Here is a 274,904-nt window from a genome sequence, read left to right as displayed (position 1 = left end):
AGGCCGCCCCCGGGTCCGCGGCGCCGCTCTGACGAGCACGACTCTCAGCCCCGCTCCCGACGCCCGCGGGCCCGGAACCACCAGCACCCGCCGGAGCCCGCCGCCCACCCGAGGCAGTTAGCGCGCCGCAGTCTGAGACGCTCGCCCCGGCCGGAAGCGGGCGCCATGCGCTTCCGGGGCGGGGCTCCAGGCCGGCCCGCCACAGCCCTGCCGGCAGGGGAGCGGTAAGGCCACCGAGTCCCGGGCCCGCCGAGGCCTAGAGGCGCCGGCGCGCGGCTGCCGCCCGCCCGCTGCGCGGCTGGGAGGCGTTGTCCTCCCTCGGCACAGCCGTGCGGGCGCGTCGCAGCCCCCGAGTGACGGGCAGGACCTCAGTGCGAGGCCAGGGACTGCATCACCTCACGGACCGTCCCGGGCCCGCGTCCCTCGCGGCGGCGGTCTTCTCGTGAGCCAGGTTTTCGCCTGCGGAGTCGGTCCCTCTCACGCGCCTCCCTGACGGAGGAACCGAGAGCTACGAAGTGACCTGCCCGGGGTCACGTCGTTTAGCCGCGGCAGCCCCTCGGCTCAGCTCAGGCCCGTGTCCCGTCTTCTGCTCTGCCACCGCGGCGCGCCGCCTGGACGCCGGGCACCTCCTCATCGGGCGTCTCCTGCCCGTCTGGCAGTCGCGCACCGTCCGTACCCACCGATCGCCGTCGGTGAGCATCAGCGCCGCGCGGACGCCCGCCCCTCCCGTGGCGCCAGCCACCAGGCCGGCCTTGTCACCGAGTCCGCCTCGCCGCAGCCAGTGCCACGCAGTGCAGTGGACAGTGCCTGGGAGTCGAGGAATCTGGCAAAAACCTTTTGTAAACAAAGGGCGATTTCACCACCGTCAGTGACACGGGTCGGAAAAGGTAGGAGAATTATAAAAGGGCCGGGGGGGTGTCCGCGGGGGGAGTGGGGCCCCGCTGCAGGCAGAGGGACAGGGAAGAGCACAGCCTGGGACGCTGGGAGGGCCGGGGGTCGGGGGTGCGCGGAACCCGTTTGCCAGACGGGACTGGGCTACGGCTGGGGGAGGCGCTCCGGTGACAGGCGAGCTCCCGGGGACCTGCTGTGAGTCTCGGTGCGAGGCCAGGGACCGCATCCAACCCGGGAAATCCCGGGGCCGCCGGCCCGGAGGCGAGGCCAAGGTGCCAATGAAAGTGGGCGGCCATTGCCAACCGCTGCGCTGTTTTGCCTCCTCGGCTGAATGGTGTGGCACTCCTCCGGTCCTTTCTGACTGGAGAAAAGGATTCGATGGGCGAGAATAACGAGCACTGCCCAAGTCTCTTGGATGTCTTTCGAGGCCGACTCATTTCTTCAGAATGCCAGTCGGGTTGGCACGTAGTGTCTCCTCAGGGGTTAATTGTTTCCATTCTCTCAGCAACCGGGGGATAGTAGTGCTCTCGGCACTGAGGTCCTCACTGGGGTCTGACCCAAGGCTGAGCATAACACCTCGCAAAGTGAATAAATGGAGTTCTGCGGCCAGGGCCCTCGGATGTCATTGGCAGGCCTGACTCCTCACGCGGGGAGGGAGCTGGTTAGGGAGGATGAGCAGAAGAAAGCGGGAGAGACACCCTGTGGTGGCAGGAAGAGGAGGCTAGGCACAGACGGGAATTCTGGTTTGCATTGAACTTGGTTCCCTGGTCGCTGGGCCCTGCTGTGGGGCCCGGCAGAGTCCCCCGAGTCTCTCCTCTTGATGTCCCCTTCCTCTGCCTGGGTACTGCTTGGGAAACGATGGATGTCCAGCTGGAAAGCAATGGAAGCAAACACATGGGACTGATTCTGAGACACCGCACAAGTGCTGGATGCCCTTGCTGGGTGACTGGCTGGACTCAGGAGTGCTGCTGTTGGCGAACAAATACTCCTCTTTTCCCTTTTCCCCTTTGTCAGTTATCATTTAGTGCCTTAGTTACTTGAGAAAGTTGCTTGACCTTGTCATTGGCTGCACACTTATTACCTGTCCTATTAGTTCACACTCCTCTCAGTGCTCTATCAGCCAGTTGGAGGTCCAGACCTGGGTGTGGGTGCTGCAGTTTTCATTGAGGATGCACAGAGCACGCCTGGGCAACAGGTGAGAGAGATGGTCAGAACCTTGTGGTCTTGCTGTAAGGAAGTAGAGAGGAGTGACACTTACCTGAGAGATGCACAGTAGCCCTCTGCTACCTTGGAAAGCACTGGCTAGCTTACCTTAGGTTGGTACTTTGCCCACTGTGTATGGAAAGAAATTCTCATTTGTTTTAGTAATATACACTCCTATGCAGTGAATGTTTGGAGTCCCTAATTAGAGTGGTAAAAACACTGCAAAGTTCTCCAAAACAAGGCCAGGAAAGGACAAGTGTCCTTCACTTGGAAGCTCAGGAAAGTAGAGATGTTGGTGAATTAAAACCTGATCTCTTCCTAGAAAGTTCCTTGAGGGGCAGATGGCCGTGGGTTGTACACTAAACATATTGTATTAGAGCTGGTCTCTGCCACCTGGATTAAGTGGTCAGTTGGAACAGTGATGAGTTTTACAAAATATCTGCAGGTGAAGGTGGCAGCTAGTTCTGAGATGCAGTCAGTGTAACTATGTTTTGGGAAAAGGGAGGTAAGAGAGGCACCAGAGAAGGAAACCAAGGGCTTTGGTCAAGGGAGATCTGCTGGGAAGGAGGCAGCAGAAGTCCAGGTCAGAAGTCTTGGAGGCATAGCAGCAGAGAAGTGACCCACATCAGAGGCTCTGTGGGTGGACAGGAAGCAGCTTGCTGGGGATTCTGCATCTGCAGGGCTGATGTTGGAGGTGCTTTGTTCCCAGTGGGAACAGGGACATGCTGCAGGCTGTGGCGGGGTGGGGGCAGCAGAGTGGTTGGTGAAGGGGAGATGAGATTTCCTAGGGCCGAGAGGTTTGGACATAATTCAGAGGGAAGAGCAATGTGGTAGTGACACGAGGGATGGATGTGAGGAAGTTACTGTGAGCTCCACGGGACTGCACTACTAAGAACAACTAGGATCAGTACAGACGGGCTGGTAGCAGCCCATGAACACAGCTGGTGTTTGGACACCTGAACTAGATGGAGCAGAAATCCCTGTAAGCTACCAGTCCTCCTGGTCCCAGTCTCCTTTGCCCTTTCTGTGTTGATCATCTCCCTGGTTGTACCCCACAATTTCAGAACCAAATGCTTTGCAGGAGGAAAACAGCACAGGAATGTAAATGTTAACAGCTACTGAAAGCTCCCCCAGCAGTGAGGGGAAGTGGAGGTAAGAAGCAGAGATAGAGGGGGTTTCTTTCTCAGGACCTAGGTGCCTCTCAGATCTGCTCCTCAGTGATGTTAAGGATGAGCTGCAAGCTGGGGATTTAAGAATGAAGTTGGGTTTAAAAAAAAAAAGATTGCCCTGCAGAGCCTACGATATGCCAGTACTGGGGATTTTACAGTGAAGACGGGCGTGGCCCCTGGCCCACTGAAGCCTCCCTTACTTGGGGAAACAGACAAGCAAATGAGTAAGAAATCCTTCCTTTTGAGAGTGCTTGGCAGGACCCCCACAGGCTGATCTGATGGAGACTGTGAGGGGCAGAGGAGTGGGGATCACGGCAGGGCTCTGTGAGGGGCAAACAAGCTGGGACCTGCAAGAGGAGCTGGCTGTGCCGAGAGCTGGAGGGGAGCCCTCCAGGCAGAGCGCACGGCCCATCCCAAGAGCCTCAGGTGGCAGAGGCGGTGGCTTGTTTGAGAGAGGACGGTGGGTTTGCTTTGGGATCGAAGATGAATGGTGGGAGGGGAGGTGACAGGGATGGCAGGGGCCACGTCATGCTGGGCTTTTCAGGCTGCCGAGAGGAGTTGGATTTCGTTGCACACACAGTGGAAGCAGCTGAAGAGCGTAACGGGGACGATGAGACCTGACCGACTGGATCCTGTGGAGGGAGCAAGGACACGGGGCAGGCAGACAGGAGGCACCGACGGTGGCCTGGTCCGACAAAAGGAGACCGTGCTGTTCTGGCTAGACGGTTGGGTCAGGGAGGAGGCCGACACAGGGGAGCCTCGGAGGTGGGGACCAGCAGCTGTGCTGAGGCTACAGGTGCTGCCTAACGTAAAAGCGGTCGTTCTCACGGCCATTAAATGCCCACCACTTTAGCACTGCTGGTGTGTTGGGCTGTATGCTAGGTGCGGGCATATAAGTGACCTTAGTCGCCTGCGACCTAGGGATGGAGACCACAGGCTGTTCATTTTTGCCACAGCAGCCGTGCTCCCTTCTGTATCATGTCACTGTTGTCATGCTGCTCTTAGTGGTTTGGAGTTAGAGATGATGAGTCTGTTCTCAGGTCTCAGGTTCTGGGGAGGATGTGAAAATGCTCGTGGAGACAGCAGCCCTTTGGGAACAGCCAGGGATTCATGGAGCTCCCGCCTGACACGGGACTCATCCCAAGGCCCTGACTCTGAAGGGGACCTGGGGTTCACACTAAACACCACAGAGACAGTTGGAAGGTGAGAAGCCTCTGCCCTCACCGAGGACAGGGAGCAACAGCGTGTGTTGGAAATGCAGGTCTCAGCTGCCCCTGGGCTCAGATGAAGTGCCTTTTGAAATATATCCACAGTATTTCACATTTTAGCACTTAAAATAGGGGTGCAGATTTTTTTGTCAGTCTGACTCTCCTTCATTACAGTTTAGTGCTGTCACAGTGACTGTCGTGGGGTGAAGATGAACACGGTTCCCGTCAGCTTCTGCAAAGCAGTTTCTCACACACCTGAAGGTGTTCCTTCTCCATCCTAATCTCTTCCAGAATCCATTCTCCTGTTACGTCTGCCTTTCTTCCAAAGCTCAATTTATTGTTTTCTCTTATTTTTTTTAGAAAAATTTTTTAATTAAAAAAATGTCAAATTAGGTGAAATTCATGTAACATAAAATTTGCCATTTTCAAGTGAACAGTTCAGTAGCATTTAGTGGTGTCACAATTAGTTATCATTCGCACCTCTCTCTAGTTACAAAATAAGGGAAATCTATACCACGAAGCAGTTGTTCCTCATTCTGTATGGACCTGCCTGTTTGGACACTGCATGGAAGTGGAATCCTACAGTGGGACCTTTCGTGTCTGGCCTCTTCCATTTATTAACATTTGTCAAGCACGTCACTACTTGGTTCCCTTTTCTGGCTCGTGCTCCTCTGCATGGACAGCCCAAGGCTCTACTCCTGTGTCGCCATGATGCACTCTGGCTGCACAGTTCAAGACCGCCTAAGGTCACTGCCTTTAATGCGCAACTGAAAGCTGCCATTACAGGTTGCAAGTAATTTTCAAGAGCCAGCTCATAACTTTATACTCAAATCCTAGAGGAAACATCCTGTCCTCATGCTGTTTAAATCCATAAGCCTCAGTTCATGAACTGGAAGTTGTCAGAGGTTTATTTGCTTTAGTAGTTTTTTAAAGTGCAATGAATACTCATCAATATTTTTGTCAACTCTGCCACTTAGCGTTTATTTCTTCTAAATCCCTGGCAGCACCTGTGCTCTCTGCATCTGATTCTGAGGCTTTGGGTCTAAGTAAAGGGGGGCCAGGACTCACTGTGTTCCAGCTTCTGCTCCCTCTGCTCACCATGCCCGAGGGCCGCTCAGATCCCAAGTTATAACCTCCCCAAGGGTCACAGGCGTCTGAGTGCCCTCCGAAGTCAGTAATAAGTCATCAAACGAACATTTCCTTTACAGAACTGCAAGGTGGGGATCTGGGAAGACTGTTATCTTGGTCTGCAGAAATGAAAGGTTTGAGTTACTGCGGTATTTTTGAGAATGAAAAAAAAATTTTTAAGCTGTTATGCTAAGAATCTGGTAAAAGGAACTTCTCCACACACACAGGCCACTGGCTGAGACACCAGCCAGGCCTAGAACTTGAGGGAGCATCATACTCACCTGGGGAGCACATTAGAACAGATCCCCAGGCCTCACCCGACTTTCTGGTTCACTGGAGTGGAGGTGAGGCCTGGGAACATGCATTTGTGACAGTTCCCACATGCTGGTGATGCTACTGGTCCAGGACCACTCGGACCCCCTGCTCTGGGGCCATCACGTGGCAGCTGCCATCTAACAGTGGCTGTTTTCTCCTGCCTGGCTTCTTCCATAGGCTCCCAGGATCCTCTTCCAGGTCAGGGATCTTTGAGACAAGGAGATGGGGCTGTGTAGGGGGCAGCGGGGGCTGAGGTGACCTGTGGTTGTTGCCTTTTCTCTACTGAGGTTCCCGTGTCACCTTGCACTGTCTCACCCTATAAACCCTTCTTTCCAGACATGATAGAACAATTTTTATGTGGTCCATTGATCTTCTGGGATTGTTTTCTTATTTTGTCCACTCTGACATCATCACATATCTCTGCCCACCCAGATCCTTCCCCTGGGGGCCTGACCTCCTCCTTCCTTGTTTGCCCCTGACCTAATGATGTGATCTAGTCTCTGCCCCTCCCCAGGAAAGAGGGGAGCTATTTTACAGGATTGTTACAGGGGCCAGTCAAATTATAGGACCGAAGCAAGTCCCTGTCATGAACGGACATCCTTTAGTCCTGCACAGACAACGCTGCTATTGGGGCAATACATACATGACTGACAGAAAGAGGAGGAGACAGAAGTATCCTGTACCCAAGTCTGCTGTTCTCTCAAGTCCCTCCTTTCGACCAAGGCTCGCCTATTCGCTACATCCGCTTACGTGGCCACAGCTGCCATGGATTCCCACAGTATGGAGCCCAGCCAGCACTACCCTCCTCATGAGTCATCCCATGAGGTATCAGTGGGATTCAGGATAATTAGGGAGAAATAAAAAGGGCATCTTCAGTCCACACTCTACTCGTCCTCCTCACTTGAAGAGGCTGTTTCTTGCACTACAAAGAGTGGAAGAAATATTTTGTTTTACGAAAAATGTCTTCCTAGGAATGGCTGCAGCTGGTTGTGGCAGAGTTTGAGAAATTAAGATGTAACTTCTTGGGCTGCTAAAACCAGCACCAGGATACTGGGTCCGTGTCGGCCTCCTCCCCGTCTCCCACCCACAGATAGAGGAGGCGATGCGATGAGATATTGAAGACCTGAGTGGGCCAGCCAGGGGACTCGAGGCACACCAGCTCAAGAGTGGTGCTGAGAGGGCACCTCTCATATTTATTGATCAGGCATCACATTCTTGAGTGGGTTAACAAGTTTCTAGACACAATGATTAACATGCTTTACTACAGGAATGTAATTGCCTCCAGGTCGCTGGGGTAAGTCGTCCCTGGCGCCAGGCAATGAAGGGGTAGAGATAACAAGAAACAGATCTCGGTTTAGATTTAGTGAGCTGCGGCATGCACCACAGATTCCAAGGAAGGCAATCAATTCCCACAGAAACAGAATGATCTATGGATGGCAACCTACAGGTCTGCCCTGTGCAATGGATGGGCACTGTTCCCTGGCAGGAGGGCACTGGGGCAACAGAGAGACCAAGATGCTCCTGGCCAATCTTGGTACTTCTGTTTTATGAAAACCTCCACACTTGTCAATAGAAAGGGCAGATCTACAGAGCGCTCGGGAACAATGCTGGGAGCAGGGCTTTCTGTGGACCCCAGAGCAGTGTCACTCCAAGTTCAGAAGCCTGCAGTTGAGTCACGAGCTGGCCAAACCCAGGATGGCCTTTGGTTTTTCTGCTCCAGAGGCTGGACCAAGAGTCAAGAACATGCACTATAGGAGACTGAGTGACAAGATGAAGCACGGCTTGCCTCTTCCTCTCTTGTCATGGTGTCAGAACTTCCAAAGAGACAGAAGAGGAAGATGGGTGGACTTTGGGGTCCATGTACCCGTGCCCAGAGTTTTGAGCTCAGATGTGGTACAGGGGGCTCACAACACTTCACTGTCATTAGCTTCAGGTGGCTGATCTCGGGAAGAATTCCGGTTGGGTCTGTCTTTTCTATGGCTGCTAAACAGCAGCTCCTTCCTCATCCCATTGTCCTTCCTTCTCTCCTCTCCACTACAGTGAACTTCTCTTCTTTCAGGCTTTGAGGTCAAGAATGGGATTAAGAGAGAATCCAAAATTGGATGCTCACAGGAAGTAGAAACATGTATGGTGTTACGGAGAAGGTCTTGTGACATGTCTGGCAGTCTGAGCTAAATGGAGCCTGCGGGGTGAGCCAGTATCCAGAAGGTGCCACAAACATTCTCCAGGGGAGCGAGGAGACACGCCGGGAAAGCATGAGTCGCCAGACTTGGCACTGGGGAGCAGGCAGCGCCTCTCCTGTGAGGAGAAACTGCCCTCAGAGTTCTGCCCTCACGACCAGCCACCCCCGAACTGGAAAAAGCTTCTAAATGTTACGAATGTGGGAAGAGCTTTAGGCAAGGTTCTCACCTAGTTGGTGATCAGAATACACACAGGAGAGACCCGAGTGCTGTGAATGTGGGAAAGAATTTAGAGAGCGCTGCTCCCTCACTGCCCACCCGCGAATGCACACCGGGAAGAGGCCCTCCCAGGGTGGGGAGGGTGGGAAAAGCCTCCACCAGAGCTCCAGCCTCACGGTCCCCCCAGGACCCACATAGGGAGGAGCCGTCTCAGTGCACCATCTGTGGGAAGACTCACATCAGCTCCCAGGTCAGCGCTCACCAGCGAGGCCACCCTGGGGAGAGCCGAACCAGGCCTGGGCAGTGTGGGAAAACCTTCCCCAGCAGCACCCACTCACGCTGGGGGAAGATTTCAGGGGCTCTCAGTGTGAGCAAAGCTCGGTAAAGAACTCCACCCTGACCCGCCATCGGGCTACACAGAACACTCGCATCCCAGGAAGAGATGCGCTGTGAGCTATAGGAAGCCTCACAGGTCCCATCCTCAGGCCCACATGCATTCCTAGAGCTTCCCACTGTTTGTGCAGAACTGGTTAATCGTTGCCAGGCTGAGCAGTAGGCTCTACTGTCAGCCTACTGGAGAACCATGTCCAAGAGCAGGAGTCAGTGTAAGGATGCTGCATCTCACCAGCTCTGCCTGTGCCCAGAGTCCCATCTCGCTGTGACCTTCTGTTCTGCTTTGAAGGGCAGAGGCTGTGGGACCCATATGTCCTCCTGGAATACCAGGGTACCCTTGTTCTGAACAGAGTATGGGAGGCTAGTGGCCTGTGCAAAGTCAGAGCAGACATTCTCCCCTCATGGGAAACACATCTAGAAGCTAACAGGCGGGATGTGTTTTCATCCAGTACCTGACCTCTAGGCACCTCCTGCTGGACAGCAGCGCTACCCTCAGGCCACATCTCTGCTCTGTGTCCCCATCAACAACTACAAGGGGACGAAGGAGAGGATGGGTTGAGCTACCGGGAAATACTGAACCTAAGCGACTAACCCTTGAGCAACTGTAATATCCACATTCATCTCCCTGCACCCTACCATCCCCATTCCCGGTGTCGGGTCTCTCATACTAAAGGTTTCTACAAGTGTAAAAGCACTGCTCTTTCTGACGAAAATAAAGCTGCTTCTGTCCCCACTTCGGGCCTTTGACGGTCATTTTCTCCATTAGCAACTTCATACTTTTGCAGAAGCCTGCAGCGTCCTAAGAGGACTGAAGTGCAGAAGCTGCTTCAGGGCAGCGGGTCATGCAGAGAGGAAGTAAGGGGCAGGAATCAGGGAGGGGGGACCGAACTGGGCCAGGAAAGGCCTGCACTCAAGGTCACAGGACAGAGGAAGACAGAGGGGCTGCAGGAGAAAGGAAAGGGGGTGTATGAGGAGGGGTCCTGATCCTGACGATGGCCCGGAGAGCTCAGCTTCTGTGGAATCTCCATGGGGAAAACCTGGGTGAAGGTGGGGAAACTGTCCGTGGATCTTGGCCTGTGCTCACAAGGCCTTAGTACCTCATATAATTCATGGTGAAAAATAAGAGCCATGGCTTCTGCTGCATACTTTCTGGGGCATTACATATGAGCCAAGAATGTACATTCTACCTCAAAGACGAAGATTTGTTTCATTTAGGGAAGAAGTACAGCAAGCGGGACTTAGGAAGACCCCAGTGTTTCCTCAGGATGAGCCTGCCCTGGGCCCCCACGTGTCCCCGCATTACTGCCCTCGTACGGCCATCAGGGTAAGCTCTGCAGGCCAGTTCCCAGAGGTACAGACTTCCCTCAGGACTAGAGGGAAAACTAACATCTTCAAAAAGCCTGGGTAACGGCAAAGGGTGGGCTTGCACGTGGCCTCCTGAGGCTGCTCTGCCTCACGGGAGATTCACGGTGGGGAAACAGCCCAGGGCCGGACGGGTTACTGACGGGCTGTGGGTACCAGGCCACAGGAGCTGGACTTGACAGATGAAGAGCCCCAGGGAACGTCAGTGAAGTGCTAAGGAGGTGGAAGCGCCGATGAAGGGCTCACTAGCAGGATCCTCCCACTCCTGGGTCTGCCCTGCCCAGGGAATTCCAGGTACCCATAGAATCTGTATGTTTAGTTGCCTTCACCCTCCACACCGCTTTAAGAGTACCTGGGGCTTCCAGTATCTTCTATAAAGACCCCCTGGATCATTTTAACTAATCGATACAATTTTTCAATTGACACCCTTTTTTCCAGGGATGCCTAACCATCTCCAGTAGACTGGACCAAATATTCTCAACCAGAGAAGTAGAGCCTAGAGACTGTCACCATTTCATTCCTTTACTATGGGACATGGATGGTCACAGTCAAAACAGGAGCAGAATCCCTCAAGCCGCTTACCCACTTTCCTTTCCTCTAGGCCCCTCTGCTATGCCTCCCCTGTGAGGGGACTGCCTTTCCAGTCAGTCTGGCAACAACGCAGGATGCCTGTTCCTGGGCTACAGGGTACTCAGCTCATCACCCCGTTTTTCACGGTGAATTCTTGCTTTCACCACTATTGGCTGCAGCCTCTTCCCAGTTCTGCTGCTCAGCCCTAGCTTGGTTTCTGGGTAGAGACAGCGAAGAGTGAGCGTTCAGTATGTGTGGAGAACTTGGGACCCTAGCAGGTAACCTCGCCACTCCCTGTGGCAGGGTAGTGAGCCTGAAAGATGTGGAACTTGGGAGACTGAGGAGATGATGTAGCTCTGGCAGAGGGAGGAAACTGTGCTCCTGGACAGCTCGGGCATTCTCCTTACCCTGGGCCATTCTAGCGGCACCTCTCCCAAGGTCACCGACTTGCAGTTTACTGGAAATTGCAAGTAAACCCTGGGTTTCCCGGGAGCCCCCATGCGTATCTTCTCTCCTGGGTGCAGTCACGTGCACAGTAACTCAGAACACGGTCAAATAGGTTCCAAAACCTTTCATTGCTTCAGTCTCTCCTTCTCAACACTCTCTCTTGCTAACACTGCCTGTGGACGTCAGCGCACATTTTCCTGCATGTTAATGCCACCAGGGCAGTCTCATGGTGGCTGAGGCTGTAGGCCTGGCCTCCTGGGAGGACAACGGGAAAATTTGTAAGGCAGTAAAATAGATATGAGCAGTGTGGAAAGAGAACAAGGTCAGTAAAACCCCCTAGAAAAGATTCAGTTAACCAGTTAAAACTGGAAATTCAGAGAAGGCTCAGAGTTAATGAGTTAATCAGTTAAAGCTCAATAGGTCAAGGGCAATTTGGCCTTGAAGGTTTGAATATTCCCCAGATAAGGAGAAGTATCTGAGCATAGCCCATGTCTTTACTGAGTCAATTAGATCATTGTAAGATTTACTCTAGCCTGCTAAAAGTCTCACCTATAAACAACATAATAAAGACAGGGAGATCCCACCTTAAAGCCAAAATTGCCTTTTGAAAAAAACCCAGGAAGTTTAAGAAGAAAGATTCTTAACATACTCTTTAGCAAACATAACTGCTCACCTTGGGGGAAGGGCAGGCAGTGTTGATTGATATGCTCCCAAACCAGGAAGCTGCTATCCTGGGAGAGGGTTGAAAGCAGTAAATTTCTTGTGTTAAGATTTTTTTGCAGAATTACCTAGAGGGCTGATAAAATGTCTCTTCAAAGAAACTTGAGACCACTTAACAAGTCCACATCCCTAGCCCTTTGTCACATTCCTGAAAAATCCTTAGAAGGGGGAACCCCCAACCTTTCAGGGCGCTCCTCTCTGAGGTCGCCCACACTTAAGAGTGTGTAACTAACTTCTCCCATCCTTTCAGGGCGATCCTCTCTCTATAAGGTCCCCTGAACTTTCTAAGTAAATAAAACTTTTACTCTTGTTTCAGCACTGTGTCTCTTGAAGGCAAATTCTGGCGTGCTAAGACCCCCCACCCGTTTAGATCCTATCACCACGGAGCAGATGGTCTTCAGCCCTTAAGATCCAATTACCAACGCAGAACACACCCTACCCCTATTCCTTAAAAACGCGCTTCCTCTCCCACGAGCTGCTGCTCCCTCTTTGGGGAGAGCCATTTTCTCTTTCAGATAATATAATCTCTTGCGTGGGCCCGTGTCTACTGAGTCGTTCTGGGGTAAGGAGGGTCGCGGCGAGATACCCTTTCATCTCTGCCCTTCAAGTCGTTGTTGCGGTGGGTACAAAAACCACGGAAAATAAACAACGCTCTCCCAACACTTAGTGTAAGTCCAGGGAGAGGAAATCCCAGGGCAAAATAACTCTAAAAACCGAAATCAGTCAAAGGGAGAAATAAAGTTTAAAAGCCGTTTATTGCTCACAAACTGCAGTCCAACATCTCTCCCCCTGCTCAGGCGGACGCAAGCCAGCAAGGCAGCCCCTCCCCTTAAGCTCTCAGGTTCAGACACGCCCTCGGTTGCCCAGGTTACCCATTGACATGGAGAAACGTCTCTCCACCCGAGGATATGCAAATACAGTAAAGCCAGGGGAGACACTCTGGAAATGTTAGTTTTACCCATACTTAGGCTTCCTTCACACCACAGAACCAAGTAACTCTCAGGCACAGCACTGTGCCGAGCATGAGATCCAGAGCTAGGTATAACAGGTGCACGTCTGACATGGCCCCTTGGCAGCTTTCACAGTCTGAAGGGATAAAAGGCAAGAACAGACACACCAAAAAGGAAGAAAAGGACACCCGTCAGATACCTCATTTGTGGCAGAGGACGGTCACACAGTCCGCCTTCCCGGCGAGGCATCGTCCTTTGGAGCCCCCGATGGTTAGACATCAGGGCGTCATACAACGGAGCCTCCCGCACGGCCTTCGGCCCGGCTCAAGCGTTCAGTCCCGGAACAGGTTCTGTGCCTCGGGCTCAGTGCCTTTGCCGGCTAAGCGTTGCCTGCCTGGAATACGCGTTCCCGAAGCCTGATTCACTCTTGCCCTTGACTCCCAACAGTTTGCGCGGCCGGTCTCCGTCCCTCCCAGCCAAGGCAGGAGGGGCACCGAGCTTAGAAAGAAGGAACGTAGACACGAAAAGAGATTTGGGTCCTAACGAGGGGCCAACAAAGAAAACAAGTAACCCACAGGACCAAGGCGGTACCAACACCACGTTCTTGCTTCCTGAAGTTCTCAACTCCTCGTCCCTGTCAACTCTCCTCGAACGCCGTTTCTCACCTCGAAACGCCAGAATTTGTTTCTGGCGGCTTTATCTACGCCACGAGTTTGGGAGCTGCGGGCAAAGAGCGTGTCTGGGCGGTCTTCGCGAGCCCACCGCCCCGCACAGGGGGGCACTAGGGCGCCATAGGGCCTCAGCGGCCGTGTTTTCCTCGCGTAAACCGCAAGGGCTCAGGGTCTCTCAAAGGTGCTTCACACGGAGGCAAACGGGCCGGCGCGTCGGGCTGCCTCGTGCCCACGCCTCCCCACACAGCGGGTGGGGGTGCCGGCCCCCAGCCACACCGCATCTCTGCACGCGGACTCAGCCTGTCACCAGCCACCCTCTCTCTCCACCGCGCTCGGCCGGAAGCTGCCGCGGGGCCCGCCGGTACCGCCAGAAGGCAAGACGCATGCGCAAGCGGGTCTGTCCCGCCCCAGTCAATTTCTCCCCGTTCCCCCCGCGCTAATCGACTGCAGTGCTGGCCGTTGTGTCATAGACTGTGACCAATAACGCTCTCTCCTGGTTCGTCCTTGGTTCGGGACGTTTGTTAATCCAACCTATTGGTTTGTTTGTTTGTTTTGGGGGTTCCTGTAACAATTTTGTCAGTTATTTGGATGGGTATTCGGTCCAATATTGTGCAGGCTCCTTCCCTGTTTTGCAGAAATGACCACGACAGTAATCAACAAGCCGTGACGCTCGCACTGCGATTAGCATATTTTTAAACACATTCATGCTAACAGAATCCTCACACCAATCCTGAGGTCAACACTCTATTTTCATCTTCCAACAAGGAAACCGAGATCGAGTTTTTAAGTCGCTAATGATAGAAGTAGAATTAGAACTCACTTATACTTCAATGTTTTACCCCTGTAACTCCGGGGAGAGGAAATCCCAGGGTAAAAGACCTCTAAAACCGAAATCAGTCAAAGGGAGAAATAAAATTTAAAAGCTGTTTATTGCTTACAAACTGCAGTCCGGGGCCGTCTCTTTCCTGCTTTAGTTAGAAGCAGGCCACCACTTCCACCACCTCTCACGTTCAGATAAACCCTCTGTTGCTCAGGTAATTACCCATTGATATGGAGAAGAACCTGTCTCCACACTTGAGGAATGCCTGTTGATATGCAGATACACTTTAGCCAGGCAAGATATTCTGGAAATATCACAATTTTACCCACAGGTCAACCCTCCACAAATCTCGCATTACAATTTACTCATTCCCCCTCTTCTGTAATGGTCCCTGAGCAAGAAAACTGAAGCATTGTGACCAGACTAATGACATACAGTAGCACCAGCAATAAAATCATGATAACCCTCAAGCCAGAGGATTCAGCTAGGTACCAAGTCCTATGCAGATTAAGTCCAAAGGCCAGAGGTGGTAACTGCAGGCAGAGGTACCACTGCTTGAGTGCTGCATAGCGGAGGGCTGACAAATGGCATTGTGTGGTCCAGGAATGGCTGCCAATAGTATTTCTCAATGGAGCTAAAGGTCAGGACCAAAAGAGGAAAAAAAATAAAAACCACCCATAACCTCATCACGTATATGTGTATATCTCCATGTTATTTTTTGCTTTCCAGGATCGTGCTTTCTTTTATTACCCAAATACTGACATGAGATCTCTTCTCACACGTCTTGTAAGTCTTGGAAAAGGAAATCCTGGGACAAAATACCTCTAAAAACTGAAATCAGTCAAAGGGAGAAATAAAGCTTGAAATCTGTTGATAGCTCACAAACTGCAGTTCTGGCCCATCCCTCTTTCCTGCTCCAGCAGAAGCAAAACCAGCCCTCCCCTCCCCTCTCAGGTACAGATAAGCCCTCCGTGCCCAGGTAATTATCCACTGGTATGGAGATGAACTTCTCTCCACCCCTGAGGAATTATGCAAATGCGCTAAAGCCATACTTCTTTCCACCCCTGAACGCCTATTGATACGCAGATATAATAGAGCCAGGCGAGATATTCTGGAAATACTACAATTTTACCCACAGGCTACAGGAATTTTTTTGTGTTTTACATTTTTCTGCAACTTTTGTTTTTCACAAGATGTAATGTTGGTTACATATATTCAAGTTTATGCATATAGCTGTGCTTTTCCCGTTTTTCTTACTGTATGTATTCCACTACATGACTTACACAAATTCATTTATCTATTCCATTAGTAGAATATTCTGTTGTTACTGAATTTGCTTATTATAATCAACGCTGCTGTGAACGTTTTAGTCTTTTGGCACGTTTTTTTATGTTTTTAGATTTTTTTGGTTGATTTATTTTTAAATATTTCATTTTTTGGGAGATCATTGACAGTGCATTTCCTGACAGCTGACTTTGTGCCTCTCTTGCATGTAAATTCTAATTAATCTTTTCTTGGCGACTTGGTCAGAATGTCCAAAATGCTTTTCATTAGAAAATAACATTGTGGCAGTATGGAAGGTAAGAACTATGAAACAGAACAAATGTTGTATAGAAGATGAAGTCTGTAGCAGAATATAGCCAAAAACTCTCCAATCAGGTTTCCATTATTTGAGTGAATAGGAATTTTATCCCTAAATTTTAGAATTTAGATATATGAAAGTTTGAATATTAAAAGAGGTAACTATAGGACCAATAGAATAAAAAATATATGGTTCATAGTAACCTTTGGGAATTATTGCTCCTACATGGCATCACAATTTAAAAATATTGGAATTTAAGAAGCATAGAAATAAAGGGAAATTAAGGGAATCCACACTGTCTGTAAGGGGCTCTTTTTACATTCTCATAAGGAAAGACAACGATGCTCCCTTAAAATTGTTATGTGCTGCTAAAAGTGATTTTTGTTGGAAAAAGAATCCTGGCTGCATGGACCATGAGCCTGGCTCACATGTCAGTTCTAATGAGCATAGCATCTTATGAACTAGAAGAAGGGCTAAATTCATGGCAATAAGTACATCAAATACATATAAAAATTCAACACCACAAACTCAGAATGGAAAAGGCTGGATAAGCATGGGTGTTCCCGGAGTAGCTCTCTCTGTTACAATGTCTCCGAAAGCTGAAGGCAGTTTGCAGTGGGTGTCACAAAAGGGAAATTGGGACAGAAGAGTGTTCCACGTGAGGGCCAGGAAGTAAGCTTTCTGAGGAGTACGGCCTGGGGGTTCCTCCGGGAGGGTCTTACCTGATCTGCCTGACATCTGAAAGAGGACACGGAGCATGTGCAGTTTTTATAGGAGGAGCAGGAGGAAACAGGTCCTAGGAGAAAGGCCAAGGCATCAGCTTGTTCAAGAAGTGATTAAAGGGAGGTTTTGTTTCTTTCTTCCAGTTAATCTAGTCACTATTCTGATGGGACTTTAAAGATCATTTTTGCAGAAGTTCCACCAAATATGTTTCCCTTACAACTCATCGACGAGGATTAAGTCCTACAACCACAACTGCATAGGAGGCTGAGAAATATGGTGGTCACAGTTTTCAGGTCACATCACATCATATCACATTATATTTCCTTATCATCCACAACCACATAAGTCCTGTATTACTAACAAAGAAATGGGAGTGGATACTGAGTAGCCAAGACACATGATTATTAACTGTCATCAGATTAACTTTTCCTGAATAACACTTCTGTATTGTTTTGCTAAATACGAGAATGCATTTCTTCACAAAAAAAAAATGCAAAGACTAAAGGTTTTTATTCTTTTCAATTTTTATTTTGAGATAAAATTCACATAACAAAAGTTTTAACCATGTTATTAAGGTGTTCAGTCCAGTGGCCTGTAGTATATTTGCAAGGTTCTATAATCATTAGCACTTCTAGTTTCAGAGTATTTTCATTATCCCAAAAGAAAACCCTGCACTTAAGTAGTTGCTCCCCATTCTCCACTGCCCCCATCCTCAGGCAAGCACTCATGTCCTTTCCTCCTCCCCCTATGGATTTGCCCACTCGTTATTTTATATAAAGCACTCATATATGTGGCCTTTTGAGGCCTGACTTCTTTCACTTAGTATAATCTTTTCAAGGTTCATAGTATCATTAAATTCCTTTTTATGGACTAGTAATATTCCATCATATGGATAGATTGAATTATCCATACATTGGTCAATGAACAATTGGGTGGTTTTGGCTATTGTGAATACTTATTGAACATTCCTGTACAAGCTTTTTGTTTGGAAATCTGTTGAATTATTCTAGATATATACCTAGGAGTGGAATTACTGGCTCATGGAAATTTTAACTTTTAAGAGAACTGCCAAATCAGAGGTTTTATTATTTTATATTCTCACCACCAACGTATGATTCCAATTTCTCACATTGCACCAACATGTCTTATTTCCTTTTGAAAACCATTATAGAAACCCTAGCAGATGAGTTGTGGTATTTCATTGTAGTTTTAACTTGCATTTCCCCACTGATTGATGCTGGGCATCATTCCATGTCCTTACTGGCCATATGTGTATCTTTGGAGAAAAGTCTATTCAGGTTCTATTTTTTAATTTGTATTTTTTGAACTTAAAGTGTTCTCTATATGTCCTGGATGCTAGAGCCATATAAATGATTTATAAATACTTTCTTTTATCTTGTGAATATTTCATTTTCTTAATAATGCCCTTTAAAACCAATTTTTATTTTGATGAGATCCAGTTTACCAATTTTTTTTCTTTTGGTTCCATATCTAAGAATCCATTGCCAAATCCAATGTCATGATTTCCCCGTATGTTTTAAGTGACTTGTAGTTTTACCTTAGATCCTCTATTCATTTTGAATTAATTTTTGTATGTTCTGTGAAAAAGGCTTCAATTACATTCTTTTGTATGTCTTTCCCAGTATCACTTGTTGCTGATACTCTTTCCCCATTGAATAGTCTTGGCACTCCTGTCAAAAATCAATTGACCAGAGATGTACTGGTTTACTCCTGGACTCTCATTTCTATTCGACTGATAGGTATGTCCAACTCTGTGCCAGTGCTACAATGTTTTGATAACTGCATACCTTTATAGTATTTTTGAATGTGGGAAACAGGAGTCCTCCAAGTTTGTTTCTTGAACATAGTTTTGGCTACTCGGGGGTCCGTTGCAATTCAATATTAATTTTAGGATCAGCTTTTCCATGTCTATAAAAGATGCAGCTGGGATTCTGGCAGGGATTGCACTGAGTTTGTAGATGGCTTTGTGGGCTATGCCATCTTAACAGCATGAAGTCTTCCAGCCCATGAACACTGAAATTCTTCCTGTTTCTCTTGGTCTTTTAAAATTTCCTTTAGCAATGTGTTATAGTCATTGGTATACAAGTATTCCAATTTCCTGCTTATATTTATTCCTAAATATTTTATTCTTTTTGATATTATAAACAGAATTCCTCATTTTCACATTTTTCATGACCAATATGTGGAAGCACAGCTGATTTTTTAATCTTGCTCTTGCGTCTTCCAACTTGAATATTTATAGTTGGATTTTTGCCAATTCTTCAGTGTTTTCTAACTATGAGATTATGTCATCTATGAAGAGATAGTTTTGTATCTTCCTTTGAAATCTGAAAGTGAACTAATTGAAGAAAAAATCCTACGGGTATGGAAGTATTTATATAAAACATTTAAATATACAAAAACAATGCCATATATTCTTTATTGATACATGTATACGCTTATAAGATGCTTTGGTAAAACCAAGGATTTTCTAGTCATTTTACTTATGTTAATTATTTGAATTCCCTAAAAGCTCACAAACTGGGCTTTTTTCAATTATCATCTTACAAATCAAAACTGAAAAATGAAAGGGTTAAATAAACTGCTCAAGTCCACACAGCTAATAAGTGGAGCTGGATTATGAACCCAGGCAGTCAAATTACTGAGTCACCACTCTAAGTACAAACATCAAGCAAACAAAAAACCCCTACAAACACCAAGCCCACAACAGTGGTTACCTTTGGGGAGGCGGAGGGGGACTAAGGATGGGAAGTGGTGCACGTCACCTCCCAGTACACTTGCAAGATTTTATTTATTAAGTATGTGGTAGTTACACAAGTGCTCGTTATGCTATGTTTACACTTTTTCTGGGTAGAATTTATTTTATAACTGAAAATTAAAAAAAAACACAACCATTTATTCCAAGTCACTGGAAAGGAGATACAAGAAGGAAAAAAAAACAAAGGTAAAAAGGATAAAAAAAGAATAGAACAGGAAATCTGAAAGTTTGTTCACTGGGGAGAAAAATACAAAAATTCCAATCTGTGATAAGGCTGATAATGAAAAAAAAGTGGAATATGAAAAATACAAGTGAATTTCGAGAATGAAAATAAGAGACAATAAAAATATTACTGTAGAGAAACTTATAAACCAGACATTTCTGAGAAGATAAAATGCCAAAATTGATACCCGATAGAAAATAGAACAGACAAACAACCTCTGAAGAAGTTGAAACGATAAACATTAATTTCCCAAGAAAAGAACTCTAGGCCTGAAACTTCCTTGTTCGTTTGCTGCTCTCCAACAAAACTACCTTGGCTATTCGTGACCTTGCTGTCTTTCACAGAAGTTGTAAGATCAGTCTTGTCAGGTTCCATGAAAAGCCCTTTTGGTATTTTTAATAGAATAGAAACTTTGAGCTATGACTCTGAGTTTGAGTCATCCCATCCATGAAATGAGTTTCTATTTAGATGTTCCCTAATTATATTTTTTTCCCACAAAGGTCTTGCACATCTTTTTTCAGAACACTTGTGTGTAGAGTAAGAAAATGTTGGGGAAAGTCTAAATGGAGTTCAATTTTTTTTGTGTTATCCCAAATGTACAATTGGATAGAAAAGGTTCTCCAAGCTCAGGGAAAATTAAACATGCTTCTTACAGTTCCAAAAACTGATCAACTTCTCCCAGTTTTAGTTTGATTCTCTCCTGTCCTTCCTTCCACTTAGAAGGTAGCTAGGATACCCAACATCAGCTTGACCTTCCCAAGTGTGCTTGATGGCGGAACCACAGGGTCTGGGATGGTCCCAGCACTATGGCCACTTAGTCTCACAGACAAGACCTCATGGATTTCAGGGCTAGACTGGGTCAATAACTGTGTTCTCAGAACCAACCCTGGAGCAATGGTGAGGCTGCTACATGAAACAACTAAAATAAAGCTCCTTGTGGTTTGCCCTAAAAATCACCAGATCATGGAGGATATTATTTGTGAGAACGTGAATACTAATTTTTGACGCTGAACCTAGGAATTTTTTCTCTCATTTCATTTTTAAGCCACATCAATAGATTTTATGGTTCTGGTTTTAGTGATGTGCTCTCATCCCTGTGACGAGACTACAGAAATGCCTCTTCCAAACTCCACATGCACCGCGAATTCCAAGCATAAGCAGTTCAGACATGGTGCTGCTGGTTACTGGCCAAGCTAGGACCTTCCCACTGGGGTTACTGGCCAAGCTAGGACCTTCCCACTGGGGGCCCTTCACTCCCCAGATGGAGTGTCCTGCCCATTTTCCTCCCCAGCTGTCCTCCGCTAGTCCAGGAGCAGCCAACCACACCAATCAAAGCACACTTGCTTCTTGCCCATGTTCCATGTGTTTTTGAGGCACAACTCATCTGGACTCTACCGCACTCACAGGAGGAATGCAGGGCAACCCCGACCTCTCCCTCATCCACCATCAAAAGAAATAAATGCATCTTGTGCACATGGGGCAGTGGAGCTCCGGGGAACAGACAAAGTAGGTGGAGCGGGGCGAGAGGAGGGGGAGAGGAGGGAGAGCCCACGCGAACCAGACTTCTCCACGATGCTTCCGGGTAACCAGCCGTCTGAGTTTCCTGTCACCTACAGCCTTCTGAGCTCCTGAGTGCTCCCGTCAGTGTCACATTTGCTCAGTGGAGCATCTGGAGGAATCCAGATCTCTTCTGAAGGCCAATGAAGTGGTGGGATGAAAGGAAAGGTTCCCGAGCTCCAGCACAGCTCCCCCTATTAGGACAGGCCGGTTATGCTGCAGAAGCACGCAGCACCTACGGGTCACTGGTGAACGCAACAGAGGTCTAGTTCTCATCCCAGAAGTCTGTGATAGGCCTGGGGGACTCTTCACAGCCGCCTTCCCCCATGTGGGGGTGTGGGGGCTCAGCGCTCCAGACCGTTTTCACCTTGCGGCTCTCCCCGCCTCAGGCGCTTCCATGACTGAGGCAGGAGAAGACAGCAGTGCCGTCTTGTACCAACAAACAAATGCCGCAGCCGAGGAGGGAGACGGAGGTTCACCCACTGCCTGATCTCATGACCCCACTGCTAGCAGCAGAAAACCAGGGCAACGCCATCCGAAGCCCCCCACAGGTGTGCTCCCCTATCCCCCTGCTTCTCTATATTCCTCCTGGAACAGAGGCTGGTCATGAACAAGCCCACAAAATGCTGAATGAGCGTGTGTAGTAACTGCAGGAAATCCCCAAGAACCACTTGGGAGGAGTCCCAGGGGCCTTAGGCAGAGGGGCAGGGGTTAAGAGCTCTGCAGACCCGAGCTGGGTGTGTTTGTAGGAAAAACTCCTTGGTGTAGTTCACCTTGGAGAAGAAGAGAAAATCCCACTGAGGGCATCAGGCCAACGACTCAGGTGACTTACTCTCACAGTTCTGAATCCAAGGACCACATAAACTTAGCATAACTACCCATGCTCAGCCCCTGAAGGGCTGAAACAGCACAAACACACCTGCTTCTTTAATGCCCAGCACACTGGGGAGCAGGGGAAGGGGAAAGAAATGCACACCAACGACACCTACTATTGGCTAGGCCGGGAGGCGCTTTCCTTTCATCAATTCCCCTAATTGCCAGAACAACCCTGAGTTGAGGGTTCTCTCTACATCACAGGGAAAACGAAAACAAGAGAATTTCAGTAGCCAGTCCAGAAATAGGAAATGTTCTACAAGCTAGAAACAGACCCAACGCAGTGTCACCCAGAGCGGCTCTGCAGGGTAGCGCACACCAGTCCTGCTGACCCTCCTCCAGGCCGGGCTCAGGAGGCTCACTGACAACCCACAGACTCACCAGCTATACTGATAGCAACAAGCCCCCACATCTGTTTGAACCTTAGATTCCTGGTTTATCAAAAAAGAGATTAGGAAGTGATAATTTAACCCTTTCCCTGGTATCACTTAAAAGCTTTAAAAGTTAGCAAACCGAATTCAAAAATACATCAAAAGGATCATACACCACAACCAAGTGGGATTCATTCCAGTGATGCAAGGATGGCACAACATTCGAAAATCCATCAACATCATCCACCACATCAGCAAAAAGGACAAAAACCACATGATCATCTTCATAGATGCTGAAAAAGCATTCGAGAAAATTCAACATTCATTCATGATAGAAACTCTCAACAAAATGGGCATAGAGAGCAAGTACCTCAACATAATAAAGGCCACCTATGATAAACCCACAGCCAACATCATACTGAACAGCGAGAAGTTGAAAGCTTTTCCTCTGAGATCGGGAACAAGACAGGGATGGCCGCTCTCCCCACTGTTATTTAACATAGTACTGGAGGTCCTAGCCATGACAATCAGACAAAACAAAGAAATACAAGGAATCCAGATTGGTAAAGAAGAAGTTAAACTGTCACTATTTGCAGATGACATGATATTGTACATAAAAAACCCTAAAGACTCCACTCCAAAACTACTAGAACTAATATGAGAATTCAGCAAAGTTGCAGGATACAAAATTAACACACAGAAATCTGCGGCTTTCCTACGCTAACAATGAGCCAATAGAAAGAGAAATCAGGAAAACAATACCATTCACAATAGCATCAAAAAGAATAAAATACCTAGGAATAAACCTAGCCAAGGAAGTGAAAGATCTATCCCCTGAAACTACAAGACACTCTTAAGAGAAATTAAAGAGGACACTAACAAATGGAAACTCATCCCATGCTCTTGGCTAGGAAGAATTAATATTGTCAAAATGGCCATCCTGCCCAAAGCAATATACAGATTTGATGCAATCCCTATCAAATTACCAACAGCATTCTTCAATGAACTGAAACAAATAGTTCAAAAATTCATATGGAACCAGCAAAGACCCCGAATAGCCACAGCAATCCTGAGAAGGAAGAATAAAGTGGGGGGGATCTCGCTCCCCAACTTCAAGCTCTACTACAAAGCCACAGTAATCAAGACAGTTTGGTACTGGTACAAGAACAGAGCCACAGACCAGTGGAACAGAGTAGAGACTCCAGACATTAACCCAAACATACATGGTCAATTAATATACAATAAAGGAGCCATGGACATACAATGGGGAAATGACAGTCTCTTCAACAGATGTTGTTGGCAAAACTGGACAGCTACATGCAAGAGAATGAAACTGGATCACTGTCTAACCCCATACACAAAAGTAAATTCGAAATTGATCAAAGACCTGAATGTAAGTCATGAAACCATAACACTCTTAGAAAAAAACATAGGCAAAAATCTCTTAGACATAAACACGAGTGACTTCTTCATGAACATATCTCCCTGGGCAAGGGAAACAAAAGCAAAAATGAACAGGTGGGACTATATCAAGCCGAAAAGCTTCTGTACAGCAAAAGACACCATCAATAGAACAAAAAGGTATCCTACAGTATGGGAGAATATATTCATAAATGACAGATCCGATAAAGGGTTGACATCCAAAATATATAAAGAGCTCACACACCTCAACAAACAAAAAGCAAATAATCCAATTAAAAAATGTGCAGAGCTGAATAGACAGTTCTCTAAAGAAGAAATTCAGATGGCCAACAGACACATGAAAAGATGCTCCACATCGCTCGTCATTAGAGAAATGCAAATTAAAACCACAATGAGATATCACCTCACACCAGTAAGGATCGCCACCATCCAAAAAACAAACAACAAATGTTGGTGAGGTTGTGGAGAAAGGGGAACCCTCCTACACTGCTGGTGGGAATGTAAATTATTTCAACCATTGTGGAAAGCAATATGGAGGTTCCTCAAAATGCTTAAAATAGAAATACAATCTGATCCAAGAATCCCACTTCTAGGAATTTACCCTAAGAATGCACCAGTTCAGTTTGAAAAAGACATATGCACCCCTATGTTTATCGCAGCACTATTTACAATAGCCAAGAAATGTAAGCAACCAAGTGTACATCAGTAGATGAATGAATAAAGAAGATGTTGTACATATACACAATGAAATATTATTCAGCCATAAGAAGAAAACAAATCCTACCATTTGCAACAACATGGATGGAGCTAGAGGGTATTATGCTCAGTGAAATAAGCCAGGTGGAGAAAGATAAGTACCAAATGATTTCACTCATATGTGGAGTATAAGAACAAAGAAAAACTGAAGGAACAAAACAGCAGCAGAATCACAGAACCCAAGAATGGACTGAGTTATCAAAGGGAAAGGGACTGGGGAGGACGGGTGGGAAGGGAGGGATAAGGGCGGGAAAAAGAAAGGGGGCATTACAATTAGCATGTATAATGTGTGGGGGGCATGGGGAGGGCTGCGCAACACAGAAGACTAGTGATTCTACAGCATCTTACTACGCTGATGGACAGTGACTGTGAAGGGGTATGTGGGGGGGACTTGGTGAAGGGGGGAGCCTAGTAAACATAATGTTCTTCATGTATTTGTAGATTAATGATACAAAAATGAAAAAGAAAAGTTAAGCAAAAAAAAGCTCTAAGAGGAACACATGTGAGTCACTGCAGGTAAAGGGTGAGATGTAAGAAACTGCACATCATCTACGGAGCCCTCAGCTATCTACTGAAGTTACCACCTAAGCCTGCTGTGAAACGCTGCTGTGGGGAAAACAGACAGGAAGACCCTGCCTGCTGAACAGCTTCCAGTGTCAGACAGACAACTTGTGTGCTTTCACCTACCCTTGCCCAGCACGCAGAACCAGGTCCCAACCCTTTCCTCTTGGGAACTGGGTCTCCTGCTGACTGGCATCCCAGTCACCGTGCGCACTGATCCACATCCTGGCGGCAGCATACACTCCAGTCCCAAATATAACTCTCACCTTCTTCTTAGTAACAAATAAAAGAGAAAATAAAAAGCAATAAAAAAACCCTGAGTTGATCTTAATCTCCAATTGTCTTTTAGGCCTCAGGAAAAGTGCTAAAATTTATGGTTATTTATGTCCTATTGATTGTGAGGTAAGCGACCAGTGTAGTTGATTGCAGAGAATTCTTCTTTACATTTAATATATTCCATGGCTAAAAATTGCAACCTGTTTCCATATGATCTCATTGGAGATGTTTCCCTTTTTTCAACCACCACCAATGAGGCATGAAATAGTTCATTAGTAGGTCTTCTGTCACATTCCCTAGTAGAGAAGTAAATATAATTTTATCACAGTAAAAACTAGGCTAAGATTCAAGAGCTAACGTTGCCAAAATGTTCAAGAAGGGATTCAATGTCCAACTCTGAACAATGTCCAACAAGAGAAAGGAAGAAAATCTAATTTGGTTCGTGGTAAACTTTCACTGGAATTCATTTGACTCATGGAACTCTTGAAATTAGTAAATTAACTACCTTGAAGACAATGGTATGCATTTAAAAGTGCACATTATTGCTTTTTGTTTTGAAAGACCATGCCACAAATGTTCCTCTCATGTGTTTAAGAAAGAATAGGGAAATCAATGCAACCCTAAGAATGTTCAGTATGATCAGAAAAGACAGACTCAAAGCTGCAATCACTATTTGAGGCTGAATTTGCTATTTGGCCAGGTATAATCCCAGAATAGCTTTTTTACTTACTTGGAATGTTCTTAGAACACCTTGCTTGCTAAGGAATTCCCTGAAGGTTATCAGTCAGAACACTTTTAAGTAGTAATAACACATATCCTGCACAGTTAACCTTGATTGCTTCCTGTTTCAATTATGTTTCTATCTTCAAATTTTCCACTGATGAAAAATTCTACATGGTTCATAAATTTGTATTTTTCATAAAATCTAGGTCAGTCTTCACTTGAATTTCTTCACACTCAAGACAGCTGATAAGCTTCCCTTCATTGGTGAAGTTTCTGGTGTCTAAGAAGGCTTGACCGCCTGCTGAAGTTTCTCCTGCATATGGTACACGTGTAAGGCTGCTCACCGGTGTGGGTTCTCCTGTGTTTGATTAGATGAGAGTTCTGACTGAATTTTTTTCCACATTCATGACATGTAAAGGGCTTCTCTCCAGTATGAGTCCTTTGGTGTGTGTGTAGATTTGTATTCTGACTGAAGCTTTTCCCACACCATGAGCACTTATATGGTTTTATTCCTTGGTGTGTTGTTAAGTGCTTATTAAGATCTGAACTCCACCTAAACCTCTTACCACATTGTGGACATTTATATGGTTTCTCTTCAGTGTGAATTCTTTGGTGCTTAATAAGATCAGAGCTGACTCTGAAGCTTTTCCCACATTCCTGGCATTTAAAAGGCTTCTCTCCTGTGCGAGCTTTCTTGTGAAGATCCATAAGTTTCAGCAGCTCTTGTTTCCAGGTTGAGAGTTTCTTTCTTTTCTTCCCTGGAAAATCTCGGTGCCATTTCCCCACCCTGTGCAGATCACCATGATTTTCTTTACCCATTGTTTTCTGGGGATATTTCACTCTGGCCTTTTTTGGTACTATCTCTGCTTGTGCTTCTATTTCTAAGGAAGAAAGACACACAGACTGATGATTTCCAGTGTAATTTTTTAGCTTTAGACCTGTTGGAATAAACATAAGAATCAGCCAACTATACAGAAGAGCAAGAAAACTATAAGAATAGTGAAAAAATTCTACTGATCATGATTTTAAAAGAATAGCCAAGTAGAATCTGAAAAATGTTAAGCTCCTGAAAATATTCCTATCAAATCACATTTCTCCTAATCCCATGGTGTATTTACCTACAGGCAGCTTTCTAGAGGTGTCCTTCAACTCCAGGGATCCTTGAACCCATGGCTCTTCCCCTTGCTCTAGACAGGAGATCACTTTAGGTTTTGGGAGCACAAATAATGCTGTGAACAGAAAAACTGAGGTCAGGGACTGGCAACTTAGCAATGGTCCCCTATTCGAGACTATTTCAGTAGGAGCAAAGAACATTTTTACTGTTTGTTATCCCAAGTACTTAAAAGGACAGACTCGTGTATCTGGTAGGAGGTTTATACTATAGTACATCTGTGGGTAGGTATACAATGTGCAGACTGAGATAAATCTAAGGTGGATCTATGGGAAGGATGTATGGCATGGGGATCCAGTGCATGTCACCTCTTTTCTGCCAACAAGAATTCCCCAAATTCCACTGAGGTAGAATCAAACTCCAGAGACTGCAGAGGACATAGGCTGGTCCTGTCAATGCTTTAGGAGGACTCAACTGATCAGATCAGCTCTAGCGGAGCCAGTGGGAAGGTCACTGGGTCGGAGGTCACTGATTTATTAAGGTCTCAAGTACCAGACACAGGGCTCAGAAAGATTTCTACCCCCGTTATGGCTGACTAGTTTACATATAGCTGGAGGAATCAGACCAGAATCACTGAACAGACTTTTTGAATACAGATTGCCAAGTAAGGTAAGTATTCGTCACTCATTCAGTAAGTGTGTTTGGACTGGCTGTTGTGTGCCAGGCACTCTCCTTTGGCCAGGGATGCAGAGTAAGACAAAGTCCCCTGATCTCATGGAGCTCATGTCCTAGTGGAGGAGTGAGAGAAATAAACAACAATGAATAAAATGTCACAAAGTGATAAAAAAGCAGGGTGAGGGAGCATTTAAGATTCTGCTTCCATGAAAGTACCCTACATGAGGTTATGTGGACAAAGGGCTCAGTGAGAAAGTGATATTTGAGCAGAAACCTAAAGGTAAGATTTTTACCACGTGGCAAAAAACTGCCAGGAGAAGAAGGAAAGCAGAAATGAGGATGGCACGTTCAAGAAACAGCCAGATGACCAGTGTGGCTACAGAGGCCTGAACAAGCTCACAAGTGGCAGGAGTTGTGGGTAGGCAGGAGAGTAGGGGCTAGATTCTGGGACTGTCCTGGGAACCTTGACAAGGAATGTGGATCGTATTCTGAATGTGTGAGAAGTCCTCCTAAGTGCTGAAGCAGAGAACTATCTTCAGCTCCTTAGGATTTTCAAAGACCACTGCTGTGTGGACAGCACTGTGGAGATGTTCACGGCAAAGGACAATGGACACGGCTGGACTCAGGCTCTGCTGAGCGAGGAACCAGGACTGTGATGCATCAGCAGTGGGTATGATGCCAGATCACGGAAAAGGACGACTGTTTCTTGCTCTGAGCAACTGGGAGAAGGGGGTGCCCTTACCGACCCAGGACAGAAGAGCAGGCTTGGGAGAGAAGGGAAAAGAGATAAAAATTCTATGGAGCATACGGAATGTGGACTAGACAAAGCTGCCAAGTGGTTGGGCACCCGTCCCGTCCACACCATCTGGTTGAGAACCCACCAGCGACGTGGCACCAGGTTGCATTCCCAGCAAGCCGAGAACAAGACAGATACTCAACTCCATTGCAAAGGGTGGGGAGAACCTTTACCTAGAGAGATGACAGTCTCATAGTTCTCCTGCATTACGTCATTGTAGAGGGCCTCCTGAGTGGGATCCAGCAGCTCCCACTCTTCCTGGGAAAAAGACATGGCCACTTCTTCAAATGTCAAGTTCTAAAGAAGAGAACGGGCTTCAGCTCAGTATCTGCCACTGCCCACCATCTTGCCCACGAGCTGCATGGTTGGCCACGCACTGGAGGAATGAACAGCATGTGATTTATTAAAGAGCAAGATAAAAGGAAAGAGGCAAGGGATCAGCAGACAGGGAGCTGCCCACTTCCCCAGGGAGACCACCTGGGCTACCAGCCTCTGAGCACCTGCTGGGCAGTGTGGGTCATGGGCAACAGAGAAGGGCAGCTCTAAACAGCTGGGAACCGCAGCTCACCTGGGACTCGGGCAAGACAAGGTCAGGTACCACTGTCCAGTCTCTGGTGTTTCTCAGCTCAGGAAAGGCTAGGATCTGGTGAGCAGGCACAGCTGTGGGTGGAAAAGAGCCAGAGGAAAGAAAGTTCTCTCGCCAATGACATCATTAAACTCATTTTTAAAAAACAGAAGATTCTTTTAGTAGAGATGGGACACCCTCACAACTGTATGTGGTACCGAGAGGTGGCTTTCCCATTGGAAACGAGAATCAAGCACCCACTGGCCCTTGCAACTGGTGCCCTCCTTGGCTGTGTTAAGTGTTCATGAGTAAAGCCAATAAAAGGAATCTGGTTTATTTCCTCACACGAGAAAGTATTCTGAGTTGGGCAAAAAGTAAAGGTGTCTGAAAGTGCAGAACTCAGAGTCCACTGTGCCAGACAGAAGAAATGGGAAGACAGAAATGAGCTTGGTGAGCTCAAGAAACAGCAAAACCAGGGTGACTAGAGGACTGAGCAAGGGCACAGGTGGCAGGAGAGGAGGGAAGGGAGCTGAGTACTGGCCAGATTCCTTACCATGGTCCTGGGTACCTTGGTAAGGAGTTTGGATTTCATTCTCAAGTGTGAAGAGTCATCATACGGTTTTGCAGCAGGGATATATTGTAACTTGATCTGGTTTTGAAGCCTCTGGCTGCTGCATGGAAACAGACTGTGGGAAGGCAGGAGTGACAAAAGGGGCGGCCAGGAGGGAAGCTACCGCAGTGGGCCTGGTCAGAGATGCCGCTGACTTACACCAGGAGGATGGACCCGGCTGGACCCAGGCTATACTGTGTGTGGAGCCAAGAGGACAGTGATGCGTCACCAGAGGGCATGACGGCAGGATCAGAGTGAAGGATGGATGCGATTTTTCAGACCTGAAATATCTGCTGAATTATGGTGCCCTTTATGCAGATGAGGAAGAAAAGAGGAGACTAGATCAGAAGGGACTGGGTGAAGGAAAAATCAAGAATTGTAGGAAAAGAAATGAGCATGTAGACTTGGATAAAGCTAACATGTGACCGAATACACGTCTGTCCAGCCCACAACCAGCTACTTGCCAGAGGGGTGCTTTCCTAGTGCTGAGAACAAGACAGATACTCAACTCCATTGCAAACGGTGGCGGGAATCTTTACCTAGAGAGATGACAGTCTCATAGTTCTCCTGCATTACGTCATTGTAGAGGGCCTTCTGAGTGGGATCCAGCAGCTCCCATTCTTCCTGGGAAAAATACATGGCCACTTCTTCAAATGTCAACGAGCTCTAAGGAAGAGAATGGGCTTCAGCTCGGTATTTGCCACTGCCTACCATCATGCCCTCGAGCTGCATGGTTGGCCAGGCAATGGAGGAATTAACAGCACATGGCGCATTAAGTGTGAGGGCAGAAAGGGGCAAGGGATCTGCAGACAACTTAAGTGGTGCCCACTTCCCCAGGGAGACTATCTGGGCTACCATGCCTCTGTGTACATGTTGGGCAGTGTGGGTCAAGGGCACAAGGGTAGTGCAGCTCTAAACAGCGAGAAATCACAGCTCACCTGGGATTTAGGCAAGACGAGCTCAGGTACCACTGTCCAGTCTTTGGTGTGTGTCTGCTCAGGAAAGGCTAGGATCTGGTGAGCAGGCACAGCTGTGGGTGCAAAAGAGCCAGAGGAAATTTCTGTCGCTTCTGAATGAACATCCTGAGCTCATTTGTAAGATACAGAAGGTCCTTATTCTTTTAGTAGAGATAGACACCTTTACCAGTGTGTATGGTGCTTCATTGCAGATAAGAACCAATCATCTCCTAGCCTCTAGACAAGGCTCTTCAGATTTCATAAGCACCTTAGTAAAGGAATAAGCTAGTTTATTTTTTCTTCCTAATATTATTGTGATTTATGCAAATGAAACTTATTTTAAAATGAAATACTCAGGGACTCCAGTGTATAGTAAGAGACATAGCTTTTATCATTTATTAATTTTTTCCTGGTACATAATTTTTTTCACATTCTGTCACTGACAGCTCATTTCTGACCCCAATTCCTTCAGCATTAATATCATGAGGTGGCCTTAACCCTCTCCACTTTTCTAACAAACCAATTTCATGGGGTTATTACCAGGATTCCGTGGTTTGGGTTATTTGTGTACTTTAGGCCAACCCCACCTTTATACAGTATGCATATCTACAGCCACTTATGGAGCGTTATAATTGGTAATGTGGTTTGCAAATGCACAGAGCTGGGCACCCAAAAAGTGCTCACAGTATTTTGTGTCTTATTGCAGCTACCAGAATTATCACAATGTTCCTTACCCCTCTCACATATAGGCTGACTTCCTTTATGAGTATTCCTGCTCAGCTGTTCTTGCAGACCCTGGTATGTATTCCAAAATTCTTCATCCTGGGATATGCCCACTCGCTGGGGCTCTGCTGGCTTCGGCTTGAAGCCTGGGGCCTCTGAGGTTTCTCCCAAGAGCACTGCCTCCTTTCCCAGCTCATGGACTGCAACCTAAAAATAATCCCCATCCTTGTTACTGCAGAACTTACTTTTGGTTTGGGGGCTGGTGTCAGGATAGGAAAAGCAGAGAGTCTAGGTGGTAGTTAAGAGACTCTAATGAAAATGAGAAAAATACTAAAGAGATATTGGGCCACTAAGTTCTACAAAGAAGTATCCACAAAATCTGTGAAAATAAGGGTTCAAAAAGGGTGTGGCTGTTGTCAGCCATCCAATGCAAGTGCCTCCACACTCTGCATACAGCCCAGCTCAAGACTATTACCTGTGCAGGCTACCTGTTTTCGTGCCATCTTCACAGGCTTTCTGCTTTGACTTACATCCCTGCCATAGAGGTTTCCTGTTTTTTAGTTGTCTCAAAAAAGAAGGAATTAAGTAACAGTGGTTCTGGAAACCAGACTTTCCCTATGGGCAGGGAAGGTATTCATACAGAATGGGAATAAAATGGAAAAGAAAGGGAAAGTCAAGTCTGGCTCCAGCCTTCTAACACCAAACAAATGCCCTACCCTGTACTCTTCTCAACAGATCTGAAGCCAGCTGGTAAGCTGCCACCTGCCCAAGGGCATAGCCTGGACCCACACTCACCAGCAGAACCGAGGACAACTACTAAGGGAGAGTGTGGAGGCTCATGTCTATGCTGTGGACGACACCATCCTTGTCTTTCTTCTCTCAGCTAGCATGTTTGGATTTCCAAATCTGTTTTCCACTTTTCTACTTTTTCTCTTCCTTTGCAATCTAACCTAGTTGTATTTCCTTCTCTTTACTATTTCTGCTTTCTTTTGGTCTCTATATATTCTCTTCTTTTTAGATTTGCTCCTTCCTCTCCAGCTTCTTCTTGCCTTTTATTTGTTTCTGAGAACTTAAGACCTGTCTCCTTGGCCAACCCAGACTAGGTTTATTACCCTCAAGTTATCACCCAGGCTCCAACGAGAGCAAAAAGCAATCTTGCTCTAAGGCAAGGCAAGTCTCTGCCAGTATCTGTGAAACCTGTGGACTACTGCTGCAGCTCTGTGCTTTCAGGTCCTGCCTTTGATGTCCTAAAGGAACAACAGGACAGTGACCTAATTCATCTTATCTCCCAATTAACTGCCCCCAACCCCAATATATACACTTTCAACCTCTTTCATTGCACATATCAGGAATCTTTCTTCTCACCCCATTCTTCACTTGACCAGATTCCCTCTGCAAGTGTTCTACCAGGGCCACAGCCTCCTCAATGCTCTGCAGACAGTGTTTCTTTATGTGGATCTGAGTGTCTTTGGGCAGAATGGTCAGGAACTGCTCTAGCACTAGCAGTTCCAAGATCTGCTCTTTTGAGTGGATCTCTGGCCTCAGCCACTGAAAGCATAATTCCTGAAGTCGGCCCACAGCTTCTCGAGGTCCGTCTGCTTCATGATAGCAGAAGCTCCGGAAGTACTGGCGAGAGCTCTCGAGGCTGAGACTGTCCATCTGTGGAGTATGCTTCTTATTCTGACTGGCACTCTCTGTCACAGGTCCTCTGGTTTCCCACAGAGCCCTGATCTGAGGGTTCAAGTACTCAGCCACCTTCGGATCTACCATCATCATTCTGCAATAGGAATTCTGCTCCTGTGTGGGACACCCGGCCAGCACCACCTTTGATGACTGAGGCCCAATATTCTTCCTAAGGCACGGAGGGTAGAAAAAAGGTACATGTCAATAAGGGAGTCACATAAACTTTATCACCTACTATCTAGTATGAGACAAAAATTAACAGAAATGGTTTTGCCTTGCCTTCCACTTAAAAACCAAATGCCAGGCCGTTTTTTCTCTCCTGTTCTATAATTCAGCCGAAACTCAGCACAAATCTTTGATGACAAATGCCAATTGATGACAGCCTTAAAAACAATCAGGAATGGCTGGTGGGTGAGAAAACTGGCAACCAGTGGTGCACACAGTTTTGGGTTCATCCAAAGACTTAACTGACGTACTTCCCATTCTGTCCTCCCCGTGTTAAGGAAAAATTAGGAGAACATTCCGAGTCTATCTTAAAATGTAACTTTTCACCCCAAACTTCCGTCTTTAGGAAGGGGGACAACTCCTAGGCCCGTCCCTTGCACCGCACCAGTGAATATGGAAGCCCTCCCGCGGTGGAACATCTCCTTTCCACTGAGTGAATCCTGGCAGGAAAGCCGAGACAGCAAGACCAGCTGAGGAAGTAATCAGGGGGAAGGCAGCCTTATTCTCAGAAAGCATCCCCCAGCCAGGGAACTGGGCGCTCAACCTTCTTCCGCTGCAAGATACAGAAAAGCGCTTTGCAGGACACTCGCGCCGCAAGTTTAAATTTTTCCTCACCTAACCCTGAAAACCTACCGCTGCCCTTTGTTTACAAAAGGTTTATCCAAATATCAAGGCTCAACAAAGGCGAGAACGGGACTCGGTGACGACGACCGCGACCCTCTGCTGGCTGCCTTTCTTCCAGGGTCACAGATCGTAGCGGCCCTGCTGGCCATCTGCAGAACCGGCCCCGCGGCCCCGCGCAGCAGGCCAGGACACTCACAAACGGCGGGCTCCGGAACCAAGGGACACTTCCCACGCTTTGGCGTCGGCAGACGCTGCCCTCCGAGGCCGGACGCCCGGTTCTCCCGCGGTAATACCAGCAGAGCCAGCGGAGGCGGGAACCTGGACAGCGCGGGCCGGCGAGCACCGTGCAGCCTCGGGGCGGGAACCAGCCGCGAGCCGCGGCGCCACATTCGCAGAGCGCCCGACGAGCGGCCTCCCAACCGACACTCCCGCCGCAGGCCCCCGAACATGGCCGCCTCGCCCCGCCGCCGCTGCCGCCGGGAAGGCGCGGCTCCGTTACCTCCTGGAGGCCGCCCCCGGGTCCGCGGCGCCGCTCTGACGAGCACGACTCTCAGCCCCGCTCCCGACGCCCGCGGGCCCGGAACCACCAGCACCCGCCGGAGCCCGCCGCCCACCCGAGGCAGTTAGCGCGCCGCAGTCTGAGACGCTCGCCCCGGCCGGAAGCGGGCGCCATGCGCTTCCGGGGCGGGGCTCCAGGCCGGCCCGCCGCAGCCCTGCCGGCAGGGGAGCGGTAAGGCCACCGAGTCCCGGGCCCGCCGAGGCCTAGAGGCGCCGGCGCGGGGCTGCCGCCCGCCCGCTGCGCGGCTGGGAGGCGTTGTCCTCCCTCGGCACAGCCGTGCGGGCGCGTCGCAGCCCCCGAGTGACGGGCAGGACCTCAGTGCGAGGCCAGGGACTGCATCACCTCACGGACCGTCCCGGGCCCGCGTCCCTCGCGGCGGCGGTCTTCTCGTGAGCCAGGTTTTCGCCTGCGGAGTCGGTCCCTCTCACGCGCCTCCCTGACGGAGGAACCGAGAGCTACGAAGTGACCTGCCCGGGGTCACGTCATTTAGCCGCGGCAGCCCCTCGGCTCAGCTCAGGCCCGTGTCCCGTCTTCTGCTCTGCCACCGCGGCGCGCCGCCTGGACGCCGGACACCTCCTCATCGGGCGTCTCCTGCCCGTCTGGCAGTCGCGCACCGTCCGTACCCACCGATCGCCGTCGGTGAGCATCAGCGCCGCGCGGACGCCCGCCCCTCCCGTGGCGCCAGCCACCAGGCCGGCCTTGTCACCGAGTCCGCCTCGCCGCAGCCAGTGCCACGCAGTGCAGTGGACAGTGCCTGGGAGTCGAGGAATCTGGCAAAAACCTTTTGTAAACAAAGGGCGATTTCACCACCGTCAGTGACACGGGTCGGAAAAGGTAGGAGAATTATAAAAGGGCCGGGGGGGTGTCCGCGGGGGGAGTGAGGCCCCGCTGCAGGCAGAGGGACAGGGAAGAGCACAGCCTGGGACGCTGGGAGGGCCGGGGGTCGGGGGTGCGCGGAACCCGTTTGCCAGACGGGACTGGGCTACGGCTGGGGGAGGCGCTCCGGTGACAGGCGAGCTCCCGGGGACCTGCTGTGAGTCTCGGTGCGAGGCCAGGGACCGCATCCAACCCGGGAAATCCCGGGGCCGCCGGCCCGGAGGCGAGGCCAAGGTGCCAATGAAAGTGGGCGGCCATTGCCAACCGCTGCGCTGTTTTGCCTCCTCGGCTGAATGGTGTGGCACTCCTCCGGTCCTTTCTGACTGGAGAAAAGGATTCGATGGGCGAGAATAACGAGCACTGCCCAAGTCTCTTGGATGTCTTTCGAGGCCGACTCATTTCTTCAGAATGCCAGTCGGGTTGGCACGTAGTGTCTCCTCAGGGGTTAATTGCTTCCATTCTCTCAGCAACCGGGGGATAGTAGTGCTCTCGGCACTGAGGTCCTCACTGGGGTCTGACCCAAGGCTGAGCATAACACCTCGCAAAGTGAATAAATGGAGTTCTGCGGCCAGGGCCCTCGGATGTCATTGGCAGGCCTGACTCCTCACGCGGGGAGGGAGCTGGTTAGGGAGGATGAGCAGAAGAAAGCGGGAGAGACACCCTGTGGTGGCAGGAAGAGGAGGCTAGGCACAGACGGGAATTCTGGTTTGCATTGAACTTGGTTCCCTGGTCGCTGGGCCCTGCTGTGGGGCCCGGCAGAGTCCCCCGAGTCTCTCCTCTTGATGTCCCCTTCCTCTGCCTGGGTACTGCTTGGGAAACGATGGATGTCCAGCTGGAAAGCAATGGAAGCAAACACATGGGACTGATTCTGAGACACCGCACAAGTGCTGGATGCCCTTGCTGGGTGACTGGCTGGACTCAGGAGTGCTGCTGTTGGCGAACAAATACTCCTCTTTTCCCTTTTCCCCTTTGTCAGTTATCATTTAGTGCCTTAGTTACTTGAGAAAGTTGCTTGACCTTGTCATTGGCTGCACACCTATTACCTGTCCTATTAGTTCACACTCCTCTTGGTGCTCCATCAGCCAGTTGTCAACAAATGTCAGTGGAAAATAATGGCCTGGACTCTTCTCGTTTCCTAAATGAGAAATTTGTGAGAATATTGTGTAGTTGTTGAATGAATTGAATACCAGTCAGGCTCTGCCATAAAGTAGAGGAAAAATATCTGAAATTCCAATCATTTTCCTCTTTTCTCTCATACTTTTCTTTCTTCATAGCACCTGGAATGGACAAAAGCGGCAGTTTTTGTTAACTTCCCATGAGGTTGTGTATCTGGGATGACAACCTTGAAATTAATCTAAAGTAGACATTTCTACAGACGTGAAATGGCTTGGGCAGCACCTGGAGGACTTGAGAGGAATACTTGGAAGTGCACAGCTACAGAAGAGTTTGCCAACAGGGTTCATGGGAAACAGGTGACCAGAAACACCAGTAGAGAAACTTTAAAAATTTTGTCAAGCAGTGGAAAACTGAGTCTTGGTTCAAAATTAAGCAAAATCTACAGTGAAGAAAGATGAAATATGGGCTCAAATATAAGGTTTTATTTAACACCCTAATGTATAGCTATGAAAACAAATGAAGGAGAAATGTGTTTTTTTTTAATCTTTCCTATAGTAAAATTGTTGGAAAACTTTTGGAGCCATCTCTAAAAGCTGCCAAGATTCTGAAACTTGGTAATATTCCGAATATGGAACATTTCAGGAAAATATAGCACATAAGAATACACCAGAAGTACACAAGGAATAAGATCTAAGAATTGAAAAGTGCTGCTAACAAATCAATTATTTGCATCCTTACCTTGGTAAACATAAGCCACACTCAAAGCTCAGTCTTGAATGCTGTATTGAACATAATAAAAGTTAGCTTCCATTCGTATGGATAAAACCTACTAAGTTTCTTCTTCATCTAAAGATATTGTATAAGTGTCCTGAATTCCAGTTTCTAGACATACCGATATCAAAGCAGCTTGAGGTCTTTATCCAGGTGGATGGACTGCTGCCCAGTGAAAACTTAAGTACAGAGCAATAGGAGCACCGTTTTGTTTTCCGGCAGTGAGGTAAAGTCAGGTCGGTTTGGAAGGGGAGATGCCACACTGCCATCTCCGGTACACGAGATTACTCTGTCCTTGCTTTTGAGGCTTTCACAGTCCTCAGACGCGACTTTCTACCGAGACGTACCTTACCTGGGGCTGTTCTGTGAACACATCTCACCTCCTCTCCTTTTTGTGTCTTTTCCTGTATTCAGTTAGACCATATGCAGATATTCGTTATTCCCGACTGGCACTGACGTGTCTGTGAGGGAGAGGAGGAGCAGCGGATTCTGGAGACCGATCATCCGTGTCTTGCAGGAGCAGCAGCTCCATAGCACTCGGAGCAGTGGCAGCTTTCTGGGTTCCTAACTTTACCTCTAGACTTAGCACTTCAGTGGTGAACACTTAGTCCTTTACCAGCTTCAGTACAAATGCCTGTGCCTTCTGGGCTTTGAGCTAGTCTTTTGGGGAGTGGAGGGTGGGGGGAGGGTTCATTTTGTTTTTAATTTTTCTTTTCCAACTCAGTAAAACTTTTTCTTTTGTCTCCTGTTGGTTATTGAAACCAAATTCAGTATGAATAAAAGAGGGAAATACACAACACTGAATTTAGAGGAGAAAATGAAGGTTCTAAGTAGGATTGAAGCTGGACAATCTCTTAAAAGTGTAATGGATGAATTTGGAATCAGTAAATCAACATTTTATGACATTAAAAAGAATAAGAAATTGATTTTGGATTTTGTACTGAAGCAGGACATGCCATTAGTAGGGGCTGAGAAGAGAAAGAGGACAACAGGAGCCAAATATGGTGATGTGGACGATGCAGTCTACATGTGGTACCAACAAAAACGTTTAGCTGGTGTCTATGTCAGGGGTGTGGAGCTTCAGGCTACTGCAGAGAGATTTGCACAGTGTTTTGGGAGAACAGACTTCAAAGCTAGCACCGGTTGGCTTTTTAGATTTCGAAACAGGCATGCAATTGGGAACCGAAAAGTATGTGGGGAACAACACCTAAGTTCAACTTCAGAAAATGTTGAACAGTTTAGACAAAAGCTATCTGTGCTTATCAAAGAGGAAAAACTGTGTATAGCTCAGCTGTACAGTGGGAATGAGACTGACCTCTTTTGGAAATCAATGCCAGAAAACACTCAGGCGAGCAGAAAAGATATCTGCCTGCTGCCGGGGAGGAAAATAAACAAAGAACAGTTGTCTGCTCTTTTATGTGCAAATGCAGATGGAACTCATAAGTTAAAGTCAATCATTATTGGAAAATCAAAGCTACCCAGAAGCATAAAAGAGGACATAAGTACCTTACCTGTGATATACAGACCCAGTAAGGAGGTTTGGTTCACCAGAGAATTGTTTTCAGAATGGTTCTTTCAAAACTTTGTTCCTGAGGTCAGGCATTTTCAACTTAATGTTTTAAAATTCCAGGAAGAGGACATCAGGGCCTTATTACTTCTGGACAGTTCCCAAGTTCACCCCTCTGCTGAATCACTAACCAGTGACGATGGTCGAATAAAATGCATGTTCTTTCCCCCAAACACTTCAATCTTGATTCAACCAATGAATCAAGGTGTGATTTTGAGCTGCAAACGACTTTATAGGTGGAAGCAACTTGAAGAAAGCCTTGTAATTTTTGAAGAAAGTGATGATGAGCAAGATAAAGGAGAAAAAGGAGTTTACAAGATTAAAATTTACAATATAAAAAGTGCAGTTTTTAACTGGGCAAAGAGTTGGGATGAAGTAAAACAAATAACCATAGTAAATGCCTGGGAAAATCTTCTTTACAAAAAGGAACTTGAATATGATCTTCAAGGCTTAGAAGATGGGGACTTTAGAGAAATTCTTCAGAAATGTGGGGAGTTGGAAACCAGGCTGGATGATGATAGAATGTGGTTAAATGGGGATGATAAGGAAAAGGGTAGCCTCCCCAGAGCAAAAGGTGGAATTACAAAGGAAGTTCAGAGGGGCGGCTGCTTTGAGGAGCAAACTGCTGAATTTCAGTTATCTGCTGTAAGAGAGAGGTTGGACTACCTTCTTGACTTTGTAGATGCCACACCTGAGTTTCAAAGGTTCCACTTTACACTGAAAGAGATGCAACAAGAAATAGTCAAGAAACAGTTCCAGAGTAGAATCCATTCTAGAATTGGTAGCTTTTTGAAACCTAGGCCTCATAGTATCAAGGATTCCTTCAATATGCCTTCAACTTCTGGTTCTAGTAATTAGATTTTGTTTTTAAAGATTTCCACAGTTATCGGATAATGTATGATGTAGACCTGCTGTGAATGGTCTGTATTTTTATCAGCTGACCTCACTTTGCATATCAATGCCCATTTATATATTATTCATAAAATAGACTTGAAATAATAAATTTGTGTTTCTTTAAATGTATATATTCTTTTATCCATATTTTTTTCTATTTTAGATAATCTGGATAATGAGGAATTATTGTCCCAGATTATCTAAAGTGGAAAGAATTAAATTCTATCTGAATGTATTCAGAGCATACATGTATCTATATATATATAGATATATAGATATATATATAAATGTATCTATCTATCTATCTATATATATAATAGTTCTTATTACCTTTAAGGAGAGATTCGTTTTTCAATTCAATAGTATGGCATGTTCTGCTTTCCTAAATCTGTTAATACCTGATTAGTGTTTGTTTTCCTCTTCTGTTGAAGTAATACATGCTTACAGAAAATATATAAAGATAAAAAGCACCCAATTCTACTGACCAATGAATTTCTCTTAACATTTTGGTATGTTTCATGTATTTCAAAAGTAGGCAGATTACATTGTAAATACAATTTTCTACTTTATTAACACATTTTTAGGCTTTGGTATTAACACGTTAGCATTTGTTGAGACACCTTTGAAGCCTGGGGTAGAATGAATGGATTGTGCAAGAAGTTGAGGGGCACGTCAGATGAGTACACTATAGACAGCTCTCTAGTTCCTTTTGAGTCATTGCATCAAACATTTTTTCCCCTAATGGTAATAAATTCTCAGAATAAATGACCGGCAATCACACCCTTTTCAAAACTATTCACTGATTCTGTAAACTTAACGCTGCTCCACCACGCTTGACGAGAATATGGTGTTGGGCATTTAGATTTGAATTACAAAGAAAACGAATACCGTTGGGCGTGTAAGCGCCGGGTATGGAGCGGCCTCTGAGTGCTTGGAGAGCAGGGGAGGTTATCCCAGAGGGTCGTGTGGCTTTCGAGCTGGGCTTTGAAGTTTCTGGGAGGAGGAGAAAGGCATTTCAGGCAAAGGGGAGCGTGAGTGCAGGTTCTTCTGCGGGAGTGCGTCTCCCCGGAAAGCTACAAGGTCTCTAGTTGGTCGCTGGAGGGGCAGCTGGTAGAGAAGAGTAACAAAGAGGGCCAGATTTTCGGTGCCCTTTGGGGTCATGCGAACCTCGGTCTGGGCCCATGTAAAATCCTGGCGGATCTACCTCCGGAATGTCTCGTCTCCGCTTCTCCCTCCGCACTGCTCGAGTCCTAGGCCAGGCTGCTGGCACCCCCTCCCTGCCTTTTCTCTACCGTGTAACGAGGGCGAGCAAACAAACAAAAATGCGTCAAGCCCTTGCGGGCTTCCCACAGCAGCCCTGAGGGCGGCCTGCGGACTCTGGGTGGGCCGGGCGCCCGCCCAGCCGCCCAGCCCCTTCGGCCCCGGGCTGGCGCACGCGCGCCTGGGGGGCAGGGAGGGCGCGGAGTGCGGCCGGGCGGCGCGGTCGCGCGGGGCCGAGGACAGGCAGCCCTTCCGCGGACTGGCCGGAGCGAGAAGGGGCCGCGGGCGGAGGGCGAGGGGAAGTTTGTCGGGGCGCGGCCGCTGAGCGCCCCGCCAGCCCTCGCTTTTCCCGGGCCCCGCTGGGGGGCCGTCCTCGGTGAGGCCAGGCGGGCGGTTCTGGGGGCGGCGCTCCGTCCTCGGTACGCGGGGGGCCGAAGCTGGAGGGCGCCTCCGACTCATCTGCTTTGCCCAAGCCTGAGGAAGGACCCAAGTTTTGGGTTCCAGAAATCATTCCCGAGGACCAGAGCTCCTCCGAGAAACCCGGCACGTCGCCCGTTCCGTGGCCGGGGCAGGACTCCTACTCTTGGGTGGGACCCGCCTCCCAGAAGAGCGGGGAGTCCCCCAGGAGCTGCCCCACCTTCGGGGTGGGGACCCGCGCCCAGGTTCAAGAACGTTTTCCTGCCTTGAGGGAAGATGAGGATGGAGAGGAAAACACAATTCCTCATTATTGTCCAAAAACACCCCAGGATTTCAGGAAGAAATTGGTATTTTCTCTCCCGACCCTTCTGCCTGGGGAACTTTAAGTCTCCCGGGAGCAGGTGTGGATACTGGTGCCTGAGTAGTTTGAATTTCTGGCTGAGACTTCCGGGACCTTCAGGGTGTATCAGTGGTGAAATAAGGACATTGACTACATGTGTCAGAATTTGTGTGTGGTCTGAGTCACTTCCAACAACCACTTTGTCACTGTTGAATGGTTACCTAGGCCATTTCCTCTTACTTCTAAACTGAGTACCAGTCAGGCAAGATTTAGCCCCTCTGTAAAAATCATCAGCCTCTCTTTTAATATGGGAAGTCAATTTTAAATCAAAAGTGCTTGCAAGCTAGATTGAAGGTTTTTTCATTTTTTTCTAATAAATGCACTTTTGTCTGAATTCCTCTTGATATTCTTAAGCTCCTAACACCCAAAGTAGTCTCCTGTGCTGATATATTTGCTAGTTGGTTTTCTGTAAAGCCCATTAAGACTTTTTTACATGACTTGTTTCAAATGCCTGTGAAACATTTGCAAAAATTACAAGTCTTAAAGGACTGGTGGTGAGTGAATTTCCCAAAATTCTATCAGTTGAAAATTATTCAAACAGTTCTTTCTTGAAAGGGTGCAGAGTCTAAAACCTCAGATTGTACTGAAGCCCATAAATTCTTTCATTGCAGTAAAAATTCTTAAAACATACATCTGATGGGTTTTTCTGGAAAAAAAAGTGTTTCCTTCAACTCTTCCAGTCTCTGGTGTTACGGGTCTTTGTCATCACTGTCGTCTGGCCTGCTGCTTTATCTGCCTCTTGCAGGCTTTCTCACGTTGCCTGCACGTGGTACTGATTCTCCACCTGCGAGCTTTTGCTGGTCACATGTGCTACCTTTGCTACAAGGACGTGTGGCTATTGTTCAGGGTTAGTGCACATCTCCTAGGTCTTCTTTGTACCCATTTGGAATGTGGGGCAGGGATCTTCATTGTTTCTAGCATCAGTTTCCCTTTGACATAAAAGCCAGTTGGAATCTGCTTTCTTTTTCAAGAGGACTAAAGGGTAAAGGATGAATGTAAGAAGCATACGCTTGGGCATGCCTCGCAGTGACCTTATAGCAGCCTGCAACAAGGGCCTCAGACCTGCTCTTTGAAATATTAACTGCAAGAGAAGAAGTCATCAATGCTGCCTGTCAATAGCAGGCTGCTCCTGGAAATTCCTGCCAGTCTTACATTGATCTCAGTGCCAGGTGCTTAGAAGAAAGGCAATTTTGCCAGTATCACCTGCCCACAGATGGCACAAATATATGAGTATTTCCTAGGAGCCAGGTGCAGTGCTAGATATTTTACATGCACAATTCTGTAACATCTCATTAAAACAAGGCCAAGAACAGCTCTGCATGTGAAGTTTGTTAAAACGGGAGCTAGACTGAGGATCAGGTAGAGGCTTCTATATTTGAAAGACTTTTTAGTGCCAGTGAAACCGTACACCACAGAATTTGGGCTGAAACCCATGACCTTTTAACTGAAAAGCCAGTGCTGCTTTTTCTAAGATAACCTCTCTGACACACAAGTCACAAGTTTTTTGGCTAAGACATTTTGCAGGACTCTTGGAGCCAGATTCACCCAGAGTAGACCAGCTTGTGCTGGTTAAGCCCACAGACCCCCCTCACATCTGAGCCTACACAGAAGGAATCTGCCTGTTGGGCTTTTCCTTGTCCTGGAACAAAAATTCTTAAGGCAATGGAACCAAAAGGCCAGCTCCGGGGTCAGGGTAGGCAATGCCCCTAATTGTTGCAGCCCTGCCCTGAAATGAACTTAAGAACTTCCCAGCCCTCAACCAATCACACTTCACCACACCCAGAACACTCCTATCCTCTGCCCAAATGCTTTAAAAATACCCTTTCTAGGAACCCTCCTACACTGCTAGTGGGAATGTAAATTAGTTCAACCATTGTGGAAAGCAGTATGGAGGTTCCTCAAAATGCTCAAAATAGACATACCATTTGACCCAGGAATTCCACTTCTAGGAATTTACCCTAAGAATGCAGCAGCCCAGTTTGAAAAAGACAGATGCACCCCTATGTTTATCGCAGCACTATTTACAATAGCCAAGAAATGGAAGCAACCTAAGTGTCCATCAGTGGATGAATGGATAAAGAAGTGGTACATATACACAATGGAATATTATTCAGCCATAAAAAGAAAACAAATCCTGCCATTTGCAACAACATGGATGGAGCTAGAGGGTATTATGCTCAGTGAAATAAGACAGGCGGAGAAAGACAAATACCAAATGATTTCATTCATCTATGGAGTATAAGAACAAAGAAAAACTGAAGGAACAAAACAGCAGCAGAATCACAGAACCCAAGAATGGACTAACAGTTACCAAAGGGAAAGGGACTGGGGAGGATGGGAGGGAAGGGAGGGATAAGGGTGGGGAAGAAGAAAGGGGGCATAACGATTAGCATGTATAATGTGGTGGGGGGCACAGGGAGGGCTGTGCAACACAGAGAAGATAGGTAGTGATTCTACAGCATCTTGCTACACAGATGGACAGTGACTGTAATGGGGTTTGTGGGGGGGACTTGGTGAAGGGGGGAGTCTAGTAAACATAATGTTCTTCATGTAATTGTAGATTAATGATAACAACAACAACAAAAATACCCTTTCTCCCCACCACCAGAGAGCCCTGCCTGTCTCATGCTCAGCAGCTGACTGGTGCTCAGTGGTTGGTTTTTCAATGTGCATCATGGGCAGATTAGCTCAACTGTGCTCAATGGCACCAGGAGTGAGTAGCTGGGGTCCCCACTGCTCTACCTGAAGCTACAATGCTTAAGGAGGAGCGAGGCAGGTGGGCACCCTAAAGCTTGCACAGGTGACACTGGGGGTGTGTATGTGTGCTTTCCCACTAGTGAAACTTAAAATCCACATAAATCGCCATCTTACCCAGAGTGCTTAAAAGCATCACTATGACACCATCCACCACTTCACAGCATCAGGAACCACATCAGCCCTGACCTGTGCCGACCACCGTTGATTGATCCTATATTAAATGTCTCAAATCCTCACCTCTCCCCTACCACTCAGCCCCTGTGCTATCACTGCCCTCTCGTGGATATGAGAAAGGGAGAGAAATGAGAAACAGTTATGATTTTTAAAAATTGGCTTAGAAAAGCAAGGAAAAACATACTAACCTGAGGGCAGGCTGGCCCGGCTGGTAAGGACGGGCGTGAGGTGCGCAGCACGGTTTCTCTCAACGTCGCTGTTTGACGTCCGGTTGCCAAGGGAGTATTTCATCTTTCTCTCCCAGAGAACAGCCAGCTGTCTCCCTCCAGGGCCAAATCCTGAGGTGTTTTCCTGGCATCAGACTTTCCTACTCCTAGAAGACTTCCTAGTATTCTCTTTGCGAGGGAAACGCATTCCTAGAATTCCTACTCCTGACGGCACATTCTAAAATACAATGCTTGCCCCAATAATTTTGCCCTCCCCTGTATGTTTCCTCCACTAACCAGCAATAACTCAGTTATATCAGGACCATCTTTTCCTGGAAGCCATTTGCATGACGAAAACATCCTGTCTTTAAATAGCCAGATGTTCCTTCAGCTACTTCACAAGAAAGTAAACTTTTTGAAGAGTCAAAAGACGTTTTTAGTGCTATACACCAAAGAAGGAAAAAAAACGAGGTGGCCCTTCCGACATGGGCCCAGGCAGCCATGGGGCTTTTGGCCCTCTTGCCACGTGGCAGCCCCAGCCTGGGGCGCGCCTACCTCGGCCTGTCTGCTGCCACCTTTCCTGGAACTTTACCTACCCACCGGTAAGGACATGGAGGGAGAGCAGGCATCTACCCAAAGCAGACAAGAGACACAGCAACACTGGAGGCCAAACAAAGGACCTCAGTGAAGAGTCACACACCCTCATGCTTCCTGAAGATATTTATTACCATCCAAACGTACTTTCAACAGGAAAGGGCATGACCCCTACTTTCTCCCAGGGAACCATCTTTCCTGAAACCCTCCAATGGCTCTGAAGCTCTGATGGGGGTGGGGGAAGTCTCGACCTCTGCAAAGGTAAAGTAATTCAGGCTCCAGTTTCCCTTGCCAATTCTTGGGCTGTCCTGCAAATTCCACCCTATTGCTTCCCTTAGGTCTCTGGTTCCTTTTTGTCTGAGGTGACAATTACATGCATGCAGGCCACCGAGAGGAGCTGCGGCGGCTGCCCTGGACTGCCCGTGGGTGTCCCAGCAGGGCCTTCAGGAGAGCCGCAGCTCAGCACCAGTCTTGGGTTGCCTCCAGCTGGTTTCCCCGGAGACCCAGCCCCTCCTCTCTGGCCTTAAGGGCCTCAGGAGCCCCAGAGCTCCTGCTGAACGTGCCAAGTGAGGAAGCAGCAATGGAAGGTCACATGGATTCCCACAGTTGTGGGGACAGATTCTGGACCCAGTAAGGCACCCAAATCACAACCTGGCTAAACACACAGAGGGGACAGGTGTGCCCAGGGACAGGACGGACATCACAGAGCACTCCATCCTGAGCAAGTCACCTCAAGGACTGGCCGTCCTCTGGGGTTGAGGCAGAAGTCCTTTTCAGTCCTGTGCTAATTCTCTGCTGCGTCTGTACCTCCCTCACAGACTCTCCCCGGTTCCTCTTTAAGTGATTACCTTAAAAACCCGGAACGCTCAATCAACCAGACAGAATACCAGCTCTTAACAGAACCCTCTGAATATGCCATTTTATCTGGGCAAAAAACAAAACCAAGGAAAAAACCCACACCCACAGTTTCTAGCCGGTGTGAGTTCTCTGATGACTCGTAAGGCGTGAACTTCGGGAAAAGCTTTCTCCGCATTCAGAGCACTTATAAGGTCTCTCTCCCGTGTGAGTTCTCAGATGACGGATCCGATTGGAGCTGTGAGAGAAACTGTCCCCACACTCATGACAGGTATAGGGTTTCTCTCCCGTGTGAATTCTCTGGTGCCTGATTAAGTTGGATCTATGAGAGAAGTTCTCCCCGCAAAGGGTGCACTTGTACGGCTTCTCTCCCGTGTGCGTTCTCTGATGTCTGGTGAGGTGCATGCCCTGCCGGAAGCTTTTCCCACAAGTCAAACATTCAAAGAGCTTCTTCTCTGCCTTGTGGGTTCCATGGTTTGTAAGAAAGAGGGTGCTATCGCTCCCTGTTTCCCCACATTGAGAGAAGGGGTAAAGCCTCTCTTTCTCGTGAGTTCTTTCGTGTATGACAAGGTGTGAACTGCGAGAGAAACTCTTCCCACACTCGGCACACTTGTAAGGCCTCTCGCCCGTGTGAATTCTCTGGTGCCGGAGGAGGTTGGAGCTGTGGGCGAAGATCTCCCCACACTCAGGGCACTTGTAGGGCTTCTCACCTGTGTGTGTTCTCTGGTGCCTGTGGAGGTTGGAGTTGCAGGAGAAGCTTTTTCCACATACGCTGCACTGATAGGGCTTCTCGCCCGTGTGGGTGCGCTGATGGCGAGTCAGGTGGGTGTTCTGACTGAAGCTTTTTCCACATTCGAGGCACTTATGGGCCTCCTCTCCCAAGTGTGCTCTGTGTGGTGATAAAAAGTGCGGGTTCCCACCAAAGAGTTCACTGCACTTCACACCCACACACAGTCTTTCTGCTGCATGTATTCTCTGGTGCCTAATTAGGTTTGAGTTGTTAGAGAAATTTTTGCCACACAAAGGACATAAGTGGAGCTTCTTCGTCTGCAGTTCCTTTGGTTGTGCGAGTTCTCTGCAACTTGTGGCCCCCACTAAGGACTGCTCCATCCCTTCCTCTGGGGGAGGCTCCCACCGCCCTTCTGCCCTGTCCCGAGGCCTTCCCTGCTCAGGACTCCAGGGCACCTCCCCTCTGGCCTGGCCAGGCAGCAGCACCTGAGGGTGGACACTCTTGGGGGAAAGGGACTGAGCACTGTTTTCTCGGCTCTCAAATTTCTCTTCCCCTGGTAGAGTGAGAGAAAGCAAATCCCTACATTATTTCTACACCAGAGAAAAGGAACTCACACAGGTCTGCTACTGCCTTTAGGCCAGAAGTCCAGAAGGATAGGTTCTACCCCGGTTTCCCATCTTCCTCATACAGGTAAAGCACTCTAGAGGGGCTAAAAGGCAGGTTCATCACTCAGTAATCAGAGCTCTGACCAGTCTTGAATTCCCATGTAGGAGCCACCACCTCCCTCTCCAGCCAAGCCTCTGGCTCCTGCCCTTTGGAAACGGGGGGCTGGAGCAGGCCAGGGTGAACAAGTGAGCCCGGGGGTGAATGCCTCCTTACATTGTGCAGCCTGGCTGCCTCGCCTGCCTCACTGGGACAGGGATGGAAGTGGGTAGTGGGGACACAGGGAGCAGTGGGCCTCCCTGGTGGCGGGGATGGGCTAGCGCTATACCCTCGCCCTCAAATGCCTCCCTCCAACAGTGGGAAGCCAGCTGGACTGGCTACGCATCTTCTTTCCTTACCTAGCGTTGGGTTTCTGGAACTCAGGCGCTCCTTGCAGGTCTGCAGGCTGGGATCCCATGGCTTTCTTCCTTGTTCCGCCTGGGTGCTCAGGGCCTCCTGACCGGGAGCCTGAGATGCTGCACACAATGAAGGAAAGATGTATACGTTACGACTTTCCTCCACCAGGCAGACAAACAGTCTTGTTCCCTGCCCTCAGTGAACATATCCACAGATGGCAGAGTAAGTCTGACAGCAATTACTTGAAATATACATGAAACTGTCCCCAGTGGTTACCTCTAAAGAAATAAATAGGGGGCAAGAGACTAAGGCTTTGTTCTTCTTACACTTCTGTAGTACTTGGGATTTTCTGCAAGGAGAATATACTTCTGTAATTACCCAACAAACGAACATGGTCCAGGTGGTCAGTTCCTCAAGGAATCACTTTAGTACTGTAAGAGAACCTTGACTCTCACAGATAAATTTAAAATAGAATGAAGTTTGACTGGACAACTCCAGAAGGAGAAAATATAATACAACAGACAATTAGAAAAGGGCCTGGGGATCTGAGGGAACCCTGAGGTTGGAACCCCAAAGTGCCATTCCCACACTATGCTAAAAACAAAAACAAAAACCTCACTCCAACTCTAGCAAACACGGACTTTAAACCGTTTCGTTCCAAACACCTGTGATCTGAACTTCTCTGCCTATTTCACACTCCCTGAAAGTGCTGTACTCAACTTAGGGCACCACGCCACAGCCCAGCAATGGGGAACCTGGAGAAGACTCAATGAAGGGAACAAACCCCTTTGCAGAATTAGTACAAGTGAACTGACAGCCGTCCTCCTCTTATGAAAACAAGTGCAGTGTGACTCTTGTCCACCATGTGTCAACATAGCTACCATCATCATGCACACAGCCCTGTTTTGTTTAAGGCTTCCTCCAACTTTTGAGAATTTTCATAAACAGAGAAGATGAAGGAACCATGTAACACCTATACATTCTCCACCTAAATCCAATCATCAGTTTTTTGTCCTATTTCATAGGCCTCATTTTTAATCTCTGCAAGATAGTTCAACACATACATGCATCTTAACTTACACCTATTTTATTTAGCTCCTGTTTTGAGTATATATATCATTTCCAAATTTCTACAAGGCCTTTCCCCCCTTTCCTGAATTTTTAAGGGCTGTGATAGCTGCTAAGCTAGAACATTGATATTAGTGCCCCTGGGTCTAGAAACCCTAATGGAGCAGAGAAAACATAAGTGAGGTCAGAAGAATAGGCATCTCAAAACTGCAAGGCATCAAGAACTAAGAGCCCCACAGCATCCTGGGATATGTGTATGCGATGTGGGGTAGGAGTTGCCAGGTTTGATTTGTTCTGCCCTGGGCACTAAGGTCTTTCGGCAAAACTCCAGGCTTATAGCCAGGAGGTAAGTGGTTAAGGACAGGACCCTGGTTAGAAATGGCTCAGTCTTCATCTCTGGAAAAGAAGTCCTTACCCAGTGAGTCCACATTCTCATAACTCTCCTGCACCGTGTCCCTGGAGAGGGCCCTCCTACTAGGATCCTGATGTCCCCACGCTTCCTGGGAGATGTACACAGCCACGTCCTCTAAGCTCTCAGGCAACTGAAACAGCACAAGATATCCTTTAGCCCTGAGGCACCAAGAACAATTCAAGCAGAGTCATGGATTAAATGGACTAAACCAGGGGGTGCCAAGGATACATTTCATGGAGGAAGGGTGCTAGGCCTACAAGTGAGAGGTAGAGGAGACAAATAAAGAAGGCGGAGAAAGAGAACCAATCCTGTCCAAGCAGCAGAAGGCCCCCACCCCCACAAGAGCAACTAGGGGAGGGGGTGGCCAGGGAAAGACAATGGGAACGTCCACATCACCTGGGGCCCAGTCATTTCTTTGTCTTCCGTGTTCCCTTCCGCAGCAAAGAGAGAAAGCCAGGGAGCAGATACTGCTGAAGGTGACAGAAATCATGATGAGAATGACACTCCTAATTCCTGGCAAAAGGATTATTACAACCCAGTATCCATTCCCCAGCACCCAGCCTCTGCTCTGAGGACTGAACACTGAACAGAGAGGGCAAAAGAGGCATACTAAAGTGACATCCAAAATGACAGGGGTGCAGGTAAACACCAGCAGTCTGCCCTGCTGGCCTGCAGCACCCAGCCCTCACAGCTAGCTCTAAACGTCTCTGTTCTCCATAGAAAAGGGCTACACGAGGGTTCCGCCTCCCTCCTCCCATTCTCTGAAGCACCCAAACCACTTCTAGGTCTTTCACTCCACATCTGGGAACCCAGAGGTCAGACATTCCCTCACCTTGGCAACAGAGCTCCACCGTGCTAATGGCAGGGTACCCGCAGCCCCTCTCCCCTCCCACCTGCCCAGATAACTGTTCCTCACCCCTCTCCTTTACAGCCTGGGGATCCCTTTTGGGGCTGGGGCCTAGCAGCTCCTGCAGCCTGGGGCCAGGGCTTCGCTCAGTCTCCATAGGCTCCAGCTTGAAGCTCGGTGACTCTCGTGTTGTTTCCAGAGGCAAAGGCTCCAAAAGCACTTCTGTTCCCCGCCCATGGTTTGTGACCTGGGAACCAACTCACATCACTCATCAACACAACAGGGCCCAACAGGACAGGAAATGAGTACAGAATTCTGAGGGTATGCCTTCAACAGAACCACGGCGATCCCTTCGGACCCAGCAAGAGAGAAGAACGGTCTACACTCTAGGCTTTTCCCACCTACAGAGGAGAAAACCGGTACTGGGTGTGTTAATGGGGGGCGGGATTAGTCTGCTCCCAGTGCACACCTTCCCCACAACTCTTCTGACACACCTCACTCCCTCTTGTTCCCCCCCCTTTTCTAGATGCTTCTATTCCTCACCACTGGATAAGTTAAACTTGGGTGGCCTTGGGGGCAAGGTGTCTTCAGAGCCTCAGTGACAAACTGTTTTCCTGTTTACTATAAACAGGGACCCACCTGTGCAGCGGTGACCAGTCTGCTGACCCTAAGGTAACAACAGCTAACAGCTATTAAGCACTAAGTATAAGCCAGTAGTGTGATCAAAACTACATGCTGCTCTTTCTGTAGCACTCAAAGCAACCCTAGAAAGGCATTTTGTCACTCTCATATTACCAGTGACAAATCTGACGCCAAAGAGGTTAACTAACATACCTCAAATAAAAAAGCTAGTAGAGACTGAATACTCATGCAGACACACTGCCTCCAAGTGAAAACAGGGCACGCTTCATTGCTCCTCCGTCCATTTGAATGATCCTGACTAAACCATAAAACGTTCTCCTGCCCACATCAGGTCTACTCAGGGCAACCAAAGTAAATTCGTATAGGGAACAGGGCCGGCGCAATGTGCCAGTTCTCGGGGCCGAACAAACCGCAGATGAAACAGCTCTTAATCTCACCTGCTGCCTCAGTCTTCCAAGCTCTCTCTGCATATCCTCCACAAGGGTCACCGCTTCCTCGCCACTCTCTGGATGCAGCTCCTGCACTCTGCTCTGAATTTCCTGCGGCAGGATGGTCAGGAACTGCTCCAACACCAGCAGCTCCAGAATCTGCTCCTTGGTGCGCATCTCAGGCCGCAGCCACCCGTGGCAAAGCTCCTGGAGCCGGCTGAGGGCTTCCCGGGGCCCAGCGGCCTCTTGGAAGCGGAACCGTCTGAAGCGCAAGTGGGAGACCTCCGGACTGGGCCCTGGGTCTGGCGGGGGCAGCTCCTGGCTCCAGGCACAGTCCTCTTCCAGCTTCACTATCAGGAGCCCTTCCCTGTCTTGGGAGCCCAGGCCCGACGCCATCGTCAGGCGCCCGGAGCGCCTTGGCCAGGAAACCAGCTGTCTCCGCCTAATAAGACACCCCGGGCACCGCGCAAGGACTCCAGACGTCTGCAGAAGCAGAAGTCCCGAGGCTCCAAGTCTCGGCTGAAGAACCCAGCTCCTGCCTGGGCGAAGCAGGCTCCGGCGCCTTGACCTCAGTCGCGGTCGGGCGCCGCAGCGTGGGCCGCCTGGCCCTCCGCCACCAGGACCTCCCCGCAGGCAGCACCTGAGAGCCGAACCTTCCTCGGCTCCCGGACCCACGCAGGACTCACAGCTCCACCCCGACGCCGGAATTCACAGAGCGCGTTAGGCGTCCGCAGCCAACCGCGCCTGCTCGAAACGAACTTCCGGGTCTTGTTCCGCGAACTTTAACTCCCATTGGGTCAGGTCTCACCACATGCACACCGCCGACCAACCAGAAGGGAAGATTTGCCTGAAGGGGCGGGACGAGCGGGGGGCCAATTGAAGGCGAGAGGCGGGGTTATCGGGCGAGCCCTCTAACCTCAGAAGTAGGTGGGGGTGGTTGAGAGTTTTGACGGAGTCACGGGATTGGTTAGTGGGAAATAAACTCAAGGCGGATGTGACCCACGAGCTACCAGGTCAGAATACCTCGAAAAGCTTACTAAAGTATAAACCACCACGCCACGCTAGATGCAGTTGGTTAAAGTGTCGGTGTGCGGCCTGGAAACCCGAGTTAACAAGCTCCCCCGAGAAATTCTTTCCCCACAAAGTTTGAGAATCATTGTCCTGGTCATGGCGGATTTAAAGGCTGCCCCCAGCCCGCTCCAGTTACTCGGGGCTGCAGAGGATAGCCCAGTCCACCCGGGCGGCCTTGGAGGAACGTGAGCAGGGGGTTCACTCAGCCGCCGCTCCGCGCCTCGCCGAAGCCGGCAAGAGCGCGGCCGGACCGGCCGTTGTCGCGAAGCCTCCTGGGAGATGTAGTCCGTGCCCTTACCCCCAGCTCCAGGCCTGCGCCTGCGCCTGCGCTTGCCGGCGGCTGCCCCTCGTCTGGCCAAGGTTCTGCTTGGGGAGGCTGAGCGTCCATGGGAGCCGCCGAGAACTCTGCTTGTGCCACCGGTTCTGATTTTAAACCGATTTTAAACGTGTTCGGGACGAGCCGTTTATTGCCCAGTGCTGCGAGGGCAGGATCGTTATTCAACTCCCTCCGAGGTCTTAGGACGAGGGAAGAAAGCTGTGAACTTCCGTCGTAGGAGCGAGTGGAAGGAAACCCGGAGGAGAAGTACCCTAGCCTGCAGTCGAGGGCTTTGTGCAGGAGAAGGGAGGGCTGCCCAGCTTGGCGGCGGGTGTCCACGGCCTCCTTCCTTCCCTTCAGCCACGTCAGGCCTGGGGCCCAGAGACAGAAGTATCGTGGAAGTGAATCTTTACAACTAGTAACCGTTTTTTGAGCCTGCTTACCTGCCACTGGAACTTCACGACACACAACATTGCAGGAAGGAGACGCTGCGCCCCCCTTTGGCAGCACCTAGTGTCTGAAGTTGCTTGCCCAAGGTCACACAGCTATTCTGTCATTAACTTCAGGCTGCTCTGATGTAAAGGGTGATGTGGGGACTAAGAGCGTCGATTTTGGATAACTGGTTGTTAGGAGTCCTGAGCTTTTTTTTTCTTGTTAACACTCAGGGAAAAAGGTGCCCAAGTGGTTGTAGCAAATGCAGACCCAGAGGCCTCCTAGCACACAGGCAAGTATAGGTCCTTTTCTGAAAGCCTTGTTCAGACATGTAACTTAGCTCAGAGTTTTCAAGACCGTTTTCTTGTTTCGATATTCATGTTTCAGGAGACTATAGATTCTAACCTAATAACCACATCTCTGGCATTTACTGTGTCATCTCAGTCAAGTTATTCATTCTCATTAAGCCCCAAACTTCAGTTCTCATCTATTTTGAAGGGATAATACTATACCCACCTTAATAACATTAGGTAAGGATTAAAATGAGCTAACATGTAGGATGCTTACCTGGCATTTAGTACAGACTCAATAAATACTAGCTGTTACTAATGCACAGCAAATTCCTACAGGCTTACCCTACCTCGTAGAAAAGCCACATGGATTATTATTGCAGGATGTGGGGCATGGGAATGTTTGCAAAACTTCACAAATCTTGAGATGGTAAGAATAAAGGATGAACCATCTACTATCTAAGATCCCTTTGATTTTAGATTATTAATGGGTACTTAGTGTTAGATGGACTTGCAGAGTTACTCAAAATTATTGTCGATATTTTTCCATCTTTGAGGCCTATCTATGTTCAGACAGAGATAGGCCTCAAAGATGGTATTTGACTAGAATGGAGTTACAGGCCAGCAGATCTGTAGGGGTTCATTTGAAGCAGGACTTCCTAACCTAAGGTCCATGGAATTCTAGATTAGTGCTGCCCAACAGATTACTGCAATGGTGGTTACTGAGCACTTAAAATGGAGCTAGTGTTGCTAAGTGCTATCTAGTGGCTACTATATTGATCAGCACGGTTCCAGATGGTTGCATGGATGGGTTTGGAAATTCTGTAAACCTTTTGGTATCGTATGCAAAATTGCATGTGTAATGTACTTTCTAGGAAGTGCATCCATAACTTTCATCAAGTTCTCAAAACCACCAAAATGATTAAGAACCACTACTTTAGGTCTTTAGTGAAAAGTAAGTTGAGGGAAGTAAGTGAGGCTCTCTTGTAACCACTGCTGATTCTACTTTCTTACATTTTCTTGTCCCCAGCTGTAAGAAGCTCCCTGATATTACAGAGAACAACCCATTTGAAACTCAGATAAAGAAACTCCTTACTCCTGGTCTTAGTTCCCATGGGTACGAGATTATTTGTCTAGAGCTGCTTTCATCCTAACCTAGGTCTTACGGATTCCCTGGCACTCAAGGTGGGGGAAGGTGTCTGCCTGGTTTTCACACTCTTTGCCACTCTCCCCAGCTTTGGTTTCTACCACATTACTTGACTACCACTTTCCTGGGACCCTTGGCCTTGGGTTTGCTGTTACCTGTCCCATGTTACCCTTTGATCCTACTCTTAGCTTTTAAAGCCAATTAGAAACAAAATAGTGACTTTAAATGGCATTTCATTTGAAATGATTTTATTTTTACTGATCCGAAATACATTGCCTTTTCTCCATGAAAATATAAAATAAGGCATTTTGCTTCACTTCCTATATCTTGGTAAACTGTTCTAGAATTTAAATTTTCCTTTGGGCTAACATTAACCGAAATAACTTACTAATATGTTTGGTAATGTTAATTTTTCAACATTTTACTCTGTTTGGAACTTAAATCACTACTTACCACCCCACGTTTAATTGTGGACTAGTCAACTTTGTCAGAGGTGAGGAAGGAGAAGAAGGGACACAGAAAGAGGGTACAAACCATAAGTTCTACCAGTGAGGGAAAGAATGCGAGGACAGGGTGGGAAACTGAGCTGGGAAATTTTGACTAGCTTGTCTTTAGATAGCAATAGACACTGTTAGATAGTTGTTTTGGTTAATTTCAAGATAATCCCCTTCTACACTGCAGCTAAAAGAAACACATGAAGATGATTTTAGCTCAGTTCAGATACCAATTTTTATTTGAAAATCTCTATTTAACTGAAATTCATCCAGAACTAGTTAGGAAATCCCCACTTTTACCTCTCTGTCTTCTCTTGGGACTCAATGAAAGAATGTTTCTCGGCTTTAATACGGTATCAAAATACTCAAAATAATGTAAAACTAATTAGGTGCGTTGACTTTAACACAGAATTAATTCACTCCTCTCTTATAGTCTAGAGGACAGTAGTATTGAATTGAGCACACAAGGACCTTTTTCCTCATTTCTCCCTAATATTGGAAAACTGCCTGACAGAGGCTCCAGGTAAAATAATCCTGAGAAGGAAATAGACATAGAGAGGCTGTCTGTCCCAGAAATCAGCCTGAATTCAGGAAAAACTGGTGGTGACCCAAGCTGTCATGCTTCCTATCTTTCCGGCGGCCAGGATGTCCAGTACCAAGCCTGGCCTAAGCTTCCCAGGGGTGCACAGACAAGAGCAATGGGTGAAGGGATTTCAGGATCCCACAGAAATGAAACAATTATTTAACTTCAAGATAGGTGAGTGTTCACTGGATTCCAGGGAAGAAAGAGTAGAAAAATTCAAATAAAGCCTTAATTGGAGTAAAAAGCTTTGGGACTTTATTTAGGAGTTTCTATCATCCTATTACTGGTTTAATACAACTCTTTTTTCCTCCTCAGGAGGAAGTGACATACAATTGAGGAAGAAATATACAATTTCTATTTCTTCTCTCAAATGTTGAGATCAGGGGAGAAAATGAAGAAACTTCTTCAAAGCAGAAAAACTGGGATGTCTGCATCCATTTTTGTTACTTTAGAGGGGAATATTCTCCATGACTCTATTCTGTAAGACTAAAAAACTCTTAGAGAATCAATGTGGAAATCCCAAGACTCAGCAAAGCTTGTAAAGATCATCATCACCCCTCTATAGAGAGAACTCTGAGAACTCCAACCTGGAAGAACCTCTCAACATTACTTACTGAGCACCAGAGGATTCCTTCAAGACAGGAATTTCACATGCGTCCCTGGCTAAGGGAAAAGCTTCCTTCGTTCAGACCTTTATTGACACCTATGTCCTCACAAGGGAGAAACCCTATGAATGTGCTACCTTGTATGGAAAGCAATTTGACAATGTATTTTAAGAATCTTAAAACGTTTCTACTTTTTGATTAAGCAGCTCCACATCTGAAAAACTGTTCTGAGAGGGGAAAACAAAATAGCAACAACAAAAATAAAAGCCTTTATACACACACACTGAACCCCGATGGATCCCCACTGCCCTGATACAAAGCACAGACTCTGCAACAGGCTATGAAGATCTTCACGGTGCAGGCCCTAAACTGTGGCAACAGGCACTGCAGTGGATGCCTACCCTCCCTCAATCAGAATCGCTTTCTTCTGGGCTCCCATGGTGCTTTGTGTAGACCTCATTTTTAGACCTTAACACAGTTCGCCTAGCTGGGAGGGTTAGTTGCAGTCATACTATGACCTGAGCCTGCCCCTGCCCTTCCAATATACTTACATCGATATCACACATGATTGGAGTTGTACAGAACATCTGTTATTCATCTCTTCACCCCTTAAAGTGCCATTACATACTAAACATGAATGACTGTAGCATTGAATCAAGAGATGTGAAATAGTCCCTGGAAGCTAAGAATGTAGAACATTGCATGGATATGCCTAGTTATACTTCTGAGCATTTCGGAAAGCGCAAAAAACAGTGCCCACTTCGTAAGTACTATAAAGATTAAATGGAATATATTGAGTACAGGCTTATACAAAATAAACTTGCAAAAAAATCAGTGTATTTTATTTCTAGTCTTTGTTGTATAATGATAAACATTTAAGGCTATGAGTTTTTCTCTAAGTGCAGTTTTGACTACATACCATAATTTTTATATCAAATATTCTCCTTATTGATACCTCAAGACAAATGCTGGGCATAGAAGCCACAGGGCATAAATCTGCAAAAAAGTAAAAAGCTAACCTTTTCAAACAACATTGCTTCTCTCTCACTTGCCAACTTTACATTTCCCTGTATGGCCCCGGAAGATGACTGGTTAGCCAGAGACGGGTAAGATTCCTCAAGGGAGGAACAACCTAAGACAGGCACAGTCGCAGGGGGACCATCAGGTGAGAAATTGGGGATCAACAGAGGTGAGGCTTAGAACCTCACCCCCCCTGTTCTGAGAGAAATCTTCTGCATCCGTGGATGTTTTGCTGCCCTTATCTACCTTGGATTAATACTCAGTCTATAGGCACAGACCTGATCGTCTACATTTGCTCTCTTACAGCACTAAACTATGTTTTCTACCTTTATCTTGCATCTACCTACCACTTCAGCATTTTATTTAAAATAATAATAATAATAAGGGAGAAATGTGGGATTCACATATAAATCAAGTATAAAAATCAAACAAATAATCATAATTGACCTGATTGTTTATAGTTCATGATGCGTGATCAAAACCGAAAGTTTCTGTGATGACTGCCCTTGCACTGTTCACCATGTAAGAACTTGTTCACCATGTAAGAACTTGTTCGTTATGCTTCAGAAGATTGGGGACTGTTGAGAATTAGGCTTGGGGTTGATTAATGATTGTGCATTGAGTCCCTATACAGAATTTTATTGTTGTTAACAACCATATGATCAATAAATATGAGAGATGCCCTCTCAAAAAAGAAAAAAATATTCTCCTTATTGATGATTTCAAAATAGTGTGTCATTGCAGTTTTTATTTTATTTCCTCTTTGAGTCAAGAGTTGGCCAACTGGTCAAGCTGGTTGAGAAAATTTTCTTCTTAAAATTTTTTTTCACTGCATTGATTAGAAAATGAGGTATTCTAATTCTATTTTCATTTTATTCCTGCTCTGAAAAGTTCATTTAGGTTTTCTTGTAGAAACTTATATTTGATAAAACTTGTTAAGTGTCCCAAAGGCCCTGGGGAACAGGGGCTCTGTTTTAAGACACAAATCTAGAAGAGTCTTGGACCATTCAAGTACTTTCATATCTTTGGAAGCATCCTTGGTGCTTGTGGGAAAGGGAAGTGAAGTAGAGGTTGGGTTGCTTCCCATTCTGCCTCCCTGGGGTTTTTTTTCTTTTTTACTTCCTCTTCCCTCTTAAGAGGTTTTGAAAACAAACAAAAAATGATTCTCTGGATTTTATAAATCAATTGTTAGTAGCTGTCTAACTATTAAATATGGTAGTAAAACTAGGAGGCCAAAGGACCTAGGAGAGGCCTTATCCCTTTCTCTAGCTGAGACAGACCCCCTCCAAGACATCATAGTTGTTTGTCTTGAAAGCAGAGAAAATCGGCAAGGGCCGCTTTAGGGTTCTCTTAATTGTACTTTCTGGAATCTGCAAGGATTCTTTCACAGTGTATTGAATATGTTGTCTAGGCTAAAATCAAAGAAATGAGAGAACACGGTGACTCAGCCTGCAAGGCTCACAATATGATGGTGGTGGGGTGGGGGGTACAAAAGCCATCCTAAGGGCCCTCCAGGAAACCTAATCATCTTGATTTCTGAAATGAGTACCCATCCTGAAATCTTTTCTCGTTTTTTGCCTAGACACACTTCCACTGCTTTGTATCCCAGGAGAATGAAGTTCACCGTGGGCAGGGGGGAGCCCTCTTCCTAAGAACTCCTCTAAAGGGTTGTCCAAATGCTAGAGAGCCCCCAACAGTGACTGAGATGCTGCCATAAATACTCGCGTAGCTTCCATCTTGTTGACTAGGAGAACTTGCTCCGGAAGCCCACATGATAAATCTGGTTACCGTGTGAGCACCACACATAGGCTGCCCACGAGTGGGCAGTGGAGATTATTTATTACAAAATAGAAATAACAAAATCAGGCAAATAGGTATCATAACATTTATTATGAGTGGTGGTTACATAGGCATTTATGTTCTGTGTATTTGAACTATTTCATTAAAAATATATTTATCTTCAAGTAAAGAGACATAATGGCATAATTGCCAAGGTTATCCCAGTCAATCTCTGCCTGTTGGTCTGAAGCAGGGCTTGCACTCCAGCCTCAAGAAGAAATCTTTTCCAGAAAGGGAAGGAAGAAAGTCAAAGGTTCTGCTGTGGGGAGGGTGGGGCGGCCCTAAGGGGCAGCGATCTGGGGTCTTGGCCCGGGCGGGTCTTCCGGCCCATCATGCCTGCCTGGAAGTGCTGGGAGCATATGCCTCAAAGCCTTGCTATTTTTTTTTGGTAAGACCTTGATGGAAGACAGATGAGCCACTCATCTGAGCTTTATTCTTCCCAAAGGCTCCCGTCTCCTTCTCCCAGAACATTTGCCAAGTTTCCTGAGGTTCCACCGTGCAGCTCCAGTGGGGTAGAGCTTCCCCTGAGAAGTAAGCAGGCAGCTTGTAGGATTTATGTCATTCCTAGAGTGCTGTTTTTTCTGTCCCTACAACCACTTTGCTCCACAAGTTCCTTGAGCAAAGGACTTACAAGGTAGGAGTTGGTCCCAGCACAGGCAGAAGTTGCCCATAAAGATGTTTCATCCTTGGAGCTGGTAACAGCAACAGCCGCCTTAATTGTAGAGTTGGAGGGAGGGCTCCATGGGGAACAGGAGTCAGCCCTGCAAAGGCAGGACCCAACCTCTCACCATCACTCAAAGCTTCTTGCAATTCCATGACCAGGGCCACACAGCCAACCTATTGCTTTGCCAATGGCTGCTGGCTGACATGCACTCAGGAGCCACTTCTGGAAATGACTGGTTAGAACAGTTATTCACAATCTAGACCAGTGGTTCTCAGCATCGTAACCCTGGAATCACCTAGGAAGCTTTAAAAAATTCTGATGCCTGCTGGGTTCACCCATTAAGACTACTATAACAAAAGACCATAGGGTGGGTAGCTTATAAAGAAATTTATTTTTCACAGTTCTAGAGCTTGAAAGTCCATGATCAAGATGCCAGAATGGCCAGGCGAGTGCCCTCTTCCAGGCCATAGACTGCAGGCCTCTGTGTCCTTACCTGGTGGAAGGAGGGTGGGGGCTCTGGGGGGCCTTTTATAAGAGGATTAATCCCATTTGTGAGGGCTCCACCCCCATGACCTAAGCAACTCCCACAGGTCTAGTACCACCCCTATTTCCTTCACACTGGGCATCAGGATCTCAACATATGAATTTGGAGGGGACAGAAACATTCAGACCAGAGCACCTGGTAACGTTCTGGGACATCGTAAGCTGTCTTGTAGCTGCCCCCAGCGCCTCTTGGAATGCTAGCTCTGGGAACACCAGCCACCGTTTAAGAAGTCTGATTACCTTGAGACTGCCATGCCAGGAGGAAGTCCAAGCTATGCACCTGGAGAAGGAGAGATGGCCCGGTCATCTCCAGCTGCCCTGGCCATCCTGGCCCAGACACCAGACATATGAGAGAAGAACCCACTGTGGACATTCCAGTCCCAGTAGACACCAAGGGGAGAAGGACCTTGCGACAGCTAGTACTGAGGCCCCAGACACACAACCCCAGTCAATTCGAGCCATTCCAGGGATCTCCACACATCTGAGCCAGCCAGCTGAAGCTCCAGGCCCAGAGCAGACATGAGCTGTCCCCGCTGGGCCATGCTCAAACCCTGACAATAAACACGTGAGCCCAATAAAAAGGCTGTTTTTTACACCACTAAGTTTTCGGGTGTTTGTTATGCAACAATAGATAACTAGAGCAACAGCAATACATGAATAAACAGTCGTGCAGGAGTCAAAGAATAAAGATATATACAAAAAAGATGAGGAAATTTTCCATCAGCCTCTCACTTTGCTTCTCCTTTTATTTTTTTATAGGTTAACAGTTGGCTGCACATCCTACCAGTCTCCTTCTGATGTGTTTACATATATATACATACACACATATAATGCTATACATATTTTCCCAGACTTGCCTCTGAACGCTGTCCAGATCAAGGTGAACAGGGCTTTCTCTTAACAGCTTTACAGTATGTCACAGTTGGGTGTATCATAATTGTACTTACTGTCTCCTCTACTGATGGACTTTTAGGTTGCTTCCAATCCTTGTTTTAATTTAAAGAACAATTCTGCAAGGAACATCTTATACTGCAACTTTGTATATTTCAGTAATTTTAGGGTAGAATCCTAAAGATGGAATAACTGAGTCAAAGGGTAGATGCACTTTTAAAGCTTTTTGGGTGGTAAAACATACATAACAAACTTGACCGTTTTTGTTTTTTTTTTTTGAGACGGCATCTCTCATATTTATTGTTAACAACAATAAAATTCTGTACAGGGGACTCAATGTACAATCATTAATCAACCCCAAGCCTAATTCTCAACAGTCCCCAATCTTCTGAAGCATAACGAACAAGTTCTTACATGGTGAACAAGTTCTTACATGGTGAACAGTGCAAGGGCAGTCATCACAGAAACTTTCGGTTTTGATCACGCATCATGAACTATAAACAATCAGGTCAATTATGATTATTTGTTTGATTTTTATACTTGATTTATATGTGAATCCCACATTTCTCCCTTATTATTATTATTATTTTTTTTAATAAAATGCTGAAGTGGTAGGTAGATGCAAGATAAAGGTAGAAAACATAGTTTAGTGCTGTAAGAGGGCAAATGTAGATGATCAGGTCTGTGCCTATAGACTGAGTATTAATCCAAGGTAGATAAGGGCAGCAAAACATCCACGGATGCAGAAGATTTCTCTCAGAACAGGGGGGGTGAGGTTCTAAGCCTCACCTCTGTTGATCCCCAATTTCTCACCTGATGACCCCCCTGCGACTGTGCCTGTCTTAGGTTGTTCCTCCCTTGAGGAATCTTACCCGTCTCTGGCTAACCAGTCATCTTCCGGGGCCATACAGGGAAATGTAACAAACTTTACCGTTTTAACTACTGTCAGGTATACAATTCAGCCGCATTAAGTGTATTCACACTGTTGTACAACCATGACCTCCATCCGTCTCCAGAACGTGGAATGCTACCCATTGAATAACTCCCCACTACCCTCTCCTCCCAGCCACCGGTGATCACTATTCTACTGTCTCTATGAATTTCACTATTCTAGGGACCTCATATAGGTAGAATCATAAAACATTTTTCCTTTTGTGTCTGGCTTACATAGCACAATGTTTTAAAGATTTATCCATATTGCAGCATGTATCAGAATTTCCTTCCTTTTTCAAGGCTGCCTAAGTGGGTAAGAATATCACTCGGCCAATGTCACACCACTGGTTAACTGTAGGGACAGTAGTCCCATGCAGGCAAGTCTGAACCCAGATGATAACACATAAAGTGCTCAGTATGTGTTAGTGTCTTAGAAGTGTCATCCATTGCAGTTCCAAAGCTATGAGTTTTGTTATTTTGACACCCCCACCCCCACCACACTAGCCTTGGAAAATGTTTTCTGTGGTCTTTGAAGTCCAATTTACATTTTCACTCCTGGAAGTGGTTTTCCCCTAAAAACTTTCCGCAGCACTAATAATTGTTTCCAGCTGCTGGCTTCTGTGGAGGATTGTACTTGGGGGTGCGGGTGGGCGTGGGGTGTCCACGGAGCTTCCAGCTGCTGCTCTCGAGACTGCGGGCGGGGGTGCCTCCCCCAGAGGATGGCAGAAATGGGTTTGGCTGGGATGCCAGGCTTGGTACATCGCCCTGCGGATTGAGGCACTTGTTCAAGTACTTGCTTCCAAGGCAAATGAACTTTGTCATTTTAATTTATCTCAATCACATTTTTAGACTTTTAACTTTTGCTCCATAGCTTCAGGTTGTCAAACCCTGAGACCTTTACAATCTCGTTAAAGGGTCTGTTGTCTACATTTGATGCCTGCGGTATGTGTGTATTTACGCTGTGGGCAGGTCTCTGCTGTATTCCTCCAGTAATGGCAAACTGCTTATGTTGTTTGGAAACCTTACATATTTATTTCTCTGCTTTTTAAAAATCATTTTCCTAATCCTCTGCACTCCAGTTTTTATGGGAAGGACTTAAAGAGAGTGTTGGAACCTAGAAATATACAGACCATCCTTTTCTTCTTTCCTGCAGTACCCTTGGACCAAAGAAATCTTTCTTGAAGGTGAAATATGCATAACAGTTCAAATTGGGGCTGTTCTGGCTGACGTGGGGGTCATGCCTCGAGTGCCCTGCTAGGCTCCTCCAGGTGGGCTTCAGGAAGTCCATGGACACCCTGACATACGAAACTGCAGATGCATGTGCTTGTTTCTCAACAAAACCATTATCCTAGTGGCCCACAGCATTTGAGTAGATTTTTCAAAAGGAATCAAGACCCAGAGAAGTTTAAGAATCTGTACTGCAGTGTTCCTGGGGCGGGTGTGTGAGAACCGAGGGCGCAGCGCGGGTGCCGGGCTGAAGGGTTTCTTTACCAGCCCCTGCCCGGGAGCGCCAGTCCGCCGCCGCGTCTCCGCCCAGGGGGTAAGGCCCCGCGGCGGGGGCCCCGCCGGCGCGACCAGCCTCGCCGGCCCCGGAGGCGGCACGCGGCAGCTCTCGGACACGCTCGCCGCGAGCGGACTGGCCCAGGCCCCCAGATGCCTCCCAGGGCGAGGGCGGGCGGGCCGACCGCCTCGGCGCAGCCCCCGACTCCGCCTCCCGGCGCCGTGCCCGCGGGGCGCTCCGGCGGGACGCAGCCGCAGGCCGTCGGGGCTGCCCACCCAGCGGGGGCGTCGCGGCCCCGCGCGCTCCCGGAGGCCCGCCCCGCGATCGGCTCCGCGCGCTCCGGGGCCCCCGGGGCGCTGGGGTTCGAAGTCGGCGCGCGGTCGCGGGCTCGGCGGGGTTCGCGCTCGCCCGGCTCCCCCGCGGCCGGCAGCCCCGCAGGGCCCTGCGCTCACTCTCCCCCCGCCCTCGGGCCGCCCTTCCCGCAGACAGGCCGCCTGCCGTCGGAGCGACGGCCCGAGGGAGGTGCTGCCCAACGGGAGGCCCGCCGGGCCGGCGCTTTCCCGCGAGGGCGGCTGCCGGGGGCGCGGGTGTCCGGTCCACGCAGGCACCGGGCGCGCCCTGCCAGGCACTGGAACCCAAGAAACGAAGCCGACGCTGATCTCGCGGTGCCAGGAACCGCCGCACACCTTAGCCCATTGAACGCCCCGAACAGCCCGTTTGACAGACAGGAAACAAGCTCAGAGAGGTCCAGTAATTTGCCCAAGCCACACAGGCCCTTGACCGTGGAGTCCCGTATTTCCCCATCATTTCCTGCAGCTTCCAAACTCCTCCTGAACAGTTTCGGACGAGGTGATGAGCGGGACTGGGCAGGAGGGGTGGGAGCGGTGCAGGATTGTGAAAAGGGAACCTCAGCGGGCTGGGGAAGGAGAGCAGATGCCTTCGAGGCACCGGGTCTTCCTTCTTCACTGCCCTGCAAGCCTTTGGTGGTCTGGGGCTGTATGTCCACAGCCAGCCTCCTAGTAGGGTCCCTGGAAATATAGGTAGAACGATTTTTTTCCAATGTTTTAAATTATAAAATAAGTACATAAAAAAATCGGAGTAAAACGAACATCCACTTACCCTCCAACTAAATTTAACAATCAGAATAAATAATGTATATAGCACTTCATGGCTTATAAAGCCTCTTGCTTACCATTACCCATATCGCAAATAGAGCTCCCATTGGCGAGCTGATTTCAGACCTCATTACAGCACCACCTCCACAGGTCAGGGCCACCCACTGCACCCCACTTTGGGAAGCTGGCTTCCTCTCCCTCAGATTCCATCTGGCTCAGACGGTTGTAGGTTGTCCCAGAACTTGGTTCACACTGGGTGAACATACAAGCATGTTTCTCAGTGAGAGATTCATTGCCTGGAAATTCACTTGCAACGTGAATGGCTAGCCTTTTAGAGTAGCAGATTTCTCCCTTAAAATTCAATATACTGGGGGGTGAAGGACAATCTGGGTCACAATGGGATCCATTATTTTCAACTCCAGGTTGACACAGAAACTCTTCCATGATCTTCCTAGCAGTTCTTTCCACTCTCTCAATAACAGATAACATATTTAAATACTATAAACCTCCTTTATCAGGATGGTGACGGGGCAGAACTGATATCCCAGAGAGGTAAAGATAATTATAAAATACTTTTAAAAAACTATCTTTTTTGGTATTATAAAAGTAATACATCTTGATTTTAAAATCCCAAAATGATGCAAAAATGAATGTGGTAGAAAGTGAGCCCCTCTGATGACTAGGAATGGAGTAAAGGTCAGGGTGTCTGAGCTGTGCATTTACTTAGGATAAGAGCAGAGGTTGGACCCTTTGTGGCAGCTACATTAGATTTGGATTTATGCTGTTGTTCCCAAATAAGGGTACACATACAGTCATGGAGGTACAAGAAAGAAGAGTACATCAACCCTCCACCTTAATTATTAAATGTTTAAAATGCATCCCAAGGGCTATAATCCTATTTTCATTAAAAAAAAATACTGGAACCTCAAAAAATGGAAGCTTTGTGAACCTCTTTGACCTATAAAGGCCTCAGTAGCTTCAAAACACCACCTTTCAAAGAAATCTGACTCAGAACTGCCCGTTGCAAAAGACACCACTCCAATTGCAAAATATCCTGCTGTAGACAGGGAAAACCTCACTTCCCATCCAATTCTGTCATAGGTGCCTTAGTCTCAGCTTAAAGGATTTTCCTGGCCAGTCAAGATGGGGTCAAGTACCCCAAGAAAACAGGACCCTGCATGTCACCGCACAGTTTCATCATCTCTGTCTCAGCAGTGGGAGGCTGCCTGGAGGCAGCTGGGTTACCACCTTCTGGAATCTCCTGCGGGTCCTGGTTCCAGAGACAACCCCAGTCAACTCCCTCTGGCCTAACCTGAGAATTGACGCACCACAAATATGCACAAATTTGGGTTCTTTTCTCAGCAGGATCCAGAAAAATGGATGTTTTACTCTGTAAAATATGAAGCACCTGGACCAGTTGATCAGTAGATGAATTCAGCAAACAAGAACTCATCAAAAAGCCTTGATCCCAGGAGGCCACACACGGGCTGTCCGGCCGGGCACCAGTGTTGTGACTGACCCGTGGGCTGTGGTCCGCCTGGCCCATTTGGGGCCGCACTGTGTTAGCGCAGGCAGGCCGAGGGGAGCAGGAGGGTAGACCACCAGCCGCCCTGCCTCCCTTAGACCCACCCCTCTGGCAGTTCAGCCCAAACTGATAAGCAAAAATACTGGTCACTGGAACCTTCCCAGTTTTGGAGCATATACTTAAGGAAGACCTTGTTGCTAATGACCCAGAGATCTTCCTAATATCATTATCCTGTCATTTACAGCACGGTGTTGGCCCCGCCCTGGGTTTCTCTTAGACACTCAAGGTTAAAATGATGAATACAAACTCGTGCAGAGGCTGAAGGGGAGGAAACAGGTGATCCAAAAGATAAGTGTGAGAATGACAAATGGGAGGGAGGAAACCAAATACACCCCATAAAGACAGAGTGTAAAACCCCGCGAGCACTGCCCTCAGGATCAGCCCTCTCCTGTGTCTCTGGAGCACTCAACTTTCTCTTTGCTAAATAAAAACCCCCTGCGGCTTTCACTCTCTATTCCATCTTTTGACTGAATTCTTTCCTTCCAGAAGACAAGAATCAAGGAATTCCACAACCCACCACCGAGTAAACAATTGGTCAGCTGAGAAAATAACATCCACAATCAGTGATGAACAGTAAGACGATAAATTATTATCATGCAAGGACGGACTATGCCAAGTGGTTGATAGAGTGAGTTTGAATGCTGGCCCGGAGCAAGTCACTGAACCACTCATCCCAACTGTACCTGGGGATGGTGAATCCTGCCCCCAAGGGTGTCACAGAGGTTTTTGGAGGTAATGGATGCAAAGCCAGCTGTGCCTGGCACAGAGTAAGCAGGTAACTGTGGGAGGGTAGCTGTGTGACCAGGAAAACATCTGTAAGTCAAACATTCCCTGAGAAATACAGAAAGCTTACGTCAGGAAATGCAAATGATGCCAGCTAAGTGATAGAAATATCACCATTTTGCAATCACCATTGTAGCAATTCATTTAAGAAAGGATAACCACTAAATCGCTGAATGCTAAATCCATGGGCTGAAATATTCTGGGAGAAAGAGACGTTTCCACACGCTCAGGTTACTCACTAATTATAAAGACAAAATGTCCTTTTGCAATGGAGAGATCTTGAGGGTGCCTGATTGTACCCTCAGTCCAACAATGAGGAAACAACCACACAAATCTAAATTGAGGGACATTCTGCTTGGAATGGACTTTTCAAAAACATTAAGGTCTTGAAACAGTAAAAAAGGCAGGGGAAGTGTTAAAGTTCCAGATGGAAGGAGACCACAGAGGCACGGCAACTAAAATCAGTGCATGATCTCTGACTGGACCCTGGGTTGAAAGCAAAAGCTGTCAAGAGCATCACTGGGACACCTGGGGAAATAAGGACTGATGACAGTATGCGGCGGGGGCGGGGGTGGGGTGGGGTGAGGGCGGTTATCACCAAATATCGTAAAATGCAAACAGCCGGAGAGTCCAGGTAAAAAGCATATAAGCGTACTATGCTCTCCTCTTTTCTGTAGGTTTGAAATTTTTCAAAAAGTTGGGGATAAAAACCAGGGTATGTGGAAAGACAGAAGCAGTTAACTGAGGCAGCTTCCAACTTCTATTAGCCTCCAAGCCACTTCTGGGGCCCCACCCTGGGCGGTGAGCTCCAAAAGACACCGATGCCTTTTTCATCCTTGTTCGTCCACCCTCCTGGCATGTGTCCAGAACGTGTTCCGTAAGCGTGCACAGGCCGGCACCCTCCCTCTGGGATGCGCTCCCAGGAAGCCAGGGCAGAATCAGCTCCGGGAACAAACAGATCAGAGTGGTGCTGCCAGGCAGGACATTGTGAGGCCTTCATGCTGCTGGAAGTACCAGACACCTGGAGGTGCGTCCACAGGGGCCGCACCGGGGCATGTCTCCCGGCAGTCCCCTTCTGGCCTCACCTGCCCTCACCAGGGAAGGACAAAGCCGGCAGGGCTGTATTTGCTGTGCCCCACTCCCCAGCCATTGGCTCTGGAGGGTCAATAAAACCCCAAGAGTCTAGAGGAGAAAAGCGGGGCAGCCCCTCATGGTCCTCCCCAGCATGGGACCAGGGGCTCTGTTCCCACCCCCGCCCCCTATATCCTGGGAGGAGAGAGGGAAACATCTGCAGGCCTGCCCAAGGATCGAGTCTGGAATCCAACCCCAGCCCCTCCCGCACAGCCTCACTGCTCTGCAGCCCAGCCTGCGGAGCGGATGGCTGGGGCCCTGGAGGACCCCGTGTCAGGCAAGGCCTGCGCCCTCCTAGCTGGAAAAGCCACTGCATCTGTCAGGAGGGCACGCCAGCCAGCAATGACACACACATGCACAGCCTCCGTTCCCACCAAAGCACAGAGCATTTCCTGTGCCTTTTCCGTTATTTCACAACCCGCGCCTTTTTACTCACCCTCTGGGCTCCAGGATACAGAACTTTTTCTCCTCCCAGAAGCCAGACATCTGGCTCTGGCCTCTCCTGGTCAACACCATGGCCAAGACCCCTAGTGACCACCTGTTGTACTCTCTGGAGGAACTGGTGCCCTACGACTTTGAGAAGTTCAAGTTCAAGCTACAGAACACCAGCCTGGAGAAGGAGCACTCCCGGATCCCCCGGGGCCAGATCCAGACCGCCAGGCCAGTGAAGCTGGCCACCCTGATGGTTACCCACTATGGGGAGGGGTATGCTGTGCGGCTGACCCTGCAGGTCCTGAGGGCCATCAACCAGCACCTCCTGGCAGAGGAGCTCCACAGGGCCGTCAGCCCAGGTAAGCAGGACCCATGAACCCTCCCCTCCCAGTGCAACTGCTGTCATTCCTCGGGTGGGATGGAAAAGTGTATGAGGGAACTTGCTTGGCCCAGCGTGTTTTGACTTGGGGGTTATGAATCCCAGGTGTACCATGACCCAGTGACTCTGGCCAAACAAGTCCCTTCTTCTGCTCTGGTCCTCGGAGCTGGATTAGGAAAACCAAGGCTCCCAATGTCTTACAAAAAAAAACAGGTGAGATTCTGACTTTGGGGCAGGACCAGGAAAGGCAGGAGTTGGCTGGCTCACAGAGAATTGCTCTCATGTTTGTGATGCACACTTTTGTACAGACAAGTGTCATTGGGTGAGCAAAAAGGGCTTGCTAGCCCATCATATTAACAGGGTTGATAGGTAATCTCATCGTTATCCACCTAATTTCAGTTTTGAGTTCTTTAACACATCTTACAAATGTATTTAAAAATTCTCAAGAGGACTTTCTCCTTTTCCTTTTCCTCTTCCTTCTCTCTCTCCTTCCTTCCTTCATTTTTTTTCTTTCTTTGCTTTTTTCCTTCCACCTCCTTCTCCTTGTTCTTCTTTTGCTACACTTTTAACTTTCTGAATTTATTGTGCTATGATCAAAGAATGTGGCTTATTTGATTTCTGCTTTCAAAGACTTTTTTTTTGAAGTTTTGGGGGGAGCTAACATGTGATCAGTTTTAAAATTTTTTGGTGTTTGAATTTTTCTTCTATTTCTAGACTTTAACAATACATTAGAAATGCTTTCCATGTGTTTCTATGAGGTAGAACCATTTAAATAACACAAAAATCCTCTGCTCTTTCAAAGAACTACACCTCAGTCTGAGTCTGGTGTGATTTTATGAAAATTTTTAAATTCCTTTTTTGTGTCTTCAAATCCTGTTATTAGCATCTTCAGGGGTTCCCACCAGTTCTTGAGCTAGTTTTGGTAACTTGTGTTTTCCAAAGAAGCCAACTACAAAGTTTTAAACAACCTTAAGGTAATTTTAATAACAGCTTATTTAAGCCAAAAATTAAGGTGCTAATTAGAGGTTATTTTCATTTCTTTATTAGAGTAATGGTTTTCAAATTATATCCCAGGAGCTATTTCACAGATTCTTTAGAATATTAGCAAATAGTTGATTCAAATTTTAGTAAATTTTTTAACTTACAAAACTAACAAACTCATATTAAAATGTATCACTAACCAAATTTTGAAATACTGGAGGCCACCAGTGTGATAGCTCACAATGTACTTGAACCTTTTATAAAGACCTGGAATTATGCTTGTCATTTCTGCTTAATCTACCAGCACCCTGAAATGTCCATGCAAGCTGTTTTTTCTTTTTTTTAATTACCATTTACAGTGACTTACCCTTGTGAGTTAGGGTTTTCTTCACCTCATGAAACCAAAGAAAAAAACAGCTTCTGGCGTTTTAAGTGTTCTTCATAACCTCTGATTTTGAATTTTTGTGATCAAATATGTTGATTCTTCTTTATCGACTCATTTCATAAGTAAGGCTCACATCTATAATCACACACGAATTAATGCCAATAAACTGGGGTTTTTATTTATCTTATGTGTTGAGAATTCTGGGTAAGCACTCATATTGGAAACAAAGGCACTATTTGAGAAACAGAGAAGATAATTAGTGTGATTCTACTTAATGGTGATTGACTGCTGTGGCCTAGAATTCTGGGTGTTTCTAGCTTCAGAGGGGATTCTCTCTCCCCGCAGCCCCAGCCCTTGGCCCTGACCTCCAGACATTTCCATGCCTTGTGCCTCTTTGTCTTTCCAGAATATCCAACACAAGAAAGTGGTGCGAATGGATCAGCAACGTCTTGTATCTCTGGGGAGAATAGGCCCGAGAGCATGAGGATACCAGACGGCCTGGATGGTGACAGGCGGGGGCAAAGTGGTGATGGGGCAACCAGCCTGCTAGCCAGCCAGCCGGAAGCCGCAAGGGGGCCCCAGAAGAAGCCTCCGGGCAAACGGAGAGACCCTAGGGCCGTGGAGGGCCTGAATGCGCAGGGCAAGCCAGGGGCCAGGCCGGGGACTCTGTGCTCCCGGAGGAGCGCTGTCCCCAGCAAGCTGCATGGGGACAGGGCGAGCAATCCCGAGGTCAGACTGCGCAGGAACGCCAGCTCTGCAGGAAGGCTCCAAGGACTCTCCAGTGGGTTGTTAACTGGGTCTCTGGGGAGAGGAAAGTCCAAGATATCTGAAGTATATTTACCTTCAGGAAAGAGGCGACCCAAAAGTCTTGAGTTTACCGTTTCTGCAGGAGAGAGAGACCCCCACAATCCAGAAACTCTTCTGCCTCAAGAAAAAACAGGAAGAGAGAATCCAGACTCAGTAGCCACCGCCAGCATAGAGGCTACTGTGGCTCCAGAGAAAGGCTCCAGGGATCCAGAACATTCCATCATCAGGAACACACTTTCCAATGTATCCTTGGCTGAAGAGAAGACCTGGGAGCATCCAGAATCCACACCTTTGAAGAAAAATGGAATTGAGAATTCGGAGTCCCCTGAGACCTTGGGAGAGGTGGTAGGCAGTACGCTCCATGCTTCAAATCCAGAAGCCCCTCCATCTTCAGATAAGAAAGGACCACAGAATAGAGCCCTGGCATCCTTAGGTAAGGTGACCTCCTTTTATCCCCATTGTATTTACGTCACTGGATCCCTGGGTTCCCAACCCTTTAAGAATCTGATGTAGGTTGTGAACCCTGAAAAAAATGCATATATATTCTCATCTTCCCAAAATGTTGCATCAAATATCACTTAGTTCTTAGATACTCTGAGTCCTTCTTTAGAATTCAAGGGCCGCACGGACCCCAGGTTGAATGACTGGGTAAAAATATCCCCTTTCTGACAGTGTGCCATGGGGCCGAGAGTCCGCCATCCGCCTCTCTCTGGGCAGGGTGGAGAGCTTTCGGCTAAAATCCTTGGTCTCTTCTACTAGGAAGCAGAAATTAGGATTATGATAGGTTGTGATTGACAGAAATGCCGAAGTAACATATTGAAATAAGACAGAAGCTGGTTTCTCTTTCACATAAATGATGCACAGGTGACCCAGGATGCCTGTGGTGCTCCACGGGCCGGAACCCCAGGCCCCTGTTAGTTTTCTACTCTGCCAAGTCTGCTCTCAAGCTTGTGGTCTCTGACAGGGGCTTTCTCATCCCAGGCAGCAGGGTGGAGGGACAAAGAATAGCATCACTTAGGAAAGGTTTTCAGACGTTTCTAGAAGCTGCTAAGAATGCCTTCATTTACATCTTTTTGGCCAGACTGCAGTCAAATCTCTACACCAAACTGCAAGGAAGGTTGAAAAATGCATGTTTTTTTTTTGGTTGGGGGAGGGCAGTGCTGGGGTGGGAGAGCAGCTATACGGACAGCAATCAATTCTATCACAAAGGCAGGAGGGGAGCATGGATACTGGGCCTCTCCCAGTCTCACAGATGCGATATGAATTTCTGGGACCCTGAGAGAGGAGGTAGAGGGGACTAATGGATTGAGCATATTTCTATTTATTCTTGGATCTCCTGTCATTTCTGCTTTAAGAAGCTGTGCTATGTTCTTGGGGCAGAGCTGCTTGTCCTCATGGTGGGCCACACCCTTCAGCCTTATAAAGTCCCCTTCTTTACTTCCATTTAAGGCTTCCTGGACCTGGACGTGAGCAGTGGGCCATTTGTTCCTCATTCGACATATCCTTCCCAAATGCTTACCACATGCCAGAACTCGGCTAGGAGCTGGGGGTCCAGTTATGAGGGAGCTGCCGCCCCCTGGGAGCTTCCCCTCCAGTCACAAGCAGCCTGGGTGGTTCTAAGTGGCAAAGCAAACACTGGCCAGAGTATCACCTGCTAGATCCACATATGTGCAGAAGGCAGACATAGAATTTATAGCAAATGGACTCTCTTTAGGATAAAGGCTCAAGATTCCAAGTCACAGGCTGCCATGAGATCTAGCCCTTAGGCCTCAGTTCCAGTGGCTTCTTTGCTGCCTCATGGAGGGAAGTTGGGGGAGGACAGCTAGGAAGTGGCTGAGGTCTCACGCATCTCAGGCATGGTCTCTATTGTCCTGTTGTCCCTTGCAGCACCCCTTGGGTTTGTCACTGAGGAGATTTTTCCACTGTCTTGTCCCCAGGGAGGCCACAGGACGAGGCTGCGGGTCCTCTTCTTCATGCCCAAGGCGGAGGCCCTGCTGGTGGCTCATGTGTGCATGATTCCTGCAGCTGCTCCATTCCTTCTAAGGATCCCAAGGCCTCAGGCAGACACTCCACCAGCTGCCCCAGGTGCCAGGCCTCTCTCCCAGGGAAGAGCTCTGGAGGCCGCGAGCGGCAAGAGGGCCTGCAGATGGCCAGCCTGGGCCCCAAGCCCCTGCCACAGTGTGAGCGGCACATGAAGCAGGTCCAGTTGCTCTTCTGTGAGGACCACGGGGAGCCCATCTGCCTCATCTGCAGGCTGAGCCAGGAGCACCGGGGCCACCGAGTGCGCCCCATCGAGGAGGCTGCCCTGGAATACAAGGTAGGGCTTCCTGCCTGAGGGCCCTTCTCTGGGGGGCACTTGAACACACTGGGGCTTGCTGCATTTTCCCAACAACCCTGGCAGGGTGGAGCATTAGCCAGCATTCTAGGGCTTTGTATGGTAAAAACACAATACAGACTGGGCCAGCGACGGGAATTTACCAGTTCATGTAGCTCAGAGGTCCAGGAGAATGGCTTCAGGTGCAGCTGAATCCAGGGGCTCACAGAAGGCCATTAAAAATCTCTTTCACCACCTCCTGGCTCTGTTTCCCTTGGTGTGATGGGTTCATTCGTCCTTTCTCCTGGGCACCCTTTCCCATGTTCTTGGCTGGAGTATTCTTAGCTCTACTTCCCAAGGAAGATTTTCCCCTCTAAAGTTGGCACCAACTAAAGATGGCAGGAGCCACGTTTAAGCTTCAACAACTGACTTTTTTCCCAGGAACAAATTCAGAAGCAGCTAGAGCATCTGAAGGAGTTGAGAAGATCTGGGGAGGAGCAGAGGTCTCAGGGGGATAAGAAGACAGCAAACTTTTCGGTAAGGCCGGCCCTTACCCCACTTCCGTGGCCAGTTCTTGCCTGGCTTCACCCCTGCAGGAGGAGGGAAGGGACTCAGAGTGAGCGGGGGGCCCGATCGGTTGTGGTTCATAGGGGAGCAGAGCTGGTGACACAGTTAGAACCTCCTGCTCCTGGGATGCAGGGAGGTAATGGGGTCCAGGGATGAGCTCAGCCTGGAGAGGGAGGCCAGGTGGGGGGCGTTTCCCAGGACTCTGTCCCGGTGCTTCATGCTCACCACAAAATGGTTTGGAGAAACTAACGCTAGCGGCTGCACTGAGGGATGGGACTGAGGGAAGGAAAGGAAAGACTTCTCAACTTTAAATACTCCTCTGTGTTGTTTTTATGCATGTTGTCCATTTTTTTCCCACAAAAATCACTTTTAAATTCAAATGGCGAAAGTAGACATTTTCCTTAAAACTGTACTTTTGTGACACAGACTTCATAAGTACAACTTACCGGCCTTTCTCGGTCGGCTGGTAGCCAGCCTCTTGGAGGCACAAGTTGCTTCCGTTTTTCTGCAGGCGAAGTGGCCTCCCGCACAGAGCCTTGCTTTGTCTGACGCCTTTGCATTGGTTGGATCCCTTCTCCCTCTCTGAGACCCAGCACACTGCAATCAGAAACAGGCAAAGGCAGCACAGGGCAGAGTGGCGAGGGCTGGCAATGCCCAGGGTCTGGCTTTTGGGAGGCTCCTGCATTGTAGCAAAATGAAAACCATTTCCTATAATCCCAGGTGGCTTAGAGTTTGTGGCTGGTGCAGAGGTCCAGGACGCCCCCTCCAGGAGGTGAGGTTGGAGCCTGGACCACTCAGGGAAGCCCAGGGATACAAGAGGACCCAGCCTTCCCTGGGGACATTCCTAGCAACATGGCCCCTGTGGGGAGGAAATACTGTTTTCAGGACTTCTCTTTATTTCAATAGTGAAAAAAACTTTTTTTTTTTAACTGTAGGGAAGAGGAAGGAAAACTCTCCTTCCCAGTAGAATGCCAGCTAAAACAACTATAGAAGATATAACTGAATTAGAAAATGTCCATTATACAAACACCAATAGAACAATTGGGAATTGGGATCAACAAGGATCAACAAAGGATGCTAAAATTTTTGGAGGCAAATCATTAGAGAACAGGATATTCACACAGTTTTAAAGTACCACTCCCTGAATTACTAAGTAATTAAGGAAATGATGTGTAGCACAGAGAGAACTGGTAGACCCCCTCCTTAACCACATGACCAATCTTAGTATCACAAAAATGGTGATGGAGAAACTGGACAATCTTTGCCTTCCTGTGGGATACGCTAGGAAGGCCATGGCATTGAGTATCTGGTATTCTTGCCCAAAATGCTTAGCCTAAATTTAATCATGAGCAAAATTATCAGAAAATTTTAGAATATAGGCCACTGAACAAGACAACTGACTTGTCCTCTTAAAAAAAAAATGTTGCCACCATCATCAACAACAATAAAAGGTGAGGAGATATTTTTCATTCAAGGGACTTGAGAGTTAATTTTGTCCTTTTGGGCCCAAAATTATGAGACTTACTAAGTCCAGTGTCAGTGGATCCAAAGGGCCTCTCCTGCCTTGGAAGAAGCAAAAGGTTCCCCAGGGCCGCTCCGCCACACTGCAGCAGCTTTTTACTGACGAGAGACGGGGGTGACAATGGAGCTAATGGCTGACCAGTGTGCAAGGGTGGTGGAAGTCAAGTTCACGTGCACTCAAGTACATGGACTGACCACCCCACTCAGCCGTCCTGAGAACCTCCTGCAGGCCGGCCCTTCCGTGGGCGGCGGAGAGAGAAGTCTGCCCCCGGGGACCTTGCTGGCCAGAGCTGTGTCCGTTTATGACCCGAGGCACACGCCATTCTCACACTACCTTTCGAGGATGGGAGGTGACAGCAGGTACCTTAGAGTCCTGGGGCTGCTTTAACACACGACTACAGACCGGGTGACCCACAGAAAACTATTCTCACAGGACACAAGTCCGCAATCAAGGCGGTGGGGTTGGTTCCCTCTGAGCACCAGGAGGGAAGGACGTGTTCCCGGACTTTCTCCTCAGCCAAATAGATGTCTGTCTTTTCTGCATCGCTTCCCACGGCATCCTCCCTGTGTGTGTGTCTGCGTACAAGTCTCCGTGCTCCAGTGTGACCTCATCTTATAGAACTGTATCTGCAATAGTCCTATTTCTATATAAGATCATACTCCCAGGTACTGGGGTTTAGGACACACGTGAATTTTGGAGGGGACACAACTCAACCTATAATACAAGGGGTTTTAGGGCATTATCCAAGAGTCAGCCCCTGCCACCCTCAGTCTGTTCTGGAAGGTTCTGGCCCATTTTGCCTTCTGCTCTGGAATCCAGGCCTCCAAGAGGCTGAGGAAGCCTGCCTCTTACCTTCCTCTAAGAGGTGGGCTTCTGGGGATTCCATCACACGTCTGCCTACTGTACAGACCCCTAAACCAACCTATCCCTTGTTCCCCAGAAACAAACTGAAACCCAGAGGCAGAGAGGCTGGGACCAGTTGGAACAGTTGTGCTGGTTGCTGGAGCAGCAAGAACAGCATTTTGTGGCCTGGATGGAAGAGCTCGGCCAAACCATTGGTGAGGTCAGGGAGACGTACGGCACCCGAGTGTCCCGGAACATCGCCCATCTTGATGAACTGATTGGGGAACTGGAGGCCAAGCAGTGCCAGCCAGAGTGGGAGCTTATGCAGGTGGGTGTGGCTGACCTTCCTCTGCCCGCTGTGCCCAGAAAGATAACAAGCTCTCTCAGCTCTGCCCACGCCAGTCAGGGAGGCCCTTGCGGTGGGGAGTCGGACTTGGTCTTGGTGACCCACAAGGCCTCTTGTGCCCAGACCCCTTCGATAAATACTCAGGAGCCCAGAGTGGCCCAGCATCCAGGGGATACCCTGGCATCTTCTAGAAGAGATCACCTAGGCTTGGGGACAGTTCTGATGCAGGCCCCAGACAGGCTGCCACACTGGGGTATGAGAATTAGCATTAGGGGAGAGGTGCCCCAGTTTTGCTGACACTCAGGCTGGGGGCCCAGGAGGAAAGGCCAGAAGTCAGTGCAACCTCTAGGACACTGGCAATAAAGAGCCTCCCTTTCTTCTCTCCTAGGACATCGGAGTCACCTTGCACAGGTACTGAGAGTGCCCTGGTACCCTGGTGTTCCCTCAGGTGTTGTGAAGAAAGCATTTGGGGAGGACATGCTGTGGCCCTTCCCCAGGCTCCTCCTGTCTCCTGCAGCTTCCTAAGGCCTTTCCAGATTTGTGGAGGGAGAATCACAGCATGATTAGGAGGGAGAGCATGGAGTTGAAGACTGGAAAGAAAGAGCAGAGCCGGTCATGGTGAGGGTAGCTTCCCAGGAAACCTCCCTAAGGGCCCATGTGGTGTGCGTCTTCCTGCAGAGTGTCTGTGGCCTCCGGGAGGGAAGCACTTCCCAGGAGCGGAGCTGCTAAGCCCGGCAGTCAGGGGAGGGGAGCGGAGGGGAGCAAGGAGCCTGGACATTACAATCATCTGGGAGCTTAACAAAATCCCAACATCCTGGACCTGGCAGATTATACAAATCCAAATCTTTAGGAGTGTAACACAAGCATCAGTGTTTTTCTTATGTCTTATTTTTGTGGTGGTAAAATATACATAACATAAAATTTACCATTTTTAAATGTATGGTTTAGTGGCATTAAGTACAGTCCCATTATTGTGCAACCATCCTGACCATCCACCTCCAGAACTTTCTCATCTTCCCAAATGTAAATTCCATAACATCAAACAACAATGCCCCATGCTCCATCCCCTGGTCCTTGGCACCCACCATTCTATTTTTTGTCTTTAATGAATTTGACTATTCTAACTACCTCACACAAATGGAAATCATACAATGTCCATGCTTTTGTATATGGCTTATTTCACTGAGCATAATGTCTCCAAGCTTCATCCATGTTGTAGAATATCAGAATTTCATTCCTTTTCAAGGCTAAATAATATTCCACCATGTGTATACACCACATTTGGTTTATTCATTCATTCATTCATCGATGGATACTAGAGTCGTTTCCACCTTTTGGCTTCTGTGAATAATGCTGCTGTGAATATTGGTGTACAAATACCTGTTTGAGTCTCTGCTTTCAATTCTTTTGGGATGTTCCCAAGAGTGGAATTGCTACATCACAAAGTAACTCTATGTGTACCATATATGTTTGCCAAAAACACAGGAGATATGTTATATATTTATTCTTCTTGAGGAACCACCATACTATTTCCCACAGTGGTTACTGTTTTACATTCCTACCAGCAATGCACAAGGCTTCCAATCTCTCTACATCCTTGCTAACACTTGTTACTTTTGATTTTTTTTTAAACAACAGCCATCCTAATTTCACTGTTTTTTTCTCATTGATGCTCATTTTTATTTCAATAGAAAAAGACTAAGGAAGTGTACTTTGACATAGATAATTCTGGGTTGAACATTCCAGTATCAGCACCATTTTAAGGCCATTATTAAAGCTCATTGTGCTTTTCTTATCAGTAGTTTTTGAAACTTCCCAGGTGATGTCCAATCTATGGCCAAAGTTGAGGACCGATGTATTTTTTTCTTGAGTACGCAAGCAAGCAACGTACTTTATTGGAGAAGTGAGGAAACAGAATGCTTGACAGACCAAGGTGCAGAGGACCCGTGTCTTGGAGTCCGAGGCCAGGGAGGATTTCCTTGGCGAAGCCCAGGCTGGCTGGATGTGCCCTGCGGAGGCTGCACCTCACTTCCAGCTCATGGGAGCTTGGGTCACCCCCAAGTTCCAGGTCCCTATGGTCAGTCGTCTTTTGTCTCTAGGGCCAAGATGGTTACAGTCCCCGAGCCATGGGCCACCCCTCCAGAGCTGAAAGAAAAGATCCACCTGCTCTACCAGAAGTCAGAGTTTGTGGAGAAGAGAATGAAGTGCTTCTTGGGTAGGTGGGCTTGGGGGAGGATGGAGGGCGCCTGTTTGCTTCCTCCCTGAGATCCATGGAGCCCAGAGCCCCCTGACATCCCTTCTCCATGTCTGCTCAGCCCCCTGGTCTGCCCCTAGACAGGGAGCCGAACTCCAGCTCCTTTTCTCCTTTCAGAAACCCTGCGTTCAGAAATGGAGACTTTCCATGGTGAGTATGGCAGTGTGAGTACGTGCTGGCCAGGGATGATCATGATATTGCTTTATGCTGTTGATTTATGGGCATGATTTACAAGAGAGAAAGATGCAGGAGACAGATCATGCAGACCTTCACAGCATCTGTGCAGTATTTGTGGGCTGGGCCAACTCATCAGAACACAGTCTCCAAGGCAGGCCCAGGTGCTGGAGGGGAATGGGGTTATATCCGAACAGAGGAAGCAGAGTCGGGAGGGAGGGCGGTCCTTGTCTTTCCTTCTAGTGGGGGTCAGGGTAGATTCAGCCCCTCTGAATGGGAATGTTCAGGACTTTTTCCCTGTCTCCTTTTCCTCTATAGTTTCAGAACTGACTGGCGCACAGGCACATGCTGGTAAGTGCCCAGATCAAGGCAAGTGGTCTCGGCCTGCTGGGTACCTACGCTGATACCCAGTGTGTTCCAAAAGAATGGTCCTGCCCGGGATTCCTGCAGGTGGGGAGAACCCTGTGGGGATGTTGCCCATAGACCCCCAGTTAGGTATTTTAATTCTTTCTGCAGTGAATGTGATTCTGGATGCAGAAACTGCCCACCCCAACCTCATCTTCTCTGATGACCTGAAGAGTGTGAGACTTGGAAACAAGTGGGATTGTCTGCCTGACAACCCGGAAAGATTTGATAGTTGCATCATTGCCCTGGGCTCTCCAAGCTTCCTCTCTGGCCACCATTACTGGGAAGTGGAGGTGGGAGACAAGACAGCGTGGGTCCTGGGCATCTGCAAGGCATCCACAAGCAAGAAAGGGAGCATGACTCTATCACCAGACAGGGGCTACTGGGTGGTGATGATGATGAAGCAACACAAGTACCAGGTGTCCACCATTCCCCCAACCCACCTGCAGATAAGGAAGCCCCTCAGACGTGTGGGCATCTTCTTGGACTACAAGGCTGGAGATATTTCCTTTTACAATGTGACAACCAAATCCCCCATCTACACATTCACTGGCTTCTCTTTCTCTGGGCCTCTTAAACCTGTCTTCAGTCCTGGGACACATGACAAAGGGAAAAACATGAAACCTCTGATCATCTGTCCAGTGGGCGGCCAGGGGCATCACTGAATGCCCAACACCTTGCATCTGTCATCTGGTTCCAAGCCTTGTATCTTGAGCACCTAGACTCAGCAGTCATTATTGAACACCAACTGCGTTCCAGCTGCTGTAGGGAATACAATGAATAAGAGAGCAGTGGAGACCATGGAATAGTAGCAAAAGCAAGCTAGGTACCCAAATTTGGCAAGCCAAGGGTTAAGAGAATACATGTATTGGTGACGTGCTGTGGATTTCAGAGGAGGAAGTATATGGCTGTTGCTGAATAAGTCCTTGCATGAATTAACACCCTAAGATGTTCCTGGGGCATAGATCCCACCCTTAGGCCCTCAGGGCAAGTGTCCCCTCATTCTATCCTCCCCTGTCTTGAGGACCTGAGAGGCCTAGAGGAAAAACAAGCAGACTGATTGGTATGAAATATTTTTATACCAGGATTAATGAACTATGGTTCTTGAGAGTGTTGGCTGGGCCTCATAAGTAAATCAATTAGAAAACTTGTCTAAATTGCACTCAGTTTGCACCCAATTTCTTGCCACTCAGATGATCACTGTGGAATCCCATTTCTCTATTGGACATCATGAAAGAGGCAAGGCTGTTGGACTCTGGGAACCCAGGAAGACGTTTGTCACATTTTCCAAGGGTCCGATTATTCTCTCCTAATGTCTATCTGAAAATCTGTGTGCCTATGCAGTATTAGCTGTTCTTGTTTACAGACATATCCTCTATCATTCCTCATTTAAAGAGATATAAAGAGAAAGGGTGAAGGGGAAAAAAAGGAATCAAATGAAGATTAAACGCCAAACTCCTACCCCAACTCCTCTTTCCATCTTTATACTAGAGCCTAGGTTGGACTCAAGTTCTCCATGGTTGTGACAAGAGTGCAAAACACATGCTTTTCTTTCTTTATGGAGCTTTGTTCATTGTGCATAATCCATATGCTGCCACAGTTCATGTGCCATTTGCTTAGTTGTTCCCTACATTGGTCATTTGTTACTCCCAATTCTCCCTTGTTATATAATGTGTTCATGAATAACTTCTTGTATTTTTTCCACAACCTCCCTATATACATATTTTCTCCTGTTTTTCCTAAAATGGTTCCAGAATGTGAACTATTTGATAATACTTGCTGCAGTTAGCCATTCAGTCCTTCAGAAAGATTAAAGAATGTTCCATGCCCAAAGCAATGTGTGTCATGTGAAAATTTTTGCTGATTGAAGAGATGTAATGTTTGTGTTTCATTTCCTTACCTGTGAGTGCAGTTGTGAAGTTTTCCATGTGAATTTCTACTTTGTGCTTCATTCTACAGAAATGATAGAGCTAATTTGACTACTTGCTATGTAGAATCTAGGTATTGAACTTAGTTGTTTGTAGTACTTGTTCACAAATATTTTAGATACTAAATATTCTGTAAAATGAAATTTTCTGCCTAGTGTTTCTTAAATTGAGATTTAACTTTTATACCATAAAACTCACCTTTTAAAGTGTATAATTAAGTGGTCTTTAGTACATTCAAAATGTGTACAAACCTCACCACTAATTCCAGAATATTTTCATCACCACTGCACCCCATATCAATCATTTCTATTCTCTCCTCCCCCAGCCCCTACCAACAACTAACCTATTTTTGTCTCTATGGATTTTGCCTATTAGGAAAATTTCATGTAAGTAGGATAACATAATATGTGGTCTTCTGTGACTGGCTTCTTTTGTTAAAGGTGCACTCATGTTGGTGGATGTATCAGTACTTCATTCCTTTTCTATTGCTGAATAATCATCCATTATATGGATATACTACTGTTAACTTGTTTACCCATTCATTGATAGACATCTGGGTTGTTTCTACTTTTCAACCATTTTGAATAATGCTGTTTATTCCTGCCTTAAGTTTTAGCATGGGCATACGTTTCCATTTCTCTTGGTTTATACCTAGGAATGGACTTACTGGATCTTATGGTAATTCTATGTTAACATTTTGAGAGATTGCCAACTTTCCAAAGTGGCTAAAGCATCTTTTCAAATGTTAATGACAATCTAGTCTTCCTCCTCTGTGGGATGCCCTCATAGTCTTTTGCCTTTGTCTTTTGCCAGTTGGCAGGAGCTCTTTGCATGTCTGGAATGTCTTATTCTTTTTTGGTTTATTTTTTTACAAGTATTTGCTAGGCTATTACTTGTTTGACTTCATTAATAATTGTTTTTATAAAAAGTCACACACATTTATACTTTACTTTAAGGCTGTTTTACTCAACATTAATGTTCGCTTGTGTTTTTTTGGTCACTAAATTCCATTTTTGTGTATAGTGTAAGGATGGAAGTCTTACTCTTTCCCCAGAACAAACAATTTTTGCTAGCACCATCTATTTCACACTAAGTTGAAATGGTACCCTTTCATATAGGCCCACATATTTTCAGATCAATTTTGGCTCTTAGTAGTCTTTCCTACTCTTAGCTCAAACTGTGCTTTGATTAAAGTTTGGTCGTTTTAATAATTTTGACTTCTGGACAGGTAGCTATTATTTTTTAGAAAAATGTTGGTGTCACAGAGTTTTGACACTAGTCTCTTTTTAAGATATTTTAAGCCATAGATGTGAGTCACGTATTGCTAGCATTAGGAAAAGGCATGCCGCTGGAGTCTGGTGCTACCTTGAGCGTAAGGGTTCTCCCAACCCTGATCAGTGCCTCACTGGGGAATGAGGCGAGTAAGCGAACAACGCAAAGAAAAAAGACGCTGTCAAAAGTCCGGGAGAAGCTGAAATTGAGGGCGGAAGAGGAGATGACTCGAGGAAGCCCAGGCTTTTTAGAAAATAAGATGGCCGGTCCAGACCGCAGTGTAGAAGTTGGCAACGGGGAGCGGAGAGGGGAGGGTTGCCCGACTCGGACCTAGGCACCCCCGGCCGGAATGGACGGCTGTAAGGTCCCTGGAGGGGACTTAATCGCCACTATGCCCACTCAATACCTCCGCAGCCCCGACCCAACCGGGAGGCTGTGGCGGAAGCAGCCGCGACTCCGGTCAGATCTTCCGGTTGGGAAGACAGCCCACTTCCGGGCGAGCCTCGGACTTGCCCCGCCCCCTTACACAGCGCCTAGCGGCCCCTCATTGACTGTTCGGAACCGAAATACATTTCCCAGCAGGCTCAGGAGCAGCCTAGCCCTACCTGGTGTGGTGCCGCCTGACATGCAGAGCGGGAGTTGGCCTTCTGATGTCTGTGTCCCAGGCAGCGCCACAAAGAGAGCGCCTGCCACCAGCGTGGCCTCCCTCTGGCCCGGGGCGTTCCGCCAGTAGCCCTCGAGCCTCGCCTTCTCAGGTGCGGACTGTCCGCTCCAAGCGGGGAGACCAGGCTTTCGCACCGGAAACGAGGCACCGGGCGTGATGTCACGGCGATCAAGGCGCTCGGCCTCCCAGAAGGCACCGCGCCCCCGCCGTCCTCTTCAACTGAAGGAGGCGCCCTCCAATCGTCGCCTGCGGCCTGTGAGGACACTCGGAAGGGCGAGGGGAGGGCTCGGCATCTCGCTCCCAATTTCCCGGTCTCTCCCCGAGCCTGTGTCTCTTGGCGGTCCCCAACGAGCGGCCCGGGGTCGCAGAGCCGACGAGAGGTGAGGAGCCCGCGAGGGCGGAACCAGGCCGAGGTGGCCTCTCGGGAGCGGAGCGAAGTCGGCTGCTGGAGGAGCTTGGCCGGATAGGGAGCCGGGAACGCGCCTCAGTGTTGCCGGTGACGGTAAAGGGGCCCCTTGGCCGGGGGTAGAGGCTCCAGAGTGGATCCTACCGGGCTGCCGGGCCGCTCTCAACACGGCTTTGACGGCGGAAAGGAGTTGGCGGGGCTTGCGTGGACACCGCATGCGGCCTTGCGTTTGCTCTTTGAGCCATTCACCCACCCCTTGAAGGGCAACGGAGGCCAGATTCAGTCACTTAGCAGACTTCTAAGCAGATGCCCTCGGTGTTGGACCTTAGATTTCCTGCCTTCTAACCCATTGCTGTTTCCACCAGTATGATTAAACTGCTCTCCCCAGTGGAAATTGCACTTCACGTTTCTCAGGAGGATGGCCCTGGTCTTCTGATGGCTACCTCTGCTCCTTCCGTTTGGCCCTTTGGGTTTGGATATCCTCCGACTTTATTCTCAAGATCTTTCAGGTCTTGCTGAGAATACCCAGTTCAGGGACCTTCCCTTTCAGTTATGAGTTCCCTACCCCAGCTTATCTCGCCTTTTCTGGTTTGGATCTCATATGGCCTCACTAACTAAGACGCATATTGGAGTGGAGACATGCCCTGACGGAGCTTGTGGGTAACCCATTGTTCTGTCGCCTGCAGCTTGGCTGTATGACAAATTTCCTTCAGTAAGAGGTGACTCTCAGAGCTCTTCAGAAACGAGTGTGGTGTGTGATTCAAGGCACAATGGCTGCAAAAGTGGTTCCCATGCGTCTCAAGTCAAAGCGGTCCTTTATACTGAGAGTTCCTCCAGACTCCAGGCTGGGCCAAGACCTACATCGAGATGCTACAAGTGGGCCCAAGACCATCCATCAACTGGTTCTGGAGCACTTCCTCACCTTCTTACCCAAGTCAAGCCTGAACCAGCCCAATAAGAAAGTCAGGGAGACCCTGGTTATTATGAAGGATGTGAGCGCAAACCTTCGGAACAGAGGTAAAAACTAGAATTGGAGGAGATGCTTCTGGGAGCTGAGATAGACTTCCATGTCGGTAATGAAGTCAAGTTGGGGTGGTGGGTATTGAAAAAAGGAGTTGATTCTGATAACATGTTGGGGAAAGGGAGTATTTTTTTTCAAACTGAAGCTTGAGTGGTTTTCTGGAATGGTGTGTGTAAAGCCACAGAATAAATACTGCATCTTTTCTGTGGTGTCATTTTTACCCCTTCAGAGGGGAGTCAGGGAGAAATTTTTAGGATTAAGCAATATGGGTGAATTACTGAATTGGCTTCCATTTATGTGGAATTTGAGAAATTTGTGCCTGTTGTGGACATCTTCAGAATTTACTTTCCCCCAGTCTCTTCTTTAGTAGTAATGAGAATTTTAAAAGGTACACGTTTTTTTCATGAGGAGATCCCATATAGGTTCAAGACCCTGTGGTTATGGCTTAACTTCTGACTGGGCTCTCAGGAGCAGAAAAAAACAGGAGTTGCCTGCCAAAAGAGGCTGTGTGGACAGTCTGGCCTCAAGGTATGGGTAGAGCCTCCATATTAGAGTCACTGATTTTTCCATTAACCACTCTGTTCTCTTCCCCCAGGGCAGCCTCGTCCCTTACTGAGGCTTCTGTCCAAAGAAGGAATCCAGCAGAAACAGCAAATAGTTTCTCTGTTTTTGAAAGCTGAGCCAGAGGTGGGTTCAGGTTTCCTATTCATTGTTTGAATGTATCACCTTCTCTGCTCTTGTATCCCTCCCTGCTCAGCCAGCCCAGGTATAAAAACACACTCTTGGGGGTCAGCCAGGAGAATGGGCTCATTTTTTACTACCTCCTTGTACACTTGTCTTCTTTTCCTCTGGCCCCTCTTTCCCATCTGTGCTATCTGCATGAAATGTACAGGTGCCTGTTGCCAAACCTTCCCTGACCTTTGCGTCTCAGTCTTCTTACCAGCAGTGCTGTCACGGAACCTCTGTTACTAAGAGGAAGGGGGTCTGTTGTTTTTTCAGGAGCTGGTGGTCTTGGAGGATTTGAATGTATTTTACTCTCAAGAAGAATGTATAAGCCTGGAACCTGCTCAACAGCCCACCTCAGAGAAAGAAGAAGGCAGTGTTGGGGAGATGAAGTTACTGGGTAAGAAATCAAGTCCTTTCTGTGTTGAGATTGAATGCTGCAGGAAAAGCGTGCTTTTCTCCTTCATCTCAGACTTCTTCTATTCACATCATCAAATCACACATACATTTCAGTTTTGTTTCTTAGATGGAGCAGAGCCTGCCATCTATGGAGGGAATTTCCCCTGTATCTTGGGAATTGCAAGGGTGGAGGGGACTTCTCTTGGTAAACAAAGCCTACTGCTAATGTACTAACATCAAACATTCAGGCAGAAAACAGACCTTTTCTGAACCCAGGGCTGTTCTCCCCATGGGTAAATTTTAAATTAAGAGTTGTTGAACATGTGACTCTTTTAAGTCTTTTTTTTTTCCCTTGATGTTCAATAGCTGTGAAGCCTACTAGTGAAAGTAAAAATATGTTCTGCCATTGTTGGAAATAACGTCTGGCCTTTATTAAACATTTGTGGGCCATTATGTGCTAGGCACCAGTCTAAGTACTTTGCATGCATTTAGGATCTCATGAAATGATCACAGTTGTTCTGTGGGATATAGGAATTACTACTGTTGTACAGATGATGGAACTGGGGCAGAGGAAAGTTAAGAAATTAGCCGAAGGTGGCACTGCAGTATATAGGAGAGCAGGGATTTGAATTCAGGGAATCTAACATCAGAGTCTGCAGTCCTGGCCCAAAACTGTCCTGCCTCCCTGCTGCATTTCTCATTTTATCAGGGACTGTCCTCTGCGGTCAGTGAATGGGGACTTCTTCCTTTGTACTCATTTCCCAGTACTGGTTAACAAGTGTCCTCAGCGCTACATATGAACTGTTGGGCGGCAGTTTCCCTGGAAGCTGCTTCGAGATGCTTCAGCTTTTCTCTAGAAATACACTGCTACCTTAGAGTCAGGGGCCCTTAAAAGTTGTTTTTCTGGTTGCCTAATACTTTTTACCTTGTCTTCAGGGCTCTTTGCTTCCAAAAATGAAGCGGAGCAGAGAGTGGATTTTTTGAGTTGCCCAGAGTGACAAAAATCCATGATTATTGGACTCTGTAGTTGTCGCACACTGTATGGTCATGGTCAGGGTAATGGTACGTAATGGCCCTGGCTAATTTCCCACAGATTTTTCTATGTAATATTCTCCTATTTTGGGGGAAAGTATGAACAAATCAGATTTATGACTGAGTTTTTCCTTGGTCTTGGGCAAAGCTAGCATTTTTGTTGGTGGGTATGTTGCCAGCTCCAGAAACACTTGGGCCATGCCCCTTGAAGCCCTGAGACCCAGTCTGCACTCTTCTTTTTCCCTCCCTCAAACCCTAAAGCTGATGATTTAAGCGTAGAGTCCTTCACCAACATTTCATAAATATTACTGCTTTTTCCTTAAGTGGGGTTGAGTTCTAGACTTGATATTCAGCTGGTAAAAAAAAGATTTATAATGTCCCCATTCCTGCCCTCCAAGGGCTTCCAATTTGTTTTTTTGTTTGTTTGTTTTTTTTTGAGAGGGCATCTCTCATATTTATTGATCAAATGGTTGTTAACAACAATAAAATTCTGCATAGGGGACTCAATGCACAATCATTAATCAACCCCAAGCCTAATTCTCAACAGTCCAATCTTCTGAAGCATAACGAACAAGTTCTTACATGGTGAACAAGTTCTTACATAGTGAATAAGTTCTTACATGGTGAACAGTGCAAGGGCAGTCATAGCACAGAAACTTTCAGTTTTGATCACGCATTATGAACTATAAACAATCAAGTCAGATATGATTATTCGTTTGATTTTTATACTTGATTTATCTGTGAATCCCACATTTCTTCCTTACTATTATTATTATTTTTTTAAAATAAAATGCTGAAGTGGTAGGTAGATGCAAGATAAAGGTAGAAAACGTAATTTAGTGCTGTAAGAGGGCAAATGTAGATGATCAGGTGTGTGCCTATAGACTAAGTATTAATCCAAGCTAGACAAGGGCAACAAAACATCCACGGATGCAGAAGATTTCTCTCAAAACAGGGGGTAAGGTTCTAAGCCTCACATCTGTTGATCCCCACCAATTTGTTTTGTAACATAAGTCATTCACACAGAAAGATAAGCAGTACAAAACCATTATAGCTATAAAGAGCTATGATGAGGTTGAGACAGGATTTGGACCCAGGAGCAGAGTTGGGAAGAAGATGGGTTGGATTTTAGATGAAATTGAATCCATGGCAGGAAATAAAATGAAATTATTTTCTGGGCACTTGGACATGGGATATTAGAAGTCAGATGTAATGATGTTAGAGATTTGGGTATCATCAGCATACAGCCAGTATTCCACTAGTACCATCTGATCAATTTGTAAAGGAAAAATGGAAGGGAATGAACCCTGAGCAGACAGGAATCAAAGGAAAACTCTTAACATAGGAGGACAGAATGTGTGTCTCTCACAGTCCAAATGAACCACATGAAAATACTTGAAAATGTAGAACACTTAAATTCTCTGAAGTGGTTCTTAGGGTCATATCTGTCCTCTTCTGTGGTATATACATTTTGAAGAGTGATGCAAATTGACTACATATGCAAGAAAGATAGATTCAGTAGATCCCAAAATACAGAAATAATACAAGAGGACCTATTGTAATGCAATCCAACTAGAAATTAGTGATGAAATCATGAAAAAAGGTTCTTTCCACCTGGAAATTTTAAAACTATTCAGTAACTTCGGGTCAAAGGGGAAATACAAATTAAAATTGAATAATTTTCCTAGAAAACACTATGTATCAGAATTTATGGTATAACATATATTGGTACTCAGAAAAGTCATGGCTGTAAAAACATGTATACTTTAGAAAAATGAAAGTAAGTAAGCTTCTGGATCAATGTTAGGAAAACAAGATAAAAGAAAAAGTGTATTAGTACAAAATTAGTAATCAGTAAGTTAAAAATAGAAAACAGGAAACTAAAGAGTAGTAAGATTTGAACACGAACCAGTTTCCACAGAGGAAATTGAAATTGTCAAAAAAAATTAGCTCTGCACCAAGAAAAAAGACCACCCTCAGTTTTTCAAGAAAATCCTTGTAAATCTTTAAAAATTAGACAATTCAATATGCTGTGAAAACTTCCAGAGTATAGAAAAAGATAAAAGTTTTCCAAATTCTTTTTATGAAATTAATATAACAAAGGTACCACAACCTGATAACTGTCATGACCAATTAAGGTTTATTCCAGGAATGCAAAAATGATCTATCTTGTGATAAAAAGGAGGAAAATCCTAGGATCATTTTCATAGTTACTTAAAAGATATTTGACAAAAGACAAACCCCTTCATTAGAAGGCTTAACAAAATAGTCATTAACGATACTTTCTTAATGGGGTGCTTACCCTTTTAGCCAGCTTCATCTTCATCAGGAAACACCGGGAGGCAGTCCCGCTAAAACTCAGGATAAAACATGAAGCCCACGTCACTACTGTTTAACATTGTGCTCCAGGTATTAGCCCTTACGGTTAAATGAGAAAGAAATGAGATATATGAGAATTTAAGAGAAAGATAAAAATACATCTACTTCTTGTATAGCTGGAAAACCCTAGAGAATATCTGAAAACTTACTACAAATAAGAGCTTTCAGTAAGGCAATGGGATGTAAATTATTATACGTAAGTCATTATTTCTTTCATATATGCAAACAATCATTTAGAAAATACAAAATAAAAAAGATTTCTAAACACCTAATAAATTACGAAATGTGCAAAAATTTTAAGAAAAACTTTAAAATACTTCTATAGGACACAAGTAGATTTGAATGAATGGAAAGAAATGCCATGTTCTTGGCTAGGAAGATTTTGCATAAAAAGGTCAGTTCTTCCCAAGTTGATTTATGAATTCACTTAGTCCCTTTAACAATACCAAAATGATTTTTCCCCTGTAACTAGACAGTCTGATCTCAAATTCAAATGTAAAATACAAGTAACCAGGAAACTTGAGAAGAGCAGTGGGGCAGGGTGGGTGCAGCCCTTTCGGGTATTAAAGCAGCCACTAAAGCCTGGTTATGAAAACAGTGGCATGTGAGCAGACAGACCAGTGGGATAGAATTAAAAGTCCAGAGATAGCCTCAAATACACATGGGGATTTTAGTTTGTGATCAACTTGGATCCAATCAGTCAGGTAAAGAGCGAATTGATTAAAAGTGTTGGGACAACTCAGTACCTGTGAATTATGCCTGCCTTTGCACACCAAGAAAAACTGCAAATGGATCAAAGTATTAATTAAAAAAAATTTTTTTTCAATAAAAATAAATCTTTTTATTGAACCTTTTGAGATAGAGTTTTTAAAATAATAAAGTAATATATCATCATTAACAAACATTTGGAGAATAAAGAAAAAGAATCTTGACACTTGGAATATCACTGTCCTCACAACAACTTTTAAAGAGTATATCTTTTTTCTGTCATTATAGAAGCAGTGTATACTCATTGCAAAAACAATTACACATGAGAGGAAGATATAGCTATAACAAAAAATCTCTTTTAGTGCCACCTTCCAGAAAGAATGACTTTCAAATTTAGCCAGTAACAGGGAGTATTTTTGTAGATGTCCTTCTAGATTTTTCTCCAATATGTGTTTTACAAAGGCATAGTCATAGTATATATTTATAATTTTGTACCCTGTCCTTTTCATTTATCATATTACCCTGTTTTACCCTTCTATAGAGCCATTAAACTTACGATTTTTAAAGTAAAAGTTATGTTCTGTCAAGGGAATATACCACAATTCTAAACTATCCCCTTAGTATGATACATGAGTGGGGATGGTTTTCTATTACAAATATGTCTGGTACAGACACCTTTCTGCATGTTGTTTTCCCCATAATTTAGTTATGTAAAGATGAACCCACAGGTGTACCATTGCTTCAAAGGGTAGGAACAGTTTTATGGCCTTTGAAACATAATGCTAAAATTATCCAAAGCATTGAGGTCAACTTAGGGTATACCAGTTTCATTCCACCCTTATCAACATTAGGTCTTACCATTTTTTAAATTTCTTTTACTAAACAGCTAGAAATTTGTTCTAATCTGGTGGGATGTAGGCACATTTCCAGCACCGACTTTGGGTACTGTATCTTGAACCTTTTGACAACTTTTCTGTTATCTCACCATCAGTCACTTCACAAAATTTTTCTTTCCTATCCAGATCACCTCTGCTCCTGGACTTACAGGATCAAGGGCATGTCTTGTTGATTCTCCAGAAGGAGGATCTGGTGAAGGCCTGTGTGTGTGTCTCTCCTGCTGTTGGGGCTTTTTAAAAATTTTATCTTTCTGTCCCTCATACAGAAGGTGTTACTTCAGTCTCCATTTTTCAGGGTGAAATGCCCTGTTTGTTAAGTGGGAGAAGGTGGATTCAGGCTCTCTCTCTTCCACCATTGTCCCTGAAGCCCTCCTAAATAATTTAAATGTTAAAAAACAAAGTAAGAGAATTCCTTTATAACCATGAGCTAGGAAGTCCTTCCTAATTAAGACTCAAAGGTTCAGAAATCAGAAACTTGACACATTTGTTGAGATAACTGAGAGTGAGGTGTATTGCTGGTGGGTATGCAGAATGGGACAGTTCCTGTGTATGTGAATCTGTAATTACCCATATTGCAGATATATTTACCCTTTGATCCAGCAGTCTCACTTCTGGGAATCTGACCTACAGATAATAGGAATAGCACACATTCAAAATAATGTACAAACAAGGTTATTAATTGCGGTATTGTTGGTAAAAACACAAGATTGACAGTCCAAGTATCTGTAGGTACTGACTGAACATGGTGTGTCTACACATTGTAACGTAATTTCTATGCATTGGAATATAGCAGCTGAAATTAACCAAGGAGCAGAAATAAACATTGTAGTACCTTTTATAAAAGAAAGGGGGAGGGGGGAAAATGTATTCTTGCCTAAAGAAAAAAAAATAAAGAAGAATAAAAACTAATAAAATACCTGTCTGGGATGAATAGAATAGATGGGGACAGGGATTGGAGTAAGCTGCTCAGTGTATACATTTTCATGTTTTGACTTTGACTTTTGAGCCATTTAAATATATTAGTTACTAAAAATTTTTTTATTTTAAAAATTAGTACGCTGAAGAAAATGTGAAATATATTCCTTTGACTCTTCAGGAAAATAAGACAAAGCATGATTGTCAATTAAATGTCCTCAAAACATTTAGCCCTTTAATATAACCTAACATTTATAATCATTCATAAAACACTGGTTTCTTCTTAAAACTGAGAAAAAAAATAAAGAAACCTATCACTATTAATATCATTAACTTATCACTATTAATATCATTTCTTATCTTCTTGCTTTAGATAAGCAAGAAGATAAGAAAAAGGGGTTAAGAACAAATATTAGAAATGGAGAGAACCAAAACGTGATAAAGTAGGTAGATGGGGAGTAAATATACAATAATATTTTTAATCACGAAATGAAAGTTCTCATTCAGAATGGCTATAAAATACAAGTGAACTAGAGATATTTTATTGGTAAATATAAAAGAAGATTCTTAAATATTGGAGAGAAATCTGGGGAAAGGAAAGCTTAAAATCATTTCAAGATATTAGTACCTTCAAAATTTATTTATACTGCAAATAGTCAAAGGTTTTTTGAAAGGTAGAAGAAGGTATTCTGGCTAGTTTTACCACTATTAGGCATGTTACAAACAGTAACACAGCATGATACTAAACTCCAAATGTATAGAGCTAACTATAGAATAAATCATAAAAGAATGGCCAGAAAAACAATAGAAATTTTTCAGATTTTGAAAGACTAGTCTTTTTTCTGGTTTTAAGTTATACAGTTATTATAAAGGAAGGCTTCAATTAAAAAATATATTGATAGGGATAAAGTAATTAAGATTTATAATATATAAAACTTATTTTATTTATGAAAGTCTGAGCCCAATGGATAAGTTTCTGGTTTGCAGTAATCAAAGTGCAAAATAAAGCTACATTAAGAAACCATTTTATACCAATTAAATATTTTAAATGATATCTAATGCTGGCAAGATTGGGTAAAATTGGTATCCACATGTTGATGGTTGTATTGAAATTGGCACACCTTCTTTGGAAAGAAGTATGGCAGTTCTTCTCAAGAGCTATGGTAAAAATTGGTATATGCTTTGAGCTAGCATTTTCATTATCATAAGGGAATAATTAAAACAAATACTTGAAAAAAAAAAATTCTGTTGGTATGAAACTGCTAACTCCAGCAGAGATTCACATTCCAGCTTCAGGATCAGCCACACAGCTAAGTGGTTGATTTAACCCTTTATTTTATTCTAGTTTGTTGCCCAGTTTAGGGGTCCCTTGTTATCCCACCTGTTCATATCATAGTTTTCTTTTCACTTAGTTTACCTAGTCTTTATAATCCATTATTTTACACAGACTTTTTTTTGGAAGTATATAAATACAGAGAAGTCAACAAATCATAAGAGTACAATTCAGATTTTCACAAAATATATGCATTTGCCTAGTTACCACCCAAAATTGAATATTCCGAGCACCTCAGAAATCCCTTACATCCCCTGCCAAGTTGCTACTCCATTACCTTCCCCAAAAAGATCACTGCTGACCTCTACCATAGGTTTTTTTTTAATAGGTAGTAGTAATCACTTTAATGCCCAAATAATAATCAACGAATTATGTGAATATGCTATGCCTTCTTTATTTTTGGTCATTTGTGTCCAGTTTTTCATGAAATAGGGTGTTATATTATCTAATGCCATAATATTGTAATATTTAATGTAGTCAAAACCTGGGAGTAATTCATCTTACCGTGTACTTACTATCCTCCTAGAGATTGCTAGTGATACCCTTTAGTATTTATGCCCTTCATCCCCTGGGCCTTAGCTCAGTGCTCTACACAGTATGAGTCCACAGAAATATAAGGCCGGTATGAACTTGTGGAGTGAGTGACTGGTGCTCATGTAGAAAACAAACATATGTAGTCCCACTCATTTAATTTTTTAAAAAAAAAGTAAAAAGAGGACTGTGTGCTTACATTGTGAGTATGGAAGAGTTATCGGTCATATATTACACACTCAGTAAGAGTGGAAAGGAGTGTTCACAACAATTATCTGCCAGTCCTCATATTTCTTACTTTCAAGGTTATTGTTTCATGAAAAATCTGACTTGTTTTTTTCCCACCTGGTGTCATATCCCTCAAAGGTCAATAAATTCTCTCTTTGTCTCAACAGTCAATGACATAAATCCTGAGGGCGAAGATTTTCAGAAAGAACTTGTAGAGAATGATGATCATAGTGAAAAATCTTTAGATTGTAATGAAATGGATTGTTCCATGATCTCTGAGCAACCTCCAGATTGCCATAAAGAAGACATATCCATTCCAAAGAAAAGGAAAATGAGAAATCTTCTAGTTACCATTGAAAATGATGCTCCATTAGAGGAACTCTCAAAATATGTGGATATCAATGTTATTGCACTTACCTGCAATCAGAGAACAAGAAGATGGTACACCTGTCCACTGTGTGGGAAACAGTTCAATGAAAGTTCTTACCTTATTTCCCACCAGAGGACTCACACTGGAGAAAAACCCTATGACTGTAGTCACTGTGGGAAAAGCTTCAATCATAAAACAAACCTTAATAAACATGAACGAATCCATACAGGAGAGAAACCTTATTCATGTTCTCGGTGTGGGAAAAATTTTCGTCAGAATTCTCATCGGAGTCGCCATGAAGGAATCCATATAAGGGAGAAGATATTTAAGTGTCCAGAGTGTGGGAAAACCTTCCCAAAGAATAAAGAATATGTGCTTCATCTGCAGAGTCATGGGGCTAAGAGACCATATGGTTGCAGAAAATGTGGGAGAAGATTTGGTCGGATGTCAAACTGTACCCGGCATGAAAAGATCCACTCGTCACGTAAGACCCGAAAGCAGAAGTGGGATCAGGAAAGGTCTGATGGTCCTGCTTCAACCTGAAGGGTGTTATAAGGAATTCTAAATTCACAGGCTGTCAGAAAAGATAGAGATATGTGAAAACCTCATTAAGCCAAAATGGGATCAATACCATCTTGGCTAAAACCTCAAATTTTTAGAATATTCACAGGAAAGAAAACACCCTCAAGGGCTATACCTCAGTTAGCATCCAGGCATTCTGGACTAAGGAACTTTATTTTGTGAATTTATACAACAATGTACAGGTCATAGATCCCTTTCCCAAAAAAGGCTTCGGAATTCACACTTAAGAGAAATGCAAAGATCCTTATCTGGAACTGAGTTTCCCTGAGAGAATCAAACTACTGATTGATTAAGCCAACAGCGTCTGTTGGCAATTCATATAACCCTCTAAGAACACCCTGTTGAAGCTTGAGTGTTGAAAGGGATTGTTTCCTTTGGAATATAGGAAAATACAGCAATTGAATGTTGAAGACTTGCTCTCTTATTTGTGATCGAAGCAGACACTTTCAATAACCTTTACATTTTGTGATAAAAAGTGACTTTTACAGAAATTCTTTTCACAACATGATTTAAAAGTGACTACTGTATTTTGTTCAACTACTAAATGCCCAGACAGCTCTCGCATGCCTTTCCCTTGCCAAAAGAAGTTTGGGTTGCTCAGGCCTGGCCACCTGGCCCCACCACTGGAGAAGCTCTTCAGAGTCTTGTCCCGTTGCTGAGCCAAGAAGAACACCCACTAGGAAAGAAACCCAAAAGCCTGAGAAGAAGAGATTTTGGCTTGAATCCGTGGCTTGTCAATAACCTTACCATATGTTAAGCAGTCATCAGACCTTTGAATGGGTGGTCACTACCTCAGAAGCAAAATGTTTTATTTTTAGAAATTATGTCACCAGTGGCTAGCTCACATGGCCCCTCAAGAGAAAGGATTCGTGTCTTCATTGTAGTGGATCTTTGTTCTCTTTGGCCTCCTTGATATCCAGACTTGCCTGACTTGTCTGTCCGGTGGTGCCTTCACAGGTTGTATCTGTGATGTGTAATTTTTTTAATGCATTTTATTATCATTAATCTACAATTACATGAAGAACATTACGTTTACTAGCCTCCCCCCTTCACCAAGTCCCCCCCACACACCCCATTACAGTCACTGTCCATCAGTGTAGTAAGATGCTGTAGAATCACTACTTGTCTTCTCTGTGTTGTACAGCCCTCCCCGTGCCCCCCCAACATTATACATGCTAAATCTTAAGGCCCCTTTTCTTTTTCCCTGCCCTTATCCCTCCCCACCCACTGTCCCCAGTCCCTTTCCCTTTGGTAACTGTTAGTCCATTCTTGGGTTCTGTGATTCTGCTGCTGTTTTGTTCCTTCAGTTTTTCTTTGTTCTTACACTCCACAGATGAGTGAAGTCATTTGGTACTTGTCTTTCTCCGCCTGGCTTATTTCACTGAGCATAATACCCTCTAGCTCCATCCATGTTGTTGCAAATGGTAGGATTTGTTTTCTTATGGCTGAATAATATTCCATTGTGTATATGTACCACATCTTTATCCATTCATTTACTGATGGACACTTAGGTTGCTTCCATTTCTTGGCTATTGTAAATAGTGCTGTGATAAACATAGGGATGCATCTGTCTTTTTCAAACAGGGCTGCTGCATTCTTAGGATAAATTCCTAGAAGTGGAATTCCTGGGTCAAATGGTATTTCTATTTTGAGCTTTTTGAGGAACCTCCATACTGCTTTCCACAATGGTTGAACTAATTTACATTCCTACCAGCAGTGTAGAAGGGTTCCCCTTTCTCCACAACCTTGCCAACATTTGTTCTTTGTCTTTTGGATGGCAGCCATCCTTACTGGTGTGAGGTGATATCTCATTGTGGTTTTAATTTGCATTTCTCTGATGACTAGTGATGGGGAGCATCTTTTCATGTGTCTGTTGGCCATCTGGATTTCTTCTTTAGAGAACTGTCTATTCAGCTCCTCTGCCCATTTATTAATTGGATTATTTGCTTTTTGTTTGTTGAGGTGCGTGAGCTCTTTATATATTTTGGTTGTCAACCCTTTATCGGATCTGTCATTTATGAATATATTCTCCCATACTGTAGGTACCTTTTTGTTCTATTGATGGTGTCCTTTGCTGTACAGAAGCTTTTCAGCTTGATATAGTCCCACCTGTTCATTTTTGCTTTTGTTTCCCTTACCCGGGGAGATACGTTCATGAAGAAGTCACTCGTGTTTATGTCCAAGAGATTTTTGCCTATGTTTTTTTCTAAGAGTGTTATGGTTTCATGACTTACATTCAGGTCTTTGATCCATTTTGAATTTACTTTTGTGTATGGGGTTAGACAGTGATCCAGTTTCATTCTCTTACATGTACCTGTCCAGTTTTGCCAGCAACATCTGTTGAAGAGACTGTCATTTCCCCATTGTATGTCCATGGCTCCTTTATCGAATATTAATTGACCATATATGTTTGGGTTAATGTCTGGAGTCTCTAATCTGTTCCACTGGTCTGTGGCTCTGTTCTTGTGCCAGTACCAAACTGTCTTGATTACTGTGGCTTTGTAGTAGAACTTGAAGTTGGGGAGCAAGATCCCCCCCACTTTATTCTTCCTTCTCAGGATTGCTTTGGCTATTTGGGGTCTTTGGTGTTTCCACATGAATTTTTGAACTATTTGTTCCAGTTCGTTGAAGAATACTGTTGGTAATTTGATAGGGATTGCATCAAATCTGCATATTGCTTTAGGCAGGATGGCCATTTTGACTATATTAATTCTTCCTAGCCAGGAGCATGGGATGAGTCTCCATTTGTTAGTGTCCTCTTTAATTTCTCTTAAGAGTGTCTTGTAGTTTTCAGGGTATAGATCTTTCACTTCCTTGGTTAGATTTATTCCTAAATATTTTATTCTTTTTGATGCAATTGTGAATGGAGTTTTCCTGATTTCTCTTTCTATTAGTTCATTGTTAGTGTATAGGGAAGCCACAGATTTCTGTGTTAATTTTGTATCCTGCAACTTTTCTGTATTCCGATATCAGTTCTAGTAGTTTTGGAGTGGAGTCTTTAGGGTTTTTTTATGTACAATATCATGTCATCTGCAAATAGTGACAGTTTCACTTCTTTACCAATCTGGATTCCTTGTATTCCTTTGTTTTGTCTAATTGCCATGGCTAGGATCTCCTGTACTATGTTAAATAACAGTGGGGAGAGTGGGCATCCCTGTTTTGTTCCCGATCTCAGAAAAAAGCTTTCAGCTTCTCGCTGTACAGTATGATGTTGGCTGTGGGTTTATCATATATGGCCTTTATTATGTTGAGGTACTTGCCCTTTATACCCGTATTGCTGAGAGTTTTTATCATGAATGGATGTTGAATTTTGTTGAATGTTTTTTCAGCCTCTATGGAGATGATCATGTGGTTTTTGTCCTTTTTGTTTATGTGGTGGATGATGTTGATGGACTTTCTAATGTTATACCATCCTTGCATCCCTGGGATGAATCCCACTTGGTCATGGTGTATGATCCTTTTGATGTATTTTTGAATTCGGTTTGCTAATATTTTGTTGAGTATTTTTGCATCTACGTTCATCAGGGATATTGGTCTGTAGTTTTCTTTTTTGGTGGGGTCTTTGCCTGGTTTTGGTATTAGGGTGATGTTGGCTTCATAGAATGAGTTTGGGAGTATTCCCTCCTCTTCTATTTTTTGGAAAACTTTAAGGAGAATGGGTATTATGTCTTCCCTGTATGTCTGATAAAATTCTGAGGTAAATCCATCTGGCCCGGGGGTTTTGTTCTTGGGTAGTTTTTTGATTACCGCTTCAATTTCTATGCTTGTAATTGGTTTGTTTAAATTTTGTGTTTCTTCCTTGGTCAGTCTTGGAAGGTTGTATTTCTCTAGGAAGTTGTCCATTTCTCCTAGGTTTTCCAGCTTGTTAGCATATAGGTTTTCATAGTATTCTCTAATAATTCTTTGTATTTCTGTGGGGTCCGTCATGATTTTTCCTTTCTCATTTCTGATTCTGTTGATGTGTGTTGATTCTCTTTTTCTCTTAATAAGTTTGGCTAGAGGCTTATCTATTTTGTTTATTTTCTCAAAGAACCAGCTCTTGGTTTGATTGATTTTTTCTATTGTTTTATTCTTCTCAATTTTATTTATTTCTTCTCTGATCTTTATTATGTCCATCCTTCTGTTGACTTTAGGCCTCATTTGTTCTTTTTCCAGTATCAATAATTGTGATGTTAGACTATTCATTTGGGATTGTTCTTCCTTCTTTAAGTATGCCTGGATTGCTGTATACTTTCCTCTTAATACTGCTTTTGCTGCGTCCCACAGAAGTTGGGGCTTTGTGTTGTTGCTGTCATTTGTTTCCATATATTCCTTGATCTCTATTTTAATTTGTTCATTGATCCATTGACTATTTAGGAGCATGTTGTTAAGCCTCCATGTGTTTGTGGGCATTTTTGCTTTCTTTGTACAATTTATTTCTAGTTTTATACCTTTGTGGTCTGAAAAGTTGGTAGAATTTCAATCTTTTTGAATTTAGTGAGGCTCTTTTTGTGGCCTAGTATGTGATCTATTCTGGAGAATGTTCCATGTGCACTTGAGAAGAATGTGTATACTTTAGGGTGATTATTGATAGGTATGTACTTATTGCCATTGCAGGCTTTAGATTCGTGGTTACCAAAGGTTCAGGGTTAATTTCCTTACTATCTAAGAATCTAACTTAACTCACTTAGTATGCTGTTACAAACACAATCTAAAGGTTCTTTTCTGTTTCTCCTCCTTTTTCTTCCTCCTCCATTCTTTATATATTAGGTATCATATTCTATACTTTTTGTCTATCCCTTGATTGACTTTGGGCATAGTTAATTTAATTTTGCATTTGCTTAGTAATTAGCTGTTCTACTTTCTTTACTGTGGTTTTCTTACCTCTGGTGACAGCTATTCAACCTTAGGAACACTTCCATCTATAGCAGTCCCTCCAAAATACACTGTAGAGATGGTTTGTGGGAGGTAAACTCTCTCAGCTTTTGCTTATCTGGAAATTGTTTAATCCCTCCAAATTTAAATGATAATTGTGCCAGATAAAGTAATCTTGGTTTGAGGGCCTTCTGCTTCATGGCATTAAATACATCCTGCCACTCCCTTCTGGCCTGTAAGGTTTCTGCTGAGAAGCCTGATGATAGTCTGATGGGCTTTCCTTTGTATGTGAGCTCATTTCTCTCTCTGGCTGCTTTTAACAGTCTGTCCTTATCCTTGATCTTTCCCATTTTAATTACTATGTGTCTTGGTGTTGTCCTCCTTGGGTCCTTTGTGTTGGGGGAGATCTGTGGATCTCCATGGCCTGACAGATTATGTCCTTCCCCAGATTGGGGAAGTTTTCAGCAACTACCTCCTCAAAGACACTTTCTATCCCTTTTTCTCTCTCTCTTCTTCTGGTATCCCTATAATGCAAATATTGTTCCGCTTGGATTGGTCACAGTTCTCTCAATATTCTTTTATTCTTAGAATCCTTTTTTCTCTCTGTGCCTCAGCTTCTTTGCATTCCTCTTCTCTAGTTTCTATTTCATTTATCATCTCCTCCACCATATCCAACCTGCTTTTAATACCCTCCCATCGTGTTCTTTAATGATTGGATCTCCGACCTGAATTCATTCCTGAGTTCTTGGATGTCTTTCCGTACCTCCATTAGGATGTTGATGATTTTTATTTTGAACTCCCTTTCAGGAAGAGTCACGAGGTCCATATGTAAATCTCGGGAGTTGTATTAACAATTTTACTCTGGACCAGGTTCCTTTGGCGTTTCATGTTTGTATATGGCGCCCTCTAGTGTCCCGAAGCTCTAATGTGGAGCTGCTCAGCCCCTGGAGCAATGTCGGGGGTCGCAGGGGAGCAGTACTGGTGCCTGGGGCTAGGGAAGAGCTGTCCCCCGCCTCCCGGCTGCTGTGCCTGTCTCCACTGCCTGAGCCAGTGGGCTGGGCACACAGGTATGTTTTTGTCCCAGAGCAGCTGGATATGGATCCCTGCTTTCCACAAGCAGCCGGAATCCCAGTCTCCCCAGGGACTCTGCCTGTCCCAGCTTTCCAACCCCATAATCAGAAGAGTATGAGGAAAGCACCAGGAAATGTAGGTTTGTGCTCCCAGTGCAGATCTCCGGAGCTGGGTGTTCAGCAGTCCCAGGCCTTCCGCTCCCTCCCTGCTCCGTTTCTCTTCCCACCGCCGGTGAGCTGGCAGGGGAGGGGCTCGGGTCCCGGGAGCCGCAGCTCTGGTACGTTACCCCGTTCGTGAGGTCTGCTCTTTTCTCCAGGTGTGTGCAGTCTGGCGCCGTCCTCTTTCCTGCTGCTCTCAGGATTAGTTGCACCAACTGTATTTTCTAACTGTATCCAGTTTTAGGAGGAAGCCTCTGTCTCTCTCACGCCATCTTTTTTTTATGCGTTATTTTAAGGATTCTTGATCAGTTCTGCTCTTTCTACATTTCCTAAAGTTTTACATTTATATTTTGATTGTATTGGTTAATCCTTTAAACTATTTGGGAAAAATCGTTAATGTCACAAATTTTGTTTCACATCTTAGAAACATGCCTTTTCATTATTAAGAGTATTATATTCATGAGCAAATTTTTCTAATATTCTTCATGTAAGTTCTATATAATATTTTGTAAATCATTTTTTCATTGTATTTTTCTAATAGTTACATAGGAAAATTATTTTTTGTTACATATTTGTGAAACTAGCCACCTCACTGAATGTTCTGAATTTTCAGTAATTTCTCAGTTCTAATTTGTGGTTAAAAATTATACCATCTATAAATAGTAGCTTTATTTCTTTCTGCCTTCTGCTCTTTTTTATTATTTTTTAAACGTAGTTCTAAGTTTTGTTACAAAGCATATACTAAAAGGACATTTTAGAATACAATTCGGTCTGAGTCCTAATTTAAAATAACACTTAAAGGTCACAGAAAAACTATCCTTTATGGACTTTGTATTTCAAGCCCGTAGTACCCTTAAAAACCAGAACAAAACTGGCTACCAACAACAGTATTCTCTTAGTCCTTTGGAAGTCTGGCTGGAGTCCACTGGGTTACTGCATCGAGGATGCACCTGTGCACCTAGAAAACTTCAAGGCTTAAATGGCCTGGGAAGGTGGGGTCCCTGGGGTGGGATGGTCCTGTCCTCTTCCCAACCATTGGGCCACAATCTCAGGGTGTGTGGGTGTGTAATACACCCACAATCCAAACTCCCCACAGCTGGGAGGCATCCTCTGCTCCAGAATATGGTACCCAAAGGCCCACACAGACTACGGTAAGCTGGACACCTACTGTCTCCAGAGGGTGGGGCCTGGGCTGCCTGCTTTCCTGCTCATTCAGGCCTGTGGACCAAGAAGGGCTGGAGGGGAGTGCTCTTCACTCCTACCTGAGGACCAGGACACCCAAACACGAAGCAGGAAACTGCTAGACGGTGGGTGGGTAAGCAACGAGGCACCCAACCACCAGTCAGTGAAAAAAAGTAAACAACAAATGGTTTTCCAGTAGAGCAGCAAGGATCAGTTAGAAAATATGAAGGACCAAGGATGTAAGTCTAATTAAAGAAACTACAAATCAAAGGTGTGAATCTAAAGACACTGCGTCAGGTCCTGGGTTGTAAAGGAGCAATACAAGTGGAATTTCCCAGTTGGTTGTTGGGGGAAGTGGAAGGAGGCACATAAATTAAGTAAATCTCAAAGATGTGTATGCAACTATACACTGCCACAAGTGCTAAGAAGGAAAAGGCTCTAGGAGACTGTTAATGTGGATTTTTTAGAAAACTGGGGAAGTGGTATTTAAGACCAGAAGGATGAGATGGAGGAGGAAGGGGACAGGGAGGGAATGTTCCATAAGGGGAAGAAATGAACAGATACTTTTTTAGATAAGCGATTGGCTAAAAGAAATAGAGTGCTCAGACTGATTAGTTACCTAAGAATTATAAATTGAAGGAACAAGATGTCATTTTAGGTGTTTTAAATGAGTAGTGTGTTTGTAAATGGCTTGGCAAAAGAGGAATGACAACATCCATCTAATGTGACAGTGTTTTAAAAATTTTTACTCAACCCACAAATTTATTTTCTATGGACAAGAAAAATATAATATTATAATCTTGAAAAATTAGAAACAACCTAAATGGCTGAATAAATATGGTGGTATAAAGTTAACAATGCTTTTCATTAATCTTAATTGGCAGGGTGGGTCTTGCCATTCTCTCTTGAGCCCACTCCAGTTTCACCTTCAATGCTTCACTGAACATTTATAGAATATTTTACCCCAAAACAGAATACACTTCTTGCCAAGCTCACATGAAACATCACCAAGACAGACCATGACATCTGGGCCATGAAACACTTGAGAAAATTTAAAGGAATAGAAACAATATGCTCTCATCACAATGAAATTAAACTAGAAATTAGTAACAGAAAGATAAATGGAAAATCCCATAATATTTGGAGATTAAACCACCCACTACTAAATAACTACTAAATGGACACAAGTCTCATGAAAATATTTTGAACTAAATGGAAATACAACTTACCAAAATCTGTGGGATTCAATGAATGTAATGCTTAGAGGGAAATGTATAGCATTTGATCCATATATTAGGACAGAAAAAGATCTGAAATCAATAATCTAAGTTTCTACCCTAAGATCTATGAAAGAAATCCAAAGGAAATAGAAGAAAAATTAAAATTAGAGTATAAACCAATGAAATTAACAGGAAATCAATAGAGAAAATAAGTAAAATCAAAAGCTGGTTCTTAGAAAAATTACTACAATTAATTAACCCCTGGCCAAGCTAACCAACAAAAGAAGAGAGAAGGCACAAATTGCTATTATGAGAAATTTTTAAAAAGCCATCACTACAAATCCTATGGACACTAAGAGGACAGCGGAGGAATAGTATGAACAACTCTATGCCCATAAATTTGATGACTTAGTGTGACCAATCCAAACAACAATATTTGCATAATAGGGGTACCAGAAGAAGGAGAGAGAGAAAAAGGGAAAGTGTCATTGAGGAGGTAATTGCTGAAAACTTCCCCAATCTGGGGAAGGAGATAGTTTCTCAGGCCATGGAGGTTCACAGATCTCCCAACACAAGGGACCCAAGGAAGACAACATCAAGACATATAATTAAAATGGCAAAGATTAAGGATAAAGACAGACTTTTAAAAGCAGCTAGAGAGAGAAAAGAGATCACATACAAAGGAAAACCCATCAGGCTATCATATTTCTCAACAGAAACCTTACAGGCCAGAAGGGAGTGGCACAACATATTTAATACAATGAATCAGAAGGGCCTCAAACCAAAAATACTCTACCCGGCAAGGTTATCATTTATATTTGAAGGAGGGATTAAACAATTTTCTGATAAGCAAAAGCTGAGAGAATTTACCTCCCACAAATCACCTCTACAGTGCATTTTGGAGGAACTCCTATAGATGGAAGTATTCCTAAGACTAAATAGATGTCACCGAAGGGACAGATAAACAGTACAGAATGATTCATAACATACAAAGAATGGAGGAGGAAGAAAAAGGAGGGAAAAAAAGAATCTTTAGGTTGTGTTTGTAATAGCATACAATGTGAGTTAAATTAGACTGTTAGATAGTAAGGGAATTAACCTTCAACCTTTGGTACCCACAAATCTAAAGCCTGCCATGGCAATAAGTACATACCTATTGATAATCACCCTAAATGTAAATAGTGTGAATGCACCAATCAAAAGACACAGTCACTGAATGGATAAAAAAACAAGACGCATCTATATGCTGCCTACAAGAGACTCACTTCAAACCCAAAGACATACACAGACTGAAAGTAAAGGGATGGAAAAGATATTTATGCAACTAATAGGGAGAAAAAAGCAAGAATTGCAGTACTTGGATCAGACAAAATAGACTTCAAAACAGAGCAAGTCACAAGAGACAAAGAAGGACATTACATAATGATAAAGGGGTCAGTCCAACAAGAGGATATAACTATTTTAAATATTTGTGCACCCAACACAGGATCACCTACATATGTGAAACAAATACTGACAGAATTAAAGGGGGAAATAGAATCCATTCATTTTGGGAGACTTCAACACACCACTCACTCCAAACGACAGATAAACAAGACAGAAAATAAGTAAAGAGACAGAGGCACTGAACAACATATTAGAATGGATGGACCTAATGGACATCTACAGAACACTCCACCCAAAAGCAACAGGATACACATTCTTCTCAAGTGCACATGGAACATTTTCAAGAATAAATCATATATTAGGCCACGAAAAGAGCCTCAGTAAATTCAAAAAGATTGAAATTGTACCAACTGGCTTCTCAGATCACAAAGGTATGAAACTAGAAATAAATTACTCAAAGAAAATGAAAAAGCCCACAAACACATAGAGGCTTAATAACATGCTCCTAAATAATCAATGGATCAATGACCAAAAAGTTTGATGACCTAGGTGAAATGCACCAATCTACCAAAACTCACTCAAGGAAAAATAATCTAAACAGGCCTTTATTAATTAAAGAAACTATGAATAATTAATAATCTTCCAAAACAGATAGCACTGGGCATAGACAGGTTCTTTGGTGAATTCTAATAAACACATACGAAATCTCTATAATCTCTTCTAGAAAACAGAAGATGGAATAATTCCTAACTCACTCTATGAAGCCAGCATTACCTGACTACCAAATCCAGACAAAGCCATTACTAGAAAAGAAAGCCACAGACTAATATCTCTCGTGAACACAGATGCCAAAATCCTAAAAAATATATTAGCAAATTGATGCAACAGTGAAAGAAAAAAAATGGAATTATATACCTTAATCAAATGAAATTTATTCCAGGTATGCAAAGCTGTTTCAACATTTGAAAAGTCGATGAATTTAATCCATCACATCAACAGGCTAAACAAGAAAAATCATGTGTCAGATACAGAAAAAACATTTTACAAAATCCAACACCCAGTCATGATAAAAACCCTCAGCAAACTAGAAATAGAGAACAGGTTCCTCAACTTGATAAAAAAAATATGCAAAAACTTAAATCCAATATCATAATTAATGGGCAGAAAGTAGAGGCATTTCCCCTAAGACCAGGAATTAAAAAAAAGGATCAGAAACAAGGATATCCTTTCTCATGACTCTTACTCAATACATACAGGAAGTTCTAACTAATGCTATTAGACAAGTAAAAGAAATAAGAGGTATACAGATAGGGAAGAAATAAAACTGTCTTTGATGACATGGTTGTCTATGTAGAAAACCCCAAAGGGACAAAACAAACAAAAAGTTCCTGGAACTCAAAAGCAATTTTAGCAAACTGGCAGGATACAAGACTAATCCACAAAAGTTAACTGCTCTTCTATATACCAGCAATGAGCAATTGGAATTTGAGATTTTAAAAATATAACACTTTCCATTAGTACCAAAAAAAAGTTTAGGTATACCTCTAATGAAATATGTACAAGATCTATATGAGGAAAACTAAGAGACTTGAAATAAATCAAAGATCTAAATAAATGGAGAACTATCCCACATTCATGGATAGGAAGACTCAGTAGTGTTTAAAGATGGCAATTCTTCCCAAATACTCTCTATATGCTGATGTCTCCCAAATGTATATTTCCAGTTCCAACCTCTGACCTTATGTCTAAACCTATATGTACAATTCCTTCTTGATAGTTCCATTTGGATATCCAACAGACACATCAAATTCAAAAGGGCCATAACAGAAATTTTCGTTTCTTCCATCATTGTTCTGAGACTGTTATCATGGAAGAAAGCAACAAATTTGTAATAAAAAAATACTGGAATAACATAAATGTTCATCAATCACAGCTATTTAAATAAAATTATATGTCAACTTCCTATCCATGAGCATGGGATGTGTTTCCATTTATTGGTATCTTCTTTAATTTCTCTTAAGAGTGTCTTGTAGTTTTCAGAGTATAGGTCTTTCACTTCCTTGGTTAGGTTTATTCCTAGGTATTTTATTCTTTTTGATGCAAATGTGAATGGAATTGTTTTCCTGATTTCTATTTCTGCTAGTTCATCGTTAGTGTATAGGAATGCAACAGATTTCTGTGTATTAATTTTGTATCCTGCAACTTTGCTGAATTCAGATATTAGATCTAGTAGTTTTGGAGTGGATTCTTTAGGGTTTTTTATGTACAATATCATGTCTTCTGCAAACAGGGACAGTGTAACTTCTTCCTTGCCAATCTGGATGCCTTTTTTTCTTTCTGTTGTCTGCTTGCCGTGACTAGGACCTCCAGAACTAAGTTGAATAAAAATGGGATTGTCTTGTTCCCAATCTTAAAGGAAAAGCTTTCAGCTTCTCACTGTTAACTGTGATGTTGGCTGTGGGTTTGTCATAGATGGCCTTTACTATGTTGAGGTACTTGCCCTCTATACCCATTTTGCTGAGAGTTTTTATCATGAATGGATGTTGAATTTTGTCGAATGCTTTTTCAGCATCTATGGAGATGACCATGTGGTTTTTGTCTTTCTTTTTGTTGATGTGGTGGATGATGTTGATGGATTTTCTAATGTTGTACCATCCTTGCATCCCTGGAATAAATCCTACTTGATCGTGATGGATGATCTTTTTGGTGTATTTTTAAAATTCTGTTTGCTAATATTTTGTTGAGCATTTTTGCATCTATGTTCATCATGGATATTCGTCTGTAATTTTCTTTTTTTGTGGTATCTTTGCCTGGTTTTGGTATTAGAGTGATACTGGCCTCGTAGAATGAGTTTGGGAGTATCCCCCCCTCTTCTACTTTTTGGAAAACTTTAAGGAGGATGCGTATTAGGTCTTCACTAAATGTTTGATAAAATTCAGCAGTGAAACCATCTGGTACAGGAGTTTTGTTCTTAGGTAGTTTTTTGATTACCAGTTCAATTTCATTGCTGGTAATTGGTCTGTTCAGATTTTCTGTTTTTTCCTGGGTCAGCCTTGGAAGGTTGTATTTTTCTATAAAGTTGTCTGTTTCTTCTAGGTTATCCAGTTGTATCTATATATCTTTATATGAATTTACAGAGTCAGTTTAAGATGTACTTGGAGATGGAGCTGGATATGTCAGAATCCTGTTCTTCCATGTCCTCACTGTAGGACACTGAGATAGTCACTTAATCACTCTAAACCCAGGGATGGCCTTGCGTGGGGATGATAATGATACTTACCTCATGGCTGCAATTATTAAAATAGATGTAAAGAAGAGTGTTGGCCATGTGCCTAGCACACAAGTTCTCAACACATATTAGAAAAGACTAGCAATTTCCAAATGATAAAAGTGGTGTTATAAATGAATTAAGGAAAGTTTATTCAAAAATGACTGGAGCAATTTTATAAATATGTGACAAAATGAAATTAGAATCATAAACACAGATTACTAATTTAAACTGTGTAAACTGAAAATAACTAGAAGAAAATATAGCTGATAATTTAAGTAGTGACAGAATGGGGGAAAGTATAAAGCATAGGAGAAGTGGAAGAAAACAAACAATAAATGCTTTTTAATTACATAAAATTTAAACATATAGAGTGTCCAAAAAGCCATTATTGAAACCAAAAGGTAAAGTATAAGCTGGGGAAAACTAGTTGCAGCATTTGTGAAAGGGTATATGACATGTTCAAAAATTTACTAAACTGTTTAACAATTTACTATTGAGTCAACATTTAAAGAACTCTCACAAATAATAAAACAATTTAAGAGAAAAAATGCTCAGGAAAGAAAATGTAAATCAAGAATCCTACAGCCAGCAAAGAAATCTTTCAAAAACAAAGGTGACAAGACTTTCCTGGATAAACAAGAACTAAGAGAATATATCACCAGCAGACCTGCTATACAAGAAATACTAAAGGAATTCCTTCAGGCTGAACTCAAGTGACCCCAGATGGTAATTCGAACACACACACACACACACAGTACCAATAAAGATAATTATATAAAAGGTACTATAAGTGAATTTCTCCTTTCCTTTCTTAAATGATTACAAAGCAAATGTAAAGTACTGTTGAGCCTATAGCATATATAAATTGTGTGTGTGCATATATGTACACCTATACCAGCACAAAGGAGGTGGATGGGAGTAAAGTTGTAATGGGCTAAGGAAATGAACACCAATGGTAAAGTAATAATTGTAACAGTGTATTGCTGGGTTTGTAACACTGGTAGATATAATATATGAAGCAATAATAAATAATACACAAAAGGGGGAATGGGAATAGAAGCATTTCTACATATCACAGGAATTAAGCTAGAATACATCTGAAGCTGACTTTGATAAGTTAACATGTGGTGAATCCTAGAGCAATGATGAAAAATATCCAAAAAATATAGTGAAAAAATAATCACTGGGGTTAAAATACTACAGCAGAAAATATTCACTTAATGTAAAAGGATGCAATAACAATACAAAAGGACACAAGACATACAGAAAACAAAAAGTAAAATGGCAGACATAAATCTAACTATATCAATAATAATATTAAGGGTGAATAAACAATCCAACCAAAAGGCAGAGATTGTCATACCCAATTAATAAAACATAATGTAAGTATGTTGTCTATAGGGTAAAAATTTTAGATTCAAAGACATTAAAAATACAAAATACAAAATAAAAGGATGGAAAGAGATATCATGCAAACAGGAAAGCTGGAGTGGCTGGCTATACTAGTATCAAACAAAATAGACTAAAACAAAAAGAGGGACATTTTATAATGACAGAAGGATAAAACAGGAGTATATAACACTGAATAAACACAAATGCATTTAATAACACAGCCCCAAATTACATAAAACAACGGCTATGGATTTCTTTCAAACTTTCAAGGAACAAGTACTTTCCATCTGATTATGAATTATTGGTTATATAGACTAAAAATTGGAATTGCTACCGTTTATTCCTTTAGGCAAACATTAATACACAAATACAAAAAAGAAAGTCATATGATAAACTCAGAAACATCCTCTGATTCTGAATTCTGTCAGTTTCATAAAAGCTGTCATCTTACCTAACTCCCTGAAATTAAATTGCCTTATTTTCCTCTTTCTTCCTCAAAATCAAGACCATCCTGTTCAGTGATGTCTTAAACCAGTTTCATATATCTGACAATTTTTTTATTTTCTGAAATCATTTTTCAAAATAAGTTTAAAATCATATATTTAAACAGTAAATATCCTATATGTTTTAATTCAGAAACAATTATTAGTGAATACATTTTGCTAAAGTAACTTGATGGAAATATATAAATAGACTATACAGCAAATTTAGAAAAACTTTATTATGAAATGAAAGCAGAAAATCAGGATACAAATTATTTAGCATGTATTTAAGGCATAAATGGAACAGAGGGTGGGAAAAAAATCTTCAGTTGACTGATATGGCTGGGCACAGATATTTTGGAAGACATTTCTTTCTTGCTTAATTTATGCATATTTCTATTGTAATGTGTGATATTATGTATCAGATAAAAAGATAAAAATAATTAGTTCGAAGGCATGGCAGAATCAGGGCTTCTTGAAGCCCTAAATGAACTCTTTGCCTCCCTGCCTTAACACCAATATGACCCTTCCATCAGCTGTTCTCATATCTCTGTGTCTTTGTTGTGAGAAAGAGAAACCAGCCCTGATAGTCAGAAGCTGGCTGGCCCACAGCGGGGTGTTGGTGCCCTCCCAATGAACACAGAGGATTTCCCAGAATATTGGTATGACACGAGGCCATTCTGTAACTGTAATGGAGCAAGACAAAAACAAGAACACAAGCCTCAGAAATGACCAAACGCCGCCTGTGCTGGCTGATACCAGTGACTGCTACTTCTTTCCTAATCACAGTTTTGGCCTCGGTCTAGTCTTCCCTCATAGATAAAATATATTAACATACCCAATCAAAACCATTCGCACTTTCTGAAAGCATCTAATCAAGAGCAAAGACCCAATTCCTAAGTCTTCACCAAAATAACCTTACACAAAACCAAGTATTTGAATAAGTTCTTTCAACACCTCCTACAAAACCTACTATCCCTGCATAGTGTGTGCTCCCCTTTGTTATGATCAATAAACCCAACTTACTCACGAAGTGGTGTATTCCTAGCAGGTTCTCGCTGGAGGGGCATCAGTGGTTGGAACAGTCAAGTTATTGGGTAAAAAGACCTCTTTCCATCTTTAACCTGAAGAGGCTGTACCAGGTTTTGCTCTCCTCAGATAAACACTAGGTGATTGTTTTCCCAAAGACAAACATGGTTTTGCACAAGAGACAATTACAAATATGATTTTCTTAGAAATGTCTTCCCTCCATGATGACCTTTGCCCATTTCCTAGCAAGCACTTTTCCAAGAGCCCCTTTTATGTCCTTGTTTCTCAAGCTATAGATGAAGGGGTTCAGCATGGGGGTCACCACTGTGAACATCACAGCAGTTGCTACATCTGTCTTAGCAGAGTGGGAGGATAAAGGGCTGAAATACAGAGATATGATAGTTCCATAGAAGAGGAAAACTACAACCAGGTGGGAGCCACAGGTGGAGAAGGCTTTCCATCTTCCCTTTGGGGATGGGACTCTCAGGATAGCCCAAGTGATAAAGACATATGACACTAAGATGCAAATAAATGGAGCAATCATTATGGGCCCTGCTTCAATAAGTATCATCACCTCGTTGAGGCGTGTGTCAGAGCAGGAGAGTGTCAGGAGGGGAGTCGCATCACAGAAGAAGTGGGGGATGGCATTGTCTGCACAGAACGAGAGTCGAGCCATCAGCAGGGTGTGCAACAGGACATCCAGGTTGGCAATGACCCACGACACAGCGACCAGCAGGGCACAGCGCTGGGGGGTCATCTTCGTTGTGTAGTGTAAGGGGCGGCATATGGCCACAAAGCGGTCATAGGCCATCACAGCCAGGAGGAAATTGTCCATGTCCACGAACATGAAAACAAAATACATCTGCGTGAGGCACGCGGAGAAGGAGATGCTCTGACTCCCGAGTATGTGGTTGGCCAGCATCTTGGGGACGGTGGTGGAAGAGAAGCAGACGTCCACGAAGGACAGGGTGCTGAGGAAGAAGTACATGGGGGTGTGCAGGCGGGAGTCGGCGCCGACGGCCAGGAGGATGAGCAGGTTTCCCAGGACCGTGGCCAGGTACATGGTCAGGAAGAGCACGAAGAGCAGCTGCTGCTGCTGGGGCTGCCTGGAGAGCCCCAGGAGGAGGAACTCGGAGACGCCCGACCGGTTCGCTCCTCTCATGGGGCTGGGATGGGAGAGAGGCAGGCGTCAGAAACCTGGAAGCTAAGGGTTTGGATGCAACAATTCAAGCTCCAGCCAGCAGTCATGTTAACGAAACCTGTATTAAAGTTGCTGCGTCAGGATCTGCCCCTAGTCCCTCCACTGTCAGCTATCAGCAGCTGGTCCTGCTGGACTCAGTTTTAAAATGATTATCAAATATAACACTAAAACAAAACACATGTACATACACAGACTTCTCTGCCATTATGTATGTCTCTCTCAACGTTCCCAAGGGTCTCCCACTCCTTAGTAGCTCATAGAGACAAGAGAGACAGCTGACCATTACTGGGATTACCTCAAGCTCCAGCTGATGGATTCAGGACTCTTACTAGTATCCCCTGGACTTGGAGGATTTAATAAAGGAGGTTCTTCAAAGAACTCTACTTATCAGTCAAGAAATATTGACATCTCCACTGCTATAATCTCACCTGGGAGAAGCTGGTCTTGTTGCTATCAGGTGTCCTTCACCTTTCAGGAAATGATCAATGCTCCTGTTTATTGTAAGGTTTGGAAAGTCTTGGAAGTATAGGTAAGTCCTGAGCAAGTGATGAGCAGAGGTTCATGGCCTTAGCCCTCTGTGTAGGAAGGATGTTTGGGGGAATCAGAGACAGGTATTTACAGTAGCTTCCATGGCCACTGGGACCAAATTCCCTGAGAGTCTCATTAGAGGCAAGCAGAAAGTAATGTTCCCACCTATTTCCTGGTCCCTGCGGACCTGGTAATGATGACTAAACATATTATCTCAGTCATGGGTCAGAGCTTGTATATAAAGCAATGTGGGTAGAGACAAGTCCCAGAAAAAAATCCCTAAGACTTCATTCAGTTGCATAACCTTTCTAATCTGGGCTTATGTTTATGGGCTTGAAAATTCAGTTTCTGAAAGATTTTTCCTCTTATTTTCTTAGCTCAGTAACAAGTCATTGTAGTGCTGTATGAGGGAACCCCCTTTTTTTATCCCATATCTGGGCATTTACTGTGTAGAGCCAGTGATGCTTCTGCAGAAAGGGATGCGGTGGGGGTGGCATTACAGAGTTGTGCTCAATCCCTCAAAGCATTTGGAACAAGGATAACCTGTTTGTAACTGGGGGGAGAGATTATTAGAGAGAGCACAGCATGCCATGATTGAGAAGCTCCAGAGTCGTCTTCTTTTGGGATGTCTTCCCAGCTCACAGTGGATCACCCTTTTCTGAAAATGCTCCCCTAATTCATAGCATCACAGGGTGCGGGCTCCAGCAGTCCAATTTATGCTCTATCACCTCCTGCCCAGTGAGGATTCATGTCTGCAGGAGGGAACCTGGACTGAGGCTGAGGGCCTTTAGGTCATGCTCAGTTTGATTTGCTCTGGACATAAATCCAAAAGCTTGCAATTCTCTCCTGATTGCCTCATAGATGGAAAAGCAAAAGTCCACAGAGAAAGGCAAAAAAAAACAAACACAAAGAAGCAGAAGATGAGCTGGAGAGAGTACTGATGACTTTCCAGTTCAGGCTTCAAGTGCTTTTCTGATGGCTTCATTGTGGCCTCGCTCACAGGACTTAGGTGCAAATAACACAAGCCAAGTCTTACTGAGGTAAGCAGAAAACGACTTCTTGTAAATGAAAATGGGTGCCTTTCAAAAATAATGAGCAGATATGGTTCTTGGGGATTCAAGATGGCAGCATGAGAGGTGAGACGGAGAACTCCTCCCAAAACCACAAATAGCATAAAAATGTAGTTAATCGGTACAACTAACCCTAAAACAGCAACAAGAAAGAAGGCTACACCAGACAGAGCCAACCTCACGAATCAGGCTAACGTATGAAAGCCTTGATCCGGCGGGACCCGAGCCCTTCCCCCGCCCCAGCGCTCCGGTGGGGGACGGGGTGGAGGCCTGGGATGGCTGAGCACCCGGCCCTGGAGGTCAGCTTTGCGAGCAGAAACCTACACTGTGTGCTGCTCTGGACGTTGGGGAGCTCGGACAGGCCGCGCGCTTGAGCCTTCCTCCTGGCCTGCCGGCACCGGTTTGTGCACCTGCAGTCACTTTGCTGGCATCAGGCCAGCCAGAGGGAGGGGAGGGCCCGCCCCGCCCACAACAGCTAGAGATGCAAAGCCCAGAGGCTCACACCTGTGTGCTCGGCCCACTGGCTCTGACACGGGGGACAGGCACCACAGGCGGGAGTCAGGAAACAGATCTCTCCTCCCCCGAGGCACCAGCTCCGCTCCCCTATGGCCCCAACCTCACTCTAGGGGTTGAGCAGCTCCAGAAACTGGAGCTTCCAAGCACTAGTGGGCACCACCCAGAAATATGAAATGTCAAAAGAACATAGTCCAGACCAAAACCTCACAAACCCCAGAAAAAGGGTCAGATGAAACTGAACTCACCAATCTGCCCGAGAGTTCAAAATAAAAATCATAAACATGCTTATGGAGGTACAGAAAAATATTCAAGAACTCAGGAACGAATTTAAGTCAGACTCAATCAATAAGAAATTCCATATCTGAAATGAAACATACAATGGAGAGATTTAAAAACAGATTAGATGTAGTAGAAGAGATGGTAAATGGAATAGAAATAAGAGAAGAGGAATACCAAGAAGCTGAGGCACAGAGAGAAAAAAGAATCTCTAAGAATTAAAGAACATTGAGAGAACTGTGTGACCAATCCAAGCAGAACAATATTCATATTATAGGGGTACCAGAAGAAGAGAGAGAAAAGGGATAGAAAGTGTCATTAAGGACGTTTTGCTGAAAACTTCCCCAATCTGGGGAAGGAGATGGTCTCTCAAGCCATGGAGGTGCACAGACCTCCCAACACAAGGGACCCAAGGAAGACAACACCAAGACATATAATAATTAAAGTGGCAAAGATCAAGGATAAAGACAGATTTTTAAAAGCAGAAATACTGAGCAGGTGGAGAACAAGGCTCCGAAGGTCACATACCAGGTGTCATGCCTAAATCATGCCACAGAACTGGTATGATTGGTATACCAATGTTCCTGCTGCCTCCAAGCATAGATGTTAAAGTTCATGGCTCTAACACAGCTATCACTGAACATGGGATGCCATCAGCAGCATTATTGCCCTGGGATTCCATCTTGCTACAATGGATGTCACTGCTAGAAAAATTCCTCCTACTCTCCTCTTCCTCGTGTCAAAAGCCAAGTCATAATATCTGATGGGCTGTCACATGCTGACATCTTAGCTGCAAGAACAGCTGAGAAATAAGTTATGCAGAGTTTCCTGTTATATAGGATGATGCAGGCTTTTTCCCCAATCAGAGTTATGAGGCAGAGTACCTAAGCTTTGGAAGATTACTTATAGTAGCTGGGAAGCAAAAGCATGACAAATGCCCACTAGAATCCACCCCTCCAGTTGCACAACATTAACACATATTCCTCTTATATACACACAATGGAATTTACCCTTCAGACGAAGAGAGATTCTGTGCCCTGACATAATGCAACCATCCTCACAACAGGGGAACTACTCAAGCCCGTCAGTTGCTGTATCCTGGCCCACAACCAGGGACCTCCCTATTCCAACCATAACTCCATCATGACATTCTGTAACTTCTGAATCAAAGTTGGAAGCTAATGAACAACTACATATCCGATGTGATATAAAACAGAGGGGCAAAGGGAGGGAAAAGAAGTACAAAGCTAGGTAGCAAAAGCACATAAATATCATAAATATACACAGAAAAAAAGGGGCCAATAGGCACATGAAAAGATGCTCCACATCACTAATGATCAGGGAAATGCAAATTAAGACCACAATGATGTATCATTTCATACCAGTTAGCATGGCCAACATACAAAAGACAAGAAACAACAAATGCTGACGAGGATGTGGAGAAAGGGGAACCGTGCTACACTTTTGGTGGGAATGTAAATTAGTTCATAGTGTAAAGCAATATGGAGGTTCCTCAAAAAACTAAAAATAGAAATGCTGTTTGACACAGGAATCCCACTCTTAGGAATTTACCTTAAGAAAACAAGATTCCTGATTCAAAAAGACATATGCACAGCACTATTTACCATAGCCAAGATATGGAAGCAACCAAACTGCCCATCAGTGGATGAATGGATAAAGAAGATGTGGTACATATACACAATGGACTATTATTCAGCCATAAAAAGAAAACGAATCCTGCCGTTTGCAAACAACATGGGTGGAGCTGGAGGGTATTATGCTCAGTGAAACAAGCCAAGCGGAGAAAGAGAAATACCAAATGATTTCACTTATCTGTGGAATATAAGAACAAAGGAAAAACTGAAGGAACAAAACAGCACCAGAATCACAGAACTCAAGAATGGACTAACAGGTACCAAAGGGAAAGGGACTGGGGAGGATGGGTGGGTAGGGAGGGATAAGGGGGGGAGAAGTAGGGGGGTATTAAGATTAACATGCATGGGGGGGTAGGAGAAAAGGGAGGGCTGTACAACACAGAGAAGGCAAGTAGTGATTCTACAACATTTTGCTATGCTGATGGACAGTGACTGTAAAGGGGTTTATAGGGGAGACCTGGTATAGGGGAGAGCCTAGTAAACATAATATTCGTCATGTAAGTGTAGATTCATGATACCAAAAACAAAACAAAACAAAACAAAACAAAAAAAAGGGCAGTTCCTGTGTGGTAACCTCCAATGAGTTCTACACAGGGTATAAAGGGCATATAAAAGTGTAGGCAAAGGGTCTGTTTGTGTTTATACAGAGGATCAAAGCCTAATTGGGCTACCCCGAAAATGAACTAAGATACAATATGAAAAAGAACTTCCAACATCAGCACTCTCTGGAAGACTCATGCCAGAAGATGATCATCAAAAACCCCAACAAAGATCCACGCGCTGCTACAGCTGTAGATGCACTCATCCCACCAGCTCCTGGACTTGCCATGGGAATGAGGAAGGAGATATCCAAGCTGGCCTGTGCATACAGTAAAACAACAACTTTGACTGGATCTATACTGTTGGAACTCAACCAAGAATTAGGAGAAGTGCAAATTGTAGCGCTCCAAAATCTTACAACTACAGACTATTTACTGTTAAAAGAACATAAGGGATGTGAACATTCCCCAGGAATGGGTTGTTTTAATTTGTCTGATTTCTCTCAGACTGTTCAAGTTCAGTTGGACAATATCCACCATATCATAGATAAGTTTTCACAAATGCCTAAGGTGCCTAACTGGTTTTCTTGGTTTCACTGGAGATGGCTGGTAATTACAGATATGCTTTGGTTATGTAACTATACTCCTATTATGTTAATGTGTGTGCGCAATTTAAGTAGTAGCTTAAAACCTATACATGCTGAAGTTACTCTACAAGAAGGTATGTCAAAGAAATAATCAATCTTCCCATGTTTTCTTCCGTCTGCTACTTCTATAGCTTTTCTTCTTCCTTCCTAATTACAACCCTTAAATAGAATTCGTGCCTCATATCAAATTTACCGAGTATCATAACTCCTCCAAGTGGTAAAGATACCTCAAGACAAATGCTGGGCATAGAAGCCACAGGGCATAAATATGCAAAGAAGTAAAAAGCTAACCTTTTCAAACAATAAGGCTTCCCTCTCACTTACCAACTTCACATTTCCCTGTATGGCCCCGGAAGATGACTGGTTAGCCAGAGACGGGTAAGATTCCTCAAGGGAGGAACAACCTAAGACAGGCACAGTCGCAGGGGGGCCATCAGGTGAGAAATTGGGGATCAACAGAGGTGAGGCTTAGAACCTCACCCCCCCTGTTCTGAGAGAAATCTTCTGCATCCGTGGATGTTTTATTGCCCTTGTCTAGCTTGGATTAACACATAGTCTACAGGCACACACCTGATCATCTACATTTGCTCCCTTACAACACTAAACTATGTTTTCTACCTTTATCTTGTATCTACCTACCACTTCAGCATTTTATTAAAAATAATAATAATAAAAAAAAAAAAAAATAATAATAATAATAATAAAGAGAGAAATGTGGTATCCACATATAAATCAAGTATAAAAACCAAATGAGTATTCATATTTGAACTGACTGCTTATAGTTCATAATGCATGAGCAAAACCGAAAGTTTCTGTGATGACTGCCCTTGTACTGTTCACTATGTAACTTATTCATTATGTAAGAATTTGTTCTACATGTAAGAACTTGTTTGTTATGCCTCAGAAGATTGGAGACTGACGAAAATTAGGCTTGGGGTGGATTAATGATTGTGCATTGAGTATTGACCCCCCTATACAGAAATTTATTGTTGTTAACAACTATTTGATCAATAAATATGAGAGATGCCCTCACAAAAAAAAAAAAAAAAAAAAGAAAAGAAAACGGATCCTGCCGTTTGCAAACAACATGGGTGGAGCTAGAGGGTAGCATGCTCAGTGAAACAAGCCAGGGGTAGAAAGACAAGTAAAAAATGATTTCCCTGATTTGTGGAGTATAAGAATAAAGCAAAACTGAAGGAACAAAACAGCACCAGACTCACAGACTCCAAGAAGGGAATAGTGGTTACCAAAGACAAGGGATACGGAAGGGTGGGTAGGAAGGGAGGGAGAAGAGGAGTAAGGGCATTATAATCAGCACTCACAATATAGGTAGGTCACGGGAAGGCAGTGTAGCATGGGAAGACAAATGACTCTCTAGCATCTTACTACACTGATAGTGAGTGCGATGGTGGGGCGGGGTGGAGACTTGATAATATGCCTGAATGTTGAAATCACAATCTTGCTCGTGTGAAACCTCCATAAGATTGTATATCAATTATACCTTAATTGTTTAAAATGACAAAAGAAAAGGAAGAAAGGAAGAAAATATAACTGAAAGATGTAGTCTTCACTTCCACAGATAGATATGACCTATTAGTTGATAGTAATAATTGTCCTTATCCAAAGTCAAATTCATATTTCCTTTGTCTTTAGCCAGCATCTCAGCACCTCAAGCTTTTTAGAATCTGATATATTAAACCAAACTTTCATGTCTATGTGATCTGACCTCCTTATGATCTTCCCTAGTCTTTTATTAACTGCCATCACTGGAACTGGCAATTTTAGAATCCTCTCAGAGAGATCTTTCCATCCACAATCCTCTCTGCTATCATTGTGGAGCAGAAGAACAATTTTCTATAGACAGCCAAAGTCATTAACAATATGAGAATCTCCTTTTTGGTCAGTTTATCCAGTAGCAAATGGAGTCCAAATTGGCCAGCAGTAAGTCTCTTCAGAGCTCACTATTGCTGGGATAAGAAGCAAAATTTTCCAAGCAGATCATTAGATACCACAAAGGAGGTGCTCACTTCTACCTCTTGTTTCCTTGCCCTATCAATTACCGGTTGGGAGAAAGTTCAGCATATGTTGTCTAGTGGTATGAAACTCATACTGTATCCTGTGAAACAGCACACTAACCTCACAGGGCAACCTCAGATGGTGCCAACCCTGAGTCTTTAGAAGTCCATTTCTCTATTCCATAAGATCCACTGCTCTGGCTGATGGTGTACAAGTAAATACCACCAAAACTCATGCCTCACGGACACCAGCCTCATCCCGTGTTAGTTATGTACTGTCAAGTACAATATTATCACAAACTTAGCAACTTTAAACACTAACCATTTATCTCACAGCTTTCCTATGGGCCAGGAATCTGGTAAGGGTTTAGTTGAATGGTTCTGGATCAGGGCTTCTCACCAGACAGCAGTTGTCAGCAGGGGCTGTCATCTTAATGACTAGACAATGGCTAGAGGATGGCCTCCAAGATGGCTAGATTGTACTGCAACTGGCAGGAAGGCTCGGGTGCTCACATGGACTTCTTCATAGAGCTGACTTGACAAGTCCTTGCAACAGGGTAGCTGTTTTCCCCCAGAGTGAGTGATTAAGACAACAAGATGGAAGCTACAGTATCTTTTATGACAGAGCTCCTGAAGTCACATGCCATCATTTCCACAACATCCTATTACTTACAGACCAAAATGGACCATTTGGCTGTGGACCAAAATGTTTGTGTCTCTGCAAAATACATATGTTGAAATCCTAACCCCAAAGGGGATGGTGTTAGGAGGTGGAACATTTGGGAGGTGATCCGGTCATGAAGGCAGAGACCTCACCAATGGAATTAGTAGCCCTATTAGAGACCCAAGACCCTTGTCCCTTTCACCACGGGAGGCTACATTAGAAAGACTGTCATCCATGAACACAGGAGTGGGCTCTCACCAGACACCAAATATGTTCACATCTTCATCTTGGAACTTCTCAGTCCCCAGAACTGTAAAAAACACATTTCTATTCTCTGTAAGCTACACCATCTATGGTATTGTTATAGCAGCCTGAATGGATTGAGACAAAGAGTCAGCCCAGTGCAGTGCGGGAAGGGATTACACCAGCCGGGATCATTGTAGGCCACCTTAGCAACTGGTTACCACTTTCTTTCACTATAATGTGAGCTCCTTGGTTAGAAACAATGTGTGTGGGATGCTAGGTTGATGAGTAGCCCCATTCATCCCTAATGCACATCCTATTAGTCTTTCATCCTCAGTATGATCAGTGTCTGTTTGTGTACATTAGCTTCTGTAAGTCCGGGGAAAGGAAATCCCAGGGCAAAATACCTCTAAAAACCGAAATCAGTCAAAGGGAGAAATAAAGTTTAAAATCCGTTTATTGCTCACAAACTGCAGTTCAGGGCCTTCTCTCTTTCCTGCTCCAGCAGAAGTAATACCGGCCCTCCCCTCACCTCTCAGGTACAGATAAGCCCACCTTGCCCAGGTAATTACCCATTGATATGGAGATGAACTTCTCTCCACCCCTGAGGAATGATGCAAATGCACTAAAGCCATACTTCTGTCCACTCTTGAGCACCTGTCGATATGCAGATGGACCAAAGCCAGGCGAGATTCTGGAAATATGATTTTACCTACAGCCTCCCTTTCCCCAGTGCTTCTGCACATTCCCAGACACGCTCACACAGGTTTTCTACTTACATCGACCTCCCAAAATATCACTTTCCTTAAATAGTCTTTATTAAGCGATAAGTGATGCCTGGGATGTCATCAAGATCCTATCTGATTCACAAGGCTCGAACCTTAACATCCCCTTTAGGTCTGCAGCACAGGCCACCAGCTGTAGAAGCAAACACATCAACATTCCCTCCCAGGCCAGAAATCTCAAACCAACGATTCGCAAATATGAAGGTGCACAGAAACCACCTACGGTAGTTGCTAAAGTGAAGATTCTGATTCAGGAAATCTCGGGTGGGGCCTGAGGCTGTGCGTTTCTAACAATCACGCAGGCAATTCTCGGTCCTCACGTCCCACCGGGTAGCGCAGGCTTAACCTTGGGGTAGGAGGAGCCCTTACTCTGGGAAGGGCCCGAGCCACCCGCACGTTTCTATGCCGCTGCCTCCCGCCAACCTCACCTTTTGAAAGGATATCCAGATGTAAGTCAGACCTTGACCTCCGACCGACTCAGCTTATGGAAATAGGGCAGGAATCCTAAATACCTCGCGACCCATGCTAACCGGGAAGGGCGGACGGATGGAGCAGAGACCTGAAGGCCCGCGACCGAGTGTGAAAGGCCCCTGGTACCCGCCAGTTGCCCACGTCTGGCGAGCAAAAACCTGAGTTCCTCTTTATGCCATTTTAGAATGAGAGATTTTGAGCCACTTACTGCCATCTAGAACCTCGGCTCCACAGTCTCCAGCTCACGGTGCTTCAAGTGCAATACTGCCCCGCCCTTCCTCACGGAGACCGAGCTGCGCTGAGGACCCGCCCCTCCCATCTAATTGGTCAAGGGCACACAGCCCGCTATTACTGCGTAATTAAAGAACGATCCGCAGGGGGCGGGGTAAAGAGAGCCCGGCGATGCAGCCTCTCATTGGTCCCGTGCGAGGGAGAGGCAGTGCTTCCGGAAGAGGTCCTGCCGGGCTGACAGTCTGGCGCTGCGCGTGCGCGTGGTAGGCCCGCCTAGGGAGGTCCACCTGCCGCCTGCAGACTCCCATGTGCGGGAGGTGTGGGGCGCACGTGCAAAACTTAAGGGGTCCCCAGAAACTTACTAACCAAGGTAAATGATATTTCAAAGTAGTTTGTTTGTTTATTAAAGTATCATTGATATACACTCTTATGAAGGTTTTACATTAAAAACATTGTGGTTACTACATTCACCCATATTATCAAGTCCCCCCCCATACCCCATTGAGGTCACTGTCCATCAGTGTAGTAAGATGCCACAGAGTCACTACTTGCCTTCTCTGTGCTACACTATCTTCTCAGTGACGCCGCACACACCTTCTGTACCAATCATAATACCCCTCAATCCGCTTCTCCCTGCCCACCCACCTTCCCTCACCCTTCCCCTTTGGTAACTGCTAGTCCTTTCTTGGAGTCGGTGAGTCTCAATGCAATGTTCTTTAAAAAGCAAAACTGATGCAGGAAATCTTTTAAAAAGTATAAAGGCAAGAGCACTAAGCTCAAAGTTTAAGACCTTCACTTAGTCAAGAGAATTTATCAAATATGGCCATTCTCTCCATTGAAACGGAGTAGGCGAAGATTTTGAAAATATTCATGAGTATACTTGGTGCAGCTAGATAAACACAGCTGGAAGTTAGTGTTAAAAACCGCTTGGGGGTGGTGGGGGTGGTACTGACAGTAGAAGTTGCTGAGCACCATTCCAGTTTCTGCAGAGGTGTGAGCATTTTAAAGGGAGCAAGATAGCGGGGCCATGAGCAGTCAGGGAAGTGGCCAATCACACAAAGCTGGTGGTGGGGGCGGTGGCTACTCCTTGTGAAACCCGTCTGCGCATGCTCCTGGGATCAGAGGGCAGATGGGCGCCTGTAGTTAGTCAGTCACCCTCCTACGGAGGTGAGATGGGCCCTATTTTCAGGTGTTCCTGAAACGAAGAATACATTCTTTTAGCACCGTTGACTTTCCTGAGGCAGGCGCTTCAAGGGCGCAGGGTCATCCTCCGAATGCGGCCTGGGGCTGCTGGATGCCCTGGCAGCGTCTGTCCCGATCTGTGAGGCCCAGGGTGGGCTTGCTCCAGAAGAGGAGGATCCTGTCCAGAGCGTGGTCACGGAGGGATTGTTGCCACTAAGAGAGTAAAACTAATAAAGTACTCTGGTTTTGGTATGAATAAAATTTTGGAGTTAAAATAATGTGAGTTTCACTATACCTACTTCAAATTTTTAAAATATTTTTTCAACTATTTAAATGCTTTAGAAAAAATACGTTACAACATGCATAAGAGGCTTCGTATGGCTTGGAATCTCTGATGTAAGGTGGCAGACAGCTGACCCAAGCCCATCAACTCCTTAGGGAAACTTTTCCATCTTCTTCTCCAGTAACATCCCCGTATTGAGTCATTTACATAATTACGTATTCAGGTAAATAATAATTGCTGAGCAACTACTCCATCCCAGGTACTGTTGATAAAACTGGGTCCCTGCATTCATGGAGATACAGCCTAGTAGGGCTGGGGGGACAGGAATGAGTCATTATTCCTCAAGGCACCGGCTTCTGCTATTTACTCACTATTTATGAAACATGCTTTACATGAACCAGACCAAGGCCTAACACTGAGTGTATAAATGTGGATAATGATACATTCCTGACCTCAAAGGCTTTATATGCTCATGGTGGAAGACCCAAGAAGAACGGAAGGTGACTACATCATGAGCCCTCATGAATGGGATTAGTGCCCTCGTATAAGAGACGCCTCAGAGCTCCCTTCCCACCGTCATCATGGGGGACACGGTGAGAAGAGCCAGCTGTAAAGCAGGAACAGGCCCCCATGAGCCACTGACCCTGCTGGAGCCTTGATCAGGGGCTTCCAGCCTCCAGAACTGTGAGAAGCAAATGTTTGGTGTTTAAGCCAGTGGTCTTTGGAATTTTTGGTGTAGCGGCCTGAATGGAGTGACAGGCACTAAAATTATGAAGCATTCTTTGGATTCTGTGTGAGCCTCAGGAATGTGAATTATGGTAAAACAACCAGCCCTCTCTGCGAAAGAGCACGTGAGCCCACAGGATCCTCCCGGTGACGGTTTCTCACTTCAGTTGTTACTAACAAAGAAGGACATCAGATTTCCTCTGAGGGTCTCTAGGCTCTCTCTACATGATGAGCAATTGTCAAAGACATCCAAAACAGTGTGACTGTCAACTCAGAAAGTTACGTTACAACCCTCTGGGGAAGTTAACGGCGGAAAATGACAATGCTTGGGTCACAGTCAAGAGATTCTGATTTAATTGCCATGTCCAACATCAGTCTGTACCTGTCAGAGCCCCGTGAGTGGTCCAGCATGCACCCAAGGTGGGAAACCACTCCCAGAGACTCAGAGAGCACTTCCAGAAAGGAAGTGCAATAATATTTGTTACATAAAACTTTTCCCAGTGATCACATAGAAAGGTAAAACTTGGCCTTCGTGCAACATAGTTTGAAATACAGTATGTAGAAGCAAATATAATTACCTGTTTAAAGGAGCATGGCTGTACTTAAGTCCGAGTCCACTGTTAAGTATCTATTGAGAGTTTTATTGTAAGTTGTTTGCAGTTACTTTAACAAGTAGATTGCTACACGTAAATGAGTTGGCAAAGATGAATACGCCTGGGAAGGATAAGCCCCTTGTACTCTCATCAGGAAGAGTGTGTGTTCCTGCCAGTCATTTTTAGCAGGGACCGTTTCAAGTCCCTGTTCCTCAGGCTGGAGATGAAGGGGTTCAGCATGGGGGTCACCACCGTGTACATCACAGTAGCTGCAGCATCCTTCACAGACGAGTGTGAGGACAAAGGGTTGAAATACACCGCGATGATGGTGCCGTAAAAGAGGGAAACCACGGCCAGGTGGGAGCCACAGGTGGAGAAGGCTTTCCGTCTTCCCTTTGGGGATGGGACTCTCAGGACGGCACTGGCGATGTGGATATACGAAGTCAGGATGCAAACAAATGGGGTGATCATGATCAGGGCCCCCTCAGTCAGAATCATCACCTCGTTGAGGCGTGTGTCAGAGCAGGAGAGTGTCAGGAGGGGAGTCGCATCACAGAAGAAGTGGGGGATGGCATTGTCTGCACAGAACGAGAGTCGAGCCATCAGCAGGGTGTGCAACAGGACATTCAGGTTGGCAATGACCCACGACACAGCGACCAGCAGGGCACAGCGCTGGGGGGTCATCTTCGTTGTGTAGTGTAAGGGGCGGCATACGGCCACAAAGCGGTCATAGGCCATCACAGCCAGGAGGAAATTGTCCATGTCCACGAACATGAAAACAAAATACATCTGCGTGAGGCACGCGGAGAAGGAGATGCTCTGACTCCCGAGTATGTGGTTGGCCAGCATCTTGGGGACGGTGGTGGAAGAGAAGCAGACGTCCACGAAGGACAGGGTGCTGAGGAAGAAGTACATGGGGGTGTGCAGGCGGGAGTCCGCGCCGACGGCCAGGAGGATGAGCAGGTTTCCCAGGACCGTGGCCAGGTACATGGTCAGGAAGAGCACGAAGAGCAGCTGCTGCTGCTGGGGCTGCCTGGAGAGCCCCAGGAGGAGGAACTCGGAGACGCCCGACCGGTTCGCCCCTCTCATGGTTGGGGCCGGACCCCGAGGAACAGATGACAGTGAAGTTGGAAAGCCAGGTGAGGATGGCTAAGATGTGAGAAGTCAGGCTCCAGACAGGGCACATTTGCCAATCGGTTCAAAGAGTTGCTAAGACGGGCTATGCCCACCCCACCTGCACTCTCAATTTCCAGCGCTAAGTTCTGATGTTTTTCCTACTTGATGCACGGACTTTTTTTGTACTGGAAAACACACATTCCTGAGAAACAGACAGGTATCTACCCTGCTTGACTCTATGACTGTGTGTGTCTCTGCCTACAGTGTCCAGTTCTCTCCCCCACCCTCCCAGCTCGTACACAGCTCATAAAGAGACAAGGGCTATGGTGGATTATTGCTGGGTTCATCTCAAGCAATGGATTCAAAACGCCTACCATTAACCTCCTGTGTCTGGAAGATGTCACAGAAGAGGTTCCTGAAAGAATTTCACATCATCATAGATATTAATGTCTCCACTGCTGTTCCCCCACCCTGGGGGAGGTCGGCACTATCGCTGTCACCTCTGCATAACTCATCAACGCTTGTCTTCACTGTAGAAACTGCAGTATCTGAGGAGCGTCGGCAGGTACTGAGTGAGTGAGGAGCAGGGGTTCTCTGTGTAGGAAAGATGTTCAGGGCAGTCACAGAGCGGCATTGACAGGAGCTTAACAACCACCGCGGCAACATTTCCTGAGGGCCTCATTAGAGACAAGAAAAGAATAATTGTCTTATCTAAGGTTTAGATGTAACTCTTCAAACAAAACTTAAAGATATTAGAAATGATGTTGCCTTGACGGAGACAAATCCCAGACAAAAATCCCCAGGGATCTCAAACCTGGGACCTGGTGATCTGGGGTTGTGCTCATAGAAAGGGGAATTCAGTTATTAAATCCTCATTCTCCTCACTTCTGTTGTTCAGACCAGGGGCTAGTCCTGTGTTTCCTCTATAACCCGTGCTTTTTTATGCCTGGTTATCTTCAGAGAAGGTTAGGGAGGCCTGGTCTCCCATTCTCCCTGATCTCAGATGAGAATACTGAGCGCACATTCCATTGTTGAGCTTAATCTGGGAACATGTCTGGATAAAGGATAGCCTGATTCCAAGGGAACTTCTCCCCAGGAGAACCCAGCATGCTGTGATTTACCAACCCCAGGCCCTAAGGGCAGATACCGTTTGGAATGTCTGTCCATCTCATACTGTTTACCTTTCTTTCTGAATGGAACCCTCAAATCCACATAGTGACAGTGGGGAAGCTGGAAACCATCTTTTTACCACATCCCCTCCCCTTCATCATAGCTGCCTTCATCAAGGCATTCAGAACTAGGATTAAGGGAGAGCTGACGCATATCACTATATGTCCTGGCTGGAATGTGTAAATCCAGCCCTATTCTATCTGCCCGATGCTATGCCATGGACTGAGGAGCAGACAGGGGCGGGAGAAACAAACACATAGAAAGAAGACGGTTTGGGGTGGAGAAAATCCTTATTGATTCCTGATTCTGGGTGAGAGTCCTTTCCTGATAATTGACTACATTACAGTGCATTTCATTTGGAAATAATACAAACCAATTGTGCTTAATTTTAGCAGAAAAGGTTTCATTAAGACTATGGAGTCCATCAATGGATGAGAGCATAAACAAATTACAGTCTATATATATAAGGGAGTATTATTCAGCCATAAAAAGGAACTAAGTCCTAATATATGTCACAACATGGGTGAGCCTCAAAAGCATTTTGCTCAGTGAAAAAAGAGAGAAAAGGTCACATATTGTATGACAGGACATCCAGGTGGCAGGGCCCAAGAGTCAGATGTTTGGGCCTGTGGCTCAGGGGTGGGTCTGGCTTCATGATTCAGAAGTCATAAGCACATGGCTACGAGAAGGAAGGTCATTGCCAATGGGGAAAGAGTAAAAAAGGAAAAAAATCCAAGAAGAAAACCCATGAAGACAATAACGTACCCTGTGATCTGTAAAGACAGGCACAAGGAGACAGGAAACAAAAGAAGGTGTAGTCTCAGAGGCCAAGACCTAAGTTTCAAAAGGAAAAAACCCTGTTCAGGTGATGTACTATCACAGTGACAGTGCGCAACAGACCCTCCGACCCCAGGGGCTGCAGACCGTGTGTCATCTGGGCCTGGCACCTGGCTGTGGTTGGGCTCGCATCTGCTGTTCGTGTGCCCTCTTGAGTCTCAGACTGGAGGGGAAGTGGGGATCCAGAGCGCATTCTGGAGGGGCACCGAGTGCAAGAGGGCAAACTGCTCGGCAAGCCCACTGGAAGCCTCTCCTCAGGTCACCAAACTAACACCCCCTTGGCCAAAGCAATTCATGTGGCCAGACCCCCAGGCAAGGGTCACAGAAGGGCACTCCATCTGCCATGAGGCCATGGAAAGGCCATGGATACATAACTGTATTACAGGGAAATGAACGAGCGAGCTCCGTAACTCATCCTACCGCAAGAACCTGGCGGTAAACAATGCCAGTAAGACAGTAATTAAGTAAAGAACTAGATGGCATTGAATATATTTTGTAAAATTCTTTTTTAAAGAAAACACTAAGTGATGTTTTTAAAGTATATTTTATAATGTGGTAAGTGCAAGACAGTCTGGCGGTTGCATATGTGTTTTGGCCAGCCAACAGGCTTAGTTCTTACTGTTGTCAGAGTACATTTGTAATTTAAATGTGAGCGAAAGGAGAGGGCACAGAAATATTCAGCATGCAGGGGTTTAGATATTTTTTCTTCTTGATAACTTTCTGCGTTTTCCAAAAAACTTCCTCAGTAAGCAATGTCAGGAACTGTGAAGAGTCTGAAACATCTGTGAAAGTTAACAAGCTAGTCCTCCTGTTTTCTGGATGGTGGGAGAAGACTTGAGGCTCTTGGGTCAGCAACAAAGGGCTTCATTACTCACAGCGACAGCAGGCACCAGAGTACCAGCATTTACACTAGTTCCTAAGTCCCAGGTCCCACAGAACAACTTGAATAAGGCCAGGTGGCTCCTGCACACACAGTAGGTATGTTAGAGGAGAGAATTCCCAAGCTTAGGAAATACAATCTTTTGTAATTGGGCATAAGCTTACCTGACCTTTGCCCCAGGAGGAGACATTTATTATACTGGACAGTGAAAAACCTACCCATTGCTGTGGAAAGACACACCATTCTATCTTCCAAGGACATCCACTATGCAAACATCCTTGAAGAGATGGTCTAGAATAAAAGCAATGAATGTCCCTGGTCACAAAATGTGCAGAAAAACAAGAGACCCATGGAGAATTGTCTCCCACCAGGCATGTATTAATTTTACACTCATAAAGTTTTGTTCATTTGTCTTTGACAGTGATTGGGAAATGGAGGCATTCATTGTTGACTATTTTTTCCAGGTGTAGGAGTGTACTCTAATTTTTTGTCATGTACTAGAAGCTTTAAAAAAGAAGATGTTGATATACAGGGTAAGAGCCCTTTAAGTCAACTACTTCAGAAAGTCTGAGAATGAGCCAACACAAGCCGAAAGGATGTTGAGCTACTGACATTAATATTAGCCAAACTATGCTTTAAGAGGGAAAAAGGATTAAAGAGGACAAAGATCGTTTTGTTACTAAAAGGTACAATCCATAATGAATGTATAACATGAACGAACCTCGATGCCCTCCATAACCCAAAATCAAATCAAAAAGTAAAAGCTATTCACATATAGAAAGAAAATAGTTGAAATGTTAATTATAAGACTTTAGAGATAAATCCATAAAAAGTATTAAGTATCCAAGTGTAATCTTCATATACATTTATTTGAATTCCATTTCACAGTTATACCTGTGTCTTAGAAAAAACCTGATTGAAGTCTGTTCCACACAAAAAGACCCCAAGAATCCAGGGGATCTCAAAGTTGGAAGGGTATATCTGGGCTGGGCGCTCATGGGCAGAGCTGGTTTGACACCGTGGAGCTGGATGCCTCTGGGGGTGTAGCCATCAGGGCCCAGAGTCAGACTTTAATGGAGCATAAAGTAAATGTGAGCTCAGATGGCTGTGACCTGAAGCCATAGGTGCATCCCAGTGTGGCCCCCAAAAGGATGTCGGCCAGCAGCGTCCATGCGGTAGCAGTGGGCCTCCAGCACACCAAACAACATCAAAATTCAGGAGCAGTGCTGCGTGCTGGCGACTCACACAGTCATGCCAATGGACAGGTCCAGCTTCCAGCTCTCTCTGATCACCTGGTAGAAAGTAGCACTGGCTAACTCCTTCCAGTGAGCTTCCGGAGCACTCTGATGCCAATAGGGAGGTACAGCGCCCTCTGCAGGTAAGGCCAGGTGACACGGGGCACAGATAATTAAAGAAATTAATGGTGACCATAACGTTTACTCCAAGCTGGAGAAATAGTTCACATAGGATACCTGTAGCGTCAAGGGACACAAACAAAGATCTATGCACCAGAAGTGTGCAGCAGCATTATTTATAGTACAAAACCACTTGGAATTGTTCAGTCAGGGAAAAGATAAATGATGGTGCACCCGTGAATGGGCAAAACTTTCTGCAGCTTTTAGCCCCACATTTCTAACACCTTCACTGCCATGGGAAGGAGGCAGAAAACTAGAACACAAAATTATATGGAAAGAAAAAAAATTATATGGAAAGATTGCAGCTCCCTTTTCTAAAACTATCTTCATTAGTGTTAAACTGATTATTTTGGAGCAGAAAGGTTATAGGTTAATTTAGTTTTCTTCTCTGATGTTCAGTGTTTCATAGTGTTACCTGTCAAGTAGCAAAAATTATGTTTTTTAAAATGGGCATATTTTAAAAGCTCCTTCTCAAGTAAGAATGTCCAAATGAAAAGAGAAGGCAACGTGTATTCATCTATTTTTTTTTTCTTTCAGCTGGACACGAGCATAGCCTCAGCGTAGGAGCAGTACCAGACCCCGGGTACAAGGTGAGTTGTATGCGAGTTCAGGAACGAGGGGTCCCATAACCTATGGGAGGACTGAACCAAAGAAAAAGGGGAGGGGAAAAATCAACCCGAGAGAAAACAGAGCTCGAGAGCCAGAAGAGCCGATCGCGCGGAGGAGGTCGCGCCGTCTGACTCGGCTCTTGAAAGTGCGGGAGGGGTTTGCTCGTCCAGGAAGAAAGCGGGGGTGCTGTCTGCGCAGAGGAAGCGCAAATGCTGGTTTGTATCAGTAGATTGTGAAAGTTTCCAGGCGATTCGAACATTCAAAACTAATAGACCACTTTTAATACAGTAATCGCTGTAATGATCACCTTCTTTTTCCAGTCCCTGGGATGGCAGCTGAGGCTGCGTTCTCTAACTCATTCTGTGAAGACAAAGGTGTTTTTGATTCAGAACTATGTGAAATCTATGTAGTCTTAATCTGTAAAAAATAAAGAAAGTCCCTTAACCTTAAAAAAAAAACAGGCCACTTAAAAGGAAAAACTGATGCTGGGTGTAAAATAATTTAAAAGCAAGTCATTAAAAAGTAGTCTCATTCTTGGTAGAGGCAACAGGGTTACAGAGCATTAGGTGCACAAATAAAATAAATACTGCCTTCTGCGTGTCCCTAAAACAGATGTCAATATGTTTGTTTCCAGACTGTCTTTAACAAAATAGCTGCTACCTTGTACCTAATTGATGAGATATAAATTGACATGAGGACGAGATTCAGCTTTTGTTCTCTCATCAGACAGAAAAAGTCTTTCCACCAAGCACTTTTCTGAGAGCTGTTTTCAAGTCCCTGTTCCTCAGGCTATAGATGAAGGGGTTCAGCATGGGGGTCACCACCATGTACATCACAGTAGCTGCAGCGTCCTTCGCAGACGAGTGTGAGGACAAAGGGTTGAAATACACCGCGATGATGGTGCCCGTAAAAGAGGGAAACCACGGCCAGGTGGGAGCCACAGGTGGAGAAGGCTTTCCATCTTCCCTTTGGGGATGGGACTCTCAGGACGGCACTGGCGATGTGGATATACGAAGTCAGGATGCAAACAAATGGGGTGATCATGATCAGGGCCCCCTCAGTCAGAATCATCACCTCGTTGAGGCGTGTGTCAGAGCAGGAGAGTGTCAGGAGGGGAGTCGCATCACAGAAGAAGTGGGGGATGGCATTGTCTGCACAGAACGAGAGTCGAGCCATCAGCAGGGTGTGCAACAGGACATCCAGGTTGGCAATGACCCACGACACAGCGACCAGCAGGGCACAGCGCTGGGGGGTCATCTTCGTTGTGTAGTGTAAGGGGCGGCATACGGCCACAAAGCGGTCATAGGCCATCACAGCCAGGAGGAAATTGTCCATGTCCACGAACATGAAAACAAAATACATCTGCGTGAGGCACGCGGAGAAGGAGATGCTCTGACTCCCGAGTATGTGGTTGGCCAGCATCTTGGGGACGGTGGTGGAAGAGAAGCAGACGTCCACGAAGGACAGGGTGCTGAGGAAGAAGTACATGGGGGTGTGCAGGCGGGAGTCGGCGCCGACGGCCAGGAGGATGAGCAGGTTTCCCAGGACCGTGGCCAGGTACATGGTCAGGAAGAGCACGAAGAGCAGCTGCTGCTGCTGGGGCTGCCTGGAGAGCCCCAGGAGGAGGAACTCGGAGACGCCTGACCGGTTCGCTCCTCTCATGGGGCTGGGAGCCGGGGCTCAGGGGCAGGCAGGGCAGGGAAGATTCACGAGCCTGGAAAATGATGGTTATGGTGGGGCGAGTAAGAAGGCGGAGAGGAGAAAGGCTGTGTGACGTAGGCGAGGCATCACCACCTTGCTGCTGTGTGCTCGGCCCGGGACAGCCCCCCGCACTGCCACTCCTGCATTGGCACACCGAGGGCAGTGCCTCTGGGAGGACACCGAGAGGTTGTGACAGTGGGTTTGTTGTCAATCTTTTATATGTTTAAACTCTCTACCATAACCATGTATTTTTTAAAAGTAAGTTTCATAAAACACTGCAGATGTAAGAGTATTTATAGATATTTAAACATTTATGAGCGCTGGAGAGCACTTATGTAGATGGTTACCATGGAGACTGACACGGAGCACACGATACAGGGCTGGCGTCATGCACATACATCATCAGTGGTGCTGCCTTGGAAGACATTTTTCAGTGCATCACCTCGAGTCGGAACATACTGCACATTCCTAACACGTTTGCTCTGAGGATGACATCAGCGATCAATCAATAATTGTCTCCAGGGGGATAATGATAACATTGCTGCCGCTACTTCTGGGCTCACATTTTCAGAGCACTTTATAGAGCTGAGTCAGCCTTTCTTGACTATGTCCAGTGATCTCCCTACGTCTGATTTGTAAAATTGAAATGGAAATGTCCCAAAGGTGTGGGCAGAATCCAGCCAGTTCATTTTCCCTACAGTTCAGGATCTCAAAAACAGACAAGAGACATACTAGTCAGACTGGGACAATTGCAAGGACGTGCTGGTGACCTCAGAGCTGTTTCTGAGGCTGCACTTAAAAGAAAGACGTAGTGAGGAGTTCCCCGCAAGGTTTTACACCTTATCCCACAGTTTTTTATTAGTCACCCCAATCTGACTCTTACCAGGGATGAATGGCAGTCTTCACAGTCACCAGGAGTCCCAGGCTTGTTTTGCTTTTCCCGACCTGGCCAGAGATTATTGGTCTGAGAGAGAGGGTCTTATCATTGAGGTTTTCCAGGCTAAGTCTGCATGAACAAGGGCTGGTTGCACAGACTCAGCCCTCAGTTCTGGAAGGAAGTTTGGTGGACTCACAGGCCCAGCTCTTTACAGGAGCCTCCATGGCCACTAGGGTTATATTCCCTGAGAGCCTCATTAAATACAAGCAGAGAGCAATTGCCCCTTCTCCTCACTGGGTTCTTTTTTTTAAAATTTTTTATTAAGGTATTACTGATATACACTCTTATGAAGGTTTCTCATGAAAAAACAATGTGGTTACTACATTTACCCATATTATCAAGTCCCCACCCATACCCCAGTGCAGTCACTGTCCATCAGTGCAGCAAGATGCCACAGATCCACTATGTCCCTTCTCTGTGCTACACTGTTCTCCCCGTGACCCCCCACACCATGTGTACTAAACATAATACCCCTCAGTCCCCTTCTCCCTCCCTCCCCACCCGCCCTCCCCCACCCCTCCCCTTTGGTAACCACTAGTCCCTCTTGGAGTCTCTGAGTCTGCTGCTACCCTGTTCCTTCAGTTTTGCTTCACTGCTATACTCCACAAATGAGGGAAATCATTTGGTACTTGTCTTTCTCCACCTGGCTTATTTCACTGAGCGTAATGTCCTTCAGCTCCATCCATGTTGTTGCAAATGGTCTCACTGGGTTCCTTTGAATCCAACATTGATAATAAAGACCTGTCACTGGAGTTATGTAATTACTGTTTCAGGATGTGGCAACATTGGAAATGATGTAATTAGCAATGACCCTTCTGCTGGAGAAAAATCACAGCCATCTATTTTATCCGCCACCCAAGCTGGGATGGTATCCTGTTGGGAAATATACATGCTGCTGATTGGGATGAAAAGAATAACCTTTGGATTTACATGATCTGTATTCAATTTCCAGGTCCACCATTAGAACTTGTATGACCCTGAGAAAGCTACCAATTTTCACAGAATCACAAAGTGTCACCATCTGTAGAGTGGAGAAATAATATTCACCTTGTAGAGTCATATATCTTAAATGAGATAATGTATGCTAAAACACCTCATGATGCATGACCTCATCAATGCACTGGGATAGGACTATGCTCTCTAGGTGGAGGCTAAAGGTATTAAGTGATATTTGCATTCTTCACTCTCTGCTCTATCATCTGTGTTCTGGATAAATTTCATTCAGAAATAGTGTCACAGGTTTATCTTCATATGTCAATAGTCATCTTTATAAGGGGCCAGTTGACAATTTTTTATTCCATATTTTAATTTGGGGGTAAGTGAAGAAGAAATAAGAGTTATTTCTGAGTCCATTTATAAATTGGTAGAATGTGGACACCAATGAGGAATAGAGAATTTCTAAGTCCAACAGGTATCACTCACTCTTTGGTTCTGATGGTAATATTTGGCTTTAAAGTGCCCAGAAAGCTTTTAATCTTATGCACTGTGAAGTTTACTTTCCTGAGTTAATAATATGAAAGAGTTACTCATAAAAACTATGCACCTGGATCAGTAGTGGAAGTCGGATCCCTAAAAAAAAAGTTCTATGGAAACCAGTGGTTTCCTCTAATCCACTTTGGGTTATTTACACGCAATATTCCTCAGGCTGACTATAGTGTCTTAACAAATGTCATTCTTCTGCTACCAGTAACTCAAGATAAGTAAGTATCTTGGGGCTATAGCAGGCCCTCATGTGTCCATCAGACACACGTTATCACACATCAAGTTCCATTCGTTCTATCTCTGCAAATAGTAAAACCAACAGCAACAAAAACCCACAAAGTTAATTACTGAAGATCTGGGAAGGAGGGGAAGACTAGATACTGGATTGGTAAAGTCATTGTTTGCAGGTGATAGAAAACCACCTCATATCAGCTTAAGGAGATAGGGAATCTATTGGTTGATACAATTGCAAGGTGTTAAGTTTTTGCACAGCCTTTGTGTTTCAGGCAGAGCTAGATTCAGGGACCCAAATAATGACATCAGGACCTGTATTTATCTCTCTACTCTGTTGGCTTCTGTTCCACTTCATACTGCAGAACATTCCTCTCTGTGGCAGATAAAATGGCTACCAGGAGCTCCAAAATCATGTCTTCCCAGACTCGCACTCACAGGGCACACAGAAATTCTGTGTACTAGTGCTTATTTAGTGACTCCAGGCAAGGCTATGACCATCTCTTCTTGGATCATGTGCCCAAATCTGAACCAACCATACTGAATGGAGAGTGGAGTATTCTGGTCATCCTGGGTCATAAATCCAATCCATTCCATGTGGGAATCCAGAGATGGACATTACCACCAGGTCTAAATGGAGGAGGAAAGGAGTTTTCCAAACAGATCCAAAGAATGTAAATGGGAAGGATGCCCTTGAACATGAAATCCATAATCCACTAGAGTCACTCTGTCAGCTAAGTTGAGGAAAGGATTGGAGAAAGAACACTTAAGATACAAGGGTAAATCAGGAAACTGTTGCAAAAGTGAAAGTGAACTAAAAAATGAAACAAAACACCTGTAATCAATGACAAACCAGTATCAATGAGCACCCCTAACATCCAGATCTTGGTTTCTAAGTACCATTCCCTACTAAGAGGAAATAGAGTTCCTTAGAGAAAGAGATGATTCCAGGCCTGAGCAGGAAAAAGACAAGCTAAGTCTAGTATATTATGTGAGTGCAGAAAATAAGGAAATGCTCAAAGCCCAATGAGGACATAACTAAATTGCAAATGACTTTTAAATGGGTTGCCATATCCATGTATGATGTTTAATGTACTACTCTTTCAACCTTTCTTTAGGCTTAAAACCTTTCAAATTAAAACTTTTTGAATAAATAAAGATTTTTTTTTTGAAAAGGAACAAAGACACTAGCTTGAAAGGGCCCTCCAACTGGCTAAATTTGGAACAATTTGAGCATCAAAAAGAATATAATTGATTATAAAATATTAAATTTATTTAAATCTGTGAATCAATAGTAATACTAGTTAAAAGAGGGAAAATTTCAAGGTAATTTACCATAATTGGTGGTAAAAATCAATAATTAAAGGGGAAAAATTTAGCATTTACCCTGTCTTTATAAAACAATCTGAAGTTCCTCATAGATTCATAGGAAAAAGTTCTTTACAGAATAGTGCCAGTTTATAAATATAGCAAAATGATAGAACTAGGAAGTCATCATTTTTTAGCTCTCAATTGAGACAGTGATTACAAAGGAATGTTAAAAGCAATAGTTAATAGGTTGTTGGGAAACAGAATATTCACATAGTATCAAACTATATGACTCTACAGATTACTTGGTAATTGCAAGCAGGAAAATATACCTTTATAAGAACTGGGTTTTTTAATTAAGATATCATTGATATACAATTTTATGATGGTTTCACGCACACAAAACAGTGAAGAACTGTTTTTGTAAACTCACTACCACCAACCATCTGTGTCAGTGACCACCTTCACTGAGTTATCGAATGACATCACTAATATCTCCGATTTCAATGCAACACCATAGGATTTATTAAAGGCTTTGCTCTTTACAGCTGCACCAGTGAGAAATCTGACTCCCATTAAGTCTCAGTAATAGAATTTATCTGTTTAGCCCCCTGTACATAGCCCATTTTCCTAACCCCACCAGACTGCCTTCTGGGTTGGCCATCACAGATGTTCTCGCTACCACCTGGCCCTGTTCCAAGCTGGCCCTCCTGTCAGATCACAAATGAAAACTGTTTGCACCAAGATGTATGCCCTCAATGCTCTAGAAGAGTGACTCACAACCAGGGGCAATTTTGCCCCCCAGGGAACGTTGGGCAATGTATGAAGACATTTCTGGTTGTCACAACTCTGGGGACACTATTGCCAGCTAAAGGCTAGAGGCCAAAGATGCTGCTGACATCCTACGATGCACAGGACAGACCCCAGCAATAGCAAGCCACCTTGCTCAAAATGTCAAGTGCTAAAATTGAGAACATAAAACATCTCATTGATAATTTGCATATTATTACATGGGAAATTATATAATAAATTGATTAAAATAAAATATATTATTAAAATCAAGTCCACTTTAAACATTTTAATGAGGCTACTAGAATATTTTTTGTTACAGATGCAATGTTCGCTGCCTCTGGAGGCATATACCTGGATGTCCCCCCTTTTTAAATGATACAGTGCTATGGACATCATCTTTCCAAGCCTTGCTAAGCCTAAACACTTCGGCTCACAAGACATTTGCTGGCATACATTTGAGGAGAGTCCTGCCTCTCACTGCTCTCCGCCAACCTGAGCCCCTTAGTGAATAGGTTCACGGGCACACGGTGCTAAAGCGTGTTCTCAGAGGATAATGTGTCCACACCACTTGGTATAACCATGTGAAGCGGGAATACCACCGACTGCCGGCAGCCCGCCAGGATTTGACCAGGTCTGCAGGTCAGCAGGTGGCCCAGGGAGTCTACCCACCGGGGACCCGAGGCAGGGGTTCGGCGAGGGGACCGCCGGCGCTGCTGCGCCCCCAAGCCGACCGCGGTACGTCTTCCCATAAGCTCTAGGTCCCAAGGGCGCCCCAGCCCACCCGACGCCCTCTTGCCTGATAGAGTCCGTCCTTCGTTCACTCAAGTGTTTGTTGAGCACCTACTGTATACCAGGCACTGAGGATACAGCTGTTAATAAAATGGGTTTTGAAGAAAGGAAGCTGGATTCCAGCTCAGAGGAAGCGGCCGCCTTTCACTTCTGCCTCCTTCCTCACCAGGCTCCACGTCGCTGTCTAACTGAGCAACGGGCCCCCCTCACCAACCGCGGTAGCGCCTTAGGGGCCCCGAGGCTCCCTCCCCTCGCCCCTGTTCCGATGCCCGCCCTGCCCTCTTTAGTCCTGGGGGCAGGGGGGACTGGAGGCGGCAGCTCTGTGACTCAGCCCCCGACCCGGTGGCGCGGCGTGTGCGTGGGCGCGGGCCTTGCGGTCCCCGGAGCGCTCAGAGGCACGCGCCCGCCGCGGACAGCTTTTGCTAGACCCCAAATGCCGGACTGACACCAAGACTCCAACCAGGCCCTTTCTTGCCCTGGAGGAACTAAAATAAATCGCAATCCAGAAGGAAAACCTCCCACATTTCGAACCCAGATCAAATCAACGTTGTCACCGGCCCAGGTCACTTCTAATTCTCCCGCCAGCGCCCGTCCAGTCCTGACGCAGTCGCTGCCAGAGGGGCCACGGCCGTCCTCCGCTGCGGGCCTCCTGGCCGGCCTCCTTTCCCCTCTTTTTCCTCCCTCCGCTCCTGGGCCCTGAGTGCTCGTAGCCTCCCACTCCTGGTTCTCTCTTGGGCAGTCGTGCAGACAAAGGCACAATGGGAGTTCCTGCTTGTTCTATAGAAAATGGACACAGCTCTCCCCCCCGACCCTGCCTGGTCAGCCTCACAGACCGGACGCTCTTCCCCGAGGTTTGCACTGGCGCCTACCCTCCTTTCTGAGAGGCTGTTGGACATGGAACACGAAGATCTAAGAGGTGTGAGGACCGAGACGCCTTCCATACTCGGGGCGCAACCTCATTTTTTACCCACAACGATGTAAGAGTGCGTTGTTTTTCCCTCCCTTTCTTTCCTTATGAGAGAATAAACTCACTATTTTATGGGTGGGTGGTGTCGCATTGTTCAAATATTTTTCCACCCTCTTTTCAAGGGCAAAAAGCCACCATTTCAACCCGCCCTCACACTACCGAGATGGGACTCGCACCCACAATCCTGACCCAGGAGGCCAGCGCCTTATCCATTAGGCCTCCGAGGCGATGCCCACCCAGCACCTTGGCTGAAGGGGGCAGTCACAGGCGGCTGGGCCGCGATGGGGGAGTTGATATGGGTATTCACTTAACCCCACAATGTGTCAGCTTTTCTCAGTCTCAGGACACAGTCGTGAACTCAGCCGTCCCGAGCACACCACCGCCCCGCCGCCCGCAGCGCTCTACTGCTCGGCGTGCTTGCCGCTCCTCCGGCCCGGGCTCCACCGAGTCGCCCGCCTGTTTCCTCCGGAAGGAGTTCCAGGCCCCGGAATGCACTGGGTCTCCTTCGGGTGAACAGACTCGGAGAGCGTGGGGATCTCTGGCTGGTTCGGTCAGTGGATCAATGGGGTGTTCGGTCCTCCCGGGGCCCGGGTTGACCCAAGACCTAGCAGAGCGCAGGGCTGGAAGGAAGACCTCAGAGCCTCCCTTTGCCACACCTCCAAAATTATCCTTTATCACGCGTGCAACAAGGTTATCTAACATACAGTCCATATTCGAATATCCTCCAACAACACACTTTGCACTTAGTTGTCGCGCTTTCTAATCTCCAGTGTCCCGCCTGGGCCAGACATCTGGTCACAGGCACAGAAGATGAGGTGGCACCCAAGGGGCTGCCGCCGCCGTCCCTGAGATGCAGAGGAACCAGCCTGGGAAGAAGGGGACCGCCGGTGAGAGGCACTGGGACGCTGTAGACGCGGCTCCTTGTTCTTGATGTGTGCTTCCCGCTTCCGGTGCACGAGGTCTTCGCACACGCTCTCCTTTTACTTAAAGTAACTTGCATTTTAGCAGGTCTGAAGAAGAATGTTGGGGCGGGCCGGGTGTATTTCTATGCGTATTCATCTTTAGGGACACAGATTCGAGGGAGAGCCCAGGGGCAGGTGGTGCGCTGTGCTTCGTCCGCCAGAGCGCGGCGGTCTTGTTTGCGGGGATGGAAAATACAGTGGGTGCCCCCGCAGCTTTGGGGCTCCACGCGCCCCTCTGGTTTCCCATCTCCGTTTAAATTTGGCCTGGGATTTCTTTACTCTCCCGAAAGCTCTCCAGCGCTTTTAGGTTTGTTTCTAATACCCAGCATTTTCAGTGGATCAGGTTGGTCTCCCAAATCCCCCCCATTCCTGTTACTGGAAACCACAGTCTCGGAATGTGTTTCTTAGTGATTTCCCCAAAGCTGATAGCAATTTTTTTAACCAACAAATAAAAACTTTTAAAAATAGTAACTTTAGGACCGAGATGGCTCCCCCCAGGAAATCTAACTGGACAGTCAGCCTCAGGGGCCCGCAATGAGCTCTGGGAGGAAGGAGATGATTCCGCCTGCGCTCGGACCCGGCCCACAGTTGCCTGGAAAGCAGAGAACCTTCGTCCTTTACAGAGAGCAGCCCTGGGAATGGGACTCCCTCACGGTCAAAGCCAAACTGCGCCTGGACCCGCAGCCGCGGAAGAACGGGCCTCTCACAGCCTGACGCTCGGAGAGGAACATGGAGCCCCTCTCCGGGCGGTGTGGACCCCTCGTTCTGGGAACCCTCTCCCGATCTGAGGCAGAGGGACCAGGGAGCATCTGGGCGCATCCAGGGGAGGCGGACAAAGAAGCGGAGGGAGGAGATGGAGGCAGAAAAGGGGAGGAGGCCTGGGGGGGTGCCGCACCCTCTGGATCCCCCAGGATCCAGTTAAACATGTGAAAGCACTAGGAACCAGTAGGCTCCTATAGATTTTATTTCAATTCCCTCTTGGAGTGTCGATTTCCAAGCCCAAAGGCTGAGGCCCAGGGCTGGTTGCCAAATCTCTAAGGAAGGAGGAAATGTTTTTGCAACAAGCAGCGGCTTGTCCGGGAAGCGGGGATCAAACCCCTAGACCAACCTCCAGCCACTCCGGGTACTGCCTCCCGCTCTCCTTCACAACGTCGTAGGGTCGAGGGATTGAGACCCGCAGGGCCTGTGAGGGGGCTCGGATTTCAGACCCGCTGGGAAGGGCCGAGGTCACGAAGTGGCGGTCGCCCTAGCACTCAGATAGCAACGAACCTGGCCAGGAATGGGGAACAGCCGGGCAGGAGGCCCGTGCGTCCCGCGTACCCCGAAGTCACTTAGCAGACACTCGTGGTAGCCGCAAGCGCGCTGGTGACACGCTGGGGCAAAAGCCTGCGAAGAGGCCCTGCGCCCGCGCCCGCGTTGAGCGTTCGGATCATAGGTTCCGGAGAGCCTCTCTTGGACTCACTGAGTGCCCACTGGGTGGCATCCGCCGGACGCTCACTAAATGCCTCCTGCCGCGCTTCTCCGGACTCTACAGTCCAAAACAAGAAAACAAGCTGCCCAACATGGGGCTTGGACCCACGAACCTGAGATTAAGTCTCATGCTCTATCAATTGAACTAGCCAGGCACACAGGTTGGGTATTGTACCACGATATTGGTGGAGTGGGTAGGTAGTGGGAACAGGGTTAGGTAATGAATTGGACCTGGCACCAGAGGCAGGTTAGTGGCCAAGGCTCCCTGGGCCCCACAGGGGTTACCCCCGCTAAGGGTTCTGCTCCCCACCGACGCCCCCGCTGCAACAAGGGTACCCTTAGTGCAGGACCTCCGTCACGGCGCCCTGGCCTCCAGCTGGGGACCCCGCCAGCCCCTGTGCCCGCCTCCACCGACCCTACGGCAGGCTCAGGAAGGAGCAGCCCCGCGGGCAAGCGAAGGGAGACGGAGGGAGGCGCAGGGTTGAAATCCCAGGGTGAGATGTACCACAGTTATTAATACTGACCCCTTGAAGGACATCTGGAGTATTTCCACTTTTTTGGCTGTTACAAGTTTAACAGTCATAAACATTAGTGGACAGGTTTCTGTGTGAACATGTCTTTATTTTTATGGATACATTCCTAAAGTTGCCATTGTAGGGTCATATGTGGTAGTTACTTGTTTAGTCTCTGAAGAAACTGCTGCAGTCTTTTCCAGAGTCCTTGTACTATTTTACATTCCCACCAACAAAGTAGGAGCAATCGTTTCTCAGATAAAATAGTTAATAGAAATTGAGTGTCAGCATCCTTGTTGCATTTCCAAACTCAAAGAATGTTTTCATAATTTCATCAGCAAGTATGAATGAAGTCTGCTGTATTATTTTGTAGATAATTTTGTCAAGTTAATGGGTATTACCTCCTTTTGCTAATTTACTAAGAATTTTTAAAATCATGAATGGAAGTTGGATTATATCAACTATTTTCCTTTGAATTTGTTAAATACATTAACAGATTTTCTAATGTCAAATCAACCTTGTATCACCTAGGATAAACACAACTTGGACACGGTGCATTATTCTTTTTCTATGTCATAATGCTTGTTTTGCTCATTTTTCTATTTTCATGAGCAAGATTATGTGCTTTTTAAATTCTTTTTCATGCTGTCTGTGTTTAGTTTTGATACTAGAGTTATGGTAGCCTCATAAAATGTATGGGGAGATCCCCTCTTCTATTCTGTGAAAGATTTGGTGTCGTATTTAAATTTTCTTTCTTGAATGTTTGCTGGCATGCTCCACTGATGTCATCTGGGCCAAGCATTTTCCTGGAGAATAATGATTCACCTCCTTTATTGGTTTTAAGATCATTTACATTTTTATTCTATTAAAACATGCTTTGTATTTAAAAATTTTTTTTTTCCAAATTTTCAAAGTTGTTTAGGATACGCTTTTATTATCTTCTTAAATTATGCAACAATAGTAAAGCCATTCTTTTCCTGGTACGGGTTATGTGTATCTTCTTTCATTATTTCTGAATCAGTTTTTGCAGTTTGATCAGCAACTTTAGCTTATTCCAAGATCTGTCTTTAGGATTTGTCATTAATCTCTATTGTATGCTTGTTTCTACTTTATTAATTTCATGTTATTATCATTATTATTCCCTTGTTCTAACCCGTTGCCACGTGTTTTTAAATTTTCTATTAGACCTATCTAAGGCTATCAATTTCCCTGTAACAACAGCTTTAGCCATGTCCTACAGGTTTGGGTATGTAGTATTTTCATCATAATTTATTTCAAAGTATTTTCTAAATTCCATTATAATTTTTTGTACGGAATTCTCAGAAGTTTGTTGGTTAACTTAAAATCAAATAAAGAAAATGACAGATCCAATAAAGGGCTGACATCCAAAATATATAAAGAGCTCACACACCTCAACAAACAAAAAACAAATAATCCAATTAAAAAATGGGCACAGGATCTGAACAGACACTTCTCCAAAGAAGAAATTCAGATGGCCAACAGACACATGAAAAGATGCTCCACATCGCTAATCATCAGGGAAATGCAAATTAAAACCACAATGAGATATCACCTCACACCAGTAAGGATGGCCACCATCCAAAACACAAAGAACAGATGTTGGTGAGGATGTGGAGAAAGGGGAACCTTCCTACACTGCTGGTGGGAATGTAAATTAGTTCAACCATTGTGGAAAGCAGTATGGAGGTTCCTCAAAAAACTCAAAATAGAAATACCATTTGACCCAGGAATTCCACTCTTAGGAATTTACCCTAAGAATGCAGCATCCCAGTTTGAAAGAGACAGATGCACTCCTATGTTTATCGCAGCACTATTCACAATAGGTCAGAAATGGAAGCAACCTAGTCCATCAGTAGATGAATGGATAAAGAAGAGGTGGTACATATACACAATGGAATATTACTCAGCCATAAGAAAAAAACAAATCGTACCATTTGCAACAACATGGATGGAGCTAGAGGGTATTATGCTCAGTGAAATAAGCCAGATGGAGAAAGACAAGCACCAAATGATTTCACTCATCTGTGGAGTGTAAGAACAAAGAAAAACTGAAGGAACAAAACATCAGCAGACTCACAGAACCCAAGAATGGACTAGCAGCAGTTACCGAAGGGAAAGAGACTGGGTAGGATGGGTGGGAAGGGAGGGACGAGGGGCAAAATGGGGCATTACCATTAGCGCACATGATGTAGGGGATTGGGGACATGGGGGAGGCAGTATATATAAAGAAGACAAGTAATGATTCTATAGCATCTTACTATGCTGATGGACAGTGACTATAATGGGGTATGTGGGGGGGACTTGATAATAGGGGGAGTCTAATAACCGTAATGTTCAAGTAATTGCACATTAATGATATCAAAAAAATCAAATAAGGATATTTTAGTTTTTTGTTTTGTATTATTTATTTTGACCTACTTTTACTTTAGTATTTCTTTTTTTCTTTTTTTTTTTTTTTTTTTCTTGCTGCCCTGTTTTCCTAGTATCGAGCGCCCTGCACTTAGTATTTCTTTTTTAAACCAATGGTTACATATATTTATTAACTTTTGTTTCAATCTTTGTGTATTTTTATTTTTAGAATAATTTAGTTCCTTTTTATTTTTCTGAAGCACTTTACATAGTTCCTGTTCTCAAAGGTATTTTCATTATTGTCTTTCATTTCTGCACACATAATAAGGATAGTTGTATTATACAGTGTGTGATAATCTTAGCATCTGAAAGATTTAGAATTTTATTTCCATCGCCAGTTGCTCGTTGGTTGTTGCTCACCGTGCCTTGTTTCCTTGTTAATTTTATCACGAGCTGTCTATTTTCCTTGTAAACTTCTTTGTATGGGGAATTCTGTGAGTTCTAGAGTAAAAGTGTATTTCTCCACAGAAAATTGTTATTTTCTTCTGCCAGGGGCTCAAGGACTTACCAATCATGGGTCACTTTAAATCATCTACTTGAGCTGGTTTTTTTCCCCAATTGGTCCTAAAGTGCACGGAATTGGATTATTGGTGATCCTTGGTTCATTGCACACTCTTAAACTCACCATACCAAATCAAAAGGAAGACCCTGCCAATAGCATGTGTCCAACCATAGGTCCTCTCCCCTGCCTCATTCCTGATTCCTCCTTTCCAGTGTGACCACCCCCCAGATCCTATGGAGGCAGCTGCCCTTGGCACACCTTGGCAAGGCATCTCTGACAAACGTTTGCGACTCCCTGGGAGGACCTTCCCTGGGCCCCTGTGCTAGACAAAGGGGAAAGGCTGGAGGAGTTAACCCCCTCCCCTGAGTCCTGCTGCCTTCTCACCCCCAGGCACTAAGAGGTAAGGTGCCTTCCCACTAAGGGCGTGTTTTGTAAGAATTTGGCTCCTGGAGGATCCCCCTCAGGGTTCTGCAACACAGACGTTATCCACCACTGCAGATCTTGTGCACGGTTAGGCTTCACCACAGGTGCAAGTGTGCTCTCCTAAACCCATTGCTTGACACTCTTTGCCTGGTGGGGCATGAATGGGGGCTGTAACCGTGTGGGATCGTAGCCAACACTTGCACTATTCTTCAAATGCTTGCATTTTCGAGCTTTCCCGAGTTAGGGGGAAACTCTGTGTTCTGTGTCTCCAGCATTAGTTTCTGGAGCCGCGGAATGGGGCGGAGGGCTCTGAGTCCTGGTGGGCAGCAGGGCTGCGCGCTCAGCGGCTGGAGCTCCCGGTCGCCTTCCCGACCGCGAGCAGGGAGGTGGGGCCCCGGGAGGCCACGCCCACACAAGGGGTGACCGTATTGGGGGCGCTGGCTTCCTGAGCCCGGACGGCGGGAAAGCCCAGGCTGCATGTTTCTGAGGTGTCCGACTGGAAAGGAACGGGCTCCTCGTGGACGAGGAGGGGAGGACTTCTTGGCTCTGGCGACGCTTCGGCGACAGGGCCCCAGTTACATTTTAAAAGCCGCAGTGGGCGGTACCCGGTCAGCGTGAGACCTTTTGAAAATCACCCTCCTCTACCATGTCCGTCTCTGAAGGTCCGGGGGAGAAAACCCAGGGGCTCGCCGGGGTTTGAACGGGGGCCTCTCGCACCCTAAGCGCGGATCATTACCCCTAGACCGACGAGCCCCGCATTGGCTGCTGACGTAGCGTCCGGGGTCCACTCGAACTGGGGACTCCCATGTCAGACCCGCTGGGAAGGACCAGCTTCGGGGCCGGATGGACCACAGCGTGGGGAGCAGCCCCCGCGGCGGCGCACCCCCAGTCCTCGCCATCCTCGCCCGCAGCCTCCACCCCGCGCTGCCCTCCGGGCCGGCGGGCAGGGGTCCGCTCAGAGGGGCGGCAGCGCGTGGAGGTCACGTGGGCCGCGGTCATTGGCATTCCGCTTCGGAAAAAGCCCGCACCCCCCGGTGCGGCACCCAGTGGGCGCTCACCCAGCGCCTACGGAGCTCAGGGAGGAGCCAGCCACCCGCCTGGCCCCTCCCGGCTCCCCCACCCCCACCCCCACCCCGCGCAGGCAAGGTCAAACCCCAAACGAGCTTCTGACGCGGGGCCTCCGGCGCGCAAGGCTGCCGTCTCGAGTCGCTTTGTCCTACGGACCGAACTAGCCGGCGGGCCGCGGGCCACGGTCCTGGCCGCAGGCGCCCTGGGATGGCCTGGCGCCGGGAGGGGGTGAGTCAGGCCACCCACCAGACCCCGCACCGGGGCGGGCCAGCGATGCTCTCCCGGCTCGCCAGGGGAGCAGGCGGGTCCTCAGGTCCCCAGGTAGTGGCAGAACGAGGACGCCGCCCTCGGGGCAGCAGGAGCCGCGTCCAGGCGTCCTGCGGGGGCCGGGCTCGGGGCTCTCTCTGCCGTCGGTGCGTCCCTCTCCGTGTCCAGGCCTGACCGACCCCCGAGGATCCGCGTGTGTGAGGTCGGACCACCCCCGCGTGTGTGTGGCGCGCACTTCCCGCTCTCAGCTGGAAGGCCCCAGGGCCTGGGCGTGCGAGGCGGGGGCCGAGCCCCGGGCCCAGCCAGGGCACCACTGGACTTCTCCCGAGGCCCTCTCTCCTGCCCCCTCGCCCCGCCTCTAAAACGCAACTTCAAGTAAAAGTAGGGCTCACCTGCAACTCCTGCTGCGACGATCTCGGGCCCTAAGAGAGCTGTACCCCCAGGGCCATCAACGACACACCCCAGCAGCCTCCTCTTCCTTCCCGGGAGCCGGCAGGCCCCTTCAGCCGCGGCCACCGCGGGACCCCAAGTCCCTGGGGATGCTGTCTGCGTCTCCCTGCGACCCAGTCTCCATGCGGGCAGTGCCGCGCGTAGCCTCCGCCTAGTAGGCCTCCGGTCCTCCGCAGAACTCGCAGAGCGGAAAAGGGAGGACTCGTCCGGTATTTAAGCCAGGGACCTCTTGCACCCAAAGCGAGAGTCGTGCTCCTAGAGCAACGAGCCGCCGTAGTGGATACCGCCCTTCCTTAGCCTTCAGCCGCGGACGTGGGGACGCCGCCGCCGCCCGGGTGGCTCACTCGTTAGCGTGCGCACCTGTGAATCTGGTCCTGTGGCTCCGCGGATTAAGCAATACATTTAGCATCAAGATTGTCCTCAGCTGGAGGGAGCGCAGCTGCCGCTCCACGAGGCCTGGGAACCACGGCCGCCAAGCTAGGCCTAGCGATTCCCGGCGGGGGAGGGGCGTCTCCCGCACCGGCCCAGGCTGGGCTCCACGGGGGGAAGGAAAATAACCGCAGTTATTTATAAAGAACTGCGAGGAACACAGCTCCGCCCGCGAGCGATCCCACCCGGGACGGACGCTGTCCCCAGTCGGTGGCGCCTACCTGCCGTGTGGTGGGGTGGTCTTTTCCCGGTGGTTCTGTGGAGCCTGTAGCCGCCCATTCTGCCAATCACTCGAGCTGAGGCCGGGGATACAGAGAGTACCAGCCTGCCCACGGGACCACAGCGACAGTAGGGCTGTGAACCGCGACATCTCCTAGAAGTCGTTGGAAAGGGTCCCTGGAGAGAAGCACCGCCACGCTAGAGCAGGGAAGATGGGCGCAGAGGGAGTGGAGCGCTGCTTGCATTTGGAAGGGGAAAGCAGAAGACCCCCAGAACTGGCCCTTGCCACTGGGGTCAGGTTTAATTTTCAACATATCTGTTCCTTATTCCCTGTACTGTCCTGTCATCTGGGCTGTCTGTTCCTGTGGGGCCACTGCGGTGGGGGCGGGCAACTCAGTCCTGTGGGTCCGAATAGAACATGTCTAGAAAAGGCCTGGACGTCACCTCCTGTGGTAACCTAGACGATTTTGTAGGTTCCAGGTTGTCCTGGGCCTCACAGGGGATGGTAAGATCTGATCAGTGGGAACCCAGACTGTCTGGATGGAGGCTTCAGTTAGAGCCGCAAGTCCAGGGCCATAACAAGCAGGCCCAAGTGGGCTTCAGGCCACTTCCTGAGGTAGGTGCTGCAGCTCACTCACCCACCCCTCTGCCAAGGGCAGCAGCCTTAGCGGGGGGTGACAGGAGATGAGTCTCCAGAGGAAGCAGAGCCTGGCCCTGGAGGCAGGTGTACCAGGGAGGATCTTCTGTGCCGTCCACTTATTTCCCACGCTGTGGGGGCCTCCAGGCTGCAGGGCCCTGGGAGACAGACACTCGGGGCTTGGGGGGAGGGGTAGAAGGAAGCGGGGCTTGCGACGAGCAGATTGGCCAGGTTCCTTCCCCAGGGGTTCTGGGCTCAAGGACTGCGCTGAGGCCCTTTGCTCACAGAGAGGGGAGCAGCCGCGGAGGCTCAGGGAAGCTTGAACTCCAAGTGCGCTCCTGGTAGGAGCAAGCGTGTGACAGCCGAACCCAGTCGGTGGAACAACGGGGCGCTAGAAGCTGCCTCCTTCCTCCCCGAGACAGACTGTCTCCCCCGCCGGGTTTCCAGGGGCTGGATGCAGATGCTTTCCCCTCAGGCGCCCCCAGTTGGACCTACCCGGCGGTGTGGGTGGTATCACCCACCCACCCAGAAGGAATATTGGGATGTAGGTCTCATGTAGTGTTTGGGGTGGAAGGGCCCTGCTGACCGACGCAAAGCCGATTCTTGGGTATGAGCACGGCAGGGAGGGCCGTGCGTCGGGTAACAAGAGCCAGACCACATCTAGAGAGCCCTGCCCCTGATTTTCTCTACCTCAGACCCCCGGCCGCCAAATAAGTCCCCAAACGTACAGACCGTGCCTCCCGGATGTCTCCCCCCGTGGGAAAATTCACACCCACCAACGGTGTTTCCTCCTCCTCCAAGAATGAGGAGCCAGGAGTTTGATGCTGGGGAGGATCTCTGAACACATTGCGTCTTTGAAAGTCTGCTGAAACCCAAAACACAAGATCCACCCAACGTGGGACTTGAACCCACGACCCTAAGATTAAGAGTCTCGTGTTCCACCGAGTGAGCCAGCCAGGGGAGGAGGGCAAGGGTTTAACGCTCTGTCCCTCGGTCTGAGGCCTCAGATGACTTGGCTGCAGAAGCCCCAGAGCTGTGCCAGAGGAAGCCGAGGCCCAGGTCCCCGTCCCTGGGAAGGAGACGACTCGCCGGAGCCAACTAGGGCGGGGCCCCGAACAAGGGCCCAACGAGCACGACGCCGGAACAGCTGTCGCTCTGAACGCGGGCCCCGTCGGCCCCCTGGGAGCCCCGGCTTAGAGGTCCCTGCGGCTCGGCGCGGGGCAGGCCCGGAAGGGGCGGGTCCTGGAAAGGAAGCCGGCGGCTTGGGGGGCGCGCCCCGGTGGCCTAATGGAGAAGGTACTGGCCTCCTAAGCCAGGGATTGTGGGTTCGAGTCCCACCCGGGGTAGGAGGGCTTCGTTTTGGCACTCCTGTGCTGGGGTAGTTGCTGTCGCCAGACTGTTGCCACCCGCGACCGAGCTACACCTTCTAGGACCCCCATGTTGGGAGACGAATGTTTCTTTAACACCTAGGATTTCCTCGCACCTGGCCCGGGACGTTTTGGGGGATACGAGGTCGAGGGCCCCGCCCGCACCCCTCGCGCGTTCCGGCAGCCCTCATGCACTCCGGGCCTGGAGGGCTGGACCCAGAACAGGCCACACACGAGCAGGCCAGCCCCCCTCAGGACCCGACTCGCCCGCGGCTCTGGCGCCCGCAGAAGACCTCCGACGGGCGGAGGATGGGGCCGTGCTGAGGTTTCCTGGTCGGCCCAGTAGAACCCTTACTTTCAAGGTCGTAGAATCGAACCCACCTTGGACGTTACATTTTCAGGACTGCTGCTGATCAGCGGACTTTAAGACCGAATAACCCCCTAACCGGGGGGGGGGGGTGCCGACCCCTCAGATTTGGTGCTTCCGTGAACGGCGGGGTCCGGCTCCTGCGGGTACCTAGAGTAGGGAGGGCCTGGTTTCCCCCGCGCACCGCACAGACCCTCAGCCCCGCCCTGGGCCTGGGACGCCCTCTCTGGGCCTCTGCCCTTGGCTCATTTGACCCTGAGCCGAGTAAAGTCTAAGTTCTGAGGGAATCTGACCCAGAGGAGGGTGCACCATGGTTCCCGGCCTGGCAGCCCCAGGGGCGCCCTGCGCGTCGGGCGGGGGGTTGTCTCTCCCCGGAGATGGGGCTTCAGTCACGGCCCCGCGCCACAGCGGGCGAAAAACTGGGACAGACGGGGGGGGAGGGCTCAGCTTCTGCCACTGGGCGATTTTTCTTCGCGATTCTCTAGAACTCTGAGCAATAAATGGGCCGAGTGTTGGCGGGGCAGATCTTTTTGTGGGTGCCTGGAACCGAGACCCTTTACGAGGTTCAAGAGAATGGGCTGGGCTGTGGCTAAGGAGCCGGGAGAGAGGACCGGCCAGCATGGGGCTCCGAACCCAGACTCCTACGGGGCAGCCTTGGGCTCTGCCGACCGAGCCAGCCAGCCAGCCAGACGCCGGGAGCTTCTCTGTTTATTCGGGGCAAGGAGGCGCCTCACTCTCTCCAGAAGAATAAAGTCCTGCAGTCGGAATCGGCCCAAACGCTTGGCCCTGGGCCAGCCCAGTTAGGGGACTGGCTGTGTCTGTGGGTGTTTGTTAAGGACAACATCCTTTGCGGACTCCAACACGGCGCGGCTGGGCCCCTGCCTGCTGTGGCTTTCAGCCCAGGAGGGTCTTCAGGTGCATGATGGGGACAGCAAAGAGAAACCCCCGCCTAGGCCTCGCTCTGGGTCCACATACCCGAGTTTAACAGCAAGACCCAAAAAGATGAAACAGTTTCCAAGGAATGTAAGCACGTACTAGAAAAAAAGCTCAAGAATAGGAATAGGAACACAAAAATATCCAGCACCCAACAAGGTAAGATTATATATGTCTGGCATCCAATGAAAAATTACCATATATGAAAAGAGGCAGGAAAATAATACCCATAACTAGGAGAAAAATGAATATACACTGACTCAGAAATGAAGCAGATGATGTAATTAGTAGGCGAGGAACATAAAAGTTGTACGTTCAAAAAACTAAAGCAAAGATTGAGTTAAGTAGAGATGTGGGAGATATAAAGAAAAATAGCCAAATTGACTTGTGTAGATAAACTACAATATTTGAGATTTAAAGATAGCATTTCAACATGTAATGAGATATATCACTTTTTGTGTATCAAGTATTCAAAATCTGATGTGTATTTTACACTTGGAGCAGCGCGTCTCAATCAGACCTGCCGGAGGAAACAGGTGTACCGAGTAGGAAGCACCGCGCGGATGGCTGAGCGGAGCTGGGCCCTCCTGAGCACCCAGGAGCTGGCCGGCTGACCCGAGGGGACTCCCCAGGAGTCCCCCTGCCCAAGGGGCCGACGCAGCCATGAGTACACTGGCCCGCCCAGACCCGCACCTCCAAGCCCAATGCCCCGAGCCCGCTCGCAGCAGAGCGCCAGCCTCAACCTAGGTAAGCCCGGCGGGATGAGGTTCCCTCCGCCTCTAAAATAACGGCCAGTAAGAAACCCAGAACTGGCGCTCACCCAGGGCTTGAACCTGGTGCCTCTTAACCCCGAAGCGAGAACCATACCCCTAGACCAACAAGCCTCCCATGGCAAGGTTTCTCTGGTCGCTTACCCCACAACTGTCCTCATGCCCGTGCAACTCGGGTTAGTTCCAAAGTAGGCTGAACCCCTCTTCTCCGCCGGGTCCTGGTGGAGCACTGGGGTAGAGGCTGTAAGAATCGGGGACCTGGTCGGCAAGTCCCAGGAAGAGGGGTCTGCTGAGCCGGGATCCGGGAACCTCTTCCTGCCCCAGGGGAGCAGAAATTGGCGGCTTGGGGGGACTGGGATGACCAGAAGGAAGAGCACCCATTATAGAGGAGGGGAGGGAAAGGGGGTGAGATGTGGGGGACAACAGACCCCAGGCCTCAGGCTCTGTTGGCCTTGGGCGCAGTTTATGGTGGTTGCGGAGCACGCAGGAGGCAGGTGACTGGCATCAAGTAGGCTCTTGCCCGCTAAAAGGGGGCCTGTGCCCTCAAATCTTTTGAGGAGGAGGAGACAGGGGGAAAGGAGGACCTGGCAGCTCTATTTTATGCTCTGAGCTCAGGGGCTGCCAGTCTGGGCAGGGCGAAGGAAGTGCCAATAACAGATCCCCAAAGCGCTGCAGGGTGGGCATCCACCCCCTTGGGAGCTTCCTTCCATTCTGGGCAAATCACTTCCATGGGAAAAGCATGGCGGGGCCAAGTAAATAGTCTGGCACTGGACAGTTTGAATACTTCAGTGGGCTTTGGGGTATAGAGAAAGTCCCTAGTTGTCTTGTTCCCACCTTGGGCGGTTTTGTGCAGGGAAAATATTGGCATGGTGTGTGAATTAGATAAGGAGGTAGGTAAGGGTGTGGATTTGTTGGTTCACACATGAAGGGCATGCTAGCATGCAAATTGTTTACTATCTGTAGAAGTTAGCTAGTCCTGGACAGAGCAGTCTCTTCCCAGATAGTGAGGATCCCGCAAGAAGTCAAACCATCATAAAATACAGAAAATAAAAACCATAATTAATGCAAGTGTGAACTGCATCAAGTGTTTTTCCAAACATTTATGAAGATCATTTTTCATTCCATCAATGTGATAAATTGCTTTAACAGATTTTCTTGAACAGAAAGTCAACCTTGCATTCCTGGAATAAATCCAGCTCAGCCCTTATTTTACATCTCCAATCCTTTTAAAAGAAGCAAAGACAATCTCAGGATGGAAATGATGGCCCTTCCTCCTTGACTCCCTCTTTGGGAAACGCCCAGGTTGGCTAACTTGGGACAGCAGAGAAGTCACCAACCCCCAGCTCACCTCTGGCTGAGCAACCCTCAGATGCCAAGATGCCAGTGACTCCCAGTTCAGTTCCCTATGTGCCCCTGTGACACAGGGTCATGGCTGAAAGGCCCCATCAGTTAAGATCCTCTGGGTGGGACACACACTATGACCAGAGGCTTTCCATCAGGACCAGGGGCTGGCACAGAGCCTGTAGCCAATTGTCCCAGCCTCTGATCTGCTTTGCCCTGTCTCAGCACCTCCACCCCTGCCACTCCTGGGAAATGTATCCCAAACCACCCTAAAACCTCTGAGATCTAGGTTTGGCTCTGCTCCAAGGACATACCTTGGCTGGGTATGGCCTCATCAGGCATTTTGGAGGGACTAGGGGTACGGGGTTTCCATGGACAATAAGAAGGGTCCTAAAACTTCCCAGTGCAAATTTAACCCAGGTCCAGAATCCCTGCGTCTGAGGGACTACCTGCTCCCTGAGCAACTTCCTGGTCCGAGGCTGCCAGGGCCTTCCCGCAGTTACACGGGGTCTGTAACCCCGACTCAGAGGCCGTTGGAAGTACAGGGATTTCTTCCATCAGGCCCCTCGAGGGGTTGGTACCTGAAATGAGAGTGATGATTGGACTACTTGCTGACACTTGCAAAAGTAGCGCCTAACGTGGGACTTAAATCCACGACCCTGAGATTAAGAGCCTTACACTTTACCGACTGAGCTAGCTGGGCAGGAACGGCAGTGATGCCTCCAAAACACAGGAGCTGAAAGAACTCACAAGGGTGCGTCGGGCTCTGGAGAGAGGGCATTCCCGCAGCAGGCACAGGCCCTGCCCGTACCCAGACTCCCGGAACAGGGCGTCTCCCCATCCTCAGCTAGCTGTAGGCAGGGAGGGATTCTTCAAACTCGCAGTTGAAGTGGAATGTTTGGCCTGGGGCCATTAGCCGCAGCCCTGCTTCGGGGCTGCTCCGGGGGTCCCTGGGGGCTGGTATAGGCAAGGAACAACCTCGCTCCAGGAACCAAGTGCGCCTCAAGGAGCCTGGGTCCACACTCGCTCTGCTACTACAAATCCAGATTCTTACTCAATTTTGGGCCCAGCCTGTTCACAGCTCCGATTCATTTAAAACGACCAAAAAAAATCAGCCCCCTCCCACTCCCCTGCTGACCCCTGTCTAGCCCCATGGAGTCCTGGAAGGAGGGCTCCTGGGTTGTTTACGTTTGTCCCAGGGTGGGGGCCTCGCATCTATGAACCCACGGAGCCACGGCTGTGCCCCTCATGGCCAATGTCTTGGGAATTATCTTGGTCTTGGGCTCCAGCGACAATGGCTTGGCTGTGCAGAGGTCCCTGGGAGGGGTGGGGGGAGCTCATAGTTCACCATTCCTGTTCAACCAGGGGAGCCCACTCTGGGTGGAATTCCTCCGCTGGAGCCGGGGGAGGGGCTCCCCTTAGCTCTGTTCCTGACCCTCCTCTGCTTTCCCCCAAAAGTCCCAGACTCTAAAACAGCTGCTGCTGCTGAAAAGTCAGAAGGGTAGGCTGAGGGGGCAACCCGGGGCAGGCAGCCTCTCCCCTACCGCCCCCCAGGACCAAGGATGACAGTCCCAGCCTTAGCAAAGTAACTAGAACCCTACCCCGAGCCTTGGGGGTCTGTAGGAGGATCTAAGATGTGCTGATGCCCAAGACTGAATCTCCATTTGCCACAAACTCCTGACAATAGAAACTTTCAAGATGCAAAATGCAGCCCGTGCCCTCGGTGGAGCCAGCACCCACAATCCCCGGTTTCAGAGGGCACCAAGACCCCATTAGGCCACTGCGCTTTGGGCCCACCCAAGGCTGTGCTCTCTGCTCCTCGCGCCCTGGCCTGGCAGCAAGCCCTCTGCAACCACACGCACACTGCATCAACCCCACCACTCCGGCCCTCTCCCCACTTCCCCTCCTCAGTCCTCCACTTGGCAGCAACTGAACCGACCTCCCTGCCCCAGCCTTGACCCTGCCCTCCCAGATATGCGCCTCTCTAAGCTCGAATATCACGACCTCTCCCGCCAGGGCTGGTCCCCTCCAGATCTGACACCTTCGAGTTCCCAGCACAAGGACCTAGCTAAGCATCTGGGCGCAGAGAGTTTGTGGGATGAATAGAACCAGAAACAAGGTGGGGGCAAAGGTCACCGAGGTAGCAGGGCAAGAGGGACACGAAAGGATGGTATCTCAGGTATGAGAAAGGCCAGCGCAGACTAGACCTAAACACTTCTAAGCATTTTTAGGCATGGGCTGGGATGCATGGGGAGGGGCTGTGGGGACAGAGCCTCCGGAGCTGGTGGGGAGGGGGTGCTGTGGATGAGAACACCCACTCAGGGTTGGAGGCTCCAGTGGGCAGAGCCCAGGAAAGGCCCAAGCCATGCTAGCTGGTACTTTGGGATGCCAGGTGCGCCAGAGCCCAAAGCCTCATGAGCCCCACACTTCGTATCCAACTTCGCTGCCAGGCAGAGAGCCCAGTGGCCACTGCGGTATGCGAGGCGTCATTGGGACGGGGAAATCCGGGAACCGTGCAAGAGGAAGGTCCTGAGTTCCTCCTGTGGCTACCTCAGTTACAGGCCATGGAGAGGCCAGCCCAGCCCAGGGCTGGGGGAGGCAGAACAGCATCCTGGACGCCTGGAGCTGCAGTTCTGGGGACCTGGTGCTGGCAGGGGCGGGCACGCTGAACCATCCTCCCCTCCAGCACTGAGGGCAGGACATGCCCGAGCCTCCCGCGGGTGACAGCACAGGGCTATGGGCATGGAGATAATAGGAATAAGCAGGATGGGTCACACGCAATAGAAGGGTGGCTCATAGGTCCTGGGTTCAAGTCCTGGACGAGCCCCACTTTTTCCCTTTCTTCTCCCAGAGCCCAGCGGGAGCTCTGGGATCCCAGGCCAGAGCCTCCTGCAGGGACAAAATCCACCTCTGATATACCAGCGCCTACCCACCCGCCCCACCCAGCCTGAGGAATGGCAGGAGGACCTGGGCCCCGGGCCGGTCCAGGGAACCCCCTCAACTGTGTTCTGCATGAGTCAGGCTCCTGCCCAGCTCTAAGGAGGCCCCACACTACATGAACATCTCCCACCAGACAGCAACAGGCCAGTTCTCTCTTTTCCCACCAAAGGGAAGCCTTATCAGAGCCTGATAAATCAGACTTAAATAAGACCTAGAGTCTCATAACACAATACCAAAAATGTCCAAGATGAAACTGAAAATCACTGGTCACACTAAGAACCAGGGAAATCTCAACTTGAGGGAGAAAAGACACTCCAGAGACTCTGACAAAGATGTTGGAACCATCTGACAAGGAGGAAAAGGTGGCAAAGTGGCCATTGTAAAAACACCTCAAGGAGCTATTAAGAACCCACTTGAAACAAATTTAAAAGTTGAAAGTCTCAGATATAAAATATAAGGAATAACCAAATGGAAACTAATCAAAAAATACAATAACTGAAATAAAAAACTGACTGGATAGACAATAGCAGAATGGACAGACAGAAGAAAGAATCAGTGAACTTGAAGATAGAGCAATAGGAATTACCCAAGCTGAAGAACAGAGAACATAAACTTAAAAAAAAACAGAGCCTCAGGGATTTGTGAGACTTTAACAAAATAATGTTGGTCACTGGAGACCCAAGAGAGGGGGAAAGGTGTGACTAAGTAGTAGTAGAAGAAATAGGTGAAATTTTCCTGTGTATTTTTTTAAATAGACTTTTTTAACTTTTTGAAAATTTTTATTTTAAAAAAATCACAAAAACAGACTTCTTTCACTTGAGTATGTGGTATGTTACATTTTCCAGTTTGTTCAATACTGTAAAGTGCAAGGATGTTTCTGCTTAAAAATCAAAATAGGAACAAGACAGACTAAATACGAGGCACATCTGTAAACATATATTTGAAGATTAAAATTGATATAATGTATAAAAAGTTTTGCTTACATCAAGTGGAATTGGCAATCCATGCTTATACTTTTAAAATCTAAGCAGGGAAAAAATCCAGACTCTAAGGATATTAGATATTTTCTTTCTCTACCTTAAGTCCAACCACTGCTTTCACAAACTACTTGTTCAAAGCCTCAAATAAGCAACAAAACAGGAAAACTCATTCATACTACAGTTGCTCAAAACTGGACACTTCTTAAAGGGGTTGAGCAAAAGTAGTTACTTAGTCTCCAAATACCCCAGGGGATCCAATCTACTTCTATTAGAAGACTATACCTCTCTACATAAATGCCCTGCCATCTTCACCTGTATTTGACATACATGGGTATACTAATTTCTGTGTGTGTGAGACAATGCTGTCAAGCCAGAGAACTTGTTTTTATGCCAGTAACATCACCTATCTTAAACTGGACCCTTAGTTTCTGCACACATGTACACACACACACATACAATTTATCTTAGCATGTTACATACAAGCTGCAGAGCACCAGGTTGGCAATGAGAAGATGATAATGGTGATAAGATGGCGTTAGTGCTCTTCTTCCACAGTTTCACATTATTTTCCTTAAAAGAAAAGGCCTTTTGTTTTAGTAAGAAACTCTATTAAGATACAATTAGAAGCTAATAAGCTTAGAAGTACAGTTTGCGTGAAAACACACCTTCTGTAGGCAGGGCTTTTAACTCCTCACTGGCTAAAAACATGAAGTTTTATAGTTTGCATGGACTTTTTCTTCTCCTTTTAGATACTTCTGATAAATTAAAAGAGAATTTACAGAAAGGATGTTTGATCCCCTTTAGATATTTGATGAAAAACAAGGAAAACAACACATTAAGTTGTAGTGACAAAGAGCAAGTCTGGAGCAACTACAGTTGAAAAGCAGAATATGTTTTTGCTCCCATTTATACAATGACATTAAAATATGGACACAGGAGTATTTTTTCAGATCACATATATAAAGCCAATTGTTCTGTAACTTTTCTTTAAATGATACTCATGGATTCTTCACTTGTAGAAGTCCAATATGTAATCGAAGCCAAATGAACTATGTACCAACTGCTTCAGAATTGTAGAACTTCAATGCCCTCCCCTATCCCCGCCCCACAAAAAATAAAAAGAAAGAAAATATTTTCCCCAAACCCTACAGAGGCTGTTTAACTCCTGGCAAGACATACAAATCATATTCACTAAAAAAGTATGTATGTAGTTTTTTTTTTAAAGGCAACTGAAAGTAATTAGATTTCTTAAGGAATCAAATTTCTTTCAAGAGACTACACATGACTAATTAATCTTCGGTATTGAACACATTTTTTTTTGCTTTTGTTAGCTTTTAAGTGTGAATGCAAGTGATTAATGAGTACAGACTTATTAATAAACATGCTTCTAAAGTTGCTGCTGTCGTTGACTTGGGCAACAGTGACCCCCTGGAAAGGTAAATCTACTTTAAAGATCTCTGTATCTTGTTCTGTGACTAAAGTGGTTCACTGTTCTTGGAACCCAGAATGATTCAACATTTCCCCCACTCCTCCTCTGATTGTTTGGTTATACTTTGAGCCCTTGGAGAATGCTGGATGAATGCCTTGAAGTTTGCAGGGCAACTTTATGTCCATATTGTTTTTCTGAATGAAATTCCTGGTTTTAATTCCTGCTTTCTCAAAAGTGCTGGCCTCCACAGTGTCTTCATCTTGTTGGTTACCACTGAGGACCCTGGAAATCAGATCGGTAGCTTTAAAGAACCCAGGCTCTTTAACGGCGTCTCCCTTTCCCAGCATTACCATTTAGTTCACTGTAGCCCGTTTTCTTTTTTCCCGTATCCTGGTGCTGCTGGAGGGCGTGTTCTGCTCCTGTTTCAGCGGCTCTGGCTGGGCCTTGAGGCTGCCCTTGGCCCCATGCTGCAGGTGTTGGTGAGGCCGCTGGGGATGGAGGCTCTGACTGTGGTTGTAGAAATAATTACAGTGGTTGTGCTGCGTAAGCTGCAGCAGGCCGGCTTCTCCACTGAAGGCAGCTGGGACTCCCAGGCTGCAGCTTTGGCTACTGCAGCATCAGGATCGCTAGACTACTTATTAGAGCAGCTTTAGGTTCAAATTGAGCAGAAATAGAGTTCTCAAAAACCCCTGCCCCCACATATGCACAGCCTCCCACATTCCCCTATTCTTTTAAAATCTACCTTCTACTTTTTTTCTGACATTTTAAATCTCATATAGTATCGCTTCACCCATTTTTAAAAAATGCGCATTTGTCAACTTTCTTCTACAAATGAAGTCGTTTTGTTTGAAAATGACCTCAATGCCATATGCACATCCAACCTTAATGATGATGCCATGGTATTCTCTCGTCCCCAGTCCGTGTGCAGGCCTGGTCGCCTCCTCTCTCTCTGCTCCTGCTGGCTGCATCAGGGCGCAGAGATTCAGTGAGATCTCAGTGCATCCTCAGCAGATCCTCCCAGGCACCCGACTCCACTCTGGGGTACAGGAGCACAGAGCCACTAGGTCCCCCTCTTAGCCCGTTGTTTATCTGAAGTTCCGCCTGCTCTGCAAGGCCAGGCGGGGGTTGCCCCAGCCCAAACCTACCTGGGACTCACACCTGCCATGAGAGGAAGGACCCGCTTCCCCCGGGAAGTCCCAGCCCCTAAATCCCTGGAGACTAGATCCTGAGGCAGAGGGAGGGAGGCAGGTGTCGCGGTAGGTGCCCCGAGATGCTAACCTTACCCCCACCATCCACAGCTAGATAGCAGGTTCCAGCAGTTCAGGATTGCCGAAGGGCAGACCAAGAACATTTGGGACAAAATAACTTAAAAAGAAATTTTTTTTTACCCATACACAAAAGTAAACTCAAAATGGATCAAAGACCTGAATGTAAGTCATGAAACCATAAAACTCTTAGAAGAACACATAGGCAAAAATCTCTTGAATATAAACATGAGCAACTTTTTCCTGAACACATCTCCTTGGATAAGGGAAACAAAAGCAAAAATGAACACATGGGACTACATCAAACTAAAAAGCTTCTGTACAGCAAAGGACACCAGCAGCAGAACAAAAGGCATCCTACAGTATGGGAGAATATATTTGTAAATGACAGATCCGACAAGGGGTTAACATCCAAAATATATAAAGAACTCACACACCCAAAATACAAATAACCCTATTAAAAAATGGGCGGAGGATATGAACAGACACTTCTCCAAAGAAGAAATTCAGATGGCCAACAGGCACATGAAAAGATGCTCCACATCACTAATTATCAGGGAAATACAAATTAAAACCACAATAAGATATCACCTCACACCAGTTAGGATGGCCAACACAGAAAAGACCAGGAACAACAAATGCTGGCGAAGATGAGGAGAAAGGGGAACCCTCCTACACTGCTGGTGGGAATGTAAATTAGTTCAATCATTGTGGAAAGCAGTATGGAGGTTCCTCAAAAAACTAAAACCAGAAATACCATTTGACCTGGAAATTCTACTCCTAGGAATTTACCCAAAGAAAACAAGTTCTCAGATTCAAAAAGACATATGCACCCTTATGTTTATCGCAGCACTATTTACAATAGCCAAGATGTGGAAGCAACCTAAGCGTCCATCAGTAGGTGAATGGATAAAGAAGAGGTGGTACATATACACAACGGGATATTATTCAGCCATAAGAAAGAAACAAATCCTACCTTTTGCAACAACATGGATGGAGCTAGAGGGTATTATGTTCAGTGAAATAGGTCAGGCAGAGAAAAACAAGTATCAAATGATTTCCCTCATTTATGGAGTATAACAACGAAGCAAAACTGAAGGAACAAAATAGCAGCAGACTCACAGACTCCAAGAAGGGACTAGCGGTTACCAAAGGGGAGGGGTGGGGGAGGGCAGGTGGGGAGGGAGGGAGAAGGGGATTGTGGGATATCGTGATTGATGCACATGGTGTGTGTGGGGTCACGGGGAAGACAGTGTGGCTCAGAGAGGGCAAATAGGGACTCTGTGGCATCTTGCTACGCTGATGGACAGCGACTGCTGGAGGGGACACGATAATATGGGTGAATGTAATAACCACATTGGTTTTCTTGTGAAACCTTTATAAGAGTGTATAGCAATGATACCTTAATAAAAAAATTTTTAATAAAAATTGACCTCAGATAATTCAAAGGAAAACAGATGGAGTTATCATGCGAGTAAGTGGAATCCAATAGGTCTAACAATTATTTTAAATTCACGGGTTTGCTTGATCACAGCCCGGGAGATGGGCCCGGGTGTCATTTCTGCATCTCGGCTGTGTGTCCGCTGTGAGTCCTCTCCACGCAGCAGGGATCCCGGCGCCGCTGGGCCGCCGTGTGTCGGTCTCTCCGTGGCTCAGGGTGGCGGGCAGCCCGACCCGGCCCTGCAGTTCCCTGCGCGACCCGCCTGTGGACGCTACCAGCTCCGGACAGTCCTGACAGCAGGCTACTCGGAGAGGACTGAGAGGTGGCCACGTCCCCGGCTGTCCCCGGACCTGATCTGCCGGTTCATTTTGCTTTACCCACAGCCGGTCAAGTTCGGAATCTGAGCTAAGGCACATTTTCTACCGCTTCCTGACTAGCTCAGTCGGCAGAGCATGAGATTCTTAATTTCAGGGTTGTGGGTTCGAGCCCCACGCTGGGCATGCTTTTGAAGGAATGTTTGCGCAAACCGCAAAGACCCCGAGAGACTCCTGGGATATTTGGGTAGGGTGCGATCTCTTAAAACGGTCCGACTGGCGGGGCAGGGAGGTGTCCAGCTCCCGCCACGCAGGCATCCTGTCGCTGCAGTGTGCGCCACCACTCGCCCATCTCTCACCTCCTGGGCTCTGTGAGCCCGCTTCATTCTTTCTCTTTGTAGCCTTAGAAACATCGGGACCCCAGCCGCAGAGAAAAGCCACCCACGGCAGCTTCTCCTTTGACTTATTGATCAACAGAGCGCACCACGGCTCTCTTCGCGTCTGCAGTCGTAAAAAGCTCCTTTTACAAAATTGTTGCTTTAGGGGTGAGAGTAAGGATTTCCAGGTCAAGGTCACTCAAAACGGGGAGGCCTTTCAGGGCAGAGTATCCCAGACCTCTACGAAGAAGTTGAGAGGACAATCAGGGTGAGAATGTCCACATCTGGTAAGCCCGAGACCCCAACCCCCGTAAAAGGCGGGCTCGTCCGGGATTTGAACCCGGGACCTCTCGCACCCTAAGCGAGAATCATACCCCTAGACCAACGAGCCATCTGCCTAGCAGGCCCTTTGCCGTTGTGCTGGGCTCAGCCCAGCGCCTCCCTCTCATCCGAACTGCTTTTCCTGTGGTGAAATCTCTTTTCCCGTGGGTGTTGAGGAAGGATTTGATTCAAGTCCCCATACGCAGAAGGGGAGCAGGGCAAGTTCGGCATCGCCAGATGTTTGAGACTCCAAGTCGCCAAGTCCCCAGTCAGGGTTTCAGGGCTCGGCCTCTCTCCCCCCAACCATGGAAAACCGAGACCATCAGCCTGGGAAAGCGCCCCAGGTCTTCCTTAGCCTCCAGGCAGAGGGCTGGACCAAGGACTGAAGCTGGCAGCAGGGTTTGGACCCTCACGCCGAGGTGGCCCGGGTCAGGGTTCCTCCTTGTCCACTGAGCACAACCAGACACCCCGGCCCAACCTGGCCACTCGCGTGCAGCCGGGATCTGGGTCCACCTTGCCCTGGGCCTGTCTCCCATCCACCCCCACGGGCTCATTCCCCATTCCAGCAATGCCCGGGGCTCCGTTCCTGTCCCAGAAGGACCAGAAAATGCAAACTGTGAGCTCCTCCGAGATTTGAAGCCCAGGCAAGAGTAGGATCTCCTCCACGGGGACCTTGCCCCGCTGAGCCCCAGTTCCAGCCAGGCCCTGGACTGACGGCTGGGCTAGCGGGGAGCAGATGCCCGATGGTGAAGTGGGAAGGGCGTTAAGTCAGGCCCGAGGGAGGGACGCCCCTGATTTGGAAGAGGAACTACCCTGCCGGTGGAGAAGGTAGTGGTTTCCCCCTGAGAAACGGGGGTCTGGAAACCTTCTGGCCGTTGACAAAGAGCTGGCGGCAGCCTGATTAACCTGACGCCACCAGTGGTCTGAGGCCTCCCCGGGCATCTCAGCAGCCCGGGTTCTGTGCCGGAGAATGGCTCTGCTCAGAGACTGGAGACAGACCTGGAAGGGACACCCAACATGCATGACCCCCGAGCTTGAGTGGAGAAACGCGGGGTTCAGGTTAGAGACGAGGCCAGGGGCCTGCCTGCCTGGTCTGCTCCCTCTGGGAGCTCTGGCCCTGGGGCAGTGCCGGAGCCTTAGCCCCCTGGCAGGGCGCGACTCTGGCACTGGGATCAGAAAGCTCTTCCCGGACTGGGGGACCCCGCAATTTCCACCAAAGCCCCAGTCCCTGCCTGTATTAACCACGTCTCTTATTTTCTACGTTCTCACGCGTTGATGTCTGAGGCCTCCCCCCAAGAGTTAGCGGATTCCTGTGCACAGCAAACGACTCCTCTTACCCGGCTCCCACGCTCTGGGCCGCTACCCGCCTGGCCAGAATCACCCCAAGGCCCAGAAACGGGTAACCGGGGTCAGCACCTGTGCTCCAGAGCCCGCCGAGCCTGGTCACACCCGTTCATCTACACTGCCCGCCCAGCCTCCCCCGTCTCACCTTCAGTGAAACCCCTTGAGGGCTCCTGCCCGCGTTTTCTCCTCTCCCTTCCCCCTCTGCCCCCTGGCCGTCCTGGCCTCCCCTGTGCACCTCCTCCTGCGCGGTGAGGTGTGTCCCCTCCTCTGGAGAACTGTGAGTAACAAGCCAGCTTTTCAATGGCTGCATCTGTCGGCCACACCATATCTGAATCATAATAAAACCTGGTAAATCACTAGTGCTCCTCCAGCGCGGAGAGATCCGAGTCCAGAGTGTAGCCTCGGACGCCTGTGGGGACGCCACAGCCTTCTCGGCCCCAACACGGAGGCACAGCCTCTCCCATGCCCAACCTCCCCTGGGGCGCCCTTCCTGCCCTTGTCTCTGGGGAGCCCTTCTGGCGGCTCCTCGAGGAAAAGGAGTTTGGAAACATGGGCCCCTCCAGAATGTGAATTTGTGACCCAAAGAAAATTCATGCGCCCAGATCAAGCGGCATAATCCCCTGGGACCCGATGACTGCCTGACACACACAGACGAGGCCTTCCGCTCCCGGCGACAGGTGCGGCCAGCAGGTGTCCTCCCTGCTGTTTGTCCAGAGCAGGAGTCCACGCCTGAGCGTCCAGGTAGGAGCCACAGGCCTGGAGGCAGCCGCCGGCCCTCCATCCGACCCATGTGCATTGCAGTCAGTGGGGACCAGGTTCTTCTCGCCCAGGACTCCACGGAGCTCCGGACCTTCACCCCAAAAATAAGGTTTTTCCAAAAACAATGGGCTCGTCCGGGATTTGAACCCGGGACCTCTCGCACCCAAAGCGAGAATCATACCCCTAGACCAACGAGCCACCCCCGTGTAGGTCGCCTAATGCTAGTCCCTGGAGGCTACCTGCTGTTCGCCTCCCGTCTGCCCGCCGCCTGGGGTTCCCATAGTAAGTGGTCCGGGGACAGGAGGTTTGGGTTTCTATTCCACCAGCGGAGGGGGAGACGCAGCTCCTCGGGGCCTGCCGCTAGAGGGCCGCCGGGCCTCAAGCAACCAGAGGGGGCAGGGAACAAGCAGGGGTCTCTCTTGGTGGACCCCAACCTGGGAATCTCACCCTACGTGGGACTCAAGTCTAAATCCTGAGAATGGGGCTCTGCCGCCTCCAAGCCGGCCAGCGCGGACGAGCCTCGCTCATCTCGGGCCCCGCACCGACCCCGGGACTCCTGTCCGCAACTGAGGGCCTCTTGGCCTGGGCTCGGACCCAGAAAACCCTCGCAGCTCCGGACCTCTGATACAGGGGTCAGAGCTCACTTCTTTCCAAACAGGCAGCTGCTGGAACGCTGCAAGCTTTTCCTCCCCCTTGCACCAGCAAGGGATCCAGCGGCCACCTGGGAAGGAAGGTCTCCCTGGCTTGTACCCGCGGTGAAGCCCGGGAGGCTTCCATATTTGCTTCATGCTGCCCGCCCTGAAAAGGGACGAGAGTGTGACACTGAGGGACCGTCCGCGATCGGAGCTGGCACCGGGATCCCCTAAGCGTACACGCTAAGAGTTCCCGGCTGTCTGTCTCGGTGACACATCCCCGTTCCGGTGCCACCGAGCTGCAGGGGCCACAGAGACCCACGGACGGGCAGCAGACGGCGGCCTGCGGCGGCCCCGCTCCTCGCAGAAGTCAGCGCGCACGCGCAGCGGCGCGGGATCAGGACAGCGGAGTTAGAGACAGCTTCCACGGTCCCGTGGGGGACTGACCACCTGCCCAACCGCCCGGCTAGCTCAGTCGGTAGAGCATGAGACTCTTAATCTCAGGGTCGTGGGTTCGAGCCCCACGCTGGGCGCAGGCTTTTGTTCCGATGGCCTGGTACCCCAGTAGAGGAGGTGGATTTCTATGAACGACGGCTGCTTCCAGAGAAAATTCAGCCGCTGATCTGCAGCCCGCTTTGAGTCTCATCAGAGCAAGTTGTTCTTGTCTTACTGTACGTATTTTGTAATTAAAAAGGTTGACATTTACACGCAAGTTCCAGATACAGTACACAGCGGGCGGAAGCCTTTCTGAGAGCTCCCCCGGCAGCCTCCCTCGATATTCCCACGGTCCTGGCCGGCACCAACCCCGCCACGAATATCGCCCAACGTGTGACTGGAACCCTGTACTAATTCTCGGCTCCACCCGCTGACAACAGCGACATCAGTCGACTTGGCAGCGTTTTACCTGCTAACGGCGGAACCTAACCCCCGCCCTGAGCGGGGGCCTACGTGGAGCCCCATCTGTACCCGGGGGTACCCCCCAGGACTCCCGCCTCCTCCAGCACTGTGCGCCCCGCGCTCCCGACGCGGCAGCGAAGGGGACCCCCCTCAGCCTGTCCCAGGCTCTTTTCCCTTTCTAGAGTAGAAAGAAAATTGGAAATCCAGGAATCACGATGTGGGGTCTACCGTTCCCCCGGCGGAGGGAGAGGCGCCTGCCCGTCCCTCTTGCTGCCCGGGCCCAGGCACTCTACTCATCCAAAAGAGACTGTATCAGAGTTCTCAAGAGAAACAGCATAGATGCCAAGATGGAAAGGATTTTGGTTGATTTTAAAGAATTGGCTCACATGTGGGGACTGGGAAGTAAAAGATGCAGGGCAGGCCTCAGGCTGCAAACTCCAGCAAGAGTCCAACTGGCAGTTTTGAGCAGGAATGCAGCCAGAGGCAGAAGTCCTTCCTCTTGGGAGGAACCTCTGTCTTTTCTCTTAAGACCTTCAAGTGCTTGGATAAGGCCCACCCACATTATGGAAAGTGTTCTGCTCTAGTCAAGTCAGATTTAAATGTTAATCACATCTAAAAAAAAAATACCTTCAAAGCAACATCTAAACTGGTGTTTGACCAAACATCTGGGTGCCAGAGCCAGGCCAAGTTGACACATAAAATTAACCATCACAGTGTTCTATCAAATGCTGGGCTCCTTCCTCAATAATAGGAGATGCAAGGTATAAGGGCTTACCTTCTGCTTCACACCTGTCCCCGTATGTGCCAGACCAGAGAGCGGTCACTCCCAAGCTTGTCCAAGATGCGGGCGCCTCCCCTCAACTGTGCATGTCTTGTTGCCTTGGTAAAAGGCATTTCCTCCAAGCACTGCCAAGATACATAGTCAGCTGCTGAGTTTCGCTCTGACACTAGCGTGCCTGTATGTCTATCCCACCTGATCCCTTCCTGCACAGCCTGCCATGACATCTCTGGCAACTTGGCTTCATTTAATGTAGGCCATTGCTTTCCTCATGTTTCCAAAGCCATGCCTGAAGTGCATTAAAACTAGGTGGAGGGACACTTGCCAGGGTGTTAAGTCCTGTGTCATGAACAGTGCTCTTCCACTGATATGCTCTCCCTTTTCCCTTCTCTTCTCCCTGATCCCAGACCCTCAGGATCTGCTGTGGGCAAACTCCTGGTTTCTGCTGATGAGGTATCTGGGTCCTGGTTCACGTTTCTCTCTCCCCTTAGCAGTCCCACGCTGAGATGTAATCCTAGGAGGGGAAGTAGGGGCAGCTCCTGAGGAGGCACTGTAAGGTTCCTGCCTCATTTGACTCCTTCGTAGTCTTCAGGAAAGGGGCTGGAGGGCTGGGCCCCTTGGGGAGGCCCAGAGAGTTTACTCCTCTTGATGCATCTGCCGAGACAGCCCCATTCCAAGCCTCAGGGCCCCCTTCTCCCTATCAGCACCCTGACCTTGGCGTGAGATTTGCCAAGGTGGAGAATTCTACCTTTTCACAAGTTCTGCTCCTCTCATCCTGACCTCCCAAGCTTCACTGTCCCCGCAGCTGTAGGAGGAGATGTGCATAATCCCACATCCCTTACAGTGACCACTGCCGCTGTATCTATGGAATGCCAGAGACATGGGTGAAGTGCAGCTCATTTCCCTCCCTCTGGTCCATCCCAGCTCCGCAGAGCGGAAGCCTTCAGGACTGCACAGCTCCAAAACTCTACCCACCACCAGTAACGTGGTCCTTGAGGCCAGGCAGCTAGCAGGTGGTTCAACTTTAGCAATCTCAGTCTTAGAGTCTGGTTCTAACTGTTTTAGGACACGTTTCCCAGAAGCAAGCCTGAAACAGGGATTTTTGTGAAATCAGTTCATTAAGGAAATACTGTCCGGAGGCATCTACAAAAAAGAGGGGGGAGGAGGACAGGAAGGTAAGCCAATTCTTACCTTCTTTCCTCCTGGCTTCACACTCACCCTCTGGGGCCTGCGCGATGCCCTGCTCTGCCAGCAGGAGTGCGTCAGGCAGGAGGCACCAGGAGGACTGAACGGCTGGAGGAGGAAGGAACTCTTATCTCCTGTTTCCTGTTCCTACTCCCTCCACACCTCCTTTATCCCGGAAGTAAGTTCGTTCCCGAAGTAGCAGCCAAACCCGGTTTGGATTCTTCCCAGCACCCAGGGAACCAGCTCCGTCACGGCTCATCTGAGACACCAGGGCAAGCTGCCTGAGGCCCGGCCCCTCGGGACCCTCCCCTGAGCTCAGAGATGTCCTTTCTAGCCCAGTGGCCCCTCTTTTGCGGAGACCTACTTTTAAGCTCCATAAAGGCCCTCTCCAAGCCTCTAACCTTTAATCAAACCAGCCTCCTCCCTTGGTTCCCCAGCCCCGTGGTGGGAACTGCTTTCTGTGTTCCCTTTCTGCCTTCTCAATGGCCGCGTTAACAACTCTTCATATCCTGTTCACCATTTTTCATTAAATAGCCTGTTAAAATAACGAATAGGTTTCCCCCAGTTTTATTGAAGTATAACTGACAAAAATCGTATATATTGAGAGTGCACAGTGTGATATACTGTACCTATACACTGCAAAATGATCACCACAATCAAGCTAATGAATACACTGGTTAGCTCACGTGGTTAGCTTATGTGTGTGGTGAGAACACATGATCTCTCAGCAAATTTCAAGTATACCATATAGGATTACTAACCGTAGTCACCAAGCTGTGCATTAGATCCTCGAAACTTATTTATCTTACAACTAAAAGTTGTGCTCTTTTACCAGCCTCTCTCCCCTTACCCCGATCCCCCAATGGATGGGCTTTCTGACTGCTGTCTGGACCTTGATTTGGTAACGTATTCGGGCTTGAACACAGTGCTGAGCTCCTTGCCAGTGGTAAACTGGGTGCGGGAATTCATGCATCACTGTCAGTCCACCTGTCACTGGGTTACGATGAAGTGCTGACTGCAGCGGTGCTCTGGAGGACCACGTGGCTGCTGTCCTCGAGCACTGTGGCAGTAAGAGTGACTGCAAGGACTGTGGCACCCAAAGGATTCTTCTGGGTGCACTGATTTGCTTACAGAAAGAAGATAAGATCAAGCCTTTAAACTTTCAAGTCATGCTTCAGAGACCCAGGGACCTTGTTTGGCAGCCATAAAATAATCTGGCTGCAGGGCTGACACTGCTAAAGGTCAAACACATAGTTGAATTATGCATCGGCTCACGTGATCACCTTCATTGTGTATGGTGAGAACACTTTTCAATTTCAAGTATACAATACAGTATTACCGTTAGTCACCAACCAACTCATTATTTTAAAGCAAACTGGTTATCATATTATTTAATCTCTAAATAATTGTGTGTATAATAGATAAGGATTTATATATATATATATACGTAGCCACAATACAATGAACATACATAGATAAATGAACAATTTTTCCTATCAACAAGCAGCAGCATAGATGGTTACTAAAGTAATGTAAGGCTGCAACTGCAAGCCTTTCCTCTGACTAAAAGCATGACCCCTTTAATCAGGAAATAGTGTCTCGCCATCTTCAATTTACTTGCATCTGGACAACCTCCACGAACGAAGCATTAATTTGCTTCTTCCCCCGACACAAGCAGACCAACAACAAACAAGTTCCATCTCCCGTTTTCCCACCCTCTTGGGAAAGGTCTAAAACCCAACACCCAGTTCTTTCTAACCCGAATGAGACTCGAACCCACAATCCCTGGCTGAGGAGGCCAATGCCTTATATTAGGCCACCGGGCAAAGGGACTGTAGCATTGATCTTAGTCCAGTCTCGCCGCCACATCTCCGCGGCTCCTGCAGGTTGCACACATCTCCGGGCCTCTCTCTGGCCTCCGATTCCCGCAGCCGGTCGGCACTCCCGCTCCCAAAGTGCCAGCTCCTGAGCGTCCTCAGACCCCGAAAAGGCGCACTTGGTTGGAGCCCAGAGACTCAGGACAGCAGGTGTCATCTGGGCTCTTTGGACTTGGGGGTTGATTCTCCTTAGGATGCGGAAGCCTGGGGACAGAGTTGCGGATGGGCCCTTTCCCCTGCTTTTAGGAGAATCCGAGTCCAGGATAACTATTAGCAAGAAGGCGTTTCCTATGCAGAATGTGGGAGCGGACAGGAGAGGGGCCAGCGGGCGCCTGGGGCAAGTGCGGGTCCCTCTCCTCCCCACTTTGCTCCTGAGGCCCAGCGTGTTACCTGGGCCTGTCCGTGGGTTTTAGCGGTGTCCCCTGTCCTTAGGTCTGTGTCCCAAGAACCCTCCAAATGGCTCTGTCTGCTGCCCAGCTTGCTCAGTCAGCAGAGCATGAGATTCTTAACATCAGAAAACCCAGTCTACTTTCCTACCATAAGATGGGTGTCCTTTCCCACCTTCAAAATGTTTACCTTGATGAAGTTTTTCTTGTTTATATTTATGATCCCTGAGAAAACCCCTGAAACATCACAAAAAACGATTAAGAAAAAAGTGACACTCCGCAGGAGCCCAGGTCAGTTGCGCCCGCCCGCCCGGAGCACCTGCTCCCCAGGCCTACCCAGTGTTTACCTAGTGGGAAGGGGAACCATCGTATCCGTCGGTCCACTTAGCCTGAATCCCTTGGAGACAATTCGGTTCTGCAGGTAGTGATATTTTTTCCGGGTAAAACGAAGACTCAGTCTTGGGTATATTCTTTGTATTTAAATATTAAATTATACGTTCACGCTAGTCATTTAAGGGTAGGTTTTCATTGCAAGAAGTCGAAATAATCTATATTTCTACATTTTATTTACATTTTTAATTCACAAGTTTTTACATTTTACACTTTTATTCTACATTTATTAATTTAAATACACACATAACGTTAAATTGGCCATTTTAGCCGTTTTAAGTGTACAAATTCAGCGGCATCAGTTTCATACACGATATTGAGCAACCATCACCACTATTTGCTAAACGTTTTCATCACAGTAATCGATTATGCTTTAAAATGCAGTTGTCCCCCTGGGGAGTTCAACCCCTCGTGTGTCCCAGTTATCGTCTGAGCTGTTTTCACGTAGCCACTTTCCAGTGGGCTCGCGAGAATTCGCGGCCGGTGGCTTCAGGACCCGCTCTCCACCAGGCCCCTCCGTGTCCTCGGGTAGCCGCGGGAGCAGTCTTGGCGCTGGCAGGCGCGGGCGGCGTCCGAATCTCCGGAGGGCTGAGCGGGCGGCTGGAACTGCCCGAGAGTCTGGCGCCCGCGTAGGCCACAGTCCCCCGAGAAAGCTAAAAGTTTAAAGAGTAATCGAAAAGCAAACGCAATAACGACCACGAAGGGACTCGAACCCTCAATCTTCTGATCCGGAATCAGACGCCTTATCCATTAGGCCACGCGGCCCCGCGTCGGCTGGCGGCGCCGCTTTCCTTATAAAGCTTCTGGGGGCTCCCGAGCGCTCCGTAACGCGCATGTCTGCAGTGTCGAGGAGCGAAGACAGATACACAGACACACACACACACTCTCTGCTTGGGTTTCTCCCCCTCCCTCCCTCCTTCGGTTCCGCGCGGGGGCTCCCGGCTGGCCGCTGCGCGAATGTGACTTTAGAGTTCGAGCCCCGGTGAGGCTCCTAGGCTCTCCTCCCACGTGTGGGCAGGAGCCTCCCCGTGCTCGCGGCCCCTGCGCTTCCCCCATTCCAACACCGCTAAGCCTGCTCTGTTTCAGTCTTGCGGCCCCACTGCACTCTGACCTCCGAGAAGGCAGACGCCGCTCCAGCAGTTCCACGGCCCCCGCGCGGGTGCAGGTGGGGCGTGTGTGCTGGGAGAGCGATGTGGACCCCGGGCTGCTCCTTCCCAGGACATCCAGCCCAGCCTCGTTCATGTTGGGGTCCTTCGTCGCGGACTCCACCCCCCAACCCCTCCCGGTCACGGCCCAACCTCTGGTTCCCAGGCGCACAAATGCACCCCTATGAAGCGCCAGGTACTTTGTATATTGTCTCCCTCACTGTGGCGCCTCCGGAGAGCAGACACTTCGCCTATACAGCGATCAACAGATGTTTATTGCACGCCAGTCGAGCCCAGCGACCGTGCTGTCTGCCCATTTACGCATGAGGAAACCGGGGAGTGGATGGAGTTGGTGGTGGCTGGGGTGTAACCACCCATTGCCAGCACTGCCTGGGTAGCCACAGGTGAGGTCAGGCCTGCAGGTAGAGCCGGCGCCTCAGCGAACTGCGCATCTCCAGGCAGGCCTTGCGCCGCTCATCGCTGTCAGGGCCCAGCACGTCCAGTTCACACACCTGCCGGTTGGCCTGTGAGAACCACACTCAGCATGTGCCCAGGACTCCCGGGTCCCCTGGCAGGCAGTCTGGCACCCAGTGTATTCTAAGGCCTAACATTTCACGTGCCGCCTTGACATCCTTGAAGACCAGCCATACTCCACCCCATCCTCCATCTATGGGGCTACAGTCCTACACCAGTCTGTGAAATAATTCAGACAAGCCCATCACATCCTTCTGCAGGAATCAGGGGGCACCCCATCCTGTTTCTACAATGCCTGTGGCCCACAGCCCTTGCTGGCTCACTCTGACCCCGAGTGCAGCTCCAAGCGGCCCAGCATGGCATGTGGGGTCCTCCTCTTGGCTGTGAGTGTATGTGGCCAATAACTGCGTCAGTCTCACCTGTCCAGTGCTGAGTATCATGTGGTAAGGCAGGGATCCCACCCTCACCAACGGGATGAACAGGAGGTGATCAGAACACCAGGGCTGGAGAGAAGGGTGATCCCATCCCTCTCCCAAGGTTGCCACCCCCACTCCACCCCCAACACACCTCAGTCAGCAACTCCAGAAGGTCTCCCTGGGGTTCAGCTCTGAGCACCTCCACCAGCGTCTGAATGAAGTCTGAGCCCTTCTCATCCCGATACGCTACACAGCCTGAGCCAGGAGACCAGGACAGTGTTAGACTCAGGCCCCACCCCTGTTTTCCAATACCAGGGACCCTTTGTTGGGGGAAGTCTGGAGCAAGTAGACAGGACCCTGGAGTCAGACAAAGGAATGGGGCAAGGGGCAAGAACTTCTTGCTTCTGGAACAACTGTGGCTTTGCATTTGTGGGGTGAATACACAATGTATTTGGTATCACATAAACATTCCCTGAGCACACCATGTGCCAGGCACTGAGCAGGGCCTGAGGTAGACAGAACTGTTCCCCACAAGGGAACTTAGAGCCTGGAAGAAATGGAGGCACAGTGCTTGGCAGTCAGCCCTCCACGTATGCTCACCATTATTACTATTACTACAAATAATAAACGTGGAAGGAAGATGGCTTAACTACAACTTGGTTGCTGCCCCTCTGCCCCAGCTACTAAGCCCCAGCTGCCCCTAAAACCACTCCAGATCTCTGGCTTGCAGGCTGGGCCCTGGGGCATGGGGCTTCCTGATGACCAACCCCTTACCCTCAGCAGTTGCATAGACAGTCAGGATGTCTGCTTGGTCACAGCTCCCTGGAGTGGGGCCACTGCAGATGCCGCCTGCAAGAGGGACCAACTCCACTCACCCAGCAGCGGGAACTCCACGAGCCCCAGGGGACTCCCAAGTCTGGTTCAAGGGCACATAGGGCAGTGGAAAGAGTGCAGGGCAGGAAGGAGATCTGAGTTTAAATCTCAGCCCCACTGCTTACCATCTGTGTGGCCTTAGAAAAGCCATGTCACCTTCTGCTCCAGGGCTGTGTTGAGGCTCAAATAGGGAAGAAGCCCTCAATTTACAAAGGCCCTTGCAGTTTAGGAAGGTTTTCCCTCCCATCCTCTTAGCAAAGAGGGGAAGGAGGTGGCAAAAGGACCCCATTTCAAAGTGCAGGAAATGCACTCCAGACAGCAACCCCCACCAGCCTGCCCAAGCCCAGGCTCCAGAAGGCAGGCAGACAACCTTGGGCATCGGCATAGATCTGGAGGACATCTGCGTGGGAGGAAGTGGCTGGTGGCACCTGCAGCCAGCGCTGGAACCAGGGGAGAAGTGTGGGCCCTGCGCCAGCATCCCTGTGCCCTGGGAAGGAGGGGACAGGCAGGTCCTTCCACTCAGAAGACATCTGGGGATGCCTCGAGCTACCCAGCCTCCAGCCCCAGAACCCCAGGGCAGGCCTGCCAGGCTGGAAGCATTCAGAGCTCTGAATGACAGGGGGTGAGATGACATGCTCGAGCCGGTGGACTTGACCTCTAGGACAGGCTGGGAGAGGGGGTGAGGAAAGGACCAGTGCTCAGGCTTCCTGAAGGAGGTGGACAGCTAGTCCCAGGAGGCTGAGGACTGGGTAAGGAAAGCAAGGGCAGGAGGAGGTGGGCCAGAGGCCAGGACCTGACTGGGCCTCCAGGGGGCCCTGAGCTTTGCTCACCCCCACGGCAAGCCTGAAGCAGGAAGACCTTGGGGCAGCCCCGCAGGGCCCTGCAGCCACTCAGCTCCTGCACCAGTGCCTCTGGCCACACCTCTTGCCCATCAACCGCCAGCAGTTGGCCCTGAGGCCCCCCATGGGCCATCAGGGCCACAAGGGCACAGCTCACAGGGCCCCTATGGGTATCCAGCCGCTCCCGGAACTGGGCCAGCTCCTCTAGGAAAGCCTGGAGTGGGGACAAGATTGAGGCCTGGGCCAGGGCCACTGCCTCCTCAGGACCTGGTGGCCACCCAGGTACGCTTCTCCAGCACCCTGCCAGCCTCAGGCCAAGGAAGAATTATTTTCCTCATCTCCCCGCTGCAAGGCCTGGCATGGCCTAAATGGAGGGGGGATGTGGGTCTAGCCTCCTACAACTGCCTCTTTGGCCCCAGCAGGGAAGCTGTGCCAAACAGTTAAGAGGTGTGAGGGGAGGGCTATGAGCTGATGGGCGTCCAGGAGAGAATGAGAGACCCTCCCAGGGAAAGCCTGAAGGTCCAGTTGGGGCCTTGAGAAGGGAGTAGAGAAACAGCCAGCATGGAGGCTGCAGGAGTCCTGGAGGCCAGCCTTCCAGAGGCAGGGAAGTGGGTTCCCAATGCTTGCAGCAGGGAAGATGGAGGCTAGACTGGGGGGTGCACTTCCTGCCCACGATGGGTGAGAGGCCCAGGAGAGAGTCCACAGGGTCCTGAGGGGCACTCTGCCTTCGGAGCACCACGAGGAGCTCTGCGCTTCCCCTCACCTGGGCTGTAGGGTCCGTCCTCAGTGTGGTCTCGAAGCCCAGGGCCTCACAGAGGCCCCCCAGCGCCTCCACATCATGCCGGGCCCCGGGCCGGCCCTGGATCACAGCCAGGAGGAGCGCAGCTCTGGCTCCAGACAGGTCATACTGAGCACTGGGGCCGGGTGCTGGCTACAGACGAGTTAAGGCACATTCAGAGCAGCCTGGGGACCCCCCAGCCCCTCACCTCCATCCCAGGTCTCCCTGAGTCTGTCCCACTCACAACTCCTGCACGTGGACTGGACCCTGGCCCTAGCACCCTTACCTCGGGCCCCCAGGGCCCCACGTCCCCCAGGCACAGCGCGCCCCGCAGGGAGCTCCGCAGGACTGGGCAGTAGGTGGTCCCTGAGGTCTCTTCCGCCGTCCTGCAGAAGACCTGGGGAGGGCGGGGCCAGCGGACCCCTCAGGGCTGCTCCGTGGGGGCGGGACTCTGGCCCCAGGGGTGGCTGCTTGGCCAAGCTCAGGGCTACTAGTCTCTCTGGATCCCTGCCAGAACGGGGGAGGAGGAGGAGACAGGCAAGGAAGGGGAGGGAACAGGGGGCCTAGTTCAAGCTTCACATCGTGGGCTTCCCTGGACACGGAGGGCCTCAGCTGGGCAGTGGCCATGCCATCAGCCCCACACACCCTGCCCCAGAGGCCAGTGTGCACAGAGGCAGGGTGCTCCCTAGAGCAGGTGAGGGCCAGTCTGGGAAGGCTCATGGGATAGGCATGGCCTGGGGAGGAGAGATCTTAATCATTCCCCGCCAGGGAGCTGCAGTCTGCAGGCACCGTCCCTGCCTGGGTGGGCAGAGCCGACTCAGGGAGCACAAGGAAGAGCACTGCCAACAGCCTGGACGGGACTGTGTGAGGCTGGCAGGGACAACTGGGGGCAAGCCAGGCAGAGGGAGCAGCGTGGGCAGAGGCACGGCCTTAAGGAGCAGCTGGGAATGCCTGTGGGACTGAGTGGCTGAGGGGCGGGGGGACAAGTCCATGTGGGTAGATAATAAAGGCTGATGTTGTAACACAAGTGGGTGTGGGGCCTGTGAACTCACTGATGTGCACCCAGTTCAGGAGAGCACAGCAGAGTCAGGGGAGGTGACCGGTGCAGCCCCCTCCCTGGAGCTCCCCAAGTGGGGCCCCCACCTCTGTCAGCAGCTGCAGCAGAGGCCAGTGAGGAGAGCGGCCACAGAGCTCCTGCAGGCCGGTGAGGAAGGCTCCAGGCTCGGGGGCTGCTGGGTGGGGAAGCAGCACGTTGGCCTGGAGTGGGGCGTCTCTGCCCTCCCACCCACCTCCAGCCCCGTGCCCAGGGTCTTTGCCCGGCCCACTCACCCCCAGGAGTACTTGAGAGCAGCAGGAAGACTTTGGGGCAGCCCCGCAGGGCCCCACAGCAACTCAGCTCACGGACCAGCTGCCGTGGCTGCCTCAGCTGCCCCCTGGGAGCCACCGCGGCCACTAGGGCGCAGCCCACAGGGCCTCTGTGGGCATCTAGCTGCTCCCGGAACCCAGCCAGCTCCCTAGGGAAGCCCTAGAGCGAGAGCAGAGGCTGCGCCTGAGCACAGCGAGGCCCCAGGGAGGCTGCGGGCGGGCATGGGAAGCAGACGAGGGCTCACCTGGACCGAGGCTCCCCTCCTCCGGCAGCTCTCAAAGCCCAAGGCCCGGAACACGCCATCCAGGACAGCGACTGTAGAGGCCGACACCTCGGGGCTGCTGAGCGTCAGGGCTACCCTTAGGCCTCGCACGCTGTACTTCCCCTGGGGAGGCAAGGCCAGAGTTGGGCTGGGGTGGGGCTCAGCTGGGAACCAGGAATGGGCTGGCCAGGCAGGGCCTCCCACCTTTCTTTCCAGGCTCCCCTGAGCAACTGCCATCTGCGAGGCCACCTGCAGGGTCCCAGCCACCAAGAAGGCCATGGGCACTAGGTGGGGGCTTACTCCGAGCACAAACTCACCTCCTGGCTCCTGCACCAATGTGCTGGGCCCCAACCCTTGCCCTCTCCCTAAGCCCCATCCTATCTGCTGTTTATGAGCTGAACCGGACTCTGTCCCCGTCCCTGGAACCCTGCGCCCTGCTCCCCACTCCCTGCTCTGTTCTCTGGCTTCAGCAGCCTACTTCCTGGCTGGCACCCGCACACCCCAACCCGAGCCAGGAGCCTAGGCCCAAACCTATTCTTAGTTCCTGGCCCACCTCCTATCTGATCTCGTGACACCCGAGTCTCTCCCTTCTAAGCCAGACACTGGCACCAAAAAAAAGTCCATGCACTGTTCTCGCCACCTGTCACCCCCTTCCTCATGGCACCCACACACGCACACAGCAACTTCAGGCGTGAGGGTACAGGAAATGGCAAGGTGCTGTCCCAGAGGTAAAAACCCTCAACTTGAGTCAACTGTCCATAGTGAGACCCCAGTTGCTTCATCTGGGAAATGGGGTCTGTGGCAATGACCTCAAGGTGAGTGTTAAATGGGGCAGGATGGTTAAGGGAGGGCCTGGAGGGCAGAGAGGCTGGCACGCAGACTTGGGGCAGAGCATCCCATCTGTCTACCCCCACCTGCTGAGGAGCTCGGCCCGCAGAGGCCACCACCAGGTGAATCAGGGTTGAGCAGGGGCGGAAGGAGTTCTGAGCCTGCACCCTAGGCCCCCACCCCTGGGTGTGGTCAGGGATCAAAGACTTGGCGGGCAATGAGGGCAGGGCCCCTCTTGACTCGGCAGCCCTCTTCCCATAAGGGACGAGTGCAGGCACCAGCGTAGAGCTCTGGATAAACATGTCACCACCCTGACCAGCCACGCCATCTCCAAGCCCTTTTCCTCATTTCACCAAGAGAGAAAGGGGGTGGCCTGGCAAAGACCCCAATTCCTGCTCAGCTCCCCCTTTCTCCTTCTAGACTAGGGAGGGGTGTCACCAGTTGCCCCATCTTGAGCTGTCCCCAGACCAGGGCAGGCACTGGCTGACACAGAATGAGTCCCGAGGTTCATGACTGCCCCCTGGGGCACAGCTGACCTGGACATCACCAATGTGGCTCCACCTGGTGACTGCCCAGCACCACATGCCCCCAGGAATACTAGGCCAGGAGGCCAAGGGGTACAAATTCCAGATCCCCCCAACACAGCAGCCACCTAAAGAACAGAGCAGCCTGGAGGAATTTTCCACATTTATTTAAACCCTTCTGCTGCCCTTTTGAGGCCAGCTGGGCCGAGCTCCCTTGGGGGGCCTGTGGTCTGTCCCTGCGAATGCCCATCTGCTGTGATGCAGACGACACCGTGGAATGCAGTGCCTAGGAAGTCAGCGACGGAGCTGACAGAGTGCTAGTGTTAAGTATCACCAGCCCCATGCCTCTGAGCAGTGGGGAGCAGTGGGGAGCCTCTGCCGGCCCTGTTTTTGGCCTGCACAGTCAGCCTCTGTCCCTGGGGCCACCACCCCTTTCACTAGACTGGCAGTATGGCTCTCACTCACCAGGGGGTAATTCAGCCAAGAGCAGAGGCAGACAGTTTCCCCATTGCCGAGGCAGGGCATAGTGGTCATGGCCTGGAAATGAGGGGTGGCAGCCAGAAAGCCCCTGTGGCCGCACCCAGGACCACATCCTCATAGGTGTGGGCTGACTGGCCCTCCCAGAGCCCAGCAGTGCCCTGCAGGTAAAGATCTGTCCTCCATCCCTTCCAGAAAGCACAGGTGGGCAGGACAGAGCGCTTGGCCCATGGACCCAGCCAAGAAGGCAGGAAATAAAAGAGCCACAGGGTAAACAAGGCTGAGGGGAGCCCTTGGACGGGGACCCCAGGCCCTGCTGGAGCCCTCACACTTGCTAGCCTTTCTCCCATGCTAAGGCCACTGCCCAGGAACATGCTGGGGCCCCAGGAAGCCGGGGGGCAAGAGAACCCCAGGAGGAGGAAGGGGAATGGCAAGCTGACCACGGGGGTTTTTCTATTCCTGGGGAGCGTTGGCCGGTGCCGGGGCAGAGCAGGCTAGCAGCCGGGACGGGCTCGGGGAGGCGGCCGAGCCGCTGCTCTTCCCCAGGAGTCCCGTCCAGGCTGGGCGGCTCCAGCCGGCGCCCATGCACCCTCAGCCCACGGGCTGCGCCATCTTGGCATGCAGGCTCTGGTGCGCGATGAGGTGCGCACGCTGCTTAAAGCTCTTGTCACACTCGCCACAGCCGAAGGGTCGCTCCCCGGTGTGCACACGCCGGTGGTCCAGCAGGTAGGAGCGCAGCGAGAAGCTCTTGCCGCAGTCACTGCAGCCGAAGGGCTTCTCGCCCGTGTGGATGCGCTGGTGGTCGGCCAAGTAGGCGCTGCGGCTGAAGCTCTTGCCGCATTCGGAGCAGGAGAAGGGCTTCTGGCCGGTGTGCACGCCCTGGTGGCGCGCCAGGTCCGAGGAGCTGCGGAAGCTCTTCTCGCACTCCGGGCACTTGTGCGGCTTCTCGCCCGTGTGCGTGCGCTGGTGGCGCGCCAGGTCGGAGCCCCAGCGGAAGCGCTTGCCGCACTGGCCGCAGCTGTGCGGCTTCTCGGCGGCCAGGTCCCGGAACTGCCGCCGGCGCGTGGGCGGCCGCCCCCGCCGCGCGCCCCCCGCCCGTCCCCCGGACGCCCCCGGCCGGGCCTCGCCCTCCCAGGCCTCGGCCACCTCGGGGCTCCAGGACACACCCCCGTCGCCGCCCTCCTGGCTCGGGAGCGCCGGCACCGCCTCCTCCAGCCGGGACCGCTGGCTTTGGCTCTTGGGCCCCAAACCTGCAAACCGAGAGGAGGGGCCCCTTCAGTCCCACTGGGTTCCAGGTCAGAGCTGGGGCGGCAGCGCTCAGGGAAAGCACCCCGGCTTTGGCTTCTGCCAGCCCTGGGCTGGACAGCAGGAAACCAGGCCTTGTTCCCTCCTCCATGAAATGGGCTGGGACCCGGTGCGGCTGGGCGGCAGCTCAGACGCAGAGGCAAGGAGTTGGGCTGGGCTGACCCTGCGCACAGAGGTGCTGGCTAATCACACACCTTCCAGGGATGCCTCCGTTTCCACCCAGGGATCGCACTGCCGGCTCCCTGAACCCTGGCTGTTCCCACCCCAAAACTGAACAGGCTCACGGGAAGCCTGTACGTTACCCAAACTCTCATTGGTCATCCCCAGAGACTGGGGCCCCACAGGGGGCTGGCTTCTGTGGCTCCCACTGTTCTGCAGGCTCCGGTCCTCCTCACTCAGGAACCAACAGATTCGGGCCCGAGGGGATCCTAGCCTGCACCGCCAGGTCGCGCTGACTGAGATGGTTCCCACGGTGCCCAGAAAGGCCCAGGGAGCGAGGCCTCTAGTGAGCAGGCCCAGCCCTGGCACATGGTGGGTGCCGACACTGTCCCTGTCCCTGTCAGCACCTCCTCACAGGGCAGGCTGAGGGCCCCTCATAACCACGGTGGGCACTGAGTCCCAGCTCTGTCCCATCAGAGTCCCTTGTCTGTAAAACGGGCACACTTCTTGCACTGCGTGGGGAGAACCCTTGAGAAAACATCCACATGGGTGCTGAGCACAGCACTGCCTGTCATGTGCAGCCATCATGTACTCACACACGCTTATGGTCAGAGAAAAATGAACACGACACAAAAAAGAAATCACCCAGGGCTCCTGAACAGATGCCAGGAAAGCGCACTGCAGAGCCAGCCAAGGGGCGTGGAAAGGAGGAGCGAGCATTCCAGCAGGACACGCAGGGGTGTGTGGCCTGCCTGGGGCCACTCTCTGCTGCTGGCACCTCCAGGGAGGCTGCAGCCCTCAGCCCAGAGGAGCCAAGGGCACCATGGCCCTGGCTGTGCCCACTGCTTACCCAGGGCAGCATCCCGGGAGCTCTCCCGCTTGATGTCCCAGAAGAGATCTCTCTGAGCAGGGTCCAGGGAGCCCCATTCTTCCCGGGAGAAATAGAAGGGAATGTCGCCAAAGGTCACAGGTCCCTGGAATGGGTAAGAAAACCTGGCTCGGGGCTGCCTTGCTCAGGAGCCCCCAGGTAGCTGTGGGTGGGGGCAGGAAGGGGGTTGGGGGGGGGAGCAGGGTGGGTCCAGACAGAACTGGGAAGAAGCCCACTGATGAGAAGATGAGTCCCATTCTAGAGACTCGACAGCTCAGAAGGCCTGAGAGAGAAAGTAGGGGTGGTAACTCACAGGGACCCCCAAGGTGAAGCAGGTGTCTGTCGTCTCTCGGGCACTCCCCTCTTTAAGAAACGCAGGAAGCTGGGCTGAAGGGAAAGAAGAGAGCCTCAGAGGTCAGCCCTGGCCAAGAGGAAGACCTGAGACAGTGTCCTGCATGCACACGTGCCTGGGCTTCGAGGAACAGAAACACCCTTCCTACTTCCCTTAGGGCAATGTCCAGGGAAGTGCCAGGCCCCTGCCCAGCCACTCTGTGGCCTACCAGCCTACTCACCACCGTGGCTGTGCTGCTCCCGGGGTACAGGTAGCCGGCTTCGTGCACCCACCTTCAGGGGTGGCCCCTTGGCCTGGGGTCCCTGCACAGCAGCCTTGGGCTCCACCTTCTCTGAAGATGCTTCCTGTGCAGGAACCACATGCTCATTAGCACCGAGACCAGTTGGGGTGGATGGGGGGCAGAGCTCAGTCGCTGGGAAGGAGACACAGGATATGTCCCTCAGGGGCTGGGGGTGGGGAGATCAGTAAGAGGCTCCAGGCAAGTGCAGAGGAAAACCGATGCTGTGTGCCCAGGACACTCCCTTATCAAGCACAATGCAAGAACCAGCCTCCAAAGGCCAGAGCCACTTAGCAAGGGGGAACAGGGGAGAGACACTCCTGATGAGGGCAGAACCCCACACCCCAGCTACCCATTAGTGCCACCCCAGATGCCTCCAGTGTCAAGGACCCAACACCCCACAAAGCAGCAGGGTTCAGACAGTTCCACCTTCTCGTACCCACTCCGGTGCTCTCATTTTGCATATCACGGTGGGGTATGGCCTAGAGCAGAACGGGAATAAACATTTGCAGGCCCTGTGTAGAGCTAAAACCTGCCTTCCTAGAACATGCCCACTTTGGCCCTGCTGCTGCCCTCTAAAGCCACCAGAAAGGAACCAGATTCATTTGGGCAGTGTGTTTCAGAAAGGTAACACCTGTCAGGATATGCTCGTATGGATGCTCCCTCTGGCTCTATCCACACCACACTGGAGGGCGTGTCACTATGGAGACAGCCACCTCTCTCCAACCTCGGTGCTCACCAGGTGCCCCTGGATGTGGGAGAGGCCCCTCACCTGTGGCCATGCTTTCCCTGGTTGCCTCTGCAGGTCTTCCACCAAGGCAACGGCCTCCTCGCCACTTCCCGGGCACTGCGCTCTCACCCAGGCCTGGATGCCCCCAGGCAGCACGCTCAGGAACTGCTCCAGCACCAGCAGCTCCAGGATCTGCTCCTTGGTGTGCAGCTCAGGTCGCAGCCAGCGACAGCAGAGCTCCCAGAGCTGGCTGAAGGCCTCGTGGGGCCCATTCACTTCCCCATAGCAGAACTGCCGAAAGCGCTGGCGGCAGGCCTCAGAATCTTGGCTGTCCTCTTGCTGGACAGAGTCCTGCTCCCAGGAGGAATCTTCTACCTTGACGATCAGAAGCCCTTCTCCCTCCCCAGTGGCCTGGTCCTGAGGCTTCAGGGAGGCTGCCATTCCCCTGTCCTAAGGCTCAGGGCTGGTTTGGCCTTAACCTGGCCCAGGAGCCTGCCCTTCAGTCTCCCAGAGGGATTCCCTGAGGCAGCTGGGTCAGCATCTGGACACACTCTCCTGGGGAAAGAGCAAAATAGCAGGAGGGGGACAGTATATGAGCAAACAGCAGCCTGGAGGGACATCCAGGAACTCCAGCTCCTGTCCTTTCCTGGACCTGAAAAGTGTGGCTTTCCAGTAATGCCTTGCTCACATGACTGTCTCGTACCTACACAGGCCCACAGCCCCTTATCCTCAGCTCTGAAATCCAAAACACCCAAGTTTTTACTACCTGACCTGCTGAAATGTGTATTTGTAATCTCCATTTATCACACTTAATGTAAATGTATGTTTTATGGCAGAGATATTAACATCTGTTCAGTTTGTAAATTCATTGAGCTGTACTTACCAGGGGGTATTTCTGTATGTGAAATACACTTCAATAAAAAAGCTAATTAATGCATTTGATATTGAGTTTTGCCCAGATTCTGATGGCTGGATTACCTGATATGACATGTGCTATCATCCTCAAATTTGAAAACTTCTGAATTTCAAAACACATCTAACCCCGGGGAGTGTCAGGGAAGGGCTCACAGACACCAACCTAAGCCATTTATCCACAGTTAGTATGACACGTATTTATACTTTGCTACTCTTCGTAACAGTTCTGAAGTGTATTTTGGAATTTTCTTTAATTGTTTCAACAAAAAAAGTGGCACAAACCATCATAACAAAAAAGGGGTAAACAATATACAAATTCATAAAAGAGAAACTCCCTTCCACCACTTGTACCCTCTGATGAACAGTCTGACATACAACCTCCCAGACTCTTGTGCATTTACTGAAACTGTATCTATGGAAACAAAAATAAAGTGTTGTGTGTGTGTTTTCACATGAGGTCTTACTGCACATAGTATTTTGAAATTTGCTTTTCCACCTAACAAGTCGTTGTTACGAGCCGTTCTGGGAGATTCCGCGGTGTGGATGTGTCCAATTTCTTAACCAATACCCAAGTGAGGCACTCAGGCTGTTTCCAGTCCTTCTCTACTACAGGCCACTTAATTTACTTTATTTACTTTATTATTCTACTCTCATAACACCCCTGGAAAGTATACACTCCATTCTCATCCTCCAGTGACTCGGAGAGGGCGAGCGACTCACCAGGGCGGCTCGGCCGGACGCGGCAGGCGAGAACGCGGAGCTGAGAGGCGGCTGGGCGGGCAGCGGGTGCAGGCGCCCCGGGCTCCCGCCGGCACTTCCCAGCGGCGCGCGCCCCGTTGGGCCTCTGCCTCGGGGCGCCGACACCGGCCGCCCGGCGCCCCGCACTTGACCTCAGACCCGGCGGCCCGCGTCGCCGGTCCCGCCTATGGGGTACCCACTACCCAGAGCCACCCATGCGTTCCCACTTCCGCCGCCAGGTTCCCGGTGCCGGAAGTTCGCGCGGGGCTCGCCGGGAAACGACACAGCGCAGGCGCTTCGGCAAATTCTCCATCTACACTCCTCAGAATGCTGTTCGCCCATTGACCCTGCCGTCTCTCTGACGGATGGCCAATGAGCCGGGAGAATTCCAGGGCTGGCCAATCAGAAGGCAGCGGCTCCAAGCGCGTCCGCAGTCGTCTCCGAGTTGCGGTGTACAGCTTAGACTGGAGCTGTGCTGTGCGCTTTTCAGCTGTTCTTGCGGACTTTTCTGCTCGTATGACCCGTGAGGGGAGGAAAGGGGAAACCAAGGCTGGCCTAGTGGGCAGAGACGGCGCCTGGCCCGGCCGCCAGTGGAGCGCCTGCTCTGCCGGGAGGGATGCAGTGGGGCGGGTCCTTCCTTCTGACATCGCCCTTTCCTCTGGAGAGGGTGGAGGGCCGAAGGAGCGGCCCAGGAGTTGGAGCTCGGCCCCGGGAGACTAGTTTCCAGCTTTCTGGGTTCCGCCCCCACCCAAGTCTGTATCCGCTCCTAGCGGGGCGTGGAGCTTCCCGGGAAATGCAGTCCAAGGAAGGGGCGCGGAGCCTACTGCGGCGATTCTTCGTCCCCGAGCGTCGGACGGGGTCTCCAACCCCGGCTTCCCCATCAACTTCGTTTGCGAGGCGGCGAGGGTCCCGTGACCGGGGAGAATCCAGACCAGGCGGGCCATGTCCGGAAAGCTCTAGGTTTTCTCCTTGTGATGCATTTTGACTTTGTTCCCACCCTCCCTACTTTCTCCTGGTCATGGAGATCTGAGACGCCAGATCTTTTTCTGAAATAGAGGCTTGCTTTATTTTGATTTGATTATGCAAGTATTGCATGTTTAGTGTAGAAAATAAGATTAAGAAAGTATGGAAAATTATAAAGGTATCCATATCCACAAGGCTAGTTCCCACTTGCCCTGTGCCCAAATGTCACTCCCTCAAAGTGACTTTCCTTAATCCTACGTAAACAGCTCCCCGCCCCCCACCACACCTGTGCCCTGTCATATTTTCCTTCCTGACATATTTGTGTAAAATTTGCCTCCCACTACCCAACTATAAGGTCCATAAAGTCAGACTGTTTTCACGGTCCTACTGCCAGCATCCAAAATTGTGACTCTCACAGTATCTTTGAGTAACTGAAAGTAAAAAATATTCCTAATTAGGCCACTCAGAAATAAGCACTATTTATAGTGTTTTTTCAGTTCTACATCTGTGCATATCCCTAATGTAAACCTGGAATCATTCTGTATGAGATACCTATCGGGGATATCTTTCCATTATAAATAAAATTCATCTGTTTTGTAAACTGTATAGTATTCCATAGTATGGACGTTCCGTGTTTTCTTTAAAGTCCCTTACTCTTGGACAGTTAGGTTGTTCCCATTTTTCTGTATTTGCAGAAAAATTGCAGATCTTTTCCACACACACCCTGCATTTGTTTGAACAACTTGCCGGAGGGCATGAGCCAAGACTGTTCTTTAACGACCGCTGAGATGGATGCTCCTGCCCACTCCTCGCCCCCTACTGGCCTCAGTGGAAAACTGCTCAGAGAAGAAGAAACTGAAAAGTTCCTATTTCCAGGTGCTGCCTTACTGCTGTTCTTCCAGCGCCCTCTGTTGGCAAAGATTAATATCAAGTTGGCTAGCAAAGCAGAAACTGTCTACAGGCTCCAATGTCAGGCAGTGTATTGGGGGTCTGAGAAACAATGAATTATAACTGGCACACCAACTATGTATTCTATTGGGCATTACTGGTAGATGAAAAATTATTTGAATGCAATCGTATTGAAATTGACCATCTCATTGCACTTCCCTTTACTTCTGACAGTGTTTTAGTTTTTCTAGTTACAAAACATAATGAAAAAAATAAAAATTTTCTTTCCAGAAAATGTATCTTCATTCCAAAATATGTACTAATTATTTTTTAGTCTCATAGCATTGTCCAGAACTCTCTAAAACAATGTTAAAAATTGAGGACAGCAGGCATCATGGTCTTGGATAATGAAAATACTTTTAATGATTTATGATTATGTATCTATTGTTCATCTCTGATATACATCCACTTGTATCAAGGAGCATCTATTCTCATTTGTAGTAGAAAGACTAGTGGTTCCCCAAAATCAGTTTTCCCCTTCTATGTAAGAATTTTTCATGGGCACATGGCCATTTAGAATAAAGACACTATTTTCCCTGCCTCCCCTGCAGCTAAGTATGCCAATGAGATATGAACAGACATGACATATGCATCTTACTAAAAAAGGATAGGTCATGTCTTCTATTCCATTATCCCCAACTGCCCACAGGAATTTGGACATAGTGGCATGGACCATGAAAAGTGACCCAGAGGTATCAAAGCAATAAGATGGAAGCTGCCTGGATTCCCAATGATTGTGGAGCTGTCAGACTAGCCCTAGATTCATTCCCAGGCAGTGGTGTGAAAGAGAAATAGATATCATGTTTAAACCACTGCTATTTTCAATTTCTGTTACCATAACTAGCACTACTGCCTACTAAGAGTTTTTTCATTATAAAATCAAAAAAATATTTATTTTTGTAATTTTTTCTATGGGATATTGGATATTCATAATTTCTATGTCTTCCTGACTTACTTTTGATAGCTTTTACTTTTCTAGGAGATCATGCCTTTCATCTACAATTTCACATGTATTAACATGAAGGTATACATAGTATTACTATTTGATTAAAATTTTAAAAATCAGCATGTGTGGTTAAGTCCTACTCCTTGTTTTGGGATCATGAGATGACATTTTAATGGCGGCAGAGCGTCAGGCCAGGAGGAGCCCGGGCCCATGTTGAGTCTGGATTAGGGCTGCCATACCCGTCCTGCCCTGGGACTCCAGCCTGCCTCCGGATGTCATCTTTAGAAACACACTGCTGTCTTAAGACCCAGTTGTTTTGAGTCTCTGTTATTTGTAGTTGAATTGAATCCTAACTGATTCACTACCTTATATGGTTGTTACAAGGTTTAAGCAAGAGAGAATACATGTGGGCTACTTAGCTCAATATTAACTCTCAGCCCACAGTAAGTGCTCAGTAAAGAGTGGTTAGTCCCAGGGAACCACGAAACACATGCCTACAGGAGCACAGGGAACATGAGAGGCTGCCAGAGCTGGGCCCTCTATGCATCTTTTCCACTCCCCACTAAAGATTTGAACCCAACATGCTCTGGCCAGTGGTCTGTTGGATTGTATTAATCTCCATGGCTAGCCTGCAACTTTGGTGGAACAGAAAAACCAGTGTGTCCGAGGAGGTGCCGGCCATGGAGTGCTGCCTTTGTGACCCAGGCAGGAAGCCTGCCTGGCCACGTCACAGGCTGACAGAGGAGCACGAAGGTGAGGAAGGCTGGGGCATCCTCAAAAGCTTGCTTTCTCCACTCTCCCCAGACACCAGGGAGAAACCTCAGGCCACAGCTCCAAGAAGGTCACAGCCTCTAGCCTCCCCTCTGTCTGTGTCTCCCTCCCTCCATCCCTCCTCACCAGGAGTGTCCTTTCAGCTCCTTTCAGCTCCTGGAACCCCAATCGCTTCCTCGTTGGCCGTTATTCATTCTTTATTATAAAGGTATCCATATCCACAAGGCTAACTCCCTCACTCTTAGATTCATTCTCTTCCCCCTGCTTGGAAGGTTCTGCCCTCCAAATCCTTGTAAAACGGCTTCTTGTCATCCCTCAAGTCTCAGCTTAAATGTTCACTCCTGACAATTAGTTCCTAACGTCCTCCACTGCTTCACCCTGTTCCTTCTTTCTGGAATTGTCACTACTTGAAATCAACGTATGTGTCCTTTATCTGTTTGTCAGTCTCCCCCGCTGGCCCAGAACCCTGTAAGGGTTCATTGCTTATTCCTCAACTTTTAGCAGGGGGCCTGGAACGCAGCCATTCATTTCGTATTTGGTAAACGAATGAGTGAATGCAGCAAAGCCCTATTTAACGTCTCGCAGCCCTTTACGCGCCTCCACGCTCCACCAGACCCCACCCCAGAACCCCCCACCCCACCCTCGCCCTGGCCGCCTGTTTCCCCGGCTCCCCCCGAAGAGCACCGCGGCCTCCTCCCAGGCCGCTCCCGCCCCTGCGCCCGGCTCTCCTCGGGAAGCGCTGCCAGGCCCTTCTCCGGGCTGGAAGGTGGTGGAGCACCCCTACAAGAGGTGTCCGGGCTCCCGCCGACCTCCGCGGCAGGGGCCGCGACCCCCGGCGCCACGGACGGGCCGGCCCTCGTCAGGGCCGGATGTGGCCTCCGGGCCCGGGCGTCCAGGTCTCCCGGGCAGCAACGAGCGGACAGGGCTCGGCGCGCGAAGCGGGAAGCAGCCATGACCCGGGCTTTCGCCCTCCGTCCGCGGTCTCTCTAGGACGGCAGGAGGCTCGGCATCTCGGTGGTAGGCCCAGGGCCGGCTCCGAAGGCTCCGGGGCTGGCGGAGAAGGGAGTCAAGCCGTCGTTAGTTCCTTCTGCAACCGACGCGGGGCTGAAGGGGAAAGGGGACAGGCCTAGAGCGCGGGGCGGTTGCCGGGCGACTGTGCGGCTTGGGGACGCGGAGGCGGAGGGAAGGGCAGCTCTGAGAACAAACGCCACCCGTGCTTGGGCAGCTTTTGCTGGAACCACCCCTAGCTCCGCCCAGACACCCGATTGGCTAAGGTCAGAGCAGGACGGGAGCCCCGGAGGAGCTGCGGGGGGCCGGCGTTGTGCCGAGGCCGATGCCCCCGGCCCGACCCGGGCCGGGCACTTGGCCAACCGGACCCTGAGGGCCTTAAGCAAGGGCCTGGGCCACACAGGGCGCGGAGGGAGGCCGAAGGCGAGCTCCCCGCGCCGCCCTCTCGCTGGCCCTACTCCTGACGGCGCGGGCGCAGGCCAACCCTAAGCAGCCCGGTCGGGTCCTCCAGCGCGGAGAAGCTAGGATGTCGGTGTGAGCACAACCAGGAGGAAGCAGGCCACACCTCTGAGCGTCCTCACCTCCGCTACCCTGAGAAATCAGGACCCTTCTTTCTGTGGCGGCCCCGCGACCAGTGACCTGCTACCTCTCATTGGCGCTCTATCACCCACCAAATCATGAACACTCTTCAGCCTGAAGAACGTCAGAATCTTCCACGATGCCCAGCTACCTCCTCAGTCTTCTTCTGCTCTTATTAAATATTTTCCAAACTGCCAAGTTCCACTCTTAAAATGCTCTGGCAAGGTCTGTCCCAGAACGGTGGCCTCTGGATGCCTCTACAAAGTGGACAGAGACCCCATAGAGCCCTTGGAATAATGTCCACCTGCACTATGCTCTGAAAAGGGGAAATTTTCTCCTGGATGCTGTGGTCTCTGTGGAGGCCAGAGTGAGGTCTTTGAATGCCTTCCTGGCTCACTGCGCAGACCTCTGAGAGGCTCAAGTCCTGGCACGTCGGCTCTGCTCGCAGCCCAAGGAAGCTCATGAATACCCACTGTGCAAATGAGTGCTCTGTGCTAAGCTTGCGGCAAGTGATGACGGCAACCGGTGTCGTTTTAACAAGTCTCCCTCCCACCTCTGTCTCTCCCCTTCATTAGAAAACAGGCTTCTGGAAACAAGCCTGCTTTATGAGTACAAGGCCCCCTCAGCCTTGAGGGAGCTGAACTGAGAAGCACCATTTCTGGCTGATTTGACTGGAGCCAAGCTGACAGGAGGAAATCGCCTTCTTTCCCACTCTTCAATTAAGAGCCGTCTAATTCTCCACCAGTCCTGCCAACAACTCAACCCCAGATCCCACTGAGACCTCCCGCTAGTTAGCACCTTCCTGGTGTTGGTCTGATTTCACATGCCACCCCCCGCCTCCATTTCCAGCTGCGTCCAGAATTCCTGGAGGTCAAGTCTACTGTCTTTCTTACTCTCTTTAGACAACCTTGCCTCACAATATTATGCACTAATAACAGTCAATAGCTTTTTGGGTGCATGGAAATAAGGGCCTCCATTACATGACAAAATCCCTGGATAAAAACCCCAGCTTCCAGTTCTCTGGTTGTATGACTTTGGGCTAATCATTGGACTATTGCTCTCAGCGTGTTTGTCTATAAAACCCACTGCTCAGAGTTGTGGAAAGCAGAGGTGACATACATATGGAGCTTGGCCCCATGCCTGGCAGGGCAGCTGCTCAACAACTGGCAGCTGTCATGACTATTCTCAGTCCACCATCTCAAACGACTACATGCCTTAGAGGGGGAAGCCACCAGGGCTGCAGCCACCCTGCTGGCCCTGTGATCCACGGAGACAGATGGGGTTGCAACAGCCTCCCTAACACAGACCCTCAAGGGCAGTTGGTGTCAGAACTGCATGTTATCTTGGGAGCTGAGCTGCAAATCTTGGATAATAAGCATGCTGAGCCCACACCTCCCCAAGAAAAGAAGTAGAGAATAGGAAATAGAAGCTACAGAAGTAAAAAACTAGAAGGCCAAGAGTAAAACAGCCAGGCAGTGATGGAGGGTGGGAGGCTGCAGGATTATAAAGGATGTGTAGGGCGAGGCCAATGATGCGAGAAGTAGCGGAGGTTGCTGGCAGCAGCCTCAGAAGGGACCAGAGGGAGTGGTCCCTGGTAAGTGAGGAATTTTCACTGGGTGACAGCTGGACCCCAGTGGAGGCAGACGGAAGTCAGTCCCTGGTGCCTGAGATGGGTGACAGGGCGGGCAGGAGACAATGAGCACAAGTGCCCAAGCCGGCACTGACCTGCTGCTCGCTCCCAAGGGGCCGGTGGAGGGTCCAGGGCTCAGTGAGCAGTGCTCCTGGGACGAGAGTGACGGTGGCAGCAGACACCTCGCCAAGGGGTGGGGGGCCCACAGTTTCCGAAGTGCCTGGCAGGCTTCAGGTTTGGGAACCTGTGCTCAGAAGCCTTTGCCTGTAGATTTAAGGCCCCACGCTCTGGAACAGGCTCCAAGCCAGGTCACGGCTGTGGAGGAGAGGGCTCACACCCCAAGAGTGATGACTCAGGGAGGCCTCAAGCATGCCAGCGTGGCTCACCCAGAAGCACCCCAGTCCCGGACAGCCTCCAGGGCCTCGTGAGACAGAGCTATAGGCTGCCCTTCAATTCCAAGGCCTTTATTTTGCAGCTTGCGTGCCTGCTCCTCACCCTAGCTCCTCCCGCATTGCCATGCCCCACCCCATGCCAGCACCTCCCCGGCCCCCTGCCACATCCCCGCACTCCCACAGCTGCTGCCCTCGCTGCCCCAGGGCCGGGACGCTCCCTCAGGGCCACCTAGGTGGGAGCAGGCGTGGGGGCCGCCAGAGTCCCTGCCGCCCCCAGCATCAGCATGGCCAGGGCCTTGGGCCCCGTGGTGTGGATCTTCTCGTGCCGGTGCAGGTTGGAGCGCCGGCTGAAGCTCTTGCCGCAGAGCGGGCAGGAGTAGGGCCGGACGCCACGGTGGGTGCGCTGGTGGGCGGTGAGGTGCGAGCTGTGGCTGAAGCTCTTGCCGCAGTCGAGGCAGTGGTAGGGCTTCTCGCCCGTGTGCGTGCGGTTGTGGGCAATGAGGTTGGAGCGCTGGCTGAAGCACTTGCCGCACTCGGGGCACGGGTAGGGCTTGACGCCGGTGTGGGTGCGCTGGTGGGTGACCAGGGCTGAGCTCTGCGTGAAGCACTTGCTGCAGATGGGGCACTTGTGGGGCTTGGCGCCCGTGTGGGTGCCCTGGTGGGTGACCAGGTCCGAGCGGCGGGTGAAGCGCTTGGCGCAGCAGTCGCACACGTAGGGCTTCTCGCCCGTGTGGATGCGCTGGTGCTGGATCAGGGTGGAGTGGTGGCTGAAGCTCTTCCAGCAGGAGGGGCAGGTGTAGGGCTTCTCGCCCGTGTGGATGATCTGGTGTTGGATGAGGTGGGAGCTGCGGCCGAAGCGCTTGCCGCAGTCCGTGCAGGCGTAGGGCTTCTCGCCCGTGTGCGTGCGCCGGTGCGTCACCAGGTGGGAGTGCCAGCTGAAGCCCTTGCCACACTGCTCACACTTGTAGGTCTTCTTGCTGGCATCGCCCTCCGGGGACAGGCCCTCCTCACTGCTCTCAGGGCCGCCTGTCTCCCCCTCTCTGGGTTTCTCTGGGAAGCAGCCCTCCTGGGCTTTCGGGGGGCCGGTGTCAGATGGGGCTGGTTTCAGCGGTCCCTCCTTTGGAGGACCAGGCTGTCCATCATCTTTGGGTGGCCCTGAGCTCTGGCTGACGGCCACCTGCCTCCCGCACTGTAGAGTGGCTCCCTGGGCTCTACCCACCCGGCTTCTGAAGGCTTTCGCATCCCCAAGGGCTGCCAGGGATGGGGTGGGCTCCTCTCCCGCCTCAATGGCTCCTGGAGAAAGAGGGTTTCCAGCAAGAGAGAGGCTTTTGTGAACAACCCAGGGGAATCCTGGCGACGGAGATAAAGGCAAGGACCTGAGGGGAGCTCTGGAAGCGAAGCCCCCTCTGCAGAGTGGGGGGAGGCTGGTGGCCTTGTCCCAGCAGGGGCTGTGTCTGCACCCCACAAGAAACAGAGAGCCTGCACTGCCAAGGGGCACCTGGAGGGACGGCGACGACCAGACTGCCCGAGCCGCGGCGCCTGCCCACCCGCCACCTCTGCACGCACCTGTCTTCTCCTCCACCTCGTCTCCTGTTCGCCGGCACGAACTTGAGGCCTCGCCCTTGCCCTGCACTTGGGGGGCCCAGAAAGGCCTGCTGAAGGGAAACCCTGCCCAGAAAGAGACACTGTGCTCAATCACAGAACTTCCGGGCTGACCGCAGGAGGCACCACCACTCTGCCAAGCAACAGGGCAATGGGCAGGAGCTGCAGCTGTGCAACCAGGCAAAACTAAGGCAGCTCGAACCTCCCTCGGGGTCAGGTGCCCACCCCTCTCTAGGAAGCACGTTCCTGGGCAACTGTCAGGCACACTCTTCTCAGGGCTGAGTCGGGCCCTGTCTTGTGTCCCCGAGCCGAGCCATCACCAGTGGTGAAGGGCGTGAGGGCAGCCAGGTCAGCTGCTGGCAGCCCCTGACGCCACCCAGGCCCCAGCAGCGGGCTCGGCATTGCCTCCCCTTCGTGCGCCTTCCCAGGACCATCAGCGAAGAGGGGGAGGGGCTGTGAGCAAACCGAGGCCAAGTGAGAGGGCCAGGCACACTGACCCCCCGGAAGTCAGGGACCAGAGGCCCATATGTCATGTCCCCGAGGGCTAGGGCCCAGGAATCCTGGTCAAGTCGTTGGAGAGCAGAGCGGCCCCGGCCTCCATGCCCTAGGCCAAGACCCGTGGGAAGGAAGGAATGTGTCGCACTAACAAGGTGGTTCAGGGCATTGTGAGGCTTACCCGGGGACTACATGGGTGCTAAGTTCCCTCTGATCTCCCAGGACTTGCCTGGACCTGCTGCTCTGGGCCCTGGGGACTGTAACCAACAGGCCATGAGCACACCTGAGATAATGAAGGGGTGAGCCCAGTGGCTGTTGTGATGCTGGGGCCTGCCAGGGACAGAGATGCTCTCGACCCACCATCGAAGTCACAGGATGGAATTACCGAGCCCTCAGCTCAGCCTGAACCAGCAGGGCTGACAGATGACCAGTCTGAGTGAGCGAATGAATGAATGAATGAACACCCTGGTTTCCATAAGACCCATAAACTTCATGAAAACTAGAGTCTGAAACTTAGGAATCAAAGCCTCGGGACTTAACATTGTCCAATTAGGAAAAAGGAAGGAACCAAGGCCCCTCCGAGGAGAGGGCAGGCCCGCAGGGGGCGGAGACGACAGCTCGGTCTGCAGGCCCAGACGCGAGGGTCGCCATTTCCACCCCAGGCCAGCAGCTGCAAGCCCTGAGTCAAGCTTTCTGCCTTCTGCTCAGATGCCTCTGCAGCCGGGCTGGGAGGAGCAGACAAGCAGAGCCTCCAGGCCACCATGACCACCAGCAGCCGGCCACCACACAGGCCACCTCACCTCAAATCTGAGCTAAAATGAGATGAAATAAAATTTAAAACTTAAGTGCCTCAGCTGCATTCTAGGGCTCAACAGCCACATCTGGTTTGTGGCTCTGCCACATCAGCGTGGGCACAGAATAGGTCCATCACTAGGCAGCTCTACAGAGCAGTGGGATCCAGTGAACACGGGAGGGTGTAAGCCCTGGGAAAGGAAGAGGCGACACCGTGACAGGCCCCACCTCTGCCACCCAGGCCTCGGGAAGCCCCGCCCAGCGGGAGCAGAGCCCGTACCCAAGGACAGCCCGTTCCTCTTCTGCAGGACGTCCCTGTAGAAGCTCTGCTGTGTGTGGTCGAGCCGCCCCCACTCCTCCCGGGACAGGTACAGAGCCACGTCCTCAAAGGTCACTGGCATCTGAAACATCATGAAACACCAGCTCTCCAGACACCATGAGAGGCACAGTGGCCCGAGAAGAGGGCCAGCCCGGGACCCGCCCTGCTGCATGGGGCTGCAGGCCAGCGCCCAAGGAGGGCTTTTGGGGGAGAGAGCAAAGCGGCTGTGCCTGGCAGAGACAAGAGACACAAACAAGAGTCCTTCTTTCCAGGCGCCACGGCTGAAGCCCAGGGCCTCCACGGCGTCCCCTCCAGCCCCAGGTCTGGCCCGTAAATCTGGAGGATGGTCCAGTCAGAGGTGCGGCCCCTCCACGTCCTTCTGCTTTCCCTCCAGCCTTTGGATGGGGACACTCACCTGGGACCAGGCGGTGAGGAGAGCCGCGGCCATCTGCCGGTCTCTGGTCCTCCCCTCTCGGGCAAGCACGGGGACCTGCGGGGAGGGGAGGGCTGAGAGAGGAGAGAGGTTCTGAGGGTGGGTCCCACTGCTCCCCAAGAATGGGCTCATGTCTGGCCTTCCAGGGATACCACGGCTGCCTCAAACTCCACCCCAACCTGACCCAAGAAGAGTAAGCAGGCTCTTGGGCTGTGCGGGGGCAGCCTCTGGAAGGCAGGTGGGCAGACGTCTGGGCATCCCCCCCTGACCACGGCAGGAGAGCTCTTCCCGGCTCCACCGGGGCTGAGCCTCCACCTCTCCCTACAGCTGCCACCCAGGAAGCACCTCTCCCCACCTCTCTCTCCTCACCTCCTCCAGGCAGGAAGAGAGCTTTCTCCTTAGAGCCCTGGCTCAGAGGCGCCCGGCTCTGCGCTCCTTGAGCCCTGTGCCCCTGGGGCACTCCCTCAGGATGCGGCTCTTCTGGCTCCGTCTTGATGTGGTGTGACTCCCAAGCGGCTCCCAAAGGCACCGCTTCCTCCAGCTCGGAAAGCATTTGTTGACAAGGATGCCCATGACCTGGAACCTAGGAATGACAGCCCCTATCAGCACCAGGACGGAGAGCGGACGACAAAGCTGAGCCCCGCACCTGGTGCCCCAGCAGGGCAGACACCTGGGGGGGCCAAAGGCACAGCCGAATGCCGGGCATGGCTTACAGGACCGGCCCCGCTTCCTCCCCCGTCCTGGGAGAACCACACATCTCTGGGTAACCCCGTGGGGGTCGGTGAGGAAAGGCAGGCCCGGCAGTGTCCTGCCGGGTACGGGCTGGCCAGCTGGCTGCAGGGCAGAACCTCTTCTCAAGTCGAGCCGCAGTCTCCCGCATCGGGATGGATCCCCGAGCCAAGGACCTTCTGGAGCCCCAAAAGCTGAGAAGCAGGGAGAAGCCTCCCCTGGAGCCTCAGGAGGGAGCCCTGCAGATACCTCGATTTTGGACTCTGTCCTCTAAAACCATGACAGAATAGGTTCTGGTTGATTAAACCCGCCAGGCTGTGGTCCTTTGTTACGGCAGCCTCAGTAAACTCACACACCCAGGCTGAGAGATCAGACGACCGTCCAAGATCACGGAGCTCATAAGTGGCTCAGCCGGGCCTGGAACTCCAGTGCATCTGACTCACAAGTCAACCCAAGGTCCCCCATTTCTTAAAGATGACAAGGACGTATCACGTGGCCTGGGGCAACTTCTGGCCTGACCCAGTTTGGTTGGAGCAGTTAGATATTTTTGGTTTGGAGAAAAATGCCCAAGGGTGCCACTAAGTGCCGAGGCCTCACGCCCAGCTTGATCTGACAGAGGAAATCTCTCCAGAGAACCCCCTTCAGCATTGCCAATAGTGGGATTTCAAGGGTCCTCCCAAACTCACCCCCCGTTCTTCACACCAGCCTGGGCTGCAGCCCTCAGGGAGGGTGAGGAGCAGGCTTTGGAGTCAGTCGGACAGGGCTTGGATCCCGAACGGCCCCTCACTAGCCATTTTACCCTGAGCAGGCACCACTTTCCTGAGAAATGTCAAGAACTTTGGGAAAGTCACTCCCCTTGCTTGAAGGCCCCTCGCCCTCCACCCCACCCACCTCCAACTATGTTAGGGTCTCCATGGGAAAGACCTTCAGGCCAGAAATCAGAGTGCCTGGGAGCCACGTGGGTCAGGCAGCCTCCAATACTCAGCTGCTCTGCCTCCTGCATAGATAACATGTGAGAAAGAGTTGCCCACTCCAGAAAGTTCTGAATAAAGACAGTACGACACCGAGTGTTGTTACGACTCTACTGTGTGAGCTGACAGAATCCAGCATCAGCAAAGAATGTTGTGGATGTGCAAGGCCTGTGGACTGATAATGCATTGCAGAAGGGAAACTACATGTGGTAACTACTCTTCGTGTTTCTGTGGTATGTAAACAGTACAACTCATGGAGACGGTCCCCAATTTAACAATGGTTCAACTTAATGATTTTTCAACTTTATAGCAGTGTAAAAACGATACACATTCAGTAGAAACCAGACTTCAGATTTTGAATGTGGACCTTTTCCTGGGCCAGCAATATGCAGTATGACGCTCTCCTGATGCAGGGCAGCGGCAGCAAGCCACAGCCCCCAGGGGGCCATGCGATCAGGAGGGGGAACAACGGATACGTACAGCCCTTGTTTTTTCACTTTCAGTATTCAATAAATTACACGAGATAATCCAACACTTTATAAAACGGGCTTTGTGTTAGATGATTTGCCCAACTGTGGGCTAGTATGAGTGTTCTGAGCATGGTAAGATAGGCTATTCGGTAGGTCAGGTGTATTAAATGCATTTTCGACTTTGGACATTTTCAACTTTGGAGACACAACCCCACTGAAAGTCCAGGAAGATCGTTAAGTTGACTTGTATGTGTACTTACAACCACTGGAAATGTGGGTTGAGAGAATACAGGTTTCCCTGACCTAGGGTCTAGGTGCTGTGGTGTTTGATGTGCTACAGTAATGATCTCCTCTGGGCTGATGAACTGCTTACAGAGGACTCTCGTTTCCCACTGTTAACTCCAAGCCTCGCAACTATCTGGGCGGGAATGGCAGGAACAGCAGGCACATGATCCATATTTTATAGATGACACACCTGGTTCCCAGAGGCCAGGGAACTTGCCCAAGATCTCACACCTGGCGGCAGCGGACTCATACTCCTCTGATTCCAAGCTTGGTGACCCTGGGTCCCACACCCCTGAACCCTCCACCCCGCAGGTTGCAATTACACACAAATGCAATAGGTACAGGAAGGACCAGGTGCTCAGACCCAGAGAGAGAGGGGACGGGGTCCAGGCAGAGGGGATCAGATGGCAGACCAAGGTTTCCCTGTGTGCTCTGGATGCTATTCCAAGAGCCAGCCTAACCTGGAGGACCCCCATGCAGCCTCCTGGTACCTCATGTAGCCTTTGGTGCTCTCACTATGAAATTCACAAAGCAAAGCAGTTCCACGAAAGTCAATGGAAGGCATTTTCCTTCTCTTCAACACCTCCCATCACCCCCACCCACCAGCCCAGCTCCCATGAGTCTAACTCTTCCAATAGGTCCAGATGCCCTCTCCTGAAAACCCCCTTCCACTTCAGTTCTTTCCGGGGCACGCCTCCCTCACCCAGCTCCCCATCCATACCTCTCGGGTGCTCTCCTTGTTCTGGGCAGCCTGGATGCTTCCACCATCAGCAGACATTTTCTGTCTCGGAGTTGGAAGGCACAGATGAGTCGTTTCTCCCTCCTGCTGGCCAAGCCCCCTCCAGCTTCTGGCTAGGAGCCTGGAAGCAAACGAGGAAATCAGCCAGCATCTCCTGGACACCTCTGAAATGCCCCCAAAACCCCCACGCAGGACCAGGACCACCCCCAGTCCTAATCAGAAATAAAGCTCCCCGGAGGCCCTCCAAGGGTGCACTCTCTAGGATGTTTTTTGGTCCCTTACTTTGACAGAATGCTATTTTGTATTGTCCCTTTGTTGCTGAGGTAAGAACCCTGCATCTCAGAGCAACCGGACTGGGAAAAGCCACGGCTGAACTGCAATCTCTCTCTCCTGTCATCAGGAGCCCAAAGGTCTGCAGGAGACCCTACAAAACAGATACCAGCTCAGCTGAGGAATCCAGGCCCTGCTTTCTCCCAGGTTCTGCACACACACACACCCTTGTGCTCGGCCTGACTTGCGCTCAGCTCTGCCCAGGATCCAGAAATCAAGCTGCCCACTCAGCAGCCCTTCCTGTGGCTGCAACCACACACCCAGGCCTGGAGTCCATCCTGCTCACAGTCCTGGAGGGACGATGTCCTTCTCCTTTCCAAACCCAGGTCCAGGCCCCCTTCTCTCCCACCAGCCCGAAGCCTTCCACCTTTGACCTGTCCCCTCATGCCAGCTGAACTCGTGTGTCTCAGGATCCAGGAACCCTCCCCAGCCCTCCCCACCTCACCGAGGTGGACGCAGAAGCGGCACCTCGGCAGCCAGGTCCCCTCCCCGGCTATGGGAGTCTCCGCAGCCAGCAGCAGGCGCGGGGAGCCGGGTGGAGACTGGGATTAGGGACAACAGGAAGTCCCTCCCAGATCCCGTTCCCCATGCAGCTGCAGCCCAACAGTGTTCCCAGCATCGAGGGTTCCGGGGCTGGGGTCCTGAGCACAGCTGCACCTCCGCAGCCAGGAGGTAACTAACTCCCAGATCTGTTACTGGCTAATCATTGCTTTTTGTGGCATATACTTGTAATACCAGCAAAGCAGGGGCACCCAAACAGAAAAACAAATTTCGTGGAAGGATTGTGATGTTTGACATTTCAAAGAGAACACTGCAGCTGTCCTCACAGGAATGGCGCTTTACTGGCTGGAGGACAGTATTTTTCAGCACAAGGGGTTTCTGAAAGTCTTGGGGTATCTCTGGGGAGATGTCTCTGAATTTCATTCAAGGCCTGTCAGCAGGTGCTCTGGGTGTCCCCCTAGACTGGCACAGAGTTGTCGCTCCATAAGAGCAAGCTTAGGAAACAGGGCAGCCTAGGAACTCCCCTCTGCCCCCATGCCCTACACCTGGGGATGATGTGGGACCAATCTGATTTTTCTAGGCCTTCCCCCAGGCTCCCTCTCAAGACTGGGGATAGCAGGGATAAAGGAGTCTCACCCCACCATCTACGGGATCCCAGACCCTCAGACATCCCTGGAGGCTTTATTTTTCACCTTTTAGTCTCTGTTTTCTTTTCAGAGCCTAAGAAACTAAGCCTCCCAAAATGAGAAGACAGAGACTGCACTACACTTTCTGGGATGAGGAACCCATTTCTCCTGAGCAGGGGCACAGGGGATGAGTGTCAGAAAAGGGGTAGGGGCCAGCCCTGGACTCAGATGCCAGGAAGGTTCCTCCAGGCAAGCATCCCCTCCAGTTTCCATCTCATGCCCACTGCCTTCAGCCCATCAGCCACCTGAGACGCATCCACTTTATCCAGTAAGAGGCAGTCTGGCCCCTGTATCAGCCCAAGGGTGTGCTATGTGAGCTCATAGGGGGTTAATTTTTTTATTGACTTAAGTTTCCAACATTTAAAAATTAGGAGAGTTCTCATAAAATTGATTTTCTTGAAAAAATAAGAACAACTGGCAACCTTAGACCAACATTTCCCACATCTGGGGCATGCTCTCAGGATGCCACATTTGGTCCCCACTCAGCCCCTGCAGCATTTTGAGTTTGCAACTCTGTTTTTGGAAGTGAAACGTGTTTTTAGGAACCTAGAATTCTGATCTATTCTACTGTCACTTTGATGAAAGAAAAATTACCGCTGGGATTTGTCTTGTCAATATTCCCATGCATTTTAATCCTCAAAGTAAAGAGAGATGTACAAAACTGTAGCGAAAGTCAATATTGTTTTCAAGCCAGAGAGAGCTAGAAACTAAGAAATAGCCACAGGGGGCCCTGAAAGAGATGCATCAGTCTCTGAGTATTTCTCATTAATGAGGAGTACAGCCAATGTCCAGAATAAGGGTGCTCACCCTGAAGTGGACCACTGCAGCCCCTGGCAGTCCCAGGAGTGCACTGAGTCCCAAAAAAGTGGGTGTGTTCTGATTCCTAGGCAATGGTTTCTCTACCAGACAAAAGGGGCCAGTTTGGGGATCCTATGGAAGTCTGGAGGTTTGGATCCCATCTTGAGAGCCCTAAACCAGACCACGTGAAGTCTCAACATTTGTTTAGAAAATATTTACTGGGCATGCACTAAATGACAGACATTATCCCCTCCTTGGATATGAAAGAAAAGCCTTCCAAAGCTGGCTCTAGGACTCAGCAGGTCTAGGAGGAAGGATAATCACATTTGCTGTGTGGGAACTGCAGTCCCCAAAAGATTTCAGAAAGGCGCCAGGCAGGGTGAGTCAATAAGGAAAGCAGAAATCAAAAACCTAAATGCCTCTAGGAACCAGAGAGTGCCATAAATGACCAGTGGCTCGGCTGTAAGACAAGGAGTGGGGTTGGGGGCAGGGAGGGCTTCAGAGACCTCGAGAAAGGAGGTAACTGAGGACCCAGTATAGCCAAAGCTTGAAGATTTTTCAAGGGAAGCCAAATAGGAATTTGATTTCTATGTGAATCCCGATTTTTAAATGTTGATGACATTTTAAAATAAAACACTTAACTCCATGCAACTCCTGCAGAAAACAGCTGTTTAGCTCACAGGCCACCAGTTTAGGAATATACTCATCTCAGGAGCCTGCCTCAAGGATAACTATCATGGATGAAGGCGCTAATGGGAGCTTCAGACGCTGCAAGCACTCAACAAACGCCAACGCCGGTATCTGGAGGCCTTGCTGAGCTTGCTTAAGAAGACTCCCTTTAGTAAATAAATCATGATCTATGCTCAGAGATTGGCCTGAGAGCTCACTCAGGTCTTGAAGAGGACCTTATAAAAAACACCCAGAATAATAAAAACTAGAAAAAAAATCATCTGAAGAAAAACAGAACCCCCATTCCCAGAAAACCTTGTACTAATTGAGGCGGTTAAGCCAGGCTGGAGGCAGGACAATGCAGAGATCGAGAGACGATAGGGGAAAATAAGAGAATGAGAAAGGTCAAGAAAAATAGGCATGATCGAGTAAACAGCAGAGCGAATGAAAAAGAGAAAAAAAGGTGAGGCTCCAGGGATAAAAAATGTTAAAGAAAATCAAAAATAAATAAATAAATAAGGACACCCCCACACCCCAGGGCCGCGGGAGACCAGGCAGTGCGCGCTCACACGGCCGGAGGCCCGCCCACGCCCGGAGGTCCCCGGACGGGAAGCAGCATCGCAGAACACAGCGCGAGCCTCGGGAGCCCGCCCGGGAGCCCCACGCGCGCCAGGCAGCGCCGCCCTGAGCTGTACCGGCGGAACACCCACGCGGGGAGTGCGTCGCCCCGGCAACGACGCCGCCCCGCCCCGTTCGCGTGCGCACGACAGACGACGGTGACAGGCTGGTGCCCAAATGGCCCCGCCCAGCTCCTCCAGGGCCCCGCCCAGTCGCCCTCACCTGCGCGCTCCCGACCGCGCTCCCGAGGGGCAGTGCGGGCTAACAGGGAGCGTCACACAGATGTCTCAGACTCCGGCGGGTGTGCCTGCGTTTCCCGTCCTGCTGCCCCACTTCAACTTCCGGTTTTCCCGGCTCTCTCGCGGCGCCCACCTGTGGGCCCCGGGCGTGGGGGCAATTGGGGCGGTGAGGACTGCTGGGCGGACACCCGCGAGTCCTGGGGTCGGGGTCCTCCGTGGGGAAACTGAGGCTGCCGCGCTAGGGCCCACCTCCCTAGAGCGCCGGGGCCGGGCCTCCATGCTGGGGACCCGGAGCACGAATTCCAGCCCAGCGCCCCATCGGCCTTCTCCTCCAAGGGGCTCTCCCGACACTCACCTGTTTCGATTTTTGTTGTTTAAAAAATGGGAGTACGTCATATGCTGCTGACCTGCCCCGTGTTTGTGTGACATATCTTAGAGACTGTTCAATATAATAAACCTAGAGAAAGAAGACATATGCACCCCTATGTTTATCGCAGCACTATTTACAATAGCCAAGATACGGAAGCAACCTAAGTGTCCATCAGTAGATGAATGAATAAAGAAGATGTGGCACATATAAACAATGGAATACTATTCAGCCACAAGAAAGAAACAAATCTACCATTTGCAACAACATGGATGGAGCTGGAGGACATTATGCTCAGTGAAATTAGTCAGGCGGAGAAAGACAAATGCCAAATGATTTCCCTCATTTGTGGAGTATAACAATGAAGCAAAACTGAAGGAACAAAATGGCAGCAGACTCAGAGACTCCAAGAATGAACTAGTGGTTACCAAAGTGGAGGGGTGTGGGAGGGCGGGTGGGGAGGGAGGGAGAAGGGGACTGAGGGGTATTATGTTTAGTACACATGGTGTGGGGGATCACGGGGAGGACAGTGTATCACAGAGAAGGGACATAGTGGATCTGTGGCATCTTGCTGCACTGATGGACAGTGACTGCACTGGGGTATGGGGGGGGACTCGACAATAAGGGTGAATGTAGTGACCACGATTGTTTTTCTTGTGAAACCTTTAGAAGAGTGTGTATCAATGATACCTTAATAAAAAAATGCACACGCACACACACACACACAAAAAAAAAAAACCTAGAGAAAGATAGAGGGAGAGGTGGGGGAGACATGCAGCAGGTCAAAGGCAAAGCCAGACATTAGTAAAAGCGGACGCTGCAGATTGTAGTGGGTCACCACTGGCAGCAGGGGAAAGGGCTGAGCTCCGCCCAGTTTGTGCAGGGGTGTCTGGGTGTTCTAAAGGGAGATGGGTTAGGCCAGATGTGTGCCAGCTGGACGGTATGGGGGTCGGGAGTCCAGCCTCCCACTGCGAAGGGAGACAGAGGCCCTGTCCTTCCTGACGAGTCCATTTCAAAGCAACGGCTCTCAGGTCCTTGAGAGACACTTCTGGGTTGTAGGAGACACATATTCACAACTATAAGCCCTTTTTAGTAAATACTCTGAGAGGGAGGACAGGGCCCTATAATTGTGTGTTGCCCAGAACAAACAGCAAATCCTCCTGGCAGCAGAGGCTTTTCCTTTTCTACCCCTCCCTTTCTCAGGCAGGCATTGTAATGGGGGCTGGGGTCATCCTAGTGCTGCGCTGCCGGGAGCCACACCGGAATTCAGTGGAGTCTCCGTGCGGGTTCAGTGGGGGCCGTTACAGGCTGAGGGTTCTGCAGTTCTCAAGTGGTTCCTTGATGTTTTTTAACTATGGCATATTTCCTCGTATGGCTGTATTACCATTTCTATAACCAGGCCCCTACTCACACCCAATTCTTGATGCCCTCGCCGTGCAGCAACTGAACCACCCAGCAGCTCTTGTCATGGAGCCGTTGTTCCTTTCCAGTGGGTGAGCAAGATTTGTTAATCTTGCAAATCTTTTGAAACAGGACAGGTGGAGGGGCTACCAACCCCAAGCCTGGCTCCTCAGTCTCAGCCATGATGCTGGCCTGGCAGCCTGCCCGTCACAGTCAGTCAGCTGGATTGGCCTTTTCCTGCCCTGGGCAAGCTTCACAAGGATAGGAAGCTCCTCCGGAGGCAGCAACACCAAGCATCTCCTTCCACCATTGCCAAGGCCAGCACATCAGCCTCAGCTAGGCAATCTGTAAACACCAGGCTAGAAAAGCCCCCAGACTTAATTGGGTAGAATAGCTGCTCCTCAAACTCCCACAACCCACCTTCCAGTACCTTGTCTTTACCTGGGAGCTATAGACAGCTAGCTTATAGTACAGGCCGGGAGCGGACACTCTATTGAAACTAAGCTCAACAGTCCCTCTGGCTGGCCCTTTGCGGCAGAAATCAAAGTAAATTTAAGTTACTTTCCCTTTAGAAGCTGGTGTGTTTTTAGGAAACCAGGGCACTGTTAACATCCTCCCAAAATATTCCTTTGCCGCTGCTGTGATCTGATACAGACGGTGTCCCCCTGTCTTGGGTAGTCTCAGGCTACATTCGCCCACACAGGCCAAAGACACTGACACAGGTGGGGATAAGGGCAGCCAAGAGGCACACAGACCGGCTCGGACAGAGGACGCCTACTGGAGGCCCCGCTCGGGAGCAGGTGGCCATGGCATGCAGGCTCCCAGCCCTGATGTCATGTCCAGCTAATGTTTACAGCCCTTCACCTCTCTGTCTTCTCTATGTGTCATTCGGTCTTTCACAGAATCTTTTATATTCTTTTTACTTGTGCTATTGGGAAAAAATGTAGGACTTCCATTTGCTTTTACTTTATCACAGCCTTTTAAAAATTTTATTTTTGTGAATGCTTTACAATGTGACCAAAAAACAGCTAATGCTAGGAATCAGGGCTCCCTGGAGAGATGGCAGATCCTAGGACTGGGGCATGATACAAACTCTCTAGACAAGGGGGAGAAAGACTCTCCTAAAGCCAAACATTCACATACCCTGTGCCACAACAATTCACTCCTGGGTACAAACCTGGGTACCATCTCATATATGTAAGCACAAAAACATCAAAAAAACGCTGTGGTGAGAAGTCAGGATAGTGACTAATTACGCAGGAGGAAATGGCCACTAGGAGGCACCAGAGTAGCGCAGGGATGCTGGCTACAGGGCTGTTAATGGAAATTCATCAAATTCTTCACTTCGGATTTGTGTACATTCTGTATGTTACACCTAAAAATTTACTTCAAAAAAAAAAAGGTAAATGAAGAGAAACCAGTTGGGCCATTGCTATAGTCCAGGCAAGAGATGCTGGTGACCTGGATGTGGGTGAAGGCAGTGGGGGTAGGCAAACAAGCAGATTTGAACAATATTTAGGACATCAGATCTCTGGACTTGAAGACTGATGAGATGTGAGAATGAGGTAATGCAAGGGGTCAAGGATAAATTCCTATTTCTGGCTTGAGAGACAGAATGGATTATACTGTGTTTACCAAAATTGAGAATTCCAGAAAATACACAGGTTTGATGTGAAAGATTCATTCAGTCCACATTTAGTGAGGATTTGTTATGTGTCGGGCACTCAGGTTACGGCAGTGTCAGCCAGAAAGGCACTCATATGGTGCTTGCATTTAAGTGGCGGAGTGAGTTTGGTTTTGGACACAAAGATTTTGAGACATTTAGGGGACATCCAAGTGGCAATGGCAAGCAGGTAAGTTGAGAAGCAAAATATAAATACAGGGGTATTGGCCCTAGAGAATGTTATTGAGGCCACCGTGGCTATGAAACCACCCAGGGAGGTATATTAGTTATCTATTGGTGCATAGCAAATGATTCCCAAACACTGCAGCTTAAAACAAATATTTATTGTTCCACAGTTTCCACACCTGACAAGGCTTAGCTAGATGCCTCTAGCTCAAGGTCAAGAGTTGCAGTCAAGATGTTGGCTCGGGCTGCACATGAAACCATCTTAAGGATGGACTGGAGGGAGGGGGATCCGAGTTGGCTGACCTTGGTCCCTGGTGACCTTGACTCACCAAGTGGGCCTCTCCTCAGATGCCCCAGGGTGAGCTAGCAAGAGAGTGAGAGAGCACCTATGAGGACCCATCTACAACCTGATCTCAGAAGTGACACCCCCTCACTCCTACGGGATTCTGTTCATTAGAAGTGAATCACTACATCTAGCTCCCCAAAAGGGGAGTGGGTCACACAGGGTGTAAAGAGCAAAGAGGCAAAGGCCACTGGGGGCCAGGAAGGGTGGGGTGGGAAGAGCCTCCGAGGCCAGAGCCCTTGTAGGGAACAATATTTAATGCTCAGGTGGAGAAGACCAAAGGGAGACAGGTGGAGAAGTCAAGAGACAAAAATAATAAAATAAAGGTGTTTGGGCCCCAGAGGACAGTAGAGTCCAGAGGAAGATGAAAAACCAAACCCACCGAAAGGTCAGGCAGCAAACCAGTGGGCCACAGAGACAAAGGGTGGATGGAGGCAGTCTCCCCAGAGAGACTGAAATGGAAGAGTGAAGAGGAACTGGCCAAGCAAGGGTGGGGTGAACACCCCAATTCTGGGCCAGGGTGGTGACGACCGGGACCCAGTGTGTCATGGCTGAGCCTGGGAGGGCAAAGGGAAGGAGGGCAAAAGGAGCACTCTGTGCAGAGAAAGGGCTGGGGGTAGCCCTGGGCGCGCTGCCTGCTGTGAGTTCTCAGTGTAGTGTGGAGCCATGCAGAGCCTGGAGCAGTAGGGAGAGGATCTGCTCAACGGGACATGCCAAAGGCACACAGATAGAGGCAAATGGCAAAGCTGAGCCTGTGTGGGGTCATGGCAACAGGGAAAGGTGTTATTAATGCAGTTCAGAGATGAGCATGTAAGCTGCTGCATTAACCGGAGTTAGTTAATAACATCGTGGAAATAGGGTTTTCAATAGTCACCCTTCCCTTGAGCTGGAGAAGGATCTCTCCTTTTGCCCTGAATCATTCTAAACGGAGGAATCCTATGGACATGGAAAATAGGGGAAATTTTGTCTCACTTTGGGATCTCTGGAGAACCGGCAGGCAGATGAAGACACCTCAGCCAGGACCGACAGGCGCTCCTGCCAATCTGGCTGATACTAGACCTTAACATTTTTCACATTTAATAAATGATTGTTTATTTTTTAAGACACCAACTACTTAAAAAAATCTAAGGCAACAGCATTTTCAAAATAATTTTAGGAGATACTGAAATATACCCCAAACAGAATTATATTAAAAATTTCCCTTTTGGGGTATGTTTATCGCTTACTAAATGGAGATAAGTAACAATCCAGCAACTTCACAGGAGTTTTTACCTGGTAGTGGATATCACTCTGGGAGAGGGCAGTGTATTTTCAAAGAACAGGGAGAATCTGATGGGACTTAAGGGTTCATTAAACCTTTTTTTTCCTGTAAAGTAACTTGAGTTGATAAAAGAAATCAAAGGAACCCCTGCTTCACCTGGTCCTGTATGACTGTTAGCCTTATGGGGTTTGCTGCCCCCCCACAAACTTCCACTTAGCACTTTGTCCCTGGGGGCAGGGACAATGCCTGAGCACAAGAGGAAGCAAGTATTTTCTGAATGAATGGTGTGCGCAGGCCGCGGGCCGGAGTAGGGATATTAAGGCAAGGGTTTAGGGCGCAGGTTTAGGGAAAAAGGGGACCAGACCTAGTGACTTTCTGCCTGGATGGTACTTTTGGTGGTTGCGTCAAGCTGGTCCCTGCTTTTCTGACATATTTCCAGGAAAGGTGTCACCCCTGGGTCGGAGGCCCTCGCAGTCCGTGCTACCCGCCAACACCGCGCGGTGGCACTCCGGACGCTCCAGGACCCAGGCGCCGGGACCCCCAGGGCGGAACCTTACCGGACACACCCGGTTCCTGCGATGCTCCCGCACCGCCTCCGTACAGGGCCCAGCTCCCAGCTCCCAAGGCCTAGGCACGGTCATGTTTTCGAAGGCCACAGCCATAGAGGCGAAGGTCAGTCGGGCTCGCGGCGGTAGGGGCAGGGACGGCAGTGCGGCGAGGCCCGTGGGAACCCAGGCCTGGGGGTTTCCCTAGGTGCCTCCGCCCCTCCGCTGCGCCGCCCAGTGGGGGAGGCCGCGCCCTGGCATGGGCTTGCGGCCCGGGAGAGCCCCGCTAGACAGTGAAAACCAAGGAGATGGGCACAGCCGTTAGGTGCAGGGAGACGGCGACCCTGCGGAGCCAGCGCGGTCGCAGGGTCTGGCCCCGACACTCCGACGCGCCTGGGCGGAGGGGCGGCCATCCCCGACCGCCGGCCACCGAGCAAGTGGCCCCCGCTCCCCGGGACAGGTGGTGCCGCGGGAGTGCCCACGGGCCCTGAACGCCGAGGCACCGCAGATCCCCCGAGGAAAGTGCTCTCCCCGCTGCGGCCGGGAGCACCACCCACAAGACACCTCGGAGCGAAGGGAAGGGCTTGACTTTGGCCTCAGAGTTGAGCTCAAGGCCAGTGGTGGGGTCAGGTCTCCCCCCACCCCAGGATCCCCTGCTTCGTCATTGGTAAAGCTGGGACAAAAGGCACCTGGCAGGGTTCTCGGGGGGAATTTAGGGTGGCAATGTGGAAGGTGCCCTCTCCTGCCCACAAAACACGATCCTGTTCAGTTCTGTTCTTAGCATCACCACAGTTTGCTAGACACCCTGCATGGAAGCCCGAGGCCAGGCCTTTTCCTCCTGCCCACCTCAGCGCCGACAGCTGCTCCCTGCTCACAGCAGGCCCTTAGCAAAGATTTGTCGCCTGAATGAAGCAGCCTGGCTCACAGCGGGCATTTTTATATGGCTGCATTTGTTCCCCCAAAAAGTAGTACAGGCAGACCCCCTCCCCCAAGGGGCACAGGGCCGGTCCTGATTAGGAGGCGGCAGTTCTTACTTGGAGGCGTGGTTAGGCTCATTCGCTGTCCCAGGCTGGAATCTGCCCTCACTGCAGTCTTTACGTCTCTGGCCCCGCCTTCTCCCCAGCCCGCTCCCGGGAGGTTAAGGGTTAACTCTGAGAAGCCCCCTCATTACCTGGATGGGACGAGGGCAGGGCATTTCCTGTTCCACTTTCCCGGAGCCCTTCCCCAGGCTGTCCGAGGCTGACTCTGCTCCTGGGATCCTCAGAGCCCCCAGCGCCTCCACCTCTGGAGTGGGGACCCCAAGTGGTGAGTTTCAGGGGGGCCTGGGGTGCAAGCTGCCTGGACAGATATAAGGGGTTCATAGCAGCTTGGAAAGAGAATGGGGACCCCAGGCCTCAGCGGTGGGTTGGGGGATTAGGAGGTTGAAAGAAAGTCTTGGGAGGCAGTGGATGGGCCGTGCTGGGGAGTTCAGTGCCAGGCCTGTGGCTGTGGGGGCATCACAGGACTTCTGCGAAGCGGCCTTGCTGAACTCACTGGGGAGGGGAAGGGAAGGTCCACGTGCCCCCAGGGGGAATGACCGGCCTCGTGAGCTCAGCCACAAGCAGCTCAGGCCCCTGCCAGCTGTGTCCAGAGGGAAAGGGAGAGTTCCCGGGACGGGCCCCGCACTGGGCGCTCCTGGTGTCTGGGTGGGTCTCCTCGCCGCATTTCCAACCTGCGCCTCCGCACCTCGCTAGGCTCCAGATTGAGCTGGTCGAGTACTGGAGGGCGGCCGGAGAGCCTCCCCTCCCCCCGCCTCCCCCCCACAGATGTGCATATTAACAGAGCTTTTGTCCTGGAGACGAGGGGGAGGGAGAGGCTCTGTAAGGCCCGCTTCCCCTGAATTCCACCTCCTGCAAACCTTTTGGTGGGACATCACCTGGCCGTGCTTGCGTGTGTCTAGACCTGAGGACTGAGATGGGGAAGCCGCTTACTGTTTCTAATTCACACCCTAGTGTTTTGGCTAAGATTAGGCAAACCGCGCTGGGTGGGAGGGAATTGGTTCCTTTTCTGTTTCTGAGCCTTTGCGCGGTCAGGGTCGGTGCTTCACATTACAGCACATCTTGGCTCCGCCTGGTGTGACCCTGAGCAAGTCACCCACCCTCTCATAGCATGGTCTGCACTTGTGAAATGGAGAAATTATAATTTGCAGTGTGGGCTGGAGTGGGATTAAGCCACCCGAAGCAGAGAGCTTGTTCAGATTGGCCCTCAGTACCAGCCGTCCGCTACTACAGGGTCATATGTTAATTATTTTGCTCAAGCTACCAAAACACAGTGAATCAAAAACCCGTTTTCTTGAACATTTATCACAGACCTTTTCTGCACCCGACATTTCTGCATGCATTCCTCAGTAATTACCACTGCGAGGTAGCCATTGTCATCCTTTTGTTATTTCTAGTAACAAACGTTGAGGTCACTTCAAGTGCTGGGTGAAGTTAGGAACAAGTTCCTACTCACAGACCAAGAAGAGAAACACCCTCCGCCGTGGTTGGGGCACAGCATGACCCTGGGCAGGCGCAGGGGTGGCTGCTGTTACGGATTCCCAGAGGAGAGGGGCCAATGGGCAGGAGCCAGTGTACGATCAGATGCCGGAGTGCAGGAGATGCTGGGAGGGGAGGTGCTGGGGGAGGGACAGAGGTGCCGGAAGAGGGGGGGCAGGCTAGAGAGACGGGGGCGGGCCTGCTCAGGTAGTGGGGATGTGGGCCTGGGTCTGTTTTAGCATCACCCCTCCTGAGGTGGAAGGTGCTAGGCGCCAGGCTTAAAACCCAGGTTTCCTCTGTTCTACCACACCCCACTCCCCCGACCTGAAAAGGAGGTTCGGAGAACTTTCAGCCGGGTATAAAGGGGGCTCAACAAACTGCCCAAAGCTCTTTACCTGGCCCCGTGGCTAAGGCTGGGTGACCTACTCGTGCAAATGTCTGTTCCTCTGAGCCTTGGTGTTCTCAGCTGTAAAATGGGTCAGTGATGGGCCTGTTAGCTGTGGTCACTGGTGCGATGGCCCAGTAATAAGGAGCTGCCTATTGGTCACAGCTCTGCCCACCCACCAGGTGTCGCCAGCTGTCCTCCTTTTAGGTGGTGGGAAGGCTTTCTTCCCTTCTGCCTGCCTGGGAGGTCCAAGGGGTCGGGTGGGGGCGCAGGTTTGGAAGAAGCTCGTTTGTAGCCCTGAGGCTGGAGAGCCCGGCGGACAGAGATGCTGGAACTTGGGTTTCCATATTCATAAAGTAACTCCTGCCGGAATTAAAATATAACAATGCCTCAACGCTCTAGACCGAAAGAATAGGCGTGTTCAGAACAGTGTGAGCCTTCTGGGTTGTGCTGAAGGACTAAATTGAGTCCCCTGTGTGTGGGGCTGAACTTGAGGCAGAGCTGCTCCAAAAAGGAAGGGGTAGCCCCTCCAGAACCCTTTGGGGAGGAGGACTAGACTGGGCTGGAAAGGGAGTGGAGGTGGTTGTGGGAACTGTGGAACCAGTGCCCCCTGGTGGCCAGTTAGAAACACTTTTTATTGCTCGTTAGACTCAGGGTTGGGATGGACACCTTCCAGAGGGGTAGACCAAGGAAGAATCCAGAATTTTAAAAAATTTGCAAAGCAAAGGAAATGACTGCGTCTCCTACTCATCACCCAGCTCACTAGGACGCACCCACCAGAGGCCCCTGAAGAGGGCAAGGCCACTCCGGCCTGCCTTGGGGACACATGTTACAAGCCTCTGCCAGTTGTAAGCCCTCGCCTCGCATTGGGGACCCAGCTCGCCTGCTCATCGGGCTTCAGTCTCTGGGGATGGAACCCAGGGAGGTGAGGAGATTAGAACAGCAGATGGGAGCTCAGCCCTGCACCGGTCAGCTTGGTGCCTTCAGCCTTCGCTGCTGAGAGCTGCAAAGTGATGTCAGCATGTCTGGTCAAGGGGAGATCACACGCATGAACTTCTTGCCCAGCCATTTTATCTTTAAAATTCTCAAACTTCCAGGGAGGTTGACAAAGCATCGCGCACCCCTCCCCCATCTTCCAGTTGCTGTAATCTTGCCACATCTGCCTTGTTGACTCATAAATGTGGCTGAGTCCTCACACCCCCTCCACTTCCAAACCCTCCAACACCTTGTAAGAATAAAGACATTTCCTGCATACCACAAAACTGGGAACCCAGCTCAGAAATTAAGTCATCTCCATTATCACCTAGGGGCCATAGTCCGATTTCCCCAACTGACCCCAAAATACCTTTTAGTGCCTTTTTTTTTTTTTTTTTAAACCAAGATCCAGCCAGTCAAGGTACCTGCACTCGGTGGGCTGTTTCCTTAGAGCAGTGCGCCCCCTGCAGGCACATTGGTTTCACCACAGGCGCTGAGAACCTGGCCAGCTGTTCCACCGAATGTCTTGGCTGCGGGGCTTATTGATTTCCTAGAGGGCTCATTTGACTTGTTTTCTTTTTTCTTTTTTTAATATAAATTTGACATGTAACACTAAATTTAAGACATAGCGCTTTACTTTGATACATTTACATATTGTAACATGATTGGGAGGTCCTGATGTTCACCACAGTTAAGTAACAATAGCACAGTATCCCTGTCCGTATTCATCACAGCATGCATTAGGCCTTATTCACTAGTTGTAACAAGTTTGCACACTGCAACACCATCACTCTTACCCCCACCCACCAGCTTGTTCTTAGTCCTTGCTGCCCTTTAAACTGGAAGTTAGTTCTAAAGGTCAGATTGGATTGCAGCAGAACATTTTTTGGCAAGGACCTGTCTTTGGCCATGCCATGTACTCCCTGTGGCATGACATCAAGAGGCAGAGAAAGCCAGTCTGCCCTTAGAGATGCCAGCTTTGATCGCAGGGGTACAGTGATGTGAAGTGTTAAAGGCTGCAGGAGGGAATGGTAGTCCTGAATTCGCAGTCAGCTCTGCCTTCTGGTGTGTTGGTCAGGCTGAGCTCAGCCTGGGGCTGTCCTGCCCCCTGAGCCATTGCCTTGGACCAGTGCCAGAAACAATTCCTCCAGAGGTCACATCTTTAGGCATTTCTTAACACCACAGGTGTGAAGGAGAGGGAGAGACCCGAGAGTGGACCAGCTGCATGAGGCATCCCCCAGGGTCCAGGATGCTTGCAGAACCCATCCCGGCTGCACAGGAGCCCGAGCAGCTTGGAGCAGTCAAACTGGAAGAGGAGGAGGCTGCAGGCCAAGAGGACCCCAGGCGGCCAGAGGCCAGGCCCCGGCCCGAGGTGGCTCACCAACTCTTCAGATGCTTCCAGTATCAGGAGGACATGGGGCCAAGGGCGTCCCTGAGCCGGCTCCGGGAGCTCTGTGCCCACTGGCTGCGGCCAGCTCTGCACACCAAGAAGCAGATCCTGGAGCTGCTGGTGCTGGAGCAGTTCCTGAGCGTGCTGCCCCCTCACCTCCTGGCTCGGCTACAAGGCCAGCAGCTCAGGGACGGCGAGGAGGTTGTCCTACTGCTGGAGGGCGTCCAGAGGGAGTCCACCAGTGTGGGGCCGCTGGTAAGAGGGTGGCAGACAGGTGGGAAGACGGGGGACTTTACCGCCCCACTAACAAGTCCCTGACAGTCCACTTTTCTCCCTCCACCAGTGCTTTGCCCTCCTGAGTCCTTCACGGGCTGACTCTCACTGTCCTCAGGCCCATTTTCCTTGGGAAGTGGTACAACCTGGATTCCCCCCATTGCCTAACATGATGTGTTTTGAACAGGATTTTAGTTTTAATGCTGGCAAGAACTGTGCCCGTGCAGACATCACCTTGGAGCAACAGGGGGGCACTTCCCAGGTCTCCAGCCACAGCCCCAAAAAGGAAGTGCCCTTGGAAGGGCCACCAGCTCTGGAACCATCAAAGGAGCTGCCACCATGCCAGCCAGGGCCCTCCAAGCCTGATGATCCAGGGACCTGGAGACATTCCCCAAGTTCAAAGCAGCCACTAAGCCCTTGTCCCACCAGGACATTCCAGGTCCTGCAAGAGAGTGGTGAGGAGCTGGTGCCCAAGGAGGTGGGAAAAGAACCGGGCAGCCGTCCTAGATGACAGGGATGGGAGAGCCCGGAAGTCCCTCATGAGGCCCTGGCGATGGGTGAGGTGCTGTGTGGCCGGCCCCATGGTAAGGCTGGCTTCTAACAGCTCCTTTCCCCCCCAGTGCTGGCAGCCCCCCAGGGCCCTGTGCTGTGGCTGGAGGAGAACTCCCGAGATCAGGAGCTGGCTGCTGTGCTGGTGAGCTGGGCTCCGGGGCGTTCTCGTGCCTGGGTGTCCTCTGTCTCTGCTCTTGTACAAACCCGTGTCTGCCTTCATTTAAGACCTGAAAGCTCTTTGTCCCCCTCAGGTCCCAGAGCCCTATTCCTTACTCACCGAGAGTCTCTGCACCCCGCTCTATTATAGGAGTCCCTGACCTTTGAAGATGTCCCAGTGAAGAAGGCTTGGCCTGTGCCCCCTCTAGGTAAGAGGCCATTCCTGAGCTCATCAGCACTGCAGGCTCTTTGTGCATCAGGAATGGTCCCTGAAGCTCCAGACTCTACCTTACCCTTTGGCCTCTTTGGCTGAAAATGGGCTAATTTCATGAGGTCATACCTGTTTATCTACATTATGTATGTATGTGTGCACACACACAGACACATACATACATAGATCTTAAAGGCCTGTTGTGTCTGGTCTAACCAACCCAGCTGACTGGTGTTCAACTATGTGGTGGTGGGAGTGCTTGATGATGGGGTGGGGTTTCCATTTGGGGGAATGACAGGCTTCTGGCCCAAGACAGTGGTGATGGTTGCACAACATTGTGAACATACCCAATGGCCCTGCATTGTACACTTTAAAACATTGCAGTGGCAAGTTGGATGTCATTTCTTTTTTTACCCTCACTCCCTGCCCACCCACCAGCTTTGCAGGATCCGAAGTCTCTTTCCCACTTGCAGGTAATGAAGTTCTGGCTGTTCTTAGGAGGCCCTTGGAATAGGCCTAACTGCCCGTTTTCTGCTACTTTCCCAGGATTTGGAAGCAGAACCCCTGAGGAGGAGGTTAAAGAAGAAGAGCCCAAAGGGGTTGCCTGGCCCGTTGTGATCTCAGCACAGTCTGGAGTCCATAGTCCCGGCGTGGCAGGAGAGCCCCAGGGGCAGTCGCTGGGGTGCAGCCCTGAGGTGGATGCCTCCGGTCGTGAAGGCGACGGCAGGAGTGACGTTCCACAGGTCAAAGTGGCCGGGGGGACCCCCCAGCCGGAGCCGCAGATGGAGTTCATCTGCACAGAGTGCGGGGTGAGCTTCCGGCAGCTGGCCCGCCTGGAGGCGCACCAGCTCCGCTCCCACCCAGGCACGCGCTCCTTCTCGTGCGAGCGCTGCGGCAAGAGCTTTGGCCGCAGCTCCATCCTCAAGCTGCATATGCGCACGCACACAGACGAGCGACCGCACGCCTGCCACGTCTGCGGCCACCGCTTCCGCCAGAGCTCGCACCTGTGCAAGCACCTGCAGACGCACTCCGCCAAGCCCGCCTTCCTGTGCGCTGAGTGCGGCCAGGGCTTCCAGCACCGGGCCAAGCTCCTGCAGCACCTGCTGGCGCACGCCAAGACCGAGGGCACCAAGACCGAGGACAGCAAGACAGAGGCAAGTGAGCTGGCCGTCGTCCTGTGCTCCCACTGCGGCCAAACCTTCAAGCGACGCTCCAGCCTCAAGCGCCATCTGCGGATCCACGCCAAGGACAAGGGCCACCAGTGCTCCGAGTGCTTGGGCAGCCTGCGCCCAGGCCCCGAGAGCAGGCCCTACGTGTGCGGCGACTGCGGCAAGGCCTTCCGGCGTAGCGAGCACCTGGGGGCCCACCAGCGCGTGCACACAGGCGAGCGGCCCTTCTCCTGCCAGGTCTGCGGCCGCAGCTTCAGCCAGAGCTCCCAGCTGGTCTGCCACCAGCGCGTGCACACGGGCGAGAAGCCCTACAGCTGCACGCACTGCGGGAAGCGCTTCGTTCGTCGGGCGGGCCTCGCCCGCCACCTGCTCACCCATGGCGGCCCGAGGCCCCACCACTGCACCCAGTGCGGCAAGAGCTTCAGCCAGACACAGGACCTCACCCGCCACCAGCGCAGCCACACCGGCGAGAAGCCCTGCCGCTGCAGCGAGTGTGGCGAGGGCTTCAGCCAGAGCGCCCACCTGGCGCGCCACCAGCGCATCCACACCGGGGAGAAGCCCCACGCCTGCGACACCTGTGGCCACCGCTTCCGCAATAGCTCCAACCTGTCCCGCCACCGCCGCAGCCACACAGGCGAGCGACCCTATAGCTGTAAAACCTGCGGCCGGAGCTTCCGGCGCAATGCGCACCTGCAGCGGCACCTGGCCACCCACGGGGAGACTGGGAACCAGGCCGTGTCCGGGCAGGCCGAGCCCCCCCAGGAGTGCCGGGAGTGCGGGAAGAGCTTCAGCCGCAGCTGCAACCTGCTGCGGCACATGCTGGTCCACACGGGCGCCAGGCCCTACTCATGCCCGCAGTGCGGTCGCAGCTTCAGCCGCAACTCGCACCTGCTGCGCCACCTGAGAACCCACGCCAGGGAGACCCTGTACTAGCTTCGCGCGCACGCGCCTGCCCTGTGCATCTCCCCCGCGGCCCTTGACCCCGTCCCCTGACCCCACCCAACCTCCCTCTGGCTCCAGCAGCCCTGCTGTTAGCTCTGCCCCGCCCCAGAGGCATCTCCTCCTGGCCGTGGGAATGTATTTCAAAATGTCCAAGGTAAAACAGCCTTCTTGAAAGTGGTCCCCCTTTATTTTTTTGAGTTCACCAAAATGCCACTTGTTAACTCCCCCTCCACTGTGTCACAGGACGCCCTTCTTCCCATCCCAGCACCTTCAATAGGCTAGAGCAGGCCTGGGGGAGTGTCCCCATCCCAAAAAGGCCCAGACTTGGGGCGTGACAGGGTTGTCATCTCAGAGCCTGCTATGGGTAAGGCCGAGGAATCTCACCCTGCAATTTTTTATTCAGGAGTCTACCCCTGATCTGGGCCGTCCAATACAATATCCTCTAGCTGTAGGTAGCTTTTTAAATGTACATGAATTAAAATGGAATTAAAGTCAAAACCCCAGATTCTGATTATGTGAAACCTCTCGGTTTGGAATATTGATAACTAACGACAATTGAAAATGTCAGCCGCTGAAATGACACCCGCCTGCAGCCTCCCTCCCGACTGTCAGCTGGGGAGTCCTGAGCGCCACAGCCCTCAGAACTTCAGGCGAACGTGGCGTACTGCCCCACCCTCCTCCAGCAGGCAGTCTTGGCTGGCCGCCTGCTCCGGTGGACAGATTTATTTAAATCATGTGACTTAAAAGAAGTTAACTTATCAACTGAGGATTAAGGGGCTCAGGAGATCCAACCCCATGTCTGGGGAAAGTAGAGGAGGTTCTGGGTGGGAAGGCTCTGAGCCTGGGGGAGGTCCAGCCCTTTTGGGATTGGAAGACAGGTACAGAGAGTCACCAGATGCCACAGAACAAATTAGACTCAGGGAAGAAAACTTACCAGAGGAAAGATCACCTAAGAGATTGAGTGTGAGGAGCTGGGAGAACCTACAGCATTTAAAGGCTGTATTATTTCGTGAGCACCTCCTGTGTACTCAGGGATGTGCCAAGTTATTGAGAGCAATAAAAGGAAGAGGCAGCCTTGAAAGAATAGGGGGAAAGGCATGCCAGGCAGAGGGAACAGCATGTTCAAAGGCACTGAGATGACAGGAGCTTGGAAGTTAGCTGGAGAATATTCCCTGGTGTGGAGACATCTGTGGGGGCCCTGATGATGCAGACAGGGCCTTGGAAGCCAGGGTAATGGTTTGGAAGCTTATTAATGGAAAACTGGGAGGATTTGAGATGGAGTTACTTAACTTTTAATGAATCATCTTTCCCTTGGCTGCTGGATGGATATAGTTTGAAAGGGGCAAGATTGGGGAGACCAGCGAGGTGGATGTTAAACAGTTGTCCAGGCTTGAGTTGATGGTGACCCCAAGGGTGCAGTGGGGTCACAAAAGCCACTGCTGACTCCACCACAGGATGGAGGGAGACAGCTGGAGGTCTGACATGGCCACTTGCGAAATGCAGGGCACAGCCTGAAAGAACGTGGATGCTGAGTGGGAGGTGAGGCATGGATAGGGCCAAAGAGAAACGAAGGCTGCGTCAGGACCTGGCAGGCGGCGGCCCCTCAAGCCAGGAACTCAGGCCCGAGGTGGGCCTTTCGGGGTAAAAGGCTGGCGGAGGGGTCGCCTCCAGGAGGGTGTCTCCCTGAGGCCGCCTGGCTGTCACTCTTCTCTGCAATAGGAGCTCCCACACTGGGCTGCTTCCTCCTTTGGGAGGGAAGGGGCAGGGCTGGGAGGAGGAGGCCCCTCTCCCCAGCCCCTTTCCTCTGGGGCAGGAGTTGAGAGCAAGCAGTGCCCCTTAGGATGGTCGGGGCCGTGGTCCTACCGTTGCCTCCTACCGGACCCAGCTGGCCCTAGTGGGATGGGCTTTCTAAGAATCAAGAGTTTGTTCCTTTGATCCAGAAATGTCTAAAGAAGTGCAGACAAGGGAGTGAGATGCCGACCCACGGAAATGAGGAAATGTCCCCAGTCCTTGAGGCCTCCCGGCTCTCACCCCCTCTCCACATGCCCGTCACAATCCCTTGTCCTCCCCAGACAGCAGGCCTGCCCTGCAGTACAGATCTGGGAGCTTTCCCTCTGCTTGTGGGTTCCCGCCTCCCCCTGCCCCGCCCCCGGCAGGCCCGGGCCCACCCAGCCCTCCTCTCCGCTTGCTCAGCCCAGCTGCACAAACTGGTCTGCGCCTCTGCAGGAGGCAGGAAGCCAGAGGGCAGGACAGGGTGGAGCTTGTGTGTGCTGGGGGTAGGATTTGGCTTCAGATATGCTGAGCAGGGCCTTGCTCTGCACCCACCCCCCGCCACCGGAAATCTCGGCACCTGCAAACCTAGGGGCCCCAGGCTGGAGATCTGCCTCTTCCACCTCCCTACTGGGCCTTCAGTCCTGGCCAAGATAGGGGTGCACCGTCCCTGCCTGCTCTGCCCAGCTCCAGGCCTCCAAGCTCCAGAGAACGACCAAGGAGGTTCAGAGGGCCCAGTGCAGCTCAAATGATGAAGGCCAGAAAGGGAAGTCAGAAGAAGAAAAGAAAGGGCCAAAGCCACCCAGGCCTGGCTCCCTGCCACCCAGGAAGAAGCATTTATTGAGCACCAACTGTGTACCAGGCCTCAGCAAATCCATAACCACTTGTGACCAGTGTCCCATTTGCAGATTAGAAAGATCAGGTGGCTTGTCCCTGCTCCCCCAGAGCTTGACTCCACCTGACACACAGCCCCTGTAACCACAGGGCACCCTACCTGGCACTCAGTTCAGTCAGCCTCTCTTAAGAAACCACAGCCGTGGCCATAGGTCAGACTGGAAAAGGAACCCAGGCAGGGAGGACTTGGCGAGACCTGGATGATACCCCCAAACAGCTGTGCCACTGAGGAACAGAAACTTCAGTGCACAGCAGACGGCCTCCAGCAAACTGTGCAAGGCCTGCAAGCCAGCAGCCAGGCCAGGGCATCCCACCACCTCTGCAGCAGCCTCTGAAATAACCTCAGGACCCAATCCCAAAAGGTGTCCCCGGCTCTCGTGCTGCCAACCCCTCAGATTCCTGGGCACCAGTGCTCTGGACTCTGTGACAAATTTCCTGCTTCATTTTATCAAGTAAGGGAATGGATTCCTACACAGATGGGGCGTGCAGCCCCAGGTCCTGACCCTGGCCAGGTCTCCAAGCCCTCGTGAGAGTCTGGGAGACAGACACCCACACATGGAAACTGCCCGTGCTCTTGCCAACAGCTCTACGCACACAAGGGCTTTTCCCAGAGGCTCAGCCCCTCAGTTCCCCTCTGTGCCAGAAACCACAGGGGCTGATGTTCGCTGATTGGCGTCTGAGCTCAGCACCAGGCTCCCAGGCTCACCACGTGCAGAACTGAGGGCAGGGCTCTGGTGACTGTGTGCTGGGTGGGGAGGCCTGTGGCTAGAAGGCTGCCACCTCCAGAGCTCCCTGGGGTGCCCCCCACTCCCTGCTCCAGCGGGCTGTGTGCACGCACAGGGGTACCAAAATCCAGGGAGAAGCAGGAGGGGAAGCCAGGCGGGCTGAGCCAGGCCAGCTGAGACTCACCAGGTCATTCTGACAATCACCATGCAGGTGGTCCGGCAAGGTCCTGCTGATGCTCTCCTGAGGAAAGGCGGGTCAGGGCTCCAGACCCACTCCTGCTGCTGCAGTCTGAGTCCCTGCTGGGGCCCCCATGGGTCCCAGGTGAGTCACAGGGGAGCCAGGAGCGCAGACTCAACAACCTGGCCACGTGGAGCTCCTGGAGACAAGTTTTGGAGGAGGGGCAAGACCAAAACTCACCTTGAGCTTTGCCTGGGCTGCCTCCCCCTGGGGGCGGAAATCCTGAGTTTGCATCCCACCTCTCAGTCTCAGCCTTCTCCCCGAGCCCAGCCTGCTCTCAGCTCACCCCTCCCCACGACTGGGTCCGGCCAGGTGCCTGGGGGCCTGGGGTCTGGCATCCCTGCTCTGTCATCATGTGCCCTATATGGCTCCTCCCCCACCTCCCTGGGCCTCCGTCCCCCAGCCCGTGCTCTCACCCAGGTGAGAGCTGGGAGGTGAGTGGGCTGCAAGGATTGGACCAGGGTAAGGAGTGAGCCCTCCTGAGGTGGTACCTTCATCATGACCTGCAGCGTGAAACCACCTCGCCTGACCCAAACTGTGCAAAGCACAGGGGTGGGCGCACAGACCCATCCGTTCTTTTTTTTGTAGACCTCGTAGTTTATCCAACAAGTCATCTACCAGCCTTGCTGTGAAGAGAGGGCAGAGCTGGGGCACGGCGGCCTGACATCCTCCCTCCGGGGCCCCAGGTGAGCGGGAACCCCCTCAGCCCACACTACAGAGCCCAGGCCCCACTCAGCCTCCCCAGCCCTATATGGGGAGCACTCAGGCCTATGTGACACGCACACACACACACACACACACAGTGTGCAGGGTCAACTTTGTTCCCATATTCCTGACTCTCTGTAGCCCTGGGCCGCGTCCTTTCCCCTCTGAGGCGGTGACAGATGCAGCGGAGCCTGCAGAAGCTGCTCCTCCCAAGTGCTGACCCTGAAGCCCACGCTCACCCCCCGATATGAGGCTTGCCCAGCAGAAGGGGCGCCATAGACTCCCTCCCAGGTCTCAGCCTCACTGGCGCTGCGCATGTGGCTCCTGGATCACTGGGCAGTCAGGGGCACTCCCAGGGTATGCAGGGCCCCGGGCAAATATGTTGCAGGGCACTTGTCTACGCACTTGGAGTTGGCGATGGTACATGCTGTCAGCCCAATGTCACAAAAATTAGGACAAAAGAAATACCGGCCAGGCCTTGGGAAGCAGCTGCTCAGCAGGTCACCCTCCTGAACCTGGCCTGACGGCTGAGCCCTGAACCATTCCACAGCCCTATCACCATACATCCCAGAGTGCCCTGGGGCTGGGGTGGGAAAAATGGGAAGGTGGGGAGGCCGGGGGGTACCCCAAAAGGGAGGAAAAGACATTGAGGTCAGTGCCAAGTCCCGGGCTGCCAGTTAGGAGCCTCAGAGGACTTTTCAAACTTTCCAGGAAAGCGTCGCCCACCCCCACCTGTCGGGTCTCCAGAGTATAAATAATGGGTCTCCTCAGACTGGTGTTTCTTCTGACCCTCCAGACCCACCATCCCCAGCTCCCCCCACAAACAAGTCAGGTCTAATTCCTAAAGGGACACCATGTCCCTAAAGCCTTTTGTGGGACCCCAGTACACACACCTCTCCTCACACACACACACTCAAAAGCACACACACAGAGAGAGCTGCCCCCACCCCCATAATTTGCCTCCCAGACAGGAATTCTAGCCCCACTACCAGGCCCTGTTTTATCAAGTGAAGAGCTCAGATCAATATGAAACCATGGGGCTATTTGTCAATAATTATTCAGAACAAATAATTATTTCAGGATGGCGACAGCAGAGTATTGGACCAACCAAGCTCAGGGCCATTATGAGACTGGGCCCTGGTGACAGGGAGAATGGAACAGGGCCAGGTACATGCAGAGGGATTGGGAGGCAGGGGGAGAGCGCTGGTGGGACAGGGGGACATGCAGCAGGGAAATGGGACCCCTCACTCACTGTCACTCTGTCTGACAGCAATGAGCTCATGGCTGCTCAGGGTTCCTCGGGGTGCAGCCTGGTGGGAGGCACAGGTGTGAGGACAGATGTTCCGATGCAGCTTGCCCACCACCCGCAAGTCCCTTTGGCCACAGCTCCCTCCACGGAGCCACTCACCTTCTCTCAGATCCTCCCAGCACTGAGCCCTAGCTGGGGTTACTGCTGTGGCAGCGCGGGGAGACCAGCCCATTTAAAGGAGAGGAGGAAGGGGAGGGGAGAGTAGGGCCTGCCCTGGAGCCCAACGCAGGGCTCACACTGTGTGTGTGTGTGTCTGACAGACACAGGGACAGAGAGGAACAAAATGTAAGGCACATTTCCTTGGTGAAATCTCAGTTGGGTTAGCTAGAGCCCAGCTAGTGTCTCCCTGCCCCCCTTAGGAGCCCCCTCAATTGTCTGAAACCCCCTTTACACACCTGGGGGTCCAGATCCTTCCCTGAGCCCTGCTTAATTTCAGGGTAGGAGAGGGAAGGGAGCTGCCCCTGCTTCAGCGGCAAGTAATGCATCTGGGCTTCATTTCCAGAGCCTGGCTCCCTGAGCCACGCGGCCCTGGGCCCTCCGGCACTGTCTCCCAAAGGCCACTGTCTGAAGCCGTTTTGTGTTTCATGCAGACTGTACCATTTTCTTCATAGCTTTGCTGAGATACAACTCATGTGCAGTATAATTCACCCATTAAAGTGCACAATGCAGTACGCAGAACTGTTCACCCATTAGCACAGTTTCAGATCATTTTAATCACCTCAAAAAGAAATTCCATACCCCTTAGCTAGCAACCCCCCGTGCCCACAGTGCCACCCCCACCAGGCCCAGACTTTCACTCTCAGTCTCTATGGATTCTCCTGCTGTACATTTCACATAAAGGCTCACATGTGACCTTTTGTGTCTGGCTTCTTGCCCTCAGCACTTCAGCATAGTTTCCAATTCACCCACGTGGTAGCATGTCCCAGGGCTTCATCCCTTTCTGTGGCTGAATAATATGTCACTGTGTGGCTAGACCACATGTTGTTTATCCATTCTTCTACTGATGGACATTTGGGTTGTTTCCACCTTTTGGCTACTATGAATAATGCTGCTGTCAACATCCATGTGCAACTTTTGTGTGGATGTGTTTTCTTTCATTTCTCTTGGGTATATACCTAAGAGTGGAATGGCTGGGTCATATCATATCATAACTATATTTTCAACTTTTGAGGAAATGCCCAACTATTTTCCAAAGCAACTGCACCATTTTATACCCCAGCAGCACGTGTAAAAGTTCCAGTTTCTCCTCATTGACACTGTTACTTACACCTTTTTGATGCTAGCCATTCTAGTGGATGTGAAACAGTTTCCCATTGTGGTTTTCATTTGCACTTTCCTGTGACTAATGGTGGGGGGCATCTTTTTATGTGCTTATAGGCCATTTGTTTATCTTTCTTGGAGAACTGTGTCCTCTGATCTTTTGCCCATTTTTAAATCAGGTTATTTGCTATTTTATTATTAAGTTACATGGGTACTTTTTATATTCTGGATACAAGTCACTCAACAAATGTATCATCTGCAAATACTTTCTTCCATTCTGTGGGCTGACTTTTCACTTTTTTGATGGTGTCCTTTGAAGCACCAAAGTTTACATTTTTGATGATGGGCCTGTAACCATTTTTCAAACAAAATTAATCAATTTGACATGGCATTTTTCTGTACTCGACTTGATAGGTTGTTAAAGACTGGAGAAGTTTCCATAGAGCAATGAAAGCAGCCTCCAGTTTCACACTGGACACCCTTCTCTGCACCTTCCGGCACTCCCCTAAGTTATGGTTTCCTCCCTTTGCTTCCTCTTCCTGATCACTGTCCCTACCCCCCCCCCCACCTCCACACCCGCTTGCAGCCTGGCAACTCTGGATCACAACTTCTTCCGCAGAACATAATAGTTCCAGTCTGGCAAGTTCCTGCCACCCCAGGTCCATTCGTGCCCAGAAGAAATGAAAAACTTTCTTTCCAGTAGTTTTTATTGTCTTTCTGGCTGGGACTGAACTTTTAAAAGACAAGTTTCCCCCTCCTCATACTTCAAAAGGATCCTGACAGAGGCCCAGATTTCTGGTCTTCTGGCGGCTTAGAACTCCCAGGTCACAGGCTGGCTGAAGATGCCTGGCTGGTGCCCTCAGGCTGGTCTATGTGTTGGGGCCAGTGGCAGGGGGTGTCTGCTCCCTGGGACCGCAGCCCACAGCTGAGCTCTGGGCAATGCCAAGGCTGGATGGCAACCCAAGAAGCGGCAGCTAAGTGCCTCCACTCATGGGCTGTGGACCCCTCTCCACCAAGGCTGTCAGCCTGGTTCTGTAGAAAACAGGGAGCTTGGCTCCCACGAGGGAGAACATGGCAGACCCAGAAGAACTGCAAGGCAGAGATGGGGGCGCCGTCCAGGCTCCCCTGCTCATCAGGGCCAAGATAGGTGATGCAGACTCCCGGCCCCACCCCCAGGGTGGGGAGTCAGGGTGAGGTTCCCTGGGTGATTCTGAGGTGGAATATTCCAGAAACGTGGTTCTAGAGGCACTGATTCAGCTCCTGAATTCTGAGGGGTTTGGGGGTGAATGAGATGGTCCATGTTCCACCCCCTGAGTGCTGAGGAGGCAGGGACCCCAAATCGAGAGGGAACTCGGTCCACTGTTTCTCCACCAGCACTGAGGGAGGCCAAGTCCTCTTTGCGGGGTGGCGGACCATCCAGGGTGCAGGCAGCCCAAGGATTTCTAAGGCTAGGAGAGTGTCCTATTGAATGGGCGCAGTTCTGCGTCAGCGTGGTGACCAGATACGAGGTCCACGGCCAGGTTGTGGACAGTCATCAGTGTGGCCCTGCTGTCACCCAGGACACGGGGCACCGGTGTTCGGGAGGGTCTCAGGGCAGGCCCGGGGTCCCCAGGCCCCTGTGGCATGGACGGGGACATGGTGTAAGCAGCACAGGGTGAGAAACATCTGGGAACTCAGAGCAGCGGCGGCGAAAGGAGCTGGGGTCCATTTCCCCGGTCAGGCCCATCCTCTGAAGCCCCAAACAGCCGAGAGCAGGTGTGTTGCGTGGGGCTGGGCGATAGGGGGTCACCCGGCTGGGCTCCGAGAAAGTCTGGCTGTTCCGGGGAAAGCCGAGGCCAGGCGGCAGAGCTCCGGGCCGCGCGGCCCACCCGCCGCCGGGCCTCAGCGAGCAGCGGCGCCCCCCAGCAGCAGGGACCCGAGGGCCAGCAGGAGGGGCCGCGCCGGCCGCCCCGCCGCCCGGCTGATCTCGCACTGACACGCGCAGGTCCCCGGCTGGGCGGTCGCTTTGGGGGGCCTGGGAGCGCGCGGGCCAGCGCTGGGCGCCGGGCAGTCCAGCCACGTGGGGCCCATGGGCTGCGGGGAGTCCGGCTCCGCCTTGACGCTGCCCTTGGGAAAGCGCCAGAAGTGGGCGCCCTTGAAGAAGTAGGTGTCACCTGCGGGGAAGGAGGCGCTCGCGGCTGCCCCGGCCTGCCTGCGCCCGCCCGCCGCGCCCCCGGGGCCCCCGGGCCTCCCCCGCCCTCCCACCTGTGTTGCCGACGGTGACGTCGTCGGGGGCGGCGGGCGCCCCTTCCCAGAGGCCCAGGTCGCGCGGGTAGCCGGGGTCGGCGCGCGCCGCCGCCTCGTCGTACCGCCAGTAGCGCTGGCCGCGGACCAAGTAGGTCTTCCCGTTCAGCGGCCACGAGAACACGGCGTCCACCTCCTCCCCCGGCGGCAGCCCCAGCTCCTCCAGCGGCCGCGGGGCGCCCTCCAGCCGCCGGTCCTGGAACACCCAGAACCGGGCGCCTGCCCCGGGGCGGCCGCGTGAGCCCCGCGCCCGCGCCCGCCGGCCCCGCCCCGGGCCCCACTCACCGCTGAAGAGGAGGATGCGGCCGTCCCGGGGCCTGGCGTAGGCGGCCTGGACGACCCGCACCTGCGCGGGCAGCCCCTCCCAGAAGCGGTGGAGCCGCGCGGGCCGGGGGGACACCAGCTGCCCCGAGGGCTGGAGGCGCCAGAACCAGGGGCCTGTGGGGGCGGAAGGCGCGGGCATGGGAGGCCTTCTCCCCGAGGGTAGGAGGCCGGGACAGGTTACCGGGGCCCCCGACGGCTGGGGTGGGGGGTCCGTCCATCTGGAACCAAGGGAGTCCGGCGGGCCTGGGACAGTCCCTGTTCTGGCACTCTAAGTGCCGCGTCCCGGGACACCCCACGGGTCCAGGGGGCCACCCCCATCGGGAAGGAAGCCAGTTATATGAGGTCAAAGGAGATCCGAATGGACTCACCTTTGAAAAAGAAGGTTTCGCCACGGATGTTGGCGATGGCGTCAAAGTTGCCTTCACACCGATCGGGGACAGGGAGGGCGGGGCTGCGGAGGCCAGGAGAGGAGGGCAGAGGGCTCAAGTCTCCTGCCCCTCCATCCCGAGGACAGTCCCCCGAGGCAGGGACTCTAGCCATGCTCATCTCACCCTGGAGGGCACAGAGGTTAGGAGGTCGCCGGGGCCCCGCGGCTGGAGGGGGCTCACCTGTCGGGGGGCAGGGCAGGGGGCTGCGGCGGGGGGGGCCAGGGGTTTCCTCGTGGGCCTGTCAGACGGGCTGTGAGGCGCCTTCCCTGTGGAGAGAGTCAGAGAGGCCTGGGTTCCCTGACCCTGCGGCCTGGGCACAGGGCGAGCCCCCCCCCCTTTTTGTACCATAAAGCTGCTGCAGGCCTTCACGGTCATCCTGCGACAGGCGGTACTTGTCAGGGTTGCCCACTGGGCCCTGGTAAAAGGGCCTCATGATGGAGTCGGGCGCTGAGGAGTGGCCCAGGCCCAGGGCGTGGCCAAACTCATGGACGGCCACGGCGAACAGGTCGGTGCCCTCTCCACCTGGGGAGGGAGGCAGAGAGGGCTGGAGCCGTGGCTCCCCAGAACCAGGAAAGGGGGCAGCCAGCAAGAGGGAGTGACAGCCAGGAGACCCTCAAAAAGTGGCCCCAGCCCACCCCACCCAGACCCCTTCCTGAGCCATTTCATCCTTCTGGTATGCATTCACCTTGTCAGGAAATATTTCGCAGTGGTCTGGATTGGCAGTGCTAGACCCGGGGCTAGAGGGCTGCAGAGACCCACAAAACAGGTCAGGGAGACTGCAGGCGGGACCGTAGGGACAGAGGGAAGGGCAGCCTTACACCAACACAGCCCCTGCCCCCAGGAAGGGAAGGCTGTGCATTCAGAGACACCCTGGGGGAAGCAGGAGCCCGGAGGTGTAGGCAGGTCTCTGGAGGAAGCCCCAGCCGTCGGAGCACCCCCACACCCCAGCTTGGGAGGCCGGAGGCCCCGCCCTCAGGAAACGTTCCTGGTCTCCTCAGGCTCAGCCCCCAAGACCTTCCCTCTGCTCCCACCTCCGTCCTTCCCCCAGAGCCACACCCCTCTGGTGCCTAGGACCCCTCTCCTCCGGCCCTGCCGCAGCTCCCCTCCCCCAGCCTCCTCCGACGCAGCCCCAGCAGGCACTCTGCAACCACAGCCTGCTGGCCCCGTGCCCGCCTCGCTCCCAGCCCCCTGGCCACAGAGGCCTCCTCCTTGGGGACACAGCCGGGCGCCAGCAGTGAGTCTCCTCACACTCTCGGTTGCTGGCGAAATCCCAGCCCCCCACTGATCCGCCTGCTGCCTGGCTCCTACTCCTGTGAGAGGCCAGAAGAGACGGAGGCAGAGACAGTGAGGGGCGGGCAGTCCCCTGGGAGGCGTGGACTTCCCCAGATGTTGATCTACTTCATGCAAATCTCTAATTAGGGTCAGCAGTATTGCAAGTGGGATTAGTGCAAGTGACCTGGTGAACTGAAAAGCGGATCTCTGTGCCCCTCAGGCCCCTAGATGAGGATCTAAGAATGAAATGCATGAGTCTTAAGGAGAGTAGCAAACGCCTGTCTTGCTTTGCTTCTCACAAACTCACCTTCCTTACAGGCCAGGAAACTGAGGCACAGAGATGTCAAGTTATATGCAAGAGCTGGGAACTCTGGGGCCGAGTACTCTGGGTTTTCTTACTACCCTGAGTCCCTTTTCTGAGAAACTGGAGGAAGTTTGGTGTCTAAATCAGGTAGCTGCTTTCCTCCCTTGCCCCCTCCCGGCCTCGCCGCTCCCCGAGTCACACCCCTTCCTGGCGCGCTTCTCACGCTATGTATGCAGCTGGGAAATTTCACAACTGTGCAGACCCAGGCCCTGAAGAGTCCGGCCCACAGTCTGTGGGCGCCATCTCATCTCTGCCCCAGGACAGACAGACGCGTGTTCTCTCCCCTGGGCTCCGGTCCCAGCACATAACCTTTCCAAGCTGCTCCCCGGCCACAGCCCCCAGCTCTTGAAAGACAGATGCTGACAAATTTCACATCCTATTTCATCAAGACAGGTCGTCCAGTGTACTGTGTAACTTCCTGTGCACAGGGACAGATAACTTCACCTCCCCCCATGCGCACCTCCTGCCTCCTGCCCTGCCCTCTGCTGGGAGGCTGCCTCACTCACCTCCCCCAGGACAGGGAGCATGCCCCACCCATCCCCCCAGCCCTGCGTCCACCACCACCCCTTTCTTCCTCTTGCCTCATCCAGCGACCCTGCGTGCTCAGGATCCCCTCATTCTAAGACATCCCCAGGCCTGGCCCGCCCCCTTCCGCACCCCTCTTCTCGCCCAGCCAGTTCTCCAGTCAGTCTTCACTTCCTCAGCCCCTCTCACGCCTAACCCCACTGTGGTCTGGATTCTTCCCCCGCCCGCTGAGCCGGCAGGCACTGAGGTCACTTGGTCTCCAGATGACTGAATCTGGGCCCCGTAACTTACTGGCCCTGCCTGCAGCCTTGCCCACTGCTGGCCACTTCTTCCTTTGCTTTTGTTCTGTTCTGTTCCTTCTCCATTTCCTTGAGTGCTCGCCCCCAACCCCACCGCCACCTTCCCCTTTACTGTGGGGCTCTCCTTGACCTTCTCCGCTTACCAACCCCCAAGTATGGCTGACTTTCAATATCTGCCACCAGGCCCACCCACAGCAGCTGGCAGAGAATGGAGTGCTGCTCCGTGCCAGGCCCTGTGCTGACAGCTGTAGGCGAATCACTCATTTAACCCGGAAGCCCACACTGCCAGCCGGCACTACCACTATCCCCATTTTTCAGATGAAGAAACTGAGTACATTTAGGTCAAGGAACCTACACACGTAGCAGGCAGAGGACCCTGGCTTAACAAGTGCTGCATTCACAGCCTTGCCAAATCCTCCACAGGGCCTATGTGCCCACGCTGTGGCTACCCCTCCCCAGAAAAAGGCTCTCCCTCACTGCCCAGATTCAGCTCACAGCCAATGGCTGGTTGATAAGGGACCGGAGTTGCGGGGTCCCAGCCCGCAGGCAGCACCAACTCGGTGGCGCTCTTGGTGCTCCCGAGCTCCCAAGGGGGCCAGGCCCCTCTCCAGCTGAGCCCACATCCTTGCTGAACTTCTTTCCCCAGTCCTCTCCCGCTTCCCTTTTCCCTAAGAACGTGTCCTCAAGAAACTACTTGCACAAAAATTTCCATCTCAAGCCCCACTTCTGGGGAGGCTGAGCCAGGTTAGAGGAGCCCAGAGCAAGATTCTTACCCACCTACACATCGCCTGCACTCAGCTGCCCTGTAAGCGCTGCAACCCCGCCCCCCTGCCTGAACCCAGCCCTGCCTTCTGAGAGCCTGCCCTCCTCCTCCGACCTGCACTGGCAGGATGCCCTCCTTCGGGCACCCCACCCCAAAACAGTCGCTCCACCCTCCCCATCCCCTCTGCCCCCAGGGTCCAGTCAGATCCCATCTCTGCCCATCCTGACCACTGCCCTCCTCCCGCATCACCCACCACGGTCTCACCTGGACTTCCTGTCCCCCTGCCCCTCTTGCCCCTCACCGCAGCCAGTGGTATTTCTAGAATGCAGAACCTTCCAGGCATCCCACTGCCTTCGGCATCCTGCTGCCCAACTCCTCCCGGTACTCCCCAAGGCCCCTTGTGGTGTGAGCCGACGGGCCATCCTCTACAATCTCCCTCCTGACCTATTTTGCCATCCGGCCCCAAATGTCCCGGGCTGTTTGTCACACCCCTGCTGTCACCCTGACCACCTTGGACTCAGCTAGCTCACCGGCTTGTGCTTCCTTATGTGGCCCACCCCCACCCTGTGCACTCTGTGTGTGTGTGTGTGTGTATGTGTGTAAATACATATAATGAACAAAGTCACCCCTTCCTGGAAGGCCCCCTCACTCAAGAGCTTTGGGTTGGCCTTTCCTCTGAGCATCCACAGGCTCAAGGACTTCCTCTGCTGTGATTCCCTGTAATTGTGTCACCCTGTGTAGCAATTGCGGGTTATTCTTGTGACTCAGCTGTTGGACGGAGCTGCGTCTTGCCTCTCTCAGTACCCAGCCCCACCTCAGAGCTGAGCACCCGACAGACCTCTGTGATGGGCAATTTTTTTTATCAGTTTGGCCAGACTCTGGTGCCCTGTTGTTTGGTCAGACACCAGTCTAGATGTCACTGTGGAGGTTACTTTGCGGAAGTGATTAACGTCTACAATCAGTTGACTCTAAGTAAAGCAGATTATGCTCCACATGGTGGGTGGGCCTCACCTAATCAGCTGAAGGTCTTAAAAGCAAAAACAGGTTTCCCAGAGAAGAAGGAATTCTGCCTTAAAATTACGGTCTAGAAATCCTGCCTGGGCTTCTGGTCTGCTGGCTTGTCCTGCAGATATTGGACTCAAGAGTGCAACATCAAATCCCACCTGAATTTTCAGGCTGCAGGCCTGCCCTACAAATTTTGAGCCTGCCAGACTCCACAAACCCATGAGCCAATTCCTTAAAATAAGTCATTATACACACACACACACGTACACACACACAACCTACTGGGTTTTGTTTTTCTGGAGAAGCCCAACTGATACAGCCTACATCAATAAATGTATTTAAATGCAATTCTTAAGGATAGACAGACTTAGGAGAGGACCTCCCAGGAGAGGGGAGATTGTACCTTTTGACCCAAAAGTCCAGGTCTCCTCATCATCGAAGTGAGTGTCCCCAGAGATGGAGTGCTCTCCAGGGAAGAAGGCGTGGGCTAGGGTGCCCCCCTGCCCGTCGAAGGGGTAACTGTCCTGGTGGTACGCCCGGGCAAAGTCGATGAGGATGTCAGGCTCTGCTGGGCCCTGAGAACCCACCTCCCGGAATTCGAGGCCTGACTCAACGCCCCAGGTGGCCAAGGCGTGGTACATGAGGGTCCGCACGGTCTCCTGGCTCAGGGCTGAGCTCTGGGGGAAGGAGTGTACCCTGGAGAGAGAGGAGCAGGGAGAAGGGTGGCCAGGGAGACAGAAAGCAGCCCCTCAGAGCTGCGCCCAGCCCGCAGCCCCGGGGGTTGGGGGGCGGGCACCAGGATCCACCTCCATGTCAGGGTTCGCTTCTTCCACACGCTACCACTCAGAGCGTATCTGCGGCGACGCCTGACCAGCCCTGCCACGCCCAGCACGTCGGGCAGGGAGCAGCGGGGCTTATTCATGGTGGCCACCGTCACTGGGTCTGCGAGAGGTTGTAAGAGAGGCGGATCAGCAGTAAGACATCTGCCCTAGTCATGGTACCAGAGAATGATCTACGTGGGGAAACTGAGGTTTGGGGATTAAAATAACTTGCCTAAGGAAGCCCCTGGATTTGAACCCAGGCTGTTGGGTTCTGGAAGCCAGCCCATATCAAACTACCACACTGATCTGGGTGGTGTCACCCTCTGCACCTGGCCTTGGACAGACTGGCTGCCTCTAGGTGGTGCTCAGAATCTCAGGCCAGGATCTGGGATCCCACTTCCCTGAGCCCCAGAGGTTGGACTCAGGAGAAAGGAGCCCTGGGGTGCAATGAGAACTGTCTTTGTGGCTGTAACCCCTTGGAGGGTGCCCATGCCTCCCACCCTAGCTCCTAAATCCCCATCACATCCAGAAAAAGTCCAAAGTTGCCAGGCCTGCCAGGTCTCTGGTCTCTGGGCTAGATCTGCCTAGAACCCCCTCTCCTAGCTCAGGTCCAATCCCAGCTGACTCCTTATCTTCAAATGAAGGTCAAACCCCATCTCACTGGTCCAAGTGACAGAGTAATTGAGCACTTACAGACCGCAGGCCCTGCTTGGCAGGGGACAGGACAGAGGAAAGTCCCACCTTCCCCCACAATGAGCTAGGATCCCTCCGGTTCTCCCTTCCTCCACATTAAACCAGAGCTTCTCAGCTCTTCCTCCAACCCTTGCACCCTGGAGTCAACCACCTCTCATCACATCCCTTATCTATACACTATGACTGCTCCTCCCTATCTCTGGGCTCCCCACCCTCCACTCCCCATCAGCGACCAGAGGAAGCTTAAGCTGCAAGTCAGATCAAGTTGTCTCCCTCCTTCAAATCCTCCCGTGGTTTCCAATCAAACTTGGAATCAAATCCAAACACTTTTCAAGCACCCTCCCCACCCCTGCTCACCATCTGTCCCTTGCCCAGCTCCTCACTCTCCCTTTCGTCATGGACACACAAGCCTGTGTCCACCACAGGGCCTTTGCACTTGCCTGGGACACTCTTCTCCCACATCTTCCCATGGCTGGCTCCTACTCTTTGTGTCCTATGAGTTATGTGTGTCATATGAACAGTTTTAAACTTACACAACACCATTCAGAGGGGCCCTTCCCTGACCAGACCAGACCCTGAATACCAGTAGCACTTTGTTTTCTTTGAAACATGGACCACTATCTGAAATTACCCTGCATGTTTCTGTTCTTGATCCATGTGTGTGTTCCTCTCCAGAATGTTAGCTCTATGAGAGCAGGGACCTTATATACTTTGTTCACTACTCTTCCAGAAGAGCCTGAAATAGCCTGACGTGCAAGAAACAAATACTCAGTAAATATTTACTGAAAGAGGAATGCCTGGGACCCTCTCTGGTTGGGATCCAAGATCAGCCTTTTCACAGCTCCTGTGATTCGGGTGCATGCTGAGGTTTAGAAGCGGCTGGATAATGATCAGGCGAGGTGCAGAGGCTGGGCAGGGGAAGTGGTTGGGGGCTACCTACCCAGGAGGCCCGTTTCAGGCAGCCCAGCAAACCTCTGCATGACCTTGATCGCATCCCGCAGCTTTGCAGGGCTCTGCAGCTGGGCTTGGGCGGGGTGGGGCGGCGGCAGGTAGCCGTAGCGGGTCAGCCAGTCCTAGACCAGAGGAGCGAACAGGTGAGGCGGGAAGGGTGGGAGGGATGGGACGCTCCCCTCCCACCACCGTCGGGGAGGTGGCGTCCCCACCTCTCGCAAGGCACCCGGGGCCCCCAGCCCCGAGTGCCCGCCTGCCGCTCCTCTCAGGTCCCGGCCCTCCAGCCCCGGGTTTCCTCTGGACCCGACAGTCCTGGTCCCCACCTCCCCATCCCAGCCCCTTTCCAGATCCTCAGATCCGGTCCCCAGGTCTGACGGGTCCAAGAACCCCGATGCCCAGACGCTGTGCGCAGGCACTTTGGACATCCGAACGAGCCGGCAGCCTCCCCCGGGCGGCGCCCGGGGACCCTGGCACTCACCACGCCCAGGCGCACGTCCTGCGCCGAGGGCTCCGGGGAGCACACGGGCGGCGGCAGCAGCGGGAGCACCAGCGCCAGGAGCCGGAGCATGGCGCGCCCCTCCAGGAAGCGGCGGGGCTCCGGGGGCCTGACCGGGCCGCCCTGGGCCCTGGGGAGGCGGGACGGGTGCCGGGCGGGAGGGGCGGGCAGCAGGATGCGCCCGCGCCGGGGCCCTGGGAGGCAGGATGCGGGGGCACGGCGGCGTCCCGCAGTGGGCCCGGGGCCTGCGGGGTGGGGACCCCGGGAGGGGCGAGGTCCGGACTCGCGCGCTGGGCGGCCTCTCGGTCCCGGGCCGGTGTGGCGGCCCCGCGCGACGCGGGCGGCGCCCTCCCTCGAGGCGGGGCGGGGCGGGCGCACCGGATGAGCGGGGACGGCGCGGTGGGGCAAGCGGCCCGATTTTGGGGCGTCCCGCCGATCGGGGTGGGCCGGGCGCGGGGGCGAGAGCTCCGGCGGCGAGTTTCCCCTCCCAGAGCCCGGCTCGCTTCTGCTTTCCCGAGGCGCGCGGCCCGGCGGCCCTGCACGGGCTGCCCTCCCCCGCCGCCTTCCCGGAGACCAGGCTCCCGGCAGCGCGGTGGGCGCCCCCTCCTCCGCGCGCACCCCGTGCGCGCCCCCCAGGCGCGGGCTGGCGTCCGCCGCGCCCAGACCCCGGGGCTGCCGATCCCGCGGCCCCTCTGCCCCGGGCCGGGGAGAGGCCGGAGGGTGTCCCGGAGCAGGTCCCGCGCCGGCGGGCGCAGGCCCAGAGGCCGGGCAGCTGGGGAAGGAGGGGGCGAGTGGCCTGGGGGCTCCCGGCGGGGCGGGGGGACAGCGCGCGCGGGCGCAACTGCGGGCCGGTGTGCGCGTAGACCAAATAAACAGGGAGCAGGATTGGCGAGCGAGAGACGCAGACCAAAACCCTGATATCCGGCGAGTCTGGTCGGACTGCCGTAACCCAAGCCCCCTGGCCGGGCGCGGGAAACAGGACGTTTACTTTCTCACAGTTCTGGGGGCTGCGCGTCCAAGCTCCGGGTGCACGCAAGGTGGGCTGCGCCTTCCTTTCCCGTCCTCTCTCCCGGTGGGCAGGTGCCTCCTCCCCGCGAGCTCCTGCGGTCTCTCCTCGGTGCCCAGGCGCCCGTGCCTGTCCACACCGCCTCTCCTTACAAGGACACGGGTGGGATTAGGGCCCACCATATCCTCTCTTCAAAGGCCCTGTCTTCGGACGCAGTCACATTCTGAGGACTGGGGTAGGACTTCAACATATGGACGGTGGGGGGCACAGTTCAGCCCACAACAGACCCTCTGTGTAATGAAAACCTTCACGCCTCTCCCTGGTGTCTCCTGTGCCAACACACTCTGCCAGCCCCCTGACAGCACTTCTGATACCAGGTGTGTGGGCCTTTCCCCCACCAGGCAATTCTCAGGGACTCCAGCGGGATGTCCTGCAATTCAACCCTATTCTGACACTAACTGGAGTTAGGGAAGACCCCCCCCACCAGGCTAAGGGCTCAGTCCCATGAAACCCCCCACTTCAGATGCCAATCACAAGCAGCAGGTCCCCAGGTCCCCCACCTCTGCTGACTTGGCTGCAAACTGCAGGCTTCTATCACCACCCCAAACCCCATTTGATTATTTGCTAGAACAGCTCACAGAACTGTGGGAAACACGTTTACCAGTTTATTATATAATAAAGGATATGATGGATAAACAGCCAGATGAAGAGATAAGTCAGGTGAGATCCTGAAGGGTCCCCGGTATTGGAGCCGCTGTCCCTGGGGTGTTGGGGTCTCCCTGCCCTCCAGCACCCAGATGTATCCACGGCCCACAGCTCTCCAGACCCCATCTTTGTGGGGTTGTTATGGAGGCTCTTCATCAGGCATGATCAGTCATTAACTCAATTTCTCTGCAGGACGGGAGGTGAGGCTGCAATGTCCAAGCTTGTCACCCAGCCGTGTTGTTTCAGGTGAGCAGCCCCCATCCAAGAGCTCCTGAGGGGTCCAGCCAGCGTAACCTCATTAGAACAGAAGACACTGCTGTTGCCCAAGCAGTTCGGAGAGATTTAGGTGGCCTGTGGCAGGAACCAGGACTAAAGACCAAATATTAGAACAAAAGATGCTCCTAGTGCTCTTACCACTTAGGAAATTACAAGGGATGTAGGAGCTTTGTGCCAGGAACCAGGGGCAGAGGCCAATATGTATTTTTTCTTCTATTTTTCACACACCACCACCTGGTCTCTGGCCACGGGACCCCTTAGAGCAAAATGATAAACGACTCAGAAGGCACTGGCACACGGCCGGATGCCGCACTGTCCTCGGTGGTCACAACAGCCATCACCATCCTGTATGAAAATGCTTCCCGCGGAGAGGCCACTCAGATCTGCATGTTCCCTGGGTGTGTCAGGGTCCAACAGCAGGCGTGGTCTCAGCAAATACATGTGTCGCCCTTTCAGGCAGCTGCTATGGTCACACTGAGGGACAATATCCCCTCCTGCCCTGAGCCTCTTTCAAGGTGTTAATGTAATACCAGATTTCCCCTATGACATAACTCATCTATTCATACTCTTAGCTGCTACTCCTCCTTCTCTCCATTTTTGCCCAAACTCACCCACCTTTGGGACAATTAGGCTGGTCACTGTGCTGCTCTCGATTGCAGGCAGCATTACTATCTAGCAAGATCCTCTCCAGCCCACCCCGGTCCTTGTGAGGTGAATAGAGGGCTCTTTTACCACCAGGCAACACAGCTGCTTTTACTGTCAGCCCCAGGGGTGTCGGGTGGTGCAGAGGCACCTCCCGCTCCATCAGGCCCTCAGGAATTCAGACATAAAGTTTAAAATATAATTGCCGTCTCCTGTTTAGAAATCATCGCCGCTTCAGGCACTTGTAGGTGCAGCCCTGTTCATGTGACCATTGCACCAGGTAGGAAAACAGAAGTTGACATGGGAAGAAAGAAAAAATAATACAGCACCCATCCCAGCACCTCTCCAGCCCCAACAGAAACCAGAAAAATCGTTCCAGTGGAGACGCCCCTCAGGCTCACTCACACTCGTGTGGAGAGTGAGCATGCAGCGTGGAGGCGTGGAGGACGGCCCTCCAGGTCTTTCTCTCCATATTTCAAAGGCAACGATTTCCAACGCCCCTTCTATCAACCAGTCCTGTGAGGAGACCTCTCTGCCCGTCGTTGGACATTATGGACTATAAAAGTGTGGCCCTTGGTCTGAAGAAATGACAACTGGCTATCCAGATTGGGGCAGTATCTTCTGTCCCGGTATTTTATCACATTCGGAGCACGTGCATCTACCACCAGGTCAGCAAAACCATCCAGGTTTAGTTTGTTCCTGTGGGGCCCACCTACATCCCCAGGGCCACCCTCGGAGGTCTCGCCCCAACCCTGCTCAGGGCATTGCCCCCAGGCAATCCATGGCCACCTGCACTCTCTCTTTTGCTGGCAGACAGAATAGCTCGTATTGGCATTTTGTGCCTTCAGAGGCCGCAAGGGGGCCTGTGTGTAGATTTAGCCCATCCCCTCATTGCTGAAGCCCCCCGTGTCCGTTCATTTTGTGGACCCAGGTTGCCACCTTAAGCGAGCACACGGGGATTTCTGCTTGTTGATTCCAGTCACCTCCCAAACCTGGAAGGGTGATCTCCTGCTGGGCGCCCACATGTCCTACTTTATTTGATGCACTCCTCAGTTTCCCACAGCAATTGCCACAGGGCTGTACCCCATAGAAGCACCCCTTTAACAGGCCAGGCTTCCACTGCCCTCCTCCCCTGCCCTGAGACTGTAGAAACCAAATCCTATGGAATATGACCGTTGTTCAGTTCTTGCATCACGGAGAGAACAGCACCCAAGTCAGCCCACCGAGCTGATCTGTTTTACCTTCTTCTTTTGATCAGAGTGGTAGCCTTCCAAACAGGATGCTGTGCAGACATTCTCCTTGGAACTGCCGTCCAAGTGGCTGACAAGCCACACAGCTCTTTGTTGGTCATTTGGAAGCTGCTTCCAGGGCACTGGCCAGGTGACAGTAGAACCCAGCAGCTCCTGGTGCAGTTCCAGAGCTGGTCCTAGAGAAAGGGGGGCACCCTCCTGGGCCCCTACGTGCATCCCCCAAGTAGGGCGATACTATTTTCCTGTACAAACTGTTTCCATTTAGTATGGCACTCTGCTGGGCACTGCCATGCCCATTGAAGTGTTTTTCTGACATTACTCAAGATGCTCTGGATATTACAGGTTTCAAGATCATTTTATGTCCCTTAGTCATTAGGGTAGCTTGAATTTATGTCTGATAGCAAGGCAGTAAGTTCCCCTTAAACGGAATTCTCCATCCAAAGCCCCATGGTCATCACTGGAAAGTGCTCACAGGCGTTTGCCAGTCTGCACTCCGTGTAGGGCTGGGGCACAAGAATCCAGCTTCGGTTCCACACTGCATGGGCTTGGGCAGTCTTACACACCTTCCATGCTTCTGTTTGACTGTTTTAGGTACAGGATACATTCCCCAGTCAGTCATGACGTCCATCCCCAAATACAATTCAGGTAGCAGACGAAACGACCTTACTTAACACCTGTTCAAACATACCAGTTCTCCCACTCACGTCACCTTCATCCATCAGCCCTGACTTCCCTGTGACCCCCACTAGGGCTTCATCCACAGGGGTCAGTGTTACAGTACTAGTAGGCGACGTGTCCCAGGATGACATCCTATCCACTCCTTGGAACATTAGGAGACACAACCTCTTTATTGTAATTGAAGTATAGTTGACATACAATATCATATTGGTTTCCCATATACAACATAGGGATTCCAGCAATTATGTACGTTACAAAATGCTCGCTGAGACTGATGTAGTTACCATCTGTCGCCACACAGAGGTATTACAGTGTTATTGACTATGCTCGCCATGCTGTACCTTCCATCTCCGCGACTTACTTATTTTATAACTGGAAGCCTGTACCTCTTTATCCCCTTCACCGATAGGAGGCACACCTTCTCTACAAAATGCCTGTTTAAACATTCCAACTTTCATAACCTTATCGACGCTTCCACTTTTATGTTCTCTCGATCTAACTGTAGCCTGAGTCAAGACTTCACAGTGGGTTTTGGCACTGCAGTGCATGGGGCTCCTGTGTCCTGTGTCAGGGAGTGCTGGGCACTTCTCTTCTTCACTCCCTGACCATTTACCCATGCTTGTGCAAAAGGCGTTGGATCAGAGGGGACTCTGGGATAGAGGGAGGAGGAGGCGCCAGGAATCGGCCTCTCCGGCGGGATCTGTCTGAAGGAACTCTGAAGCATACACCTTCCACGGGGACGCCGGGCAGCGAACTGTGCTCAGTTCCAGCTCTGAGCACAGCAGCAGCTACCCAGCCCTCGGCCCCACAGCAGGCAGCCGCACCCCTGTTCCTGGCACGGCTTGCACACAGCTTGTGGGAAGTAGGATGGGCAAAAGGGACCCTGTCCTCCAAGAATCAGAATCTCTGCTCTGACGGCTGCTGCTGCGTCTCATCACAGAGGTGCAGACAAAGAGGCGGGCAGCGTGGTGTGGCTGAAGTGAGTCCAGGGGATTTGAGAGGCCCATGCCCTTTTTCCATTAATTTTTCACTTTCCCCCTTTTAGAAGCCAGATATTAAAAGCTAGAACATTCAAAAACAACTGTGTATATGGGAAAATTAGAATGTGACTTCATGTGCCCAAGGAAGGGCTGAGAAAAGACCTAAGAAAACATTACATTTACATCTCAGGTGGATCCTCGGCACAGAGATAGCCCACAACATTCAAAAAACCAAAAACAATAAGGAAAAACCAGCAAACCCTGGGGAAGGGGAAGAATGTGATTTCCAGAGTCACCACATTATTAGACTAAAATGTCTAGTGTTCAACCAAAAATCACAAGGCTACAAAGACACAGAAAGTATGGCCCCCTCAAAGGAAAAAATAAATCTCCAGAAATTGTACCTGAGAAAGACTTAATGGCAGACAAATACTGTACAATTCCACTTATATGAGGTATTTAGAGTCATAAAAATCACAGAGACAGAAAGTAGAAGTGTGGGCTCCAGGAACACAGGGTGGCGTGGATGGGGAGTGTTTAATGGGACAGAATTTCATCTGGAAAAGATGCCAAGAGCCCTGGGGTGATGGTGGTGACGGCTGTGCAATGACGAGTATGTCCTCAGTGCCACTCGATGCACACTTAAGAAGGGTTAAGATGGTGCAATTTATTTATGTATATTTTACCATAATAAGAAAAAAAATTGATGCAGAAAACAAGCCAAAAAAGCCATACAAACAAATAGATCCTGCCAAATGACTCCATTTATATTTAGCAAGTACAAACAATTCTAGTGATAGAAAGTAGATAGGAGTCTGCTTGGGTGGGGTTGGGGGGCTAGGGGGAGGATGATGAAGGGGCGTGGGGGGAGGTCGGGGGTCATGACTGTTATGATTACGATGATGATTTTAGAAGCATATGTTTGTGTCAAAACTTATCAAATGGTTCAGTTTACATGTGTATAGTTTATAGTATTTCAGTTATACCACAATAACACTTTTTGGAAAAGAGTTTTGTTTTTTTTACAAAAAAGGTGTGGGTCCCTAGTGAGGGGTGGAGCTAAGGGACCCTGGCCCTGGTCTCAGTTTTCATCTCAGCTGACCTGCCCAGCCGCTTCTCTGAGTGATTGCTGGTCTGCCTTGTCATTGGAACTTCCACCTTCCAGCTTTTTAAATTTCTCCAAAGTGAAGTAAATAGAACTGGCTTGAGTGAGGTGCTTTCATGTTGGGGTGCCGGCAGGGGTTTCCTTCGGCCCACCCCACCTTGGCTGATGCTGTATTCAAACCATGGTTGTAACACCATCAGTACCCATTTTGTTCAGTCTATTTTTAATATCCACCTAATGATCTCCGCCTGCTGAGACCCATCTGTGACTCTCCCTTTTTCCCTCTTTGTTTCATTCCTGTTAGTATTTGTTTTATTCACCATATTCCTTAATAACCAGTTAAAATTGTCTAACCCTCTAGGACCAGCCTCTTGATTCTCTCCTCTGACTTTCCTCATTTTCCCATCAATTAACATATATATTTATTTTTAGTAAGACCCATAAGGGGAAGCCGAGACAGAAAATGAACTGCCCTGCAATTTTGCAGCAGTGAAGTTACATGGGGTGCAAAAGGACCCCCTTTAACCTCAGCGTTACCAAGGGTAACAGGAGTATCTAGAGGATGAAGCCAGTCCCACATGGCTTGCAGACAGAGCATATCAGCTGCTCCATCTAGAGTGTTCTACTTGGCATGTATAGGGGAAGATGGACAACATTCCTTCTCATGGTAAACAGACCTTACAGTGGCTTGTATCCAGTCCACCTGGTTGCCTGTTGCCTTGGGAATAGCCTCCTGTGTGCCTGGATCATGTACAGCCATCTGTGGTTGTTTAATAGGGAGCTCTGGGTCCTGACTCAATCCAAACATGCTCTTCCATCTGCTGCAGCGCTCAGACCCAAAGACCCAGCCCCTGGGGAGTCACTCTCGCGACACGGATCGGTAAGGGCTCTTCGGGAAGCTGATGGTATCAATCTACAAAATGAGATGACTCTTTCACACTATGCCTCCTGGTTTCAATAGTTTCTTATTCTGCTCTCCCTGACGCTGATGACCTTTTTGTTGGTCAAAAGTCTCAGAGGGACTTTCTGCTATCCCTGCATAACTTTTCCCTTGGGGGGTGGCTTAGAGCCTAGTGGCCAAAGCTCAGACTCCCCAAAATGTGAGCTCAGTCTAGCATCAAAGTTCAACCCAGCATTCTCTTTAAATGGCATTTTGGCTGTTACAGATAACCAAGAGATCGAATAATTTACCTTTCTTTTTAAACCTAGTCTTCATTTCCTTAAGCACCCTGTGAGCCAGATCCCCAGGAGTTGGGTCCATCTCTGAATTCCACTGGTAACTTTTACCTTTAGTAACTGCCCGTAACACATGCTGTTCCACACCACACCATGGGCGACCGTATGGCCACCAGGAATAAAATGTTCTTCCCGAGCCACATGTTGCCAGGAGCCAGCGCCATTCTAGCAAATCCCAGTTCACTGACATCACTGTAAAGAAAACCCCACTTCTCTTAGCACCCCTATTTACACGGGTGTTAGGAACTCTGTGCCAGGAACTGGGGGCAGAAACCAATATATTTTCTTTTCTGTTATTCCACACCATGTTTGACATCAGATTGGCAAACATTTTAAAGTCTAATGATGCCAAGTATCAGCCAGGTGTGGGCCAATGAAATTCACGCTCTGCTGATAGGACTGTGTTCTGTGGTTGACCCAGGATGGGGTCAACCTCCACACAAAATTTGGTTCAGATGAGGCCACTTGTACCAAATGAAATGATGAGATTGATTACTCATGTAATGAGGCCTTCCGTGGGAAGCAGGGCTGGCCCCGAGCAGGCCTGAGGCGACTTAAGGGAGCAGGAGTTGCCTTCATTGTGCTTAGGGGGTGAAGCTGGGCTGAGAACCCCTCCACGCTGGCCGGGGCTCTCCTGATTTAAATTTCCGTCCAGTGCCAGAGAGACAACAGAGCACCAGTGCTTTCTTACCAACTTGTTCAGACGTGGAGTTCAAGAGGAAGAGAGAGGTGCGGAGTTTTCTAAGGCTGTCAGTAGTCAAACTCCAGGAATGGAGTCAGAGTCTTTATTCCAGAATGTAAATTGCTAACTACACTTTGGAAACAAGTCTGGCAGTACTTAATAGAGCTGACAAGTACAGCCTCTCTGGTAGATAAAAGATGCCTGCACATTCTCTGACCCTTGCCGCTGAGGGGTGGACTGTAAGCCTCTGCCCGGATCCTGGGCTGGCCTCAGCCACTTGCCCGGTCAACAGGACGCCACAGCAGTGGTAGCCCCGGGACCTCCACCGCTGATTCCGAAGAAGCCTTGCGGCTGCAACAACATGAATGGAGCTGGAAGGTATGATGCTCAGTGAAGTAAGTCAGGCAGAGAAACACAAGTACCAAATGATTTCCTGATTTCCCTCGTTTGTGGAGTATAACAACAAAGCAAAACTGAAGGAACAAAACAGCAGCAGACTCACAGACTCCAAGAAGGGACTAGTGGTTACCAAAGGGGAGGGGTGTGGGGGCGGGTGGGGAGGGAGGGAGAAGGGGATTGACGGGTATCATGATTGGTGCACATGGTGTGTAGGGGTCACGGGGAAGACAGTGTAGCTCAGAGAAGACAAGTAGGGACTCTGTGGCATCTTACTACACTGATGGACAGTGACTACAATAGGGTGTTGGGGGGGGACTCAATAATAAGGGTGAAAAACCACATTGTTTTTCTTATGAAAACCTTCATAAGAGTGTATATCAATGATACCTTAATAAAAACAATTAATTAATTAATTTAAAAAAAAAGCCTTGCAGCTTCTGTTGAGGCCTCTCAAAAACTTGCTTTGGGGGAAGTCAGCTACCATGTGAGAAATGTGGGGCAACCATACTGTGCAGAAATCTATGCAGGCTATAGGCAGAGGCTGCATGGTGAGTGATGTGCTCTCTGTAGCTCATCCAGCGGCCCAGCCCGGGGCCAGACACAGGAGCAAAGGAACCTGCTGATGACTTCAGCCCCAGCCACCATTTACTTGCACCTGCATGAGATCGAGCAGCAAGATCCCCGTCACCCCCAGCAGAACCCAGCCAATCTCCAGAACTGCGAGAGAGAAAATCAAACTGTTCTAAGCCTCTAAGTTGTGGGATGGTTTTAAGTAGCAAGAGATCATTGGCTCACCGCCGCCCACTAATTCCACTTCTAGGTGTATGACAGCATGAAGCTCCCACCCAGGTGTCCATGGAGATCTGTGTACAAGGATGTGCATTAGAATGTTGTTTATAACATTGAAAATGTGCCAAAAGACTAAGTGTTCATTGACAGGAGAGTAGGGAAATAAATTGGAACATAAACATTGAATGAAATACCATAAAGCTGTTAAGAACAAACTAAATCCAGCTGCATCATCCTGGATAAACCTTAGAAACATTCTGGAAAACAGCTGCCTCCATTAAAAAAAAAAAGTCAGTGTCTTAAAAGACACATCAGAAGACAAGGGGGCTATTTTATTTATTTATTTACTATTTTGGTATCATTAATGTACAATTACATGAAGAACATTATGTTTACTAGGCTTCCCCCTTCACCAAGTCCCCCCCACATACCCCTTCACAGTCACTGTCCATCTGCGTAGTAAGATGCTGTAAAATCACTACTTGTCTTCTCTGTGTTGCGCAGCCCTCCCTGTGCCCCCCCAGCACTATACATGCTAATCGTTATGCCCCCTTTCTTCTTCCCCGCCCTTCTCCCTCCCTTCCCACCCCTCCTGCCCAGTCCCTTTCCCTTTGGTAACTATTAGTCCATTCTTGGGTTCTGTGATTCTGCTGCTGTTTTGTTCCTTCAGTTTTCCTTTGTTCTTATACTCCACAGATGAGTGAAATCATTTGGTACTTGTCTTTCTCCGCCTGGCTTATTTCACTGAGCATAATACCCTCTAGCTCCATCCATGTTGTTGCAAATGGTAGGATCTGTTTTTTTCTTATGGCTGAGTGATATTCCACTGTGTATATGTACCACATCTTCTTTATCCATTCAGCTACTGATGGACATTCAGGTTGCTTCCATATCTTGGCTATTGTAAATAGTGCTGCGATAAACATAGGGGTGCATCTGTCTTTGTCAAACTGGGCTGCTGCATTCTTAGGGTAAATTCCTAGAAGTGGAATTCCTGGGTCAAATGGTATTTCTATTTTGAGCTTTCTGAGGAACCTCCATACTGCTTTCTACAGTGGTTGAACTAATTCACATTCCCACCAGCAGTGTAGGAGGGTTCCACAAGGGGGCTATTTTAGACTAAAAGAGACTCAAGAGAAATGACAGCTAAGTGCAATACATGATCCTTGATTGGATCTGGATTTTTAAGAAATCCTCTAAGAAGGGCATTACTGGGAATGTTTGCAGAAGGGCTGTATGTTAGGGGAGATTATTGCACCTGTCTTATCAATAGTCAATTTATCACATGCAATAATAGTACATGATCATGTAGGAGAGTATCTGTGTCCTTAGGAGATATGAGCTGAAGTAGCTGGTGTTTTAGCCAAATGTGTGGGGCTGTGTGCAGTGTAAGAGAGACATAAATGTAGCCAAACACTCACAACTGTGAGCCAAATAGTGGGTGTTTGTTATCTTATTCCTGCAATTTTTCTTTAGATTTGAAGTTTTCAAACCAGTTGATTCCACCGACATGTATGACACAGATGAATCTCAGGAACATCATGCCAAGTCACAGAAGCCAGGCACAGAAGACCACTTACTATATATGATTTCATTTAGAGAGCATTCAGGAAAAGACAAAATGATAGCGGCAGAAAACAGACCAGTGGTTGCCACGGACTTGGGGGTTGGGGGGAGGCCGGCTGCCAAGGGCCATGGGGGGCTTTTTCGGGGATGACAGCATTCTATGTCATGTTTGTGCTGACAGTTGCTCGATTGCATATATCTGTCAAAAACTCATTAACTGAAACACTTAAAAATAGTGAAGGTTATTATATAAAAATTATTCCTTGTATGGATTGAATTGTGTCTGCAAAAAAATGTTGATGTACTAACCTTCAGCCCCTGAGAATGGGACCTTACACGAAAACAGGGTCTTTGTAGATGTAAGTTAAAGATGTCGGGAAGGGATCATCCCGGATTTAGGATGGGCCCTAACTCCAATGACTGGCGTCCTTACAAGAGAGAGGAGACCCGGGGACGCAGAGAAGACCCAGAGGGGGAGGCCACGTGAAGATGAAGGCAGAGATGAGAGCAAAGGGTCTACAATCCAAGAAGCATCACGGATGGCCAGCGGCCCCCGGAAGCTGGGGGAGAGGCAAGGAATCTGGATTTTACCCTCAGAGCCTCTAGAAGGAATAATCCTCCCCACACCTTGATTCCAAGTTCTGGCCTCCAGAACCAGAGGACAATACATTTTTTGTTGTTTAAGCCGCCGAGTGTGAGGCGATTTGTCACAGCAGCCCTAGGCAACCAATACCTATGCAATAAGGCTGATTGCTTTTTTTAAGTTGGGAAAAAATTTGTAGACATCAGGTTGAATGGAAATGGCAAGCTGTAGAACAGTGCATTCAGTGTGAAATTGTTTATAGGAAGGTCTTAAATGCCCCCAAGAGTACTACTTATTGTTCATAGACTTTGTCTATGCTGGAAATGCCTGGAGGCACCCTTGCTGGAACTGTGCCATTCCCACTGCCTCTGTGGCGGAGGCAGGCGGGCAGAGGGGCATTCTGCTGTCCTCGGGATACCCAGCCTACACCACCCGAGATATTGTGCAGTCTGTGAAAGCTTCCCCAGGGAAAACACCCCAGACCAAGACTTGGAATACTAGGGGCCCACCAGAGTGTTGGGCAGGTGAGGAGAAAATGCCAGGCTGAGCATGGGCCTGAAGGCCCCAGGACCCTGGCGTGTTTGGGGTCTGGATGGAGGGCAGGCAGGGCTGGGTTATCATCCTCTCCTTCACCTGGACACGGGGCAGCCTCCCTAGGCCTCCCCTGGGGCCACTCTGTGTCTCCTATCCATCTTCCTCCTGGGATCAGCAGAGGCTGGGAGAGGGAATCAGCCGGCCAGGTGGGGGCTGGAGGCCAGGACTCAGATCCAGTCGGGTAGCTGGAGACTAGAACCCCTGGGTTCAGAGGAGGCAGGGGGCCAGATTCAAACATCCAAAGAGTGGCTGGGGCTGGGACCAGCCAGGGTGGGATGAGGAATCTGCCATGTAAGCACATGGCCTCCCCAAGTGTGTTCCCTGTCTGTGGATGGATAACCTCACGGCGTGGCTGCGAGGAGGAAGCACATTGGAACATGCGTGGTGAGTTACTTGTGGCCATGCTGAGTGAGGATCACTAGCAGGACTAAGTGCTGGCACTCGACCCTCACTTAATCCTCATGACCCTGTAAGCTGGGAACCATTATCACCCCCATTTTACAGATGGGGAAACCGAGGCTGCAGAGGTTAATCATCTCAACGACACAGGCTCACATAGCTGGTAAGTGGCCAAACCAGGACTTGGGGTGAAGCCATGAGATGTCAGGGCCCATGAGCCAAGGCTCTGGGCCATTTTGCTTTACTGGTTTGCTTCTGTTTATAGGTCCACACGCCCTCTCAGCTCCTGGGTGGCCTGTGACCCTCCCGGAAAAAGGGCCTTGACTGTGTCATCTCCAGGTGAGCCCAGCCTCCTGGGCTCAGGAAAGGTGTGTCTGGTGGGGCTGTGGTGTGGGTGGTGCCCAGGGTCACCCCAGCATTTGGAGGGATTCAGGCAGCAGCACCAAAGGGAGGCTGGGCTGTCTGCAGCCTCCGGAGCCCAAGACATCCTCACGTGCTCCAGAGCCCACTGGGCTGTCCCCGCAGCTGCTGTGGGAGCACAGACTGGCCTCAGTAGGCAGTGCATCCCTCAGGCCATTGCAAAGGGCATTGGCACCCCTACTGTGCTGGCAGGAAAGTTTGTCCCAGCCTCGAGACCCAGCCCCAGATCCTCCTGTCCCCATAGCCAGGTCTCTGCCCGGCTGGAGCATGGCACCAGCCCCGTAAAACCTCGGAACTGATAGCTGAAGTGTGGCACACACAGGCTGCGGTCTGGCCCCAGGCAAGTCACTCTGGCTGTCTCTTAGCATGCGAAGCCGTGTACGGTGCACACCCTGACATCACCCTTGTGAGGTTCACATTCAAGCTCTGTCCATGTGACCCCCAAGCAGAGCCTCCATGTGCCTCAGTTTCCTCATCTGTAAAATGAGAATATAATAGTTCCTGCTTCATCAGGATGTCATGAAAGTAAGCAAGTTATGCCTATAGAACTTACTTTAACTGAGTGCTTAATACCTGTTGGATTTGTTATTATCACCGTTAATAAACGAGCTGATGTCTATGTTCAGCGTGGGGACTGTACACAGTAGGTGCTCAATTAATGGGCCCTGTCGTTTCCGATGGCATTAAAATGGGCTAGGGCCTCAGAGGTGGGTGGAGTCGACTTTCCTTCGGCCCCACCTGGCCATTCCGGCCACCAGGGGGCGCCCCAGCCCCGCCCGCGGCACCGCCCCCTCACCTGTGCGGCTGCACACCTGGCGCCGCCTCCGGAAGCGGGGATCAAGGATCGCGGGGACCTCGGAGGGAGCCCGGCGTCTGCGGGTAAGAGCCAAGGGGACGCCGAGGACAGGCGCCCTCCGAGCTTGCGGCAGGACACGGCCGTGGCGCGCCGGCGGCTGGGCTTCGGACGCGTGGGGCCGGGGGGCCGCCGGCTGGGGCCCTGGCGCCTGGGTTGAGGGGCTAAAAGGCAGTTCGGTGGCGGGAGGCGGGAGGAGGACCGCCCCCGGGGCTCCAGAGCGGGGCCGGGCCCTCAGGGCGCACGCCAGGGAGACACCGGGCCGGCCTGGGTCAGCTGGGCTGGGACCACCGGGACACTTGCGCCCTGAGGGTAGAACTGGACTTAAACACCTGCCGAGGGGAGGAGAGTGAGGGACAGGTGTGTGTGTGCGTGCGTAGGGGGTGGGGGAACCTCCGGAGGGCTGGGGGGGGAGTGCCGGGGCCCAGTGGGTCCCCTCCCTCGCCGAGTCCCTGAACTGCCAGGCCCTGGGCGGCCCTAGGCCGCCACCAGGCTCCCATCCCCAGGGGCGGGCCGGGAAGTAAACAGCAACCTGAGCGGCAGGGCAGCAGCCTGCCCGCACAACCTGTTACCTCGCCCAGCCCTGGGCTGACACCCGCGCCCTGGGAAAGGCGGGGCGCTGGGGGGCTGGACACCCAGGCCCCAGAAGATGGGGACCAACACCTGGGTGCACAGAAAATAGGGAGGAAGGGCCAGGATGCCTGGGAGGGCGGGGAGCTGGGGAGCTGGGCTGCGGGAAGAGGAGGCAGCTAGTGTTCTGGAAGCCCAGGGCTCAGGACACCTAAGTTCCCAAGGCCCTGGATTCCCAGGAGAAGGGGCTGAACTCAACCCTGGGTCCTGAGTCCCTGACAACCTGGGTTCTGGGAGACTAACTCCCTGCTCCTGAGGGGCTGAGAGCCCAAACAGCGGGGCTGGGGGTTCGGGGAGGGGACTGTTGGCAGGGTGACCTGTTATTCCGGAGCACTGGGGGAAGATTTCCTGGGGACAAAGAATGTGTCCCAGAGGCAGCTCATTTCCTTTTCCCTGCCTCAGTTTACCCTGGGGTACTAACGGAGCTGTTTGGCCAAGAAACAGATCATTAACCCTTCGTGGCCCTGGAAGGCCCTGGTTGCAGGACTGGGAGGGCCAGGTCTTGGCCGGCAGGCGAGCCCCATCGGGCTGCGGAGTAAAGTGTCCTGCAGTGACCTGTCTCCACTGGCCTACCTGCCCCGCAGACGCTGCAGGCACCATGAGCTCCCCAGAAGGGCCAAGCTTCCCGTCGGGGCTGCTCTCCGGGGGCGGCTCCCCCAGTGGCGACGAGGGCTTCTTCCCCTTTGTGCTGGAGCGGCGGGACTCATTCCTGGGAGGGGGCCCAGGCCCTGAGGAGCCTGAGGACTTGGCGCTGCAGCTGCAGCAGAAGGAGAAAGACTTGCTTTTGGCTGCGGAGCTCGGCAAGATGCTGCTGGAGCGCAATGAGGAGCTGCAGCGGCAGCTGGACGCGCTGAGCATCCAGCACTTGGAGCGTGAGGAAGTGAGCTGGCAGCAGGGGCGGGGAGGGCAGGGAGCAGAGGTGGGCAGGGGCCAGGCGGGTGGGCAAGGGGAGGGCAGGGGAGCAGGGGGAAGAAAAGCCGGGCAGGGGGATGCCTCAGGAAGAACAGTTCAGGCCGGGCCTGGTGCCCCTGACAGTGCTGCCCAGTGGTTAAGCCCTGAGTTCAGACCCCTGCCTGGCTGTGTAACCCTGGGTAAGCTGCTGGCCCTCTCTGAATCTTGGCTGCAGCTTCTCAGCAGTGCCAACCCCAGCCAACAGCTACTGGGTGCCCCTCCCTGCCTGGTTCTGGGCTAAGCACCTCCCACACATCATTTGTCAGTCCTCACCCCTCCGTGTGAGTCCAGGGGCAGTCTGCCCTCTGCCCAGTCACCGTTGTCAGCCACACTCTCACTCTGGGGTCACATCTGGCTCCTGGGATACCACCAGCTCCTGTATCCATGTTGCCAGCCCCAACCATTGCCCTGAGCTGGAACTCTCCATCAGGCCACTTAATGGGCACCTCAGCAGAAGTGGCGTTCTTAATTCTGTGACCCCGTCATCTGTGGTCACCATCCTGGCTCCCCACCTCAGGACCGGAGCCTGAGCACCTCCATGGCCTCTCTTCTCCCACATCTGCCGCCCTATTGATTCTTCTTCTAGATTTTGAATCTCCCCACTTTCATGGTCTCTGTAGCCTCCAGACGTTGCAGAGGCTGGTCTTCAATTCTGCAGCCAACGTCACTTCTGCCCTTGACACTGAGGCTGCCTCCTCCATCCCCAGCTTTTTCCCTTGCCCCTTGGAGCCCACACTCAACCAGGCAGCCAGAGGGATCTTCAGAAATTGCCGATCAGATTTCAGTCCCAGAACCTACCAACAGCTCCCATCACACTTAGAATGAGACAGGAACTCCTCACCAGGGCCTCAGAGTCCCCAAGTGCCTCCTCTCTGACCTCATGTCTGCTGGAGGGGAGGTGCCACCCCTTGGATGGGGCCCCATTTCAGTTCCTTGAGTAACCTAAGTTTGTTCCCTCAAGGCCTCTGTACTTGCTCTTCCTGGGTGCAGCCCTCTTTCCTCTTGCCCTGCAGGAGTCAATTCAAATATCACTTTTTCCTTGAAGCACCCTCACCCTCCCATCCCCTGCCCCTTTTCACTTCCCAGGGCTTCTCCACAGCCCTTTCTGTTCCTCTAAAATTACCTACTTCAAGCCCATGTCCATTCACCTATGCCCTCTGGACTGTAAGCTGTTTGAGGCAGGGAACTTGGTGGTCTCGCTCCCTGCTAACAGCCAGATCCCAGGACAGAGGAGCTCGAGCTCAGCAAATACTGGATGGATAGATGGATGGCACTTGGAAATATTGAAGGAGTTGCCTGACCACAAACAGCAGCAAACCTGGGTACAGGCCAGGACAACCAGACCCCCAACTGGCCGGCTTAACCTCGAGCTGTGCTGACCTCACGGTATTTGGTTAAGGGCTTGGCTGCCTGGGTTGGAATCCCTGCTCTGCTAACTCACTGTGTGTCCTTGGACAAGGCACTTACCCTCTCTGAGCCTACATCCTCATCTGTGAAATGAGGAAATTAACAATTCTAACTGAAATGGACTAAATGGAATAACAGAGGTGAAGCACAGGCGCAGGGCTCCCAGGAATGCCTGCTAGTTGTAGCAACCATGTTTAGCGTCACCTTCCTGCTGTGAGAGTCTGGGGAGAGTGGGGGGCAGCCCACATGCCTGCCTGCCAGGCTGGGCATCTGGGTGTGCCACTGCATTCCCCCGCTGGTTGGACAGGTTTTAGGGAGGACAGGCAGTGGCCTGGGGCCCAGGTGGGGCTGGGAGGGTTAATTAGAGGGAGCGGGCTGGGAGGGGCTGGGCAGAGGGGCTGAGCAGAGGCTGGGCAGAGGCTGAACCTCCAGAGGCCGTGGAACAGGTGTATGAAGCCATGGGCAGGGGCTTCAATTCTGCCAGACTCAGGCGCCAGAAACGACGCCTGCGACCTCGGGTCCAGAAGCCCAGGAGGCAGCCGGAGGTGAGTGGGGTCAATAGGGAACCTCGCTCCACTCCAGTCAGGGGTCAGTCCCCCCGTCTGGCCTGGAAACTTCTCCCTACTGGTTCCCCTCCTTCCTCTATCAGTCTCTGGGTTTCCTCCTCTGCCCGCCTCCTCCCAGCTGTCTTCCCTCTTGCTTCATACCTGCCTCAGTCTCCCTCTCTGTGGGTCTCTCTCCATCCTGGTCTCTTACTGTGCCCGGTCTCCTCCCTCTGTCTCTGACCCTCTGTCCTGGCCCCCACAGCGGCTGCAACAGGAGAACCATGAGCTCCGCCAGGGCCTGGCAGCTCAGGGAGCCGAGTGGGAGGCCAGGGCTGTGGAGCTGGAGGGGGACGTGGAGGCCCTGCGGGCACAGCTGGGGGAGCAGCTCTCAGAGCAGCAGGACAGTGGGCGCGAGCGAGCGCAGGCCCTCAGTGAACTCAGTGAGCAGAACCTTCGGCTCAGCCAGCAGCTGGCCCAGGTGGGACAGCCCTGACCCCAGATGCTGGGTCCAGTGAAGGTGGGCATGCTGCTGGCCTTGGAGTGGAGGCATGGGCCTGCTGAGGCTCCTCTGCCTTCTCCCTAGGCCTCCCAGACTGAGCAGGAACTTCAGAGGGAACTTGATGGCCTTCGGGGGCAGTGCCAGGCTCAGGCCCTGGCTGGGGCAGAGCTGAGGACACGGCTGGAGAGTCTACAGGGGGAGGTGAGTGCGGCTGGGGCTGGGGGCCTAGTGAGCCAGGAAGACTGGGCTGGGGGCTATCTGCGACTGGCCCAGCAACCTCCCCTGCAGCTCTGAGGCTTCTTCCTAGAACCAAATGCTGCAGAGCCGCCGGCAGGACCTGGAGGCCCAGATCCGAGGCCTACGTGAGGAGGTGGAGAAGGGCCAGGGCAGGATTCAGGTCACCCACGAGCAGCTGCTGCTACTGCGGCGAGAGAGACGGGAGCACAGCCTGGAGGTGACCAGTGGGGCTGGGCCTCAGCCACAACCTCGGGGATTCCTGGGAGATGAGGCCAAAGCTGGCTCACTGGGAGCCCCAGCAGCTGGGCCATAAGGGCATGGGCATTAGCCAAGGGCAGGTGGGAGCCAGGGAAGGGTACTGAGCAGGGGTGGTACACTCTTAGAGTGCATCAGAGCGCGGCAGCTGGGAGGCCAGGAAGAGGGCTGAGGCCAGAGCTCAAGCCACAGTGGATGGGGACCTGGACCAGGTCTGGGGCAGTGCAGATGGAGAAAAGGCAATGGAAAGAGGCAGCATGGCCTTCTGTGTGAGACCTCAGGAGTTCGTGCTTTGAGGTTCTTATCCCAGGAAGCCCTCTGACTCTAGTAGATACGCCCGTTTCCCCTTCTGTCGGGATGGTAAGGCACCAGGGCTGCGGTGAGGGTGTCAGGCGTTCTGCACTGCGCTGGCTTAGAAGCATCAGTGAACGCGGGATGATGGCACTACTGAGCTCGAAGGCAGACCGGTCCGGGAAGGGGGGCCTCTGCGAGGTGACCTGATGGGGTGGGGCTGCGAGGACGGTGACGGGGGACTTTAAAGTCAGCGAGGAGCGCGTCAGTGCCCTGCTTTATAGGCGAGGAAGTTGGTTTCTACCGCGGGGAACTGCGCGCGGCTGCCTCGCTCTCCGCGCGCGCCGGCGCCACCTGCGGGCCGACCGGGGGACGAGCACGCGGAAGCGCCTGGCTGACCGCCCACGCTTCCCGGTTCCTGTCTGCTGGCAGCTGGAACGCGCGCGCTCCGAGGCCGGGGAGGCGCTGAGCGCCCTGCGGAGGTTGCAGCGCCGAGTCTCCGAGCTGGAGGAGGAGTCGCGCCTCCAAGACGCCGATGTGTCTGGAGCCTCCCTACAGTCGGAGCTTGCTCATAGCCTCGATGGGGACCAGGACCATCACACTAACCGACGCGGAGACGCCCCGGTGAGCGCGCGGCCCACCAGCCCCCAGGCGGCCCATCCGGGGGGTTGCAAACTGCTCCTCTTCCCTTCCCTAGAAGTTAAACACCTCACTGACCATTCTGTGAACAGACCACTGCATCCGTGGAGCTGCAGGAGACGTCCAGCCAACAGCCTTCATCCCAGGAGAGCTTGGAACCTCCCCAAAAGCAAGCATCCCTGAGCCCAGGGGAGATACTGGAGGAGAAGGAGGCGGAAGTAGCCCGCTTGCAGGATGAGGTGTGGGGGGGAAACATAGATGCTGAATCCTTCCCAGTGCCAGATCCTCTTTCCCATATATACCTGAGCCTTTGCCCAATAATCCCCTTCTGCGTGCATCGTCCCAACAAACTTGCAGTCATGCTTCAAGAGCCAGCCTGTATGCCACCTCCTCCAGGAAGACTTCCTGGACCACACTTCCTCCTTAGTCTCACATGCAGGTTTACACACCCACCCAGCCCCGCCCCAGCCCACCCTGAATTCTCATTTCCAGCACAAGGGCCATAGCTCTCTGGGGCGTTTGGGGGCTCAGAATTTTCATTTCCAGCACAGGGCCATAGCTCTCTGGGGTGTTTGGGGAACAGGCAGGGGAGGGCCAGAAGAGTTCGAGCCTGGCTGCCAGGAAGAACAGGAGCTGAGACCCAGGGGCCTGCCTGCCTCTCTGGCCCTCTCCTGCCCGCAGGTCACGCTGCAGCGGGCTGAGCTACAGTCCCTGCGGGAAGAAATGCAAAGGCAGAAGGAGCTAAGAGCGCAAGAGGACCCGGAGGAGGCCCTAAGCGGCGCCCTCTCCGACCGGGACGAGGCGGTGAACAAGTGAGCCTCCGCCAGCTTCCACCATAGCCCCAGAGCGGCTGCAGGCCCTTCTGGGCCTCTCATTTACCCACGTGTTACATGGGCTATAATTATCCCCTCTGACCATCTTGGTTTCGGCGTTAGCAACCCCCACTCCCGCCCAGGTCCAAGAGCCCCCCGCACCCCTGCTCGCTGAGTTCCCAGGGCCCTCAGACCCGCTCTCTGCGCCGCTTGCCTGCAGGGCCCTCGAACTATCCCTGGAGCTCAGCCGCGTCTCCCTGGAGCGGGATTCCCTCTCCCGGGAACTTCTTCGCACCATCCGCCAGAAGGTGGCGCTGACGCAAGAGCTGGAGGCCTGGCAGGTGAGGGGCGGGCCCGCACGCGGGCGAGCCCAGCGGGGCGGGGCCGGCACGCTGACCCGCCCCTCCCGCCCTGCTGCCTTGCCCGCAGGACGACATGCAGGTGGTGATTGGGCAGCAGCTGCGCTTGCAACGCCAGAAAGAGCAGAGCGCGGCCAGAGCCGCCCCGCGCCGCCCTGCGCCGCGCTTCTCGCTGCGCCTGGGCCCTGGGCCCGCCGGCGGCTTTCTCAGCAACCTCTTTCGAAGGACCTGAGGGCCAGGCCAAGGGGGCCGCTCATGCCCCCTCTGGCTCACTTTACTCTTCTGACCATTGGAGCCGCAGGGCCCCGATTGTCTTCCAAAGGGGGCTAATGCCCTCCCCGCCCTGGGAGCAGGGGCCTGCTTTGGGGGCCAAGGGCCCCAGGTGGGTGTCAGGGGCAGGTGGAGCAGGGCTGTCTTTCAAATCTATGTAGGTCTGTCTTTTCTAAGCACTAGACCCCCCCCCCCACTCTGGCATGCTCCGGGGCAGGGGTGGGGGGGTATTTATGTATCAAAATCAGAGTAATATATAAATCATTACACCGACTTGGCCTCCATTCTTGAACAGAAAACACATGGCTGAAAAGCCTGACATTTGATTTGTATAAAAAAAAAAAAAAAAGCACCCAGATCCCTGGGACAGTGTGGCTGCTGCCAGAGGTCAGAAGGACAGGGAGAAGGCACGGTAGCCCAGATTGGTGAAGACATCCACCCGGCAGCTGTTGCCTGCGGCTGTCAGGACCTGGAGGCGAGGGAGGTGACTGACGTGCCCGGGTACCTGGCCTCCCACAACCCCCACAGGCCCTTGCAGGACGCACCTTGCACTCAGGAGCTGCTGGCTGCTGGTTGAGGCTGAGGCTGAGCAGCCCTGGGGAGGAGCCAGGCACCTGGGCCTTGAGCTCCCCACTAAGCTGCCACTGGTTGACACAGTGGCCCTGGCCAGCTGACAGAATCTGTGGAGGACAGGGAAGGGGTTCAGGGACCAGGGCTGGAGGGGGAAGTTGGGCATGGGTGGCAGAGCAAGGTATAGGGCCTCACCAGGTCCTGGTAGAAGGTGACATGCTTCTGTGGTGCCCGCATGGGGAAGATGGTGGTGGGCGTGGAGGAGCGGAGATGCCAGAGGGTGAGTGCTGGGCCCCCTCCACAGACCTAGGCAGAAAGGCAGGGGGTTCCCAGCCACCATGAGCTACAGGCCCTCAGCCTGTGAGGTCTCGAGCTGCCACCCTATCCTGCACTCTGCCCAGCTCACCATCCAGTCTGAGTCAGTTGCCAAACATCCGATCCAGCGCCCATTGTGGGGCCTTGAGCACTCCTGGGAGGGAGGAGGGAGGAGGTGAAGATGCATGGGATGCCCAGGGAGGAGGAAGAGAGGACAGGGAGTCAGGCATGCCCTCACCTCGTGCTTGTAGACCTCAATGGTCTGGACCTCCTTGGCCGTGCGGAGGTCTGTGGGAGAAGAACCATGAGATATACTCTACTGGACCCAGCTTCCCTCACCACCATCTTCACTCCAAGCAGAAGCTCCCTTACCCCAAAGCCGCACAGCCCCATCCTCCCCACCCGACAGCACCTCGGGGCTCCGCTCCCGCAGTGCCAGGCAGTGGATGTAGTCTGTGTGGCCCCGGAGGGCCCGCTGCAGGGACAGGGGTAGTGTTAGGACCAGATCCAGAAAGAATGCCCCCTACAACCACCAGACCTTAACCGCCCCAGCTCCACAACCTGCTCACCATAAAGGTCCCAGTCTCAAGGTCCATCGTGTGCAACTGACAGTCTCCCCCCGCCAGGATGAGGGAATTCTCCTAAAAAGGGAGAAAGGGAAAGGTTGGCAGTCAAGTCAAATCAGAACAGAGAGAGGAGAAAAGGGTCAAAGTATGGGCCAAGAAAAGGGCAGCGTAGAGCCCCAGTCACAAAGGGCTCAGACCTTGGGAATGAGAAGCAAAGCATTGATCTCAGGCACTTCCAGGCTGGTCCTGGGGGAGGGAAAGCAGGGTCAGCTTTGGTGAAACAGTACCTTCACCCCCACGTGCCCTCTGCCCACATGGCCCTAGCTCACCTATATGGGGGCTGACACCGCCACAACTCCTTACAGCCCTTTATGGAGAGAAACACTGGGTGATCTCAAAGGCTCTCCCTGGAGCTAGGCATCCCAGCCCTTCCCCCAACCCCATACTGCTTACCTTCTTGAGGATCTCTGCCCAAAGCCAGGCCTTCACCTCCCCATCTCCAGCGCTGAGCAGATGCCGATCAGTGGAGACCATACTGTAGACAGGCCCATCATGGGCTAAATGGAAGTACAGAACCTGAGTGATCCTCTCCTGCTCCTCTTCTCTAATGTGGGGGTCCCTAAGCCAGACTCATGGCTGTACCCACCTTGGAAGGTCACCACGGGCTTCTTACTTTCCTCCTTGGCCTCAGAACTTAAAGCAGCAGATAAACTGAAGAGAGAGGGGAGGGGATGCTGAGAATCAGCAGGGCACATCAGTCTCAGCAGGGCCACACTGCAAAGCAAATGGGTGGTGGGAACAGGGACAAAGTACCTGAAGATGGCTATCTGTCCGTAATTGTTGCCAGCTGCCAGGAACTTCCCACAGGGAGAGACACTCTGGGAGAAAATGGTCATGTGCAGCCGCTCCAGGGCCTGAAACACTTCCATCTGTGGGGAAAGGCTGAATGAAGGCTGTCTGGGACCTCTGACCCACAGGCTCCTTCCTGATTCCCCTACCTTCTCAACCCTCCTTTAAGGCTGCCCACGGAGCGGGCACCTGCCCATAAAGTCCTGGGGGTGGCTCCAAGAAGAGGCTGAGGAAGGGGCGAGTTGAGGCGTGACGCATAGCAGGACTGGGGCAAGCACCCAGCCTGTGCTTCAAGTTGCCTCAACTGTCAAATGGAACTCACGGGAGATTCTGTCACGATTGGTTGAAGAAATGTACGTAAAGAGCTTGGCATAGGGCTGCCTCACAGAAAGTGCTTAAAAAATGGCTCTATTACCCAAATAGAGAAGACCACACTGAGCTCTAGTCAGGTATTTTTGGGTTTCTCTCCGCCCCTGGGTCACAGTCCGAGTCCCACTAACAACCCACGCAAAACAGGGCTCAGGGCACGACTCCTTGCCCGCCCCCTTTCCGAGCCGGACATGGACTACATACCCCAGAAGTGACCGCGCACGATGTCCGCCTCACCTGACCCAAAGGCATCGCTTGCGGCACAGCTCGCTCCATCTGGAGAACTACAAGTCCCAGAGTGCTCCGCGCTCGACTCAGCCTCGCGAATCCGGATGTGCATGCGAGCGGCTCCTCTTCGGGGCGCCCCACCGCGCCAAGAGCGCTAGACGGTCCGGCTCGAAGGCTGCCGCCGCGTGGGACCCTGAGCCCCAGGAGCCGAGGCGACCGCTGCGAAGATACCTGACACTAAGTGGCGCCCGCCGCAATCCTGCTACGCCAGATCCCCTCCTCCACTCCTCCGAGCCAAACCGACCCGCCTTCCTACCACGGCTGGTCGCTTTCTGCGCCTGCGCGGAACTTCGCCACTGCGCGCGCGTCCAGAGCCACGCCCCTTTCGGTTGGCTACGCCCATTTTGACCACGCCCCTAGCGCCCAGTTCCCACCCCTCTGCCCGCAGGACCCCGAAACCCAATGATCCTGCAGCAGCCCCTAAAGCGAGGTTCCCCGGGTCAGGCCCAGCGCGACTCGCGGGCCGCTTCGGGGACACCCCGAGGCCTGGACGCGAGGTGTGTGTGAGGGCCCGGGTGGGCCTGGCCCAGGGGCGCAGGAGCTTTGGCTGTGGGCTCAAGGCTGCTCTGTAGGATGACATGAGGTGGGCTAGTCGGCAAGGCTTGGGCATGAAGTGAGATTTCCGAGGCAGGTTGATGGATGGCTCACGAGATGCGGGTAATTTAGGTGTCAGCTGAGATGGGCTGGGGGCTACTGGCTGACGCTGCAGGCTCAGGAGGGCAGAGCCTCGGGATGGGGCCCAGAGGGTGGGGTGCACCTGGCTCTCTTTTCTTCTCAGCTCCCCTCTCCGAGGAGCTGTGCCCATGAGCACCAAGCGGCGCCTGGAGGAGGAGCAGTGAGTTTGGGGGCAGGGTGGGACTCCCAACAAGACCTCTGTCACCTCAGGTCACCATCAGACTGCCTCCTTTCTGAAACTGCAGCCTGCCTGCCTCCCCGTCTCTTCCCAGGGAGCCCCTGCGCAAACAGTTCCTGTCAGAAGAGAACATGGCCACCCACTTCTCTCGGCTCAGCCTGCACAATGACCACCCTTACTGCAGTCGCCCCATGGCTTTCCCCCCAGCTCTGCCTCCACTCAGGTAGGCACCATTCTCTGTCCATCGTCCACTGTCTGGGCCGTCTGGAGAACCACACCCAGTCCTGGGAGCCAACCCCTAGGCCCTGCCTCATCCTGCTATTTTTAGCTTCTAGCCAACTTCTGTTGTTTCCCATCTTGGCTCCTTGGAAGGTGCTGGCAGCCGAAGAGCCCCTGAGGACCTGGACCTGATGGGAGGTGGCTCTCAGGCCAACCTCAGCCCCATCCTGTCATTTCCTCTTCCAGGAGCCCTTGCTCTGAGCTGCTTCTCTGGCGCTACCCTGGGAACCTGATCCCTGAGGCCCTCCGGCTGTTGAGGCTGGGAGACACCCCTACACCCCACTACCCTTCAACCCCAGCTGGGGACATAATGGAGCTCTGAGTGCTGGCAGGCAGTGCCCCCCCCCCTGCCCACCTTCCTTCTTCCCCACAAGAACTGCACTCTCACAAAGGGACCAGCTATCCTGTTTATCCTCAGACCAGACCTCTGGGTACCAGGACCTCAACAGAGGAACCTCATGGAGCCCTGGGGTGGGAGGGACAGGAGCCTGGGAGGGAGGCACTGCACCCCCAGAACTAAATAAAGATTGCTGAGCAAATGAAGGCTTCAGTCTGGAACCTGGGGCCTTTTGGAAGAGGGGTGAGGGAAGCCTGGGGCATTGGATTCTGGGGTTTCTCAAGATCTTCCCTGGAAAAAACGGTCAGGGCCTGGCCAGGCCCTGGCAGGCTGGGCTCAGGCATTGAGAATGTGTGAGTCACAGCCTCACCCCCGCCCCCGCGGTGACTCATTCCTCCCTCCAGCTCTGGGAAGTCGGCTGGGGATCATGCTACTCTCCGAACCATTTAAAGTTAAAGATTCTTTTATTAATAAATTCTCCCTCCCCTCCAAATGTTCTCCCCAAAATAAATATTTCCCTCCTTTGGGGGCCGTGGGGGGGGGGCAATGTCTGAGGGCCGGCCCCCTAGAGGGCCCGCCCTCTAGTGTTAGGAACAGGACCCTAACCCCCCAGGCTGAGTCCCTTGGTGGAATTTCGGTACATCTGAGGGGTGGAGCCTGGTCTGGTGTCTCCCTTAAGTCAGCCTGGCCCCCAGGCCATGGTTGGGAGTTGGGAACCCCTTGTGCAAATGTTGCAGTTCCTTGATGTCAGCTATCGAGGGAGCCAGCATGGATCCCTGTGTCTGCGCTGGAGCCACAGACAGGGCAGTCAGACACCTTGGAAGCCTCCTCTGAAGTCTGGGTCCAGGCCCCAGAGAAGTGATTAACCCATCCCGCATCCCTCCACACCCCTGTGGTTGGAGCAGCCTAACTCCCGCTGTGTTTGGTAGGCAGGGGATGGCTCCAAAATGAATGAATGAATGATGAGTGGGTGGGGCCTCCTGCAGGCAGGGGGCGCTCACTGTCACTGGATCAGGGCCACGCCAGGACAGCCCTCTCCACCGGTCTCCTCTATGGGGGCTGCAAGGTAAGAAGAGGGGTGGTCAAGAGCAGGTGAAGTGTTGAGGAGTGACTGGGCACGGGAGGGTGGGCCGGGCGTACGTACTGGTAAACTTCTCTCTCCTGCGGCACCGTCTCCAGACCAGGAAGCCGGAAAGCAGTCCTAGCACAAGGGCCAGGCTCAGAGCGCCCCCCAAGATGGGCCACAGCAACTGGAAAGAGGCTGGAGGGACAGCAGCACCTGGTGCCGGGACTCGAAGTCAGACCTCGCCCCTCTGTGGACGAGCCCCGCCCCCTCGATCTGCGCCTCAAGCCTTTCCCCGGTGGTGGCCCTTACCCTGATCCAAGTCCCTTCCTCACTCCCGCCTCCCCCATCATTCCCCAGATGTGAAGCCCACTGCTGTTCTCTCCATCCCGGCAACGCTCTCCCCCAACTTGGTGTCCGCTCGTCTCTGATCCCACCCGCCACTCACAGCCATGGCAGAAGTCGCTGTGCGGTCGCGCTGGGCACGACGCGCAGTCCATGCACTTGTCGAGGTCCGCGCTCCAGGAGCTGCCGCGAGAGCAGGGGGTGGTGCCTGGGGAGGGGGCCGCGGGGTCAGAGGCTGGGGCGGGACGCGGCTATTCTGGGGGTTGAGGTCAGGGTCGGCCGGCTCGAATAACGTGAGTCAGCGGCGCCCTCTCCCCGCATTCCTCACAGGTGACCGCAAGGCCCGGCCGGGACACGCCAGCGCGGGAGGAGGGGGCATAGCGCGGGACACTGGGGGGTCAGGTCCCCCCCCATACACACACACCGCCACCGGCGGGTGACTCACTCCTGGGCACTGGGCCCGACCCGGGTCCCTCCCCCCGCATAGCTGGGCACTTAAGTCACCGGATGGAAGGGGGCACCCCACATGGTAGAGGGGGCAAAGACCCTCGTGCCTCTCGGCACCGTCTCCCAGCCCCCTGATCTTTAGTCACTAGGGCTGGGAAGACCCGGTACTGACCAGGCTGGGGGCGTGCCCCTTGACCTGACAGGACATCCCGCCCTCAAACTTCTTTCTCTCTCCACTTCCGAGTCCGGACTTTCAGGACAGAACCCCACCCCCACTCAGGTGGACAGGCGGGAAACTGAGGCCCGACTGCGGATGAAGTTTGGAGAGAGATGGGAGTTCCCCGGTCAGGGGAAAGCCAGGTCTGGAGACCACCTGACCCAGGATCTGGAGGTACCCCTAGTCCCCACAGTTCGGACCGCCAACGCCGACTCTCCATCCCCCACGCCCACCCGCCCAGCTCCGGCCCCGCGCCCGGCCTACCGGGCATCCGCTCCCCGGCTGCAGCGCGCAGCAGCGCCAGCCCGAGCCCCAGCACGAGGAGTCGAAGCAGCGGGCGCAACGAGCCAGGAACCATAGTGCGCGTTCAGCGGCTGCGGCCGTCTGGGCCTGCTGCTCGCCGGCCGCTACCCACAGCGGCCGTCCCGCCCCCGCCCCCGCCTTCCGGGGCGGGTCTGTCGCCTTGGCCCGCCCCGCGATCCGTGCCTGGACCGCCTGCCCCGCCTGGTCCGCTCAGTTCGGTCATTCGCTCAACAAACATGGTCTCGGTGCGCTAATGACTGAGACCCTGCAGGGGCACAGACCTCACCCTGCCCTTTGGGTGCTCAAGTCCAGGAAGTGTGTGTTAAGGGGACATCAGACACGAAACAAAAACAACCCATCGCCAGATAACTGCAGCTTTTTTAAAAGGGCTACATAATTAAAAATAATAATTTTTAAAATGTGTCCTTTAATTTCGACATTACAACACGGGACATAGTTACACTGTAAAATGTAGGCTTGTCTCCATCTTTCAGGGAATGAAACTGAAGCTCGAGGTAACCTCGTGAGTTCCCGAGGTCACAGCGCTAGTAAGTGGAGAAGCGAAGAGCCGGGCTACAGTCAGCAACACGTCCGGCGCCCTGACCCACCGCGGGCCCCGACTTCAGCCCGCAAAAGTGCCCGCACCCGTCCTGGATGCGGGCGCATCGGCCCAAGCTCGAGCGCCGCCGACCGACGAGGTTGGGATTTGCGCTCCCGCCGCGGTCTCACGCGGGGTCTCTGCCCCTCCCCTGGGCGGTGGTCCAGTGACGTCACTGCCTTTTAAAGCCCCCCGCCTCCTCCCCCATTTCCGCACTCGGCGGGCTCCAGGAAAGGTCTGAGGCGTCTTGCAGGTGAGGCTGGGGGAGGTGTGCGCACTGGGGAGGACGTAGACGTCTAGAGGAGCGGGGCGCAGGGGGCGCGAGGCGTGGGTGGGCAGCTTGTAGGGAACTTGGACTGATCTCGGGGTGGCGAGCCCCTGGGCGGGGGAGGCACCGAAGCCTCGGGAGCTGATCGGGTCCTTCGGCGGGCTTGGAAGGGTTAAACGCCCCTCCCCCCTCCCCCGGGACAAAGGCACCGAAACTCAGGCGCCCCTCCCCCACCTGCGCTGCTCTCCGGGGCGGGGTTCCCCCTCCCCCTCACCTGGGGCGCTGACCCTGCTGCTGGCGCAGCCTTGATACCCTCCCTCGGGCCGGACTCCGAAGGGAAGTGGGGATCGAGGGCAGAAGTGGGCGCTCTCGGACCGGTTGGAGCAGATAGTGTGTGGAAGGGGGTCGAGGGTAGGGGCACTCTCGGAGGGCAGAGGTGCCAGGAGGCCCGCGTGGGGGCCTGGAGGGCTTGACACCCGGGTTGGGGTGAGCTGGGGCTGGCCCACCCCTTTGGATCTCCCCCGAAGTCGGGAGCTTGCCCGGGGGGGCTCGGGGATGGGTGCCAGTGAGGAGTGGAGTCAGCCCTGCCACACTTCCTGAAGACGGTGTGAAGTTTAGGTCCAAGCACTGTAGGGGAACTTTGGGCAATAGAGAGGAAAGCCGCCTCAGGGGCCTGAACAGAACTGATCCCCATGGAGCTCCCTAACGGGAAGTGGGACCTGAGGGGAGCCAGTAGGGCTGGGGGCCAGGGCCACTGCAGAGTAGCTGGCTACTGCTCAGACCCCAGGGGTTTTAGCTCCTTTTAGGGGGTTGTTTCTTGAGAGAGTGATATTTGGGCAAAGAATATACAAGAAAGTGTCCCCAACCTTGGGGAGTATGCTCTGCGGCCCCTCGCAGAGGACAGAAGAGCAAGACCCAGGGGGAAGGCGGTGCCTTTGGGTGGGAGAGTTGTTTCCTCGTTTTTTCCATCTCTTGCCCCTCCCAGCTTGGACTGGGGCTGGGCTAGGCTGGGGAAGGCCTGGCCCAGGCGGTGGCTTACGTCCACAGGGAGCCCAGGATGTTACGGTCAAACCAGTAACCACCTGCCTGGGGCTGTGGAACCAATTTAGGGTGAAGGTTTTGGACACTCTTGTTGGGTGGTGGGAAGAAGCTTAGATCTCTAATCTTGGTGTTGAAGTTGACAAGTTTTGAGACTGAAAGACATGGCAGGAGCTGACCCACCATCTCTGTGCCCCGTGGAATCCACCTGGAAATTTTACTCTGTTGTTTCGTCCTCTTTTCCACTTTGCAGTTTGATAAAATGTACACAAAGTGGCTGAGAGCACGGACTATCATCTGTATTTCATTTACATTCCAAACAGACAGAACTGGGTTGCTTATTCCCTCTTAATAAACCAGTGCTTGTTACAACTAGGGGAACAAATAAATGCTTGTGGCCTGGGGAGTGTGCCTTGCCTACATTATAGGACCAGGTTCACACTCTTGGTGTCTTGTCTTGTGGCCACAGTACGGGGCATGGGGGTTAGCACTCACTGGGAACAAGGGGTCTGGGTCAGCCCATCTTAATATTACTCTGCTTCTGTCCCCCCTTGCAGCTCCTCTCAACCTCAGCCTCAACCTCATCATGGCCTCTGCTGGTCTGCAAATCCTGGGGATCATTCTGACAATGCTTGGCTGGGTGAATGCTCTGGTGTCCTGTACCCTGCCCCTGTGGAAGGTGACTGCCTTCATTGGCAACAACATCGTGGTGGCCCAAGTGGTGTGGGAGGGGCTGTGGATGTCCTGCGTGGTGCAGAGCACCGGCCAGATGCAGTGCAAGGTGTACGACTCGCTGCTGGCGCTGCCCCAGGACCTGCAGGCTGCCCGGGCCCTCTGCGTCATCACCCTCCTTCTGGCCCTGTTCGGCCTGCTGGTCTACCTTGCCGGGGCCAAGTGCACCACCTGTGTGGAAGACAAGGACTCCAAGGCCCGTCTGGTGCTCACCTCTGGGATCATCTTTGTCATCTCAGGGGTCCTGACTCTGATCCCCATCTGCTGGACAGCCCACACCATCATCCAGGATTTCTACAATCCCCTGGTGGCTGAGGCCCAAAAGCGGGAACTGGGGGCCTCCCTTTACTTGGGCTGGGCAGCCTCTGGCCTTTTATTGCTGGGTGGGGGGCTGCTGTGCTGCACCTGCCCCTCGGGGGGGTCCCGGGGCTCCAGCCATTACATAGCCCGCTACTCAGCATCTGCCCCGCATGCCACCCCTCAGGGTCCCTCTGAGTACCCCACTAAGAATTATGTCTAATTCAGGTAGGGAAATAGAGGTTCCCTTGACTGGGAGCCTAACCCCCTGGGCTAGAGCCACTGAGATGGTGATCCGTGGCAGCTTTGGGATTTTTTATCTTTCATTTCTGTTTTTTGGAGGGGTGTTTTTTAATCCTTTTGGTAACCCAGCAAGAATAAACTTGGGTTCCCACCTGGGCTCTCCTGCTGGTTTTTCTCATGTTTGAGTGATGGAGCCAAAGAAGTGATGCACCCAAGTTTCTGGATCTCCACCCGGGACATCCCCAGCTTGGAGGCCAGCCTGGAGCTGTGGGCCCGGTGTGAAGGCTGCTCGCTGTCCAGGTGCTTTCATCCCATCCCCAGGAATTCCTGCTGCTCTGGGGATGGGGCATCCCTCGGCTTGCAGGGACAAGTTCCCCCCATGCTGGCCAGGCCTCGGAACCCTCAGGGACTTTTGAGCCTCACCGAGCCTGTAGACTAGCAGGTGATAAGTTACCAAAGAACCACCTACCTCGTCTTCTGACCTCTTGGCTCTTCAATCCGGAGTCACGTTCCAGCTGTGCTGTAGACCCCTGACCCTCTCACCTCCAGCCCTTGCACACTTGCCATGCCCTGTCCACACTCACCAGTTTTTACTAAATAAAGCATCTTTTGTTACTTGCCTTGGTATTGATGAGTGCCAGCCTGGCAGAAGATGGGCATACGTGGCTTGCCTTTGTTGCCCTCATGCTTTGCATGGCCTGAGGTTACCCACCAGGAGAGACCTGGAGCAGGCCTGGCTCCACAGTGCCAGGGGAGGCCACCTGGTCTTCCCTGCCAACCACAGATCAAAGGAGCCAAGATACAAATGCTCTTTATTCCTGACTTCGAAGGTGAGGGTAGGGTAGCATGATGGGCTGGGCCTCCAGTTCTGGCCTCTCTGGATGCAGGTGGTGGCCAGGCTGGAGGAGACCAGCTCCAGGGCAGGGAGAGCATGACCGCTCCGTTTTCAGGCCTGGAGCTACTGCCCTTGTGAGGCCCAGGATGCCCAAGCAGGGAGGCCTCAGGAAGAGAATGGAGGCTAGCCTGAGTCCTGGACAGTAGAAAACAACTTGGGAAGAGACAGGCAGGGGCAGGCCAATGTGCCCCTCAGCTCTGGCCCTGCCTGTGTGGAAATGGGGGCAGGACAGTTGGGACCCCTCTGAGGAGGGGCTGGACCCAGCTGGGCCAGCTGAGGTGAGCCCTGCAGCCAGACCTGGCTGGAACTTCTGGAATGTGGCTTCACCTGGGAGAGGGGCTGACTGAAAGGTAAGGGCTAGGGTGCGGCATCCAGTACAAGATGAAGGCTCTGAGCAACAGGCTTCCGGGCCTCCCTCCACCTCATACGTAGTCCTTCTTGTCCAAACCTGATGCGCCCGATCGAGAGGGGATGGAGTAGCCCAGTCTCGGTCCTCGGGGCCGGTCGATCTGGGGCGGGGGGCATGTGCAGCAGAGGAGAGCCCCACCTAGCATAAGCAGGGCGGCTGCTGCCCAGCCCAGGTAGAGAGAGGCCCCCAGCTCCCGCTTGAGGGCCTCGGCCACCAGGGGGTTGTAGAAGTCCTGGATGATGGCGTGGGCCGTCCAGCAGACGGGGATGAGGACCAGGATGCCCGAGAGGAGGAGGACGACTCCCGCGGTGAGCACAATGCGCGCTTTGGCGCCCTCATCCTCCACGCAGGTGGTGCACTGCGCTCCTGTGATGGCCACCAGCAGGCCGAACAGGGCCAGCAGGAGGGCAACGATGCAGAGAGCCCGGGCAGCCTGCAGGTCCTGGGGCAGCGCCAGCAGCGAGTCGTACACCTTGCACTGCATCTGGCCGGTGCTCTGCACCACGCAGGACATCCACAGCCCCTCCCACACCACCTGGGCCACCACTATGCTGTTGCCGATGAAGGCAGTCACCTTCCACAGGGGCAGGGCGCAGGACACCACCGTCCCCAGCCAGCCCAGCACGGCCAGGGTCATGCCCAGGAGTTCTAGGCCAGTGGAAGCCATCTGCCCTTCAGTTAGGTCTTCTCAACCCTGGGAAGCCTGGTTGACTCAGAGCCAAGTCGGGGGTGGTGCTCGGTGCACAGTGGGAGGGCGTCGGTGTCCCCGCCAGGGGAGTCCTCACATCTGTGGGCCTCTCACAGCTGTGTCTCCGATATTCGATGAACAGAAATGAATCTCACGGTCCTGCTCAGCCAGTAGCCGAGTAGCTGGTGTCCTCTCAAGGGTCCCGTCACCCATCAGATGCCCAGGACTTCTGGTCCTGCCACCGCGCAGTCAGATCCTAGCCTCTGCCTGTCTGACCCACCAATGGAGCGGAAAGCTGACCGCCCGTGGTGAGCGCCACCCAGGACTCGGCTGGCTCCCTGCTGCAGGCGGGGTTTTAAGGCTGAGGCAGGGGAGGAGCGAGTGCACCACTGGGACAGCCAGAGCTGCGGGGGCAGGGGCAGGGGCAAGATGGAGGGCCTCAGGGGCAATGTGGGGGTGCCATGAATAGGAAGGAATGGGTGAGAAAGAAGATCGGTGCAAGTGGAAATGCAGGAACAAAGGAATGGGGACATGGAGGACCAGCCGGAGAGTAAGGATGGGGGCATGGTAAAAAAGTAACTTGGTCAGGATGGGGTATGGGGGCTCGGCTGCTTTCCTGAGCCGCCTCATCTTCCAGCACCCCTCCTGTCCCCCATTCTGTTTCTGATGCAAATGCACCCCAGCTTCCCCTGTATCGCACACTCCTGCCTGTCCCCCTGCCTGGCCAGGACTCTCTGGAATCTGATCTGTCTCCTGTCTCAGCCCAGTGGCCCTGGTGCACCCAAGGGAGGGCCGCCGCACTGTTCCCTGGGCAACAGGTGCCTGGCACCCAGCTCAGGTGGCATCACCCAGGCAACGGCCTAGAAAACCATCCTCCACTTCTAGTTCAGCTCAGGTGTGCCCTCCCCACCCCCGCTGCTGAAACTGGGGGCCAAGTTAAGCTGCTGGAGGCCTCTAGGGACCAGGGAAGAAAGAACCAGTTGTTGGGGTGGAGGAGGGGAACACGGGGACTGGAATGAAAGGCTGGGCAGAGAGGACAGGAGCCATGTGTGGGTGGGGTGACGGCCCAGGACCCACCTACCTTCCACCAGCAGTGAGGGACCACTCTGGACAAGACACCACTGGGTGGAGGTGGGGGTGCCACTGAGGCAACCCTAAACCCTGTATCACAGTTCTTACGAAAGAGCCTCTCGTGGAGACCCCCTAGGAGCCTATGACACCCCCTGCCATTGGGTCAGGCTGGAAGTCACATAAACTACAGCTCAAATCCTGCCTTAACCCCCTTCTCCCCCACCCCGTCCCCTTATGCCAGTGCTGGACAGATCATAGGAAGTCAAGGAACTTAACCTCCTTGGGTCAAAGACCCCTTTGAGAAACCTAGTGGAACCCACAAACACAAGCCCTAATTTTATAGGGGAGTCGTGAGCTCCCTCAGGCTCCTCCCTGGGTGCTAAGGACTAAGGGAAAAGCAGGGCCTGATGAGAATTCTGCCATTAACACAATTTCAGAGTGGCGGGGAAGACTCTAAAAGGCAGAGGGGGGCCCTCACTTCACAGAGCCTCACTTGTACACTGCCCCTGAGAAGGCCCAAGCAGTTAGCTGGGCTAACCAGCCACTGGGGGCATGGTTGGGAGGCCCCCATGCACACCTGTAGGGCAGGGAAGGTGTGTGTGTACTAAATGCCTCCTCACCTGTTCAGTGGGGCTTTATTCATAAAGGATTCTCATTTCCAGTGGGTCATTGCTTCGGGGGGCATTCTTCGGATTTTGGTGACCCCAAAAATCTTGAGAGCCCCTCCTCCTAAAAAGGTTAGGGCTTCCTCCATGCCCAGTGCGTCCCCACAGGACTGCACTTCCAGCACGAGGGGCTGACCTGGTCACCCTGGCCACGGACGCAGGCTGGAGGGGCTGATGCCGTGGGCTGGAAGCTAGCCAGACCCTCCCCCCTTGCTGGCTCAACCAGCCCCTGGGCCTCAGATTTCACTGGGGGAGGAGGTGGCTGAGAAGGCAAAATAGAGGTAAGCCTTCAGTGGGTTCCCTCTGCAGCCTTCTGGGCCTCAAGGAATCCAGTTGCACAGGTTCAAGCAGGTGTCAGGCAGCAGTGGCCCAGGTCTCTGGAGGGGTCCACCAACCCGGCCACAAGAACTCTCATCTGGGGCAGCCCCAGCCCAGGGGCTTTCCTCTCCCCAGGGCCAGAGAAAGCTGGCCTCCTGCAGTCAGGCCCAGTTCTAGGACCCACCAGTACCCCAGGCAGCTGCAATCCCCCACCTTGTTATGCGGCCTGTGGGGGGCACACACCCGGTAAATGCTGTGGCCAGAGATGACACTAAGAGGGCCCTGTCTGTTTTTGACCCCAGTCCCTCTTTGGCCTAACATCTCTACATTCAAGCAAAGAGGGAGACCTGGCACTGCCAGGGGTTGGCCGGCCTAGGAACGAAGACACCCCCCCTTTCACTCTCCACCCCTGCTGGACCCGCCTCCAGGGTGGCCCGGGGGCTTCAGTTTCCTCCCCCACCCTTTCTCTCTTTGACAAGACAAGGCGCTTCCCCCCACAGCCTGAAAGTGGAAAAATTGTCAGGAGAACTGGCAAAACTGGAGGAGCCGCCCGCTGGAGGGGGTGTGAGGCAGAGGACACATCCCGGGGCACCTAGACAACCACGCCTCCTGCCCTCAGGACCTGGGGACCAAAGGGTTAAAGTTGGGTCTAGGCTGGGACTGCCACTTGGGCTGGAATGCTATTGATATGGAGGGACTCCCGGGTGCTGTTACCAGTTACCATCTCAATGGCACTTTAACACTTCCAGTTGAATCCCCACCCCCATCTGGTCTGCTGGGGAGAGGTGGGGGAGGGAAACAGAGGCACAGGGCAGTGGGGCCTCCCGCTCACTACCTTCAGGGAGGGACGGAACTGGACCTGGCCTTTGTTCTCTCTGGGAGGGCGGAGGGGCAGGAAGCTCAACTGCGGAAGAAACTGGGCCTCAGCTTAGATGGGGGTGGGTGGAGGTGGCCAACTACCCGTCCCGTCTCACTCCTTTTAGGGGAACGGTGACCCAGTGAGAGAGCGGAGCTAACGGTCATGAGAGCCACGGTGGTGCCTGGAAGCGTACAGGGGTGGGCACGGGGCGGCTCAACACCTTCAGGGGCAGTACTGCTCCTGCTCTGGGAAGGCGCCCAAAGCCCCAACTTTATAGCTACAAAAGCTAAGCCCCAAACCAAAAGGTGCAAATTCCATACGTTTCTCATTGGTTTCCTACCCCTATTTCACAGACAAGGTCACAAGGGCGGAGCGCTGATGAACCAGTAGGCTGAGTGTGCACCCGGTAAACAGGACAAGCCCGCCACACCCCAGACAGACTTCAAAGCCCAGCTCCTTGCCCAGGCTGGCCAGCAGCACTCAGGGAGGCTAAGCCAGGCCTCCTGGTGCCCCTTTCTTCAAAGGCAGTGCAGCAGACCCCCTACCACCCCAGCTGAGTCTCCCCCGCACCACCCCACCTGCATTCCGCCCACCTCTCCCCAACCAGCCATTGCCTCCTCACCCCCTCCTCCGGGCTCTGCGCTGAGAAGTCTCCACAGCGCACCTGGATCTGGTTACTTGGGAAGCCGCCCTCCACCCTCCCATTCCCTTTCACGGAGTTGTGTTCCTGGTGCAGAAGGCACTGTTTGCTCGCCACCTGCAGTGGGCAGCTTCATGTGCTTTGGGTCGGACCTCGCTGGGCAAGTCACCCTTGCCCTGATCTCAGGAGCCTCCTGACTGCCAAGCAGAGGGGGGCGTCGGCCCTGCCTACCTCCAGGGCTGCTGCAGGCGTTTGCCCAGGTGTCAAGTGCCCACACACCTTGAGCAACAGTATAGGTACCGACTCGGGACCACAGCATACTGGCGATTTCACTTGTAAACCTGTGCAGACTCCACTGACTGGGTGGCAGCTGACTTTATTTTTATCCCTTGCCATTGCTGGCTTTCAAGCATCAGCAGTTACCCATGCAGAGTCGGGGCTGGAGTTGTCCCTCTTTATGCAGTCTGCTTTCAGAGGACACATTAGGCCTTGTCCTTCCATTTTTGCGGTCTGATTCTTAGAGAGGAGGGGAGCTAGGGGTGTAAAGGAGGTGAAGGAAGCAGCAAGCCGGCAGGAATGGGAATGTGGCCGTAGTTCAGAAAAGGAGAAAAACACTGCTTCCATTTTCATCCTGTGACAGTGAGAACTTCATCAAGGTTCTAATACCTTTGGCTCCTGCCTGAAGGTCCCAAGGGCGCCCAAAGCTCCAGGTCAGCAAGGGAGAGGGGCTAAAACATAGTAAGGGGAGCTGGGCCAGCCCCACAGGGAAATGGCCCCCAAAGCTATGTCCAGGTCCTAAGGCCGGGAAGCTCTGAGTGTCACCTTATTTGGAAAAAGGGTCTTTACAGATGTAATTAAGTTAAAAATCTCAAGATGAGATTTTTAGAGTGGGCCCTACTTCCAAGGAGAGCTGTTACAAAAGAAAGAGCAGGGAGATTTGAGACAGACACAGTACAAGACCATGTAACAACAGAGGCAGAGACTGGAAGGGTGTAGCCACAAGCCAAGAGGCACCAGGGGCCACCAGGAGCCTCTAGAAGCCGAAAAGGCGGGAAGGACCGTCCCTTAGAACCTTGGGAGGGAGCATGGCCTTCCTTGGTTGTGGACGCCTGGCCTCCAAAATCACCAGAGAATATGTTTCTGTTATTGGAAGTCCCCCAGTTTGTGGGGATTTGTTCGACCAGACACAGGAAACTCATACACTGCCTTTCCTACCGGTGGGTCGCAGGCTCTCAGAGGTTCCTCAAGGTCAAGTTGGCTTCCTGATACCACTCCCGAGCTGCCGCAGAAGAGCCCATTGAGACAGGATGTCCGCCTGGTTACCTGAGCCCAGGCCACCTGAGTAACACAAAGGGGACATTATTCTGAGTTGTATGCGCTGGAGAGAAACCGGGGGAGGACAATAAAAGATAGGGAGAGAGCAGGGGATTCCTCTCATGACTCACCTTGGGTGGGAGCTTCCCTGTCAGAGGGAGATGACATCACAGTGCCTGCATATGACGCTCCTGCGGCAGGGCCAAGTATCGACTGTGCATCCACACTGCTGCTTTCCTGGTGTGCTCAGCCCTCCAGCCCTCCGGACCCCTGGGTCTCCTTCAGCTGAACGTTTGACTTCTTAAGACTTGGAAGGCAGATCTGAGTTTCTGAGAAGCTACACAAACACAAGCAGAGAAGGACCTTGGCGATCTTCCAAGGGAAAATTAGATATTCTGGGTACCCCGATCAAAGCATTTTCAACTTCTGTTCCCATTTCCTCAAGCCATGCGCTGTGGGCCCCACAGCCCCACAAACGCTATCACCAGCTAGTTTATCAGCACAAGGGGTGAGTTACCTTCTCAAATAACCAGGCAGGAGGCTTGCTGTAGGGCAGTAGGGAAAATAGAATAAAGACCCTAATCTTAAAGTGAGTTTACTTTTAGACTTGCTCCTTCCACCCGCACACCCGGGCTGCTAACCTGACCCCACCTCCCTATTCCCCCAGGCTGGGCTCTGATCCACGCCTTCTGAATCTGCTCGTGGGAAGGTGTCGAGGGCCACAGCCTGGGTGTCTGTGCCCGGCTGCCTACTCACCCGCCTGCAGCCTCTTCGGGGTCGGAGGCCTCGAGGCGGGCCGGGTCGTCAGCAGGGCGGTGACAGGTAGAAGTGCGGCGCCGGCGGCGGGGGAAAGACAGGCAGAGGCCAGGGAGCACGCGGCGCGCGAGGCGCCAGCAGGCTGGATGGCGAGGGCCGCGCGGGTAGCGGCGGCAGCGGCTGCGGGGGCGGCTCGGCGACCGGGGACCGGCGACCGCGCGCTCCCACGGGCCCGGGCGTGGCGGCGACGGCGGCCTCGGGCAGCGGCGGCAGCGGCAGGTAAGCAGGATGCGGCGCGGGAGCGGGCAGGCGCGGCAGGTCCTGCAGGGCGAGCGCGGCGGCGGGCGGCGCGGGCGCGCAGGCCTCGGGCGGCAGCTCGGGCAGCGCCAGGTGGGCGCCGCGGCCCCAGGGCACCAGCGGCTCGGGCCGCAGCGGGAGCGCGGGCAGAGGAGGCAGCTCGGCCAGGGCGAGCGCCGAGGGCGGCGGCGGCCCGGGGCTCAGGCCGGGCGGCAGGCCGGGCAGCGGTGGGTGTGGCAGGGACTGAGCGGGCGGCGGCGTCAGGAACAGCGACGCGCTGGCCCGGCCCAGGCGCGAGTGGGCGCGGGCGCGGGCAAGCCGCGGGTGCGAGCGGGAGCGTGGCAGCAGAACCGCCAGCTTGGCCGCCGCCGCCGCCGCCGGGCCAGGGCCCAGCGAGCGCCGCGCGCTACCGCCCTCTCCCTGCAGCGGAGGCCGCGCTCCGTGCTCCAGCCAATCGAGGGCCAGTGCGCTGGCCGCCTTGCGCCTCTCCAGCGGGCAGGCACCAGCTACGTCAGACGGCCAATCAGAGGCAGCAGCGCAGTCTTCTTCCCGCCCTCCCCTGATTCTAGCCAATCACGGTGTCCCGCGGTACAAGCTCCACTCCCAGTAGCCCTAAAACAGGGCGGCGCAGTGGGCGCCCCCACCTGGCCTGAGGGCTCATTGCGCTGCTGCACTGCTACCCCGCTCCGTCCCTCTGCGGGGGCCAGTGAGAAGTGGCGGGCTCACCTCTTTTGGAATTTGCCCTTAGTAACTTCGGAATGATGCGCCTGTGTGTGAGTCAAGTCGCAGGCGGGTTTCCATTCAATAATCTTAAAGAAAAGACGAAACGATGTAATAATTGTGGTGAGGGAGCCGGGTCTGCTCTCCATTCCTCCTGGGAGAGTCCCAAACTCAGGACCGTGATGCCAGGCTGGACTGGGAGTGGGGTATCCCAGTGGGGTAGGGTGAGCAGCCACCATGTTTGGTGGCCTGTAGTCCCCAAACGTGGCTCCTGCTGGGCTTATCAAGACTCCTCTGTGGCAAGCCTCTGGGCTCTTTGCCTTCAGTGTTGTGGCCCTGGCAGGGGGCCTGCCTTGGTGTAACTCCGGGGAGAGGAAATCCCGGGGCAAAATACCTCTAAAACCAAAATCAGTCAAAGGGAGAAATAAAGTTAAAAACCCGTTGTTTATTGCTTACAAACTTCAGTCCCCGCGTCTCTTTCTCCTGCTCTGGCAGAAGCAAGCAAGACCTGCCCCTAACCTCTCAGGTTCAGATAAGCCCTCTGTCGCCCAGGTCATTACCCTTGATATGGAGAACTACTTTCTCCACCTCTGAGGAATGCCTGTTGATATGCAGATGCACTAAAGCCAGGAGAGATATTCTGGAAATATTACAATTTTACCCACACTTGGGCTCCTGGGCTGTCCTTGAAGCCTGGGGCGCAGGGTAGCCCCTGACAGCCCCTCAGTATTACATGTCTCCCTCCTCGTGGGGAAAGCAGGGACAGGGCTGCTTGCAGGGGGCTGGCCCCACACAGCTCTCCCTGCCCTGTCAGCTTCCTCAGCTTCTGCCACACACTCAGTGGGAGGCAACAGGACGAAGACAACCAGCTGGGGCCTCAGTGCTCCCAGAGGACCCCTTTATTTATCTTTATTATAAAAGATTAAATGGTGTCATAATTCAAAAGCAAAGTTTGATAACATTAAGCATTTGTGTTAATATTGCTAAGAAAGGATGTAAATGACAGATGGGTAAGAATCCGAAAAAAGGAGAGAATAGTCAATATTTTAAATTGGGATAGGAACCTTTATTAGAATAATATCAGAACATTTCTGGGTGGGTTAGGAAGGCTATCACCCACTGCCCTCACTGAGACAGTCTGCTTGGTGGCCCCTGTGCCCAGATGCTGGCTTCTAATCCTATTCTCCAGCAAAAAGATGTTTATTCCACACCTTGGGAGAGAGAAACACAAGATGCTACTCTTTGGATATTTCTAAAGAATTAGTAATTCTGTGCAAAAGCAAAAATTTGATTCTTAAGAAGAGCAAACCAAATGAGATAAGCTAAAAGATAGCTGGTTGGAATTCTGGTAATGTTTGTAGAATCTCTAAAGGTTATCAATCCTAAATTTGTGCATAATTCAGTGAGATTTCTGTCTACACCTAAATCCCATTATTGTAAATCAGGCTATAAAAAGGTGAGCTGTGTTCCTCTAGGGTGGCGAAGCCCATCAATGCTGTTCAACTTAAAACTTCACCGGGTTGCAAGAGGTGTGGGCGTGGGAAGGCACAGCTCACAGCCCAGAGGCTCAGAGTCTGGTTCTGTGTGTGACTGGCCTGGCTCTGGGCCAAAGTTCAGAATGGTGGGTCAGTCCCCAGTTGTGCGACCTTCATTCCAGGTCCAACCAAGGAGGCAATTTGCTTCCACATTTCTGGGTGAGTAAATTTATAATCATGGGATGAGAAAAATGAAGCAACTCGGT

At 50.6% G+C, this 274,904-nt stretch overlaps 20 protein-coding genes, 2 long non-coding RNA genes and 6 other non-coding genes across 68 annotated transcripts in view; 11 read left to right on the top strand and 17 right to left on the bottom strand.

Annotated features, from left to right (window-relative positions):
• LOC118929862 (zinc finger protein 75A-like) overlaps positions 1 to 146 on the bottom strand; it is an 11,199-nt gene extending 11,053 nt beyond the window's left edge. For 3 of the 6 annotated variants that reach the window (XM_057487679.1, XM_036920390.2, XM_036920392.2), the window contains exon 1: positions 1 to 145. This exon is cut by the window's left edge and continues 7 nt beyond it. The gene's annotated coding sequence lies outside the window, so the exon portion shown is untranslated. The other 3 variants (XM_036920393.2, XM_036920388.2, XM_036920389.2) reach the window with 3 other exon arrangements.
• Positions 147 to 448: 302 nt separating this feature from the next.
• LOC130679214 (uncharacterized) lies at positions 449 to 9,439 on the top strand. 7 transcript variants are annotated; one of them, XR_008992317.1, is made up of 5 exons: positions 449 to 887; positions 2,012 to 2,086; positions 3,844 to 5,943; positions 6,429 to 6,739; positions 7,635 to 9,439. It is a non-coding gene; the product is annotated as an uncharacterized LOC130679214 (long non-coding RNA). The 7 variants fall into 7 exon arrangements; XR_008992318.1 differs by having other exon boundaries at positions 5,680 to 5,943; positions 6,429 to 9,439; XR_008992319.1 differs by lacking the exon at positions 6,429 to 6,739.
• A 15,729-nt stretch (positions 9,440 to 25,168) lies between these two features.
• Positions 25,169 to 34,724, bottom strand: ZNF75A (zinc finger protein 75A). Of its 14 annotated transcripts, XR_008992312.1 has the most exons (10): positions 34,560 to 34,723; positions 32,894 to 33,380; positions 31,540 to 31,735; positions 30,788 to 30,879; positions 30,389 to 30,515; positions 29,243 to 29,334; positions 28,848 to 28,971; positions 27,211 to 27,321; positions 26,100 to 27,030; positions 25,169 to 25,665 (listed from the first exon to the last, which is right to left on the bottom strand). XR_008992312.1 is itself a non-coding variant. In XM_036920376.2 (9 exons), the coding sequence occupies exons 2-9, from the start codon at positions 33,302 to 33,304 to the stop codon at positions 26,351 to 26,353; spliced, it is 1,833 nt and encodes a 610-aa protein (XP_036776271.2). In that variant the 5' UTR covers positions 33,305 to 33,380; positions 34,257 to 34,724; the 3' UTR covers positions 25,169 to 26,350. The 14 variants fall into 14 exon arrangements, 13 of the variants coding, with proteins under 13 accessions (XP_036776271.2, XP_036776273.2, XP_036776269.2 ...); XM_036920376.2 differs by having other exon boundaries at positions 25,169 to 27,030; positions 34,257 to 34,724; XM_036920378.2 differs by having other exon boundaries at positions 25,169 to 27,030; positions 30,389 to 30,473; positions 34,560 to 34,724.
• Positions 34,725 to 34,753: 29 nt separating this feature from the next.
• TIGD7 (tigger transposable element derived 7) lies at positions 34,754 to 40,693 on the top strand. The gene is made up of 3 exons (XM_036920387.2): positions 34,754 to 35,453; positions 36,770 to 37,608; positions 38,154 to 40,693. The coding sequence occupies exon 3, from the start codon at positions 38,155 to 38,157 to the stop codon at positions 39,805 to 39,807; it is 1,653 nt and encodes a 550-aa protein (XP_036776282.2). The 5' UTR covers positions 34,754 to 35,453; positions 36,770 to 37,608; position 38,154; the 3' UTR covers positions 39,808 to 40,693.
• Positions 40,694 to 46,537: 5,844 nt separating this feature from the next.
• ZNF263 (zinc finger protein 263) lies at positions 46,538 to 52,400 on the bottom strand. Of its 3 annotated transcripts, none has more exons than XM_036920372.2 (6): positions 51,702 to 52,400; positions 50,692 to 50,869; positions 50,172 to 50,245; positions 49,779 to 49,905; positions 48,298 to 48,414; positions 46,538 to 47,789 (listed from the first exon to the last, which is right to left on the bottom strand). In XM_036920372.2, the coding sequence occupies exons 1-6, from the start codon at positions 52,086 to 52,088 to the stop codon at positions 46,621 to 46,623; spliced, it is 2,052 nt and encodes a 683-aa protein (XP_036776267.2). In that variant the 5' UTR covers positions 52,089 to 52,400; the 3' UTR covers positions 46,538 to 46,620. The 3 variants fall into 3 exon arrangements, with proteins under 3 accessions (XP_036776267.2, XP_036776266.2, XP_036776268.2); XM_036920371.2 differs by having other exon boundaries at positions 50,172 to 50,242; positions 51,702 to 52,227; XM_036920373.2 differs by having other exon boundaries at positions 47,107 to 47,395; positions 51,702 to 52,227.
• A 15,887-nt stretch (positions 52,401 to 68,287) lies between these two features.
• On the top strand, positions 68,288 to 82,559 carry MEFV (MEFV innate immunity regulator, pyrin). The gene is made up of 10 exons (XM_036920369.2): positions 68,288 to 69,426; positions 71,219 to 72,052; positions 73,557 to 73,936; positions 74,375 to 74,470; positions 76,963 to 77,193; positions 77,600 to 77,622; positions 79,311 to 79,426; positions 79,583 to 79,615; positions 79,958 to 79,990; positions 80,156 to 82,559. The coding sequence occupies exons 1-10, from the start codon at positions 69,150 to 69,152 to the stop codon at positions 80,707 to 80,709; spliced, it is 2,577 nt and encodes an 858-aa protein (XP_036776264.2). The 5' UTR covers positions 68,288 to 69,149; the 3' UTR covers positions 80,710 to 82,559.
• Positions 82,560 to 84,107: 1,548 nt separating this feature from the next.
• Positions 84,108 to 95,950, top strand: ZNF200 (zinc finger protein 200). Its single transcript, XM_036920370.2, has 5 exons — positions 84,108 to 84,288; positions 85,001 to 85,331; positions 85,931 to 86,022; positions 86,335 to 86,458; positions 94,647 to 95,950. The coding sequence occupies exons 2-5, from the start codon at positions 85,085 to 85,087 to the stop codon at positions 95,390 to 95,392; spliced, it is 1,209 nt and encodes a 402-aa protein (XP_036776265.1). The 5' UTR covers positions 84,108 to 84,288; positions 85,001 to 85,084; the 3' UTR covers positions 95,393 to 95,950.
• Positions 95,951 to 110,126: 14,176 nt separating this feature from the next.
• Positions 110,127 to 122,311, bottom strand: LOC118929855 (olfactory receptor 1361-like). The gene is made up of 2 exons (XM_057487683.1): positions 122,295 to 122,311; positions 110,127 to 112,642 (listed from the first exon to the last, which is right to left on the bottom strand). Exon 2 carries the CDS (start codon positions 112,636 to 112,638, stop codon positions 111,679 to 111,681), a length of 960 nt encoding a protein of 319 aa, XP_057343666.1. The 5' UTR covers positions 112,639 to 112,642; positions 122,295 to 122,311; the 3' UTR covers positions 110,127 to 111,678.
• Positions 122,312 to 125,046: 2,735 nt separating this feature from the next.
• Positions 125,047 to 126,855, bottom strand: LOC118929955 (olfactory receptor 1F1). The gene has a single exon (XM_036920612.2). The coding sequence runs from the start codon at positions 126,188 to 126,190 to the stop codon at positions 125,252 to 125,254; it is 939 nt and encodes a 312-aa protein (XP_036776507.2). The 5' UTR covers positions 126,191 to 126,855; the 3' UTR covers positions 125,047 to 125,251.
• Positions 126,856 to 129,946: 3,091 nt separating this feature from the next.
• LOC130679213 (olfactory receptor 1F1) lies at positions 129,947 to 168,253 on the bottom strand. The gene is given in 4 exon segments (XM_057487684.1): positions 129,947 to 132,033; positions 132,035 to 132,794; positions 166,957 to 167,087; positions 168,151 to 168,253. Coding segments are annotated over 2 exon segments (939 nt in total). The 5' UTR covers positions 132,791 to 132,794; positions 166,957 to 167,087; positions 168,151 to 168,253; the 3' UTR covers positions 129,947 to 131,850.
• On the top strand, positions 149,978 to 150,050 carry TRNAR-CCU (transfer RNA arginine (anticodon CCU)). Its single transcript has one exon. It is a non-coding gene; the product is annotated as a tRNA-Arg (tRNA).
• On the top strand, positions 161,965 to 162,037 carry TRNAK-CUU (transfer RNA lysine (anticodon CUU)). Its single transcript has one exon. It is a non-coding gene; the product is annotated as a tRNA-Lys (tRNA).
• Positions 162,548 to 162,619, bottom strand: TRNAP-AGG (transfer RNA proline (anticodon AGG)). Its single transcript has one exon. It is a non-coding gene; the product is annotated as a tRNA-Pro (tRNA).
• On the bottom strand, positions 164,779 to 164,850 carry TRNAP-UGG (transfer RNA proline (anticodon UGG)). The gene has a single exon. It is a non-coding gene; the product is annotated as a tRNA-Pro (tRNA).
• On the top strand, positions 165,745 to 165,817 carry TRNAK-CUU (transfer RNA lysine (anticodon CUU)). Its single transcript has one exon. It is a non-coding gene; the product is annotated as a tRNA-Lys (tRNA).
• Positions 168,254 to 171,489: 3,236 nt separating the features above from the next.
• TRNAR-CCG (transfer RNA arginine (anticodon CCG)) lies at positions 171,490 to 171,562 on the bottom strand. Its single transcript has one exon. It is a non-coding gene; the product is annotated as a tRNA-Arg (tRNA).
• Positions 171,563 to 172,196: 634 nt separating this feature from the next.
• LOC118929854 (caspase-14-like) lies at positions 172,197 to 178,912 on the bottom strand. Of its 2 annotated transcripts, none has more exons than XM_057487678.1 (11): positions 178,768 to 178,912; positions 176,933 to 177,073; positions 176,652 to 176,847; positions 176,466 to 176,554; positions 175,609 to 175,719; positions 175,308 to 175,475; positions 174,536 to 174,782; positions 174,076 to 174,192; positions 173,607 to 173,681; positions 172,984 to 173,087; positions 172,197 to 172,466 (listed from the first exon to the last, which is right to left on the bottom strand). In XM_057487678.1, exons 1-11 carry the CDS (start codon positions 178,834 to 178,836, stop codon positions 172,353 to 172,355), a joined length of 1,431 nt encoding a protein of 476 aa, XP_057343661.1. In that variant the 5' UTR covers positions 178,837 to 178,912; the 3' UTR covers positions 172,197 to 172,352. The 2 variants fall into 2 exon arrangements, with proteins under 2 accessions (XP_057343661.1, XP_057343660.1); XM_057487677.1 differs by lacking the exon at positions 178,768 to 178,912 and adding an exon at positions 177,155 to 177,510.
• ZNF213 (zinc finger protein 213) lies at positions 178,454 to 184,365 on the bottom strand. Of its 3 annotated transcripts, none has more exons than XM_036920354.2 (7): positions 184,106 to 184,365; positions 182,513 to 183,025; positions 182,180 to 182,222; positions 181,684 to 181,875; positions 181,425 to 181,498; positions 181,094 to 181,217; positions 178,454 to 180,247 (listed from the first exon to the last, which is right to left on the bottom strand). In XM_036920354.2, exons 2-7 carry the CDS (start codon positions 182,909 to 182,911, stop codon positions 179,274 to 179,276), a joined length of 1,806 nt encoding a protein of 601 aa, XP_036776249.2. In that variant the 5' UTR covers positions 182,912 to 183,025; positions 184,106 to 184,365; the 3' UTR covers positions 178,454 to 179,273. The 3 variants fall into 3 exon arrangements, with proteins under 3 accessions (XP_036776249.2, XP_036776252.2, XP_036776254.2); XM_036920357.2 differs by having other exon boundaries at positions 178,454 to 180,029; positions 184,106 to 184,363; XM_036920359.2 differs by lacking the exon at positions 182,180 to 182,222 and having other exon boundaries at positions 178,454 to 180,029; positions 181,684 to 181,807; positions 184,106 to 184,359.
• A 7,051-nt stretch (positions 184,366 to 191,416) lies between these two features.
• On the bottom strand, positions 191,417 to 199,094 carry ZNF205 (zinc finger protein 205). Of its 6 annotated transcripts, none has more exons than XM_036920352.2 (7): positions 198,994 to 199,094; positions 198,178 to 198,316; positions 195,371 to 195,584; positions 194,984 to 195,075; positions 194,530 to 194,650; positions 192,927 to 193,028; positions 191,417 to 192,653 (listed from the first exon to the last, which is right to left on the bottom strand). In XM_036920352.2, the coding sequence occupies exons 2-7, from the start codon at positions 198,232 to 198,234 to the stop codon at positions 191,590 to 191,592; spliced, it is 1,650 nt and encodes a 549-aa protein (XP_036776247.2). In that variant the 5' UTR covers positions 198,235 to 198,316; positions 198,994 to 199,094; the 3' UTR covers positions 191,417 to 191,589. The 6 variants fall into 6 exon arrangements, with proteins under 6 accessions (XP_036776247.2, XP_036776246.2, XP_057343653.1 ...); XM_036920351.2 differs by having other exon boundaries at positions 198,971 to 199,073; XM_057487670.1 differs by having other exon boundaries at positions 198,966 to 199,065.
• Positions 199,095 to 212,266: 13,172 nt separating this feature from the next.
• On the top strand, positions 212,267 to 216,867 carry ZSCAN10 (zinc finger and SCAN domain containing 10). Its single transcript, XM_057487668.1, has 5 exons — positions 212,267 to 213,323; positions 213,529 to 213,796; positions 213,971 to 214,035; positions 214,201 to 214,258; positions 214,807 to 216,867. The coding sequence occupies exons 1-5, from the start codon at positions 212,904 to 212,906 to the stop codon at positions 216,360 to 216,362; spliced, it is 2,367 nt and encodes a 788-aa protein (XP_057343651.1). The 5' UTR covers positions 212,267 to 212,903; the 3' UTR covers positions 216,363 to 216,867.
• Positions 214,922 to 222,015, bottom strand: LOC118929954 (uncharacterized). The gene is made up of 3 exons (XR_008992311.1): positions 221,956 to 222,015; positions 219,945 to 220,137; positions 214,922 to 215,053 (listed from the first exon to the last, which is right to left on the bottom strand). It is a non-coding gene; the product is annotated as an uncharacterized LOC118929954 (long non-coding RNA).
• Positions 222,016 to 223,961: 1,946 nt separating this feature from the next.
• On the bottom strand, positions 223,962 to 234,475 carry MMP25 (matrix metallopeptidase 25). Its single transcript, XM_036920348.2, is given in 11 exon segments — positions 223,962 to 225,425; positions 225,517 to 225,774; positions 225,841 to 225,993; positions 226,248 to 226,330; positions 226,488 to 226,522; positions 226,524 to 226,573; positions 226,653 to 226,829; positions 230,939 to 231,231; positions 231,342 to 231,477; positions 232,990 to 233,122; positions 233,479 to 234,475. Coding segments are annotated over 11 exon segments (1,680 nt in total). The 5' UTR covers positions 233,569 to 234,475; the 3' UTR covers positions 223,962 to 225,153.
• Positions 234,476 to 247,550: 13,075 nt separating this feature from the next.
• On the top strand, positions 247,551 to 254,827 carry BICDL2 (BICD family like cargo adaptor 2). 3 transcript variants are annotated; one of them, XM_036920342.2, is made up of 10 exons: positions 247,551 to 247,685; positions 248,874 to 249,169; positions 251,455 to 251,670; positions 251,776 to 251,892; positions 251,999 to 252,145; positions 252,907 to 253,098; positions 253,206 to 253,352; positions 253,795 to 253,925; positions 254,146 to 254,266; positions 254,355 to 254,827. In XM_036920342.2, exons 2-10 carry the CDS (start codon positions 248,888 to 248,890, stop codon positions 254,514 to 254,516), a joined length of 1,515 nt encoding a protein of 504 aa, XP_036776237.1. In that variant the 5' UTR covers positions 247,551 to 247,685; positions 248,874 to 248,887; the 3' UTR covers positions 254,517 to 254,827. The 3 variants fall into 3 exon arrangements, with proteins under 3 accessions (XP_036776237.1, XP_036776240.1, XP_036776238.1); XM_036920345.2 differs by lacking the exon at positions 251,455 to 251,670; XM_036920343.2 differs by lacking the exon at positions 251,999 to 252,145.
• THOC6 (THO complex subunit 6) lies at positions 254,819 to 257,593 on the bottom strand. Of its 2 annotated transcripts, none has more exons than XM_036920335.2 (13): positions 257,461 to 257,593; positions 256,819 to 256,934; positions 256,652 to 256,716; positions 256,459 to 256,562; positions 256,335 to 256,372; positions 256,203 to 256,251; positions 256,009 to 256,080; positions 255,812 to 255,914; positions 255,678 to 255,727; positions 255,531 to 255,593; positions 255,320 to 255,430; positions 255,100 to 255,234; positions 254,819 to 255,023 (listed from the first exon to the last, which is right to left on the bottom strand). In XM_036920335.2, the coding sequence occupies exons 1-13, from the start codon at positions 257,497 to 257,499 to the stop codon at positions 254,943 to 254,945; spliced, it is 1,026 nt and encodes a 341-aa protein (XP_036776230.2). In that variant the 5' UTR covers positions 257,500 to 257,593; the 3' UTR covers positions 254,819 to 254,942. The 2 variants fall into 2 exon arrangements, with proteins under 2 accessions (XP_036776230.2, XP_036776228.2); XM_036920333.2 differs by having other exon boundaries at positions 257,428 to 257,555.
• Positions 257,594 to 257,745: 152 nt separating this feature from the next.
• HCFC1R1 (host cell factor C1 regulator 1) lies at positions 257,746 to 259,186 on the top strand. 3 transcript variants are annotated; one of them, XM_036920338.2, is made up of 4 exons: positions 257,746 to 258,008; positions 258,290 to 258,346; positions 258,459 to 258,587; positions 258,830 to 259,186. In XM_036920338.2, exons 1-4 carry the CDS (start codon positions 257,914 to 257,916, stop codon positions 258,963 to 258,965), a joined length of 417 nt encoding a protein of 138 aa, XP_036776233.1. In that variant the 5' UTR covers positions 257,746 to 257,913; the 3' UTR covers positions 258,966 to 259,186. The 3 variants fall into 3 exon arrangements, with proteins under 3 accessions (XP_036776233.1, XP_036776234.1, XP_036776235.1); XM_036920339.2 differs by lacking the exon at positions 258,290 to 258,346; XM_036920340.2 differs by lacking the exon at positions 258,290 to 258,346 and having other exon boundaries at positions 257,872 to 258,008; positions 258,397 to 258,587.
• A 239-nt stretch (positions 259,187 to 259,425) lies between these two features.
• Positions 259,426 to 261,474, bottom strand: TNFRSF12A (TNF receptor superfamily member 12A). The gene is made up of 4 exons (XM_036920341.2): positions 261,317 to 261,474; positions 260,492 to 260,596; positions 260,125 to 260,259; positions 259,426 to 260,039 (listed from the first exon to the last, which is right to left on the bottom strand). Exons 1-4 carry the CDS (start codon positions 261,408 to 261,410, stop codon positions 259,984 to 259,986), a joined length of 390 nt encoding a protein of 129 aa, XP_036776236.1. The 5' UTR covers positions 261,411 to 261,474; the 3' UTR covers positions 259,426 to 259,983.
• CLDN6 (claudin 6) lies at positions 260,974 to 264,683 on the top strand. 2 transcript variants are annotated; one of them, XM_036920337.2, is made up of 3 exons: positions 260,974 to 261,226; positions 261,850 to 262,053; positions 263,817 to 264,683. In XM_036920337.2, exons 1-3 carry the CDS (start codon positions 261,166 to 261,168, stop codon positions 264,509 to 264,511), a joined length of 960 nt encoding a protein of 319 aa, XP_036776232.2. In that variant the 5' UTR covers positions 260,974 to 261,165; the 3' UTR covers positions 264,512 to 264,683. The 2 variants fall into 2 exon arrangements, with proteins under 2 accessions (XP_036776232.2, XP_057343650.1); XM_057487667.1 differs by lacking the exon at positions 260,974 to 261,226 and having other exon boundaries at positions 261,922 to 262,206.
• Positions 264,684 to 265,328: 645 nt separating this feature from the next.
• Positions 265,329 to 267,814, bottom strand: CLDN9 (claudin 9). The gene has a single exon (XM_036920327.2). The coding sequence runs from the start codon at positions 266,500 to 266,502 to the stop codon at positions 265,849 to 265,851; it is 654 nt and encodes a 217-aa protein (XP_036776222.2). The 5' UTR covers positions 266,503 to 267,814; the 3' UTR covers positions 265,329 to 265,848.
• Positions 267,815 to 274,904: the final 7,090 nt, after the last annotated feature.

This window comes from Manis pentadactyla, chromosome 10, assembly GCF_030020395.1.
Source record: "Manis pentadactyla isolate mManPen7 chromosome 10, mManPen7.hap1, whole genome shotgun sequence".
Lineage (NCBI taxonomy): Eukaryota > Metazoa > Chordata > Mammalia > Pholidota > Manidae > Manis > Manis pentadactyla.
Note: the sequence above shows the minus strand (reverse complement) of the source record. Positions and strands in the feature narration are given on the sequence as shown.

Coding starts and splice junctions, on each gene's coding strand:
- ZNF263 (XM_036920372.2), bottom strand. CDS start 52,088: ATGGCGTCGGGCCTGGGCTCCCAAGACAGGGAAGGGCTCCTGATAGTG. Junction 50,870..51,701: donor TTGGAAGACTGAGGCAGCAG/GTGAGATTAAGA, acceptor GTTGGTTCCCAG/GTCACAAACCATGGGCGGGG. Junction 49,906..50,171: donor AAGAAATGACTGGGCCCCAG/GTGATGTGGACG, acceptor GTGCTGTTTCAG/TTGCCTGAGAGCTTAGAGGA.
- ZNF213 (XM_036920354.2), bottom strand. CDS start 182,911: ATGGCAGCCTCCCTGAAGCCTCAGGACCAGGCCACTGGGGAGGGAGAA. Junction 182,223..182,512: donor CAGGGAAAGCATGGCCACAG/GTGAGGGGCCTC, acceptor GTTCTGCTCTAG/GCCATACCCCACCGTGATAT. Junction 180,248..181,093: donor CTCCCGGGATGCTGCCCTGG/GTAAGCAGTGGG, acceptor CTCTGTGCGCAG/GGTCAGCCCAGCCCAACTCC.
- TNFRSF12A (XM_036920341.2), bottom strand. CDS start 261,410: ATGGTTCCTGGCTCGTTGCGCCCGCTGCTTCGACTCCTCGTGCTGGGG. Junction 260,597..261,316: donor AGCCGGGGAGCGGATGCCCG/GTAGGCCGGGCG, acceptor CCCCCTCCCCAG/GCACCACCCCCTGCTCTCGC. Junction 260,040..260,124: donor CAGGAGAGAGAAGTTTACCA/GTACGTACGCCC, acceptor CTTACCTTGCAG/CCCCCATAGAGGAGACCGGT.
- HCFC1R1 (XM_036920338.2), top strand. CDS start 257,914: ATGATCCTGCAGCAGCCCCTAAAGCGAGGTTCCCCGGGTCAGGCCCAG. Junction 258,009..258,289: donor CCCCGAGGCCTGGACGCGAG/GTGTGTGTGAGG, acceptor TTTTCTTCTCAG/CTCCCCTCTCCGAGGAGCTG. Junction 258,588..258,829: donor CCAGCTCTGCCTCCACTCAG/GTAGGCACCATT, acceptor TTCCTCTTCCAG/GAGCCCTTGCTCTGAGCTGC.
- TIGD7 (XM_036920387.2), top strand. CDS start 38,155: ATGAATAAAAGAGGGAAATACACAACACTGAATTTAGAGGAGAAAATG.
- ZSCAN10 (XM_057487668.1), top strand. CDS start 212,904: ATGAGGCATCCCCCAGGGTCCAGGATGCTTGCAGAACCCATCCCGGCT. Junction 213,797..213,970: donor CCAGGTCCTGCAAGAGAGTG/GTGAGGAGCTGG, acceptor CAGTGCTGGCAG/CCCCCCAGGGCCCTGTGCTG. Junction 214,259..214,806: donor TTGGCCTGTGCCCCCTCTAG/GTAAGAGGCCAT, acceptor CTACTTTCCCAG/GATTTGGAAGCAGAACCCCT.
- LOC118929854 (XM_057487677.1), bottom strand. CDS start 177,229: ATGGCCTTCTTGGTGGCTGGGACCCTGCAGGTGGCCTCGCAGATGGCA. Junction 177,074..177,154: donor AGGGGAGCCTGGAAAGAAAG/GTGGGAGGCCCT, acceptor TTGCCTCCCCAG/GGGAAGTACAGCGTGCGAGG. Junction 173,088..173,606: donor TGTCTATGCAACTGCTGAGG/GTAAGGGGTTGG, acceptor CTCCTGGCTCAG/GCTGTGTAGCGTATCGGGAT.
- LOC118929955 (XM_036920612.2), bottom strand. CDS start 126,190: ATGAGAGGGGCGAACCGGTCGGGCGTCTCCGAGTTCCTCCTCCTGGGG.
- THOC6 (XM_036920333.2), bottom strand. CDS start 257,499: ATGGAGCGAGCTGTGCCGCAAGCGATGCCTTTGGGTCAGGTGAGGCGG. Junction 256,935..257,427: donor CGTGCGCGGTCACTTCTGGG/GTATGTAGTCCA, acceptor CTTTCCCCACAG/ATGGAAGTGTTTCAGGCCCT. Junction 255,024..255,099: donor CAGCAGCTCCTGAGTGCAAG/GTGCGTCCTGCA, acceptor CCTCGCCTCCAG/GTCCTGACAGCCGCAGGCAA.
- BICDL2 (XM_036920342.2), top strand. CDS start 248,888: ATGAGCTCCCCAGAAGGGCCAAGCTTCCCGTCGGGGCTGCTCTCCGGG. Junction 251,671..251,775: donor TCAGCCAGCAGCTGGCCCAG/GTGGGACAGCCC, acceptor CCTTCTCCCTAG/GCCTCCCAGACTGAGCAGGA. Junction 253,926..254,145: donor CGGGACGAGGCGGTGAACAA/GTGAGCCTCCGC, acceptor GCTTGCCTGCAG/GGCCCTCGAACTATCCCTGG.
- ZNF205 (XM_036920350.2), bottom strand. Junction 195,585..198,177: donor ACAAGGAGAGCACCCGAGAG/GTATGGATGGGG, acceptor TGTCATTCCTAG/GTTCCAGGTCATGGGCATCC. Junction 192,654..192,926: donor CGAGGTGGAGGAGAAGACAG/GTGCGTGCAGAG, acceptor CTCTTTCTCCAG/GAGCCATTGAGGCGGGAGAG.
- ZNF75A (XM_036920376.2), bottom strand. CDS start 33,304: ATGATGATGGTAGATCCGAAGGTGGCTGAGTACTTGAACCCTCAGATC. Junction 31,736..32,893: donor CTGGTCAAGTGAAGAATGGG/GTGAGAAGAAAG, acceptor GATTATTTTTAG/GTTGCAGTCCATGAGCTGGG. Junction 29,335..30,388: donor TGAGACTGTCATCTCTCTAG/GTAAAGATTCCC, acceptor TTCCACCCACAG/CTGTGCCTGCTCACCAGATC.
- LOC118929855 (XM_057487683.1), bottom strand. CDS start 112,638: ATGAGAGGAGCGAACCGGTCGGGCGTCTCCGAGTTCCTCCTCCTGGGG.
- CLDN9 (XM_036920327.2), bottom strand. CDS start 266,502: ATGGCTTCCACTGGCCTAGAACTCCTGGGCATGACCCTGGCCGTGCTG.
- MEFV (XM_036920369.2), top strand. CDS start 69,150: ATGGCCAAGACCCCTAGTGACCACCTGTTGTACTCTCTGGAGGAACTG. Junction 74,471..76,962: donor AGAAGACAGCAAACTTTTCG/GTAAGGCCGGCC, acceptor CTTGTTCCCCAG/AAACAAACTGAAACCCAGAG. Junction 77,194..77,599: donor CAGAGTGGGAGCTTATGCAG/GTGGGTGTGGCT, acceptor CTTCTCTCCTAG/GACATCGGAGTCACCTTGCA.
- ZNF200 (XM_036920370.2), top strand. CDS start 85,085: ATGGCTGCAAAAGTGGTTCCCATGCGTCTCAAGTCAAAGCGGTCCTTT. Junction 85,332..85,930: donor CGCAAACCTTCGGAACAGAG/GTAAAAACTAGA, acceptor CTCTTCCCCCAG/GGCAGCCTCGTCCCTTACTG. Junction 86,459..94,646: donor TGGGGAGATGAAGTTACTGG/GTAAGAAATCAA, acceptor TTGTCTCAACAG/TCAATGACATAAATCCTGAG.
- CLDN6 (XM_036920337.2), top strand. CDS start 261,166: ATGGGAGTTCCCCGGTCAGGGGAAAGCCAGGTCTGGAGACCACCTGAC. Junction 261,227..261,849: donor ACCTGACCCAGGATCTGGAG/GTACCCCTAGTC, acceptor TCCATCTTTCAG/GGAATGAAACTGAAGCTCGA. Junction 262,054..263,816: donor GAGCGCCGCCGACCGACGAG/GTTGGGATTTGC, acceptor CCCCCCTTGCAG/CTCCTCTCAACCTCAGCCTC.